This window comes from Anas platyrhynchos, chromosome 15, assembly GCF_047663525.1.
Source record: "Anas platyrhynchos isolate ZD024472 breed Pekin duck chromosome 15, IASCAAS_PekinDuck_T2T, whole genome shotgun sequence".
Classification (NCBI taxonomy): Eukaryota; Metazoa; Chordata; class Aves; order Anseriformes; family Anatidae; genus Anas; species Anas platyrhynchos.
In genome coordinates, this window is record NC_092601.1 from 5,775,001 (window position 1) to 6,017,185 (window position 242,185).

Genomic DNA, 242,185 nt, shown 5'->3' on the forward strand with positions numbered 1-242,185 from the left:
GTCATTTTTTTCTGCATCTACATTTATTTTAGTTTATGAGAGGGAGGGAGGGGGGAAATTTGGGACATGGGAATGGGGTTTAGCTAAAATATTAATTAATGAAGCAAAAAGGGGCCCCACTGCACCAACTATCATGTATCAGCTGTCTTAAATTATTCACTGTTTGTTCAAAGCCAAAGGTTATGTTCTTATTAGGGGTGCTTCTCTTGACACTTGTACATAAAATCAGATTAAGAGCTGTCCAAAGGCACCCTTTTAAAGCATTCCACAGGCAGTATTCAGCTATTTAACCATAACTAGTTATTTAGGCAAAAATTGCTAGTTAGATCATTAACAAGCATTCTTTTTATATTTCTTCCAGTAAAATAAATTATTGATATCATTGCTGACTTTTATATTATGGGAGGGAAAAAAAAAAAAAAAAAAAAAAAAGAAGAAAAAAAAATAATAAAAAAGTGATAAAAGCACTGTTTCTATTTTTTTCTTTTTTTTCCAAAAAAAAAAAAGAAAGTAATAAAAACTTAAATTCTTTGTACCAGTTAAAAAAATGTATAAAATTTACATCTGTGCAGTGGAGTTGTTAAGTTCTAGAAATACACAGCCTATGATGCTTTAGATTTAGCCTAGTAGACCAACTGTTAGAGACAGACGTATCATTTTTATGGAATTATATGATAATCATATTCAGATTTATATAAGCATTTTACAAGTATTGCAATCATTGAGTAGAGATAATCATGGTATTTTCATCAGCTTGGTACTTTTTGAAACATGACTGTGTCGTGTAAGCAATCTGCAATTTTTCAAGGCATGACAACTTGCCCCTATTTAATTTTCAAACCAAGGCCATTTTGCTAAATATTGGGCCCAAGACAACTTTTCAACTGGGACAAAAGAGGGACCTTCTTCTGACTGTGCACTGAACAGAGAAGGCTGCTTGTCTGGGTCTCTGGCACGTGCAGCTGAGCAAATGCCAGGGTGGCAGTTTCAAGCATAGTTGAAAAATTGCAGTTTGTCTGTGCATATGTTTGGACTCTTTCCATGTTGTCCTGTTTACAAGTTAACCTAAGTTGGGGTGTTTGTCACGGGTCTTCTTGTTTTTGTATTTAAATAAATAAAGCAGAAAACTGTCTTGCAACAGTTTTGCTGCAGATAGTTATATCCTCATGTGTAATGTGCATGCCTACCGGCAAGCACTTTAGTAAATTATCAACTCACCGCTGTGAACCTGCCAACTTGCTATAACAACTCTGCTTTTAAAAAAAGTGTTTGTGATCAGGCTTTCTCTTTGTCATCGTATGTGCATGCAATATGATCAGTTGAACAATAACCATCAATAAAGTTTCACAAGATTTGAAAACAAAGTTTCTGTAGCATTTATATCTAAGAATGAAAAAATAAATTATCTTTAAAATTAAAACAGAGAGAAAGAGACTATATTAATAAATGAAAAATGGGGTAGTAACATATATTTATACTACTGAGGGATTGAACTGAAATTTATTAAGAGTTCAATCCCCACATTTCTTATCTAAGATATTTGAGACAAACCTCCAATTAAAAAAAAAAAAAAGAAAAAAAAAGTATATTTAATTTAAACAGCAAGATAAAGCACCTTTAAAATGTTTACGAGGTGTTAGGTTTCCAATTCAAGTGTTGATGATGCATTGTTTCTGGAATTGCACACACAAAATGTCTAATGTGGAGAATAACAGAAATTATTTGCAATTTTAATTTTCATGAAATGGCTTTACAACTCCCACTCTTCACATGATTGTATGGCATTTTAGACTATTAAAATAATCCTGAAAGTTTGAGGGTGCAGCCCATATTAGCAACTATTTTGTTTATAAAGGTCCTACAGTACTCCTAGTAGTCATTTGAAAATGTATGTCTAAAATAGTTATGTTAGAAAAACATTTGAAATTTTTTTTACAATATATAATGGGAATGTTTTCACTTATATAAATAACTACTGAAAATATGACTTATGAAAAAAAGATATTACTACCATATGTGGAATATAGTGACTTCTAAACAGATAAAAAAGAATACAGAAACCTACAAACCCAGAAAATGTGTATATCTGTCTTAGAAATTAGTGTTTATATCACAGCCGTGATTTGTGAATAAAAAAAAAATAATAATAATAATAAAAAAAAATGGTTTGTAATATCAAAATAAAAGCTTAGTCTGAAAAGGTAAAAATATGTTGGTGTTCAAAGTCATTTTGCTTTTCCCTTTTACTGTTTTGATTGAAGAGCTACCCGCAGTGGCACCATCGATACTGTTCACAGTGTACTTGTAACCAGATGCACTATTGACAAGGTTCACAGCCTTTTTTTACTGCCTGAAAGTGTTGGTGGGAGCTTGGCAGAGCAAGCAGAGGAGCCCGATGAGGTTTGTGCATGCCCTGTGTGCCTGGCCTCCTGCTCAGGGACCAACAGCTGGGCACGGCCAGACTGGGGCAGGGAGCAAAAGCGGCTGAGAGTGCCTGGGTGCACACACAGCTATATGGGTATGTATGTGGGTGTGTGTGTGTTGGGGCTGGGGGGCAATAACCTTATCAGCTGGCTTGAGCTCTGCTGCTGCTTCTTTTCAGTCAGAGACAGAGTGATGCAATTCAGCACAGGGACTGGGTTGCATGTTTGCTCCCCAAAAAGGGAAATTTTATCCAGTATTAATTTTTTTTTTTTTTTTTTTTTCAGGCAACAGTGCATGATATGTGAAGAAGGATTGTTTTTTTGTTGTTTGCTTGTAGGGAAATAAAAGTGTCTTATAAACTGACTTCATTTAAACAGGCCATTTCATCTAAGAGGATCATAAAAATACCACTGACCTGCATCTGACCTCTAAGATGAAACGTGGCTGTAGCTGCTCAGGCAAGTGCTGATCAGGGAGCACCAACACTAGGGAGGGCTGGTGACTGGTAAGTGTGTGATTGCTGCTCTTCCCAGGGCTCTGCACCACTTCTCTCTGGTGATGGATGGTAGCTAGCCTTCTCATTAGCTGTCTTTTTCATAGCTTCTATTTCTGTTCACTTCTGTGAATAGGAGAGGAAGGAAGGGTAATTCTGCTGATCTTAAACTGACAGTGGTATTTCTGCAGTTCTGGAAGGCTCCTTGTCGCTCCCAGGTTTATAGTTCAAGCCATAGGAATGACAGCTACATACTTGTAGGTCTAGGCGTACCTGTCGGCTCAACCGGTCATGATGAAACTGATGTATTTAATGTGCCATTAATCATGTCACATGCATGCCAATAGAAGTGTATCTCTTCTACTTGGGTTCCTGTTGCATTATAAATAAACAGGGGTAGAGAAGACATAAAGATAAGGCATTAAATATTGAATGCTTTGCAATTTACTAGCAAGTTCTTCTCTGGAAAGTGTTTTGATTCTTCTGGGAAAGTAAAGAAACCCTGCTGTGTGCCAGGTGGGGAGATGCTATCTTCTGCTTACTTTATAGCTTTATACGAAGTACGAGCACTATATGTTTGAGTATACTCTCCTACACACCATACACAAATGCTATATTGACACACCATACACAAATGCTATATTGACAGTGTTTCCTTTGGTGGTTGGACAAAATGACAAAGGCAGTAATACTGAGTAAGATTTGTACTGAAGAAGGGTGAGAAGCATGTGGATAGATAAGCATCAGTGGGACACACATACAAAGAGTACCTGAAACACCATAGAATGCATGTGATTGGATTCATCTACCTGTTGTCCAGTATCATTATTCATGATTTGATGCATAATTTTTCCTTTCTTGACCAAAGAGCCAACATGTGGTAAACTAATAAAAAATTATATTTATTGAGCAGCTGGCTAAAGGATAAGCAAAGCATCATGTATAACCAAAACAAAAACAATAAAAAAAAAAAAAAAAGGAAAAGGAAAATGCAGTCAATGCTTTAGGATATTTTTCTCAATTAGTTAAAATTCTAACACAACTTTTGCTGTAGCAGATCATACAGCAAAAATCAAATTTAATATTTTAGGAAACCTCAGAATCACCCCTCTCTACCATGTCCTGCACTACTCTGTCCTTGATTGTCTTTAAGTGCATGCACATTGTTTATTAGCTTTATATTTGTCTTTGATTTGTGAACTAAAATAGAGTTTTCTTTAACTCTTTGGAAATATTATTTGTCTACAGTTTGAACTGCTGTTGTGTTATGTTACGGTTTCTTACCTCAAATGATTTGTTGCCACTTTGGCATGTTCCTATTTCCACATTTTTATTTATTTATTTACAGTTTTACAGTACAGATGCAAGAGGAATAAAAGGCTGTGAAAAGCATTTATTCAAGCAGAACTGAAGTAGCATTTTGATAGGCAGAAAGGCGTGAGAAAAAAAAAATAAATTTCAGTTTGAAGTTTGAAGGCAAGATTTGAATGGGAGGTGAAATCAGAAAGAAGACAATGATTTAGGGATGTCTTTGAAGAATTTATGAAAGTGTCACAGAATCACAGAATTGTCTAGATTGGAAGAGACATCCAAGATCATCTAGTCCAACCTCTGACCTAACATTAACAAGCCCTCCACTAAACCACTAAAACATATCTAAGCTCTACATCTAAATGTTTTTTAAAAACCTCCAGGGATCACAGAATCACAGAATATCTAGGTTGGAAGAGATCTCAAGATCATTGAGTGCAACCTCTGACGTAACGCTAACAGTCCCCACTAAACCATATCCCTAAGCTCTACATCTAAACGTCTTTTAAAGACTTCCAGGGATGGTGACTCCACCACTTCCCTGGGCAGCCTGTTCCAATGTCTAACAACCCTCTCAGTAAAGAAGTTCTTCCTAACATCCAACCTAAAACTCCCCTGGCACAACTGTAGCCCATTCCCCCTCGTCCTGTCACCAGGCACATGGGAGAACAGGCCAACCCCCACCTTGCTACAGCCTCCTTTGAGGTAGCCTGTAGAGAGCAATAAGGTCACCCCTGAGCCTCCTCTTCTCCAGGCTGAACAAGCCCAGCTCCCTCAGCCGCTCCTCGTAGGACTTGTTCTCCAGGCCCCTCACCAGCTTCATCGGCCTTCTCTGGACTCGCTCAAGCACCTCGATGTCCTTCTTGTAGCGAGGGGCCCAAAACTGAACACAGTACTCGAGGTGCGGCCTCACCAGAGCCCAGTACAGGGGGACAATCACTTCCCTAGCCCTGCTGGCCACACTGTTTCTTATGCAAGCAAGGATGCTGTTGGTCTTCTTGGCCACCTGAGCACACTGCAGGCTCATATTCAGCCGACTATCAACCATCACTCCCAGGTCCTTCTCTGTCTGGCAGCTTTCCAACCACTCATCTCCCAGCCTGTAGCTCTGCTTGGGGTTATTGCACCCCAGGTGCAGGACCCGGCACTTGGCCTTGTTGAACTTCATGCAGTTGGCCTCAGCCCATCGGTGCAGCCTATCCAGATCCTCCTGCAGAGCCTTCCTACCCTCGAGCAGATCGACACACGCACTCAACCACTTCCCTGGGCAGCCCATTCCAATGCCTAACAACCCTTTCAGTAAAGAAGTTCTTCCTAATGTTCAACCTAAACGTCCCCTGATGTAACTTTAACCCATTCCCCCTCATCCTGTCACCAGGCACGTGGGAGAACAGACCAACCCCCACCTTGCTACAGCCTCCTTTAAGGTACCTGTAGAGAGCAATAAGGTCGCCCCTGAGCCTCCTCTTCTCCAGGCTGAACAAGCCCAGCTCCCTCAGCCTCCCTGTCATCAAAACCAGTCTTGTTACCAGTATTATAAAAGCTTATTGCAACTCTTCAGTTGTTGTTAAAGGCCATAAGCTTAATCTCTCACTATAACATGAGTTTTAGCCTGAGTCTTTCCAGACTGGAATTTGAGTTCTTACAATATCTAAATCTATTCATACAGCAGTGGAGTTGTTTGGGTTTGGTATGAAGGGGAATTTGTTTTTAATGATTCTCCAGCATTAACCTAGTGCTCTGCATACCAAGAATTGTCTTGTAGCACTTCATAAAAAGCACAAGGAACAGACTAGGATCAGGAAAAGCCTAGGTAGTATTTGTTGGTTTATCATTAGCTTGAAATCAAGCCTGTTCTCTTAATGAGTGAGACTAAGTTTAACATGGTGAAGAAAAATGCTAAAACTCCTGCTGGATCCAAGAGCTCTTATATTTATATTTGGAAACGCAAGTTTTTAGTTTCATGCTGGTTTGTCTTTAAGCATGTGGGTATGTTGCCTATATCCACACAAAGGATGTCAGTGTAATTGAAGCAGTGATGTGATTATCTGAACAATTCACCACTAGCTTTAGTTGTCTAGGATATAACACCCGTTATACAACAACAGTACTGTTGTTACAGTGAACAGCAATCAAAAGTGGGTTACCCATTTTCAAAGAGAAGATGTTTCACTATTCCAGGCAACATTCAGGGCCAGGAGCTCCTCTTCAGCTGTTGTTTCTCTCTCAGTAGTAGATATTGTCAAGCTTTTCGAATTCCTGCTTTATGTCCTATCAGGTTACTCAAGGTTAGTGATCTCATCTTACGTGGTTTGCAGTATTAAAAAAGAGAGTTTGGGTGGAAAGGGAGGTGAAGCTGTGTTTAAAGCACTCACAAATATATGTGGGAGGCGGTTCTAAACTCTTGTCTTGGCTCATCTTAATACAGTAATTTGAAATTTTTTATTTTTTTAATTTTTTTTTCTATATGTAGCTGCCATATGCATATTGGATAAAGTTGTTCTCAGCTCTGTTGAAGATCTTCCATTTCACATAAAGAGCTAGTCACTGAGAAACACTTTTTCAGTAATCTGTTGGTCTGGGCTCTGCCCTGGATTCCATTCCCCTTCCACATCAGAGTGAAAACATGCTTATACGACCCCATTGCTTTCTTAAGAGGGGTCATATGACAAGAAAGTATTCTTTCTGTTTCACATGAGACAGGTTGACTTGTGGTAGGGTTCTGATTCCAAAAGAGATTTAGAGCTGAAAACCTGAGCTCAAACTGATCTCACTGTATGTATGGTACTGTAGAACACTCCAGTCTGCTTCTCAGGACTGCTTATGGATTGGTTTAGTTTGCTCTCTGCTAGCTTTGATTTGCCCATGTATTGCACTGAGAACCTGCATGCCTAACCAATTTAATGATTCCATTGTTTAGTGAAAGACTTGCGAGTCAGGAATTCAATAAATTGGAAAACTGTTAAATAAAACATAAGTGAATGCAAAAATAATCATTTAGTGGACATTATGAAAAGACACTAAACCAAACAGTTCAGACCAAGGGATGATGTATAACATCTAAACAAATATGACAACTAATTAAGGATGAGATTCCACATTCAGGATGACAGGCATTATAAAAATGAACAGCTAGGTTATGTTTGGGAAAAAAAAACTGCGCTTTGCAAATGTCAGGCAGACAGCTCAGTAAGCAAAAAAGCTCAGTTATCCAATTAAAGTAAATGTGCGGTGTTCTCAGTATAAAGAGCTAAAGCATCCTTATGCTGAGGAGTTAAGATCCTGAAATGTAAGTGGAGCAAAAAGTGCTCTCTATAAAGCTCGGTGTAATCTATCAAGATTAACATTTTGCATGCTGGCAAAGTCATATAGTAAAGTGTTTCATTTTTTGAAATTAGAAACATTAGACTAAGATCAGTACCAATTTAAACCCCAGGTAATCCCAAATATTAAATTGAATTCATTATTTGCAACCACAATGTGCTAATAAACTTTCCCTGATGGTTTCTATGGGAAATAGATATGTTAGGTCCCCTTCTCTTTCGTAAGATCCTTTCTGATACTTCATGTAAAATGTATTAACAAGTTGCACAACTGTAATTTAGGGAAAAAGTCTTCATCTAACAGTAATTCCTGATTTATTCAGGAGTAATTCCAGTCCTAGGAAAGACTGAGGATATTTTTAAACATTGGCATGTGCATGGATGGTTTGAGAGAGGCTGCAAAGTTTCAAAACCAACAGTGAGAGATGCAGTTTAATCTAATCTGTTGTTGTCACATTCTAACAAAAGGAGATTATTGCATATCAATGAGAAGTCAGTGGTAGAAAGAGATTGCAGTAACACATCAGCATATTGTCTCACAGATTAAAAAGACACATCAAGGATCATTCTCATTAAACCCCATTCCTGTAGTCCAGTATGTGATACTTCACTTTTTCTCAGATCTCATTGCCATTGGTAGATTTCTGCCATAAATCACAATAGAGAAGAGATAGCAGGTACCAAATATTAATATTTGAATCTAAATTTCAGAATTGTCGCTGATACAATATGACTCCCTACTGTAACAGTATGACTCCCTACTGTCACAGTCTTTCTTGCAGCTATCTTTCTCTCACTTATGCTGGTCTCTACTGAGCTCATGCAAGTATACCCAGATCATGGAAGAGTGCTATAGGCCATAAGTAACAAAAACTGATCTGTAGAGCTCCTAATGCACAGAAGGAGAGAAGTATGTGAACACGGGTTCCTCTCTGAACACAGATCTAAGGGATATGATCTGGGCTTCAGTTAATAGTTTGCTTGGCAAACAATCCCTAAGACATATCCACAGATTATTTATTCATTTATGTATTTATTTATTGTAACACTACCATGAACTTACTACTAGTTTATATTAAAATGGACCCTAGTGAAAAATAACAGCTATATGATACATCCATTTTATTTTCCTTTCTTGTGCTAATTAATGGTGTCAACATTGAAATTTATGTAATTCTTTTAGGTCATCTGATCTGACCCAATGTCCTTCCATTGTAGAACTGGTATCTGTATGTGAGATATCCCTATATGAGCGAGACTGTAGATCTTACACATTTTATGTATAGTGCAAAGAGTGCAAAGTACTGTGATCTCTGTAACATGTGCACTGTGAGGCTGTTCCTCACAGTAAAACTCACTGATAGCAAATTTTTCCTAGAATCGAAGCCACTTTTTTTCTTTTTTTTAATCATCCTATTAGTCCAAGAGATCTTAAGCACGTCTCTTTCTCATTTGAGCTGCAATAGCTCTATAAGTGTCCAAAAGTCTTGGCCATTTAGTGACCTTCAATATCACTTTTTATTGTTCTTTTTGGATTTATTCCAACTTTAATATTTAAGTAGACATAATGCAGGAAGTTTCTAGCAATAGGGTATTGAACACGATTTCTTTTGCTTAGCAACATCAGACCCACTTACTCCCTCAGAGTTTCAGGTAGGAGCCTTGGAATACACTGAAGGCTATTGCAGAATTATAGCAAGGCATGGTTAGATTTAACTTACACATGCTTTGTTTGGTTTCATTTTTATCTTCTTTTTCTAATGTCTCACCAGGTCATATTTTTTTGGCATGAATCCACAGTTCAGCTTTCGGTATAATCAATTGACAAAAAAGACAGATGATACTCAAAAGAAATTATTATTTAATGCATAGCTGTAAAGAGCTGTGCTTGTGTTGCAGCAATTCACGTAACAAGGCCATAATAGAGGATCAAATGCAAAATCTTCTGTGTCTCTGTGGGCTCAGTTTTGCATTTGGCTCAGCGTCCCCAGATTCTAAAATCTTATATAAACACACTTTTTTCTTCCACTACCACATGAAATATCATATTGAAGATAATGTTCTGAGTGTGCAGATTTTTACGTTTCGTGTATTTATACTTGCTGTAACTTAAGGCAGTCCCAAGAATTAAGCATAACAGTGATTTTTTGTTTGTTTGCAGTTACTTGAGGAGAGAAACTCAAACCCTTCTGAAGTATACAGCAGTATAGTTCTGAATATTTTTATACTAAAAGTTTTTTACATTAACTGAAAAAATTACCTAGAATCATTACTTGCAACTTCTGTAGAAGATGGTAGTGTAGTAGCTTGCAGCTTCTACTCTCTTTAGTCTGGCTATGGCATGTTAGTTGCTGATCACCACTTTTAAATGAACAAATTTGACATTTTAAAAAAGGCAGCTTTTAGGTAGATCATGTAGAGGAATAGTTGCTTGTTTCTCAGACTAGTAATTTCAATCTGCAGTTTTAGATATTGAGGAAGTGTGAGATCAGAATCAGAAGAGGCAGTAAGAGCAGAGAAAGTTATCTTCTGTTTGCACTCTTGCTATAGGAAAGAAGTCTGCTGTTTGTATCTTCATAACTGGCAGCAGAGCAGATCTTCATTTTAAGCCAAAATTTAAACCTGTCCCTTGGAGTTAAGTCTCCAAAACAAGAACTTCTAAGTTCTAAGATATTCAATTCAAGCCATTTGCAGAAGAATTAACATGCAGCAAAAGACTTTTCTGGGGTTTCCCCCTTCATAAGATGGTTTATAAAGCAGAAAGCAGAAAATTATTACTCGGACAGAGGCTTTAGGCTTTACCAGGGGAATCAGAATGGAATTCAAGTTTGTGAAGCACCTAATTTATATATTAAAAAAAATAATAAATCTGTCGAATGTTCAAATGAGAGGTGAGAATGTCAGCTCTGCAGTCTTTAAGAAAAAATTGAATGGCTGCAATACCCTCACCTATGTGTGACCTTGTCACCTGCAGAATTGCCATGTTTTTTTGTGAAGTAAGCAGTTACACTTGCAACTTTGAATGTTTCTGCCATCCTTGCCTTTTTCTTATAGAACCTCTGTTTCACATCTCCTTGTACACAACTGTTCATGTTCACACAGATGGGCAACAATCCAACTTCATATTTTCTGAAAAAAAAAAAAAGTGATGGCCTGGAGATAACAATATTAAGTCATTCTTAATTTACAAATACAGCTGATAAAATAACTGAGGTTTCATCACAGAGAGATCTGGAGCCCCATTGCTCCACAGTTAGAAAGTAAAGTTATCTCAAGTAAAAAAAGCAAGCAAATGAGGAAAAAATAGTTTTATCTGGGAAGCTGAGAAGCAGCTTTTATTGGCTGAAAGAATATCAAGAGAAATATGCATTTTGCCAAAGCCAGTAAATTCTGCTGTACAGATGAGTTCTTATGGGATGTCTCTGGATTTTGATGGATGCCTTTTTTTCCCCCTTTTTTTTTTTTAATGTCACCTGCCATTAGGCCCTGGTATAGAAATTGTTCACTTAACCCAGCCTTCAGCTGACTTTGTCCTCTAATGGGGAGAGGACGTAATTCGTATACTGAGATTAAGAGGAGGGCATGCATCACCACAAAATGTTGTGCCAGTCATCCTTTCTCAGTCCAGTCTGAAGTCTCTTATCTCTGGAAAATGTGAAGTGGCAACATGAATAGGATAAGCAAAGAAACATGGCCTACTTTTTCTATAATCTTCTTTTATAGCTTTACTCTCAGTGACTTTGACAGGAAGTCAACAGAGAAGTATTTTTGCCCAATGCCAGATTAATCGAAATATGTGTAAATTTGTGCTCTCATTGAGTTGTTCACCTCTGTCTCATTCAGTCAGCCTGCCTCCTGGCACCATTAAGTAGAATTTTACAGCTGTGTGGAGCCTACCATAGGGTTGGAGACAGGAAAATTGTGTGTCATAAATGCAACACCCTGAGAAACAGGTCCCCCATGAAATGAATTATCTTAAGACAACTGGAGATTTGTGGAAGCAGAAATCAGGTATCTTACTGTTACGTAAGGGCAGAAGGAATTAGGTACCGGCATTTACAGCTGCAGCAGAACTAGCCGAGTCAACTGAAATGTTTATCATTGATCTGCCTAAATCCTGAGGGAGCCCTTCAGAACTTTTTCATCACACAGCAAGCTACAGTCAAGACTAGTGGAAATTTGGAAATTCCCCAAGTACTGGTTGCAGTATTTTATTCTGATTTTTCTGGTCTTTTCAGGGTGTTTTGTATATAACTGAAGTCACCTAAACAGGTGCAGTCCAACTTCAGCAGACATGTTTGCCTATGCTTGCCTTGTCTTCTTACAAAAGACGCTTTTAAGATCTGCTTTTGTATACCTTGTGATTTCTGCACTTTTTCCCAAATTTGAAAGTTCTTATTCCCTCCAATTTAATTCCTAAACTAAAATTTCATTTTGTTCATGATTCATGAGTGAATGAGGAGCATGTAATTTTTTCAAATTTAGTTCAAAGAGATATTATGACCTTAACTTGCCAATTACCACATTGTTTTCTAAAAATTGTATTATATGAAGATTAGTTAGAATGGTAGAATATTTACAAATGTTGTTGTCACCTATTTGTGATAACTTAAAAATTCATATAACATTTTCCAGTGCAACATCTGGTGTCTGAGTTAATGAAATCAGATGTCATAAAAAACAAACAAACAACAACAACAACAACAACAAAAACTTGAAAATTTCCAGGCTTCTTTTGTTTCAAGTTACTTCTGTTTATTGTTTTTGGAGAAGCAACCATTGTATATAATAGTGACTATATATTTTAATATAAGACAAAAATTGCCAGTTCTTTTTAGACTTTGTGGTTCCTTAACCTTGTTAGAATCGTAAAGGACACAGCTGTTTATTTTCTTAAATTTAGCTGTTTATTGCTTCTTTTCTCTTCCATGCGCTAATTGCTAAGCCTTACTGTAGCTTTGAATGTCTCCTGCCTGTGTATGAATGTTGTGAAAGGATGGTCAGATACCACCTTTGATATTTTTTTCTCCTAAACTAACTTTCTTTTGTTTTTCCTCTTCAATGGACAAGAAGCTGTACTGCAAAAGCAGATGATATGCTATGCTTTTGGCCAGATAATCTGTGTATTCTGTTACCCAAGAAATCTGGATAACTTTCTTCCTACTCATTGCTAGCATTACATTTAAGATTTAGGAAGGAGAGAGGAGAGAAGGGGGAAGGAAAAAGAGAAAATGTATTGGTAGCTATGTCAGTATGCTGAGGGAACTTAGCAACAAGGCAACAGAAGTCATTGCTGAGTGAGCAGAATGAAGGAATCTTAAATAACTTTAAGGCTGCTGAAAGGAACACTCATATAGTCTATGGTGCTTGTGATCATTCTGCAGAAAACTAGACAGCATTAAAAGAGAAAAGTTTAAATTATTTTTCATGTAAGTACAAGTGTGCAACAATATTAATAGTGTGTTTTAATCAGAGAAGAGACAAGTGTGTAAATTTGATATTTAGTTATATAGTTAGTCATAATTTACAGGGCACTGACTGGAGCAGTTGATCATCTAAGGTGACCTGTTTTCTGTAAATTCAAGAATGGATGTCTAAAAGCAAACATTTATTATGCAAAATTATGGAGGTAAATGTTTTTGACTAGAGAGAAGGAATTCAGGATTCTAGCATGAGCCAAGTAACAAGCTGGTTTTGGTTAGGTTATGTATATTTTTCATGTGTCATAGGCTATCTATACTTTGACATAAGGAGTGATAGAACTAATAATGTGTAGTGTTGTTGTTACAACAAACAAACAAACAAATAAAGGGTTTTGCCATCACTGAAGGTATTTAGGTTTTGGTTGAAAATTCAACCAAAGCAGGAGAATCCACAGCTGTCCTCCTCCATCCTCCCCCAGGCACACAACAGGAAGAAAGCACAAGCTTTTATGGCAAATCGGCTTTGAGAAGCTACAGTAACTATTAGTAACAATGAAGCCTCCCCCAGAATTGCATCAACTGTCCCTGGGGTTAGACTGGCAACCTGTACTAAGAACCGAGCTGAGCTTTCTGTCTGATGGATCATTACTTAAGGAAAACGGCTGTGTATTGGATATTTAACATGATCAAAGAATAACTACATAATGCAAATGCAGCCATCTCAGGATTATTAAGATATCACCATGGGTTGCCTGAAAAAGGAACTCCAAGTTGTCAGTTATGTCTAGTAGCACTGATTAATGATAGTCACTTGAGTAGCAAGGCAATGTGTAGGCACAGGCTGCATACCTGTAGAGGTTTAGCTACATTCTGATAACTGTGCTGTCTACACATAAAGCCACAATGACAATTTGTCTGCTGAATCATGGAAGAGAGCCATAGCAATTCAATGCAGTCTGTCCTGGTAAATTAATATTCCAGTAAATTAATAAATTAATATTAATTAATTTACTAATATTAGTGAATTAATATTTCTATTTCTCTGCAGTCACTGGTGCCAATCTTTCACCAGGTCTTCTGTGGAGTTGGGAGATGAGGGCGACTCAATCTGTACTTCCTAATTTTTGCATACGGAAATTCTCTTTCAGCCTTTAAAGATATATTTGACCTCAAAGTAAACAGAATACAGGCCTTTCTCCAACTAAGTTTCATTCCTCCGTATACAAAGCACAAATTATTATTTATTTATTTATTTTGTGTTTATACTTTCACAAACATTTTGTATAATAATCCATCCTGGATATATTATTTAAGGGTAGTTGAAAACCAAGCTTTTCTAGAATCACAACTGCAAAGTCAAAGCAACTCTCCTGTGAGTTTGTTGATAATGTGGAGAAAAAAACGACAAAGACTTTTGCCAGATGAAACTGGTAGTCTTGGGGAGAGGTTTAGGGGCTTTGCCCTTCAAGCCACTTCTGATTATCTACACATAAATAGAAAAATCACCAGTAGTTTGTACAATGCCCATAGGACACTCCTTCCTTTCATAAAAATTAAAGAAGTCTGACCTAAAAAGTAATAGAAACAATAACAGAAGACTTTTTTTTTTTTTTTTTTTTTTTTTTTTTTTGCTGTTAAGTGTTTGGTACCATGCCCTCATTTACAATTGGCCATCTGTCTGTCAGAAAGCTTAATTTAAAACTGAAAATGCCTCAAGATGGACCTTGCAAAAGTTTGCAAAATTTCCTTATGACGGGCACTTACAAAACCTTCCCCTTATACATTGAGCTACTTGTAGCTAAGATGTATTTAATGGAAATATTACTAAAGTTTAAAAGATTACTACTAAAATTTAGCAGCTGTGATTACACTCTTTTCAGTAGCAATTGCATTCCTACCGCACAGCTTAGAAAAGTTTTCTGATATCTTATTTTATATTTGATCCAGAAGAAGCAGTTTACTTAGACAGTTTACAACTCAGTGGAGGTTCTATTTTATTAATTATTTTTTTCTTTTCTTTTAAAGACTCTTTTTCCAATTCCTAACTTTAAAATAAAGGAGTTTAAGTGAAGATCAAACAGCAAGTAAAGATTTAAGCATAGCAGAATTGAGGGGTAGGAGGGAAGCAAACAGATAGAAGACTTATGCAAACCCCCAAAGATTCTTGGTGTTGTTTGTTTGTTTGTTTTCGGTAATAATGTTGACTAACTACAACAGCTATCTTTCAAGAAAGAGCTGGGGAAAGGAGATGTCTGTGTAGAAAAGCAGCCCACCAACACACTTGTAGAGCCATTCTTTCCAGACAGTGCCTTTGGCCTACGCTGAAAAGCATAATACAAAGCCATTCTATTTCAAACGAAAGTTCATTTGTGCTGTAGAAAGCACAAAGGCAGCTGCATTTCACTTTTTTTAGCCAAGACATGTCGCAAACCTAGTCAGCCTGGTTTTAAGACCTTTGTTATTGGCCCCTGACTGATATATAGCACTGTGACAGGCATAAGTTTTCTCCTTATTCAGCATGAAATTAACTTGGCATGTTCAAAGAAGCAAAGCTATCAAGCTAGGATCATAATCAGTGTTAGCTTCTTCGGGGGAATCTTCACAGCCAAACACTAAAACGTAATCTGTACATACAACTACTCCCAGGAGAACATTGTAGCAATAGTTCCACGCATGCCCGAGAGTAGACATGCTCTGGCTGCCCTTGCAAAGGGGTGAAAAAATAAAAGAATATTCTTCATGCCTTCCCTCTGCCTTTCCACAGTAGCCCTGAAGTTGTCACAATGCAGCCCAAATGCATTGTTTTAAATATGTTTGTAATGAATAAATGTATTCATAGTCATTTGGAGCTGGTATTTTAAATGTTTAAATGCCTTTTGGGAAGTTTTAGCCTGAAACACTGTTGTTAAGACACTGAAATATTAGTAAATCTTACAAACAACGCAAGTTCTAATGTTCCTCGTTTCTGTGGTGCTACATGCTGTGCTAATGACCTGGTAACTGGATTTTCTGCTTTTGAAAGCAGAGCTATGTGCTGTAAAACTTTTATCTAAGTTGAGCTGCCTTTCTCTAATGAATTTTTTATTTGTTTACTTGTTGTTTCACTAGAATTTAAAAGTAGCAATTAAAAACAAAAAAGAGAAAACAAACAAACAAACAAAAAACCTCACCCTGAACAAGGAACTTGCCTTCATTCAAAGTCTAATATAATGATGGAAAATACATCATTGTGTGTCCAGTAAAGTGGAAAAGAAGTCAAGAAAAATGCATAAATATGCTTAGTACTTTACATGACAAGAAATGTATAATTCATGTGATGATGGTATATATGCACATAAGCTACCACAGGCACATTTGCCATGCAGCTGTGCTTGTGCATGCTGCTGCATAAGCATAGTGCACTCTCAGTTTGTCTGAAATTCCTAATGCCTATTGAACACAAGATCAGGCCCAGCTTACTCTCAGCTTCCATTGTGGTTTGTTTAATAAAGCATCAGCTAAATTGAATTGAAATACTGAACAAGATATTGGGCCTATGACCATGCAGGCATAAAACATACTTGTGAGTTAATTTTATACTTAGTCATAGTGCTGTTTAGTGTTTTTGTTGTTGTTGTTTTTGTTGTTTTTTTTTTGTTGTTGTTGGTTTTTTGTTTGTTTTTTGTTTTTTGTTTTTAAAGAAAGAAAATGAAAAAGAAATGAGGAAAAGAAAAATAAATGAGGATAAGAAGGAGGATGCAGGTAATTGCAGTCTGGTCAACCCCACCTCAGTTCCTGGAAGGCTAATGGAATAACTGTGGAAGCTCACCTGAAGTGCTGTGTTCATTTTTTGTTATTTTGTTTTGTTTGTTTGTTTGTTTTTATAAAAACTCCCCAAATAAAGTAAGCAGTACACTGCAATTCTGGTTTTACAACATGTCTCAATGGTTGTAGGGATGTGTGAGAGTGCACTACCTTGGCCTGTTCCAGGTGAGGGAGGCCTAAATGGCACATTCTGCATTTCCACTGTTGATTTGAATCAGACCCTACAGCAAACTGTCCTACCCACCATGAGTTTCTTTCTGTCAGAGAGATGGAAAGAGCCCTTGAAGGAAATGGAGAGAGAACCAAACGGATTGTGCAGATACTGCCTGGAAACATGGGGGCTACTAGGGGACCATGGGGAAGCCAAGGTCTATCCCACACAGCAGCCATCAGCATGGAATGTCCTTCTCCACCTTCATTCAGGATAAAGGCTGTATGACCCTGCAGGACCAAAAGCATGGATAAACTATTTCCTTATGGTTTCTGATGCCAGGGTTGATGCTGTGATCTTTGCTCATTCCTGCAGAGCTTCTGTGTGGAAGTGGAGGCCATAATGGTGTGGGGCCTACTCCTGGAACTATCACCTGCTGGGCCAGGGCTACCCAGAATCTTGCTGCATGTATCCTTGGCCCGAGGCACCCCTGCCTGTTTGTCACAGTGTTTGCTTTACCCTGGCCTTGCCAGGAGGACAGTGGGAATGAAAAGGGCGTGGAGATGCCAACAGCTCCAGTCCAGGAGGGAGAGGAGGAAGAGGAGGAGGAAGCAGCAACACACAGCAAGGTATTGGTGGGCCAAGCATATACCATGCTGTGGAGGTCGTATTTCTAGAATTCTTTTTCTGGGGCCTTTAGACAACTCCAAGGATGACAGTTTTACATGAAATGTTTTCCCATCATATGTTTTTAATGAATGGTCTTATTCAAGGTAGTAAGGGTTTTTGTCCTTTCTTAGTGTTCCATTAATAGGTGTTCTATCAGATGCATGGGGTAGAAAGCCTTCTTACAGCTTTCTTCACCTGTGCCCCAATTCCATTGTTGACAATAAGTCCATGGTGGTACTTTGATGAGATTTTTGGCATCTGTAACCCTTTCTGTTACATTTTCTGTAATATTTGCATGTATAATGCAAGAATGTGTAGTAATTACAGACTATGAACTGGCATCTGCGACCTTTGCAGTGAGTTCAACATGGTACAACATGGCATGGTTCATGAGGTTCAGCATGGCTAAGAGCTGGGTCCTGCACTTTGGCCACAACAACCCCATAACCCCATGCAGATCTACAAGCTTGGGGCACAGAGGCTTGAAAGCTGTGCAGAGGAAAAGGATCTGGGGGTGCTGATTGATGCTCACCTGATGTCAGCAGTGTGCCCAGATGGCCAAGAAGGCCAACAGCATCCTGTCTTGTGTCAGGAATAGTGTAGCCAGTAGGGTCAGGGAGGTGACCATCCCCCTGTACTCTGCTCTGGTGAGGCCGCACCTTGAGTACTGTGTTCTGTTTTGGGCCCCTCAGAACAAGAAGGACATCGAGGCCCTGGAACATGTCCAGAGAAGGGTTATGAAGCTGGTGAAGGTCCTGGAGCACAAGTCCTGTGAGGAGCAGCTGAGGGAACTGGGGGTGTTTAGTCTGGAGAAGAGGAGGCTCAGGGGAGGCCTCATTGCTGTCTACAGGTACCTAAAAGTACCTGGGAGCTGGGGTTCAGCCTTTTCTTGCAGATAACTAATGATAGGACAAGAGGGAATGGCCTCAAGTTGTGCCAGGGGAGGTTTAGGTTGGAAAGTAGGAGACATTTCTTCTTAGAAAGAGCAGTCAGATGTTGGAACAGGTTGCCCGGGGAGGTGGAGGAGTCACCGTCCCTGGGGGGTTTTAAGGAAAGGTTGGAAGTAGTGATTAGGGACTTGGTTTACCTGGTCATATCAGTGCTAGGGGGATGGTTGGACCAGATGATCTTGAAAGTCTTTCCAACCGAAATGATTCTGTAAGTTTGGTAACTAGTCATGCTGTTAGAATATACCTGTCTGATAGCTAGGGAGATAACCTGTTTAGTCATTCTACATATGTGCTGTGGAGAGGTCTCCAGAGCTCAGCACTGCTGAGTGGGGTATCAGTAGGCCCAAACTTTAATCTCTAGTTCAAAGGGTTTAAGTTGCTGAATGTGACACAGCCCACAGGAGCACAGCAAGGAGCCTCAGCTGGATAGGACACACATGACAAATGTCTGCTTGTGTGTGAAGCAAGAAGAGAGAGAGGAGATTATCACTAAAAATTGGGCAACAAGCCCACAGACAAATGCCAGAGCACTCATTCCACAGAAGGGGTGGTGTTTTCTTATCTCCATCCTTTTGGTGCCAGAGGTTTACAGTTCAGCCTCACAATGATGCTACTGGTGTTAGTGGAGAGTGGGAAGCTTCAGTACAAGGACAGAAATGAGCAATGGGAGAAGAGGGTTGGGGACAGGGCAGAAGGTTTGGCAGAGGTGTGAATGGAGGTAACATAGACCAGTACCCTAGCTTTTTCCAGTGTCATTCACTTTGACTTTAAAGTGAAAGGACAGAAAACCTCTCCCCTTCCTCAGTTCCAAAATTTCAAAGTAGAGCTCTAAGAGAGAATAGTGTGTTTTGAGAGCTGCAGGTTTTTATTATGCTAAAATCATAACATCTAAAATCCAATTCAGTCCTTGTTATAATAAGCGTAATGAAGAATTTATTGATATTTCCACTAAAATTAGTTAGGAGGCAAACTTTAAAAAATGTCACGAATAATTAACTAGGAATATTTCTCAGAAGAGACTGGTTATATTAAAAGGCACTGAAATTACTAATGTTAATCAACTATATTGTATTAAAAAAATTGTATGGATTAATTAAATACTTTAAATATGAAGAAATAAATAAAAAAGGGGGGTATAGGGGAATCACAGGCTTGAAACTTTGTCTTCTGTCATGTTGCTTTCCCTGCACTTTCTAAGTACCTAATTTAGTAAGAATTCAGATTAAACAATTCTTTTTGGTCAGCCTAAGCCATTTTTAATATTCAAACTTGTAAGTAAAAAAGTTGCTGGGTATTTTTCATTCACTTGCCTTGAATGCAGATGCTGGCCTCTTCCTCCCACTCCAAGCTGCACCTAGTCAGTAAGGGCCAAAGGAAATCTGCTAAAAAGAGCTTGTAATATTTTTCTGGGATTCTTTGACTACTCATGCCTATAGTACCTTGTATTCTTATGTGCTCTCCTGCCTGAACAAATCTGGTGTTGTTTAGCCATTAACTTCAGATTAGAAGTGCATTCAGCCCAATACACCTGAAATTATTATTTGCTGATGAGGGCAATTTAACTTCTACACTACTGAGCCCCCCCCCCCCCCCCCCCCCTTTTTTTTCATAATTATATACTACAAATTTTGCAGGCTACAGTTTCTCTTTTTTTCTTGTGGAAGCAAATGGAGAAGTTCCTCTCTTGTCTGGGCTGAGGCAGTGTTTTGTGATGTTAGAAAGCAAGGTCCCCCAGGGCTCCCCCAGGGCTCAGTACTGGGGCCAGTCCTCTTTAATATCTTTATTGATGATCTGGATGAGGGCATCAAGTGTACCCTCAGTAAGTTTGCAGATGACACCAAGTTAGGTGCGCGTGTTGATCTGCTCGAGGATAGGAAGGCTCTGTAGGAATATCTGGATAAGCTGGACCGATGGGCTGAGGCCAACTGCATGAAGTTCAACAAAGCCAAGTGCCGGGTCCTCCACCTCGGGCACAACAACCCCAAGCAGAGCTACAGACTGGGAGATGAGTGGTTGGAAAGCTGCCAGACGGAGAAGGACCTGGGAGTGATGGTTGATAGTCAGCTGAATATGAGCCTGCAGTGTGCTCAGGTGGCCAAGAAGGCCAAGAGCATCCTGGCTTGTATAAGAAGCAGTGTGGCCAGCAGGGCTAGGGAAGTGATTGTCCCCCTGTACTTGGCTCTGGTGAGGCCGCACCTCGAGTACTGTGTTCAGTTTTGGGCCCCTCGCTACAAGAAGGACATCGAGGTGCTTGAGCGGGTCCAGAGAAGGGCGACGAAGCTGTTGAGGGGCCTGGAGAACAAGTTCTACGAGGAGCGGCTGAGGGAGCTGGGCTTGTTCAGCCTGGAGAGAAGGAGGCTCAGGGGCGACCTTATTGCTCTCTACAGATACCTTAAAGGAGGCTGTAGCGAGGTGGGGGTTGGTCTGTTCTCCCATGTGCCTGGTGACAGGACGAGGGGGAATGGGCTTAAGTTGCGCCAGGGGAGGTTTAGGTTAGATGTTAGGAAGAACTTCTTTACTGAGAGGGCTGTTAGACACTGGAACAGGCTGCCCAGGGAAGTGGTGGAGTCACCATCCCTGGAAGTCTTTAAAAGGCATTTAGATGTAGAGCTTAGGGATATGGTTTAGTGGAGGACTTGTTAGTGTTAGGTCAGAGGTTGGACTCGATGATCTTGAGGTGTCTTCCAACCTAGAAATTCTGTAATTCTGTAATTCTGTAATTATTCTGTTGATGGTAAAGCAGCGGACTTAGGTCTGTGGTATCCTCCTCAGCATAGTCATCAACTCCAGTACATATTCCTCTTCTATACCACCTTATCTCATTGGTGCATACATTTATAAAATCTTATTCAATCCTAACTCTTGTTAAAAAAAAAAAATTAAAAAAAAAATAAAAAAAAAAGCGAGTGTTCTGTTAGCACAGGAAAAGCAAGCTTTTATTTGCCTCCTGGAATATTGCTACATTTCTCCTACCACACTCTTGCCATATCCATTTGCACCAGGAAAACTACAAAAATATAAAAAATATCAGGGGTGCTCCATCTGTCTACTCCACTTACACCATAAAGAAGGAACTGTAAGAGTGATCAGCAAAGTTGTCTTCTACCTACCTCTAAGACAAAATGTAAAAATCTCTTTTCTTATAGAAAATGAGATTAACAAATGAAGAAAATTTAAACTAGTCTTCCCATCCTGCAATGGCATAAATCATGTCCCAGCTTCCTAAAATACAGTGAAGTCTTGCTAACAGAAATTGTAATTTGGCTTTTGTGAAGGGGCCACATGCATGTTGCTTTCAAGACCCCGTGTTAGTATTGTAAAACAAATTTGCTCTAGAGATCCTCTGGTTCAATAATTACTATTGAAGAGGCGGTCAGAAGTAGACTGTTTCATTGTTTTAAACTAAATACTCAATCTTGAAAGCTGGAAGACACAGATTTTATTATTATTATTAATTTTATTTATAATAATAATAATAATAATAATAATAATATTAATAATAATAATAATAATAATAATAATAATAATAAATTAATAAAATTAATATTATTATTATTAATAATAACAACAACAACAACAACAAAAATCTCATGGTTTTTCTATCTCAGTGATAGGTATTGTCATAAAGTCTTGTTCTGCCATCTTTTTTTTTCAATTGTGTGGTGTTTTAAATGATGCTGGGTAATACAGAAAGCTATGTGTTAGAAACAAGTCACCTGCTGATTTCCAACAGGTGCTTTATAGGAAAGAATATTCCTTGAAATTCAAAATCTCTTCAGACAAGTCTCTAGTATTCAAGGAGTTGTTCTATATATGAGGTTTGTTATAGTACATCCCACATAATATGGGTGCTTTTTAGTTATGTGATGGAAATACTAACACATATTTATGTAAAATGCAAATGCACTTAAACCTTAACCTAAAATGTTTGTAGTGACAGCCTATCAGTCAGACAGAATGAACTGCCCTCATTTATTTATTTATTTATTTTTATTTTTTTATTTTATGGAGGCAGTAAATCAGAGAATTCCTTCACCTGTCAAGTTCAGATCAAAGAATTCACTGCAAATAATTGATTGAAACATATGGACACTCTTATACTGGAATTAGGCTTATACTACATGCAAAAGTTAACCTCTGCAACTATTTAAAAATACAAAATAGACATTTTTCAAGAAGACTTCTATTTTTTACTTTTTTCATGGTGTTTGTTTTGACTTTTTCTTCTGAAAGGTGTGGTCATTTTGCTATCACCCAGGTAGTAAGCTAAAAACCTGGAAACACGTACACCTGTGTTTCAAGTCTTAGGCATTTTTCAGCCTATGTCTCCAAACACAGCTAAGCTGTTTGTGATGAACTGGGCATTAACAAGAAGCTTTACTGGTGCAGTGGTGTTTCTGCTCCCTTCAACAGTGCTGCTGACTGCAAAGTCATTTTTCAGACATGAGGAAGCTGAAAGTCAGACCACATTTTTCATGAGGGGGAAGGGGTACGTTTGGTGGGGAGAGGGGAGGAGGGTAGTTTTTTGGCTGTGTTGGGATTTGTGTCTCAAGACAAAGGGCACAGGTGTGTTACCCAATGCAAACAAACACATGGCTCTCCTACTTTAACTGCTTTTCTTGTATAGGCAGATGAAAAATATCTTACTGTGACTGGGTGGAGTCATTCCTGAATACAAAAGCTGAACTGGATATGTGATGCTGCCCAAACCCACTGCTAAGGCATTATTTCCACACACTTTCAGCCTCACCCTGTTGGGGAGGGAGAGTGAGAGTGCTACTGGGTTGGCATCTGGCACACAGCTAAAGCTGACCCACCACAAAGGGAGCACCGCAGTGGCTGTGTGGGAGTGCTTTGAGAAGAGTGGGTGTCATGAAAGAGTACAGCATATGTGTTTGAAGAAAGTGGAAAAAAGGCTGTGAGACAGGAAGAAGGAAGTCAAGGGACTGTTGAACATTAATATAGGCAAGAGAAAGACAAGATGCTTGGCTGAGGAAGATACAATAATTGAATGTTGTTGTACTTTAAGGACTCTAATAGTAATGGCATGAAAGGCATTTATATATTAATAGATAAATGCAAACATTGTATATGAATTTCCAAGACAACTTGGAAAAAAGGTGCATGAGGCTACTAATACAATTTTTGTGCTAAAAAATAGGTGGTCTGTTTACACGTTGTTAATAGACAATAAAGGATAATGCTGCAGTGTAGCCATGAAAAGCAGAGGTGAGAAGCAAAGGGCACAAAACAAACTTTTACCCAGGATTTAAGTTGGACTTAAGGGATGCGTGAAAGCTGTTCTTTGTGCATCTTCATTGCGTAGAGTGCCTCGTCATGAGCCCTTATCAAAAGATCTCTGTTTGGTCAAATTCTGTAACAGGTATTGTTGTTCATTCAGGTCACTTCCTAGCAATACACCAGAGCTACCATGACAGCCAGTCAATGTAGCACTTATTTTCTCTTTTGCAATACGTGTCTTATTAAAATAGTGCTATCCCCAAGTAGTTTTAATGAGTTAATAACTTGTACTCTGCCTATTTGTGATGCAGACTCATTAAGCAGATGTGAACAAGTATCATTGCAAAAAGAAGTCCTCTGGCTGTGGGGACTGTCAGTTGGAAGATACATCGCTTCTATGGTACTTGATTAGAAATATAAGTTGATAGTTTGGCACAAGTACTCACATAAACTGTAGTACAAATACTTAATTGGCTGGTTTTGCTAGGAGGTGCCAATTAAGCAGACTTGACTAAAGTTGTTTAAGAGGGTAGCAAGTGCAAAACCAAAAAGCTGTGAACTCAGAAGGAGAAGTGGGCATTACAGAAGATGAGCTGAGTCCCTGCGTTCAGGAAAAAAAAAAAAAATGCTTCCAAATTTGTAACCAGCAACAGAAGTACAAGCTTGCAATGAAAACATCCCTAAAGCGGTTACTGATGTCACTTATAAGAGAAAGGGAATATGCAGGTGCAGACACACACACATGCCCTGATGGATGAAAAGGTTTGTGAATTCCTTCTAAACTGCCTATCTGGTGGCTCTGTTTGTATTTGAGTGGCTTTTAATCTCTCTTATAATTCAGTTGTAATTGTTGGGGTTTTTCCTGTAACGTTGATGCATATTACATGATATCGAGTCAAAAATTTTAATGAAATTAATGTTAACTGCAGAAATAGAAGAAATATTATAATAAAGAAGCCATTTCCTCTAGAAACATTTGACTACAGGATGAATGATCTGGCCCAAAATGTGCTCCAGGAACTCTCATAATGTCCCTCACTGGTGCTCGCTAATCCAAGCCTCTCTCTCTTGCTGGAAGATGATCACTGTTTAGAGGCAACAGTCACAGGAAATGTTGTTGAGAAATTGTACAACTGCACAAATACTTATTTTCATTGTAAACCATCACAGTATAAGTGATCATCATATTCAGACAGAATTATGGGCATATGAAAATAGGCCCGCAGATAGATACTGTGCTTTAAGGAACAGTCTAGGATCATCAGGTTTTAGGTCTTCAGAGTTCTTCATACTTTGTTCAGTAATAAAAACAGTAGGTAGTCTCTGAGTTGCCATGATTTTTAACTGGCTGAAGTGATGCAAACAGCTGGTACCTGTGTGGGTTTAGTTTTCATTTGTTTCTTTTTTCATAGCCCTTATAATGAACAAAAGTTGGATATAATATGTACCTCCCAGCTCCTGCTTTCTGTCCTGTCAGACAGTAGAGAAAGGCTTTTGAATATCATTGTTGTGCATACTTTGAGAAAAAAAAATGCTGTGTAGTATTAAAAAATGTTTTGCATCCCTTAATTAGGGAGAAAAGATGAAGTATGAGATCATACCTTAATAAACAAAAAATAATATATATATGCATATATATAGAAGAAATCTTAGCTTGTAGACTTAACAGAAAACATGAACCATCTGTGAATGTTACTTGTAGATCATTTGCTTCATTGGCAAATGTTAAACTGTGTTGTAATGATCCAGTGAAATAATGGAAATGGGTTTTAACATTAAAATCAAAGTGCAATTAGAACGTTGTTTGGCAGACTAATCTAGTAAGAACAAGATACCCAGCTTTCTGATTTATTGGTCACATGTTGTTTTCTTAGAACTACAGAAACTGGGGTACAGTTTTATATTTATGTATTTTTAAATTATCTATACAATTATGAAAAGACAGTGCAAACATATCTAGGTATTTATTTTGTAAGACTGTTTTTTACATTTTCAACCATTTTATTTAATCCTGCAGAAGTTGAAGCTTGAACAATTTCAGGAGGTAAAGTCAGCTGTACCTTCATGTTTTACCTTTATGTATGTTCTTGTGTGGAAGGTGTAGCGTGTTAGTTTTTGATTATTATTCAACCATGATTAAAAATGGTTAATCATAAGTGTGGCCCAGGGTGTTTGCAAGTAAGCCCCATATTGCAGTAGATATAATTAAACAAAACCCACTTCAGACCATCTTTAGAATACAAAAGGTCAAAAAAAGATTTAGTCTTGAAATCCCTAAAAATATATTTTTATATGTAAAATAGAGGTACAGAGTTATGACCACAATTTATTTGCCAAAAGTGTGCTACAAATGGTCTCTGTTTTGCTGTCTTTTATGGAGCAATGAGAAATTATGATAGGTAAGGGCTGACCATTGATGCACGTACTCCTTGTGCTCTTATTTATGTACAGGTTGCTCACAGTAAGAATATATTTACTGTCTTGTGCATCTGAACACTAGGAACTTAGCTCTTAAAATGAAATACCAAGTAGCTGAGAATACTGCATGGTTGTCTTAGATGTAATAGCTTTTTAGAGCAAAGACTGTCTTTTTCATTTGGTTTATACAATTGGGTCCTATTCGTGACTAGGTTCCCAGATGCTACCATAATGCAAATAATTACTATTTTTAAAAAAACACACTGTGAGCTCCAGTCTAGCTTCAGGAGTAAATATTTAAATACCTTTAATATTGAACATTTGCTGAATGCCTTGGTATTCCTGTTATAATTTAGTTTATTTGTAGAATAATGTTTCAGGAAAAAAGATTATGTGACTCTGATTGGGGGAGTTTGAGTCTTCAGCATTTTTCTGGATAAGGTAAACAAGAAGTGGAGCAGATGATTTCAGCTTTAAAATGAAATTACTTAATCATGTTCCCTCTGAGACCAGAGGTGTATTTCCAAACAGCATTAAAATGAATTATTTCTCAGGGTGTTGCTGCTCTGTGGAAGAAATATGTTTGTTTGTTTGTTTGTTTCTCTCTCTATTTGAGCTGGACAGTATCTGGCATTGAAGATTACTGAAGATACTATAGAAAAACTCCTGTACTTCTTAGCTATACAGATGGGGCAGGCATGAAGTATATGCCCATAGCACACAAGGAAAATGCTAAGAACTAGACAGTTCAAAAGTCAGATGATTCCTGATGAGGAAACAACAGCAGCAGTCAGGGTGCTCCAGCTGCACAGCACAAGTGGGGCCTCCAGCTCTTGTTTTACCTTACCGAGCAAAGCTGGGCAAAAATATTTAAGTTGTTGTAAATGCTTTAAAAACAACATACCTTGAGCTCAAAAAGCATCTTTGATTTACTTCTGCGTGTTCCTTGCATCCTGCATGTAGTGAAATTCAGTCTAGTTTGGTGTGAAGCAGCTCTCATCTCACAGTAGTTCTGGCTATGTTAGGGCTGTCACCAGCACATAGTTCTCTGTTGCTGAATAATTCACAAACAGATAGAAGCTGGAGATTGGGTGGCTGTGATGGCAGCCCTAAAAAGATTTTTTTTATTTTCCATATAATGTAAATGTGTCTTATTACTTTATTTGAATAAGAAAATCGGATTAATTTAGCCATTTATTCTTATACCACTGTTGAGTTTGCCTCCCTGTGACATGCTGGTGACCAGCATGCCATACTAGATTTGTTGGTCTTGTATGTTACATAATGTACTTTAAGTGTACCAAGGAAATTATAATCTTTGCACTAACTAGCTTTCAAGTTTTCTCAGTTGCCAGAAATGCTGCTTTATGTCTGCGTTTTTGTTAACCATAATACCTTTGACAGCAGTGTTTTGGGCAGAGAAGACGTGTTGTAAGGATTAAATGTTTTTGCCTAGACTTTCAGCTACAATCTGTGAGCAAGTATAAAAGTTCATCTTTCACCTGCCCCCAGTATCCACTGTAGTTCTTGTGTGTATTTGGCTCTGGCAATAATGGTTCTACTTAAAAACTCTTAAGTTCTTAAACATCTCCACAGATGCCTTTTGGGAACATGTTTTACAAGAGATAAACCAGGTAGTGGTGATGAGGCAGAGGATTGAAAGCATATAATATGTTCAGGATCTGAAGGGAACTAGATGGTACCTGAAGGCCAGGAGTAAACTAGGAGCTCAAGTTTCAGCATAAAACTAAAGCTGGAGGCTATTGTTCCAGTGCTAGGTTTTAATCCTTGACTAACTCCTGATTCTGGGCAGGACACCAGTTTGCCTGGTGTCTTGGATGAGTTCTCTGACCTGAGCATGTTCTGGCTTTGGATGACACTCTGTGCATCTAACAATGTAGCTGTGCTGACAAAGAGTTCTGCAGGAGACCTACCTCTCTAGTTTAGAATTGGGGCCTCTGACAAACTAAAATGAGGAGAGACTAGGGAAAAAGGCTTGTTTTACATATTCTGGGCCATTTCACTGAATGAATCTGCTGTAGGGTTTAATATGCAGGAGCTGGCAGTCTGTTTTTCTTGCGACCACTAAATATGGATCAAACAAAATATTTCTCTAAAGACACAGCTAAAAAAATCTCAGTGAGCATCATGCAAATGAATCTGCCTTCTCAATTCAATTTCCCTGCAAACACCAATGCAGTGTAGGTCTCTGTAATGTGATAAATCAGCTGAAGCAGCAGGAAAAATAAATAACAACTTTTTATCTATTTAATTATTTTGAGCACTTCTAAAGGTTAATTGATGATATGATTTCAAGCTGATAAACACAATAGTAGCATTTAGATGTTTTTCTAAGTCATCTGTGCCACTGTGTAGTGTGTGCCACAAGGACTCTAAGTATGAATATAGAAAATGATCATTCCCCTTCTTCCTACTACTAATAAAAATAAAAATAAAAATAAAAATAAATAAATAAATAAAAAGAGACCTGCTCCATTCAGTCCAAAGTATCTCCCAACCTCTGCAATGTCCCACATCAGATGACACCAAACTGAGGGAAGTGTCAATCTGCCGGAGGGTAGGAAGGCCCTGCAAGGGGACCTGGACAGGATGGGTCAATGGGCAGAGACTAATGGGATGAGATTCAACATGGCTAAGTCCTGCACTTTGGCCACAACAACCTGATGCAGATATATAGGCTTGGGGGAGGTAGGCTTGAAAGCTGTGCAGATGAAAAGGATCTGGGGGTGCTGATTGATGCTCACCTGATGTCAGCAGTGTGCCCAGATGGCCAAGAAGGCCAACAGCATCCTGTCTTGTGTCAGGAATAGTGTAGCCAGTAGGGTCAGGGAGGTGACCATCCCCCTGTACTCTGCTCTGGTGAGGCCGCACCTTGAGTACTGTGTTCTGTTTTGGGCCCCTCAGAACAAGAAGGACATCGAGGCCCTGGAACATGTCCAGAGAAGGGTTATGAAGCTGGTGAAGGTCCTGGAGCACAAGTCCTGTGAGGAGCAGCTGAGGGAACTGGGGGTGTTTAGTCTGGAGAAGAGGAGGCTCAGGGGAGGCCTCATTGCTGTCTACAGGTACCTAAAAGTACCTGGGAGCTGGGGTTCAGCCTTTTCTTGCAGATAACTAATGATAGGACAAGAGGGAATGGCCTCAAGTTGTGCCGGGGGAGGTTTAGGCTGGAAAGTAGGAGACATTTCTTCTTAGAAAGAGCAGTCAGATGTTGGAACAGGTTGCCCGGGGAGGTGGAGGAGTCACCGTCCCTGGGGGGTTTTAAGGAAAGGTTGGGTGTTTTGCTTATGGACGTGGTTTAGTGAGTGACATTGGTAGTAGGGTCATGGTTGGACCAGATGATCTTGGAATTTTCTTCCAACCTTAATTGTGATCATTTCAAGTCTCTTCAGGGACATAGTACATGGATACATGTACGTGCTAATCCACAAAGTAGATGGAGCAGGAAGATGACCTCTGAGCTGTGAATCCCCACAGATGGGAAACAAACAAAAAAAGAATGGACTAGGGCAACTTTGCAATATGAAGCTGGCATATAGTGATGATAAACAGTCACCACTGGCACAACACTGTTGTTCAGCTTTCAGCAGAGTTAGTCTTGCTGCTACCACTGGGAAAACTAATAACACAACAAATGAAACTATTGTTCAGTTTCATTAAAAAGAAATCTGATAAGATGGGGAAAATTGAATTAGCCAATCTCAGTAGGGTTACTGCTTGTTGGAGCAAAAGCAATATCAGCTCTAATAGAATATGTCCCAAATAGTTTTGGCTGGTCCAAGCAGCCATGGAGTTTGAATTTTGTGTGCAGCTGCTGGCACAGCCATGCAGCACGCTAATGTTAGCATTAGTGGGTCAGCACTCTCTATCTCCAGCAGCAGCTCCATAGCCAGTGCTGGCAGGGATACTTGCTAGATCAACGTGATGAATAGGTTTCTCTTGGCAAGGCAACACAGGGCTTCCTTCCAGTGAGGCTCACATGCCACTACTGAGCGTCTGTCAGGTAAAGGGTCCCCTGAGATCTTGCACTTTGAATCCCGTACTCTAACCAACGTTGTAGTTAGTTTGCCAATGATCGTCACTATTATGCCCATTTCTTTTAAAATATATAGAGTCATAAAGCTGAAAAAGACTTTCATGTCCAGGCTTCTTGATGGTATAGGCCAGTGTTGGTTTTATTTTGAATATTTGGGTCTCATGCCTAAGTCTATGCATTTATTATGCATTTTCTGTGGTGGTCCTAACTTGACTTTGAAAGGTTTAAACACTTATATCTCTTAATGGTAACTCAGAATTATAACACCGAAACTAATCAATATTTACTTATTTTATTGTGGAAAACTAAGTAGTTATGACCTACAGTTAATATGGTAGCTATGTTAATGGCACCTGGCAGGATTCCTGAGCTGCCTATGATACAGCCCAATTGTCTATTCTGTAATTTGTCATTGCAAGATGTCTGTAAGCACAAACACCAGAATGGGATACCATGTTCTGTGTTCTTATAACAAGATACACGGGACTGCAGAAATTTCATTTGTACCTTCAGTTAATGTGTGAGTATATCTGTCTAAACTGTATGGTATGGAGCAAAATTCCATTTGCTAGAATATATAAAGTCAGTGATTGGTAACAAAAGCTGGGGTGAAAAGGGACAAAATGTAGCGCTTTTTTTTTTTTTTTTTGCTTTTTTTTTTTTTGTGTAGTTCAGTAGGACTCTGCAATGCTAGATTACAAAAAGGCAATAATCACCTGTGGAAAACTGTTCATGTGAAGAAATGTGAAAAGTGCAGGTATGATAGGAGCTTCTAGGCTTTGAAATAGTATTGGATAGGATCTAGGGGTGAGGTAGGAGAAACCTAGTTGTAATCAAATGATAGTATACTTCAAAAAGGCTCAAAAATGTGTCTGTGTGTATATATATATATATAATATAAACACCTACATATGATGTTTGGCAACAAAAAGGGTATTTAAGGAGGTTAATCTGAATTAAGAGTTGCAGGGGATTACCTACCTAGCATTAAACCTCTTTGAAGTCTCATAATTGGAATATCCTTAATTCAGTTTACATTCCTTATTTATTGTATAAAATAAGGTTATTTAATTCTGAATTAAAGACTTACCAATGATTATTTTTACACCATATTCTACTAGAAGTAATTTTCCAGTGCTTTGTTGTTGTTGCTGTTTTTTAATTGCAGGCATTTAGCTAGCTTCTACTAATCAAAACAGTGTTGCTACAGAGAGGACTTTTTTCCTAAGCATGGCTGCCTGGGGACTTTAAAGCACTGCAGTAACCATTTTGTAATGTTATATAACTTGTTGCATCTTCTAAAATATCTCTTATTTTGTATTGTTCTTGTAAAAGTGATGCATTCTAACATTCAGGTTTAAATAATATGTTATCAGATATGTTAAAAGCCTACTGTCCCTAGACTATCAGATTGAATTACTTCATTTTCAGTATGTGAGGAAATGAAACATTCTGTAATAGAAATGTAAATCTCCTGCCTTGGAATGAAATGACCTTGCATGGTACAAGATTTACATTTAAGCCAATGGGCACTAAAACTGCTATATGCAATCTTGTATTTTCAACTAGCTGTAACTCCATTTTGTAAAATCAAAATGGAAATTGTATTCTGAACGCTTTTATTTTAGTGGCTTTAAATATAGTCATATAGATAAAACTGTTAGATGACAATGACAGAAAAAGAGAAGATCTGAAGAATAATGTTTCAGAATGAGGACATGTGGCATTTGTCACGGGGAAAAGGTTCTTGAGCCACTGTTAGGATGTTCTTGAAATGTGAAACAGTACCAGAGATGGGTGGAAGTTTGATGTGAGTCTGAAAACCTGAATTAGAAAAGAGCTGGAAACAGGTTCCAAGAGGGCTGCCCTCAATGTCATCTTCAGAGCTCCCAGCAGCTGTAGGAGTCTTCCATAGCATCATGCATGCAGACTGCAAAATAAAAAATGTCTTACTCTAAAACAGACTTTGGCAATGTCGTTAGCAGTTCTTTCATATGCTAAAGGAGAGACTGAGTCCATTTTAAATGTTTTCTGAGTTGTTCATTTGGACTGGTAGGAATGACATATAAATGTTATTTGAAACTTGATAGCTACCTACCATCGTCTTACTGATGATGATGACAAAAAGCCTCAGAATATTTTCAATAATTTACATTAATTTTATTTATATTTTCACAGGAAAATGTCATATAGACTTAACTCATGTACTCTGCTAGGTGTCTGTTTGAAATACAAAGAAAATTCAATAAAATACTGCTATATCAAAGCAAAACACTGCATGGTTTTGCTAGTGGAGAAATAAAACCTAGTTTCTCTTGGGACTTTGTCCTACAATCCATGTCGCAGCTGCTGTGCCCTGACAGCTCCCCTTGTTCTCCCTCCATCTTATCACCTGTCTGTCTGTCTCCCATGTTTGGCTGGGAGAGATGCAGAGCGTGTGGGTGCCTGGGTTTTGATGCGCTGACCTTGTGGTTGTATTTCAAGGCAGGGCTTCAATCACTATTATTGTTTTCAGAGTGGAGAAGGAGAAAGGATAACAGGGAATAGGACATTAATTTGGGTCTTTCTTCTCTGCTAGCCATGAACGTTGCTGAAATGACACATAGTAAGAAGAGAAATGAGTGTAAAAACATGTCCCAGAAAATCTCTAAGCAATCTCATTAGTTATGAGTTTTCATTACTGTGTCTTTATGACTACTGAAATCCAACCTAGATGATTCTGTGAAATGATGATGAAGTGTTCTTCCAAATAACTTCTAAGAGTTATTGTAAGCATTTTGGAATATTAAGATCATTTTTTTAATCAAACATATTCTTATTCCATAACAACAAATTAGCTTCTCAATAGTTCCATGGAACTACAATATACAGTATTTTTCTATTATTCTTCAATAAAAAGATAAACGTAAGGATGAAATTTAATGTGGATCCAATAAAACTCTTAACACACTTTAGGGTCTACTGCCTGAATGTCTATGTCTGTATTACTGCAGAATTTACTTCTCTAATTAAAATAATGCTGTAGTTCCAGTATTTAAAGAGATACATAACATGAGTGGCCCAGTACTAGGGATGAGTGAAGGATGTGTGACTATCCAATATTAAATATTAACCAAGAAAGAGTGAAACCTATCTATAAGGGGAAAAGGGGAGAAAAATGATATTAAAAAGTGGTCTTGGTTCAAAGGTAAAACATAAGTCATTTGAAAGTGATCGCTGCAGTTGGGGGTTCTATTTTAAAGCACTGTTCAGAAAACCATTTCTTAGGCCCATATAAGGTGAAAACTAAAGCAAATAAGATGGTGATTTTTATGTAAGCTTTTGTGAATATCACAATGTTTTTTCACACACTTATGATATTGAAATGTTTTAACCGAAACAATGTAATCTTTGTAGGTATTCTTTTCTCTTTAAAAAATAAATAAATATTTTTTAAGACTGCTTTATTAATTATCTGGGCCTATGGTGTCTTTGGGGAATACTCCCTAAAGTTAGTCAGAATCCTTTTCTTTAACTTTGAATTGAGGTGGATTTTTCAGAAGCAAGAGTGAGTTATTGTTAATATGTTAGGACGCTTAAGATAAATTTTGTTCCAGCTGGGAGCTGGACAGTTTTTCTACTGTATTTGTTGCATCCTTTTTTTTCTACAACCAGTTTTCTTTTTCAGTTATATGACCTTAGAAGCTTTTAGAAATAATGACCACATTCACATCAAATTGTGAATTCAAAGGTTGATGGAAACTGCTCTCTCAGCTTACTTCTGGATTCAGGAAAACCCAACTGCTGTTAGATAATGCTTTGTACACTGCAATATGTATCATCTTTCTGATGGGGAACAAACAATAGTTCCCAACAGTGCATGACTGCTAAAACATTACTGAGCTAGCAAAATTCATACTCTGATATCCTGGACTCGACTTCGGCATTTTCATTTGTTGAAACCTGTAGCTCTGGTAATCATTTAAACTCCTGCATGATTCATGCTGCAGCTGTATGATTGCTTTGGATTTCTTGTCTAAAACAATACATTTTTAAGAAACTGAAAAACTTTCCTATGGTTGGAAGTTACTAAAACAAAAATGTGTATTTGAGCTTACTTTATCGGTCTAGTGTTTCGTTAATTGTGTTCTATACCTGTACAAGTTACCAATAAGAGAATAATGACTCCTGACACTTTTTTTTTTTTTGGCTGGGAAGGATAACCCCATTAGCCAAAACTTAAGCTGGGTTTGAGCAGAACCCATTTTCCTCAAAAGAGAATGATGTTCTTTCTACTGTGATGCTTTTGTGAACGTCTCTGGCCAGGTGTTGTGCTTTCTGTCCCAGAGGCAGCAGTCCACTTAGAAGGCATTTTGGGACTGTATGTGCTTGGCCGGTAACTTGGTTACCAGGTTGCCTTCTGTAGCCTCCCCCAGCTCCTTGTTCCAAGCAGAAAAATAAGCATGGAATTCCCTGTCTCCAGCTGCAACTGCAAGACCTGCTATTTCTGCTTGGATCCTGTGGAGGCTCCAGCAAAAGGAAGCATTTGACAAGCTTTTCCTTAAGCTGCAGGTGACTGGCAACTTAAAAGAAGCTTGCTTTTAAACTCAGAGGTATGTAAACATAGATGTAAGAATTGGCTTATAGAGTAAAGGTTAAGTCATAGAGTCCTACCCAGACAATTACTTATATTTAAAATTAAAAAAAAAAATAAAAAAAAAAAATTAGAAAGTTCCCAACCAGCTTCCTTTCCTGGTGTGGTGGTTTCACCGTACTGGGCAACTAAACCCCACAACCGCTCTCTCACTCCCCCTCCTTTAGATGAGGAGGGGGAGAAGTAAAGCAAAGAACAACTCACGGGTTGAGATAAGGATAGTTTAATTAAAGGGAAATAATTATAATAATTAAATAAAGACTACCATGAACTAACAATTTAACTAAGGGGAAATAAAAAGGGAAAGGGGAAAGGGAGGGGAAAAAAGGAAAATAAAAAGAAGGGAGGAAAACAAACAAACAAAATAAATGAAGGCTATATGGAAGTGCAGAGGAAAGAAATTACTCTCTACTTCCCACAAATGAGCGATGATTGACCACGTCCTTGAAGCAAGGCCTCAACGCACGCAGCCGGTGTTCGAGAGGAGGACCGACGTCTTCCAAACGAGAGCCCACCCCTCCCCTCTTCTTCCTGTTTCCACCTTTTATTGCTGAGTGTGACATCACATGGTATGGAATATCCCTTTGGTTGGTTTAGGTCAGCTGCCCTAGTGATGTTTCTCTCCTCACCTTTTGCCCACCCCCTAAGAGGGTTAGAGAAAGGCCTAATACTGTGCCACTGCTGCTCAGCAGCAGAAACAACACTGGTGTGATAACACTGCTGTTCCAGCTACAACTGCAGAGTACGGCACTGTATGGGCTGCTGCTGGGAAAGTTAACATTCCAGCCAGACCCAATACAACCTCCACCCCTTATTCCATAACATTTGTGTCACACTCAGATCCCCATACTTTAGCATACAAGCATCCTCATCATTATTCCTTGTCTTTTAACAGGACAAGGATTTAATAGGACAAGATTGATAGGCAGGTGTATCTTCTCATTCCATAGGTCTTTCTTGGAAAACGTTCATAAGAACTGTTGATGATTAGGTCTTCATCTGCCAAAGTGGCCACTCAAGGCAGGTGGAGTTGGATGTCTGGACGCGAGCACCAGCTTAGCTCAAGTCCTTGTTGCACTGCCCGGCTCCTTGCAACGTTGACCTGTCGTTGATCCTACAGCATCTTCCTACAACATATAACTTAGATTACAGATTAGTTTTCTCTCAGTGTCAAATCTCCTTGAGGCACACACTTGATATCCCCATTCCTTTGCATGACCCACCAGGTATACCCTGGTCCTTGGGCGAAGACAATCCCACGAGTGGGTTTGCCTTTTCCCGAGGCAGGAGCAACCCACACTGCCTTCCCCATCCACCTTCCTACATGCACTACGGGAACTTTAGCTCCTTTCACAGTGTGTAGGGGTTTTGTTTCGGCAGGACCAGCACGGCTGTCAGACCCCCTATTGTTAACTAGCCAAGTGGCTTCTGGTAGATTTGTGTCCCATTGTTTCCATGTCCCAGCACCTAATGCTCGTAACATAGTCTTTAACAGTCCATTGTACCTCTCAACCTTCCCAGAGGCTTGTGGGTGATAAGGGATGTGGTATACCCACTCAATACCATGCCTCTTTGCCCAGGAGGTAATAAGATTGTTTCGAAAATGACTCCCATTGTCAGACTCAATTCTCTCTGGTGTACCATGACGCCACAATACTTGTCTTTCCAGGCCCAAGATAGTATTTCGGGCCGTGGCATGGTTTACAGGGTATGTTTCCAACCACCCAGTAGTTGCTTCTACCATGGTGAGTATGTACCGTTTGCCTTGGCGGGTTTTTGGAAGTGGTCCAATATAGTCAATTTGCCAGGCCTCACTATATTGAAACCCTAGCCATCTCCCCCTGTTCCAGGGAGATTTTACCTTCATGGCTTTCTTGATTGCAGCACAGGTCTCACACTCATGGGTAACTTGTGTGATGGCTTCAATGGTCAAGTCCACCCCTCGATCACGAGCCCATCTGTAAGTGGCATCCCTCCCCAGATGTCCTGATGTTTCATGGGCCCATCGAGCTACAAACAGCTCACCCTTACGTTCCCAGTCTAGGTCCACCTGAGCCACTTCAATTTTCGAAGCTCGATCCACTTCTTCGTTGTTCCAATGTTCTACAGTAGCGCGACTCTTGGGCATGTGGGCATCTACATGACGTACTTTAACATCCAGGTTTCCTACCCGGGCAGCAATATCTTGCCACAGGGTAGCAGCCCAGATAGGTTTACCTCTGCGCTGCCAGTTGTTCTCTTTCCATTGCTGCAGCCACCCCCACAGAGCATTTGCCACCATCCATGAGTCAGTATAAAGATACAATACTGGCCAATTTTCTCTTTCGGCGATATCTAGGGCTAGTTGTATGGCTTTTACTTCTGCATACTGACTCGACTCACCTTCCCCTTCCATGGCCTCCACAACTCGTCGTATGGGATTCCACACAGCAGCTTTCCATTTCCGATGACTCCCTATCACACGGCAGGATCCGTCAGTAAACAACGCATACCGCTTTCTGTCCTCTGGCAACTCATTGTATGGTGGTGCCTCTTCAGCACGGGTTACCTCTTCTGTTGGTACTCCGAAATCTCTACCTTCCGGCCAGTCCATAATCTCTTCCAGGATTCCTGGGCGATTGGGTTTTCCCATTCGAGCCCGCTGTGTAATTAGCGCTATCCACTTACTCCATGTAGCATCAGTTGCATGGTGTGTAGTGGGAATTTTCTCTTTGAACATCCAATGTAACACAGGTAACCGCGGTGCCAAGAGGAGCTGTGCCTCTGTACCCACAACTTCTGAAGCAGCTCGAACACCCTCATATGCTGTGAGTATTTCTTTTTCAGTTGGGGTGTAATTGGCTTCTGATCCTCGATAGCCCCGACTCCAGAAGCCCAGAGGTCGGCCTCGAGTTTCTTCTGGGGTTTTCTGCCAAAGGCTCCAGGTGAGGCCATGCTCCCCAGCTGCAGTGTACAGTATATTTTGCACAGCTGGTCCAGTACGGACAGGCCCAAGGGCTACTGCACGAGCTATTTCTTGTTTGATTTGTTCAAATGCCTGTTGTTGCTCAGGGCCCCACTCGAAATAGTTTCTCTTTCGAGTCACTCGATATAGAGGATTCACAAGCTGACTATAGCCTGGCACATGCATTCTCCAGAATCCCACGAGGCCTAGGAAAGCTTGCGTTTCTTTTTTGCTAGTTGGCGGAGACATTGCTGTTATTTTATTGATCACATCCATTGGAATATGGCGACGTCCATCCTGCCATTTTACCCCCAAGAACTGGATTTCCTGTGCAGGCCCCTTGACCTTGCTCTGTTTAATGGCAAAACCAGCTTTCAGGAGAATTTGGATTATTTTCTTCCCTTTCTCGAAAACTTCTTCTGCTGTGTTGCCCCACACGAGGATGTCGTCAATGTACTGAAGGTGCTCAGGGGCTCCCCCTTGCTCCAGTGCAGACTGGATCAGTCCATGGCAAATGGTAGGGCTGTGTTTCCACCCCTGAGGCAGCCGATTCCAGGTGTATTGGATGCCCCTCCAAGTGAAAGCAAACTGCGGCCTGCATGCTGCTGCCAAAGGGATGGAGAAAAATGCATTAGCAATATCAATTGTGGCATACCACTTGGCTGCCTTTGACTCTAGTTCGTACTGAAGTTCCAGCATGTCCGGCACTGCAGCACTCAGTGGTGGCGTGACTTCATTCAGGCCGCGGTAGTCCACTGTTAGCCTCCACTCGCCATTAGACTTTCGTACTGGCCATATAGGACTATTAAAGGGTGAGCGAGTCTTGCTGATTACTCCCTGACTCTCCAGTCGGTGAATCAACTCATGGATGGGAATCAGGGAGTCTCGGTTGGTGCGATATTGCCGTCGGTGCACCGTTGTAGTAGCAATTGGTACCTGTTGTTCTTCAACCTTCAGCAATCCTACAACAGAAGGGTCTTCTGAAAGGCCAGGCAAGGTAGACAGCTGCCTAATCTTTTCTGTGCTCAAAGCAGCTATGCCAAAAGCCCACCGGTATCCTTTTGGATCCTTGAAGTACCCTCTCTTGAGATAGTCTATGCCAAGGATACATGGAGCCTCTGGGCCAGTCACAATGGGATGCTTTTGCCACTCATTCCCAGTTAGACTCACTTCAGCTTCCAGTACAGATAGTTGTTGGGATCCCCCTGTCACTCCGGAGATACAGGTGAGTTCTGTCCCTTGGTAGCCTGATGGCATTATGGTACATTGTGCGCCAGTGTCCACTAAAGCTTTGTATTCTTGTGGTTCTGATGTTCCAGGCCATCGGATCCACACAGTCCAATAAATCCGGTTATCCCTCTCCTCTACCTGGCCAGAGGCAGGGCCCCTCTAGTCCTGGCTGGAGCGTCTGCCACTTAATTCTTGCAAATGAGAGGTAGAGGTCTCTTCATCAGGGTCAAGAATAACATCAGCTCTTCTACTGCCTCTGGGGTACTGCCCCATGGAAACTGGAGCAGCATTTCTCTTAGGAACCCCTCTTCTTGCTGCTGTATTTCCTTTCAGTTCACGTACCCGAGCAGCTAGGGTTGAAGTAGGTACACCATCCCATTTCCTCATATCTTCCCCATGGTCACGCAGAAAAAACCACAAGGTGCCACGTGGTGTACGTCTTGGGTACTCTCTCTCTTGAGCGCGCGAATGCTGATTCTTAGTGGCTGAAGTATCACTCTGTCTAAATGAGGGGGAATATGCTCGTTCCACTCGTTCCACGAGCTTGTCAAGTCCTTTAGACAGTTTCTCCACAGCTGAGACACTGGACTGTAGCGGAGCAGAGAGATTGTCTTCATATTTTTGAAGCTGGCAGGACATATCATACAATGTTGGTCCCCTCCCCTCATCCCAGTTAATTGATGCCAGGGTACTGGCATGTGCTGGTGGTGCACTCCGCACAAATCTACGCCACATGGATGTTGTGCACTGGACTTCATCGGGGTCTTGAGGTGTCTGGGCATTGTCCAAATCACTATAAATCATCTCCCGCACAGCTAATTCCCGCAGATGCTGGAGACCTTTATCTATAGTGGTCCACTTGCCTATTTGATATACAATATCTTCCTTATGGGGATATCTTTCTCTCACAGCCACCAGGAGTCGTCTCCAGAGGCTGAGGGCCTGTGCTCCTCTCCCGATTACTTTGTCGATTACCCTTTCTCTAGAGAGGGATCCCAGCTGCTTGGCTTCACTGCCTTCTAATTGTAGGCTATTGGCCCCAGCATCCCAGCATCGAAGCAGCCAAGTGAGGATGTGTTCACCTGGGCGTCGACCATAATCCTTTCGTATTTCTCGCATCTCACTCAGGGATAAGGATCGAGTGATTTCTGATTCCTTTATGATTTCTGTCTCGTCTTCCTGCTGTTTTTGTGATGGCCCTGCTTTAGAGGTGCTTGCCATTTCCCCTTCTTCCTCCTCCTTAGGAGAGCCTTCTTCCCTTACTAAACGAGCTGACCTCCGTTTCCATTTTTTTGACTTGACTATGGGGGCGACTGATACCATAGTTGGTTGGTCTTTTGGGTCAGCCACATCGTGTGTTACTTGGTCATCAGATTCAGAGACTTCCTCCCTCTCTTCAAGTTGCTGGATGATGTTAAACAGTGTTTGATAGGAATAAGCCAGGACCCAGCACAATGCTGCAAGCTGTCGTTCTCCGGCATTATCAGGGTCAGGACATACAACTCTCAAACATTCTACTAATTTTTTAGGATTTAGCACTTGCTCAGGGGTGAAGTTCAAAACTATTGGAGGAGACACTCGTGACAGGTATCTGCTAACATCATCCCACATACCTAGCCACTCACCACAAGACTGTTTCGGGACAGATTCCCAAGTAAGTTTTCTAAACAATCGACTAATCTTAGAGAGAAAATGAAACTGGTTGTTCAGAATTAGAAATAGCAATACATGGGTTACAGATGGATCTTCAAAATACTCCCAAACGGTTGTAATTAGCCCACTATGAAAGGAGGGAAAGGTACCATTCTTAATATTATTAATAAACTGGTGTCCAGATGAGAAAAGGAAGGCAGTGTAGTTCTGAATATTCTCTGAAAGATAGTTTCCATGGGACCCAAATGATAACAGTGCAGAGCCTGAATTCCAGATTAAAACCAAGGTCAGTGCTTGGCAGCACAGCGAATTAAAAAAAGTGAACACAGATTGTAGCACTTTGTCGGATCGGATATATAGGAGAAAGGAGAATATGACACGGATTGCATGACATAGGAACAAAGCTATTATTATTAACAGGGCAATGTACATGGTTACTAGCAAGCAAGCGTGTTAGTTATATGCGTTTAATCAATTCTATTGTTATCTCAACCCTTCGAGCCCCACGTTGGGCGCCAAAAAGGACTGTGGTGGTTTCACCGTACTGGGCAACTAAACCCCACAACCGCTCTCTCACTCCCCCTCCTTTAGATGAGGAGGGGGAGAAGTAAAGCAAAGAACAACTCACGGGTTGAGATAAGGATAGTTTAATTAAAGGGAAATAATTATAATAATTAAATAAAGACTACCATGAACTAACAATTTAACTAAGGGGAAATAAAAAGGGAAAGGGGAAAGGGAGGGGAAAAAAGGAAAATAAAAAGAAGGGAGGAAAACAAACAAACAAAATAAATGAAGGCTATATGGAAGTGCAGAGGAAAGAAATTACTCTCTACTTCCCACAAATGAGCGATGATTGACCACGTCCTTGAAGCAAGGCCTCAACGCACGCAGCCGGTGTTCGAGAGGAGGACCGACGTCTTCCAAACGAGAGCCCACCCCTCCCCTCTTCTTCCTGTTTCCACCTTTTATTGCTGAGTGTGACATCACATGGTATGGAATATCCCTTTGGTTGGTTTAGGTCAGCTGCCCTAGTGATGTTTCTCTCCTCACCTTTTGCCCACCCCCTAAGAGGGTTAGAGAAAGGCCTAATACTGTGCCACTGCTGCTCAGCAGCAGAAACAACACTGGTGTGATAACACTGCTGTTCCAGCTACAACTGCAGAGTACGGCACTGTATGGGCTGCTGCTGGGAAAGTTAACATTCCAGCCAGACCCAATACACCTGGTTAGGGAAGGACTTCTGTCCTGAACTCTTCAGTTCAGGCATGAGCTGACAAGTGTTCCTTCCTCTTGTTATGTGGGCAAGTATATTAAAGGAATTAGTGGCCTTTGGCCTTACTGTTTGTGAGAGTGGTTCTCCCTTTAAATTTTTTTTCTTTTTCTTTTTTTTTTTTTTTCTGAGAGATGTGTATGCTTCTTGACTATTGGGATCTATCCATGTGTTTCTCAAATTAATGGTTCTGGTAAGAATTCTTCATGGACTTTCACTATTTCAGTGACACATGCCTCCTCATATTTAACTTTGTATTTCTCATCAATTTTGAAATTTTGAGCAATTAGCGCATTTAGAGCAGTTGCCTTCTGTAAAGTGAAACTAATAACTAGATCTAATTCTTGGCCCATAAGTCTTCTTCCAGTCATCATCACAGGTAGAAGGTAAGGCCTGGACTGGGACTGATCTTCATTTTAGTCAAATGGGACCACCAAGTATGTCCAAATAACATTATTTCAGTGGTATGGAGAAAGCTAATATTTACTTATTTTAAATCCAAAAAGATTACTTCTGTAAAACATTCAATACAGTTTCCCATAGGATTCACATGACACCAGGCCTGCTGGCACCAGATGCGATGCACCTCTCTCGGGGGGGGGGGAGGGGGAAGGATTTTTGCCCAGGAGGTAGTGGGACTTATAGATAGGGCTTTAAACTAGAGTCAAAGGGGGAAAGGGATAAAACCAGGCCTGTCAATGATAAGATACCAGCTGCCGGTGATGGTGTGCCAGAATGAGGACAGTGTGCTAGTCAAGTCCCTTGGTCTGCTCCATGAGGTGCTGTGTACAATGAGGCTCATCTGAAGTGCTTCTACACAGACACGCAGTATGAGCAATAAAATGGATGAAATAGAAGTCTTGGCCCAGTCCCAGAGCTACAATATCATCGGCATAAGCGAAACCTGGTGGCATTATTCCTGTGACTGGTGTGTTGTAGTAGATGGTTACAGGCTCCTCAGGAGGGACAGGCCGGGCCGGTGGGGTGGGGGGTGGTGCTGTATGTGAAGGAGGTGCTGGACTGTGTGGAACTTGCAGTTGGCAATGGCAAAGTTGAGAGCCTCTGGGTAAGGCTTAAGAGACGAAGAAACAAGGGGGATGTCGTGATGGCAGTCTATTACACAGCATCCAGCCACGATGATGACACCGATGTATTATTATTTGAGGAACTAAGAAATGCCTCAAGATCAACTGCCCTTGTCCTCATGGGGGATTTCAATTTGCCAGATGTTAACTGGGATTACCACATGGCTGACACAAAAAGCACCTCAGTGATAACTTCTTGGTGCATTCTTCACAGAGAGGGTGGTCATGCACTGAAACAGGCTCCCCAGTGATGTAGTTACGGCACCAAGCCTGTCAGAGTTTAAGAAGCATTTGGACTGTGCTCTTAGCCATATGGTCTGAATTTTTGGGAAGTCCTGTGTGGTGCCAGGAACTGGACTCAATAATCCTTGTGGGTCCCTTCCAACTCGGGATATTCTATGATTATTATAATCCCAAGTAAAGCATAATGATGATAAATAGAGAATAGAAACGTAGCTCAATTTGCTTGTCCTTGATAATATAGCTTAAAAGAAAATAAACATGCAAAGTGTATCAGCTCCTATTGAATAAACTACTAAGGCCCAAACATATGGTCTGCATCTGCAGTGATAAAATGGCAGCACTCTTGGTTGCCTTACCACTTGTGATTTGTCTGTAGTGATGACAAACTTTTTTTTAGCTGAGTGCACTGCTTATGGTGCAGGTTCCTGTCAGTGTGAATTTGATTCATTTTACCTTATTGCACCAAAGATTAAATCATGTCATTTCTATCTGTGGCTACATAAGGTTGATTTGTGGTATATGTCTAACTGGTGAATACATAACATAAGATTGATTGTGATAGCATTTCTGAGAGTGTAATGATAACTTCTTATGGCTTTCAGCTCTATCATTGTGGTGGTGTCATGCTGTTCTGAAATGAAAGGCAGTTTTAGAACTCATGTTATACATGTCATACTATCTTGCAGGAAAAGAAGGTGGGGAGAATAGCAATAATCAAAAGAACAGCGGGAGGGGGGGAGGGAGCAGGGAGAGATCACTTTTATTCATTGTATTTTTCTGTTACATAAAAACTGTCAAAGTATGCAGATGTTTCACAACACCCTATAGAAAATAACATTCAAGCTAGTACAGTGAATGGATCTCTATAATAGCTGAAAATGAGTGAACTGAAATCTTTGAGTGTTACTATAACATTAAATATAAGTATCTGAGTTTTGAAAGGTCAATTTTCATGTTGAGGTTGATGAGAGTGAAGTGTATTGGATTGCTTCTGACTATCTTAACAGAACCACTGTGTATCTTTTTAAAAGCAGTTAGTGATTTGGGTGCCCATTTAAAGGCATCAGAACTAATAGGATTCTTTAAAACCTATTAGCTATATGGCCTGTGTTTTTCATTTTGACAAAATAGACCACTGATACTCTGAAAGCTGCTGAGAAATACATGGAAAGGGGAAGCCTTCATCAGTCAGCATTCAGAATCTAAGCAGATAAAAGAAAAGCAGAATAGATGAAGTGAAAATTTAAAGATACAACAGAAATTCAGGAGCAGGTCAGAGAATGTCTCTCCTGATTCACCTTCAGCAACAATGAAATACCTGGCACCTTGACTTCTCCTTGGCTACATTTGTTTATTTATTTAATATATATTTCTTCTGAATAATCTGACCAAAACAGATAAGAAGTGCTACGTCAAATGAGGAATTTGCTTGTGGTCTGAGTCATGGAAAAAATTAGAGTGCTCACTCCTGAGGAAGTGAGCAGTGTAGTTTGATACCATTCACCTCTGAACTCAACAGAATAAAAAGATGTATGCTTTATATCAGAAGAAATCCCCAAAGCTTCTCTCTCCTCCTAGAACTGATCAGTCACAGAAAGGTCCATAAAGTAGACATCTCTATTTGCTTTTATGATAATAAGTTGAGGAGTATCACATGCAGCAAAAATAAATAAATAAATAAATAAATAAAAATCAAGGACCAGTTTTGCAAACAACTATGGGATCTTTCATGCATCTTTGGTTTTATGTGTAGCGTTTGCATGCTTGCATTTCCTACAGTTCCCTTCACTGGAATGCTATAATTGCTCCCTTGAGGGCTAGTATTTGTAGCTCTCTCCAGAATCACTTCAGTTGCTTTCTTCTAATTACTGAGACTCCTAGAAGCAGGAGGCGTTGCGGGTAAAACCTCTGAACTTCAGCTGAAGAGCTTGTCTGCTTCAAACTGAGCACCACTATATAACAAATCTGATTCGTTGTTGTTTTTTGTTTTGTTTGTTTGTTTTATTTTGGTTTGTTGTAAGATAGATAGGAGGGAATTTATGGTATAACTTTCCCTTAGTAAATGCAACACTTTTTTATCCTATTTTTTACTGTGAAAGTTGCTAGGAAATTGAGGTCAGAGTACTGAAGACACAGTTCAGAAGTTTTGAACCCTTACATACCTGCTTTACTGAAGAAGAATAATGAAACTGAATAGCCACAACTGCTGAAATAGTTTCACTCTATTGAATTGCATCAGCTTTAGACAACTAGATTTGAACTGTGACACGTGAAACAGAATGTTGTAAATAGTACAGCTCTGTGCACAGCACAGTCCCTTTCTTCGTCGTGTCTTCCCATGTAAATCCTTCTGGCTTAGAATTCAACACAAGCTTATCTCTCACTAATAATAAGGAATTTTAATAATTTTGAAATATCTGGACTTCTGAACTTCAACTCTAAGCTATTTATCTGACACATCTTTTTTTTTTTTGAATTTCTATTATGTCCATATAATGTAAGCTATCCAGTTCTATTCAGTTCACATAGCAGTTTGTTTCCACTTATTAAAAAAATAAATAAATAAATAAAAATAAAATTTTTAATTTAATTTTAATGCTTTTAGTAGGTATAGAGAGAACTAGTTCAAGTAAAATAAGATTTGATTCAAGTGTGAGTAGTGTTTATGGGATAGCGTGGTTGTTATTTTTTATTCTCACATTGCTCTGTAATTCCTAATTTTGGACAGAACAGATGGACTGAAATTCTCTCTTTTCTTGGAGAAGGGACACATTCACAGGGACAGATTCACTGGTATAATTGAGGTGGGGAACTGGCCTGTTGCCTTTCAGACTTAACTGTATTCTGGAAATAGTACAAGAAAGTCAGCTCTTACATGACTTCTTGGCCAATGGAAGAAGCAACATCCTATTTAAAAAAAAAAAAAAAAAAAAAAAAAAAAAAGCTATAAGAATGAAGTTTTTAATAAAAAGGAAACCATAAAGATATGTTGATTATTGTTAAGTAGATAAAGGAGGAGTTCCCTTTGAGGTGGCTTGGAAATACTGTGGGTAGTTAGGGTCTGGCGGCCGGAAGATGTCGCGCTGTATGGAAAGGTGGAGCCCCTCCCTTGATGGACAGTAGCATGTGGTCTGTGATGTAGGCAAGCGGAAGTAACGCTATGGGCCTCGGCTATATAACCCCATGTGACTCGACAATAAATGCCATTTGCCATCCACCACATTGGTGTCTGTGAGCCGATGGACCGAGCGGCCTGGGGTTGGTCGCCCTGCCGTTCCTGAACCAGGTCGCCACTGCCCCCTGAAGGCAACAAAATACAATGCTGTCAACACATCTATGTCTCAGACCAGATGGAAATGATGAAGAAGGCCTGGGTTTGTCTGACCTCTAGCTATATGAGTCAAGGGCTGTCCTTGCTGCACCTGTGCAATAAAGCAAATCCCAGTTTCAACAAGCAAATTCACTACTGTTTACAGGGACAGACAGATTTAATTGTCCAAGTGAAGTAATAACTGTACTATTTATGCTCAGCTCTGCTTAAATATGAAGCAAAACAAAATCCTTTCATGAAGACGAACAGAATCCTGCTAGCTAAATTATGGAGTTGATAATCTGGGGAGAAGTTTCAGTATAGCACAAGTTAGGAGTGCAGAATATAAGTAAACCTAAAAATGTTTTTACTAACCTATTTTTTTTTTTTTTTTTTTACCGAAGATACCCAGTTTCCCCAGTTTTCTGTGAGAGTCTTCTTTGTGACAACAGGCTTAAGTTTAGGTGTTTGGCTTTTCTACTGCACTTTTCATGTTCAAGCATATAGAAGTGAGATCTGCTGGGGGGCTTCTAGACAATCCAATGAACTCTGCCCTGGGCTGAAAATAGTGATTGAGAAAGAACTCTGAGAAAGTATTAGACATGTTGCCACTGCTCCTGTTCTTGCCCAGCTGTCTGCTTGAAGCCACTGCTGGGGATGGCAGACTGATTGATCTCCTAGAGCCCCTGTCTGAACTCATTTGACTGTTCTTTGCTCATGTGGCACATAATACTGTACAGAGGTGAAGGAGACCTGCAACCCTGAAAGGCTGACTTCTTCCAACTACTGGATCTAAATTCTAGCAAGTATCCATTTATGGCAAAGAATAGAATGATAATAATTATTGTATATTGACTCTATAGGAAGAAAATTATTAAATAATCCTTTTCCTAAACAGCTGACTTGGCAAGTGCAGGGAAAAAAGACCACAGTTTTCCTTTAAAAACTTGTTTTCAATCAAGTAAGCTAAATTTTTGCAAGATCAATATGAGAAGAGCAAAATATATTTGGTTACCTCAAGAACTGTCAATCTCTGATTTTCCTAAACCAACATAAATAACATCTGGGGCAGCAAATATACATACGTCTGTTTTTTATTTTTATTTTTTAAACATTTTTCCTGGGCTGAAACTTAGTTTGAAATTGAAATAATAAGAGGAGCTAAAATTCTGCAAAAGCACCACTTCAATTTGCAGTATAAAACCAACCAAAGCTGCCAACTGTAATGAAGTTTACCAGCATACAGAAAGCAGAGAGCATGTGTTGCATAATGCAAAGCACAGTGAAACTTGCTTGTAAATCACACAACCTTTTAAAATTCAAGTCCTTATCTCTGGCAAAGCAGTGTGCTTCTGAAGTATTACTTGTATGCCTGAAACTACTGTACCTAAAAAAAATATTCTTGCGTATATCACTCTCTACAGATACCTTAAAGGAGGCTGTAGAGAGGTGGGGGTTGGCCTGTTCTCCCACGTGCCTGGTGACAGGACGAGGGGGAATGGGCTTAAGTTGCGCCAGGGGAGTTTTAGGTTAGATGTTAGGAAGAACTTCTTTACTGAAAGGGTTGTGAGGCACTGGAACAGGCTGCCCAGGGAAGCGGTGGAGTCACCATCCCTGGAGGTCTTCAAAAGACGTTTAGATGTAGAGCTTAGGGATATGGTTTAGTGGGGACTGTTAGTGTTAGGTCAGAGGTTGGACTCGATGATCTTGAGGTCTCTTCCAACCTAGAAATTCTGTGATTCTGTGATTCTGTGATTCTGTATTTGCAGAAGAAATTGTGACAAAGGTCAACCAGACAAATTGTCTAAGAACAACTTGTGTTGTAGATCTGGAGTGGATGTTGCTGCCTATTTTGTACCTTACTTGTGTCCCATCTAAGCAAACTCAAGAATTCTAAAATTTACAAGTTCTTTAAATATCTGAAGTCATGACTAAATCTCAGGTTAATTTATCAGAGGTCACTACCTGCTCACATGCTTTACAGGTGGTTATACTTAGTAAATCCTCAGAGCAGGAACAACAAGAATACATCCTACATTCTGTATCCTGTGCTCTGAAAGTGCCTTTAAAATGTGCCCTTGTTGCCTACCTAGCAATTGTCACCAGCAGTCTCTGGAGATCTGAGCTATTAGCTACCAGTGAATGAGTATATGTGCTGTGGCCTTTAACCTCATCTTTGGATTCTCATTTCTGATGTTTCTTTCAATAACTTTGATAGTTTCACTTTTTTTTTTTTTTAACTGCCACTGAGATTATTTTATTTTATTTTATTTTATTTTATTTTATTTTATTTTATTTTATTTTATTTTATTTTATTTTATTTTATTTTATTTTATTTTATTTTATTTTATTTTATTTTATTTTGTTTTATTTTTTAAGCCGTATCTCCTTTTTTATACTGTATGCCCGGGATAGAAATGCTTATCTCTTCTTTCATATCTTAGAATCATAGAATCATAGAATATCCCGAGCTGGAAGGGACCCATATTTTCATTGAGTCCAACTCCTGGCACCACACAGGTCTACCCAAAAATTCAGACCATGTGACTAAGTGCACAGTCCAAATACTTCTTAAACTCCAACAGGCTTGGTGCAGTGACTACTTCCCTGGGGAGCCTGTTCCAGTGTGCAACCACCCGCTCGGTGAAGAACCTCTTCCTGATGTCTAGGCTAAACCTTCCCTGCCTCAGCTTAACACCATTCCCGCAGGTCCTATCACTGGTGATTAAGGGGAAGAGGTTGGCGCCTGCCCTCCTACTCCCCCTCATGAAGAAGCTGTAGGCTGCAATGAGGTCTCCCCTCAGCCTCCTATTCTCCACACTGAACAGCCCCAGTGCCCTCAGCCGCTCCTCGTATGTCTTCCCTCTAGGCTTCTCTATTATCTTATTTACAATTTGTTGGCCCTGATAATTCCTTTCATTCTGATAAACATTGCTTTGGAGAAATCCATTTTAAAACCTAGCAGCAACTCCTGCTATTTTTGTCTGTAGCCGTTCCAAAGACATACCAGTTGCCAACTCATCTTGAATGCTGCAACCGTGATCAGCATCTCCAGGTAATGGCTTCTGACACAGTCTTATACAAATTGTTGCTGAAAACTCAAGATCTGGCTCTTCTTTTTAGGCAAACAAAGGAAAATGTTGGGGGAGAGAAAAGATGAATGCATTTACTTCCTCACCCATGGAAGAAGGACTGTGAAAAGGGATGAGGAGATGTCAGCATGGGATCCTGAACTTAGTGTGGATAAGCAAAGGCATATTCTCCAAAAGAGCTGTCACCTTAAGTTGCAATGATATGCTATGGCGGCTGTCACCTCCCCCATCACATGGGTATACTTTGAAGCAAACAGAGTAGAACTTCCCAGGCACAGTAGCTTGGATAATGGCAAGGAAGAAAACAAAAAAAAAAAAAAAAAAAAAAACAAACAAAAAGGCTTGCTTGTCAACATTAAGAGAATAAATAAATAAAAAAAAAAATAATGACACCTTTCCCATCTGCTGTGCCAGTAACTTGAAAACTGTTCCAGTGGCTTTAAACTTTTTTTTTTTTTTTTTTTTTTTTTTTTGTCGGGCTTTTGAGAGTGAAAAGTTTTCAGCTATGTCCTTTAAAGTCCAACTTTTGTAGATGGAGATGTAGTCACTTTTTCTACCTTTCTTCTAGAAGGCAGGGGGAGTACGTGCAGACTTTAGTTTGTAGCCACAGCACATTTTATCAAAGCTTTCTGAGGGTGATTGTGTGCCACTATAACACCTCTAGAAACCTTGGGAGTGTATGTGTCACTGTCATGGTTTCAGCTAGGATAGGGTTAATTTTCCTCCTAGTAGCTATGTTTTGGATTTAGGATGAGAGTAATGTTGATAACAGACTGATGTTTTAATTGTTGCATGACAGTGCTTACACTAATCTTTTAGTCCCTATCTTTTAGGGGAAAGGATCCTGGGTCAGGAGCTGGCAGGGCTCATTGAGAGGGCTTTAAACTAGGTAAGAAGGAGGATGGGGCTGAAGCAAGGATTGTTGGGGCTGTGCCAGGGGGAGCAATGGCAAGGCCGGAGGATAAGGTAATGGCCCAGCTGAAGTGCATCTACACCAATGCACGCAGCATGGGTAACAAACAGGAGGAGCTGGAAGCCATCGTGCAACAGGCAGGCTACGACTTGGTTGCCATCACGGAAACGTGGTGGGACCAGTCTCATGACTGGAGTGCTGCGATGCCTGGCTATAGGCTCTTCAGAAGGGACAGGCAGCATGGAAGGGGTGGCGGTGTGGCTCTCTATATTAGAGAGTCTTTCCATGTTGTAGAACTCGAGGCTGGGAATGACAAGGTCGAGTCCCTTTGGGTTAGGATCGGCAGGGACAACAAGGCTAGTGTCCTGGTCGGGGTCTGCTATAGACCGCCGAACCAGGATGAGGAGATGGATGAGGAGTTCTACAGGCAGCTGACAGAAGTTGAGAAATCTTCAGTGCTTGTACTCGTGGGGGACTTCAACTTCCCTGATATATCCTGGAAGCACAACACAGCCCAGAGAAAGCCATCTAGGAGGTTTCTGGAGAGCGCAGAAGATAGCTTCCTGACGCAGCTGGTTAGTGAACCTACCAGGGGAGGTGCCCCGCTAGACCTTCTCTTCACAAACAGAGAAGGACTGGTGGAGGATGTGATTGTCAGGAGCTGTCTTGGGCAGAGTGACCACAAAATGGTGGAGTTCACTATTTTTGGCGAGGCCAGGAAGGGGACCAGTAAAACCGCTGTATTGGACTTTCGGAGGGCTGACTTTGGGCTGCTCAGGACACTAGTTGGTGGAGTTCCTTGGGAGGCGGTTCTGAAGGGCAGAGGGGTCCAGGAAGGCTGGGCACTCTTCAAGAGGGAAATCTTAATGGCGCAGGAGCGGTCTGTTCCCACGTGCCCAAAGACGAGCCAGCGGGGAAGAAGACCAGCCTGGCTGAACAGAGAACTGTGGCTTGAGCTTAGGAGAAAAAAGAGGGTTTATAATCTTTGGAAAAGTGGGCAGGCCACTAGGCAGGACTATAAGGATGTAGCGAGGCTGTGCAGGGACAAAATTAGGAAGGCCAAAGCTCATCTGGAGCTCAATCTGGCTACTGCTGTTAAAGATAACAAAAAACGATTTTATAAATACATCAACACAAAAAGGAGGACTAAGGAGAATCTCCATCCTTTACTGGATGCGGGGGGAAACTTAGTTACAAGAGATGAGGAAAAGGCGGAGGTGCTCAATGCCTTCTTTGCCTCAGTCTTTAGCGGCAATACCGGTTGCTCTCTGGATACCCAGTACCCTGAGCTGGTGGAAGGGGATGGGGAGCAGAATGTGGCCCTCACCATCCACGAAGAACTGGTTGGTGACCTGCTACGGCACTTGGATGTGCACAAATCGATGGGGCCAGATGGGATCCACCCAAGGGTACTGAGAGAACTGGCGGAGGAGCTGGCCAAGCCCCTATCCATCATTTATCAGCAGTCCTGGCTACTGGGGGAGGTCCCAGTTGACTGGCGGCTAGCAAACGTGACGCCCATCTACAAGAAGGGCCGGAGGGCAGACCTGGGAAACTACAGGCCTGTCAGTTTGACCTCAGTGCCAGGGAAACTCATGGAGCAGATCCTCTTGAGAATCATCATGCGGCACTTGCAGGGCAAGCAGGCGATCAGGCCCAGTCAGCATGGGTTTATGGAAGGCAGATCCTGCTTGACGAACCTGATCTCCTTCTATGACAAAGTGACGCGCTGGGTGGATGAGGGAAAGGCTGTGGATGTGGTCTACCTTGACTTCAGCAAGGCTTTTGACACCGTCTCCCACAGCATTCTCCACAAGAAACTGGCTGCCCTTGGCTTGGACTGGCGCACGCTTCGTTGGGTTAGAAACTGGCTGGATAGCCGGGCCCAAAGAGTTGTGGTAAATGGAGTCAAGTCCAGTTGGAGGCCAGTCACTAGTGGCGTCCCCCAGGGCTCGGTGCTGCGGCTGGTCCTCTTTAATATCTTTATTGATGATCTGGATGAGGGCATTGAGTGCACCCTCAGTAAGTTTGCAGATGACACCAAGCTATGCGCATGTGTCGATCTGCTCAAGGGTAGGAAAGCTCTGCAGGAGGATCTGGATAGGCTGCACCGATGGGCTGAGGCCAACTGCATGAAGTTCAACAAGGCCAAGTGCCGGGTCCTGCACCTGGGGCGCAATAACCCCAAGCAGAGCTACAGGCTGGGAGATGAGTGGTTGGAGAGCTGCCAGGCAGAGAAGGACCTGGGAGTGATGGTGGACAGTCAGCTGAATATGAGCCAGCAGTGTGCTCAGGTGGCCAAGAAGGCCAACAGCATCCTGGCTTGTATCAGAAACAGTGTGACCAGCAGGGCTAGGGAGGTGATTGTCCCCCTGTACTCGGCTCTGGTGAGGTCGCACCTCGAGTACTGTGTTCAGTTTTGGGCCCCTCGCTACAAGAAGGACATCGAGGTGCTTGAGCGGGTCCAGAGAAGGGCGACGAAGCTGTTGAGGGGCCTGGAGAACAAGTCCTATGAGGAGCGGCTGAAGGAGCTGGGCTTGTTCAGCCTGGAGAAGAGGAGGCTCAGGGGTGACCTTATTGCTCTCTACAGATACCTTAAAGAAGGCTGTAGTGAGGTGGGGGTTGGTCTGTTCTCCCACGTGCCTGGTGACAGGACAAGGGGGAATGGGCTTAAGTTGCGCCAGGGGAGTTTTAGGTTAGATGTTAGGAAGAACTTCTTTACTGAAAGGGTTGTTAGGCACTGGAACGGGCTGCCCACGGAAGTGGTGGAGTCACCATCCCTGGAAGTCTTTAAAAGGCATTTAGATGTAGAGCTTAGGGATATGGTTTAGTGGGGACTGTTAGCGTTAGGTCAGAGGTTGGACTCGATGATCTTGAGGTCTCTTCCAACCTAGAAATTCTGTGATTCTGTGATTCTGTAATCCAAGGACTTTCCAGCTTCTCACACTGTCCTGCCAGCGGGCAGGCTGGGGGTGCAGCAGGAGCTGCAAGGTGACAGACCCATGACAGCTGACCCAAAGTGGCCAAAGGGGTATTCCATCCCATCTGGGGTCATGCTAAACAATACAGAGGGGCGGCTGGCTGGGTTTGGGGGGCCGGCTGCTCGGGGATAGGCTGGGCATCGGTCTGCGGGTGGTGAGCAATTGCATTGTGCATCACTTGTTTTGTACACATTATTAGTAGTACTATGATAATAATTACTATTATTATCCTTTCTTTTCTGTCCTAATAAACTATCTCTATCTCAACCCACAGGCTTCATTTTCCAGATTCTCTCCCCCATCCCAGAGAGGGAGGGACTGGGTGAGTGAACGGCTGTGTGGTGCTTAGCTGCTGGGTGGGTTAAACTGCAACAGTCACCCTGGTGAGAAGGTACAATTGGTGAATGTACACAGCATAGAGGCCACCTTCCATAGGTACTGTAGGTGACGTGGTGCCTCTGAAGTCATATTCTATCTTCCTCCTCTCTTTTCATATGACAAAGTTTTGCTGCAAGCAACTTACAGCTTGTAGTTCAAGGTACATTGCCAGTGTACAGCAATGACTGTCACAAGGAGGTACTTCAGCTTCTTCTTGTCTAGCATTATTTCAGGCATACTTTCTGATCAAATAAAGCTATGGTGAATAATGATGAGTAATGATGGCGACTATCTTGCCTCATATGAGCAAGACGACCTCTTCCTTCGAATGTGGCTGGAAGAAAACCTCTTTAAAAAGAGAATAAAGAGAGGCCGAGGACACTTGGTTTGTCTAATCTGGAGGAAAGGAGGCTGAGAGGAAACCTCATGGCTCTTCACGACTTCCTGAGTTGGGGTTTGAAGGGTTTGAATTAGCTATGAATACTACCTATGAATAGCTTCAATGTCTCTTTATTAATTTTTGCAGAATGTCTTTCAAAGGTGGATTCTGCAGCTGGTACAATAGCATTTGTGTAAAAGTATAATAGTAATAATGAAAGTTTCTATTTTACCAGCCACCTCTAAATACAGAAAATTAGGATTTATTCTAAAAATTCCTGTAAATCTAATTTCTAAAAATATGTTGACACATGTTAACAGATATAGCGCAGGTATGTCATAAATGTAGCTGAATTTTAAATACCCTTTTGTTTTTATTCCTGCAGTCATCCCAAAGTTCCTCCCCAAACAAACAAACAAGCAAACAAACAAACAAAAAATACAACAAACATCTAGAGGTCAAACTAACTGAAATGGTGATACAATAATCAGTTGGCTTGGCATATAAATGTTTTGTTTGCTGAAGTAATGGTTTGAAGTTGTAAAATAAGAGATCATTTTGAAAACTTTTGCTGGAATAGTAAAATAAACCCATGGAGAAAAGTGTGTGGATTTCTTTGATCCATGACAGTTCTGTGTTTTATATTATAATTAAATTTTCATAGAATCATAGAATCATAGAATATCCTGAGTTGGAAGGGACCCTTAAGGATCATCAAGTCCAACTCTTGACACCGCACAGGTCTACCCAAAAGTTCAGACCATGTGACTAAGTGCACAGTCCAATCTCTTCTTAAATTCAGACAGGCTCGGTGCAGTGACCACTTCCCTGGGGAGCCTGTTCCAGTGTGCAACCACCCTCTCTGTGAAGAACCCCCTCCTGATGTCAAGCCTAAATTTCCCCTGCCTCAACTTAACCCCGTTCCCGCGGGTCCTGTCGCTGGTGTTAATGGAGAAAAGGTCTCCTGCCTCTCGACACCCCCTTACGAGGAAGTTGTAGACTGCAATGAGGTCTCCCCTCAGGCTCCTCTTCTCCAGGCTGAACAGGCCCAGTGCCCTCAGCCGTTCCTCGTACGTCTTCCTCTCCAGGCCTTTCACCATCTTTGTAGCCCTCCTCTGGACACTCTCCAACAGTTTCATGTCCTTTTTATACTGTGGTGCCCAGAACTGCACACAGTACTCGAGGTGAGGCCGCACCAGCGCAGAGTAGAGCGGGACAATCACCTCCCTTGACCTACTAGCGATGCCGTGCTTGATGTACCCCAGGACACGGTTGGCCCTCCTGGCTGCCAGGGCACACTGCTGGCTCATATTCAACTTGCTGTCTACCACGACCCCCAGATCCCTCTCTTCTAGGCTGCTCTCCAGCGTCTCATTGCCCAGTCTGTACGTGCAGCCAGGGTTTCCCCATCCCAGGTGCAGGACCCGGCACTTGCTCTTATTGAACTTCATGCGGTTGGTGATCGCCCAGCTCTCCAACCTATCCAGATCCCTCTGCAAGGCCTTTCCACCCTCATTCAAGTCCACAACTCCTCCAAGTTTGGTGTCATCAGCAAACTTGCTCAAAATACCTTCTATTCCTACATCCAGATCGTTTATAAAAATATTGAAAAGTACCGGCCCCAAAATGGAGCCTTGAGGGACCCCACTGGTGACCGCCCGCCAGCCTGACGCAGCCCCATTTACCATAACCCTTTGGGCCCTGCCCGTTAGCCAATTGCTCACCCATCGTATGATGTTTTTATTTAGCTGTATGGTGGACATTTTGTCCAGTAGGATCCTATGGGAAACCGTGTCAAAAGCCTTGCTGAAGTCCAAAAAAATCACATCAGCTGGTTTCCCTTGGTCCACCATACGGGTGATCTTCTCATAAAAGGAAATCAGGTTAGTTAGGCAGGACCTACCCTTCACAAACCCATGCTGGCTGGGACCAATGACTGCTTTGTCCCCCAGGTGCGCCTCAATAAGTTCGAGAACCATCTTCTCCATGATTTTACCAGGCACTGATGTGAGACTGACAGGCCTGTAATTGCTAGGGTCTTCTTTCTGACCCTTCTTGAAAATTGGCACAACATTTGCCAGCTTCCAGTCTACCGGGACCTCTCCAGATTCCCAGGATCGTTGAAAAATAATTGAGAGAGGTTCCGCGATGATGTCCGCCAGCTCTTTCAGCACCCGGGGATGAATCCCATCCGGACCCATGGACTTGTAGGGATCCAGGTGGAGTAGCAAATCCCGCACACGTTCAGGGGCAGTTGGGAGTTTGTCATCCCCACCGTCCTGGTCCTCCAGCTCAGGGCACCCTGGGTCCCGAAGCCCATCATCGGCATTGAAGACAGATGCAAAGAAGGCGTTAAGCGTCTCTGCTTTGCCTATGTCATTGATTTCTTTGATCCATGACAGTTCTGTGTTTTATATTACAATTAAATTTTACAGTTAACCTGGAAAATTCTCTCTCTATACATATAGAAAAACTGAGATTAAGACCATCTAAAATAGTTAACTGAGGAGGGTGAAGTTTACACCACAGGACATGGCATTCATTGGTACTAGAGTCTGGGTAAATAGAAAGCTGGATTGGAAACAGCAGCACTTTAGGTTTTATACAATGCAATGCCAGGTGCAGCTTGATTTCATAAAACAATAACCTCTGGCTGATGGAGTGTAATATGGCACATCTTCAAGAATAAATGAGACAAAATATTCCAATTACAGACTAATCTCACTTCTTTCTATCCTGAGCCAAGTATTTGCCTCAATTGTTCAGCAACAAATTACCCCAGAAGCAGAGAACTACCACAGAGGATAACAAAGCGGTGTCTGCTCAGAGAGATTAAATGTTGATCGGATTCTCATAGTGAGAGTACTTGAAGGAAGAAAAAAAAAAAAAAAACTAATTCACAGCAGATGAGACACTGATGTCTTGTTCTTTGTCTTCAGAGGAGCCTTCTGTACTGTGTTCACCAGGATTTTTTTGGAAGCTGCTTTTTGAAGATTTGTGTGTGCCTTCTGCACAACACATGGTGCAACAGAAAAAAAATCAAACCTACAAGAACAGTTTTATGAGGGGTGGGAAATTTTAGAAGTGTTGAGCAGTGACAATTAATGCATGTGTTCAGCACCTCCGAAAGATTTAATTAATGATTTGGCATTAACTCTTTAATGTATGCATGTAATAAGAATTTATTCCTTTTTCTCTTCTTTTGGATTGTTTTTTTTAAGGTTGAGGTTGATTTTCCCCTGTGTGCTGCAGAGGTGAATTTATGAAGAGGCAAAACAGAGCTGTGAAGAGACAACACATGGAGATAATAGTTTCAACCACACTGCAAATATCAATGTTTTATTGTGTTGAAGAAGTTTTAGTCAATGATATTAACATACATACTGTAGTTGGACTTATTACTTTGAATTGCCCTCACCACCCTTCCACACCCCTGCTATAAATGTTTTAATGTAGTTACTCTAATGATAGTCTTTCTCTGTTTTGGGCAGAGCTGTGTGTCTCTTGCAGCCACCTCTAGCATCCTTTACAATGGGGTTTGGATGGATATGCCACCCTTTATTTTCTTACAGCTGATTTGTTGAATGATGTGAACCCACACAGACCCATTACGGAGTATGAAATGCTTTACAAAGTATTGACAGCAGTGATCAATGGGTTTTTAAATATTTTCTACAACTTAAAAATGTGTCATTACCATGTTGGGAAAGGTCACTTGATGTGATACATAATTTTCAGACTATAAAGATCAGATATCCTTTTAAATTAAGAAAACAGCTATTGGCATATCTATGTGAAGATGGCAAAACAAATACAGCCAGAATTTTCTGTGAGGGGTTACCAGCCATTATTTAGAGAAATGCAGGGTTTAACCTAGGTCGATATCTTAGTATAACACTTCACCTGTGTCTTCTCTATTATTAAACGCTCAAATCTAGGTTAACCATGCTGCTTAGTGAGCACAAGCTGCTAGAGTTCATGACATCAGCTATTTCCTTTCCCTTTCAGAAATATTCTCTTGAGGTAGAATAAGCAGTATTTAAAACAAAACCCAACAACCTTACATGACCCTGAGTTATTCCTGGGACAGTGTTAACAGTGATTGCTGAATCACTGTCTAATGATGTCTGCTGATGATTCTGTGTTTGCCTGTTCCTCAGTTTAAAAATGCAGGTTCTGTTGACCTTGTTTTGATTGTATTGGGCAGCATGAACTACATCCCTTCTGGGTAACAGTCACTAAAAGGCTGAGGTAGCTAGAAAGCCACAGCAACTTTATGGAACAAAGATTATGAAAAATACTTGAAGTGATTTTAAGAGTATAAAGAAAAAAATTAAGAGTTATGGGACTTTGATGAAAAATGGCAATTCACTGTGTTTAGTTGCTAAATAACATGAACATAACAAGCCAGAGAGTTTAATGAGGGTAACTTCTGTTTGATAAGAGAAAGTTGCTGGGTTTCAGCTGCTCAGATCATGGATAACTCTTGTGGGTAGAGAGGAGAAAGCACAAAAAAGGATTGAAATACAAAGGTGCTGACTAAAATCAGAACTTCTGGAGAACCATCATAACTAAAATTTGGTAAAGTGTTTGATGTCCTCAGAAGGATAGTGCAGGTGAATGAGTTGCCTTCAGCTGGAAAAATTGATGAAAATACTTAATTGCTTCACAACAGCTAACTAAAGAGTGACTTTGCTGTTATTTTCCCATGTATTGTGAATAATTGAGTGCAATCATGTTGCCATTTTGGCTCCAGAAGAGATATGCTGCAATGTGTAGTAGGTCCATTTCCTCATATGCAGATTATCTGTAATACTATAAACTAGATTATCAAAGTGTTTGCCAGTGCTGTGGATTCTCAAAATGCCCATCTATCCTTCAGACATCTGCAGTCAGCCTACTGCCATAGACTGGGCTAGCCAATGCTGTTTGGCAAATAGGAAGGGGTGTCATTATAGATGTGTTGATTTAACATACCTGCTCAGAGAAATGGATGGCTGTTCTTTTGGCTAGTGAGATGTTAAGGGTAATATTTCAACAGGTTGTGATATGAGTTTGGAATTACAGCATGGTAATTTCTGGTTTGGGTGTTTTTTGTTGTTGTTCTCCCCCCTCCCCTCCCCTCCCCTCCCCTACACTTTTTCTTTTTTTATTTTTTCCTGCAGCAATTGAAAGTGAAATTGAGTGTTTTTGTAAGTTTACTTCCAAAACTCCATGTACTTCTTTTACAAACTATTTCAACAATCCACATTCATGTGAATAAATATATTTTATATTAACAATTAATAAAAAGCTTCTGCTTGCTTTCTCCTTTAATTTAAATAAAAACTTTTTTTTTTTTTTGGAAAAAAACAAAACAAAACAACAACAAAACACTTTTTTTTTTATGTTTTCTGACAGGAAATTATTTCAAATGAGAACTTTACCCCAGTGTCCCAGTGTACATGTGCTTCTTTGCAGAGCACTAATAGTTGGTAGTTCTAATTGGGAAGGTCTTATTATAGGTTCAAGTATGCCTTTATATTGTATTGGAAAACAGTTCTGAATCCTGCAATACTGTTAAGAAGTGGCCATGTCTGTATATGGGCAGATCCAACATTCAGGAATGTGGTTATTATATTATTCTGTGTCAATGTGAAGCACTCTTACCTCATGGTCTTCTCTGTACCTCAACTGCATTCATATAATGGAAATTTAGCACAGTTCTTCAAGTCTTTGGCAAGGTGCCACAAATCTGAAAGCCAGGCTCTAAACCCAAGTGACTGCCCTGATCAGAGAACTGGAAGTACTCTGTGATGCTGCTCTTTTTCTTAATGGTAAGGCTTCAAAACCCATTTCTCCAGCCTGCTGCAATACCACAGGAAAATGGAACAGATCAGACATGCAAGTTATTACTTCTGCACCCTAATGGACTACACAGATTTTATGTAGAATGCATTTATTTATTTATTTACTTTTTTAAGACATATATTTCCTCATTCATAAAGGTGTATTAATACAAAAGAGGTATGTTGAATTCAAGTACTTTGAATGTGGCCGTCCTCAAATACCTATGTGAGGGCTTAAAATTGCATTGCTCATATATTTATGGAAAACAAACAAACAAACAACAAGAACAACAAGAACAACAACAAAAAACACACCTTTCTGCCAATGCCCTGAAATGGGTTCCAGGTCTTCAGGGTATGCTACATAACGTGGCCCTGAAAAGATGTCCTAGTTTCCAAGATGAAGAAGACAATGAATTGCAGAATTAGATGCTGAGGAAATAATGAAGGAGACATAAGAACTAATTGCAGAGAGCAGTGTCACAAAAGTATTTCTGAACTTGCACACTAAGGCAATAGAAGTGGTGCCAAGCTAATTTGCACATGCACATTAAATGTATTAACTGTATTCTTTCTTTATGTAACATATCTAAATAATTAACGTGCTCTTTATGTAGCTAAAAGGACATAATGTCATAAGCAAAGATCAAAAGGTAAGAAAATGTTTAGGTAAAAGGTTTTCTTCCTGTTTAGCTGCAGAGACAACAACCCAGGTATTGCGCCATAGTTGTTTGGGCCAAATTTTAGTGAGGCATACATTCGAAAAGTCCTAATGAAATTCACTGCTTTATTCTCATCATTAGTTTTGGGACAAACTGTGTATTAGGTATATTACATTTGTTTAACCCACCATGTACAGCAGAAATTTTCCTTTCAAAGACAGAAATCAAATGTGTGTTCTGATGTTTCTGAATGTTTAAAAATCTGTCTTTTGTAATGAATCAGGAGAGGAGATCAATTCTGCCTAGATTACATCTAAAAATGAGTGAGGTAGCCTCACTGCAGCAGACAGGCTTAATTGAGATGCAGGTGTGTGCAATCACATTGTTCAGGCAATTGAGTGCAGTCAATAAGTTACCAGGTTTCATCTCTCTGTAGGCTATTATAAACAAAATGTGCAGCATCCACAGTAAGTTTGTGGGTTTTGTTTGTTTGTTTGTTTGCTTGTTTTTTAAACTTTTTTTTGGTGTGTGTGTGTGTTTACATATATTTATGTAGTGATTTAGAAATGTTGGAAAACGTTATGAGATGTTTGGGTTCTGTCCTTAAGTCCTGGCTTCCTGTGCTAGAAACTAAAGGGTTGGAGGTAGTAAACCTACCTGTATCTCTAGTGGCCAAGCAGAGGCACTGCACAGCTCATATGCAAGGTGCCCTTCTGATGACTAGCAAAGTGTAACTGTTGGAAAGATAATGCGATTTCTTAATACTTGCTGCAATTAAGAATAATTTGGATAACTAATCAAAAGCTAAGTTTTTTCATTAGTTGCCTTAAAAGTGAAACAATGTGCTTAAGGCATTTTCCAGTTGCAGAACCCTCTTCTCTTTGCAGCTATGCAATGTGATGTTTCAAAGTGCTTTTCTCCCTTCAGTGCCAAATGCATCTTAATTTTATTTGGCACACAGTAAATATTTATTTTGTTCTCCTAGAGATAAAGGATTTACATGCAAGGTTTTTGAGTTGCTTTGAAACAATATTTGTCTTGGTAATTGGATGCATTTATCCTGTATTGTTGCTGCTTTTCCTTTTAAATGGGTTGCTGTTGTTCTTCAGTGGGCTTTGTCCTTTAAAGACATGATTACAGAAACTAGATTTTTAGTCTAAAATGCACTATATTTATGTATGTGTAACCTGAGCTGCACAGAAGATACAAAATCATTTTATCTGCTCCATTAAGTTCTTGCCAAAATGGGGTGCGTGTTGGGGGTTATTTGTTCCTTTTTTTTAAAGCTATTTCAACACCTGGTATTTATTTAGGAAACCATCAAGGACCCATGTTGCTCTCAAATTGCTCTTCTTCTCAAATCACATTTCTGTTCCTCTTTGGATGAATGTGACAGACTGCTTTAAATGCCTTGAAAGCTTTATTTCTTGCTAGGTAGAATCACATGTTGACATCTCTCAGGGAGTCCCATATGCCAAGGAACTTGATCCAGTCCTGAATGTCTACCAGTTATGTGATAAGTCTGAAACAACCTTTTTCAAACTTTGGGTTTTTTTGCTAGTCACTTTGCTATTTTTAATAGTTATCTTAATTTGAAGTTATCTTAAATTTTAAGAGCTATCTTAGAGAAAAATGAAGTCTAGGAGTACAGATTATTATGTATTCCTTTCAGGTAATAAATAAATAATGCCATTCAGGCTGCACTGCCAGCAGATGTTCATTGTTCTACCATTATGGTTCTGGAGATACTGTTAGTTCTGAAGGAGTTTTGTGGTATTCCAGTTACTGGAGAACAAAGGAAAAGACAAGGAAGACTGTTGCAGGTTTAAATTCCCAGAATGTAACTTCAAATACTTAAGTTTTGCATGTTAGGGAGAGACGTGTGAAAGGGGAGTTAAAATTCTCAAAAGAATCACAGAACTGTAGGGGTTGGAAGGGACCTCAAAAGACCATTGGGTCTAACCCCCCTGCCAAAGCAGGTTCCTCAGAGCAGGCTGCCCAGGTAGGTGTCCAGATGGGCCTTGAATATCTCCAGAGAAGGAGACTCCACAACCTCCCTAGGCAGCCTGTTCCAATGCTCCATCACCCTCACTGTAAAGTTCTTTCACATGTCAGTGCGGAACTTCCTGTGCTCTAACTTGCAGCCATTGCCTCTTGTCCTATCCCCACAAACCACTGAGAAGAGGTTGGCTACATCCTTCTGTCCCCCACCCCTCAGATATTTATATACACTGAGGAGATCCCCTCTCAGTCTTCTCTTCTCCAGGCTGAACAGACCCAGGTCTCTCAGCCTTTCTTCATAGGGAAGATGCTCCAGGCCCCGTATCATCTTTGTGGCCCTCTGCTGGACTCTTTCCAGGAGATCCTTGTCTTTCTTGTACCGGGGAACCCAGAACTGGACACAGTACTCCAGGTGAGGCCTGACCAGGGCAGAGTAGAGGGGGAAACCCTTTTTACTATCCTTTATCTCTTTTTGCAAGCCTTATCTCTAGGTGGGCTTTAGCCTTCCTCATCGCGTCCCTGTAGGCCCTGACAACACATCCTATACTCCTCCCAAGAGGACAGGCCCTTTTTCCACATTTCATAGACCATCCTCTTCCTTTTGATCTTATTGATGAGCTCCTTGCTCGTCCATGTGGGTTTCCTGCCCCCCTACGCTACACTATACTATTCATAGTGTAGCTTTCGTAAAACGTATGGGCTTCAACCTCAATTGTCATTCTAGAAGACAAATTCTAGTCATTAATAAGCAGGATGTCTCTCTATTGTGGCAAAGTTAATTTGTTTAGATCCTCCCTGACGAGCTGAAGATTGTTGTTGACTTACTTTTCTTCAGTGTCAGTATACTGATTGAAATATTGTAATTTGTATTTTCCATTAACAAAGGAGGAAAGGGGCTGACTGATATGATGAACAGGATTCTAGGCATTAGATTCTGTTTTATGAAGATGTTATGTTAATTGGAAAGGGAACTTGGTAGGCTCTGAGTCAAACTCTTCTCTGAAAAAGGTAATGAACAATTATTGCACTGATTTAGTAGAGAACAGACATTTAATTTCTTACTCCACAGGTCAAAGTTCTAGTTCTTTCTTTTATTTCACTGGATTTCAAAAACGGAAAATGAGTAGGTTATTTTCTCTCTTAGTATGAAACGTTCTTAATTCTGGTTGACTTGTTTTCTAGGTTGTGAAACAGTGGCATAACCACATGTGATATATACTCTGCGTGTGTGTCTATGTATGCGCAAAAACACTTGCAGAGTTATTATGAAATATTTTGTCAGCTGATCTCAGTCTGTAGTTGTATGCTTAAAATAAAAGGATAACAAATACTTTAAGGCATTCTAATGTACCCTTATATATACCACATCAAAGAGTGATGGTTGCAAATGGAATTATGCAGCGATATAACAAATGTTTTTTGGTTTCTACCCTCCAGCTGTTATCAAATAAGGAGAAAGTAGGAAAAACATTCTCTCATGCATACATTTTTTTCTCCTTATTCTTTTTCTATGGTTGCTGTTTCACTTATTTCTAATGCATTTTTTTCTTAAGCAAAGGATGAAAAATGTGTATACATTCTTGTATGATGGAATTCAGCATTCTCTTATGTTAGTGTTTTCTGCAGTTGTACATTGGGGAAGTAAACTAGATCTACGAGGTGACTCTTGTTTTGACAACATTTAAACTTATCCATGTGTTTAATGTTGAACTCTTTGTTGTGATATCTGAGGGAAGTATTAAAAATGTAAATTCCAATGACCAAATTTATGCTGTCTGAACTCTCTCTGGGAATCTTCTACATTTGGTACATTATTAGCTTTATCTTTAGTGTTACTGCAGAAGTTAGATGCATTAATTTTGGGTAGAAAAACACACAATATTTTTTTCTTCATTTATTATTTTTGCAGTCATGTTTCCTTACTTCCACAAATAGATGTCATGTTCTGGAGAGGTCTTCCAACTGGGTATCAAGGAATGAAGGTTTCCTGTCAGCAGGTTCTGTGTTAGACTTTAGGTCTGTGCTCCACCAGTACCCGAGAACTATTTGTAACTGAAGGAAAAAGACTGTAGTTGCCTACTCCTTTGGTGTTGAACTGGATTTCACATCATACTGATGTCAGCCTCAGGAAAATCCTAAAGCAGGTCACTGTCATCCAGAGAAGATGAGCTTACATCTCTGCCATGGCAGTTGCGGTTCAGGCTGGAGCCACAGAAGCAAAGCACTGTTTGATGTTTGCATTGTTTTGTTTGCTGCCTTTGAATGGAGAGTCTTATTTCCTAGGCTGTCAATTCAAACATTTTACGGCAATACTAAATTTTAAATGAAAGTCTCCTTTCAGCTATGTGTGGCAAAAATGCACAGCTGTACAGCTGGTGTTACTACTAACCCATCTGCAGCGTGTGCTGCAGACCAGTTGTTCGTTTAGAGGGAAACATGAAGAGTAGCCTTTAAGAGTTCATAGCTTGGCATCTGGGGAAGGAAGGAGGAGGAAACCTCCTTGCTGCCTTTTCTGAACTGTTTGTTAGTGAAGGTTGTGAGCAGTCTTAAGTGAACCTCTCTTCTTGAGGGGTGAGGAGAGAAGGAAGGGCTGGTATCTCAAGTGCTGAAAGAAAACTTCAGTTTTTGTTGAATGTTTTAAGTTTCACTATTACCTTCCATTTTTCTGCCTTTTTAAGTGAAGAAGGTACAAGATTTGAATACCTGTTCCCTTCCAGTGCTTCTGATTTATCAGTTGCTGTACCAAAGCATGAAAATTCCTGTAACAATGTTACCATTTTGCTAATGGTTCATGCCCTAGTGGATACCCTCCATTGCCCTAAAATATGCAATCATTTAATTGTCATTGCAATCCTATTATATTGCCATTATAGAATGTCTGGTGGGGAAAGCTATGAACATGTTATTAGTGCTGAAAGGGACAATTTACTGAATCCCACTAAATGCCATCACTTCTCAAAAATGAATCAAAATTACTTTATTATGCATGTCTTACTTGAATATTCTGCTCAGATAATGATTGGGTGTCATTGCTCATTTTCTGAGTTGAGGTTCTTTGCACAAATTTTAGTTTATTGCAGCAGCAAGAACGTTCAAAACATCTTGACAGGGCTGCTTCTTGCATCCCCCTTTTGTCATGTTGTCCTACCTCCACCTTCCCTTCCCCCACCCCCACCTTTTTTTTTTAATTTTTTTTTCTTTTTTTAAGCTGTTGAACTGAAATTGTGAGTTTGGGTTTATGGGTTTTGAGACCTGTTGCTTTAAGTGCCCTGAGCTGCTTGTTTTCTTGATCATCATTTCTATACGAGTGAATCCTGTCTCAGCTTCCTCCTGGCCCTCGCTGTAACCTGTTTCCTTTATTTCCTGTTAGCTGTTTTGCAAGCTCTTCAGAGTATTGAATACGTCTCAGTATCTGAAATAACATTTTACTATGCTCTGTATAACCTCACTTGAGGTCTCCAATTACTACCAAAGTACAAATAATTAACCTGCCATTTGTGACTCCTGTGCTCAATGAGGGCTGGCTGCATCTGAAGCATGTGCAGGAGAATGTGCTTATCAAGTGAGCTTAAAATTATAGACTATTCCTAGAGATGGTTTTGGGGATCACTGGAGTTGAATTTCTTATTGATTCTAGAAATTGTATTTCCCTCCGTGGATAGCAAGTTGCAAGTAAGACTGAATGAATTATTCCCTCATCTTTGAAATTACCATGCAAAGAGCTATGAGAAATCCAAAAGAAAATGTGGAACACTATGGGGAGCAACACTGCCCTTTCCAATGTGTTATAAATGTATCTTGAAGTCCTTTTGTATCTTTATAGTTCCATGTCTTTGTAAGTGCATGTAAGGCAAATGAAAGGTTACTTATGCAAACTGTGCTTAATAATTTGAGCTTGAGGGGCATTAAAATCTTATGGTGTAATAATTGAGAAAGGTACTAGGATTAAGAATGTGGATATATGTTTATGTAGCAATGTGGTGGTTTTACCATGCTGGGCAGCTAAACCCCACAACCGCCCTCTCACTCCCCCTCTTTTAGATGAGGAGGGGGAGAAGTAAAGCAAAGAACAACTCACGGGTTGAGATAAGGATAATTTAATTAAAGGGAAATAATAATAATAATTAAATAAAGATTATTATGAACTAAACAATTTAACTAAGGGGAAATAAAAAGGGAAAGGGGAAAAAGGGAGAGGGAAAGGGAAAAATAAAAAGAAGGGAGGAAAACAAACAAATAAAATAAATGAAGGCTATGTGGAAGTGCAGAGGAAAGAATTTACTCTCTACTTCCCACAAATGAGCAATGCTTGACCACGTCCTTGAAGCAGGGCCTCAACACACATAGCTGGTGTTCGGGAGGAGGACCGACGTTTTCCCAACGAGAGCCCACCCCTCCCCTCTTCTTCCTGTTTCCACCTTTTATTACTGAGTGTGACATCACATGGTATGGAATATCCCTTTGGTTGGTTTAGGTCAGCTGCCCTACTGATGTTTCTCTTCTCACTTTTTGCCCACCCCCTAGGAGGGTTAGAGAAAGGCCCAATGCTGTGCCATTGCTGCTCAGCAGTAGACACAACACTGGTGTGATAACACTGCTGTTCCAGCTACAAGTACAGAGTACGGCACTGTATGGGCTGCTGCCGGGAAAGTTAACATTCCAGCCAGACCCAGTACAAGCAAATGAGTCTCAAAGCAAAGCAAGAATAGTCTGTTGTGTATTATTGCTCTTTTTAAGGCATGTGGTGTGTTTATCTACTTCATAGGGATTCTGCAAATACTTTTTTTTTTTTAAAAAAAAAAAAAAGAAAACTATTTTTGTTCATGGTAATTTTGCATTTGTAGTTGTGGGCCAGCTGACACAACACAAATAGAATTGTTGCTATACAGCTTACTTAGGAAAAGGGGTTGTGAAAAGCAGTTTTGAATTGGCTTGTGGCAATTCTCTTGTACATAAACTCATTTTAACTGCATAAAAACTACTATATTGCACCTAGAAACTGCAGTGAATGTGCATTTAGATGTTATGAATAACTGCAGTTAAGTAGAAATGAAACTGAAATAAATCTGAATTTTATTTGCACTTTCTGTTCATTTTAATGCCACTCAAGCTGCTGCTATTTTTTATTTTTTTTATTTTTTTGTCAGAGTAGAATAGCTGTTAAAAGTGTGTATGTATTTATCTGTGAAATGCTGAAGTACTGTTTGACTACATGTAACATACTTTATATCTGCAGATGATACACAGTGAAATCTTGACTGCTGGACATTATTTTAAAGCTGTTTGCTCCTGTCATAGAGATGCAGTATGACTAATATAAGCTATGGCATAGGAACCTGAATAACCACTTTGAAATTTAAGATTTCTGTGAATGGTAAGTGATGCTTTTGCCTTGGCAATCAAGATGCTGTTAAAAGTTAATGGTGATAGGGATAAGGATAGGGCTTTCATTACAGATACTAACTCATTCCTTATACTGTGCTTCCAGCATGCCAAAATGCTTAGCCTCATGCTGCGGCAATAAATGGTCCTACCAGTGAAATCCTGTGAATGACCATATTCCCTCTGGTCTGCATCAATATCTGAACTGGAGGACCTGAAGTGACTGTGGGTAAAAGTTTCAGAAGCACTTGAGATTTAGACAGCTTTTATCATTTCTGAATGTGATTCACTTGCTTAGAAATCTCAGTCCACAGAAACTTAATATGTTTTGTCTGCCAAGTCAGTCAACAGCTTCTGAAAATTTTACCACCAAAATTGCATGTTACTGAAGGATTTCTTGATTTATCCAGCTAATAGCTTTTATTTTTTCACTGCTGTTCTTGTTTTGTGTTGCCAACTCATTCATACCTAAACTCTTTGAACCATTTCACTTCTGTCAACTCTCAACTTTTGTCATGTACCAGCATGTAGAATTATCATCAAAGTATAATAGAAAATCTTTAAGAAGGAGCATCAATCTGTAAACTGCCTGCCTGGCTTCTGCTATCAACTAATGAATAACCTCTCTGTCCTGAAGAGAGCAATGTGTTGGAAAAAGGTCCAAATGCTGAACACACACACACACACAAAAAAAATCAGCAAAACATGCTGTGCAGCTGACCAGTTCAATTGATTGCTGGTAAAAGCCAGTTGGTTAATACGAACCGAAGAAGAACAATGCAGTCCAGGCTATTCCTCCCTTGTACAACACTGGTCATGATGACTGTGCCTCACTAATCCCCATATGTTGCCTGGATTAGTCTGCAGAGGCTGCACACTAGTCTCCCAGGTTGAAGGGGATCAGCCCAGGTGTTATGCCAACTTGTGCAAAAATGGACTCTGCTTTCATAAAAACAGGCTTTAAAAATAAAATAAAATCAGGAATTTTTAAAAATAAAATTGCTGAATGGCATGGAAGGACACAATGTTGCAGCCATGAAATAGATTTTGTCTTGCTGGCTTGACTTGAGGGGTCAGAGCGCAATTCCCAAAGGCAAGGCACCAGACCTATCCACCAGTAGTCTACACACCAGTTCCTGGGCACTGCTTCTTTGAGATCTAGAGCATCTGGGCACTTAGCCTGGAATCTAAGAAATCCTGGGAGCCCTGCAAGGAACTTGAGGGTGTCTGTTGCCAGGTGAGTCTAAAAAGATAAGTAAGGGTAGCTGTAGCAGCTTTTAAACACCTGTCATCTGTCCTTGATCAAAGGGTGCCCGCAGCCTTCATCCTGGCTGCTTACCCTGATGAGGGATAGTCAAGCACCACTGGTAGCCATTGCTCAGAGCGGCTGGGCATCAGTCTACTTGTGGATCTTATTGAAAAAAAGTATTATTGAATAATTCCTTCATATTATTCCCCCCACCCCTCCCTTCTTTCATTTATTAAATTCTTTATCTTAACTGGTGAGTTGTTTTCCTGCTTTTGCTCTTCCTATTCTCTCCCTTTCCCCACTGGTGGAGGGGTAATCAAGTACCTGTGTGGTGCTGAGATGCTGCCCAGTGTCAACCCAACAAGCTCCCCGATACAAGAAAAAAAAGAATTTACAGTAGCAAGTCCAGTGCAAGGATACCAAGATGGCTAAGAGACAGGCCAGTCTTTCATATGAAGAGAGGCTGAGAGAACTGGAACTGTTTAGCCTGGGGAAGGCTCAGGTGGATCTCATCAATATATATAAATACCTTGGGGGAAGGGAATCAAGATGAGAGACCCTGGTTCTTTTCAGTGGTGCCAGTGACAGAAGAAAGGCTGTAGACGCAAACTGGCACATGGGTGATTCTGTCCTGAACAGCAGGAAATACCTCCTCCTAGTGAGGTTGACTGAGCACTGGCACAGGATGCCCACAGAGGTATGAACATAATGTGTCCTAATTAATGAGCATAATGTACACTGGTGGTTGTTAACACCTGTTTGTATTGGAGCTGTAGACAGTAAAACAGGAAGACCATCTTTTCTAATTTAATAGGATCACAATTTTTTGTTTCATTTTTCTGATTGAAATCACATCTTAACTGGAGTTGTGCATGGTGAGCAGAAATCCATTCATCCTGAATTGAAGATTTAACATTATTAATAAGGCTTTTGTGCTCAGTATGTCAACTAAAGCTTTAGATTGCAAAACAAGTTTAACATCAGTAAACATTTTATGAATTCACTCTTTTAACACCTGACACTCTTAAGAGGTAAATGCATTAACATTACTTTTGCTTTATAAATAAGCTTGAAACATATAAATAAGCCTGTTCTTACCTTAATGTGAATGCTTTCAATAAAGAGAAATTGCTGTAGCTTTCAGAGCAATAATCCATTTCCTCTGTGGATAAACTGAGGCTGAAGGCAAAGTAGTTTGTCTCTATCTAATATTGTAACGACATTACCTTCTGCCTTATAAAACTGTGAACCTTCCTGTTAGACCACAAGCAATGCTGAGAGTGTTGTTGTTTTTTTTTCCTGCAGTTTTTTGTTTCTTTTTCATATTCCTCTCCTTTTAGTTATTATCTTATAAAATAATTATTTTTTTTTTCCTCACCTTTAGCACGAAGCTTCTTCTTCTTACTAAAAGATGATGTTGGAGTTTTATTGTATAAAATCTAGATGTGCTTACTTTGGCAAAATTCTCCATCATCTCATTGCTCTTTAAGAACCATTAAGAGAACTTGTCTTGTTCAATATTGTCTGCTCAAGCGGTTTCATGTAGGCTTGACAACAAGAACATGTTGCTGGGGAGTTAAGTACAGCTGGTTTTGGAACCCACCCATCTCTTGAGACAAGTAGAGGCGTGAGAGAAAGGTGACATTTAATTTCTTAAAGAAAAAGATAAGAGAAACATTCCCATAAAGGACATCAACCAATAGGAAGGGGGTGGGGAGAACCAAACCCCCCAGCGTATGGCTTCATTTGATTGTCATGTTCTGTGGATCAAGTTCATGTTTTCCTCTGTCAATAAGGGTGAAGAGACTGATAATGATGTTTTCCCACTCTCCATCCCGTTTTCCTCTTTCCTATGTGAATTCTAAGATTTATTTTTATACTGGAAAAGCTGCAGTTTAGTGGTGCAGCAGGTTAGCTTTTATAGTTTTAAAATTTAGGGGAGAGTGATATCCTTTCCATACAACTTCCAGAGTGCTTTCTAAAACCTTTATTGCTGTAATCTTTCAAATTCAGTAAGAATCCTTGACCTTTGCCTGCTCCATTATTTTAGAGATGTTGCATCGTTTTGATTCCCTTGTACTACTGCACCATCACAGCAAAATATCTTTCCTTACGGAAATGGTATAGCTACATGAGATAAACAAGTCTACCATCTTTTCAGTGTATAGCTACATGAGATAAACAAGTCTACCATCTTTCCAGTTGCCACAGTAAATGCTATTGAGGAAGACGGGAAATAAGACTGTACTCATACAGTAGAAGTAATTACTACTGCATTGCAGAACAGGCATAGTTTGAATGGATAGAAGAAACTTGGAATAAAAATTAAATATATTCCTAATATATAGAGATTACCTATAAAAAAAAAAAAACTGCTTAGCCTATGTGGGTGGGGGGGGGAAGGGGTCAGAAGCATTTATTTTAAAATGTAGAAATGGAACTTCTCTGATGCTTCATATTTTAGAGTTTCCACTCTTCTCAATTTGGAGTACCAATTAAGAATCCAGAAACTCTTGGTTTGACTGGCATAAAAAATGAATTTTATGTCAGATGTTGTCCCCCCAAAATATTTAAGCATCTTTTGGTAGATATACCTCTTTACATACTGTTTACTTTAAAACATAATTTATTTAATCAAAAAGAAAACTGGGACCAAATCAGCCTGTGGTCATTAGTCATACCAGGTTTTATACATATTGCTACTTGGTTGGGTTTTATTAGTTATTTTGTGAGTTGGTGAGGTTTTGTGTGCAAGTCTTTTCACATCTAAATACAACTACTTAGTATTTGCAGTGAATCAGATTTTGCGGTATCTTAAAAATGTTCAAGAACTGACCTATTTTTCTTTATGCTGTATTATCAAAGTAATCTTTTTTTCTAACATTTTGAGGTCTGATAAAAACATGACTGTTGTGATTCATACAGGAAAATTTGGCAGAGTCTCCCTATTGGCTTGAACTGGAAGATAATATATCAAATTTGTCTGTCCCAATGAATAAGTTGTTATCTGAAAGATAACATAGTACATAACGTGTTAGTGGATGAGACTTAGATAAGGTATTGGTATTCTAAATGTGCATGCAAGGCATGATTTACTGTTTAAGCTGTTTCTTCACATTTAATTTGCCTTTTTATTTTCATTTTAGTTATGTGTTTTGTGGTTAATCATTTCTGTAATGTTTTAACACAAAAGCTTACATGATGCCAGAAAATATTTTCCATCTGACTCGATTTTTTTTGTGTGTGTGTGTGTGTTTTTTTTTTTCCTCTTTATAGCACAAAATGTTTCCATTCATTATATCTTGTCTTTCTTTGAATTCAACTGCTATTTGGGAAGATTTTAGAGCATTCCAATAAGCCTTCAAACTTTGCATTATCTGGATTTCTGTGTGCTTTAGATAGGTGTTTAGGCTGACTTGGGAGATTTGCCTCCTTTCTTTCTTGTCCTGAACTCTGCTTCAGACGTATCTGAAGCTTATATCCTGTGAAATCAGGCCAAAATGCAGTCAGTGGGGCCCAGTGTTTCTCAACCAATTTTAAAAGTATAATTTGCCTAACTGACTATTAGGTTTGTTGTCTTCATATTAATACTCGTTCTTTTTGACCTGTAACAAGTCAAGGTGTAGTTAATATAGAAACTTATTCCAAAGGAGAAATCATAAATGCTCATATTCTCTATTCATTAAAAGAGATGACATTAAATAATTTTAAGGAATAATTTCAGTGTTTAAGCTTTAAGCATTATTATTGTTAAACTCTTGGTCTTTTGGGCTAAACAGAATTAAGAGGTTTAGGTATAATTTTGCAGGGTGAGGGAGGGAAGGAGGGAGAGATCTAGAAACCTCTCTGGCTTTCTGATGGCTTGTAAGTTTGCAGAAGCCAATATAAGTCTTCCTGTTAAGGCAGCTTCTGGGTTGGTGCTAAGGTAAAGGAAGAGGAACAAGCTATGCTGATTCTCCCACCCCCTCAACATGCTTTTGTGTGATATCCTCTAAAATGGCTTGCGGCCATTTACATGCTGATCTTACAGAATGAAAAATTTCAGGGGAAAAAAAAAAAGATGGAGGGGATGGAGCAAGAAATAAGAACAGAAACCATTTGGTTGTGTAGTTAGCTGAAGTATTAGATATAAAACTTTGAGATATTAATAGCCTTCAAAAAACAAAAGTTTAAAGTTAAGAGGAAGGGACTAGAAGCATCTGTACATGTAATGCAGCAGTTCTGCAGCTGTTGAAATTGTTCTGAATATACTTGATTAAATTTTTGGTTAGTCTTCATTGCAGACACCTACTGTAATGCTCCTTATTCTTTCCTGATGTACTATCAATAAAAAGGGAAGGGAGCCTCTGAGCATTGCTGTAGTGCGCATCTTTGTATACTTTTTCAGTTCCTGATGAAAAGACAAGTTTTAACAGATGTAGTGTGAATGAGAAGCTGAGCTGTTTCCTCAAAGCACAGTCTCTGTTTAATGGCATTTTCACTACAGAACTGTTATTGAAATTTGTGTGGGTGATGTCAGTTTGATGGGCTCAGCACTTTTAGGGGACATTGACAGAAACTAAATTGGAAAAATGCAACAAATGTTAGGTTTTAGCAGAGTATCGACTTAATATAGATTGAACAGAGGAGAAAAATATTGTGTGGTGTGCAACTTGAACTTCACATTGTCTCATTAAAGACTCTGCAATGGATAACACTGTCTGTTTTGCCCTCAGCTGTAGACCTAGTAGATCATTCATGTAAGGAGTAATAATATACCACTCCGTGGCCCTTTGTTAGAATTGCCACAAGGTATTTTGAAAATCTGTTTTCATTACTTACAAAAATCTACACTCCATTTATTTCTGTATAACTGTTTTTGTTGTTGTTGTTTGCTCCTTCCCCACTTTCTTATCCCTGGCCCCACATTTCTTCCTTACTCGTTTGTTTAACCAAAATTTATTTCTTATATACTGCAGTCAATCATATGTCCCTTGAAAACCTGAAGTCCCCAAACCTCTGTATGTATTTAGATGTATTTGCCAATTTTCCCCTCTTAATGGTGTACCTAAGAAAAATGTGTCAGAAGTATTAGTTTATACCAATGGGAATTTTTTTCCTGCTGTTTAGATTAAATTGATTAATTGAATAATTGAAAATTTGGTCAATCAACTTAAATTTTCATAAGAAAAAGCAATTAGCCTCTCAATATAAGCACAGTATTAACTTTAGCTTTTTAATCTGTATGTGGTTTTAAGTTATTAACTGTGAGGATCCATATTAAAAATATATATGCTCTGGATTCAGTGAACATTCTCTTTATGCTTCTGTCACCGGTGTGAATCCAATTTAATCTGATAGTAGCCAAAACTCTTATTAACCAACCAAGAACAGCTGTTGGTTTGCCAGATTGGGGTGTGGCCCATTAAAATGGCCACAATGTCTTACCAGGAACACAAATCCCTGTTACTGGTGGTAGACCTAGCTGTAAAACACTATTCTGTCAGGAAATTATGGTATCCTAATGATGATTTCCAGGAGATTAAGGTGCTTGTACTGATGACCATTTTGGAGGTTGCATCTATCAACCCCTTTCACACAGATGCATGTGGTTATGTTGTTGTTTGCTCCACATACCCTATAGCTTCCTTTCTGTCTGCTGTTAGACTGGGGGAAAGCAGGAACTGCCATCTTCTCTGGAGAACCAGAGGTGAGTTTACATCTTTCTTCAATATGCAATAGAAAAGAGGTCTTTTTACGGTTTTGAGTCATTTTCTGCAACATCAGGTAAGTTTTGCTATAATACATGACTCTATCACAGTATGTTTCTTTATGTTCATAATCATGTTTTGGATGTATGTGCAATTTCAGTGAGCTCCTCCTGACTTCCACCACAGCAATGTGTACCCCTTTTACTGCTTCTCAAGTTATAATCATCCAGTATAAGGCTGGCTTCCTACTTTACCTTACTACAGCAATTTAATTTACCTTATTTATGAGTCAGTATCCTGGGAACTGAAATTTGTTCCTTCTGGAACAGTGACTGAAATGTGGTTGTTATCAGGATGCAGTCATTTTTCTCAGGTAGGTCTCTGGGCATGCAAATATACTACCTATAGTTACTAATACACTAACTACAGTTCAGTCAGGAAGCACAGGCGTGCTCTTAGGCTCATATAAGACTTGTACTGCACAGCCATATTTAAATCAAATGCAGATCAATCAAAATGTTTTGTTTTAGCTTATTAAATCTTGCTTCAGTCTCTTGAGAGCTGTTGGTATGGAAGTAGTAGTTCTTTGCTGATCTCACAACTCAAGTACAATGCATGGCTTTACATATCACACACTGTTTTGCAACATCTAAAATATTTTGTGTTGGTAAGGTTACAATGCAGGAAAGTTTTCTTAAGTTTTGCTTAAGTGAGAACTTCCAGGACATGACCAATGTTTCTGGACAGTAATAATCCACAGTGTACATCACATTGACTAACACATTGAAACTAGTGGAAAGTCTGAAATGTCAACTGTGAAAACAGTAATTGTCACGTGTTTGTGGACCACATGCCCACAGAGACCGTAGTTGTGACTATAATATAGATTTTTAGCGTGTTGCTTTTTCTTTAAAAAAAAAAAAAAATAATAAAATACAAAATTCATTGTTTGCATTTAGCTTGTGATAAAAGCTTTTTTTTTTTTTTTTTAATCACCAAATGAATTTATGCACTAGCCTCTGGGTTTTGCACACTCTGGGAAAAGCTGTTTACTTTCAAAAAAAGTGTAGGTTTGACCTTTTATGACCAAAATATAATATGAATATTACATCTCCCAAAATCTCAAGTGAAGAGTTCCTCCAGTTTGCATTCTTTTCATGACTGCAGCACAAGGCTGGATGTGATTTTTCTGTCTTGAAACAAACATAGTAATAAGTCTATTTGGTCTGCCAAGGAAAGATGCAAAATCCAGACAGTTCTTTGTACTGTCAAATGAAATGAGGCTATTTTGAATAGTGCTTAGGATATACAGCATATGGCATACTGCTGATTTCTGCTTTTGAAGGATCATATTGGATTCACGTATCTGATGATATAATTCCAAATACATCCCACAAAATACTGAAATCGCAACTTGGCATGTTGTTTAAAGAGTTTCAGAACCATAAAAAGTTATTGTTTTTCTTGGTTCTGTTCCAGCACTTCCCCTCTTTTATTAAAGTTAATCTCTTAGCTTTTGACTAATTGCAGTTGTTTCTAAGGATAACAAAATTATAAATTAGGCAGATTGTTTCCTCCCTTTTACTAATCCAAGTACTTTGTGAGGTCATTCTACGTTTTGCTTTTCATCCCCTTGCAAAACACATTGACTATGGTTTCAGTCTTCTGACATTAGCCTTCAATCTAAAACCCTATCAATAACAGCAATATTCATAACCTGCTGGCACAAGTCCCTGAATTTTGGGGAAATAGCTAGTTTGTTACTTTCTATAGCGTAAGCTTTATTGTCAGTACTGAAGCCTCTGATTCCCAATCACATTGTCATTTGAGGGGTTCAAGAGAGCATCATTGCCTTGGTGCTTCATGTCTGGTGCACATAAATCATATGTGGTTCATATGATCTAATTGTTAATCTTTCAGTACACATATGAAGCCAGTGCTCGTGGATTTGGGCAGTAAAGATGGGTCATTGCTGTCTTATGTCTTCCGTATCTTGATGCCTTATTAAGATTCAGACTTTTCTAGACTTGGCAAGGCAAACAAAAATGACAGGTTCATTCTCTGTTTCGTAATTTTCAAGATAATTTCACGTTGATCAAGCTGTCTTTTGGGGGATGTGAACATGATTTAAGATGTTCAAAGCTCTGCTATGAAGCATGGTTTAATGATTACTTCAGATTCTGCTGTATCCTTTCTTCCCACCTGTACCCATGGAGTTCCGTATCTCCCTTGTGGTGGCATCACGAATCATCCAGTGTCTTTGTTCGGCAGTCTGGTATACCTAGGAACAAATTGCTTCATAGGATTCATTTCCAGAAGGGTTGAGGAGTTGAGGTGAATGCATGCTTGTCTTTAATCTCAAAAAACAAAGCAAAAACAATAAATAAAAAAGTATTAGCTCAGCTGTTGTGTATATTTTGTTGTTAGAGAGGCAGTGGGCACCAGCTTAATAAACACAGTTAGGCACTTGGTTTGATCCAAGTCCTGTAGCTCTGAAATATATTTCACTGCTGTCTTAAATCACCCAGTATGTTCAAACCTCGGCTTGAATAATGCACTTACAGAACAGATTAATCGCTTCATTTAGGTGGCCTTTATTTCTCTGTGTGCTATTTTGGGACACCAGGTATTACACATGTGAACATTCCACCTGTGTTTTGATGTTATTGATTACAAAATGTTTTTTTTTTTTTACTGTTAGCTCTGTGATCCAATATATATTGTGAATCTGACCATCTCTTTGTTTTCTTACACAAATTTAATATTGCATCTACAGTATTTTCCTGCAGTCTAATTTTCCAGTAACTCTTGTTTTTTATAGGCTAAAAAATACCTCAGGGAAAGAGTTTGATTGGCATTTTTTTTTATAAAGGACTATTTTCGTCTTACAGTTTCTTCTTTTTTTTTGTGGTTGCTTTTTCAAAATGAATAGCAAACCTACTGTATCTGAGAGTTGATATACCTATTTTTCCTCTTTTTTTTTTTCTGCTATTTCCTTCGGAATTTCCTGGTGATACATATGTTGCATATGAAGATGATGCCCTTTTCATATTTCATTTTATTCCTTTCTTCCCGAAAGCTTTATGTTCCTGAAATTTTAATGTAAAAACATTTTTTGTTGTTGTTTTAAATGTCTTATTATCAGATGATCCATAATTCTGTTTTATTCAATCATTAAATTATAAGGTGCCACTTTTTTGATTTGTCACTTCCTCACTGATCCACAATTGTATGACCTAAAAGCAAACTTCAATTTAACGTCCTCTAAAAATATTATTTCCTGGGTTCTGTTGCTATAGCTTCTGTTTGACATGAACTGCTGTTGTTATTCATTTCTTGTATTTCAAAGTAATTGCAGTAGCAGAACCCATTTTGGCCATACACTGTCTGGAGGATGCACAATGCAGCTAGAGCAGTTACCAAGTGTGCAAATATAGGACAAATTCCGACTTGCAGGTACATGAGGATTGATTTTTGACTGGATACTTAGAGGGGAAATAAATGACACTTTTGTAACCCTATTGCTATCTTTTTGGCTAATATTAAGTTTACTAAATCTTTTGGGATTTGGGCAGGTTAAAGACATTCAAAGGGAAAATAGAAATTTTTACCCAATAGCAGACATTTCTAAAGCAGGTTCTCAAAAATATATACATTATTAATGATTTTTGCAAGAAGCTTTCTTGAAAACAGTAACAAGCAATGAGAATATCAAACTTCAAAACATCATGCTGAAATTTTCTGGGGAAAGCTATGAGATTGCAATGGGATATGTGAATTTAGACAACTGATACTGCAACATAAGCCTCTGTAACTTCAGCTGGCTCACTTGAATGATCTAATTCAGGCTAACCTGGCAATGAATATGAGGCAATCTGAGCTGTTAATTTGTCTTGGCACTTCAGCCCATGGGAAGATTAAGGTGAGATAGAGATGGCATCCCAAGTTAAAACACCGGTTGTGCTGTTCTTGATGCTATTTTAACTTAGGCTGATTGACATAGTTTTAGGGAAATACTTGTTTTTTTTTTCTTGGTAGAGAGATTTTGTAGGGTAGTCTCCAAACACTGTCAGCTACTTCTAAACTATTGCAAAAATATTTTATAAATAGTTTAAATGAGTGAAATATATAGAAATGAATTTGAACTGAGTAAAATTCAATGAAAGAGGCAATATTACTGACAACTTTATCTCTGTTAAAGATGAGGGTTAGTGACAAGGCAGACTGACTGTAATGCATCGTTTTCAAATAATCTGTACATCTTTAATCTGTGTCTTTTTTTTTTTTTTTTTTTGAAACTATACAGCTATTGTCTCAAAATAGTTAAGAAAGAAACCAAAGGCTGTTTAGTGGTGAAAACCATGACAACTAATAATGCAGGCAGACTGTAAAGGCAAGGTGTACTGGGTCTGGCTGGGATGGAGTTGACTTTCCCAGCAGCAGCCCGTACAGTGCTGTGCTCTGCACTTATACCAGTGCTGCTCTAGGTTCCACACCCATGTTGTGTCTGCTGCTGAGCAATGCTGGCACTGCATAAGGACTCCCTCCAAGCCCCCAGAGCCAGCAGGCTGGGGATGGGCAGGAGATGGGGAGGGCACATCACCAGGGCAGCTGACCTAGACCAACCAAAGGGATGTTCCATGTCATGTGGGGTCACACTCAGCAATAAAAAGTGGAATATATAAAAATTATAAATAAAAATAGAAGAAGAGGGGAGGGGTGGGCTCTCATTTTGAAAAAATCTGTCCTCCCAAACAATGGCTGTGGATGTTGAGGCCCTGCTTCAAGGACATTGTCAGGCATCACTCATTTGTGGGAAGTAGACAGTAACTTCTTTCCTCTGCACTTCCATGTGGCCTTTGCATGATTTTTGTTGTTTCTGTTTTCCTTTTCCCCTTTTCCCTTGAGTTAAATTACTTAATATTTTTCCCTTTATAATTGTTTCCTTTAAATTATCCTAATTTCAACCCTTGAATTGTTTCTGTTCTTTTCTTTTATTCACCCCCACCCCCTTCTGAGGAGGAGGAGTGAGAGAGTGGTTGTGGTGGAATTCAGCTGCCTAGCAAGGTAAAACCGCCACATGAGGTCGTTTCAAAAAGTGATGTCTTTGCATTTATGATGGAGATTGATTATGAAGTCCTTTGTGCATACCTCCTAGAAATTTGAAAATAATAGATAAAAATAGTAGTTCTCTATGACAGTATATTTTGATGATCTTTCTGTATTTAGTGACATTTAGGCAGTGCAAAAAATATTAGAAGGCTTCCTGTTTCTACTGAAACAGGAATGTTTGCAGAATTGTTTAATGAAACTTCTCACATTTATAGTCACAGATACCTGAAAACTTTTTCTTTCTGATTTTTGTTATTGATGACTCTTCTTAGTTTTGCTGTTATCTACAGCATCATACATGTGACCCCCTGAAAGTCAAGATTCCTCATTTACTGCCAGTTAAAAAAAAAAATATCACAGACTCATCTAGGGTTGGAAGAGACCTTCAAGATCATCGAGTCCAACCTCTGACCTAACACTAACAAGTCCTCCACTAAACCGTATCTCTAAGTTCAACATCTAAACGTCTTTTAAAGGCTTCCAGGGATGGTGACTCCACCACTTCCCTGGGCAGCCCATTCCAATGCCTAACAACCCTCTCAGTAAAGAAGTTCTTCCTAATATCCAACCTAAAACTCCCCTGGTGCAACTTAAGCACATTCCCCCTCGTCCTGTCGCCAGGCACATGGGAGAACAGGCCAACCTCCACCTTGCTACAGCCTCCTTTGAGGTACCTGTAGAGAGCAATAAGGTCGCCCCTGAGCCTCCTTTTCTCCAGGCTGAACAAACCCAGCTCCCTCAGCTACTCCTTGTAAGGATTGTTCTCCAGACCCCTCACCAGCTTGGTGCCACACAGTACTTGAGGTGCGGCCTCACCAGAGCCCAGTACAAGGGGACGATCACTTCCCTAGACCTGCCGGCCACACTGCTTCTTATACAAGCCAGGATGGTGTTGGCCTTCTTGGCCACCTGGGCACACTGCAGGCTCATATTCAGCTGACTATCCACCAATATTCCCAGGTCCTTCTCTGTCTGGCAGCTTTCCAACCACTCATCTCCCAGCCTGTAGCTCTGCTTCGGGTTGTTGTGCCCCAGGTGCAGGACCCGGCACTTGGCCTTGTTGAACTTCATACAGTTGGCCTCAACCCATCAGTCCAGCTTATCCAGATATTCCTACAGAGCCTTCCTACTGTCGAGCAGATCGACACACACACCTAACTTGGTGTCATCTGCAAACTTACTGAGGGTACACTCGATGCCCTCATCCAATCATCAATAAAGGTATTAAAGAGTAGTGGCCCCAGTACTGATCCCTGGGAATGCCACTAGTGTCCAGCCTCCAACTGGATTTAACTCCATTCACCACGACTCTTTGGGATGGATATATATATATATATTATCTATATGCATATATATAATATATGATTAATACATTCATTACATTAATACATTATGTCTGTATTATATAATTTAGAACATCTACATCTATATACTTGTAAAGAATTATCACCTCAATTTAGCAAGCTAAGCGAAATGTGTATAAACAGTATTTGTACTGAAAATATTGGCCTAAATTATTTTTTTCTTAGAGTTCAGATAGTTTTATTACAATACTGTTTCCTCATAGCAGCTGTGAAGAACTTAGTGTGTAATATTTATTTATTTATTTAAAGGGTTGTTACCTGTGTCATTGTTATAGTATGCATACTGCTTGTAGATAGCAAGAGAATTATAGCTGTTAAAAAGCTAGATATGAGACAAACAAACAAACAAAAATGGCCCAATACCATCCAAACAAAAATAACCCACAAGAGGAGATACAGATCATGTCTATCATCTTTCTAGTACTGTCAAGGTGTTGAGAAATTTCTACTAAGAGAAAACACCTCCACAATTTATGTCAGTCTACAACATGAATCAAGCTATGCTGAAATATTTAGAAAGTAATTATATTTAGATTTCTGTTTCCTACTTAGCCTTTTCTATTCTTATTTTGAAATTAGGAAGTTACTATATATGGTTCTAACATCTCTAAGTGTTTTTCTGTAAGCCTAAAAATTTCTGTTGTACAATTTAAGATTTTTTTGGAAACACCGAGTCTCATCTATATGTAAATCTATTCAATTCCAGTTATCTGATGAAACAATCTAACTTTGACACTTGATAGTGTATTGGATTGTAAATTAATGAAGAATTTACTCTTTATCTGCCCAATAATAACGTTAGGAAAAATGATGTAACAGGAGGGTCTAGTTGAGAGAACTGGTTTATATTGTGACATTAGAGCATAGAAATGGTGGTAGAGTATGAAGTAACTCAGGTGTTGATGGCTTTTACTAAATAAACTTAGGTTTTCTGTGAACTCTGCATACAGTCAGCCTTATTGTTTGACAGAACTTTAAACATACAACTGTGGCATGATGACATTCAGCTCAGATGGGACTGTGTAAAAAATATTGACTCTACTTTTACTAATGCTGTACTGAAATGTACTTTGCATGAGAACTGTTTGAAATTAGTTCAGTTTGCTCCCCTACTGTAACATATGACATTTTTCTAATTAGGGCAATGTTTAATTTACTGTCTCATGGCTTTTTGAATAAATATAAATTGTCATACTAAAGTGACAGGTGTAAAACCCTGGGTAGCTGTGTTAGAGAGGTTAATTTGCTCTTAATCAAATCAGTTCTGCTTCACTTTCTCATGGGGAGTGAGAGATAATAGGCCTGTTTAACTGGAGATTAGGCAGCTTTTTCCCTGGAATTCCCAAAGGGTTCACCTGAGACTTATTGTGTCATATCCTCTATAAAGATATTTGAATACATCAACATTTAAAGATACACTGCATCTACTCGCAAGGGTATTGCATCACTTGCTTTTGGCAGCTAGTACTAGAATATGCTAGAGGAATGCGATCTTGTGGAGAAACATGACATACCACCCAAGCAGGGACCCATCCCTGCCCAGTGAGAGAACATGCTCAGGTTCTGAAAAGTAAGAGGAACAAGTGTTGTTTTTTTTTTAATTATTATTATTATTTATTTATTATTATTAAGCTGTGAAGGGGAGAAAGGTCATCACCCTATTGTTATATTTTGCAGTGAGGAAGATGTTCATATGCACTGTTCTGAGAGTTGATAAAAGAAGTAAGAAAAATAAACGAATGAGCCTGCCAATTTGTGGGAAGCGCAATGTAGGGATTCATCAAGGGAATGTGTAAGCATAAATAAGAAGTTTGGTTTGTAGGATCAATGGATTGAGGTTTTGTGCCAGAAGGCCTATTGCTGCAATGCGTGGAAGAATTTGATGAGAAGGGGAAATCCCTGTTGAGACAATATGAGCAGCCTGCCATGAGGGGTGCATAAGGAGAGAGTTGTATAATGTGAAAACTGCTGAACTAATTCAGGGAGAGAATAGAAATTTTTTGCACTAAGAGTAATCTAGTGTGCGGAGGAATGTCCGAGGCTACAAATGAGAGTGATGGCAGTTCAATTTGCCCATTACATCTGGAATAAGAGTTTGGCATGGAATTTGGGGTCAAATTGTCATCTTATTTTCGTGACCTTCAATGTAAATAATTATTTATAAATAACAAGTGATATAAAGTGGTGTTTGGACTGAAGTTGTGACACTCTTTATATTTCTTGTTTGTAAAGAGTTCCATCTCATCTTTTGCTAGCAGCATGGAAAATGAAATAACCATGCCTGTATGGGAATACATAAGTGTAGAAGCCAGAATTATGAACTCCGAAAAGTTCTTGTGCCTGGTATGGCTGAGGCGAGGTAGCTACTGGTTGGTCATTTACAGCACAAAGGGATGTAATGTGAGCAAAGGTCTTTGCCTGTCTTTGTTCTGCTTCAACATCAGAACAAAAACCTCTAAATAGCACTGATTTCACTGGGATGTAAAGGTAAATGTGTACCAGATTTGGTCTTCAAATTGCTACTCTGGGAGAGAAATGTATACCTTGACTGAATCTGTATATCATGGAAAAAGCAGGAAGAGGTGATAAACTGCATGCAGAATACTCAGTAAATTCCTCCCTAATCAATTCTACATGAAGAAAACCCATCTTCTCTTTAATAATTTAGGATATAGAAAATTATTATTACTTTTTAAGTTCTTGGCTATTGGTGAATGCTACAGTAAATAAAGTATTGTTATTATTTGTGTGTGTCTTTTATTCCTGGGCTATAACATCCACAAGCAGACTCCCACCTGTGACTTTTCTATTTATTTGAATGAGTTTTGTGTAAGCCAAATACTCAGAGAAATTTACCTTTTTATTTTTTACATATCCTATAATGTATGTAAAGCAAGTGAATCCTGTGACATGTTTAGAGTACTATATTCTGGATATGCTGGGCAAAATAAGAAGGATAGATACTATCGCTCTTCTGTTATTTATGGACTATAAAGTCTTTACAGTGGCATTGACAAAGAGTTTATAGTCAGTACACAAGCTGGTTATACCACAAATTGTAATGTTATATGATAAACTGGAAGTTTATAGCAGTAGTAGATATCAAAGAAAAAAAAAATGAATTTTGTTCTGAAATAATCCATCATGGGATGGAGTTGCTACATGTTTAAATATTCAACCATTTTTGTCTTCATTTATTTTGAAGTTACTGATAATTCATGTGCTACAGAAAAAGGATTTATAGGTTTATTTAGAGACTGCTGTGGGGGGAGATAGGAATAGGCCCTTTAAAGTCAAGAACAACACATTCTAGTATGGTAGCTGAGAAACACTGATGCAATTAAATTGATTCAAGTCTTTGGTTTCCAGCTCTAGAGATGGCAAACAGAGCTGTTGCTAAATATTTGGTCTGTTGCTACAGGGCTCCCAACAATGCAATAAAATAGTTGGATTACTTTTTCTAGGAATGTAAATGGAAGCTACTTACAGAAAAAATGTCTTAAACATAATTGCTTTGAGTTTACATAAAAACTAACAGCAGTAGAATGTCAACAAATGTTAATTCCCCTTCCTTTAGAAATCTCACTCCTTCCTTTAGTTAATGATTCTGTAAACAAAAATATTGAGTGTTTACTTACAACACTTTTAATTTCATCTTAATATTGCTCTTTGCATTTTTTCACCAATGTATGAAACTACTACGTATTAAATTGTAATTCTTTATTTGAATTCATATTTTCTTGTGGTTCTTTTCTCCCTTCAAAGCATTTCTGGTGTATAAGTACATTAGAGATTGAATGACACTACAAACTTATATTAATTTACAGGTAAAATTAATGTATTTTAAAAGCCTTTGGAACTGATTTGAAATACAAAGTATAACATAGGAGTTGTCAAGCTTTGAAAACTGTTCTGCTGTTTTAATTTGTGATAAGTTCAAGATGTAAAGGGTTTTTGGAGGCTTATGATTTGATAAAAGATATATAAAAGCTTGTTTTTACTCTGAGTATCTTCAAATTGTTATTGGTGATGTAGCTGTAATGTGTTGGTAAGATTTAGAAAAAAAAAAAAAAATTAAAAGGAGGTCTCTCAAGTTAGGCAGTATGGGGATTCTGTACAGGTGGATCAGATAAAAGCATGCAATCCAAACAGACAAAACAGCATGACCAGGGGAAGGGAAGAGAGCAAATGGTTAGCCTGGTGTTACGGAGTACCCTAGAAGCAGGGCTTGTTAAGGCCCTTGATGGCCTTAATGACTTTCTGCTTTGAGCCAGAGAAAGGGAACCAGCAGTGCTGGCCCCTGCTCTTCTCCTTTTGTGAAGGCTGTCCACCATGCACCAGGCTTCAGTGCTTCCACAACAGCCTCTGATCCTCTGCAGTCAATGTCTGGTTGTTTTAATGGTGCCCAGCACTGATTTCGGTTCAAAATGGTTAAGGCAATTAGAAGTGGCTGTCTACCCTTACCAAAGTTTCCACTGTGCTCTCTCTCTCATTTACTACAAATGAGCAAGTCCTTAAGTCCTTTCTTTTTTTATTTTTTTCTTTTTCCTCTCCACCTTGAGCTTTGTCTGAAGGCCCACGTTCCTATTTGTAGCTGGCATATATTCTTCAGAGATGACAGCGTATATGTTATGAAGGGAGAGAGGCTTTAAAACCTCTTCAACAGTCAGCAGAATGGCATGAGAAATTATGTTAGGGGAGAAAAATATGAGCAATATTTTGATCTCTCCCTGTAGCCAGGGGCTCAGGGTCTGAGTGTATGTGCAGCACGTATTTGGCTTGTTTCCAAGCCCCACTCCAGTGCAACTAGATAATGAATATGTATGACAGGGGAAATAGGGATGTGGAGATTTTTGTTGTTTCATTTTTGCAAAAGAAATATTTTTGTTTCTGGAAAAAAAAAAAAAAAGAATGTAACTGCTTTCCCTTGAAATATGTATCTTGCAGTGTGTACGTTGTTAAAGTACAGTGCTAAGCATGAAAAGAAGCATCTCCCCGAGCCATTTTCCCCTTATTTCTTGAGTTCTTTTTCATGCAATATAACAGTTTTGAACTGTACCATGTAACAGTCAAGTGACCTTGTTTGTTTTAGTTATTCCAGAGGAATTACTTGAAGAAACTTTAAATAAATAAATAAATGATGGCAATTTGTGATTAGATTCTCCACCTTCTGTAACTTTTGACACCCCTGCTAAGGGAGTGAAAATTAGGGATTGGTAGCATTTCCCCAGTTGCAATCGTGTAAACAAATGCATATTATAAGACTTTTGACATCTCTGTCACTAATGTTTTGAATATGAAATAGTTCCTCAGGAATTTCAAATAGAGTTTTATGGGTGCTTTTGCCACTGTTCCATCCCATAAACCCTAATAAAGTTGACATTAGAGTGTACAAGATAGGTTTTTCAAGATGGGCATGTATTTTAGTCTTTATGGTCGCCACTGCAAATCAGCACTGAATATTCACACAGGGACAAATTCATCATTTAGCCAGAATACTTGTAGTGAATTATAGACAATTGTGTGTGTGTTGTGGGGGGATAATGATGGGAGAACAGCTCTGTTGCAGCACTGCCCTGCTCTGCCTCTACCTTCCTTAGGGCCGGAACAGCTCTAATGAACCCTAATTGTCCTCAGCAGCCTCAGGAAATGGAACAAGTGACAGTAGCTTTTGTTTGTGCCTGGTCAGTAAAGTGACTGAATGGTCAAATTACTGTTGTGTTACTATATGAGGTCATTGCTGATTCCTGTGAAGTACTTGTAAGTAGTTCCTATCTCATAAACTCTACAAGTCATAGATCTACACATTTCTAAAGATTTACGGGCTATTCAAGTTCTATTTAATCATGAATCTAAAACATTTTAATATGAAACAATTACTTGGGTGGTAATGGTAATTGTTCCTTTTTAAATTCCTGAGTGCATTTTTGTGTGAACCATGCTAATACTAAAGTCTCAGTATTTACACTCAATAACTAAAAATGTGTTTTTTGGTTCCTGGGATAAACACTAACTTGTCAATGAATCTGTGCTGTGAAACTTCAGTTTGAATTCTGTGGCTTTGAGCTCTCCCTTGTTGGTGGAAGAAGCTTATGTACATTAGTGCAAGGCACAATATTGTTATTGTAGGTCTTTTTTTGTGGGGGGGGCTTTTTTTTTAAAAAAAAAAAAAAAAAAAAGATGCCTAGCTTGTGTCTCTTGTGCAGCCTTGGTCGTCTTTCTGCTCTCAAGGCAGAGTTCATGCAAGGTGGTATGAGATGTTTCTGGATGCCTGTGTAGAGTAGGCTATCTTTTGAGCCTAAAGATAATGAAGGATATTGTTATTTTGGCTGTGGAAAACTGCAGTTATTATGTAAAATAACCAAAATCTTTGACACCTTCCCAGTGTATGCTTGCTGTGCAATGCTTTGGTGTCTGGTAGTTTGTTCAAGAAATCACACCCATATTTTCTAGAAAGTTAGACGTATCTTTGAGTCTGAACTATTAAAATCTAGCCGATGTCCTGTTGTAGTCAGAATGTTTTTCCTAATAAGTGCACAGTTATATTTATATATATATATATAATATTTATGGTACTGTAAACCTGTACTAAATTTCAATTGAGGTGGAGAGAATTTTTTTCATTCTCATCATATATTTGAAGCTTGTCTACACTACTGCATCTGTAGAAAAAAGATTGACAGTCTGCTTGTTCAAGCCTTGAGAGCACATGTGATTCACTGCTCCAGGGTGCATCATCTCCCAGTATGTTGCAGTGATGTCTTTCAGTTCTGCGTAGCATGATGGAAGAACCACTGTGGCTGCACAGAGGCACAAAGGGGACTGCTGAGATGTTCTCTGCAGGGGGCCTGCAGGACCACTTCTTTACATTAAGTGTACAAAGCTGGTTTTAAGACATTTATTTGAACACTTTCTCTTTGAAAGGTTTTTATTTTTTTTTTCTTCCCTTTTTCTGTGTAAACTGTCCTTCCTTCCTGAGATTTTAAATGATAGAGCCATGAAACAACCCAATGATTTGTTCGAAAATTGAAGGAATGCTTCTTTTTCAAAACTGCACTATACACGGAGAAATTTATTTTTAGGGACGAAATTTGTTTGACGAACCAGATTTCTCAACACACGGTTCCTAGACTCTGTATGAGTAAATAAATGATTCACATACATGAATCAGTCTTGCTCATAGTATGGCTAAAGTGGTTATGGATGCAGGTGGTTTCTGAACTTCTTACTATGTCGTGTGGTATTAAAGAGACCTAGCCGCATCCTGGCTTGTATGAGAAACAGTGTGACCAGCAGGGCTAGGGAGGTGATCGTCCCCCTGTACTCGGCTCTGGTGAGGCCGCACCTCGAGTACTGTGTTCAGTTTTGGGCCCCTCGCTACAAGAAGGACATCGAGGTGCTTGAGCGGGTCCAGAGAAGGGCGACGAAGCTGTTGAGGGGCCTGGAGAACAAGTCCTATGAGGAGCGGCTGAAGGAGCTGGACTTGTTCAGCCTGGAGAAAAGGAGGCTCAGGGGTGACCTTATCGCTCTTTACAGATACCTTAAAGGAGGCTGTAGCGAGGTGGGGGTTGGCCTGTTCTCCCATGTGCCTGGTGACAGAACGAGGGGGAATGGGCTTAAGTTGTGCCAGGGGAGTTTTAGGTTGGATGTTAGGAAGAATTTCTTTACTGAAAGGGTTGTTAGACACTGGAACAGGCTGCCCAGGGAGGTGGTGGAGTCACCATCCCTGGAAGTCTTCAAAAGATGTTTAGATGTAGAGCTTAGGGATATGGTTTAGTGGGGACTGTTAGCGTTAGGTCAGAGGTTGGACTCAATGATCTTGAGGTCTCTTCCAACCTAGAAATTCTGTGAATCCTCAAGAATGAATGGCAGCATAGGGTGGAGTTCAGCATCACTTCAGAGTAGCAGGGAAGGAAATTTCATACTCCACAGAGGCTGAGTGGTCTGTGGTCAGTTCATTGACTCATGTTAAATTCTGTACAGTTCTTTCTTATGTAGCTCATGCTGTTAATTTGGCATCTTGGTTTTGTGGTATATTCCTTAATGTCATGAATTATTCCTCTAAAAAAAAAAAAAAATGGACTAAATCTCTTAAAAAAATAAATAAATAAATACTTGTAGTCCAGATGTGTGAGGGTTGGCCTACTGTAGTGATCACAAAATCACAGAAAGGCTGAGGTTGGAAGGAGGTCATCTTGTCCAACCCACCCCCTCCCCCTGCTCAACATGGCCTCATAGAATAGGTGTCCCAGGACACATAGATTGCTTTTGAGTATCTCCAGAGGGAGATTCCACAGCTTCTCTAGGTTCAACCACAAGTTCCAGTAGTCAGTCATCCATACAGTAAAAAAGCATTTCCTGATGTTCAAATGGATCATCCTGTGTTTCAGCTTTTGCTCGTTGCCACTTGTCATGTCACTGGGCACCACCTAAAGGAGCCTGTCTACATCATCTTTGCACCCTTCCCTCAGGTACTTATATACATGATCTAGAATTATCAACAGTGACCTTGCAATGATGTTGGCCAACTCCCTCAGTACTTGTGGGTGCATTCTGTCAGGGTCCCTGTACATGTATGTATGTCATGTTTGCTTAAGTATTCCCTAACCTGATCCTCTTCCACAAGGCGTATCTCTTTCTTGCTCCAAACAGGACTCACCCTGTGAGTCCTATTTGATATTTGACCTACAACTATCTTTTTAACATGTTCAATAAGAAATATTTGAAAGCATGAGATTTGAGATGTGTGCTGCTTACATTATCATTATAAAGATATATTGGCTTGCTTAAAGAAATTTTCATAATAATGCTGTAGTTTTCAGCTGACAGAACATAAGTGCCTAGTGTTAGTACTTATGATATCTGATTTCTATGTAACCCTATTTCACATTAAGGGGTGTAGCTGATTAACTGTTATGGGCATGGTCAGATTCAGGGTACTGAACTATCACAATCACAGAATTCACCAATAATGCATTAACTGTTAGGGATCTGGTTGGATTTAGAACACCAAACTATCATGGTCATGGATTCACCAATAACATATAACCACCCTTTCTCTAGTCACGTTTAATGAGAGCTATCATGACCAGGAACAATGCAATCAAGTGTGATTTATTACAGCAACAGGTACACAGGTTCTTTGGATTGCCAGTGATGGTGACTGTCTGCAAAAGCAAGCTAGCATACATGAAATAAACAGGTGTTACAGGTGCGCAGCCTAGAAATTAACACATTAAAAGGATCGAACTCTAGAAAGATTTATCAAATCTCACCCAAAGGCATCCCAATGGGGGGGAAAGAGAGGTTCAGCCCGCTGACTGGTCCTAGGAGTCAGGAGGTCCTAAGGATGTTGTATTCCCTTGGGATGGTATCTCCTTTGAAGGTGGTATTTTCCCTAACATCCCCTCTCTCTGTCTTCTAGGTGGAGCTTGAGTGGCTCTAGTCAAGCATATCTTAGCTATGATTGGTGAAAAGTTCTCCCATCTCCGTTTAAAGTAATAGGCTCCGAGAAATACAGAGCGCATGCTCAGTGAGGGGTGGTTGCACCTTGGAGGTGGGTAGCTTTTGGGATGGAGGTGTGTTTTGGTATTATAATGAGCAAAAAGTACACTAGGGTACAACATTTGTCAGAACATGACAGGTCCTTGGCTCAGGGTAGCAAAAAGTGCAGCTTATCAGTCTTGGTGTGCACAAGAACAATCAAGTCCCCACCTGGTACAGAGCCAAGCCATGGTGTCTCCACTCCACTCTATGCACTGTTCTGTTCCTTAGAGCTAGCACACCAGCTTCCCCCAACACTATAGCATCTAAGGTTGGGAAACCTAGGGAACTCTCAGGTAATGCAGCTACCCCCTACCCTGAAAGCCTCTTCAATATTGTACATTTTCTTTAAAATGTGAATGTTTTATTTTCCTAGTTACTTCAGGCAATTACACTATACCCTAACAAACAATCCTATAATCTTCACGTTTTAAGATTTTTAAAAACTTAGAGAAAAATGTTCCTCATCATCTAAGCTATCTTGCTGTCTGAGGCAGAACGTAGATTTTGATTCTATCCATATTTTAATCATTAGTAGAGGAGGCATGTTCCAAGTCCCTCTTAAGTTAATAACTTAACACCTGTTTGGCCTCAAACATTGATGAAGGCATGCTTGTTCCTGTGAAGCAAGAGGTAGTTAATCACAAGGAAGGTAACAACCAGTGTCCTGTTTGACCCTTGAATAAGGGTTGGAGCAGTGTTGAGGTCTATGTGATACCATGTTTGACACTGACTGTCCCACAGCTGAAGGTGAGCATGTGGCTAGCCAAGGATAGGGTTCCCCCGCTATATCACAACTCACTTTTAGCCTATTCCCTGGGAGGTGTAGGAGTGAAGGCTTGTAGAATTGTTACCATTTATCTGCCTGTTTGTCTTTCACTCTTAGTCTTTTAACCCTGTCAAAAATATCTTCTTTCAGGAGTTTGAGCTAGACCCCTCTCAGTTATTTACCAAAGGTCTTGGGAGCCTGAGCAAGTCCCTGCTGACTGGAAGCTAGGCAGTGTTATGCTTATCTATAAAAAGGGCATGAGAGAATACCAGGAAACTGCAGACCTGTTACTTTAACCTCAGTGCCTAGAAAAGTTATGGAGGTATACTGTGAGACATTTAAAGGCAGTTAGGAGCATAGCAATTATCAGGTGTAGTCTACATAGCTTCATGCAAGGGAAGTCCTGTCTTAATTATTTGATCTTCTTCTATGATAAGGTCACCCAGTTGGTAGATGAAGGGAAGGTGGTGGACATGATCTTTCTGGATTTTTGTAAAGGCTTTGATACCATCCATCACAGCATCTTTCTGGACAAATTGTCCAACTGTGAGATAAACAGGTTCATGCTACACTGGGCGATGAACTGTCTCAATGGTAGAGCTCAAAGAGTTGTAGTGAATGGGGCTGCATCTGGCTGGCAGCCAGTCATAAGTGGTCTGCAGGGCTCGCTTCTAGGGCCTGGTCCATTCAACATTTTTATCAATAATCTGGATGCAGGAGTTGAATGTATCCTTAGTAAGTTTGATGATGATGATACTAATCTGGAAGGTTCTGTTAACTCTCCAGAGGGATGAGAGGCCTTGCAGAAGAATCTAGGTAGACTGGAGCAGTGGGCAGTTATGAATGGCATGAAATTCAATGAAGGTTGCCTTCTGTTCCCAGGACAGGGTACTACTAGACAGAGGTACAGATTAGGAGACGAGTGATTAGAGAGTAGCTCAGCAGTAAGGGACCTGGATGCTTGGCAGCAGCCTCAACATGGGGCAGCAGTGTGAGCTGGCAGCCAAGAGGGTAAACCATGTTTTGGGAGGCATTAAACACAGCATAACCAGACAGTCAAAAGAGGTGACTCACTCACTATAGCACTGATGCAACCTAATGTGAAATATCATGTACAGTCCCCAGCTCCACAAGATAAAATGGATGTTAAGATACTTGTGTAAGGAATGTTCCAGCAATTCATGTCAATAGAGGGTTTGAAGGGTAAAAGTCTCTGATATCTTGAGTCTCTGATATCAGGGGATAAGAGAACAAAGGGGTTTCAGAATAACTGACTATTGCATGGGACACTGCGCAAGTCTCTGATATCCAGCCAAGATGGACAAAGGACAAGGACAAAGCCTGGGAGGAAGGCTACAAGCCTTCAGCATGAGCAGCCCCCAGAGGGACCACTGGAGACTGATACGCATGCGCCAGTGGGAGGGTTCGGATTCCAGGAACTAATTATAATAACTCTGCCTTTTCTAGAAGTAGTGATGAATATGTATTAGCCTAGGAGCATAAAAAACAGCCGCCTGATGTAAAGTGTGTGCGTGTTGGAGGAGCCCAGACTCCCTGTGCACCCAGCACTGTTTACTTGCCTTTTATTAACCCCATAAATAAACCTTATAAAGCTAAATTGATTCAGAATTTATAACACTTGGAAGCCTCCAGAGGAGGGCAACAAAGTTAGAATAAAAGCTGGAGGGCATGTCCTACAAGGAGAGGTTGAGGACACTTGGTTTGTCTAGTCTGGAGAAAAGGAGGCTGAGGTGGCCTCATGGCCACAGCTCCCTGAGGAGGGCACACACAGAAGGAAGTGCTGGTCTCTGCTCCCTGGGAACCAGTGATGGAACACAGGCGAACAATACAGAACTGTACCTGGGGAGGGTCAGACTGGGCATCTGGAAAAATTTCTTTACCATGGTGGTGGTCTGACACTGGAACAGGCTTCCTAGGGAGGTGGTTGATGCTCCAAGTTCGTCAGTGCTCAAGAGACATTTGTATAATGCCCTTAATAATATGCTTTTATTCTGCTTAACCCTGAAGGGCTCAGGCAGTTCGGCTTGATGATCTTTGTAGGTTCTTTCCAATTGAACTTTTCTATTGTTTCAAAGACAAATGCAGTCCTGTAATTTGGTGATAAGCATCTAGTAGAGGAGACTGAGGAAAATTAGTCCTGGGTGTTACCAGTTAATTTACATGTGAGAGAATTGCTAGAAATGGATAAATAGCAGAATGATGTTCAATCAAAAGGGACAACGAGCTTGCAACACATGTAGCTTTTTTGTCTCAATAACTTCAATACTTCAGTGTATGTATTAGAAATCTAGACCATAACCTTTGCAATTTGTGGTTTTGGTCTCATACAATCGATATTTATTTTTTTTTTAACGCTTTGGGATTTTGCAGTCTGTCCTCACCACTTAGCTGTAGTAAGCTTTGCATTGTTTGGATATTCTCCAGCCATCTCTCTTTCTACCTTTTCCATCAGTTAAGAAAATGATAACATCATTTTATATTACTGCTTTGCGTTAGGCTTTACAGCCTATGTGAATGAAGAACTTGCTATGTGAAAGCTAAAATAAAGGAAAAGAGAAAAAAAAACTTCTGCAATAACTAAGCAAGTTTAGCTAATTATCTACTTTGTGGTATTCACTACTCAGTATGTCTGCATATTTTTTTTGTAGCCCAGGTCACCCAGAGATTAAAGTAAAGCTTACACATAAATAGATAATATTTCCCCTGTTCTGTTGTGCAACTCCCAGCAAGTCAGAGGAATACGTATGTGCATATTTTATAATACCACTGAGCCCATATTTTTCATTCTTTTTAAGTCTCAGTAGGTTTATGTGGCTGTGACTGTTGGGCCTTTGATCAGCCTCGCTGTTTGAAATCTCAGAGTGGCTAATAGCTTCCTGTTAGTGAGGGGGAGGAGATGAGCACTGAAGCTTACAATCACAGTCAGTCACTTGGTGCACTCCTGAACCGAAGTGTTTTTTGGTGATTTTTAAAGCAGAAGTTTGAATTCAGAGTTTGAATTTTACAGTAGTGAAATCTCAGCACAGAAATGACAAAATTTCTTAATGAATTAACAGTTAATGAAAGGAACTGGAAAAGTGAACAGAACATAAATGTGCATAGCTGTTCAACTCCACTGGAAAGTATTCTGCACAGACATGTTGATCTGTGTAAGGAAGGTCTGTATTTATCTTTATTTGGAATCGGGTGCTATTGAAGAATAGGTGAACTTCCTGTAACTCTCCCTCCCTAGTCTGCACTCAGCCTTAAAAAAAAGAATAAGTATTGTCCTCAATGCTGTTCTGCACCGTGCCATAACTGAGAGGTACAAATATGAATGCTGGAAAGGAGAAATCCAGGTAATGGTTTTAAATATCTTGAGATAACTAGGATGAAAAGTCAAGTATGAATGTAGACTTCTGGATGCACCAGCACTGTTTTATACATGCTGCTGGTTTTGAGAGCTGGTGTTGGTCTTTTTCTGGTAGAAAACAAACAAACGAACCAAAATATATAGTGGGTGGCCTGTAAATCAACAAAGAGAAGTCAAAAGTGTAACAAAAGGGAAATAGCCCACAACTAAATGTTTGTTTCACATAAAAACACAGCAATAGAAAGATTTAGTGATATACCGTGGGACTTACAGAAATGAATTTAATGCATAACTTGTGTCCTGGTATTAGAAGCCCAGTTAATAAAGGTGTAAAGAGAGTTACTGAAGTAGAAGAACTGATTCACATAATTGAAATGTTAGAAATCAATAGTTATTACTTATTTAGGAGGGATCAAGTAGGCATAGAGGTAAATAACTCCTGCAAAAATTGTCTTGTTAAGTAAGAGATACTGAAACAAAATGGTCTTGAATGGTTATAGATAAACTTCTAATCAAATGAAGTAGTAGTGGTATTTTGTTTAATAGCCACTGGATTCCAGAAGAGAACTGGATAATCAATTTCCTACACTTTCTTTGATATTTAAGGTGAAAAAGATACAGCTAGATGGGAGAACTTCAGTTTGAGAGAGAAATGCTGGAGGCTAAATGCTGTAGGGAGTAAACCATGGGAATTTTAAAATACCACACACCCCAACCATAAAACTATTTTATTTTGTACAGTGAAAACTTGTATTAATTTTCCTAATTAAGGACTGTGAAACTTGCTATAGAACTAAACGTTACCAATCTTATAGCGTTACAGTGTAATTCTGAGGTATATTTGATGCAAACAGTCATGTCTTTTCATAAGACTAAATGACAGTTATGAATTAAGAAAAAAAAGCTTGGACCATGCTCTCAGGATGTGTACATATTGTTCAACAGTGACATTACAAATTGTTGTGGATCTGTGCAGTATGACTATGATGGGATGTGAAATGAGTTGTTGCAGTCCAGCATGTAAATGCATTAGAGAGGAATCCAAAGTAGGTGTAGACGTGCCATGTTATGTTTGATCGATATGATTCAGAAATACCTCCTTTCATTTAACTTTCCTGTTTGAGGATGGTTTGGTTGGGTTGGGGTGTTGTTTTGTTTTGTTTTTTAAACAAAATTCAAGGAAACACTGAAAAATATGCCAGATGTTGCTAAATCTTGTATCTATGTCTACTCTGCATCTGAATTTAAACTATCCTTCACAAGTTGAAGGTATGAAGTTCTCTGGCAGGCCTAGCTAGCTTTCCTGGGCAAACATGAGTTTCCAGCTTTTCAAGAAGGATGCTGAGTCAAAGAGGAAAAAGGTGATTACTTTTTGCTATTCTAAGAAGGCTTTTGTTGTGTTTCCTCCAGGGTCTGTACCACAAAAAGCTTTTTCCTCTTGGCCTGAAGCTGATTTTCCATTAAAACATTTTATTATTATGAAATCTTAAACAAAAGCCAATAGGGTCTTCAATATCAGTGAAACAGTTTTGCCAAAGAGCTTCTTGGAGAAACTTCTATTTTAAGACCACAAATTGATGGTAAAGATACAGGCAAACAGAAAATAGATGGAAGATCTTCAGAAGACAGTGTTCAAGAAATCCACGATTCTCATTATCTCCCCTCAGCAGTATACCCAATCCATGACTGTCAGATGAATTGGATCTTGCATTAAAAAAAGACATTATCTACCATAGGGAAAAAATGTTCAGAAGGCATAAAGGAGTACTCTGAGAAAAAGAGCATCATTTAAGGAATGAGTAGCTGCTGACTCAACAGAAAAAAAAAGAAATCTGCAGAGGCAGCTAATTTACATATAGTGATACTTAGCATTTGTATACACTGCCATGCATCTACAGAGAGTTCTGCAAACATCTAATCATGTATCACTTACACAAACAGATTAGTTCTGTTAGCTACTTTGTACTCTTCCATTCCCAAAAAATATAATCCGATCTGTAGTCTCAATTTAACTTGCTCATCTTTCATTGCAGTTGTCTGTCAGGACCAAAAAAGGGAAGCAAAAGCCCTAGCATTTTCCAAGTTGCTTTGGAGAGTACAGTATCCAACTCCTACTGAATAGCAGGGGTAATTTAATATAAAACTGCCTTTGAAAGTCACTACTTTTAAATTCATTTTAAATCTTACCTACTAGAGATGGGAACAGAAATTACTATGTTTCTTACATGTAAAACGTTTATTTGCCACTAAGAGACAAATTGTGATATTTACAAATGTCTCACAAAATGTGTGGCAGGGAGTAGGGAGTGAAGGATACAGACAGGAGACACCGAAACCCTTGGTCTCGATTTATGCTTGTATTGCTTTGTAAGTATAATGCTTGGCTTTTCAGCCCTCTTTCTTCACGATCCTATTTTCTGGATGAAATAAGTAGAACCAGTTCTTTCTAGTCTTTTTCATGACATTTAATATAACCTCAGACAAATGAGGCTGGAAAGGTGTAAAATAAGAACAATGTACGTCTACTTTTCTGTAATTAACTCGAAGTTCCTGTCAAACCACTAGAAACAAAATAAATCCCTTTCAATGCAATCTCCTCCAGACTTTTCCAAGACATGTTCCTTAAAAGTTCTTTTTATAGTTCCTTCATCTTGCTCTGCTCAAATATAAATAAATAATTCTTTTCAACAATAAGTGATTGTCAACACTACTGAGAAATCAGAATCCCTGGCCCTAGAGAGAAATGGAAAGAATGTAGGGCTACCACGGTTACCTGGGGGCCCAGCAAAGCATAGGAGGAGTGACTGAGAGAGCTGCATTTGTTGGGAGACACAGGATCTCTACCTCTGGAAATATTAAAAACTCTAGCACTTTCTTCCAATCTACATTATTGTTTAATTCTATAATGGGTTATGAGGCAGAAATATATTCAGCCAATGCAGCTGTTTCAAAGAAATATTTGTTTGTATCTTCAACCAACTACACATTTTTGCACTTATAACCTATTCAAGTCCAAAACATAAATTCTTTAGTTGCTTTAGTCCCTAATTACTTTTAAAAGCTTTGACTTTATCTGGAGAGGTCCCGGTAGACTGGAAGCTGGCAAATGTTGTGCCGATTTTCAAGAAGGGTCAGAAAGAAGACCCTAGCAATTACAGGCCTGTCAGTCTCACGTCAGTGCCTGGTAAAATCATGGAGAAGATGGTTCTCGAACTTATTGAGGCGCACCTGGGGGACAAAGCAGTCATTGGTCCCAGCCAGCATGGGTTTGTGAAGGGTAGGTCCTGCCTAACTAACCTGATTTCCTTTTATGAGAAGATCACCCGTATGGTGGACCAAGGGAAACCAGCTGATGTGATTTTTTTGGACTTCAGCAAGGCTTTTGACACGGTTTCCCATAGGATCCTACTGGACAAAATGTCCACCATACAGCTAAATAAAAACATCATACGATGGGTGAGCAATTGGCTAACGGGCAGGGCCCAAAGGGTTATGGTGAATGGGGCTGCGTCAGGCTGGCGGGCGGTCACCAGTGGGGTCCCTCAAGGCTCCATTTTAGGGCCGGTACTTTTCAATATTTTTATAAACGATCTGGATGTAGGAATAGAAGGTATTTTGAGCAAGTTTGCTGATGACACCAAACTTGGAGGAGTTGTGGACTCTGTTGAGGGTGGAAAGGCCTTGCAGAGGGATCTGGATAGGTTGGAGAGCTGGGCCATCACCAACCGCATGAAGTTCAATAAGAGCAAGTGCCGGGTCCTGCACCTGGGATGGGGAAACCCTGGCTATACGTACAGACTGGGCGATGAGACGCTGGAGAGCGGCCTAGAAGAGAGGGATCTGGGGGTCGTGGTAGACAGCAAGTTGAATATGAGCCAGCAGTGTGCCCTGGCAGCCAGGAGGGCCAACCGTGTCCTGGGGTGCATCAAGCACGGCATCGCTAGTAGGTCAAGGGAGGTGATTGTCCTGCTCTACTCTGCGCTGGTGCGGCCTCACCTCGAGTACTGTGTGCAGTTCTGGGCACCACAGTATAAAAAGGACATGAAACTGTTGGAGAGTGTCCAGAGGAGGGCTACGAAGATGGTGAAAGGCCTGGAGGGGAAGACGTATGAGGAACGGCTGAGGTCACTGGGCCTGTTCAGCCTGGAGAAGAGGGGGCTGAGGGGAGACCTCATCGCAGTCTACAACTTCCTCGTAAGGGGGTGTCGAGAGGCAGGAGACCTTTTCTCCATAAACACCAGCGACAGGACCCGCGGGAACGGGGTTAAGCTGAGGCAGGGGAAATTTAGGCTTGACATCAGGAGGGGGTTCTTCACAGAGAGGGTGGTTGCACACTGGAACAGGCTCCCCAGGGAAGTGGTCACTGCACCGAGCCTGACTGAATTTAAGAAGAGATTGGACTGTGCGCTTAGTCACATGGTCTGAACTTTTGGGTAGGCCTGTGCGGTGTCAAGAGTTGGACTTGATGATCCTTAAGGGTCCCTTCCAACTCAGGATATTCTATGATTCTATGATTCTATCTTTCAGAACGATACATTCAGTTGGGAAATAGGGTTTAGGGTTTAAGTTACCTAGAGATAGGAATGGTGAAACAAACAAAATTAATGATTGGCATTTATTATTATTATGAATAATTTGCTATTATTATTAATTTACAAGTCAGTGACTACCTTATATGAGGATAAAATACAAGAAAAGCTGAGCAATTATTCTTTGCAGTGTGTATAATACTATATATATTGTATAGTATTGTATATTATATATTGACATATTGTATGTTGATAAAATCTTTGATTCTTGTTTCTTCATTTCTGTAAACCTCAAAACACCATTAGGGTGGACAAACTACTATGATGTTATGGCCTCAGTCACTTCTCAGTAAGCCCTGCCCTTTGAGCTTGAGGATGTACTTCTTGAGCAGCCCTGATGAATGGTGCATTTGACTAAGCCTCAGAATTTCTGGGTTGGATTTCTGCCTAAGCCATGATTTTTGTACTTTCTTTTTATTACAACATAAAGATTTAAAAAAAAAAAATCATGAATTTCTGAAAATGAAGCCTTCAAAACAAATTAATAGCATATAAGACTATGTATGTGTATATATATGTGTACATGTTTGTGTATAAATATATGAAGTCCATAGTATGGAACACTAAAAGTAAAAGGGTTACAACAATGGAGAAGGCTATCAGCAGTAGGGTGCATAACGTTTTGCAATAGATATCAAAAATGTGTCTTGACTGTATTCCATTTACTTCTTCGTGGCCAGACGTTGGTAATAGACTATTTTAATACTTTTTCAAAAGCTGCCTAGGAAACCTAGCTACTAAACCATAAAGGGAAAATGTAAGTCCCTAGAAGGCTTCCTTTCTTTTCTTTTATAAATATGTAGGGGGAAAGGCAAGATAAAAAATACAGCTTCAAAGATAGATGTAAAATAATTTTCCTTTATCTATTGTCTTGCCTACTGCAATGCGCTAAAGCACTTTTCGGAATGTTATGGAATTTAATGTTAAACAAAAGCAACAAGAAACAAAAAATCTGTTCTAATTTCCTGCTAATTACTTGCTCAGAACCAATCAAGATGCTAGTCTAGGGAATTGAAGACAGCACACAGATTCACGTTTAACTTTTTGCTTTTACATACAAAATTTGGTTACTTTGCTCCCAGAGGGGGAAAAAAATGTTGAATTTGGTTATAAATGTAGATAGTTGATTATTTCTTGAAATATTATTTTAATGATCTCATGGCAAGTTAATCTTGAGATGCTCTTTTCAGCACTACTGTCTGAGGAAAGATTCTTCCCAAGTTTCGGGGAGGTTCTTCTAAAGCTGCTGAAAAACAACAAAAAAATAAATAAAATAACATTGTTTTAACTGGCAATTCAACTCAGTGTTCTCACCTCTGTTTTCAAATAATATAACTATTATTAAATACATTTCTAGAGAACAGCAAAAGAAACAGAAACTAATTTCTTTTGCATGTGAGCTTTAGTAGTCTTGCACACATCGCTAACACTCTCACCATATTTTTTTCCTCATGTAAATGAAAGGAAAGCAGAGGCTCAAGGTTTTCAAAGTGTTACCTGTACCCATAGGAAAAGTACAATACATATTTGGATTATTGCATTTCTTTGTTATTGTATTTCTTTATGCTGGGTCTCAAGTGTTATCTACCACACTTAGGAAAGTATGTGATTTGTTTTCAGAGGAAACTGTACTCCTAAATTCCCTTGAAAAATCTCTCTTACTGAATCTGTTATGGCCCTAATTTTTTTTACAGAGATAACAAACAGCATGGATCCTTTATTTCTTTGTATGCTTAACAAAAAGGGTTTGATTAATTCTAAACTACAGATATGGAAAAAATCAGTTAAAATGAATTTGTAAGTGGGGAGAATTTTGCTTGTTATTTACTTATTTCCATGCAGTGCTATTAAAGTCAACAGCAAGTAAGAATAGAACAGGTTTTTATTTAGGTATCAGTCTGGAATATACAATGGTCTTGTGTTTTTCGCCTGAGGTATTTATTTCTGAGTTTGTTACCTGTTTTTTTTTCTTTCTTTTTTTTTTTGTTGTTGTTTGTTTATTTATTTTTCATGTGGGAATATCTCTATAAAACACTGATAAAAACATTTCTGAAGTTATTAGAAACTAAGAAGTGGGGTGGAAAGCAATGCCTACATAAAGCTTACATTTTTGTGTAAATATTTGTGAAATGGTGTGTTAATGACTTTGGGGACGTTTTGATGTTTGTACTTTTTGTATTGCTTATCTGTGTATTGTCTATTACATATGATATTGAACTTAGTTAAATATTTTAAATCATCCTGTTCTAGTTCATGTGGTTTTTTTTTGTTTTTTTTTTTTTTTTTTTTTTCTTCACAAAAAACTTATTTTTCATGCTTACCACATCTTTGGATGTGGTTATTTACCTCACTCAGTGGTGAGTTCTGCTTACTGACATAATAACTGGAACATCTATAGAAAAGAGGCTTTCAAATGGCAGCACAGAAATTCTCCTTGTGAACATAAACATATTTGCATAAGCATGAGAGAGATTTCTGAATGCCTAGAAGGCAAAGCCTTGTTGTGCAGGCTCATCATTTGGACACAAACTTTATTTTTCTGCAGCATTATCTAGTTTTGTTCCACCACTGTAAACCCATATTTTCCTTGTTTTCCTTGTCCTGAGTGAGAACTATAAATGTCACAATATGCTGAGTTAATGAGGGAGCACCAGCCTGGGCTCTCTGCATGTCTTTGCTTTGTGGTTTCAAATCACAAAATCAAACCCTTAAATTTATCTGAACATAGCCTCTTTTTTGCCTGTGTGGTTTAATGTGGCTTAATTAACGAATGTCTGAAAGTGAGGATTCAAGTACCCATGTAGATTAAATGAGCCAATTTGGGATCCTGTAGGAGCTGAGTCCCTCTGAAAATACGTTACATCTTCTCTTCCACAAAGGAATACAGAAAACACTTAGAAGGCATGAAAGGAAAACAAAACAGATAAGGAGAGGAAACTCAGCTTTTTCTTCATTAGTGTTTTCAATATGTTCTCTGACAAGAGAACATTTTGATCTCATCCTCTGAACACTTTGTCCTGGTATCCCCAAAAACAAGACCACATGGCCAAGAGCACAGAGGCCACAGTGGTCCTTATTTTTATTAACAAATTTTATTCAGAGTCGTGGAAGATGCTGCTGTAGTGGCCTTAGTTTTTCTCTTCGTCAGCAGCGGTGATCACAGGTGTCAGCCACAACAGCTGGTGCCCACTGAATGAAAGCAAATATACATGCTATCATCCTGCGAGTATGATTTTGGCATTACTGGTGTGTAGTCAGTTCCAGCGTGACCTGAGAGCGCTGGAACCATCTGGTTCAGGCTCTGTGCAGCTCTGGGTGGACAGGGCCGAGGGGCAGGTGGCCCCGCTGTGGTAAGGCAGCACAGGCCTGGCCCAGGCAAACCCCAGCCCCACAAAGGTCCACATGAGCACTGGTGAGAGGCTCGGGCTGCTGCCAGCTGTCCTGTCCCCCCTTCTATCCTGTCTCTGCTGTGTCCTGTTGTTGCCTGGGGATCCAGCAGGGCCAGAGGTGTGAACAACACAGCACAGAGCACAGGCAGAGGCTAGTGATGCTTGTGCTAATGATTTGAAGAGTGTTAACTAATTAGATACAAGCTTCATTAATGTCTAATATTAGGTACCACGGACTGCTATGCTTTAAAACCTTTGTGGGCAGACAATAACTTTTTCATTTCTCATGTCTGAATGGCATTCCCTTTTTGCCCACACAAAGGTTTTGAGTGTGACAGTGTGTTAAACCGGGCTGATCATTTAATTTTGCACACACCACCACAGCAGAGCTGCTGCTGCTGCCTCAACGGCCCCACGTTACTTGCAGATGTTATTAGATGCTGATCAGTGTTTATCACTGAAAGTTTCCAGTTATTTTCTAATATTCACTGATTTTGATATGGTTGAATATTCATCAGAACTGCAAAGCAATGTTCTAAGCTAGGAATCTAACTTTTCAGTAAATGAAGACACTGTAGAGTAAAATCTAGAAAAGCTCTAGAGATCTGCCTGTAAGTCAAAGCAAGTATGTTATATTTGATTTCCACAGGGACATACTACATGAACATGAAGGAGAAAGAATGATGTACTTGTTAACACTTACCATAAAGGTTTAGAATACCACTAGGTTTAGAATATTTAAATCTTTAGAATTAAAATACACAAAAGCTTTTTCAGAATTTTTTGTCTGAGATAATTCTAGTGTCGAAATAAACAGTGTTAAGTGTGTTCAGTGCACTAAACAGTAACAAGTTATTCAAAGTGCATCCTTTCTGTGAAAGGGCATTTATAAAAATGCATCAGCTCATCACACTTTGTGTAGATTCTTAGACAATTCATGGTGAAGACTTCTGGAAACGGGAATTAGATTTTTAAGTAATTGCTAACATAAACATTACAGAAATGCTGAGGTCCAGGTTTTAGAAGTTAGCCAGGCTTCTAAATCTATCAGATACTCTTGATAGTGCTGCCATTTATTATCTCTCTGCAGCATTTCAGTGTTTAACTGCACATTTTGAGATATTTTGGGCCTGATTAAAAAATAATAGTATCTGAGCAGTTGGGATAGCCACAGAATTCAGTCAAACTGATTCAAGTTGAATTGTGATCAGACTCAAGATTCAGTGATAAGTTTGACAAGTTATATTTTAATATATAAATAATGACTAGAATATATTTTTTGTGATTATTAAGGGTTTGTTGTCTGAGTGCTGGTCATCTTGATTCATTAGAAATGAACCATGCAAATTCAATGACTTGCACAGAAGGCTGATGGAGAACAGATGGGTAAAAGGGGGTTCAGCACCAATTCCTCTGAGAATGTCTGGACTACCAGGCTGCTTGTTTTTGATGTTAGGTGGCACAAGATAGTGTTGGTCTGTTGTTGTTCCATGTCTCAGATCCTGAATTTATTTCACTTGAGTTGACAGAGAGATTGATGGCTTGTTTCTCAAATGCAGTTGCTGACATTGGGATATAAATGGTTTACATTAGAGCTGGTTAGGAGCTTTTTTTGATTAGACAATTTAACTATCAGGAATCGGCTATTGCAAAAGTGAATTTCTGGTCATGTGAGGAAGAAGCCTGGATTGTTAGCTGTTAGTCCCCTGGCTGGGGGCTCCTCTTCAAATGGGGAGAGGCTCCTGGACCTGGCCTGGCTCCTGGCCTGGCCTAGGTTTGAATGTTTAGATGGGCTGCTCATTATTCCATGGCTCATATGAAACCTTTCTCTTCCCTTATTAAAAGTTCTGCTTTCTTCCTGATGAGAAGTAGGAAAGCATTTAACATTTTAGAAATATTTATGATATAAGATGCTGTTTTGTGCTCAGTTCCACTTACAGCTACAGGACAATAAAATGTTTTCACAGAGAAGAACTGGTATCCTATAAGTATTATTAGAAAAATATTTCTCCAAACCTTTAATACAAATACTCAGCATACTTGGACATTTATTGTGAATGTTGCTGCATGCAGCTGTTTTTATGAAGCTATTTGGATGCTCCTGAATACCAAGCACAAAAGAAAGGATCCTCATTTTGTTAGTTTCAACTTATGAAAATGACTTTATACTTATTATTTATAACTTTGATGTAGAGCCATGGTTTTGTCTTGATTGTTATGCCCTATTGGAGTAAAAATAGCATTATATACAGTTATATTAAAGCAACAACAGAGGAAAAAAAATCCCTTGTTTTTTGTAGGTAGCTATTGCAGTCTCTGTTTTACTGGGTTGGCTTACAACAAAAAAATGTTCATTCTTTATGTGTGTGAACAGCCAACTGTAGCAGCACCAATGTCTGTAACTGGATTTCATTATGGAAATTCAGCTAGAAAGGGCCACAGGCACAAAAATCCATTAAAATGTTTCTATTGCTTTATATATTCTTCTGTGATAAAAATAGCCCTATATTTGAATTTAAGAAGCTTTAGCCTAAAGGGTAGCAGATGGATATTAAGGAGATTATAATAAAGAAGGGTATTATCAAAAAAAAATAAAAAGGGGGCGAGGGAAGCAGATGGGGGAGTACCATTCTTTCATATTTACGGAAAACATTTGTAAGAGCAAAAGGTATTCCAAAAAATCTGATCTCTTAGATAATCAATAATAACTTGTTGATTCTTTCTGTTACTACACAAAGGCCTGATATATAAATGGGCTTGTTCTGTAAAAAAATTGATACAACCAGAAGCTAAAAGTAATTTGGTAGGTCTAGGACTCACATTGTTGTCACTGTAAGAATGTAAAATGTGATGAGTAGCTGCTGTCTGAACGTATTTTGAAATAAACAGCAAATGCTCTTTGGCTTATTTAGAGTTTCAAAAAGCAGTCTTCACAAGTTTTTGAGAATGTGCAGCCATTGCCAATTCTAGACCATTTCCCCTGCTTATAAGGATATTTTATATCTGTTTTTTTTTTTGTTGTTGTTTGTTTGTTTGTTTGTTCTGTCTTTGCAAATTTGCCCTGACGCATCTAAAGGCTTTCTCAATCTTCTTGTAAAATTCTGGTTCCCTAGGATTGCAGGCAGACTTTTCCAGCAGCCAGATCAGAGTTTTTGTTTAAAACACAAAAATAAGTTCTTACTGCACAGATTGTTTGCATTGAATAGCTTAATATGTGTCTTATAAGTTTGGTACAAATCAGGCTGATGTATGCTTACACGAGGGTGTGTGTTGTTGGGTGAAGCATACAGCAGACCTGTTACACATCTGGCATTCCCCAGAGTTGGTGGATTGAACCATGTTGGTGCACAGGGGCAGGGCTGCAACCAAAGCTGCACAGACACATTGAATAGTAAAAAAAATACTTCATTGCTTTTCAGAGCTGGAAAACCATTCTGTGATTTGGCATGCCATGTCATGCATCCCCCAGACTCTGGGAAAGGGTGATTCTCACCTTTCAAGAAGTCATCACATCCAGTGGAGGTCTGTGATGAAGGACAGAGCAGCTGACAGGAGGAAACAAATAGCACACATGGCTCATCTGAAACTCTCTGGTATGCTGGCTGTTGGTTGCCCATTTAAGTTTGATGGGATTAGCTGACTTCAGTTGGCTTGACATCTGTTTGAGTAAGGTTAGACATTTCCTTCACTTTAGTATCATACCTATCTGGTCTGAATAAGATTTCAAAGATTCCATTCTCCTTCTTATACTTACCATTACTTGGTTTAATATTGTGAACTGAGTTAATATTGTGAATTTTGAATAAGGAGGGATTTGATAGTTGTTGTTTGTGAGTGAGCCATGAGAATTTTACAGTGCAAAATAAAGGAAGAAAGGGATGGAAGAGAAAAGGAGGAAGAAAAAATAAAACAAATAATTGCACTAAAAAAGAAGGGTTAAACAAAGAGATGACTGCTGCAATGCCTAAATGTTTTTGGCATCCCTTTAATGTGAAACCTTTTCATCTAGGTTATACCTTCAGAAGTCAGATCTCACTAGACTCCCTTTGAGTTTTGTGCTTCCATTTCTGTCCTAATTACTTTTACTTTTCTCAGAGTGAGATTGTTCTTCTGTTTTAGCAGAGGGAGAGTTTTTTAAATGCAATTGTGTGTGTGTGTGCATGCGTGTGTGTGTATCTAGAGAGGGAGTCAGATTCAAGTCTTTTGTTCTTGGCACTAACCATATGCTACTGTTTAATATTTAATCAGCCCCACCTCATCAGAAACACTGCTGGCCTCATTAGATAATTAATGGCTGCCTGAGTCTCATTTGCTTCAGTTGATACATCTGCAGCCAGTAATTAGAGCAGGAGTTTATTAGTTGCACTGGCTTAGTTTATTTGTGAAACAATCTCTCCTTTGATTGAAGCTGCTGGGATTGGCATATGTGGACAGCCTGCCTCCCTGTTCAGTAGGGCTCTTTTGTTTACATTTTTGCTACAGTTTTGCAACACTGCACATCCTGGCAGTCCTAGGAACAGTTGGTGGTGAAGATTTGCCTTTTATAATTTAGAAGATAATTGGGTAATTCAATGCAGTAATGCTACTGCAAAGCAATTCTGTAACTTTAGGAAAGGGGGAGGAGAAAAATCTGGTAGTCAATTTGTTCATTTATAGTTTTGTTTCTTTGCATGTGGGTTTTTTGTTTAAATTTTCAAACATCTTAATAAAAATCCTGTGGATTTGTGAAGGATATATGTGGAACCTGCAAAGCACAGTGCATCAGCCAAGCTTTGAATTTGCAATTTTTATCTTGATATATTAGCTAAAATCAAGCCAGTATTCTCAAATGTTGGTGACTGATCACATGCCAGTAACCTGTCCTCCTTAATGAATTCCAGTGTTAAGCCTCTCTCCTTAGTCTGTCTCCTCATTTGCAAACATATAAAATGTACTGTGATATTTTCTTCTGGCCCTGTGAATTTATGACACGTGTCTCACTGAATAGTCTAAAGGAAAACCTTTATGCAATTGACTATATTAAAATAATGAGATGAATTGCTCCTGCCTCTGAGAAAATGCAGAGCCTCATATGGTCAGAATTCAGTCTCTGAAAGATCGTTTACTGTCTTTGTACATCCTCAGGTATGACAGCAATCCTGATTAAGTGGGTTTGTTTTTTCTGAGAAGGGAAGTCTCATGTCTGTTTCTCCACCTCTTATATACAGATTTCTATACTGATGCTTACCAGCCTCAGTGTTACCTTCAATGAGGATTCACCAAATATCTCTGGTTAGGTCTTGTTCCAAGATTAGCCTGTCAGATCTAACCATCCTTACCTGTGTGCAAGCATTCCTGTAATTAAACTTTATTCTGTTATAGTACCTCTGTCTCTACCAGCACGTGTGCTCCTGAAAGCATATTCTATAGTTACTGTGCTCTGGGATTCTGTTTCTTCTTGCTTGGTTGTCCATCAAATAGGTGGGGAAAGGCAGGGCATTCAGTGTGCCTGTGATCTTTGCCTTCAGCCTTGCTGTAAAAGAGTCAGGTTCTAGCCAAAATATAAGCTAGGCCTTATTTTAACTTGTGTCCAAGCTAGGTAAATTATGCCAGGTTGATAGCAGCCTCAGCCTCTGGAGTGTTGGGTTAAAAGTCATCCTGGGCAGATTATTCAGTTAAAGACAAACTATCTTTTGTTAAAGACTTGGGGTTGCTAACTCCTCACTCTTGTTCTTTTCAAACAGTAATGAAGTGCTACTGCAATATCCTCAATTGTCTTTCTTGTGCAGCCTTCTTTCCACTATTCCGTATCTGTTGTGGTTTGTTTGTTTGTTTGTTTTGTTTTTTGTTTTTTTTTTTGGTCTTTCTTCCCCTATTTTGTGAGCCACATTTTGTAGTGAGACTACCTACCTCTCTCTCATGGCCAATTTTTTCCTCATGTTTATGGAGATTTAACCCTGGAGACAAGCTAGAATTCATGCAAACCATACCTTTGAAGAAATGTCACTAAGCAATCTGGTTACACAATTGAACAGCAAGTGATAGTTTTAGTACAGCTCCAAGCAGTGGCTTCCTTATCAGCCTTCAAAACATTAAAACAAATAAATAAATAAATTCTCCTGATGGATAATCCTTTATCATGTCTCTGTAGCTCCACTTAGCCTGCACTGGAAGATTCAGTGTGTTTTGACAGTTCTGACGTGACAAAAAAGCTTGTGCTATGTTTGTAATTGATTGTACCCATAAATGACTCACGGACTCTATTTTGTTTTTGTTGTTCAGTGTGTCACTTGAGCTTTTAGTTTGTGTTTTCTGGTTCTATTTCTCCACAGTGAGAAGGGCTTTGCAGACACAAGTTTAGATTTTCATTCATAAGGTATTGTTGGGCTGCCTCTGGAAGTGAGAGGAAGGAGAGACAGCCGTCAGCATTTTCTGAGCAGAGCATGAGTCTAATGATTGTTGCCTGTGCTCCATGGGGTATGAACAGCCTGCATGGATGTTGCTACCTGGAAATCTGGATCACACTGGTTGGTTAACAACCTCTCTTTTCTTCAGACTTCCCCGTAATTGTTTCTGGCCAGTGATGATGTACTGAGCCCTAGTAATTGTTAATATTTGCTTTACCCTGCTACTGGTACATGGTTGTCTGCCAAAGCATATTTTGGTTAAATTTCTAACTGGTAATATAAGATCTGTTTACAGAACTTATTTTAGTATTTAGCTAGACTTGTCAGTGTCTATAAGTTCTGTCTGCACTGCTTCATGCATTCTATATATTTGAATGGATCATATATTTGCTAAAAATTCTAAAAGCCAACTCTTATGTGAACTTTCCTAGTGTCATGAATGATATTTTAAATGCCAGGTTTTTGAAGCCTAATTGTTTTATTGTGTTACATTCCCAGACCTCCTATGGACTTAGAGCATTTGGGTATTTAACATCCTAAGTTGCCTTTGTAACCCTGGTTCTAATTTTAGAGTCTTAAACACTAAGCTTTGTTGATAGTTTGTGTGCATGATTACTCTTATTCATTTACACATCTCCCATAATTGTGTACATAATCAGTTACACTGCAACATTTTCACCTTTGCATGGTAGAGTGGTGAAGTCAAAGCCAAGGACATATGCCAGCCAATTCCTCAAAGAGCGACTTTTTTTTTTTTTTTTTTCCACTACCTGCCATTTTGTTCGGCGATTTACCCTTGTACACTATCTTTTTCAGATCTGGAATTTTTACTTGCCCATTTTATAAAACCCTAACAACAGAATGTACAAGGCTAGAAAACTATTCTTAACATTTCATTAGGAAATGAAAATTTTCCAGACTACTGAAGTCTGTTAGAAACATTGTTTAAAGTAATACATAGATGAAGCATATTCCCACAAGCTGAAATTTAAGAAAAATGTAGCTGACATATAACAGTGAGAGAGACTAGAACGTGCGTTACTTCGATTACAAAATGATGAAAGGTTACAATAAATAACCTTTTTTTGCTTTTTTTTTTTTTCTTTTTCCCTTAAAGCACTACACTCTCACTGTAGTCTAGTTTATATATTCAGAGTCTATCTCCTTTCAGTAATCTCAGGCTCACCATTCTCTCCAAGGAACGCAATTATGTTAGTTCCAAATAAGGGCTCTTTGATCTCTTTTTATTCCTCCTTTGTTTCTGTACAATGAAAGTGAGAAGAACTCAATTAAAGTGACTTAGTCTAGTCTCTTGACAGAAGTTGTTACAAGTGAAGGGTTTGATTCTCTCCTCAGTTAAAGCAGTGTTTTGCCAGTGTAACTACATTGACACTATCAGAGCTGCATTGATGGAAAACTGGTATAATGGAAGAAAGGATCAATCCTCAAGTTTCTTCAGATAGGCCGTTTGAATGAACTACCACTTTCTTGTTCTTAGCTGAATTGAAAGCAATTTAATTGGCTTTCGAGGTAGGCTGTTCAGTGAAAGTATCCCAAACTGAAGGCAACCAACATAAACAAGATATATTTGTGAGAAAGTTTTTGTTGGCATTAATGTATTTTTAATATTATAACAGTAAATTTTAAAAGTAATGTGCCTGTGTTTGTCACTGCTGCCAGACTCTTAAAGCAGAAGTGTTATTCTTTTATTTTTTCCACAGTAAACTAATGTCTTTTTTATCAAGCACCAAGGTTAACAGCTGCTTTTTTTTTTTTTTTTTTTTGAGCAAAGGCGTGGTTTTCAGTTGGTAATGCTAGTAATGCTCTCACTCAGCTTTTATTTTCAATCCAGATAATGTTCACCATTCGGAATATATGTATACTATGTGTTAAGTCAGTCTGTCTCTGTAAAATCCAGAGATTGTACTTGTTGTCGTCTGCTGTGGGACTGTGAACACCTGGTAACTACTCCAAAATAAAATAATTCTGTTGATAAAAATGAAAATTGGAGACTTTACTGCATGTGTTGCTCTCTAGAAAGTAAGATCAGGACACAAGGCCATCATTAGAAATTTAGAATGTTCCAGTGAAAATTAAATGCATAGGTTATTTACCCTTTGTGAAATACAATAATGGGCCATTAATGCTTTATATAACTGCTGATTTTCACATAACTTTTGGCTTTCACCTTTTCAAATGCTAATTTGGATATTTGTCAGAATATGGGTTATTGGGCTATATATTTGCATTTATATAGGTAACTTTGAAGGACTGAGAATTAACCTGACTGGTGAACTTATTTTTTTCCAACTTATTTTTGTTTGGGTTTGAGTTTTTTAGGGGCCTCCCTCCCCACCCCCCTTTCTATGTTAATGTGGTTTTATTTTTTTCTAAATTTCTTTGGAAACCTTTATTTGTACATGCATAGAAAGGGAAACCTAATTATGCAGTACTATCATATTTAAAAGAACTCTGTTAATATTGTAACAGGCATCAAATACTTCTTTAGTCATTTGATTTTGAGCTATCTTTTTCTGATTATAAATTGAAGAGTTTGTGTCAGTCATTGGAGTCATCCCGTGCTCAGTTGCCTACAGAGGGGTGCACCAATTTTATGCATCCTGCAATGCTGTTGTGAAGTTTGTGGTCGTTGTTTTCCAGTTTATTTAAAGTTTCTTGTCAGGCTTTATCTGGGATACCGTTTGCTTTGGCTTTCTTTCTCTTCCCATCTCTAAGGATGTACTTATTCCCAGTGTGCAAACTGTTCAAAGCTGCTTTTTGCTGTTAGCCCTCAGAGGTACAAGAAATATTCACATAATTAGGTTAGATAATGTCTCCCAAGAGATTTCTCCTTTCAGGCTTCCCACTTCTCTCACCTGGATCTACTTCCCACACCTGGGTTCCCTCTTCCTTGCCAAACTTTAGCTAACTGGTAAATCTCATTATAAGAGTGTCTTGTCAAGAGTAAGGATAAATTTAATGATACACAATATTGTAGCAGTGGTGGACATTGCTATCAGAAGCTCTAAAAACTTTCTATTTTATTTTTTCTGAAATCATTCTTCCATTCTCATGCTTCTAAGCAGCAAAAATAAAGACAAGGTGCTTGCTACCCAGAAGATCAAAATTACATGTAAGCAACAGATGAAGAAAAATAAAGATCATAAGTATGGGAGGCATTTTACTTTCTTCCCTAGCCTCATAGTCAATTTGGACTTGTCTAGAATGCATCTAATTATCTCTGGGATGTGTGATCAATTCTGGGTTAAGCAAATTTTCTCCTTGGATTCAGAGGCAATTAAGTTCTTAGAGAATGCTTTAGACATTTTTTTCATTTTATTTTTTGTTACCATATGCAATTTTTAATATCAAATAAGTCTGATAGTCTGAAACATCATGGTGAGAGACATTATTTAGATGATACAACAGGGAGATGGAAAAATCTGAGGCTCTCCAAAAGATATTTCACAGCAATGATCTGCAGCTGGATCTGGCTGCTCTGTCATGCTGTACCTCGTAGGCTCAGAAAAAATATCGAAAGAAAACCTAGTATGCAAAAGTTCATGGAAAAAAATCATATATATGCATATAGGAAACTTTGACTGCCACATAACAAGATTTTTAATACTTGGCATAATGGAAACAGATCAGTCAATGCTATTTACCCTGTCTGTAATTGAAGAACAATAGGCCAGTGATTGAAATTAAAGGGCAGGAAATTTTACAAGGAAAAGAAATTCAAGGAGTATTGCTGTCTTATATGGCTTGTGACATTCATGATCCAGGATATCAGATATTAAAACACAGCTGTGACTGAAAATAAGGGTGCAGATAGCAGAGCTATTTGGGAACTTTTTGAATAAATATTAATTTTACAATGTGTTCAGTCACTGTATGAGTGTTGGGTGGAGGGGAACTTTCCTGTCATCTGGCCAGTGCTCTTGATGGATTCACCTGTCCAAGCTTCTGCATCCTTGACTCTAGGGCCAGATCACAAGTCCCACCTTCTGAAAAAGCTCTTGGGAGCTAGATTTCCATTGTCTTGGCTAAGAATTTGAAACCCCAGCTTGGGCTGTGTTCTGCCTGCTCAGAACTCTGAGCTATTCAAAATGTTCCATTTGTATTTCTCACAACTGAACATATCCATCTGTTGGATGATATTCCATGTAATCCTTTTGGGGAAAAAAAAATCTATTGCAAATATTTTTCCACTGGGTGACAATCTTAATTGTGAGTCTTCTAGGTGACTTGCTTATTGAGCTTTGACTGTTTAATTCATTAGTAAAATCCAGGAGGAGAGAATGATATTTCAGAATCTTTCATTTTAGGGAGGGCAGGAAAGTTACTTGCTTGTAAAGATCTGAATCTGATCATCTGTAAGACTGGAATGAAACATTAAGTCATTTTGTCTAGCAGATGCACTGTGCTATGCTTTCTAATTCTGATCCACTGATTTAAATGGAGAATACCATCCTAGAAAAGATGATGAGGAAAAAGATGAGTTATTACAAAATTCTACATATGTTCTGCTGTGTGCTAACAAGATTGGGTTGAGGGGAAGCCAAGGCTACCTTTTATACCCATCTAATTTTGCTTCTGTCCATTCACCCGAGCAAGGTGTGTATTTGCTCTGTCCTTTCTTTTTACCTGCTATGTAAACAACATAAATGCTGCTACAGGAGTAGTACAAATCCTTTTAGTATTGTGCAGCCCCTTGCATATGTTTGGGCCCTACAATAATACGCTAGTTTCATCTCCACACTCTCCCCTCCCCCCCCCCCCCCCCCAAGCCCTTTGGCTTTACTAAGCTCTCAAGAGGAGCTTTATACTGTGCTCAATGTGAAGGGGAATTGTGGGGGGGAGGAGTATTTAAATTCTGAGACAGCTCTAACTCAGTTTGCTTTCTGTAGAAAGTGTGCCATCCACACTTACAGAGGAGATAATTCTCTTTTCAGTATTAATTAAATGTTTTATCCTTATTTATATTATTTTAATCCAATTGTTCCAGAGTACTCTGAAAAGTAATCAGGTATGACAATGTTAGCATTAATTAACTTTTCGTATGCTGCCAGCAGCTTCCCAATGATGTATTGATTATGATACTGATCTTATCTGTTAGGCTTTTCTAGGCAAAAGTCCTCTAGAAAGAAGAAAAGACATTATGATATGAATGTGTAAGGACAGTAGGTGTCCTTCCTGCTGTTTTATGAATGTGTCTGAAGGATTTCCTTTGTGAGAAAGAACAGAAACTTGACCTAACCCTTATCTGTATTATACCACAAAAATCTATCTTCAAATGACATCAAACTCTTGTCTTAAAACCACAAAGCAAAGAAGTATAGAGTCTGAAAAGTCATGTTACTGATTGCACTGAAGTTGCATCATTCATGTGATTTTTGAAAGTTTCTTGTTAAGTGAAAACAGGCAAGACCATAGGCTGTGGATTGTCATATTTCAAGTTTCCAGTTGTCAGCTACTCACATATCTACATTAATGAGATAAATACTGAGGTCTTTGTTTTATGAATCTGGAAATTTTGAAATGTTTTTTTCCAATTGCAGTAGTCTGAGAGGCAAAAGGATATTCACACTTTACCACTTTCTACTTTTACTGCTCAAAGGTTTTATTATTTTTTTTTCTTGCCACAAACAAAAGAAAAAAATATGCTAAGAAAGAATGGAAGAAATTAAAAAACAAACCACAAAGAAATCTAACAAATACCTCACCATGGTAAGTGCTTGTGAAGCCTTTAGAATAGAAAGGAAAAAACAATATCCCACATGTGATGATGGAAGAAACTAGGTACCCTGTTTCAAAAATAAATAAATAAATAAATAAATCTTAAGAACCAGTAGTGATTAGATTTGCCAAAAATAATACATAGGCTGGCATTCCTTTCACAGTGCTCAGACTTGCTCTCCAACATTCACCAGTTCTGTTTCACGCAAGCTTTCTGAAAATCCATATACCATATAGCTACTAATGGTTTTTCATGTAGCCATCAATCAAATTAATGTACTGGGCTTATATGTATTTTCAAAAAAGAAAAATACCAAACAAAACAAAAATACCAACCCTACCATCCACTCCATCTCTAGATAAAAATTGAAACACATCATTCTCGCTATATGATTATGCCAACTGATGGAATTAATTACACTCATGCAAATAATACTTCTCAGTAAATATCCAAATTTGACACTATCACTACTAAAAACTGGAGGGCACAATGAAAATAAGCCTTACTTTTTAAGGTTTTTATTTTTTTAACATGTTAGTTTATAAGAACAGCAATTATAGCCTAGAGCATAAGTTCCTGGCCTAGCTATTTTGATTTTAGAAACTGACTTCCTTGAAACAGCTGTATAATATTTGAATTCTTAGTGAGATGTTATACACATAACTTTTGATTGAACTTCATTGTGATAAGTTAATCAAAGAAAAAAACGTTCTTTTTGACCCATTTCTTAAACTTCATTAATAAATCAAGTGTTTCTGTTTTTAACTGCAAAAAAACTCTGGTGTGAGGTCAGTAAGGAGGGAATTTGACAGTTTTTTGTAGATTTTTTTTTTGTTGTTGTTTTGGTGGGGGCATATTTTAAAGACTAAACAGAGTTTTACTTTAACAATTAGTCAAGGGCAAGTGATAAACTGGCCAAATATAAAAGAATATTTCTGTCTTAATTTATATATTAAAAAAAAAAAAAAAAGTTTTCTGTATGATTTCTTGGACCCTAAATTTCTTTGAAGACCTCTTGGCAGCCATTACACCAGAGGTTGTTATTTCAATGTTTCAGTCATTCAAAACTCAGAATGCTGTAGGGTAATTCAACATATTGGTGACCTTGGCACTAATGTTAACAGGGTGAGCAAAAGGAGGAGAGATGAGTATGCAGTACAGAAATGAATTAGATTTGAGTCAGGTTTTTACTATCTTATTTGAGCTGTTCTGTTTTGTGATATCAGCTTAGACCACCTGCATTTAGTTAGAATGAGCTACATAAAACAAACAAAAAATCTTGATGGCAAAATATGTTGTAAATCCTTTTACAAAATTAGTATAAGCTAAATGTACTTTAGCTCTAAAATAACCCTTTCTTTTAAAATGCCCCTTCCTCTAATTTTCTTAAGTGTAAGAAAATGAGCTTACTTTTTGCTCAAACATATGGTACTTTATCAAACTTGTATATAAATTACTTGATTCTTCATACTGCTGATATTCTTCCAATTGTTTTAATAGACCATTAAAATGGTAATACTGTGGTAAACCATTAAATGCTTAGCCATTTAGCCCAGCAGTATTCCTTGTTTAATAGTTTTACTCATTTAACACTTACGATTTGTAACAGAGTAAATCTAATTTTAAAGTAGGTTGAGGAAGTTAAACCACTTCTTGGGAATAAATCTACACTCCCTTACCTGGAGGGCAATACTAATTGCTATCCAGGCTCAGAACAGGTTCAAATGAAGTCAAGCTCCAAGGATTACTAATGAGTGAGGCTTACATTGTATGAGCTAAAAGTCTTTGAATGCTATTTTTTACTTGAGAAACTGGCTGAACAAAAGTCTAAGAAAATCCATGCAGTCAGTACGCTGCTGGTGCTTTTAAGCATTAGTAATTATCAGCCTTCCTCCTTGGGATGTTAATGATAGCGGTTTGACCTTACCCCAGCATTCCTATCTAAATGTGTAACTTAGCCATCAGTTTGCTTTAAATCATGTGTTAAATCTGTCTAAGTGCCATTTCATATGGATATTAAAAAAACATCATGGTCTACTTGGCTGCTTTTGTCAGCTGAATCTTGTGCAATTTTGTGAATAAATCAATGGATTAAACTGACCTTTTCTAAATTTTATTTTGTAAGTTTTGCATTGTCTTAAGAGGGGGTCACCTCTGCATTTCAGTGCAGTGCTATTCCCAGGTTATTATTCTTATACTTATTACTATTGTTTTATTTTTGATTTATCTAGTCATATCAGTGGCAAGGCAGGGAGCTGCTTTATATGGAAATCTTCATCCTTTCCATTGGTTTTCCACTTTTTTATATAAACTTTGAGTTATTTCTGTTCTGAGGTGGTTTGGTGTTTTTTTTCCTACACCTTCACTTTAGGTCTGATTGTTCTTCTGCTGTAAAGGAATGGAAGACTCAAAACTGCAGCTTGCTAACTTTTAAAACATTTAGACCTTTTCAAAATAAAATGTCCAAGTGTTTGCAATGAGTAGCTAGAAAAATATTAACAATGAATAAATTTTAATGTAAAACATTTTGCTGGCCATAAGAAAATAGGAGAAGAAAAGATTAGGTGTCTGTTCCTCATTTAAATCCTGTTCAAGCCCAGAAGGTTTAATAGGTGCCCCAGAGAGTGCAATTCGAACTTACATGGTGCAAACACCTTCATCTGCCTTTCTGCAGTGTCTGAATTTTGCCCCCAGTGGCCAACCTCAGTAAAACCTAGCTATTTTCTTTGAATAATGAAGCTGCGGAAAATCCAGCAAGTACATGGAAATCAGGACTAGGAACAGGCCCTAGAGGATTTTTAACCTAAATAGAAGAGGCTGTATCTTAAGCTATGAAAGCTGTTACTGTTTCACTATTCTTTCGTTTTGCCTCTGGGATACTCCTGAAATGTGTGCATCTTCTGTTTTATGAGAGGTACTTGGCTTCCTCAGATGTAGAGAGAAACAGGAGGAGGTGGACGATGGCATGGCCTCCAGCACTTTGTTTATGAGAACATCCTTCTAGCAATTTTATGTCTGCATGAGGTAGAATTGTTTCCAGTCTGCCCTTGAGCTGTGGATCAAGCATTTTACTTCCTCTTACTCTTTTCTCCTTTAAAACTTTATATTCCTTTTCCACAGTCTTAAGACAGATTAGATTTTTGTCATTTGTAGCAGTGTTTGAAGTATTTTCAGCTCTTTCTTTTTTCTAGCCATGTTTCACAGTTGATCAAGATAGTTTTGTGCATTTCTCTCTCTGCAAAATAGCTAACCTGACACCAGGCCTAGCATGCTCTCTCTTTTTCATAATACTTGTAGGACAGTGATATGGCACAATCATTGCCTCAAACTCCTTTTATTATAGCTTAGCTGAGTGAAAGAGGGCTGATGTTATCCAGAATCATGTTCTTGGGCTACATACCAGGAGGTTTGTGTACAGAAGGCCTGGAGAACTGAGCCATTCACTAATTCCCTCCTGGCAGAAAAAGTCATATTTACCCGCTTGTTCTCTAGTCCTTCTGCTACTAATAATTGAAGATTCCTCAGGTGACCTAAAAACCAACAACATCTGCCTGTCTGTCTCTCTCTCTCTCTCTCTGTCTGCTGTCAACAACCTGGCTAGCGATCATGGCACTGGTATCATTTGGTCTTGAGAGACTGTGCAAGGCACCTTGGACTCAGAAGCCTAGCCTGAGGGTGGTCCTCTCCAGGACAGCAGCACTTCTTGCGTGCAGAGCTCCATGTTTCTGCATTGATGTACAAGTACCACAAAGAAGTGTTGTAATGGCCATTGGAAATAAAATATTTGCCTTTGGAATGCTCACAGATTCATTTGTGAATAAAAATGATCATGTTTTTGTCTTAGAAAACTCTTGCCTGCTATACCTGGTTTCCTAAGAGTGGGGATTATCTGACACATTAACTCAATCCTCTGAGTAACTACGGGTGTTGCTCTGCTGTGTGTGTTGAGTGGTCAGTTGATGCAGGGTTTAATTCATATAATAAGGGCAAGAATATTTACTCAAGTAACAGTGTGTCATCTCCTGGCAATGCTAATTATTTAAAGGTGATGAATAAATAGAATGCTGCTCTGTTTATCACTTTGCTCATTTACAGAAATAAATTTCCTTATCCATTGAACATCGAGAAACATATGTGCAATTTAGTAGCTGTAAGTTGTGTTATTAGCTCTTATTCCTCCACAACAATTTGCCAAAATAATTGCCTCACCCACAATGACCTTGTTATGTGATGATTCTGAGTAAGATGTGCAATAATTTATTTACTGTAGCTTTCATGTTTAAATTAACATAAATTATCTAAAAACAAACAAACAAAAAAAATGGACTCCTACATTCAGTAGTAACTTAGAAATTGTTTATTATTTTTACTTTCTTAATATTTTAGTTTTTCTTTTTTTCTTTTTGAAGATAACTAATGATCGATTAGGAGGTAAATGGCAGCTTTCACGAAGTGACTCTTCAGCATGCAGTTTTCTTCTATAAGAATTGCTTTTAAACACCAGTGTCAGTGAAATTTATAATGAAGAATACTCTAGAGTTTGTTTTTATAAAGCCTATCTGAAAATCTGTGCAGATAAGCATATATATGCAACGGTACATGCCAGCCTTTGTTTCCTTTTCACCAGTTACTGTATTGATCTACAAGAGTACCTTTCTTTCTATCCGTCTGTCTTCAGTGAGAGACTATAACCAACTTTTTTTTTTTTTTTTTTTTGGGGGGGGGGGATGGGCGGGAGGTGGAGAGAGGGAAACAAGTGCATTGTGTATCAATTGGATCACTCTTTTTACTGAGATTTAGGAGGCCTAGTTTCCCTCCAGAATGCTGACTTTCAAAAGTACTTAATGTTTAATCAATGAGGTAAAATATTTTAGACTTCTCAGGTCAGATTCCCTGGTCCCTTGACACTGTGCTTATCATCTTTAGTTACAGTGGTATTAACACTAATTTTAAATTGTAGTTTACAAATCTCAGTTTGGTAATCACAGATTTCATATCCAGATTCCTTTAGAAACTCCAGGTGTATACCAGATGTTTCTATTCATTCTATCAATCTATCTAAAAGATTTTTATTTTTCATTAATAAGTCATTTTGAGGCAGTATCTTCTATTTACCTTATAGAGAGAATCTCTTCAAACTGGACAAGTCTGGATGTGAACAGGGATGTGTAGGATTCATTTGTATTTCCTTCCTTGACTTCATACTTATCCATTAGCTTTGCATGCTCTCATAGGTATATTTGATAATTTTCATTTTTATGTCTCTAGCAAGTTACTTCTTGAAATATTTGTGGGTTTGTTTTCCTGATTGTTCTTTTATATTAATCTTAACAGATTTTGTTTATTTTTTTTTTCTGTTTTCTCAGATACATGCAACTTCTGCTTTTTGAAGGATGTCCTTTTATGTCTAATAGCCTCTCTTACTCTGCTGTTTGAGCACACTAACTTTTTTTGGAAGCCCATTTAAAATCATTTTTGACAGGTAATATAGTTGTGCTCTGAGCTTTTACTGTGGTGTTGTTAAAGAATCTCTATGCTAGTCTATATGTAAAAAGAAAGCTTTAAAATATACAAATATTTTTAAAAATAGCTGATTCTTTTTAATTTATTTGTAAATAGCTTCTTCATTTTTACACCATTTTTCTATTTCAACTTAAGCAAGCTAACATTTCTAGTTAAAGCTCTCATGGGTTTCTTTTTGGGCTTCTCTTCAGCTTTCTTCACCTTTCTTACAAGGAATTTTCTACAGAACAATACCTATTTCAGAGCATTTCTTGTATATGTTCATCTTAAATCTTGAGCCAATTCAGGAATTGTTTCCTCTAGTGAGTTTTATCATTAGCTCCTCCTAAAAGCAACGTTGTTTTTTTTTTTTTTTTTGCATCACTTAACGTTCTCTACCAAGCATGATATATAGCTAAATTATATTATATTCAGGCTTAAATAAAATATTTCATTATTACTGTGTTTTGTGTAGTCACATCTCTTCAGACTCGCTGGCGTTGCCATAACCTGTTAGCATATTTTAGGTATATTTTAGATTTCTATTTTAGTATTTCTTGCTCATTTCTCCAAGCCTTTGAAGAAATATAGAAGGCATTTTCCTAATGCTTGCAGAAATAATCAGATACTAACCCTTAGGACATTCTTTCTGAAGCTTGAAGGGTAGGTTTCATGAGAAAACATGCCTCTGGTTCTTTCATTCCATTCTTTCATTCCATGTTTTTCCTTCCCCTGCCACCTTGAATGGCGATATCTGTTAAGTAAATTGAGTAAGTTGCATTTGTATTTTGTTGTAGTGGTACCTTTTTATACCATGTTATATCAGTTATACAGTTGCTGGTTTATTCTGTATGCCAGTGCCACCTTTTAGATCATTCTGTGATTCTGTAACAAATCATGAACCAACAGTTCTCTTTTTCCCCATGAAACAAGATCAGTATTGATTTTTGGGACTGTTTCTCAAGGTGGAATACCATACAGTCTTCATGCATAATTATAATAAATTACAGGAATATTATTTTGAGCCCTTCAATTTTCTTTTCTTCATTCTAGATATTTCCTATCCTTACTCTTAATCAGTCAGTCCCTCCCTCATGGATTTTCATGCCATACCAAGCTCTTGTAATCTGTGGTGATTTCTTCTGTCAGCTTTCTTTTACTTTCTAGACTACTTTAAATATCTTGTTTCCCCAGTAATTGTTTGTTTTCTCTCCTTAATCTGTTGAGTCATTTTCTCATCCCTACCAGGAGTTCACTCTTCATTTTTGATCCTTATGTTTGACTCAAAAAAAAAAAAAAAAAAAAAAAAAAAATCTTCCTAACTGCACTTGTTCTTGCTGAATTTCTCCTCAATTTCAGCTTTATATAGCAATTACTCTAACTCAAATACACTATGGACTCTATCACCTATTGTGTACATGACTCTTGACTAATTTGAGTTAATTGCAAGTTAATTACTATTTAACAGATTTGATTTTCATCATTATTTGCTGAGCTACGTTTTAAATTATGCTGCCTTTATGAAGAAATATTTTACTACAATTACTTACTACAATATATGCCTTGTTCAAACTACTTGGCACTATTGGATCTGGCCAGAACATCTTTCCTTATGTCATTACTTTTGTTTATTTGAAAACATATCTGTAGAATGTAAAAATGAATAAATAAATTAAAAAAATATATATTTTATTTAAATTTGTTTTCCCTACTATGCCTCCTAACAAAACAAAACAAAAAGCATCATAAATCTGAGTTCTAACACACTATTTTGTAGCTTCTTTGTGATCCAAATCTCAAAGTCCTTTTTCAGGCTTCTCTCATGCTATTTTACCTTTAACTAACCATTCTAAATTACTGGGAGCATATCAGACTTTCAGTAGCAGGATTTGGCCCTGAATGGTCACCTGCTCTTATACTGCGGGGTGCTTTTAATAAGGTGGGCAGCTGAGTTCCACCACAGCCGCCCTCTCACTCCCCCCTCTCAAAGAGGAAGGGGGAGAAAATATGACACAAAGAGCTTGAGGTCTGAGATCAGAATGATTGAATTAAAGGGAAATGGGGGGGGGGGGGGGGGGAAGGGAAGATTATTCTCTACTTCCCATACTTGCCATGAATGAGTGATGTTCATCCATGTCCTCGGAAGCTGGGCCTCAAAATGGATAATGGTTATTTGGGAGGACAGCGCCCTCCCCCATGAGAGCCCCCCTTTTTATTGCTGAATGTGACATCATGTGGTATGGAATATCCCTTTGGTTGGTTTAGGTCAGCTGCCCTGGCGATGTCCCCTCCCCATCACTTGCCCACCCCCAGCCTGCTGGCTCTGGGGGGCTTGGAGGGAGTCCTGATGCGGTGCCAGCATTGCTCAGCAGAAGAGACACAATGCGGGTGTGATACCAGTGCTGCTCTAGGTAAAAGTGCAGAGCACAGCACTGTACGGGCTTCTGGAGAAGAAGTTAACTCCATCCCAGATAGACCCAGCACATACTGTCATCAGAAAAAAAGTCCTGAAATGTTGTAATCTCAAGTTTAAAATTACTATATGATTTCCTGGAATGATTTCATGTAGTTACTGTCTTACATCTGGTAGTTGCTGAGAGCTATGGTCCCATGCAAATATGGTTTACACAGTGTTATTTTGTGTAATGTAAGAAGGTTACACTGCTGTAAGGTTCCTTGGTGTGGTATAATTGCCTGAAGTAACTAGGAAACTAAAACTAACATTGCACGTTTTTTAAGGAAAAGGTACAGCATTGAAGAGGTAGGGCTTTCAGGGTAGGGCATAACTGCATTACCTGAGCGTTCCCTAGGCTCCCAACCTTAGATGCTATCGCGCTGGGGAAACTTGGTGTGCTAGCCCTAAGGAACAGTATGGAGCGTACGGTGGAGTGGAGACACCACGGCTAGGCTCTGTAACCAGGTGGGGACTTGATTGTTCTTGTGCACACTAAGACCGATAAGCTGCACTTTTTGCCACCCTGAGCCAAGGACCTGTCATGTTCTGACAAATGCTGTACCCTAGTGTACTTTTTGCTCATTATAATATCATTATAATACCAAAACACACCTCCATCCCAAAAGCTACCCACCTCCAAGGTGCAACCACCCCTCAACTGAGCATGCGCTCTGAATTTCTCGGAGCCTATTACTTTAAACGGAGATGGAGAACTTTTCACCAATCATAGCTAAGATATGCTTGACTAGAACCACTCAAGCTCCACCTAAAAGATAGAAAATAATATAAATTGGCCTAAGAGAGAGGGGATGTCAGGAAAGATACCACCATCAGGGGAGATACCATTCCGAGGAAATACAATATCCTTAGGACCTGGGCTGAGCCTCTCTTCCCCCCACATTGGGATGCCTTTAGGTGAGATCTGAATACTTGCTTATAAATCTCTCTAGAGTCTTTGATCTTTTTAACGTGTTAATTTCTAGGCTGTGCACCTGTAACACCTGTGTATTTCATGCGTGCTAGCTTGCCTTTGCAGACAGTCACTATCACCGGCAATCCAAAAGAACCTGATTATCTGTTGCTGTAATAAACCATACTTGATTGCATTGTGATAGCTCTCATTAAATGCAACTAGGGTAAGGGTGGTTATCTGTGATTGTTCAGTGTTCTGAATCCAACCAGACCCCCAGACGGTTAATACGTTGTTGGTGAATGTCTGACTGGTTCAGTACCCTGAATCCAACCAGGCCCGTAACGGTTAATCAGCTACACCCTTTAACGCGACACTTGGCAACTTCTAATAAACCAGAAATAATAAAGCAATATCCAAAGATTATATTTTTAGCAGTTGTTGCACAGGATTTTTAGTAGGACTTCTATTGAAGGCAACAGCATGTGGTCAAGGTGGTGTGCAGCTGCTTAGAAGTATACGTGTGAGATGAATTATTGAAACTGTCATTACAGATTAGCAGGACTTTTTTCTGAATGGTATGTGTGAACATCAGGTATTATTTCAATATTGATAGGTAATCTGTATGAAATACTTGTGATAAAAGCATAGACAGGGAGGAGGGGTAAAGTCATAAATCTGTATTATAAAATACTCCAATGTCAAAAAAAAGTTTTTGTGCGTGTGTGTTTGTTTCTAGAAGCTAAACAAGCCTATTAACCCAGCCTACTTTCTGGTTTTCATTTAACTTGGGTAGGTGCTGTAATGTTAACTATTCAACTGGATTTATTTTTTTTTTGTTGGAATTGCAATATTTTTGTTATGTTTATGACCCTGGAAACGCAAAGAAGTTAAGTTACTCTTTTTTTTTTTTTTTTTTTTTTTTTTTTTTTTTTTTTTTCCTATTAATTTCTGGAAAGAGGAGAAATTCAAATACCTTGCATCTTCACCACCACCACACCCTACCTCTTGTTGTATGAGATTTTTTTTTTACTTTTTTTTTTTTTTAATTTTATTAGTGGGCTTACCCATTTTGCTTTTAACACATGTTAATATGCTCTCATTTAGCAAGTCACATCTGCAGCTTATAAGCAGTCCTGAATTTTGTTATGCTTTTAATTACAAGATTTATTTTATTATGTGATTTTTAATTTTGGTCTGAAGAAGAACTCATATATTTGTGTTTTTGATAGAACACAGATTTTGAAGACATTTGCTTTTTCACTAAGCCCTGTCCTGCTCTACTTAAAGCCTGAATGAAAACTAGATATTCAAAATTTCTTAATCGTGGCGTGATCTGTTACTGAAAGTAAAAATATGTAATTTTGGAAAAAAAAAAAAATCAAATTCGCCTGAGGTGATGTGTAATTTTTACTTCCTTTTTTTTATTTTTTATTTTTTTTATTGTCACTTATCTCCTGAAAAAGAGAAAGCATATGCTGTGATCTCTAATTGTAGACTTGATCCCCGAGTAAGAGAGGTAAATGTTTGTGGTAAAAGTCTTAATTAAGACCAACTGTTCTGTATGAAATACTGTCATAAATAATAATAAATGGCACCAAGTTTCTGTGGTTGCAAGAGGAATAAAAAATGGCTAGTGAATCTCTCCTCCATAACTGTGTCTTATAAGGAACAGCAGGTCCTCATTACTGTCCACAGTAGCTGAAAACTGATTTATCTTGTCGTGGTCAGAACGCTGCCAAAGCTTATTGTCTTTGTGGATTTATTTATTTATTTATTTTTGAAAGGCTAAAATAAATATTTTCCTCATTCTCAAAATGATTTTATTGGAGCTCCCTGAAGTTGATTATGTTACTTTCAGTCCATTAGATTGCTAATGGACTTTCTGGACACAGAGTCTGTGAGCTATAAGAATTGCAGATGCATGCAATTCAAACAAAGCTCCTGAACTGACATGTAATCATCTGATTAAGAAGTAGGAAATCAGATTGTGATTTCTTTCAAAGAGGATTTGCCTTGTTATTCCTGCTTTAGTAGTAAATGCATAAGTGCCTATTCTCTATGTGGAGCATATGAGAGGTTCTCTAGTGCTTGTATGTATGTTATCACATCCCTCAGTTTCTCCATTTTGCTGCATGCTGTTTCCCTCTGGAATGATCTTCAGTTCATCTGGGCTGCAGGAAGAAAGCAGAGGAAAAACAGGAGAAGAGTATTTGGCTTGAAAGCAAAGCCTGAATCAAGGTCTAAAGAGGGTAATCACTTCAGGAAGATTATCTTGGTAAGGGGAATAGACACTAGTTATTGAATGTTTGCTTCAAGGAAGTCTAAACGAACAGAGAAACTAGTTTGGAGGAGACTGGTTTTAATGCGTCTTGCAGACTAGCATAGGAGCTCACAGGGATTCCCAGTTATTGATGCTCTTATGATATCTTCCTCTTCATCTTCCCATTCCCAATGGCCCAGCCACTTTGGAGTAGCCTATTCTGTCACTTTCTTCCTCCCCAGTCTGAGTAAAAGTTCTTCTGTGTTCTAAATGACCTGACTTTCTCATCTGTTGTTTCATCTTGGTTACAGGGGCAACTTGCACTGCTACAGTCTGTTTCCCTGATCTAGCCTTGGGGCCCGCCACAGGGCCCATCAGAGGGCCTGGAGTGGCCGCAGGGCTGCAAGAGCTGCAAGAGACAACTTGAAGCTAAACAGTTGGGCCTATACTTGTTGGCATAAGGGGACTCCATGCTGACATGACAGGTCTGTGTGGAAAAGGCAATTCTGTACAACTTAGCTACAGATAGTTACTACATGTTGCTTAAAGACCAGGTCCGGACAAACCTAGTTAGAGTTAAAAAATTAGAAGTAACACCTTTAAAGGTCAAAATTTCGTAAATCTTAAAAGTTGTAAATATCCTGGTTCTTGGAGTTTGAATTTCAGGAACCTTACAGGAAACAACTTTGAGTCCTGTAGTCCCATTTTCCTGCAGGTAAATTGAATTAGATGAGGGAAGAAATACATGAGAAACTGCTGTTTGGACTAATTGAGGGCTACAAAATGGTGAAGGGACTAGATGGAAAGACATATGAGGAGAGACTGAAGCCACTTAGCCTGTTCAGCCTGGAAAAGAGGAGGCTGAGGGGAGACCTCATTGCGGCCTACAGCTTCCTCACAAGGGGGAGTGGAAGGGAAGGTGCCGATCTATTCTGCTTAGTCATTAGTGATAGGACCCATGGGAATGGTGTCGAGCTGAAGCAGGGGAGGTTTAAGCTAGACATCTGGAAGAGGCTCTTCACCGAGAGGGTGGTCACACACTGGAACAGGCTCCCCAAGGAAGTAGTTACTGCACCAAGCCTGTTGGAGTTTAAGAAGCGTTTGGACTGTGCGCTTAGTCACATGGTCTGAATTTTTGGGTAGACCCGTGTGGCACCAGGAGTTGGACTCGATGATCCTTATGTGTCCCTTCAAACTCGGGATATTCTATGATGCTAATTAGAAATGTTTCTGGATATGCTGAGTTAAGTGAGCAATCCACTAAAGCTATGCAATGCCACAGCTGTCCAGCTAACAGAAAGCTGAATGAGAATGGAAGTGAGACTAACCCCTGTTTTTGGAAGAGAAGGGAAATTTCATGACTGATGGAGTCTCCTTAGTGCAATTCCTTCCCTGAAAGGGGTTTTTACCAGTCTATGGTTCAAAAAGACTGCTTCTCTGTAGTGAATCACTGAAGCAGCTTGACAGTAAAGGGGGAATGAAGATCTGATTCTGTGCTGGTTTGCCGTAAGATTTGAGTTTAGTCTTATCTATGAACAAAACCAAACTGTGGCTGTGCCATATGCTAAAATGGACACAGACTTGGGAGTGGGAATGATAATTATTTTATTTTTTATTTTTTAATTGACTTTCAGGGGGAGCAAAGAGCTTTTTGTGAAGATACCTCCATCTTTCTCCTGCCTCATTATCTCAATTTACGCAGAAGGAAAACTTAATAGAGATACTGCTTAGGATACAAGCAACTGCAGGATTTCAAGGAACCTGTTTAAATGAGCACAGGCAATACACACATCTGTACGCTTTTCTTCTGGGGTCAGTGTTCTGATCCAACTCTTGTGGCTGTACCTGATTATGTAAGTAAGGTAGTTAATATAATAAGCGTATCTTGCAAATGTTTCCTTTTAAGGTCCAAATCCGTATTGTCCTACAAGGACAGGCTGAGGACACTTGGTTTGTCTAGTATGGAGAAAAGGAGTCTGAGAGGCAGCCTCATGGCTCCACAATTCAATTCCCTGAGGAAGAGAAGTGCAGAGGGAGATGCTGGTCTCTTCTCCCTGGGAATCAGTGATGGAATGCAGGGCAGGTCTGTGCCTGGGGAGGGTCAGAATGGGTATCAGGAAAAATTTCTTTGCTGTGATGATGGTCAGACACTTCCTAGGGAGGCAGTTGATGCCCCACACCTGTCAGTGCTCAAGAGGCATCTGGATAATGCCCTCGGTAATATTATTTAACTCTTGGTTAGGCCTAAAGTGGTCAGGCACTTGGACTTGATCTTTGTAGCTCCCTTCCAACAGAACTATTCCATTCTGTTGGGCTTACAGCTTATGTTGTTTGAGAAACCCATACAAAATGCACTACCAAGATTGAAACATAGTCTAGATTCTTTTGCATTGCTGTTGTTAGAGCAGGTTAATATAAGCATATATTTATACACTGTTTTTCTACCTAAAACTTCAGCTTTGTCACCATATTATTAAAACATAAGAGGTTTTTATTTCAGCTTTATCATGTAGTCATTCAGTGTTCACTTCCTACTGATATACAGATTTCATTAATGAACAATGTTTGATATGGATAAAACATCTTTAATGAGAGTATTAACCTATTTTACAAATTGAAGTAAAAGGTTTCTCTTTAAGACAAATTGAAATGATCGCCAGGTTTAGGAGGTTTTCCTGTCTTGATGATATTAAGGCCTATCTGCTAAAATGTCAGAAACTTCATACAGACACCCATTTTTTTTCCAGTTAACAGGCAAAATGATGTATGTTCCGATTTTCAAAAATGGTAGCAGTCAGTAGAGTATTTGGGGTATTATATTTTATCCTGAGAGAAAGGCAGAATCTGGGAAACATATGAGAACTAATCTTTTTCATGAACAGGTGGGACAGTGCAAAAGGAAGAAGCTGTTTTTTCTCGCTGCAGCATATTTTTCTGTGGGTGGTTGGGGTCTGGCAGACGGAAGATGTCACGCTGTGCGGAAGGGTGGAGCCCCTCCCTTGATGGGCAGTAGCTCATGATCTGTGATGTAGGCAAGCGGAAGTGAACGGCAGCCGGAGCAGCGGGACCAGCCCGGCGGGGAGGACGCTCCCGGACCAACAAGGAAGATGGAAATCCTTGTGAAGGTCGTATCAAAATTACGGAAGCTATGGGGTGGGTTAGCTGAGGAAGCCAGGGGCGCTGGTGGGGAACCAGGGTCTGAGGAAATCTGGGAGAGACCACCGCCATCTGTGCCCCAACACGGCGCCGAACTAGAAGATGAAGGGTGGGGCGAAGACGCCTCTGGCGGGAATGGGGAAGAAGTGCTGTATTTAACTAACACGTGCAAATGGGAGGAGAAGAATGAGAAAGAGAATGGCTGTGGGGGCGACCAGGGAGGAGGTAGAAGCACGAGAGAGGGGCAGAGAGCTGATTGGAACATCCATCCAAAAAAATGCTCTTGTGGGGCAAACACCTCGCCGAGAAGGCGACAGGGCGAGCCACGAGGGAGAGAACGGCCCGCCCGCAGGGGTGGTGGGTGGGGCCAGAACTCGACGGGAGGGTACCGGAACTCAGAGGTGACGAGTCAGTCGAGCTCCGACTCCAGATCAGATACCAGTTCAAATTTGGAGGAGGAGGAGGAAATGGGGACAGATGGAGTCAGAAGCAAAAATATCCCTACCCGAAATAAAGCTACACCACGAGGGGGAGAAATTCCTCTCACGGATTGGAGGAAAATTAAGATTGCGTGTGCCGACTGGGCTCCATTGGCCACGCTAGCATTCCCGGTCCGGGTGACGGATGGGGGACAGAGGGTCTACTCACCAATAAACCCTAAGGATGTACAAGCGATTGTTAAAGCCATTGCGGATAAAGGGCTTAATTCTGCAATGGTCTCCACCCTCATAGATGGTGTTTTTGGGGGAGACAACATGCTCCCGTTTGATATAAAACAAACTTGTAGACTGATCTTTGACGGGGCAGGGATGATCGTTTTTAAGCAAGAATGGGAGGACAACTGTACAAGACAACTGGCCCAAGTAACTGGGGCGGATCACCCACTATATGGCTCTAGCCTGCAGCAGCTAATGGGTACGGACCCAACAATGATCACCCCCCAGGTGCAAGCCCAGGGCCTGTGGGCCCATGAAGTTATGGCAACTACTCGTGCGGCCAGAGAAGCTCCAAACAGCCAACGCCCCGACTTCCAGTGGAAGCTGCCTCAAGGAATGATCAACTCGCCTACTATCTGCCAGATCACGGTGGATCGGGCGCTGGTGCCAGTTCGGCGCAGTGACCTGACCGCGACTATCATCCAATACATGGACGATATCCTGATCGCTGCACCGTCAGGAAGTAAAGTGGACCAGCTAGTGTCAACAGTCTCAGAAACTCTCAAAAGAAACGAGTTTGGAATCGCGAGCATAAAAATTCTTGAGCGCTAGAAGAAGGCCTGTCAGTTATAGTTAGAAACAAGCTGGAAGAATGGGAACAAGGGTGGAAATTAGTTCTGACAGGGCGAGGGTATGCTGCAGTCAAAAAAGATGGCAGGGTCAAATGGTGTCCGCTTAAGTCCACCAAACCGGACCTTCAGAACAAAACTAATGAAAACTGAGTTTCTGTTCACAGGAACGAATCATCGGACACCCCCGTAATCCGTATAACCCGGTGACAAGAGAAGCCAATAAGTCGGCAAGCGTCCTGTCTAAGCCTGAGAGTTCCACACTGGCAGAATCCAGACACCAGCGAAGCGGCCTCCGTGGGTGGGGGGCTGTGATGCCTTTGTGTGATCTTATCTTTGGACCTTGTATACTAAATAAGCTTGTGCCATTTGTTAAAAGTCAGTTAGAGAAAGTTAACATTATGTTGGTAGAACACCAACAACTACTTTAAGAGTGTATTTACTCAGGGTTATCCCTAGTTATCCCAAGTTATACCCCATTATTACCGGTTACCTCCTAGTTTTCGCCTGGTTATTGTGCCTTATGCTTTTTATTTAAGTTACGATGTCTCAGAATTATTTTTTAGATTGTTGTATTTTAGCTAATTTGGTTGTGCATAGGATGGGGGGAAATGTGGGTTGTTGGGGTCTGGCGGCCAGAAGATGTCGCGCTGTGCAGAAGGGTGGAGCCCCTCCCTTGATGGGCAGTAGCGTGTGGTCTGTGATGTAGGCAAGCGGAAGTGATGTTGTGCGCCTAGCCTATATAACCCCATGTGACTCGACAATAAATGCCATTTGCCATCCACCACATTGGTGTCTGTGAGCCGATGGACCGAGCGGCCTGGGGTTGGTTGCCGTGCCGTTCCTGAACCAGGTCGCCACTGCCCCCTGAAGGCAACATTTTTCTTGAATAAAAGTGCTTGTTTTCTATCCTGATGTTTTATTTTGGTGTTTGGGGAAGCGGAGGAGGGAACAGTTTTTCTAAATGTATTTTTATTCTGATGAGAATTCTTTGAGAGTGGTATTCAGTACAGGAATTTTTATGCAATATACTAAAAGTTAATAAGGTTCTACCTTCATCTGTTCATATCTAATGGTATCTTGATTTCTTAAAAGCATCTCAGCTGAAAATTGAAACTCTCTTTATTTTTGGGGGGGATGTGTGACAAGAGAATTACCTGATAGTAACTCAAACTTTCTGTGATTCCTATTGGCTATATTAATAGAGGCTTTAATATGATTATCTTAATCTTTTGGAAAATTCCTGTAAGCATGAAGTATTCAGATGAACTGAAATTCAGAAGAGCTTTTTGTAATTCTGTTACTGAATTTTTCGAAGTACTGGACTCCTATTGCTTAGCATTTCTACTTCAAACAAATGTACAAGTCTTGGTTCTTCAGAACTATCACTTCAGTGGAACATCTACTAGTTTTTAGTATTCATGTCCAAGACGTACAAATTTGACTAGAGGTTTTACCATCTCTTAAATCCAAATTTTCACAACGAGACTACCTAAACTTTTCTGAAGCTTATCTTTTGCTGAAGTTAGGTGCCCCAAAATAGTAATGTTTAAGATCCATTTTCCGATAACAGATTTTGTGAACTTCCATGCTAAAGCTATTGCACAAACCTTCCTAGTTTCATGGGCATCACATTTTACAGTCTGTGTTTCTCAAAGTATTGAAAATCTTAGTTTTCATAGCAGTTCTATTATGTTTATGGCACCATTTACATGTAGATGTTTTAGAGTGATTTTGCTTCATTTTCTTTTCAAAAATTTGCATCTAGATCTTTGAAAAATTATTTCAGTCATGGGCAACATGTTAGGTGTTTAGGTTTTAAGTTCTAGGAGCTGGAGGAGCTACTCAAGATGACCAGTGATTCTGCTATGGTTATCAGTAACTTACAAAGTGTATATAGACACAGTCGTGCTTATTTCACTTATACAAACAACTGAGAAGTGTCAATTTTATTAAAAAAGAAAAAAAAAAAAAAAAAAACACAGCCTGGAAAATCCTGCCCTTTTGAATGCCACTTAGGTTTTCCAAATATCAATGGAGTAAGGATTTTATATTTTTATGAAATATTCCAATTACTGTTGAAGATCAAGTTGAATGGACGGTTTTCATGTGAAGACTCATAGGGACTGTCATAAAATAGTGACTGTAGTTTGAATGTTTGTAGCAAAGGTTTCCAGAAGTTGGAGACTTCCTTTCATAAGGTACCACAGAGAGCTTGAATGGTAAAGTCTCCTTTCCAGTACTGCACAGCTTTGAGCATTGGCTTAATTTCTCTGTAATGTGGTACTTCATTACATTTTTTGGAGTTTTCAAGTGTAACTGGTGACAGTTTAGAGGAAAAAAAGTTATCTTAATCACCTAAAATCAGACGGTCCATATGGCTTGCAGTGTCAACTATAAAAAAAAAAAAAATAAATAAAAACGTAGCATACATAAATAAATGTAATGCATAAAGTAAATGAAAAATCAACAATCAGTTGCTCTCTCAAATCCTCTGTTATAATAATGTTTTAAATACCTCAGAAAAATAAATTGGTTCTTTATCTTGAAGAGTCAAGATTTTTATCTTGACTCTGAGCTTTTCTTCCATTAAAACACTTGTATTAACAAATTATTTAATATATTTATTAAAATGATAGTACATTCCACACATTGTTATAATAAAAGATATGTTGGCTGGACTGTTCTTGTACAGCATCCAATAAGCTTTTTTGCATTTCTGCATTGGTGGTATATGCAATTTACAGTAATGGATGTCATAACCCTCCGCTGAAGCTTTGGAAAGACTTGGCCATTAATCACAACGTTTTTTCGATTGCAGTCCCTAGTAAATGTGTTTTCTTCATTTATTAAGAAACTGTTATGTTATCATTTAGTAGCGCAAGAGAAAGGGGAAAAAAAACCCTTTTAATGAGACTTTGTACACTCTTTTTTTTTTTTTTTTAATAACAATGGATTGTGTCATGCTAAATTTAAAGCATAAGGTATGCAAGTTCCTTAGCAAGTCATTTTTTAGTTGGCTTATATATTCCAGTTGAACTGCTTTTGATTATAAGCATTTGTTCTGATCCTGGTTTTAAAACACAGCAGAAACAACAAAAAATACATACTTTACATATATACTTTTATATGTACTTTTTCCTACTTAGAAAAGCCAAAACTTTTTTCTTCATGTAATTGCCCTTGCAGATCTCATCAGTGATGGTTCACATGCTGTGTTCCATTGATCAGAGTTTGCAAAGCTTGCTTTCTGATGAGTAAGAGGTTCTCTAGCCATCATCTCAAAGCTAGCCTTGTTTCCTGGTTTGCTGTAACTCTTGTTTTATTGCTTTATCTTCTTTACTGATGCTTAGCTCACCAGTTTAGGTTTTTGTACTGCCACATAGCACAGTAGGACATAGGTATAGAACTTGTTGCACAGCAGAAACAATATTGTTTGATATTTTTAAACCTCAGTCTAAAACTGCAGAGCTGAAATTATAAATCACAAAGTATGTTCATATCAGTGCTAAAAAAGTTCCTTCGCTCCTTATTTAGTCTTAAACTTGAAGAATTTGGTGCTCTGTGAAAATCATTAACTGCTAAGGCAAGTCAAAGGTATTTGTCATTTTACCTATTGTCCCCCCACTCCCCCCCCAAAAAAGAAAAAAAAAAAATCATGTAGCAAGAAATAGGAAAAATTATGCTTAGTCTCACATAATTGCCTTTTTTTTTTTTTTTTTTTTTTTTTAATATACGTTTGTTCTGAAAATAATGGGGAAAAAGATGCTAATAATGGCTAGTTTTTTAAGGGGTAGTTTTTTATCGTGAGTGCAGGTTTTCCTTGCCTTGTGATATAAAGGTAGCCATGGTAACTAAACACTTTAATCACTCCTTTACGGTGCATTTCTTAAGTAATGAGTAGGTAGAACCTTCATTTCATTGTTGACCTAGTTAATTCTGTTTTTTTTGTTGTTGTTGTTTGTTTTTTACTAACATTAGATAACTGGGCTTATTTTAAAGTGATTAATTAAAACAAAAACACTATATTTGTGAAGGAGATCAAAATTTTGCATTTGAAACTGTTGCTGGATCTGGATGAATGAATGACAGAGAATTTCTGTTCTTACAAAATCCCCATCTTTCATGGACAAAAAGGAAATCCCATGACTCTAAGGAAGTACTCATATTTAATTATAAGTCAGCTGCAGTTCTGCAGGCACTGGCCCATCAATATATTAAAAGAACACTTGAGATAGTGGCAACTGCTGTACCTCTGCACCAAGAAATGGTAGACTTTGATCTCCGTGCCAAATGTTGAACCCTTTCCCTAATTTGTGAAACATTTTGGATTTCTATATTTATAGAATCATAGAATCAAAAAATATCCTGAGTTGGAAGGGACCCATAAGGATCATAGAGTCCCAGCTCCTGGCAGTGCACAGGTCTACCCAAAAGTTCAGACCATGTCACTAAGTGCACAGTCCAAATGCTTCTTAAACTCCAACAGGCTTGGTGCAGTGACTACTTCCCTGGGGAGCCTGGTTCTTCGGTGAAGAACCTCTTCCTGATGTCTAGCCTAAACCTCCCCTGCCTCAGCTCGACACCATTCCCATGGGTCCTATTACTGGTGATTAAGGGGAAGAGATTGACGCCTGCCCCTCCACTCCCCCTTGTGAGGAAGTTGTAGGCTGAGATGAGCTTCCCCCCACCCCCCTTTTATGTAGGAAACAAGTATGCATCCATAGCTGCAGTGTTGGTAGGGGGATAGTCAAAGTTCTGTTGTAAGAGAAGCTTGTCAGGACTGGAAATTAATATTTTTCCTTTTGGGTTTTGGATGTTTGAATGGTCCAAATGACTAAAGAGTGAAAAGAGGGTTGATAACAGGCTTTCTTATTAATTTGTATTTTGCTATTATACTTTCCATATGTGCTACTTGCCAGGTGATATCATTTAAATATGCATTAGAATACTACTATTGAAATTCACAACTATGAATATTTCACACAATCTGTGGTCCTCTAATCACCTAAGTCAACCTTTCAGCAAACTTTTTGCCCAGAGGTATGTCCCATGTGCTCCACACTCTGTATCATAGAATACCCCGAGTTGAAAGGAACCCATAAGGATCATCAAGTTCAACTTCTGTAACTGCATTGCACCAGCATCATTGCTTTCCTTTTAAAGAACATGATTATTTTTAGACTAAGGTTTAATTTGCACACCTTCTTTTTCTATGGTAGTCTTAATTTGAAATCCAAGAGCTACCGTTTTCAACAGCTAGGTAACAATTTTGAGTTCTGCTCATCTTTGTGAACACTGAAGTTTACACATACTCAACTGACTGACAGAAGAGAATGAAGCAGTTTCTTTGTGTCAGATTGAGTATTACATGTTTTCAGGACAGTTGTAAATCTCTTGTAATAAATATCCTCGAGACTGTCAGGAACCTTCTTAAGTAGGAATTCTTCACCCTTGTGTTTTGAATTCCAGAAGAATTAATAAAATGACATTAGCATGGTAGGCTTTTACTTATGAAACAGTTGTAAAAGCAGTTATTTCACAGCCACTATTGAGACTTGACATTCTCAAAAAATTTTAAACTCTGACTCATATCAATTGACTGAGAAAAAAAAAAATCATATTGCTAGTTTTATGGATGGAGCTTACTATATATGAGTTGCTTACTGACTAGCTAACTGAAGGTTTTTCTTTGTGGCCAATTTGTGCTTAGTTCATCTTTGACTGGTGTTGGTAGATATAGCTTGCCATATCTACAATACAGGTGGAATTACCAATTCACCTTCATGGGTGTTGCCAGCCATCTCTGCTGCAGACTGTGCTTAAGCAAGGAAAAGTGGGAATAAAGCATTGTGCCACTTCCTTCTTACACAGTGCTTTCTACTGCAGCTTTGAAGGAAGGTGTAGGAGGTAGAGGGAGGGTTAAGAGAATTTTATGAATTTTTATTCAAAGACTTCCGGTGGTTAATAATTTTGGCAGGGGGGTGCAGTGGCCTGTTGCAACTAGTACATACTTCACTAGAACATGTCCAGGGTTAAGCTAGGCTTTCATATTTTGTTTTCAATATTTTGTGATTTTGTATTTTGAAATAGTTTTCCTGCACAGCATCCTATCTTCCTATATTTGTGCTTTGAAATAGTTACTCAGTCATTCCCTAATTCATACAAGGGAAGTGGAACACAGATGTTGTTTCAATGTAAGCATTTTGGAAACTGGGAAAGATCACTCTGCTGGCACTAAATGCATGGAGTTAGGGGAGCAAAATGCTGGGTGAGTATTTGAGTGTGAAGAATTGGGGGAAGAAAAGGCTTTGTGCACCTGGTATGTCTCTTTTAGAAACCAGAAGATATGCCTGGTCTCAAATGTGGGATGTCTGCATTTGTAGAGGTTTTCTGTACGTTAATTGTCAGGGAGAAGCACAGTGCACTTTCTGCAATTGCAGTTGTGCAAGGAAACATGAATTTAAGTTGAAGATCAAACGCAATTAGCATTGGTCTTTGATTTTCTCAAATTAGAAAAATATATATGGTCCAAGCATTCTATAAAGATTATGGAAAAAAAATGATCAGAAATTATTATGAGTACTGCGTTGAGGGTCAGGCACCATGCTTTCTAAACTCACATAGCAGCTGATCAATCTGACTGTGCTTTTTGCAGGCTGGGATGTAGCCAAATTAGACAGTCAGTTTCTCAGTCTCGGTATGTAAATATAGGAGGATTGTGTCCCTAAGTGTCTGCCCCTTTGACTAGAGGGAAAACAACTAAGAGGGGTTAATAAGAGTGAATTCCCTAGGCCACAGTCCACTAGAAAGGGAAAAAAATATACATATATATATTTTTGAGTGGAGGGGGGCACTCATTACACTTAATGAAGTGGAGAAAAATCTGAGAGTCAAAGGCCTCTAATTAAGTTTTCACATGGTACAAGTTTTGCTTGTCTGACAGATCACTTTGGCAGTGATGCAAAGCAGCTCTGATATATTTAGAGCAGTTTGTATTCAATATATGAACTATTACCCACATCTCTAGGCAGAGTTCACACATTGAAATGAAAATTCACCTGCACTTCTGCAAGGTGAAGGGGTTAATCCCCAAATGGCTGCAAACTGTATGTGTGTGTGAGAACTTTGGATTGCAGAGCAAAGTGGTAAATGCTGAATGTGCAGAATGGCTTAATTTCCTGTGTGCAAGTCTGAGCAAGGTTATTAAGAAGCCCTTTCAAGTTGAAGATTTTCCCCAGGGGAACTCCAGAAACACAGCAGCCTTAAAAAGAGGGGTGGAGAAGAGGAGGAATAAAAAGGGACCAAAATGTGAAGAGGCTGACTGTGTGCTGCATAGAAGATGGAGGCGATATTTTGTATAAACCTGAGGTGAGGCAAGGTAGCAGCAGCATGAAAAGGAGGAGGGACTGGGCTTTCATCAGTGCTTGCTCTTGCTCCTGATATCTCACTCAGATGTGTTGCAGGTGTAGAGAGCATGCTGATACCTGAGAGAATAAAACCTGTGAGTGTTGAGTGAGTGTTGAATCAACAACTATAACTGAGAAAAAGAATAAAAAGAAAAGAAAAGAAAGGAAGAAAAATTTGATTTTTTTTTCTTAGTAGTCAGATTTGGTAAATCTTTATATGTGAATTTTTAGTTTGCTGATGCTGCTGCATCTTTGGAAACATCAGTCTGAGTGGAATCCACTAGCTGCTATCCAGGCACAAAGCACCCAGTGCCTGTCTAGGCAACTAAAGGCATATTTTGTCTGGAGGGAGAGGGGCATTTCTGGGTAAAGGAGCAGACAAAGTCAAAGAAATGTGAGCTATAATTCGGGATAGTTATGTCCCTTAAAGGGATAAACTTTGAGAGGCTTTCTAGAATTCTTCCAAAGCATTGATCAAATTAATTAGAGAAACCTGAATGGCATGCAGAAATTGAGGAGAAAGCAGCATATAGGTTATGTTTACTTTTTGAGCTATCTGAAGTGAAGCAAATGGGTTCAGGAATGCTTTGCAGAGTTGAACATCAGCTTTTTAGTAATTTTGTGTCCATAAATAAATTCCAGAGAGTCAAAAATATAGAACAAATGGAATAATTTCTGGTTTTAGAGACAAATACTCATACAGTGACTTTTTTGAAGAGGTAACAGAAACAGTCTGCTCCTGAGCAAGTGCTACCAGAAGGAAGTACAAACCTCCTCAGATTTTTAAAGGCTGTGGCCATGTGATTCAGAGCATGGTTTGGGTTTGAGTACCCCTCAGGACTGGGTATAATCACTGTAGCTCAGACTACCTTCAATCTCAACCTCCCTGATAAGTTCCTCTGTATTGGGAGGGAACAGATCCAGATATACCTCTTCTCTGGTTGCGCCCTCTGACCCCCATACTTTGGAAGTTGTTCTCAATGCACTCCAGTAATTTCCTGGACTGCTTGCAGTTCAGTTTGCTGTGCCACTTTTCCAGCAGATGTCAGTTTGGTTGAAGTCACCTAGCAGGATCATGGCCTGTGAGCATGATCATTCCTGGAGTTGAAGGAAAACAAACAAACAAAAACCCTCTTCGTGTCTGTCCCTGATTGGGTGACCTGTAGTACGCACTATCAAGAAATTGCCTCTGTTTGCTTGTTCTCTAATATTCACCCATAAACTCTCAAACCTGATATGGGTCTGGCATGCTGAAACCTGAACATAGCTGTTAAAACATGCAAAGAAGATTGCCAGAAGCTATGTTACTTCTTCTACAGCATTCATCTCTTTCGGATTATGCTCTGTGTACATATGCATGTGCTTTCCCCTCTTACACTGTGTATGTAGAGCTATGAAACTGGGAAAGAAGACCAGAAATTACTTTGCTGCTTAGAACTCTGAGATGATTAAATATCTTTCTGAATGTGTTTTCACTCATGACTGGGGAAAATGGCATAATGTGAAACTGAAAAATAAAATTGTACTAGTATCTTCCTCTGCTCTACTTTCCACAGAGAATAGATTGCCCTTGTGTGCTGGCCATCCCTGTGCCCAAGTGCAGCAATCACTCTGTGATTTGTCCCGTGTTTAGCTCTGGCAAGTCCCTCTCTTATTCCAGCATTTGGTGTATTGTCTCTATATGCACTAAAAAGGCAAGTATAAATAAAACAATGGTGAATTCATGCAAAAGCTGGAAAGATTGTGAAACACAGTTTAAAGCTATTTCCATCCTTGATGTGCTCTCCTAATGCAGATGGTGTGCATGTACCAACAACTGCTAAGATGCAAGCAAGAATGATTCTTCTGGTTTTGTATCAAGACCTAAGCATTAGCACACTCAAATCCCTCTGACATTTTTCACTAATGTGTGATGTTTTCCTGCTGTAGCAGGATGCTGCTGGAGGAAAGCTGTAGTATGAAGAATAGTTTAATCCAACTGCATTATGTCAGCATTATGTTTTAGCCAACCTAGTTCCTTGACTAAATTAATTATATTTATGAAGAACACTGTGTAGTGTCACAGGCAACAGGATGTTCTAGAGACGGAATTGAAAATAGAGATTAAAATAGTTATAGCTACAGCATTATCTCAGAAAATGACCCAATATAGGTAAATACCTGAGAAGGCAAAGAATAGTAAAATAACTATAAAGGAATATACATGTATAATGCACCCTGAGAGTTTCAGGTTCTACAAGTAAATGATTCTATTTGGACAGGTCAGGATCATGTTAGGTAAGACTTCCTTGCATTCTAGACATGGAAAGCTTCAGGACACACACTTTTTTTTTTTTTTTTTTTTTTTTTTGGAAACGTTTTTCAAAAGGTATCATATCCTACTTTTTTTGTTTGTTTTCCACTTCTTATTTGTTTTCATGTAAAGAGTACAGGGCAAAAGGTATCATAAAATAAAATCCCTTTTAAAGTGGCCTAATGACTATCAACAGAAAAAGTCCTGTTAAGCAGCTCAAACCAACTGTTTATCAACACTGCACAAGTCTGCATAACACATTTTTTTGGAAAGTTGCTAGATGGGGGAAAAAAATGGACTCTTGGAAGAAAATATATTTATACAAATGCCCTGGGAAAAACCTGTGGAATTTGGTTGTAGGTTTGTTTGCTTAGAATAGGTCTACTTTTAAAGTGTTTTATGAAAAAATGAAAATATAGAGGAGAGAAACTGACAATATCACACTGCCTTTATGCATAGCAGAATTAGATAATTGTGTTAAGCAGAGTTTCTGCTGATTCCATATTTTAATGCTGACAGTGGAAGTTGACGTATTTAGTATAAAACCTTTTTCTTGATCACCTGTATGCATTATGAATCATATTGTAGGTGTCTGATGTACTTTGACATGTTTTACTCAGCTTAGGTTTTATATATGTGAATTTTTTTATTTCACCATCAGTATTCAGAATAAATTTATTTTTATTTAAACCTTCTATTTGTTGAATTCCTTAACCTCTTTAATTAGACTGATGGTCTAGAGTAGAGTTTTTCAGATTTCAGATTATACTTAAGCTAACATTTTAAAAAAACACACAATAGCTTTTGTAACTCATTTTTCAGTTACATACAAAAAAAAAATATATATATATATAATGCATATATATATTATGTGTATATAAATATACATAAAAATACAAATAAATACATATTTAATTAACGGTGTTGTGTACCTACTCTGAGTACAGCCCATATAACCATGAGAAATTGTTCATTCCTCTATTCAAAACTTGTGCCTCATATTTCTGCACATCAAGGAAAGAGTTTTCTGACATCTAGCAAGAGTCTGATGAAGGAAAACTTGCTCATCAAAGCATTATAACAGCATAGGGGAGTAGAAATTGCTTATGTTGGTAGTTGAAAATACAGAATTCTTCTGCGCGAAGGGCAAGTTCTGTCATAGTGGTCTGCTCCACTGCATGTTGCCATACCTCAAGACAGACATGGAAAGCTATACTGAAAAATTTCCAATAGTTGCAAAAGCAGTCTTAATGGCAGAGATACATATAAACAGGAAATGTGGTAACATAAGTAGTTACCTGCCATGAGTGACCTTGAGCTTAATAAAGGGTTGTCTGTATTGATTTTCTTACAGCATGTTTTTGATCAAAAAAGCAAGAAGAGCCAAATCCTCCTTATTGTTCTTGAACGCTGCAAGTCTCCTTACGTGTATAAAGCGACCAGGAGGTGACTCTATAAAAAGAATATTTAGCTGGGTTTTTAGATCATCTGCCAGATTCTAATCTTTGTAGGCATAGAAACAATTTTTTTTTCTTTGACAGCCATGCATCTGAAATTAGAGTTTAACTCCTACAGTTGTCAAAATAGATTTTCTGTGGTGTCAGAGCTTTTTCTAGCATCAAAAGAATATTCAGTTTAAGTTTCATCCCTGTCTTACGAAGACGTAGGTTAGATTTTTATATAGGCTTATTTCTCATCTTCAGCTGGAAGTCTAGGTGCAGCTTTGTATGCCCCCAATCATTATAATTTCTTCTAAAGGGAAACAGTTTAAAAACAGTTAGTTTAGATGATGTATACCATTGGATATTATGCCTATATACTTACCCAGCTTGTAATTTGTTTGTCAATCAATAGCTAGTACTATAGGCATATTTTTACCAAATTTCAACCTAAGGACCACCAAGATAGTTGAAATTTCCTGGGCTAATGAAGAGCAAAGATTGTTATAAAAAGAGGACACCCTACTAAGCCATGAGGAGTTTCTAGAATTGGTCCAGTGAGTTTATAATGTGTAAGGAAGGCTTTAAACCTTCTTTGGTAGTTTTTGAGTGAATCTGTCTTTTTTTTTTTTTTTTTTTTAACTTCCCTTTTCCCAATTTTCTAACTAAATATAATTTTTAAATGAAGCTGATAAAAATTATTTTAATCAGCACAGCTAAGGTGATGCTAAATACTTAGCATAGGTTTTATCCCATGAAAAGAAAAAGCTGCAGTATCAAAAATTGTCATTTAGGACTGTAGTATGAGTATGATTTGTTTGGTATCTAGATAGATGATATAGAGAGGAAAGGTCATATAGAGATATTAAAAGAAATAAGCTTTCTTTCTGAAATTCAACTTTCTGACAACAATAGGCTTCTTAAAATATGAACATGGAAACTACTACAAACAGTATACAACTGTGAGCATGAAAATTGTTTAGAAAAAGTAACTAAAGGGATAGAGTATGTAGGAAGACCATACCTTTAATGCCCTTAACTGACCACTAGAAAATTATCTTTCCATTTGTTTAAAATTTTCTAGACAGCTAATCTTTCCTGGTATGAAAGCTGGAGGCTTAGGATTTCCTAAATCCTTCACTGTAGGTAATGACACTTCTGCATCAAATTAAACTCGCCTCTCATAGTAGGAGTCTGTCCATATGAGATCCTTCTCTACTAAATGAGGTTTCTGCATTGGAGGAAGAAGAGCGAGTAGAAATCTTAGTCACCTTGTCTATCGTCCTGCTTCAAGGCAGGATCAACTGTACTTTTTCAACTTTGACAGATGAATACATAACTGTTCTTAAAGATCTCCAGTTATGAAATCTTTTCAGCTTTCTCAGGGAAATCTATCCTGAGCTTAAGCATTCTTACAATTAAAAAGATTTTCCTAATATCTAACTTAAATCTTCTTAGTTGTGATTTATGCTCGTTATTTCTTATGGTATCATAAATAAAAACAGTGAACTGATTCTTTCCTTCCTTTTTGTATATGAAGACTGTTATAAAATCTCCATTCAGTCTGCTTTTTTTCTTCTGTTTAAGCTTTTCTTGTAGACCAATTTAAGACCTTTGATCTTTCTTATATTTTGTCTTTTTTTTATTTCTTTCTTTTTCAAGTTTTTCATTTTTTTCTTGAACAGCCGTGACCAAAATATATGCAATATTTCAGAAGATATCTAGATGAATTATTATTTCTAGAACATAGCAGAATATTCTTTTGTATGCCTTCCAGTATGTTGCTTCCTTTATTTGTGAGTACATGACATTTACTGACTCATAAACAACTTATGATCAACTATAACCTTCTGATCAAGTCTTTAGGGTTTTTTTGTTAGCTGACTATTCACTACTCTTTGTGTCTCTAAATTTCTTTGTTCCTTTTGAACTGCATTCAGTTTTCCATATTGCTTCTCCAATTAGTTATAGTTTTCTGGGAAAGTTTTGGTGGAATATGTTTTGTTCCAACTATTTTTGGATTCATGTACAACTCTCTGCACTCCTGTATCTTTTTAAAAGAAAGTGTATACTCTCTATTATCACGTTACTGAAAACAGAACGGTATTGGAAGGACTCTGAATTGATGTCCCTTCTCTGATCGTGAATGCCTAACAACTGTGGCAAAATTTTACTTTCAGTTCTGCATCAACATTAGATTAATCTAGTTCACGTTTTTGTTTGTTTTAAGCTTGCCTGTAAGACTGTGTCAACAAACACATACGTCAAACATATTTCTCCTTTCTGTTTTTTGTTTGTTTGTTTGTTTGTTTGTTTGTTTTTCTTTTTCTAGGTTTGTTGCATTGCCATAGAAATTCAATGTATTTCTTGTGACTACTACTTGCTAAATCTGTGTGGACTGTTTCTTATCCTTTAGAAGCTTACAGCTAGTTTGATTACTTGTCCCTGTATTTTTCCTGGAAATTAAACTGCTTCCTCTATAACTGTCTGACCCTTCTTCCCCACCCCTTTTAAAAACAAACAAGCAAACAACAACAAAAAAACACAGGCACAACATTTGTTCTTTTTTGTTTGTCCAATACTTTACCATTCTCATGAGTTAGAAATGATTATTCATTTTGACATTGCTTTTGTCAGTCTCTAAAAACCTGAACCCCAGCTGTTTTGAAAAATATTTATCTAAATATTCCTAAATTGTAATTTCTATATTTTGGAGATATTTTTTTTCCCTGAGTCATTGGTGTTACTTGTACTGGCTACCTGTTTGCAGTTGATCTAACTAGTGCAGGTGGAAGCAAAAATGAGATTAATCTTTTGGCCTTCAACATTTTACTCTTTCTAGTTTTTCTTCACCATACAGTAGCAGACCAGTAACTTTTATTTTTACTTTTTTTTTCTTACCTTTTTTTTTTTTTCTTTTAGATCTCCCTCATTGCTTATATACTTTCAGAATGCTTTCAGCTAACTACCTGAAATCCTTTGCTAGCTGTTGCTGTGTGCTCTTGGCTCTTCAACTTGGTATGTGAGCCTACGTACTCATTGTAATTGTCCTTGGTATTTAAAAACATTTTCTAATTTCCGGCCTTTCGGAGTTGTTTTTTTTTTGTTTTTTTTTTTTTTTTTTAAGTGATTTGGGGAAATAACTTCTTGACTGTTGTACACTTCCTGCCCACACAGATCTGTGTTTGTGGGTTTACCATTCTCTCCAGTAAAGCAACTCTTCATTCTCTTTTATCTTTGTATTAAAGGAATTCCTCTTTCTCCTTTCTCTTTACATTTTTCTCTCATTAACTATAAACTGCTTGCTGGTCTATTGGAGATCTGGCAATTCTTTAGGTTTATTCAAAGCAGATTAAATCTTGCTTTTGTGAGGTCTTTAGTTTTATTTAGTCATATTCCTTCTTTCCATATGACTGTCAACTCTTATCTCATGGTGTAACTTATAGGTAAACAACAGAACGGTTTCTATCACTGTGGTATCACACTGTGGTTACTACCACTGATACTGAGGAAGAGATTTCCTCTATCACAGGAAGCAGAAGGCCAATCTGGATTTCAGAGAAATATATAAGCTAAGTGTCTCTAGGAGAAATGTGAAAGGGTTTGAGAGAGAGATGAATCTTGCAGGTGAATTTGCACAACATATGTGATGTGACAGAGGTGAAACACTGTGATCTGTTTATATCATAAATCTACAAATATATAGAAGTTTTATATTGTGATTCTTTTAGGAGAGTCTTTTTTCATTCTTAGTAGCTTTTAGTGTTTTATCTTGGCCTGGTTTTCCTCTTGGGCTGTGGAACATGACTCTGCTCAAGTGTTGGATTTATATTAGAAAGGAAACTTTGAAAAGTAGAATGATGGGAAAATACTGAAATAATATACTGGTCTATGAGGAAAAAAATAGTGTGTGAGTGTGCCCAAGAATTATATTACTAATTTTCACAGGCAGTGTGTTGTTTTTTGTTTTTTGTTTTTTGTTTTTTTTTTTTTTTAAGGTATTTTTGTATTGATTACTGGTACTTATGATCAAACATCAGATTATCTACTAGAAAATAATATCATATGTTACAGAGAAACTTTTCTGAAAAGTCTGGATGCAAAATGCAGGACTGATATTCTCGTTTTAACTTCATGAAGCCTTTCACTTCAGGACCTGTTAGCAAGGTTATACAAATGGATTTTCCATTTACACTTGTGTATAATTTAAGTTTTCTTGCTTCAACCTTTCTATTCCCTTTCACATTGAAGTTTTTCTAAGACAATGTTGAATTAGATGGGTAAATGAGTTGGGAAATCAATACTGAAAGGCTACTGAGAACATTCCAATTTTGACCATTACTTAAAGTTTTTCAGTTTTAGAGAACACTGTAGATGCTGTCCATATGATCTCAAGATTTATGTCACAGGACTGTTTTGTTTTTTTTTTTTCTTCTCCAGTGCTTTTTGTGTATTACTCATTAAATGTATTTATCTCATGAAATGCAAACCCAAAAGGTATCTGCTGGAGATTGTCTATTTGTTCCTTCTTTTTTTCTTACCTGCATCTACACATAAGTGTGTCATTATTTCACTGCATGGAGAATTCCAGAAAGGACCAAGTCATACATTATTTTCTGAATCATTTCCATATGGTAAATACAATAAGCAGACTTGGTGAGTTTGCAAGATATGGCAAGTACTGCATAGATTTTATTGCTTTACATAGGGATGAGGGAAATGACATACAAATTTTTTCTCCTTATCTTCTCTGCATTGAAAAATTGAAAGAAATATTTTAATTCCACAGTGTTATCTAGCATGTAACGTTCTTCTGTGCACAATATATTGTATAATCTTAAGATCGATGAATTTTCTGTTCTGCACTAAAATGTTGTATGCCACAAAAATGGATTTTATGCATATTTTAGATGCCTGCTATACCTTTCATAGCGAAACGAGATTGTCAGCATCTGAAAATGATTGCTGAGCACAACTGGGAAGATCAGATCTAATGGAAATGTATCATCTAGAGTAGCTTTATAGGCATAAAACATTAAGAAACCGTCTGTGTCAAATAATAACACCTTTTGGTAAATGTTCAGATGTTTTTTGTCTGCTGATGCAATATCACTTGTGCTTTATATAATGTAGTTTCAGTACAGATTTTAGTGCTTTGAACCTTGCATACAATATTCACAGTAAGAACTTTATACTTGTTTGTGGCAAGGTTAGGTTCATCCAAAGGGAAGCTGATATGCATTAAGATAAACTTGCAGTGTACTCACCACATTATACTGAATCCTTCTATCAATAGTACCTTTTCCTGTTTTTGAAGAATAAGCAACTTTACACATACTGCATACTAAAAAAAAATTAGTGCCAAAAGTACTTGGGAGCTTAGAAACTCCCAATAATGTGATGGAATTGTCCCCAGCTAATCATATTAAAAGTAATCTAGATATAAAGTAACCATAATCAAAAATCATTACTTAAAAAGGAACAGAAACTAACTTGTAACATTTAAGGATACCGAAGTCACGCGTATTGATTGTTCTTAAGAAGCAACATAAACTGCACCTCTAAAGCCTTAGAAATTGTTAACCAATATGATAGTTCTGGCATGTTATTCTAGCGAGGCATGGCAAAGAAAGGAGTTCAGGTAGTGAGCAGAGCAAATCTCCAGGACAGAGGAATTGGTATTGAGGACCTAAAATTTAATCTCTATTTCTTTCTGGGATTTTATTTCAGACTAGTTATACTCTGGTATCATGGACTTCATGCCCGTGAGCCAATGACCTACACTGAGTGCTGTCATAGAGCATGTCTGGTTGGAACCTAGTCCCTGAAGTCCAAAACTGCTCTAATGTGTGAGTAGAGGATGTACAGGCAATTGGAACACTTGCTTTAAAAATGAACTCCTGATGCAAGCTGCATGTGGTAAGGAGTCTGACCAACTATTACTTTGCTAGAATGGTTATATTTTACTTAACTTAGAAATTTAATTCAATTAGATTGTTATAATGATTTCCAGTTGGACTATCCTTTGTTAGGTATCTGCTTTTCTGAAAGAGCTCTTTCATCTCTCTTCTCTCTAAGGATAAGCTTGCTCTCAGAGAATTTGAGGAGAGTCTTCCTGTTTTATGATGGTAAATTATAAAGAGGCAGCATATTAAAAAGTAAGAATTTACCTATCTTGATATACTTAAAAAAAATGAAAGCACAATATACTTTTATAAGAATTTGTGGTTTCATACAGGGAAACTTATAAAGAAAGTAGAATGGAAAATATGGTTTGATTCTCTTTGGGAAAAATAGAGGCCGAGTTACATATGTGGAACATAGTCTCAGCAAAACCTTCCTTTAAATTCTGAAAAAAATCCTACAATTTAGTGTTCAGTTTTGCTAGTGATTCATCTGAGTCAGTCATGAATTTGAAAAAACTTAAACTTGATATAAACCTACCTGAGGTTCAAACTTAGAAATCTGCAGGCACTTTGAGTAGTACTGGTGCTCTGCTAAAAGAAAGATACTGACAAATTAGTGAGTTCAGTGGAGGGCTGCCAAAGTGGCTGCAGCACATGACATATGAGGGGAGGATGAGGACCACTGTGTTTGTTGAGCCTGGAGAAGAGGGGTCAGGGAGGATCTTATTGTTTACAGCTGCACAGCTGGGCAAGGAGGCCTGCAGAGTCATGATTGAGCTGGACTCATCTCAAAGGTGTATGGCAATAGGTCAAGAAGTCAGTAGGTTGGAACATGGGAAATTCCAACTTGATGTAAGAGAACTTTTTCACTGTAGGAGTGGTAAATTGTTGGAATGAGGCCAAGAGAAGATCTCCATTTTTGGAGATTTCAAGACTCGACTGGGCATAGCCCCTGGCAACCTGCTTTAACTGAACTTGCTTTGCCTCAAGATTTGGACTAGAGACCCCTGGAGATCCTTTCTAACTTTCTGTGACTCTGGAAATCATGATCCAAATAGAGTTCACTCAGCTTTGTCACAGCTTTGCCTCCACAAATTAAAATGGAATTGAAAGGACTGTCTCAAAAGACTGATGAAACGTTCAGGAAGGTTTCTCAGTCAAAAAGCTGGAGAATTTCAGGTTGATATGCAGACTTTTAGGTATTTCTAAAACTGTGATAAACATCAACGCCTAGACTTCTACAGTCTGTCCATGTGATTCTGAATTTATCTTTTAAATTTGTGAGCAATGTATTCAATAAATTTTGAAGGGAATAACTGAATTCTAAGCCAAGAAATACAAAATGAGCTAGACTGTTCTCATAATTGTATTAGTAAATGTATATTTGACATGCTGATGAGTCCCAGGAGGAGTTTTATATTGAAAACTGGATTTTCGAATCTTTGTCATCCGTTTATGTTTGATTAATATCTGCACAGCCACTCTCTATATAGATGTATTTTTATTTTATTTTATTTATTTATTTATTGTAAAATGCTAAGTGTGTCAGTAATAATATAATTTCTACAAGGTTATATAACTTTCTATATATTTTTTCTATTCCATCATATACACGAAATATTTATTTTTTCTTCCCAAATTAAATAAACATTTAATTAAATAAAGATTCTCTCTTCAAAATGGAGTCTACAAATACCTAATCCCAAAGCTACAATTTTTCAATCTTCCTCCTCTTCTGTGAGATGTTGCTATGGTTATTACCCTGCTGGGTAGTGAAATGCAGTAATTTGTTTAGCAATTCCTTTCTTCCCCTATACTGTACACATATATTGGAGGCTTGCATTTGCTAAGTGCATCAGTGTGACAAGTACGCCGTTTTTCACAAATCCTCCTAATCTGAATCATGGTTTATAAAGCACAGATTTTGGGTTAGTAACTGAATTTGTTATCTAGTAAAATAAATGTCTCTTGTAGCAAAAGTAAGTTTAAAGAAAGCTGTTCCAAGTACTTCCTCTCTCTCCAGAAAGTTTAATGACCCATTTATTTGAAAGACGGAGCAGCAGATATTATGTATGGTACCTTTTGTATTTTTAGGACATTATTAGTCAGATGGCAAAATAATCAGAAGCTTGAAAGATGGTTCTTCATGGGTCATAATAGACGCTTGATTAGGAGCAAGAGAATGGAACTTAGATCTGTTTAAGAAAAATGGTGAAGATGATATTTCTGTGGCATCTGTCACGCTTCAGTATGATCTGACTTGCTTCAAATCTTAAAGCATGACTGCAATATAAATAGTAGGCAATAATAAGATTCATAAGGGTTTCTTTGAATACGTCTTGCATCTTCAAAATTGGACAATATTCATTAGCCAGTTAGTTTATAGGCTTACAATTCTTGAAACAACTGGGCTGCATTGAACATAAGAAAACAGTTGACAATTTAGAAGAAGGTCTTGTCATGTCAAATGGGATAAAAAGTTTGAATTTTACTTTATAGATTGCGGTGTTTTATGGAATAAAACTGCAGAAGACCTGAATATGATCATTGTATTAAGTAAAGATGGGGCTGCATTGCAGAGGTAGATTTCCAGGTTTAAAAGGGCAAAGAGAAATGAATGCAAAATGATGCAAAGAAATAGGCTGTGGATTAAAAAACAGTGGATTTTATTTAGGTGAAAAACCCAACAGATCAGTATTTGGGAAGTATAACAGAAAAAAATGGTTGTTACTCTTTTTGCTTTATTCAGAAATTCAGGGAAAAAAGTCAAGCTCAATACCATTTCATCAGCACCATGTATACAAGCATATGTACATGTATAAATTTTGCAACCATTTTTAATACAGGGAACATATTTGCACCTGAAAAAAAGACATATAAGGTAATTAGGCTTTTACTGGAGGGAAGTGGGAGAAGATTCCTGCCTCTGCCTGGTAGCAAGTTGGAAGGTGTTAAGAGCTTTTTTTTTTTCTTTCTTTTTTTTTTTTTCTTCAATGCATTTGGAGATTTAGCAAGATACCATGCTCTTGTGCAGTGATGCATCTTCTTCTCCATCATCTTGTTACTGCCACCATTCCTTTTTGTATTACAGAAGTCATGTATTCTCTTGCCCAACCTACAGCTGTAGGAACTGGCAGCCCTTTTCTTTAAATATGAAAATTTCATTTTTTGACAACTTTAATTTGGAAGATATCTACTAAATGTCTCCTATACCACTTTACCAAGTCACAAGCTGGTTATTCTTCTGCTGTGGGTTGTCCTTAGTTTATTTGTCATGTTATAACATTATAATGATTCAAGTGATAGAAATTCCTCCTCTTCTTTTGGGAAGGTATTTGTTCTGTGGCCTAATTAATCCCACAATCAGGTTGGTTGTTCATATTATTCAAACCAAATGTTCTTAATTAAATCACAATCCTTCTTGCATTGCATGCTCAGCAAAGCATATTAGAATTGATGGTCTATGGTCATTCTTACTGCTTTTTGTATATTATAGCAACTATCTCCTCGAATGATGCCAAGTGATGCACTAAAATAGATGTCTGAAAATTAACAACATTTCTAGGCTTAATGTAGACATGATTAGGCTTAATGTAGACTCAGTCTACACTGAGTTTCTGACAGCCTATGGGCCAAGTCAAACAGGAAATTATCCATCATATAGCTGAATGTAGAGCCTTAGTTAAACTAGTTAAACTAGTTCCATACGCTCCATGAATAAACCCAGGAATAAGCAAATCTGAATGAGGCAATGCCCATGTCAGCCCATGCTCCCCTCACCATGGAGTGTATAGTAGTAACAATAGAGAATCACTCCACAGTGAATGAAGTTTTTCAACGATCCTGGGAATCTGGAGAGGTCCCGGTAGACTGGAAGCTGGCAAATGTTGTGCCGATTTTCAAGAAGGGTCAGAAAGAAGACCCTAGCAATTACAGGCCTGTCAGTCTCACGTCAGTGCCTGGTAAAATCATGGAGAAGATGGTTCTCGAACTTATTGAGGCGCACCTGGGGGACAAAGCAGTCATTGGTCCCAGCCAGCATGGGTTTGTGAAGGGTAGGTCCTGCCTAACTAACCTGATTTCCTTTTATGAGAAGATCACCTGTATGGTGGACCAAGGGAAACCAGCTGATGTGATTTTTTTGGACTTCAGCAAGGCTTTTGACACGGTTTCCCATAGGATCCTACTGGACAAAATGTCCACCATACAGCTAAATAAAAACATCATACGATGGGTGAGCAATTGGCTAACGGGTAGGGCCCAAAGGGTTATGGTAAATGGGGCTGCGTCAGGCTGGCGGGCGGTCACTAGTGGGGTCCCTCAAGGCTCCATTTTAGGGCCGGTACTTTTCAATATTTTTATAAACGATCTGGATGTAGGAATAGAAGGTATTTTGAGCAAGTTTGCTGATGACACCAAATTTGGAGGAGTTGTGGACTCTGTTGAGGGTGGAAAGGCCTTGCAGAGGGATCTGGATAGGTTGGAGAGCTGAGCGATCGCCAACCGCATGAAGTTCAATAAGAGCAAGTGCCGGGTCCTGCACCTGGGACGGGGAAACCCCGGCTGCACGTACAGACTGGGCGATGAGACGCTGGAGAGCAGCCTAGAAGAGAGGGATCTGGGGGTCGTGGTAGACAGCAAGTTGAATATGAGCCGGCAGTGTGCCCTGGCAGCCAGGAGGGACAACCGTGTCCTGGGGTGCATCAAGCACGGCATCAGTAGTAGGTCAAGGGAGGTGATTGTCCTGCTCTACTCTGCGCTGGTGCGGCCTCACCTCGAGTACTGTGTGCAGTTCTGGGCACCACAGTATAAAAAGGACATGAAACTGTTGGAGAGTGTCCAGAGGAGGGCTACGAAGATGGTGAAAGGCCTGGAGGGGAAGACGTACGAGGAACGGCTGAGGTCACTGGGCCTGTTCAGCCTGGAGAAGAGGAGGCTGAGGGGAGACCTCATCGCAGTCTACAACTTCCTCGTAAGGGGGTGTCGAGAGGCAGGAGACCTTTTCTCCATTAACACCAGCGACAGGACCCGCGGGAATGGGGTTAAGCTGAGGCAGGGGAAATTTAGGCTTGACATCAGGAGGGGGTTCTTCACAGAGAGGGTGGTTGCACACTGGAACAGGCTCCCCAGGGAAGTGGTCACTGCACCGAGCCTGACTGAATTTAAGAAGAGATTGGACTGTGCGCTTAGTCACATGGTCTGAACTTTTGGGTAGACCTGTGCGGTGTCAAGAGTTGGACTTGATGATCCTTAAGGGTCCCTTCCAACTCAGGATATTCTATGATTCTATGATTCTATAAGTAAAGGGACAAGAAATATAGATTGATCTTATCTTACTTCAGTGGAATGTCAGATAAAAATCACAAATACTTTTTCATCCTTTTCCCCCTTTCAGATGTTTTCATGTTTTAGTGCAATCTTTCAGATATCTGTGTTGCTAAGGTTTCAATGAACTTGTCAGTTCATTTTCATAGGATGAAATACATTTTTTATTGCAATTGTCTGGAATTTTCTTCATTCAGTCTTGCAGAAAATGTGCATCTGTCAAATGCACCTGTCTTTCTGTACTGAATTGTCAAAAATGGATGCATTGCTCCCAAAAGTATAGAGATACATTGTTCTCAGCACCTTACTTTTCCTTTCTAAACTGACTAAGATTCTCCTAACCTTTTATTAACCTCACAATCATGTAGTAAATTCACAGTAGACTAACTTCTCACTTCTCACTCAGCCTTCCAGACTGTTTCCTCTATGAAGGTGTTTCTGTATTTCCACTTCATTTGCACTGGCTTAAACCTGCAAGATTGTTCCACGGGTCTGAGGAAACTTGGTCTAATGTGCAGTATATTGCAGAACATGAAGTTTTGTGGAAGTCTGGCTTTCATTAATTTATATTATTTGAGTTTTCTTTAAGTTCTTTCATTGACATATTCCCTGCCTTCCCAGTCTCCTCCCTCATATTTCTGTAACCAGATAGCTCTATTGTTAGGGCTCATTGTAGCTCTAACATGGAAATGGATATTTTCAGAAAGATCTTGTGAAAGAATATGTGTCCTTAAGGTTAAGGTGTTCAGGGAATAAGCTTAAGTGGATGGCAGAATTAGAATATAAAACTTTCAAATTTTATGCGAAGTAGGAAGATGTTTTCCTCCAAAATATGAGTAGCAATATTCATACTGCAGAAAAACTTGACTGCAGTCAACAAATTATAATTATGTTGATATTATATATGTTGATGTTGAGATTACAATCATGTTGATGAAAAAATCAACAAATTATAATTGTTGTTTATAAGTTGCATCAGGTTACTCATGTCCTTGCATACTTGAGTTGAAATACCTCTAAGGGTGGAGATTCTGCAAATTCTCTGGGACTCACTTTCAGTGTTTGAATACCTCCTCAATGTGGGGGAAAAAACCTCATACCATCTGAATTGCTATAACACATGTCCCTTGACTATTGTCCTTTCAATGCTCAGTTCAGTTTGGCTGTGTCTTCTCTACATCCCTTGGTAGGCAGTTCTAGAAGGCAGTAATACCTTTTTCTGCTTCCTTCCCCTCATCTTTGTCTTCTCCAGGCCAAAAAGAAAAAGACACACAAGGAGAGGCTGAGATCTATTGTGTGCTGACCACCTTGGTAAATCCCTATTGGAGTCACTACAGTTTGTCAATGTCTTTCTGGTACTCAGGGCCCACAGAAAACCACACAATGCTTTAGATGCCCCAAACAGAGGGGAAAGATTGTTTCTCTGGGCTTGTTGGCTACACTCCTACTAATAGAGCCTAGGAAGCTTTTGGTTTTCTCTGATGCAAGGGCACCCTGCTGCCTCTTGTTCAATCTAAGCTATGCAAGGACTTTGAAAAGCTGCTTTCTAGCTTGTCAACCACCACCTCCCCAGTTGCGCTGGGTTAATCCAACCCATGGCAAGGGCTCGGTATTTGCCTTAGATCTCTATGAATTTCCTGTCTGCCCATTTCTCCAACCAGGCAAGGTCTCTTTGAATGTGTTTCTCTCCAGGGCATCACACTGCCAAACACGGTTCTGTATGCTCTGCATGGGCTGAGTGGATATGGCCTCAGAATAATGGAACTGGGAATAATAGCAAAATATGATTTGCTTTCTGTGTGTAGGTAGACAAGCTTCCTAGAGACTGCGTCAGTCAACAAAGCCATGAGCGGTTCCTGCACCTACTAGTGCAGAGTAACTAGTGTATGCATTGATGAATGAGATCATGTCGTATAATACAGGAATGTAAGACTCGTGAACAAAATACAGAAAGATCTCTATTATTTTCTCTAAAATGAATTTCATTTTAGCAGACTGAAAAAAAATAATAAATAATGAGATACAATACAGGTATACAGCTGTAAACCCTGGATACTGAGGTAGAATAACTCCTCTTATTCAGCAATAAAACAGTAAAAGCTTGTTTCATCTGTTCTTTTGACAACTGTATCTTAATGACCTGGAAAAGAGGTATCCAAGCAAAATATAGTAGGGCTTTAAAACCCTGAGGGAATACAGACACTAAATTGTCTACAATTACTTGACACCCACACATGCTGGCTTAATGTATTACACTGAGCATGTTGACGAGTTCACTGGCAGTTTCACATTAAAATCATTGAGCAAAGCATTGAGATTTTTTTCTTCACTCTTTTAAGTGGGGAAGCAAATTGAATAAATACTTTGTGAATATATTTTTTTGTGTTAACTATATTTACATTGTTGTATCATTTTAAAAGAAACTATTAAACTCAGCAGTAAGAAATGATAATGTGTATATAGTTATGCTACTTAAGTAGGGCTGTGAACTGACTTCTTCATCAAAGAGATACATAAATGGAGAGGAGATTCCAGTGCAATGTTTTACTTTTCCAGTATTCTAATTTTTCTTAAGAAGCACATCTGATTTAATTTTTCTTTTTTCTCAGTGAAAAATAATGGTAAATTTATTTTTCCTGTTTGGAGTTAAGGGTTAGATAGTTTAGCTTTAATTAAAATAATAATAGCTAATGGAAGAATGGTATTTTGTAAATTTGTAAGTTACAGCAGATTTTAAACTGAGTTCCTTTTCCCTAAATAAAATCATTAAAAATAAAATAAAATAAAATAAGCTTAAAGATTAAGCAACCTTTAGTTTATGAAAAGTTATGTCCTTATTATATTCTTATAAATAAGAAAAGCATTTAGACCAGAATAGAGGTAAAAGTTGGAGAGAGGCTCCACATAGTATTCCATATATACTTCTCAGCATTTCTAAAAATAAATAAAGGAAACCTCTTTTAGGTTTTCACAGATTTTCAGCACAGTAGTTCAGGAAACTCAAGTAAAAATGGGTAGGCCTTAAAAAACACAAACATTATCAACACTGTGAAGAAATATCAATTGCTTCAGGGGAAATCTTACTGAATATCACAAAGCATACTAATATTGATTTAAATTTGTTACTTTTTTTTTTTTTTTTTTTAACTTCGACTACCTTTATATATTAGAGGAATAGAATTCCAGTGGTTTGCAAAAAGTCTAAGATGTATTGTATTTCTGCTGGTTGATGTTGGGCGATTTAATATTATGCCTCAGTTTCCTTGTCTATAAATGGAGATAATGATACTTACCTCTTGTAAATTGCTTCAGGAACTTTTGATTATAAAAGTTGAATATGATTATTCATTATGTTTGCTTCCTATGAATATTCTAGTGAATGTGTTTCACAAGGGAATGATTAATTTTCAACAAATATTGGAGACTTGAGAAAATGAGTTTATATACTCATAAATATTCTGTTTCAGCAATTGAGGAAATGTGACGTTTATATTCCATACAACTGTAGACAGTATTCTCAGATGATGAACACTGAGCTCACACGTGTTAATCACATGTTCTTCCATGCTGAGAGCTATCAAGGTTCCCTCTTTCCAAGATGGAATATTCTGTGTCATATTTAGATGAAAGTGAGGAAGAGATTCAGATACATAACTTGTTATGGTTATTTCCACATGCTAAGGAGATAAAATACACTGGATGCTTATTCTGATGAGGTTTAAGTATACAAAGATCTATTGTATACATCAGTTTGTGTCATGACTATCCTGTGGATGTTACAAATGACATTCTAATATAACTGTACAGAGAATATAATTTAAAAAGTATAATTATTTAATATTTTGTATTTAAGTATTTATACTTTGTATAGTATTTCTATTTATATTTTTTATTATTTTAAAAGCATTTAATATTTTGGAAAGGCCTTGAGTGTCAAGAAATAAGGAATTGGTGAATCTATACATTTTCAGTGGCTAGCCACTCTCACTGTGAAAAACATTTGTCTCACAGTTGCCTTGCTTTTATTTCTGTTTCATCTCCTTGAAACAGTTTAGATGGTACAAACACATAACAGTAGACACTTCTTTTAGATAGGTTAAAGATATTAAATCTTTTCCCACCAATATGTTTTATAATTTGAATTCATATTTGTGATATACATGCAATCTTTATCTAATTTCTCAGCTTTCTGAGATATACTCATATGGACTATAGCAACATCTTGTTCCCACTCTTTATTCCTTTTTTATTTGTCAGATAGTGAATTGGGGTTTATTTTTGTTTATTTTAACTGGCATAATGATAGAATATATGAATTACATTTTCCACAACATTTTCTACTTCCTTGTCAGAACTGCAGCTTTTTTGTTTGTTTGTTTGTTTCTATCTGTCATTTGCGAGGTAGGACCTGTACTTCGTGCTCCTAAATCTATAATTCTGCTTTATATTTGTTTCAATGCAACTTTCTCAAGAAGTAAAGTTATTCTATATGGCTTTCGTTAAGACATCATCTGCAGATTTTATTAGGAGTATTTGTATTAGCCTCCAACTTTGTGATGAAAGTGATTGTCGTTTTGGTGATTCTTTTCATGTTTCTCCCCCTTTCCCCACAACTACACTGTGATCTACCATAAAGAGTAATTTATGTGCATGGGGAGATCTTCCACCTTTAAAAAAGCATCTTGATGTAGGAGTGTTCTTAATAATAAGAAAAGGCAGAAAAACAGTTCCTATTTGAAATATTCAGTGAATAAAACCAGAAACCAAAGCATATGAGAACAGATATCAAAACTGTTACCTTCATCTTGCTATTGAAAAGCAATGTGTAGGCAATATCTATTTAATTGCTTGAGAAAACATACTGATGTATGTTTAACACTATTGTATTTCACTTTGAGCATGAGTTAAGAAGCAAGTTAGAGCAAGAGGGGCTCATCTCTGTGCATCATTAAAGTTTTTATTACAACTTAATTTCTATGTTGGAGAGGAGCAGGAATGAAATAGCAGGGCCAGCCAGAAGTAAGTTGCATTGGCAGAGACATTTTTGTGGTAACCATGAATTTAGTTGCTGATATTAGTAAATAGCTCTTTTCATCAGCAATGAAAATTCAACCCTCCCTAGAAAAACAAATGTAAAGCAGCGTGTAACCTATGTAAGGATCAATCTCAATTTCTGGTGATGAAATGCCAGAGGCAGCACTGATGTATGAGGAACAGGAGCCAAGATAGATTTCTCTAGTGTGTGTGTGTGTGTGTATATATATATATATATATATATATATTTATTTATTTATTTATTTTTAACTTAATGAATATTTATTGCCCTGCAGGCAAGCTACAGGTCAGCAAACATTTGCTCCAACACTATCAAGCTGAAGATTAATTGTAGGTATTTAAAAACAAAACAACAACAACAAACAGCAAGAGCAAGCAAACAGGCCAACAAGCTTTATAATTTTGTCAAATTTTATTTTATTTTTTTCAGAGTTATGAACAGATACTGAATTGTGCCTGAAATATGTCATTCTTTTGTCATTCCTTCTGCACCAAGGGTTTTTTTGTTTGGTTGTGTGGTGTGGTTTTTTTTTTCAGTTATCATTAAATAAAAACTGTCAGTGAAGAGTTGAGCTAGAGGAACATATTTGAAAGATTCCTGCACCAGTCAAACTTACTTAGCCCCTTAATCTCTTACATTGGCAGTTGAATCTAAGAGACTTGTAGTAGTGCACAGAGGAGCTATAAACAAACAAAGCTTGAAGCTCTTGGCACCTTGAAAAAAATTGCTTGTTTCTTGTAAATACATTGCAATAAAACAATAACTATTGAACATTAGCGGAGAAAGAAATAAGCCATGAGAAATTTGAACCAGGTGGCCTTCCAACTACTGGGAAAAACCACCAGGAAAGAAGTTGATACAAATCCTGAAAACACCATATTAGGTATTTGAGTGCCTATTAATAAAACACACTGGTAGAACACATGCAGAAAAATAAACCATTTGATCATTTGAACAATAAGCTATGCGTTTTATACACACAATCACCTCTTATTTAAATTGTTTTCTTTGATTATGCATTATTCAGCGCTTGTACTCGTGGGGGACTTCAACTTCCCTGACATATCCTGGAAGCACAACACAGCCCAGAGAAAGCAGTCTAGGAGGTTTCTGGAGAAAGTGGAAGATAGCTTCCTGACGCAGCTGATTAGTGAACCTACCAGGGGTGGTGCCCTGCTAGACCTTCTCTTCACAAACAGAGAAGGACTGGTGGAGGATGTGATTGTCGGGAGCTGTCTTGGGCAGAGTGACCACGAAATGGTGGAGTTCACTATTCTTGGCAAGGCCAGGAAGGGAACCAGTAAAACCACTGTATTGGACTTTCGGAGAGCTGACTTTGGGCTGCTCAGGACACTAGTTGGTGGAATCGCTTGGGAGGCGGTTCTGAAGGGCAGAGGGGTCCAGGAAGGCTGGGCGCTCTTCAAGAGGCAAATCCTAATGGCGCAGGAGCGGTCTGTTCCCATGTGCCCAAAGATGAGCCAGCGGGGAAGAAGACCAGCCTGGCTCAACAGAGAACTGTGGCTTGAGCTTAGGAGAAAAAAGAGGGTTTATAATCTTTGGAAAAGTGGGCAGGCCACTAGGGAGGACTATAAGGATGTAGCGAGGCTGTGCAGGGACAAGATTAGGAAGGCCAAAGCTCATCTGGAGCTCAATCTGGCTACTGCCGTTAAAGATAACAAAAAACGCTTTTATAAATACATCAACACAACAAGGAGGACTAAGGAGAATCTCCATCCTTTACTGGATGCGGGGGGAAACTTAGTTACAAGAGATGAGGAAAAGGCGGAGGTGCTCAATGCCTTCTTTGCCTCAGTCTTTAGCGGCAATACCGGTTGTTCTCTGGATACCCAGTACCCTGAGCTGGTGGAAGGGGATGGGGAGCAGGATGTGGCCCTCACCATTCACGAAGAACTGGTTGGTGACCTGCTACGGCACTTGGATGTGCACAAGTCGATGGGGCCGGATGGGATCCACCCAAGGGTACTGAGAGAACTGGCAGAGGAGCTGGCCAAGCCCCTATCCATCATTTATCAGCAGTCCTGGCTATCGGAGGAGGTCCCAGCTGACTGGCGGCTAGCAAATGTGACGCCCATCTACAAGAAGGGCCGGAGGGCTGACCCGGGGAACTACAGGCCTGTCAGTTTGACCTCAGTACCAGGGAAGCTCATGGAGCAGATCCTCTTGGGAGTCATCATGCGGCACTTGAAGGGCAAGCAGGCGATCAGGCCCAGTCAGCATGGGTTTATGGAAGGCAGGTCCTGCTTGACGAACCTGATCTCCTTCTATGACAAAGTGACGCGCTGGGTGGACGAGGGAAAGGCTGTGGATGTGGTCTACCTTGACTTCAGCAAGGCTTTTGACACCGTCTCCCACAGCATTCTCCTCAAGAAACTGGCTGCTCTGGGCTTGGACTGGCGCACGCTTCGTTGGGTTAGAAACTGGCTGGATAGCCGGGCCCAAAGAGTTGTGGTAAATGGAGTCAAGTGCAGTTGGAGGCCAGTCACTAGTGGCGTCCCCCAGGGCTCGGTGCTGGGGCCGGTCCTCTTTAACATCTTCATCAATGATCTGGACGAGGGCATCGAGTGCACCCTCAGTAAGCTCGCAGATGACACCAAGCTAGGTGCGTGTGTCGATCTGCTCGAGGGTAGGAAGGCTCTGGATAGGCTGCACCGATGGGCTGAGGTCAACTGCATGAAGTTTAACAAGGCCAAGTGCCGGGTCCTGCACCTGGGGCGCAATAACCCCAAGCAGAGCTACAGGCTGGGAGATGAGTGGTTGGAGAGCTGCCAGGCAGAGAAGGACCTGGGAGTGATGGTGGACAGTCGGCTGAATATGAGCCATCAGTGTGCTCAGGTGGCCAAGAAGGCCAACGGCATCCTGGCTTGTATCAGAAACAGTGTGACCAGCAGGGCTAGGGAGGTGATCGTCCCCCTGTACTCGGCTCTGGTGAGGCCGCACCTCGAGTACTGTGTTCAGTTTTGGGCCCCTCGCTACAAGAAGGACATCGAGGTGCTTGAGCGGGTCCAAAGAAGGGCGACGAAGCTGTTGAGGGGCCTGGAGAACAAGTCCTATGAGGAGCGGCTGAAGGAGCTGGGCTTGTTCAGCCTGGAGAAGAGGAGGCTCAGGGGCGACCTTATCGCTCTCTACAGATACCTTAAAGGAGGCTGTAGCAAGGTGGGGGTTGGCTTGTTCTCCCACGTGGGTGGTGACAGGATGAGAGGGAATGGGCTAAAGTTGCGCCAGGGGAGTTTTAGGTTAGATGTTAGGAAGAACTTCTTTACTGAAAGGGTTGTGAGGCATTGGAACAGGCTGCCCAGGGAGGTGGTGGAGTCACCATCCCTGGAGGTCGTTAAAAGACATTTAGATGTAGAGCTTAGGGATATGGTTTAGTGGGGACTGTTAGTGTTAGGTCAGAGGTTGGACTCGATGATCTTGAGGTCTCTTCCAACCTTGAAATTCTGTGTGATTCTGTGATTATACCACCACTGTCTTACCACCCTTTGGTAGCCCATAATTGCTCATATTCTGCTACCTTTTCCCAGAATATGGGAAATAATTAAACAAAATTAGATATCATATCTTTAAAGTGCAGTGATGACAGCAAGAATTCATTCTCATAATTAAGAATGTTTCACTGCGAATAGTTCGAGTATCCTGTTAAAAATGCAATGTGAAGAATTTTTGTGCTGACATAATGATGCATATGCCTTAAGCTGGAAAAGCAGCATTTGAAATTAAGTTTTAGTGGATTGAATCTCTGCTACATTAAAAATGTTACACTCCTGTAAAATGAAGCCTGAAATAAAAATACCATTTAAAATGGATGGCAAACAGACAAATGATAGTTCTTCAGTTGGTCCTTTGTATATGTGAAAGGCGTTTGCTGGTGGAAACAAGTATATCTTTCTATAAGCTTTTTTTTTTTTTTTTAAGAAGGTGGGTAGACAGGTGAGGAATTAGAAGAAGGTTGTAGAACTAGATTAAAATAAGCTCTTAACAATGAATTATCTTGCTATAGTTTGTACTATAATTTGCCTTGGTTTTGATTTAGTATCCCATACATTTCTCTTTCTGCCATATATGATTAAGGTCTAACCTCACAATGCTTTGAAATAATTTACTAAATCTTACATTGTTAAAGTACTTAATACCAATTGATAAATGCATTGGAAAAGGAGTTTTTGAATCCGATCTGGCTGTGAAATCTAATTATGGATGCCTAAAATTGCCTCTCTGTCAGCCTAAAGCCTTCTTTATAATGGGAACACTGGTTTGCCTTCTCTTTGCTCCCACTTTAAGACTGGCATGAGTATGTTACATGAGTATGTAACAAAGAGGGTAACATAGATGAAGAGCTGTGGTTTATCTTTGCCTCTTTAGAGGGGAGGAACTTGCCTGAAGATGTAGACCAGACGTCATGTCAGAGAGGACTCTTTCTCATCTTTTTAAGAAGCAGTGGAAGGAAAGTCTCTCAAGGATAAGGTGGATATACCAAGACAGGACTGTCTTGAACCTCATTTTAGTTTCCTGTGCTTAGTAAACACTGTGAGGGGAAAAAAAGGAAGAAAAAACAAAACAAACAAACAAATAAAAAGTCATTTGTTCATTTGTATAAAGCTACTTCTCAGAGTTGTTTATGTAACTTATGCTCATATGACTGGGAGGAGTGCATTCTAAAATCATATCCTGTGCAAATGTGTACTGCAAACAATCTTGTTAGTGATGGAATTAATTTAGCGCCAAACCTCCAAGTTGCACAGGTGACCTTGCATCCCAAGTAGGACCATTTCCAGAGCCTACTTCTTCCTCCAGCACAGGCTCTGCAGGACAGGGAACAGGCTTCCTTGGTGCCTTCATTCCTCCTCCTCCCTGCCTCTGGAGTACTGAGAGGATGGTAGGGTGAGAACAAGGCAACTGCTGGACATTTGTCTCTGTTTACAAAGTGGCTCTGCTGAAGGAGGAATAAGAATGTGGCATGCCTGAAGGTTTTGCTGATTTACTTAGGCCTGGTAAGAGTATAGCTGGCAGCATTATTGCTGAAGCTGTGTAACTCCAAACTATGTGAACATGGCAGTGAGGTCTCTAACAGTCTTTGATCCTTTGCACCATGAAGTGTCCTGAAGGTGCCCAGTACCTGATAATGTCGTTTGATGTCACCTCTCATATGATACAGGATTTAATTTTGTTGGTTTTGTTCTGAGAACGATCCCCGTGGAAGTCAGTACTGCAGGAGAGGTGTTAAGTAGCTACCACAAGAAACTGAAATCTTCTCCAGCAGTTCATGTGCAACACCGCCAACAGAATACAGATACAGCATAATGTGTGATTAATACACCATAATGTATTAATCATGTGCCTCACTGCAATCATCTCTGGAGAGCAGAGAAATTATGATTTGTTGTCTAAGTGTGAACTAAATAGATATTCCCTATTTATTTTGCAATACTCAGAAAGCCCTCAAGTTGAAATGATAATTTAATTGTATGTTTTCCATCTACATCCCAAGTTTTTTCTCACTGTTTCACATTCACTACGTCATAATTTTGTCCTAGAATTCATACGGGACTTATTTTCACTTACATGAAGATCTCTTCATGCTGTTCTGTCAATGAAAAGGAGACTTGAAGTGGGAGTAAATTATACTAATATCCAGTGCTGTTATATTGTCAGAAAGATGTAAAGCAGTATTATTATAGCTGAATATTATGTCCATATGCTCACTTTGGTTCTCAACAAAGAGGAATTATCTCCTCAGCTAAAAAGGATACAGCAAGAAGTGATGAGCAAACTAACTTAGATTAATGGAAGTGATGGTAGCCTTTTCGTTACATGACTGATTAAAACCAGTAGAAAAGAACTGCGTAAGCTGTGTACTACTACCAGTTTTCTAAGCAGACATGTTCCCTGGGATGGTTGTATTACTACCTCTATTTAGGTAAAGTCTTAATGGGTATAGGGTGTAGATGCTCTCCTCTGGAGTATTTTAGAAGAGTGAATGTGTGTGTGTGAGTGCATCCATGTGCTGCTCCTGGCACTATGACAAGAAATGATTTAGTACTGGTGAGCAATGATGGTTTCCTAAAAAGAAGTGCTTATTCTATTACAAAGGTTATATCACAGTGGATTTCTGGTGGGTTTTCTTTAAAATGGGAGGGATTTGTAATGTCTTTAGAAAAAAATGTAGTTTGGTATTCAATCACTGTATGATAAGAGGAGAGCCTTTGAAATCCATTTTGGATCTTCCTACCTGCTGAGTTTCATTTCAGAATTTGGTGCCATCAATAAAGGACAAGGACACTATTCTTTCAGTCTTTCTGCTGTATTATTCTATGTTATGTTATGTATGGATACTATGTTATCCTTCGTGAAGGATTACTCTCTAAGGCTCTCTTAAAATTTCCAAAATTGATTTGGGGTAGTGCTGACTGATAACCAATATTTATTTTATGAATAATATCTTTTAGTATGAATATTTGAATGAAATTTAATATGACTTATTGTGGGTAATACATTTTTAGTATCAAAAACAATCACCAATGCCGTAATGTTTGTTTTTCTTTACCATATTTAAGCCTTCTCTCTGCTTGTAGATTAACATTATGTGTTTAAAAATGCAATTGTGTTCATTATAGTTCCAATATATATCCATATAGTTCCAATATGTATCCATTTATAGTTCCTTTTGTGTCCTTTGTCCTACATTTAATTTCACAGGTTTATTGCAAAGAGACCATGTTATGGTTTTGAAAACTTCAAATAAAAGTCTTAGAGAAAGTGTGAGACTTAGTTGCCTTAGTGTTAAAAGTTTCAAAAGGTAAGTTCACCAATGAGTTTTACAAAAATTGTGTGAACACAGAAATCAGTGGTTTATGGTGACCAAGCCCTGGCACAGGTTGTCCACTGAGGCTGTGGAGTCTCCTCCTCAAAGAATATCCAAAGCCACTTGGACATGGGCCTGGGCTCCCTGCTTTGGATGCCCCTGGTGGGGCAGGAGGGTCAATGACCTTCACAGGTCTAGCCCCAACCATTTTGTGATTCTGTAAAGTTATGGTTGTTTAATGTGGAGTCCTAAATACTATCATAATATTGATAGTATACAGTCACTTAGTTTGAACACATATGCAACCTTTCTTAATAAATTAATTTTGTACAAAACATGGGCCCCAAACATAAATACAGGTCTATACCATTCTGTTTCTCTTCTGCGTCTAACAGGAGATTAAACAACAACAAAACATTATCTTTGACTCAAGAGAAAAATGTAACAGTTTTGAGGGGAGGCTCATTACTGCAATCCAAACAGTCTGTCTCTTTAAAGTGTAGCCTTAAATGCATCTAGGGCAGATGCTGTAGAAAAGATTCTTCTAGTACAAAGGAAGTGACAATTTGGGGGACGGAAGTGACTATAACAGTTTCTTCAATACAACTGTTACTTGAGCCTGAAACACAAAGTGAGAATATATTGGTGACAGTTACCTTTGGATCAAGCATAGTTTTTGGAGACAGTTAATCTTATTTCAGAAAGAACAGTCATTGAATTCATGTACACAGACAAAGGCATTAGTATGAATCTATAGACTTTCATGGAATTTCATTTTCAGAGTCAGATTGTCTACAGTTGTAAACCAGTTGGGAAGGTTAAAATATGGAGAGGCTTTCTTTCAAGTTGATAGTTAAGCAGACATCTGGTTAGAAGATGGAACTGCTCTGGTAATTTTGGTGCATGTGAAAAAGTATTAATGCCAATTACATGCCACTGTAACTTTACAGAATCAATAGAAACAGAAAACGTTAGCAATGAAAATGTTTCAGATTGTAGTGCTTTCCTGTAATCCAGTAGCGATCATTAATGGATTTAAACCTGGCAAATATAGACAAAGTTAGCTTAATATGTCACCTGTATCTGCTTTTTTTGGCTGGAAGACTCACAAAAGCTGAAGATTCAACACTGGACAGCAAAGTCAGGCTGCAGATGAGTGGCAAAACCAAAACAGTGCAAAAGAAAGAAGTAAGGTGAAGGGGGATAGGAGTGAGTAGGCTGGCCACATGAGCTCAGCTGGGTGTACTGTTTAGTGCATGTGCTGAAGCATGTACTGTCTATATCATTAAAGTCTTTGGTCTTCAGCTTTTTGTAACTGTGGCCAAATAGTAATAATTGTGAATTCATGGGTCCTACATGTGCAGCACAGCAGCTGTGACACTGCACTTTCTCCTTTCAGTCCACGTTTTCTGTTAGTGTCAGTGTGAAATTAAGATCTCTGAACCAGCATACTGAAAAAATAAAGTGAGAGGGAGATAGCAATTCTTTTTATTATTGTATTCACTAATTGGGCTTAATTTCTAGCACTGCTGTTTTGGTTCATTAATTTCTGGCTTCATGCTCCCCTTGTTTACCAGAAATTATCTCAACACAGCTGTTTGGTTTTATGAGTAGGCATTTTTGTTTTGGACTAATTCAGTGTTTCTGTCTTCAGCTTTTGTTGACTTCAGTAAAATAGTTTTATGTATCATCCTGAACTTTTGTTCCCTTGGATAACCAAAGTAGATTTCTCAGTGGAATAGAATCTATAGAAAAGGGTACCAGTGCTGTCTTTATTTCTCCATCATATACTTATTGTTTTAATTAGTTCTTTTTGCCTCTCATTTCTTAATAAGCTCTAGGAAATATAAAAAGTCAGTTCAAGAACTTACAAACCTTATTTTTTATTCGAACACAAATTTTAGCACTCTGCCTTAGCTTAAGAGAAAATGTGAGGAAAGATTAAACTTACAGTGTATACTTAAACACACTACCCTTTTAAACTGAAGCATTTGTGCTGAGAGCTTGGTTGTTTGCTAAGCAAGCATTTATACTCCTATGAAGTGTGTGTGTGTGGGGGGGGGGAAACACCTAACATCTTAATCTGATATGCAGAAATGAAGACGTGTAGTGAGAAGAGTGATAACTTTGTGCAGTTTAAAAGTAGAGAGGAGCTTAAACTCTAAATCAATACATATCTCTTCTTGTATAGAGATTTAGATTGTTTTTAATAGAAAGGATTGTGATATATTTCCATGAGTATCCATGCCATTACAACATAAAATTCAGTGGTCATTAAATTATGACATAACATTCAATGGTGTTATGAAACAGCATAATACCATTGTCCACAGATTCCAGATTTGAAGTTGTATGGAAAATACAGATCTCTACAAATCTGTGTTTTATCTTGTATAATGTTCACTAAAGCTTATAGCAGGCTTAATCAGTTGAACATGAATTAATGATGGTTATCAAACAAAAAATAATGAATTCCAAATAAATACTTACTCCATAATTGAAGTTGCAAAAATATTCTATGAATAAAATATATTTATATTTACATTACATAAATTCAGTAGTGACAGTGTTGGCCATAAACAGCTTTCTGATGGAAGCATTGATGATCTGTATTAAATTAGTAATAGCTTGAATACATTTCTTAATTATGTTACCAGTCTCATGCACAGGAATATTGTTTAAAAGAAATTGGGGACCATTTGTTTTGTCTACAATAGAAGAAGAAAATGTTGTTTAGTTTATATTTTTAAATACAAAATTTAAATTAAAGAGCCTCAGTTAATGACAGAATGATTTGGATTAGTTGTGTGTATATGGAGGGGATATTAGGTAGTTTACTTCTGCTTTGCTGAAGACAATTCAGATAATTTTTTCATCAATGCAATAATTAGCGTAGATTTACATGTGTTGCCAAAACCATAAATATGCTACTCTGGATATTCTTGAGGAGCAAGACTGATTATACAAGAGTTGTATGCATGTTGTAGTTTTCACAACAAATGTCTTTATGTTAAAAACAAATTAAAAAAATAAAAAAAGCTAAAAGTATATTTGGGGGATGCTCACGGATCTTTCTGGAGTCAACAGAGCCAGCTTATGCAACTGAGACTGTCAGTTCTCCAGAAATTCTCAGCAGTAAGAGCAGGGGAGTCTGGGCACTGGCAGCTTTGCTACGTACAGGTTTCTGTGAAGTTGTGCTATGACACTTAGCGAGCACAGAGAGAAATTATTTCCAGACCTAGCTGTGCTTTGTGACTGACTTAGCATGTGATCTTTTTACATGTAAACCCCATCTTTTTGTAAATCAATTTCTTACTTACAAAATGGGAAAAATGCTTACCTACACAGCTGGGGCAGTGTGAAGTTCATATAATGCTTTTATTTTGAGCAGTCCTCAGTCACTGTAGTGTAGTTTTTGAAAAACAATTTGAATGCTTCCAGTTGAAGCAGCATCACACATTTCAATAAAGAACATGGGCAGGAAACAAGCTTTGTAATGTATGATGAGCATAACCCACATTCTGCTTTGAAAACAGTGTTATTGCTACTACTGACCTAATCTGAGAGTCCTTGTAATGGACCTTGATTAAAGCTGTGCTACAAAGAATCTGGAAAAGAAACAGTAGATGCATGCAAGAAAGGAATGAAGTGCAAAAGAATGATGAGCAGAAGCCTTAACACATCAGCAGTCTTATTTTATTCATATTTTCCCCTCAGCAAATGGGAACTTAAAGGCAGTAATTGTAGAAGAACAAATGATGAGCTTTGTTAGAAGGAGCTACACCCAAGTGTGGAGTACAAAATGGTAAGCAAAGATGGATGTTTGAAAATTTTACTGTGGAAGATAAGAGAAGGCTGGAGGAGTAAGACAAAATGGGGGATGGGAAATAGGCTGGGATCACTTGAGCAAGTGGCAGAGTTAGAGGAGAACTGCAAAGAAACAGTTGTATTTGAGACTGAAGAAAGTAGTGGGGTAACCAGTCTGAAGAATACAATTTAGATCTTAAGCTAAACTTCAACGGTATCAATTTGTGTGACAGTAGAGATATGCTTATGACTGTGTAAGCCCTGTGGAACTGGTTGTGTCCTGTCCATTCTAGCATAAGCAGATAAATAAGGCAAAACTTGATATAAGGATTCATTTTCCTTATTGCTCTCTTTGCACTCAGAAAGAACTTGTGAAGTATGAAAACAAGTTAGAAAAATATTTGGATGAATGAGTGAGGGGCAGAACGTAAAGAAGTGATCCTTGTACATAATCACTGTTTTCTAATCAATGGTACGCTCACTTGTCGACTCGTATCTGATGCTCCATTGGGCTGCATGCTCCTCTGAACAAGCTCAAGTCAATTCACTGCACTTGCTCTAAAATCCATTAGCTGCAAGCAGAAATGGGCTTGCACTGGAAGAAGTACTTGTGATTTCTGAGAATTGTGACCATCCCTGCTGAAAACTTTTAAGCAGTAGAACACCCTCTGGAGAAGTGTTGAAATGCTTCAAGGCACAGTTCTGACTTTGGATTATTAAGAAATTTCTAGATATGGAATAAATCCTCTTGAGAAGTAACAAAAATCTTCATCTTACAGCTTTGAAGTTTACTAGGAAAAGATGTCTGAAACCTGCAATGAAAGGGTATTGTGCAATCATAGCTGGTATCTCTACAGTTTTCCTGCCTTTTTTGGGCAGAATGTTTTTCAAAGGCACAAATATAAATAATACACTTTACCTGTTTCATCATTGCTTTATGTTCCTATAGCTAAGAGTTCACAAAAGATAAAATTGAGAGTCATTTTGGATTTTTGTTTGTTTGTTTTCCTGCTTGGAATAATGACAAACCAGAGCAAGGTTTCCAGTGCTGCTTAAACTTATGATCTATCCAGTGTTGGATTCTGTTTCTGACAGAGTCCAGCACTAGATGCTTGAGAGGAAGAGCAGAGACCTTCCCACTCAGCAGTTCTAGTAAAATACGATTTCCAAATAAAAACTTGCAACAATTCTTATTGCCACTCTAGAGCCAACTAGCATTCAGAAACAGCTTCATTTTCATCATATGAATTGCAACATTTAGGTCATATTTAGACAGAGCACCATGAAACAGTAAGATTTTTTACTTTATTGGCCCCTTTTCACCAATAGCAGGAATAAGTGAGAACAATCACAGGATGTCTCATAAAATCATCTGCTTTCTTACCCTGAAATTTGATTACTCCATATAACTTTCTAACTGAAACTGTAAAATCTACATTATTTATACTAAGACACAAAGCTACACGAACCTCTCCATTCACTTATGCTATGTATGTCCACAAAAGAATTGATCTTTTGAGTTGTTACAGTCTTTAAGAAAATGATAACACAGACTTTTCAAAATGTATTTTAATGTAGAATGTTATTTTAAAGTTACATAACATTTTGGTTTAATAGTCATATAAAAGAAACATTAAAATGAATCCCAGATACTTCTGTTGGTTAGATTTTAAGGAGAAAAACGACATCACACAAATTATTCCTTTGAAGAACTTAGCGAGAACACCACTATTTTAGGATTTGGAAAGAGCAAACTTTTACATCCTTGTGGCAGTGCCAGTTGTGTTCTGTTTTTCAAATGTTGTCAAAAATTATGAAGCATAAAAGCTTTCCAGCACTGAAGATTAATCCTCCCTCCCAGAAAGATATAGATTGTAGTCAAATTCTATAAACCTCATTTTGCTTCTAGCTACATATTTTTAAGTATAATTCTGAAGCAATATCAAAGCAGATGGTGCAACAGCAGTATTGAGAAAGCATTTGGTGTATTGTAAGTGTCAGGTTAGAATTCGCAACCTGATGAATTGCCTACAAGTTCAGTGCTAAAAAGATGCCATTTCTGTTTTAAAATAACTAAGTTAGGAGCTATTTTCAGAAGAAGAATTAAAGTTAAAATAAATAAATAAATAACCCATGTGTCCATTTTTGTTTTTAAGTATTTTAAGTGTCAACAGGAATTGTAAAAGCAGTGGTTATGCTTTTTGTATTGCCATAAAGTTTTCCATTTGTTCAGAATTTTCATGCTTTGTGAACAGTGTTTCCAAAGACCTTTAGAGCTGGTATTGTCAGCATATACAATAGATTTGATTTTTACATAATTCTTCAGGAGCAAACTCACTTGGCTTTGTTTTTTAAATCTTTGTTTTAAAAGTAGCAAATTCTCAACAACATCACTGGATGGAATTGGAGAAGTCTTCATCAAGGGATGGATAAAAATTAGCCTTTCTAATGATGAGTGCTGAATCCACTGAAGTTCTTTTTCCTCTCAACTGTAAGGTTAGGTAATGCTATTTTAAATTTATGTTGTGGTATAGGTGTTAAAGAAAAACAAACAAAGACTAGGATTTTTTTCATACTACAGATAAGAGGTGTCAGCTCTTGTTTAACTGGCAATTCCCACAAAGACATTTGAGGTTTTCTACCTATACTTCAGTACAGGGAAGACTATGAGAAACTCTGCAATATGAGATATTCAGAGAAAAAGAAACTGCTTATTCCAAAGTTTCTCTGCTCTCCTTGTTATATGAGAATCCCTCCAGGCACATCCATGGCAGGACACCTGTGCAAATTTGCCATCTAACAGCATTGGTTGCCCTGTCAATGATAATGCAACTAGGAAGAGTCTTTGGGAAGAGAGACAAACATTGCTTTGTTTCTGGAGCTATGTTGCTTCCTTGGTGGCTATGTGGGCTTTGGGACACTTGGAAATGCAAAGCATATCTTGCTTCTAAATGTGTTGCCATACTGGAAAAGATGTTTTTTTTTAATGTTGGCTGCTATGTTGTGACACTTATGTGTTCAACAGTAGTGTCTCCATGGGGTGGTGGTAAAGAAAGCACATTGATCCTTAGGCTAGTTTTACTGAAGTACCTTGGTACTTCAGTTGTGCCTTTGTTTCTTCCCTGTATTAATATCTTTTGGGGGCTTAGCTGTAAGTTTTACCTTTGACTATTCAAGTTCTGACTTGCAGGTACACTTTTAGAAAGGAATGTATCTATCTCTGTTCCTTTGGATCCAGGCTCAGGCTGTGACATTGCTTACACAAAGTCACTAGTTTTATTCACTAGTTTTATTAAAACTTCCAAATCAATACTGTGAGTTTGGCGTACACCTTCAGTGTAAAGTGGGTGGCATTGCATGTCATCAGGCATATCACAGAAACAGGTGATGAGACTAGTTCATTCTGCTGAGAATATGAGAATCTGTAAGGTTTTCTGTGATTTTTAAATGCTGACCCATGGAAAAGTCAGCTGCTTCTCAAGAGACTTTAAAAATGAAATGCCTATCCAAAAGAGTTCCACCAAATGACAGGTTTATGGCTATAAACATAATACATGGTGCATGTGGCTTGTGGCTTGAAAGAGATCTGAAACTGCTCTGAAAAAAATATCAAGGTCTGAAGCAAGGAAAAGGCAAAGATGGGAGCCTTTGTACATGAGTGAGTTTGTTTCATCTACTGTGAAGCACAGCTTCATAGTTTTAATCAAAACTTCGGTGAATTTAATATACACTGTAGCTATTTTAGTACCTATAACCTTATTTCTTGCATGGTGTCTTGAAGGGAAAATAACCTCTTCTAGGATTTGCTTTTAATGAAATGTAGGTAATGTGTTTTCTGAGCTTATGAGTGCAATGCTGTGAGGCTGCTCTGGGAGGAAGAGTGGTGAGTTCTTTCACATCCATCCTATAAGGGCGCTGGCCCTGGGTATTCATTCTGCTATTATCTGTGCTAAGCTAGTCAGCCCTGACCACTCTGCTGTGCTCCAAGGAAGGAGAGAGAGAGATGCTTTTGTGTTGGGACAGTGGTATGCAGTAGTCTGTGTGTTGCCCTGCTTTTTGTTCTCCTCCCTCTGGGATAAGACAGCTTTATTAATTAACAACTATAGCATTCATAGGAAACTTGAAAACTATCTGTCTCTTTATTTACCTTCCTCAAAGCTTTGTATTTAAATTGCAATTAGTGCTAAATAGTTAATGAATCACGTTTGTAGATGTTATACATATTTGCACCTAAAACACGGTAGATTTCTCAAATTCAAACTGGCGCATCGATGTAGAGGGTCTGACTCATTTTAGCTCTAAATGGATTGAGCAAGATACACAGAACCCGTACCATAGGATTTGCAATCCAAATCCTTTGTTTGGTTTGGCTTCAGTACTTAAAGTACAATTGTGTATTGCTAACTAATGTGCAACTGTGAGCTGATGAGAGATTCACATAGAATTGCTAAGGTTGGAAAAAAACTCCAAGATCATCTGGTCCAACCATCCCTCTAGCACTGATATCACCCACTAAACCATGTCCCTAAGCACCATGTCCAACCTTTCCTTAAACACTCCACCACCTCCCTGGGCAACCAGTCCCGATGCCTGACTGCTCTTTCTAAGAAGAAATGTCTCCTCATTTCCTACCTAAATCTTCCCAGGCTTAACTTGAGACCATTCCCTCTAGTCCTGTGAGAAGAGGCTGACCCCCAGCTTCCCACAGCTTCATTTCAGGTACCTGTAGAGAGCAATGAGGTCTCCCCTGAGCCTCCTCCAGACCAAACACCCCCAGTTCCCTCAGTCGCTCCTCACAGAACTTGGGTTTCAGGCTCTTCACCAGATTCCAAGCCCTTCTCTGGACATGTTCCAGTGCCTCGATGTCCTTCTTGTTCTGAGGGGCCCAGAACTGAACACAGTACTTGAGATGCAGCCTTACCAGAGCAGAGTACAAGGGGATGGTCACCTCCCTGACCCTACTGGCTACACTATTCCTGATACAAGACAGGATGCTGTTGGCCTTCTTGGCCACCTGGGCACACTGCTGGCTCACATTCAGGCAAGCATCAATCAGCACCTCCAGATCCTTTTCCTCTGCACAGCTTTCCCAAATACTACAAACTCTGCCTCAAGTTCGTAATATTGCATGGGAAATGCAATTCCCTCATGCATGGGAACCTCTGTGTTGAACCTCATCCCATTGGCCTCTGCCCATCAATCCATCCTGTCCAAGACCCTCTGTAGGACCTTCCTACCCTCATTTTTTTTATTTTTATTTTTTTTCCAGTAAGACTAGAACTGGGACAACCAAAGAAGGTTATTCTTCAGGTTAGTCCTAGGGACCTTTCTGAGACCGTTTAAGGATGGATGATCAAATAGTATGTAGGATATGTTTACTTTTAGCTTATATAGCAGTGACTTTTATAGAATTCTCTTGTTCTAACCTTTCCTGGCCTTCTGAGATTAATGTTGAAAAAAAATCAACACTTACAAAAAGCATTAAAATTTCAAATTGGATGAAGTGATTCTTCAAGTGATGTGGAAAGAAGTAATGGTTTAAGGTATTTGGGGTCTACAGCTATTTTTCCCCCATACCTTCAGGTATGTTTTTGGTGATGGAAAAGTTGTTGGCTGATGCAGAACAAATGAGCAGAACTGACAGCACATTCTAGAAAATGTGGCTGGTGTTAAATTGTCAGCAGCAGTGTGACCAGAATCAAACTGGAAAAGGAACAAACCAATTATCTTTGATACTACTCTGCTACATTATAGTCCTCAAATGGGATACAGCTGCTGGTTTTTCTGATTCATGTCTTGCAGCTGCCTTCTGATGAAAGAGGTGACTTTTTTTCAGTTGTTAAAAAAAATAAATTAAGATTGTACCCTACTATTCTCATTTGTGACACGCCATATTATTTCTTTTGATGACTTTTACGTAATAGGGGTTATCTAAATACAGGTTAATACAGTGGTCCAAAATCAAGGAAAGACAGTGTTTCCTAATATGCAAGACCTAGCACAGAATGAAAATAATTGAGAAGGCTTCATTTAACTTCTATACAGCAGCTGTTTCATACTGCTCATGTACTCCGTTAGTTGCCTTGGAAACAAGTGGCTGTGCATATGCTGCACAAAAAGGGTCCACAGTTTATGGACTCAGCCCTTGGGGGCCCCATTACAGAATTTCTTATGTTTAGAAATACTTTGTAACAAGGCCCCTGGTGTCATTTATTAGCGGTAAAGTGTACAGCAGCCTTCATCAGCATCAACTACCAATTTGTTTTTTATGGAAATGAATACATGTTGATGGTGCATACGTTTTTTTTGGAGATTTTATCAACAGAATTCTCACTTGCTCTTTTTATGTTGCCACTTGACACACGCTTCTCCAATTTGTGTGTTTCTCTACTCATGATATTGATTTCAGCCTTCTCAGTGAAATGAAGTAACATGTGAGGGGGAGGTGGACAGAGACTGAAGAAATAAACTTGTACAGAAGCATTTTGTCTGGTCTATGATCTGCCTTAAATTCCAGCATGGGAGTGAAGGAATTTTAACCTTCACTCTCTGTCTATTCTGCTTTCTTTCTTGGAAAAGTTTTGTGCCTTCATCATTTCTAAGATATTGTTTTAGTTTCCTTTTGTTGTTTAACTGTAATAGGCAGTTAAGCACCACCAGGCTGCTTGTTCTTTTCCTGCAAATGGAATGGGGAAGAAAATCATAAGGGTAAAAGTGAGAAAAAGTTGTGGATTGAGATAAAGACAGTTTACTAAGTAAAGCAAAAGCTGCACACACAAGCAAAAAAATAAAAAATAATAAAATAAAAAATAAAAAAAAAGAAGGAGATCATTCATTACTTCCCATTAGCAGGCATGTATTCAGCCATTTCCAGGACAGCAGGGATTCATTGCATGTAACAGTTGCTGGGGAAGGCAAATGTCTTAGCACTGAATGTTCCCCCCTCCTTCTTTTTACTCAGACAATTCTTGCTGAGCATGACACCATATGGTACGAGATATCAAAGGAATAAGTTGGGGTCAGCTGTCCTGGTCTTGTTCCCTTCAAAATTCTTGCACACCCCCAGCCTACTCACTGGTGAGGCGGTGGGAAACAGAAAAATCCTTGACTCTATGTAAGCACTGCTTAGCAGCAGCTAAACATCAATGTGTTTTTAACACTTTTTTTCATCACAAATCCAATACAGCACCATATAAGGTACTATGAAGAGAATTAACTCTGTCAGCTAAAACTAGGAGACCTTTCAAATGTAAGCTAAATTGATACATTTTTAAGAGAATGCCTTAGAAATAAATGTATGCCTATGACTGCTTTTTTTTTTTTTTTTTTTTCTATTATCACCTAAGTATTACAGATATGAGTAAGATATTTAAAAGGATATAAGTTAGCTAAATACCCAGGTTCAGTTGCAAGCAAGTTCTGGGCAAAAAGCTGGTTTAAGGGTAGGGGCAAACCTTCGTTTTGGTTTGTGGAGTTTTGTCTGAAGGTGGTAATTGGCTTATTCTGCTTTAATTATTGCTTCATTATTCTGCAAATTTGTGATGATACTTTTAAGCTGTGCTGAAAAACTTGCTGAGACTAAATTGACAAATAAAAGGAAATAAATGAAAGGGAAATAAACACAAGTACTAGGATCATTCTCACTCGTATAGGAAAAGAAAAAGCAGCAATTGAGAACCACTTCTTGGAATAACTTGAAATCGGTGAAGAGAATGATCTCTGTAGACAAGGGGATATCAGGTAAATCTTCTCTGATAGACAGTAGGCCTGTCAGGATCTGGAGTGTGTTGTGAACTGGAGATTCAGACTCATTGCAGTTCACTTGTCAGGCTCCAGACAGAAGCACAGGAACTATCATTATTCAGGAATGTTTATGTCTTCCCAGAACCCAAACTGAGAGAACAGGAGCACCGTTGGTGAAGGCAGTCCTCTCCCCATGGCTACCACAGTAGTACCTTCCACTGTGGCTGTATCTCTCTAAGGAGAGGGGAACATCTCAAGCAGCAGAATGGTACCAATGTGCCAGCTAAAACCTCTTTGTTGTGTCATAAACTGAAGACCACAATGAACAAAGACTGTGGGTTCTCCATGGTATTTCAGTCCCAATCCCTCCCATTTTAGAAATGCAAGAATTCCTCTCCAGTTTTGACATCTTGGAATGCCTGAGGAAGAAAGAGAATAGAGAGAAGGGCATTTGACTATTTATATTGAGCTGGGTGGTTTCTTTTGCTGGCAGTTTTGAGATATTTGAAAGGAACGGCTAACGACTACTGGAAACACCAGAACAAATATGATAATTTAATTTTAAACCCAAAGATCTTTTGCTATTATCTTTTAATTAAAAATCATAGAGAATACAAGCCTGAAAAACTGAAAGAAACGAGAAGCATATGAAAAGTAGATGGCCTTTTCAAGCAATCACTGTTCTGGGGTCTTTAAGGGTCTCTTTGCTTCAGGGTTGAATTCCTATAATCTAAGCTGTGCATACACTGCTATATTCAAAGATCTGTATCTTTTGAGTAAACTGCTTTCTTGTCATTAAGACTTGACATTTCTGTTCATTGTGGCTGCCTCACTGCAATAAACTTTCCCTGGAGGATATACAAACTCCATTTTCAGACATGAATATCATGAAGGGGCTGCATAGGAAATAGGAGAAGAAATTGTTCTTGTTCTCAGAAGATGACTGGAGAGGAATACCAGTTACTTACAGATGCTACACATTGTCAGACAAGAGGGGATATAGAAATCAGAGACAAGATGAACTTTTAGGTCTTCAGTCTAGTATAATCCTTCACTGATGAAGGATCATTTTCCTGTAGAAAATTCATAGGTTTTGTACAGTTAAGTTTTAAATGTCTCAAGTAATAGGACATTTGACACTTTGTTGTGAAATTGTACTATAGCCACTACATTTCACCAGTAGGTATTCTCCTAATACTCTGTAAAAAATAAATAAATAAATAAATAAATACACCTTTCCCTATAGAGAAATACTAATGAAATACTGTCACTGCAGAAACTCTGTCTATAAAGAACGTGCAAGAGAAAAGAATGGCAAAACTCTAGAGACAGAAGAAAGATTAAATTCAAAATGGCAAACAATGGTAGAAGAGAGTCCTGCAATGAGAACAAATCTAAATTGTCTGGATTGTGTAACCATTTATGAAACCTGTTTTTCTTCCACAATCTCTTAATTATAGTCAAAACATCACTTGAATACTCGACATCGTTTCTTACAATTTCATCTATTGTTTCTCAGGTTACCCTCACCATTAAAATTTCCATTAAACATATGTGTTGCTTATATTTTAAAAACCTATGAACTAAGAGCTTTAAGTTGTAAATTAATTCCTTTTTACTTTCTTTTGAATGAGAATATGTGTAATTATCCCTCAAACTCCCACCTCTCTTCCCCTCCAAAGAAAGAAAAATCTACCAACAAGAGCAGTAGTCACCAGCAACAAAAATCCTTTTAACTGACTTTCTGGAAATGAAGAGTTAGGTGGGTTATCAGTGTGATTTCACACTGCCCTCTAACCTTTCCACATTTATTTTAATTCTCTCTAAGTTGTAGTTACGCTTTTATCTATACCCTATGGTTGTCAGGGTTGTTGAAGATATCTTTGCTTTCCCATGGCCATATCCTTTATCCTCGCTACTGGGCACAGAAAATGCTTATTTGCTTCTCTGCCCAACAGAGATTACTTTCTCATGAGAAGAGGTAATATAATCAACTTTCATCCTTTTTAAGTTTTGATGTTCCACATGGTATCTTAGGACATTCTCTTTACAAGTTATTTAGAAAGAAGCAAGCTGTTGATAGTTCAGGAAAAACACTATAAACATTTTCCTTCTTATTTTTTTAAAAAACTCTCGAAAGATCAGATCTCTGATTATTTGTCTTCATATCATAGTTTCAAAACAATAATAATTTCATTTAAGTTTGTGTGGATGTTTGATAAACTAAGGAATAGCTGGAGAGATCAATCTCCAAATTATTCAAAATACCTTCTCAGCAACTCTTCATTACCTCCAAGTAACTCTTTGCAAAGGCAAAGTAGAGAAAAAGGCTTTGAAGAAGGCAAAGCTCAGAACTGGTAATAACTGCTCATGCTGTGGGTAATGTTCTTTCGATTAACAATTCTTCTTCAAAGTTTTCATCTAATATAACATGTCATATTAATTGGGAGGACTGTCTCCTGAACCACTTAGATATAGTAAAACTTAGATATTCTTCTGCATTAAATGTTTCTCTTGGTATTGTCTGAAACAGGTTTGTTTAAAAATGTCAAAAAGAAAAAAAAAAATAAGGAAAAAGCACTGTGGACTTATGTCAAAGTGGAAATCCTGAAATTTACCATTGACTGCTGTCTGTCCAAATGTTTGTTTTTGTACACACACAAAGGCCTTCACAGGGCTGAGCATCTTAGAGACTAAGCAGCCTGATCTGAGTGGAGCAGATATTTCTCCAGTCCTCCCAAAGGACTCCTCTTGGGTGGTATCATCAGCGTCCCCACCCTCTATCACCCACTTCTTAAAAAAAAAAAAAAAAAAAAAAAAAAAAAAAAGTGCTATTTTCTTTAAAAAATTAATAGGAAACGTGTTCTATAGCTCCTTTTTATGTGACAGCGTTAGAACAAACTTGCCCTAACTGGAGGATCTGAAAATTTGCATTTATGAAAACTCAGGCTTTTATAATAAGCATATTCTTCCAACCTAAAGCTGTCATTGGGCATCGAGAATCAAAGTGTATGTCATGTCCTTATCAAGTGGATGATGGTGTCTAGCAAAATTAGAGCAATCATTCATCTCACTGCCAAACCTCTCTGGCTTCTAAAAGTGCAGTGAGATGAAAAGGACTTCGATGCATTTGATAACAAACTCTTCCTGCAAATATATTTATATTAGTAGAGATGAAAAAAAAAGCAAACAGCAGCAACAATAAAAGCTTGAACATATTTCTACATACTTTAGACACCTGTGATGGAATGCAGAACTCTCAGAATGGATGCCTGAAACCAGGCAACTTGTGTGGTACAACGTAGTGTGGCCTACCAGCTGGTAACTGAAGACTGTTCCATTTGTCCTGGTTTCAGCTGGGATAGTCTGTTTTCATCCTAGTAGCTGGTATGGTGCTGGGTTTTGGACGTAGGTTGGAAATAATGTTGATAACACACCAATGTTTTAGTTGTTGCTGAGCAATGCTTTCACTAAGTCAAGGACTTTCCAACTCCTGACGCTGCCTGGCCAGTGAGGAGGCTAGGGGTGCCCAAGAAGCAGGGGGGACACAGCCAGGCCAGCTGAGCTCTGCTGGTCCCAGGGACATGCCAGACCTTGGGGTGCCATGCTCAGCCATGGCACTGGGGCAGCTGACGAGGGGCTGCTGCTGCTTGAGGACTGGCTGGGCATCATCATCAGTTGGTGAACAGTGAGCAATTTCACTGTGCATCACCTGTTTTTTTCTCTTCCATTTCCCCACCCTTTTCTTATTAAACTGTAATTTCAACCCACATCAGTTCTCACACTTTTTTTTTTTTCTTTCTTTTTTTTTTTTTCAGTTCTCTCATCCCACTGGGAGCTGGTTAATGAAGGGCTGTGTGGTGCCAAGCTGCCTGCCAGGTTAAACCACAATGACTAAACCATTCTGTGATTCTCATTCTCCCTCTCCTTCCATTCAGATTCTGCTCTGAGCCTGGCATGCCTGTTGCTTGTACTGAGGTGCAGTGATCTCTTTCTGCTGTAAATAATTCCTTCTTCCTTTCAAAGATGATAAGTTAACAAGCCAGCACTCAGGCATATGAAGGAGTCCAGTTATAAAAGCAGGGACAGATGCTTCAGCTGTAATACATCTGCTTGGTTAACAGCCTCCTTGGACGAGCAGGCTGTCATTCAAAATAAGCACAACCATCATTGCAGTTCTTCTAGACAATCTGTTGTCACCAGAGTCTTGACCCAGGTTTGTTACCTGGTGGGGGACAACGTGCTCTCAACACTGACTTTGGTTATCTGATGCTTCTGCTCATTGTCTCCTGAGGAGTCTCACCTGTCTCTGCAAAAAAAAAAAAAAGTTGTGCAGCATTTCTAGTGCCATTAAATTTGGAGATCTTTGCATAAATGATTCACTAGCTTCATTCCATGTAGCTCAAAATAGGTCTAAATCAAAGAGATGTTTGAATTGCCAGTGAGAGCCTGACTTTGCCCTGCTTTCAATGCTTCTAACATCAGTGAAGCTGAATCAGCATTGACAGTGGTGGGAAATGATGAAAAAAGTTCCCTGGTGACTTAAGTCTCTTGGGATAGCTCTTGCCCCAGGCAGAGCAGCTGCGTGTGCAGTGTGCTCCCCTCCTGCACCTTGTTCCCTCCTGATTGTTAATGGCTAGAAGAATCAGGGCCAGACCTTTTGCAAGTGCTACATGTGGGGGCTGATTCTTTCAGGGAGCTTCTTTCAGGGAGAGACTATTAACTTCTTTCTGTCCCTTAAATTTGTGCTTTCTGATGCTGTACAGCCTAGTTTGTTGCATTAGGGAAAATACTTTTCAATTGGCAAAGTGACATGTTTGGGTGATAACTGTCAGCTCAAATCAGGTACCATTCTTTTAATTATGAATACTAAAAAAAAAAATAAATTTAAAAAATCATTAAATAACTTGTTTTTCTTGTATATATTAGAACACAAAATAAGTAGTGATAGGTGCTGGTTAAACAAGACTTTACTAAAGGTGAAGACTGGTGAAAAAGAACAAATCATGGTTACAAAATAAATATGGTAATATATATTTCTAAAACAGAAAGAACAGATCATAAAAGATTACTGTGGTAATGTTATTTATCTGGATTCTTTGACCTTTGAAAGTGGTGCCGTGAAATGCCCTAAGGTAGCTTTTTTTTTTTTTTTTTTCTTTTTCCTTTTTAAATAGTTACTTTTCAGAGCCTTACAAAAATAGCAGTCTCCTCTTCAGAAAGGATTTGGTACAGTCACAGGGTGTTTGCAGTTACGATTAAGGCACATGTTGTACTTGCTGCCAATTAGTTTGATTTGAAAGTCTGAGTATGTCTTAAGCAGACAGGATTTACCTTAGTGAATTGAGTGTACTTTAAAGACCAGCAGGGACAGTGTGTGTGTGGGGTGTAAGAGGGCAGCTGAGTTTGACAGAAACTCTTGATCACTAATGGCACCTGAACCAGGACAGAAACAGCTCAGAGCTGGGTCTTGGCAAAAAGCTGACAACAAACAGCTTCATCTTCTTGAACTCCTTGTGCACTTTTTATTTTATTAATCTAATCTGTTAATTTACCTCCTTTGTACCCCTATTGGAAACAAGCTTTGCATCAGAATTCTGGGTCAAATGTTTAAACTTGGAGTGATTTCAACTGAATGCAATCTGGGCTCTGATTCAGGGACTCTGTTTATTTTATGTCACTGTGATGTTATAGAAAGGAGAGCAAAGTGACAGTTCTAGCCTGTTATGCAAGAGCTGCTGTTGTTGTGATTGTACAATTGCACAACTTTTTTTTTTTTTTTTTTTTTTTTTTTACAATTATAAAGTAGCTGTGATATTCAATCCTATATGGTTGTTAACACAGCTTGCTTGGCTTCTAGATAGTTGAAGCTGCCAGTTTTGCTTTTCTTGATATAAAGGAAGGGGTTGATGTGGGGGAAAAAAAAAATAAATAAATATATATATATATATATATATATATATATATATATATATGTATATATATATTTTTGTATATATATAGAGAGAGTATATATATAGTATATATATATACATATAGTGTATATATATATATATGTACATATATATACATATATATATATTATGTATATATTTTTGTATATATATAGTATGTATATAGTATGTATATATACATATAGTGTATATATATGTATGTATATATATATATATATATACATATATATATATATATATTTTTTTTTTTTCCCTCTCCAGCTTTTCTCAATAGTAAGCTGCGTTCAGAGCTGCATGTACACACAGCTACCTTAGGCCCTGCTGTGTCAGGCCCTCAAGTACTTGTCCAAGCTGAGGAGAGGACTCATGCTGCCAAGACTGACAGGCTGCAGCAAGGTGCCAGCTCCACAGCTTGTACCCTCTCTGAGCAGGGCTCTATGGAGCTGCTCTGGCAGCAGTGCTGAAAAGAACCTCTTAGCTTAAACTTTTGGCTAGGGCAAAGAATTTTTGCAGCAGCTGCCAAGCAAAGCAGAGCAAGACGAGAAGTTAGAAAATCATGATCAACAGATTGGGGAGGAGAATGGGGAATTTCATGCTGTGATGGCTCATTTGGCTCTCTTCATTTTGGGCTACTCTTTTGCACAGTGCTTGTATTTTCCTGCTGCTGGCTTGAAGTGAAAATGCCATGTGAAATGCTTGCAATGCACTCCCCTTAAAAAAAATAATAATTAAAAAAAAAAAAAATAGGGGGAGAGAAAAGCAGACAAAATTAATTTCTTTTAAGATATTCAAAGATTTGAAATTGTGAAAAGCTGAACAGAGACTGAATGTTGACCCTTTGCATTATCAGATGATTTCTTTACACAGTGACACTTCAGATTCCCTGTTTTTATTTTTATTTGGTTCACCTCCACTTAAAACTGTAACCCTTTAGGAATTCTGTCTAGGAAACTCCCATTCAAACCACTGGGGATTGCAACAATCTGCCAGCACAGTCTTTTACTGTGTTTCCGTGTTATTTATAGATTAGATCTTGCATCACTGAAATATTTCTGCCATATTGTTCAAGATAAAGCCAGTAAATTCAATATGCCATTGTGTTGCTCCTGACTTGCCTCCAAGGCCTTGTTTTTCACAGAGTGAAAAAATACTTTATAGAAGAGTGGGAGCTGTCTGACTGTGAAATGGGCTTGAATAATAACACCAGGATCTCAGCTGAAATTTTATATTCTAGATGAATCATCAAGTACTCATTAAACATCTATGTACTGTAAGAATAGATAACAAATCTTCCCCTAGATCTTACCCTTAGGATCTGGACAAAAATAATCTCATACTGGAATGTGAAAATAGCAAACGTGACCAAATCATCAACAGTGCTTTGGTTTCCACCTGATTCTAACCTTAGAAACACTTCCTTCTTGATGTTATAATAACACTAAGATAAGAGTACTCAACATCCTTGGAAGACCTGGTAGTGAAACAGGCCACATCCCAGCCTCCTTGGGCAAACTGTATTCTGGTGTAGATATCAAATGATCATCTCTTCACATCAAAAATGTAAAGGTTATTAGGGCACATCATGAAACCAAAAAAAAATCTCATCGTGTTTCAATCACAATTTATTTTAATGCAAGTTTTACTTGTTGTCTGAAGGCTGTATGCTGATTAATATAATGGCAACACCTTGATTAATTCCAGCATGGGCATGAGTTTTGATACACATGAGCAAATGAACAGTAGTTTTGCATATATTAATACATGTTAAACAGAGTAAATTTCAAGCCATACATAACATTCGTAAACTGTGAATTTTGTTTGCACAAATATTTGTTATTTAATGTTTTCATAGCCTAGTTTAACTGCAGCCTCAGGAAAAAAAAAAAAAAAAAAAGAAAAAGAAAGAAAGAAAAAAAAAAAAAAATCAGATCTACAAAATCATGTACCATAACCTCCTGTGTAGTTCCCAAATAATTTGTTTCTCACTACCTATTTAAACAAGAAGCCACCAGGAGCAGTTTTCAGCCTTCTCATTATGTAATCTTAATTGCAATATCTATGAACTTGGATGATGTTAGTGCTTTAGTGATACGAGAGTCTGTAAATGGCTATTGTTCGTTAGCGATAAAAAAAGCTGCGTGATTGGCTTTATATTTATTTTTTTTACTTAATGTCAGTTTCACTAGATGTAGAATAATGTAAGAATGAATGGGGTAGAGATATTTTCATTCAGAACAAACTAAATATATACAAAATTATCTTAGTAGAATAATTTATTATTAGAGTTGCTCTGATAAATGTGCCTCAATTAAATCTGCTTTTACATTTCTTCAGCATGCTGTGATTAATAATTGGAAAGATGATCTTAGTGTAAGTTTCTTCGGAATTTAATGTTTTGTTTATTGGACAAAACCTCATGCAAAGACTGTGTTTGTGTTCCTAAGGCTTACTTTTTGGAGAAAAAGTCAGATGCTGGATGGAAGAGGTGACCAGATGACATGTTAAGAAGTGACCCACCCCATGTTGTGTATGACACTTTGCAGTGCAGCATCTTTTCTGTGAAGGTGAAGTTCAGCTGGAGCAAAACAGGTATTAAAAGAATACGACTAGCAGAGGTGAAGAGAGGCAGGAGATATTGGGGGGGGAGTATTTCTTACATTTCTTACATTAATTTGGGAGAGATGTGTTTTACACAGGACACATTCAGGGGAGAAGGGTCAATGAAGGAATGGTTGGTATTACAAGGCTGCAAATACAAGTGTGTGACAAAACCCTTAACTTATCACCAGTTTGTAGGCTTCTCCATCAAAGTCTATTTGAGTCTGATCCCCAGCTAACATGACGTTACTTTCACCCTGAAAAAAAAATTAATACATGAAATCAGTAAGTATCGGTAATCCTGAAACTTAACATTGTAAAATATTTAAGACATGTGAGATCAAAATTGGGCGATAGACAAATTTTGTTTAACTGTGTGGATTTCAAATACTTGATGAAAAGTTGTGCAACTTTGGATAGTGGATTGTATTGGATTACTCCCTGTATTTTATGAAAAAATACATTGCATAAAATTAATTCATCTATACAAGTGGCAAGGAAAATTTACCTGAGTTTTGGTAGTTTAACTGTCAAATTTGAATGTGTTCATTTGTCCAAAAATGTATTTGAGGCCTCTGCAATAAAGGCCAGTGGTAATGCCTAGTCTAAGTGGACTGATAAATATGACAAGGCACAAGAAATTCTTCAACAAATCTTAAAATGATTCTTTATACAAATTGGTGGCAATTCTACAGGATGCTCGTTGAATAGCTTTCAAAAGATTTGTCAAGAAAATTTGTGCAAATCATTAGGTTTTGTTCATGAGGAAGGTTATACAAAGTGAGCCTGACATTTCACATTGTCCTTTATTTGGGCTGTCCCTGAAAAACTGAGTACTTTTATATTCAGGCCTAGCTTCTTAATTGATGCAACTTTTCTAATGCCTTTAATATATAATAGACGGTAGGAAAGGAAACCCTATCAGTGTAGAGCTCTTAATCGCATGCATATATTATACTCTGCAGGATTTTTCCAGCTCATTTAATAGATTCCTGATGCCCTAGTAATTCTCTTTCAAATAGTGCTTATTTTAATCAGCTCGTAAGTAAAACTCCAAGCATTTCTCAATCATTTCATATAAAATGTAAGTAAAGAAGTTAGAAAAACATGTGATTGGCAGCTGGTTAAAATATGAATGTTTTAAAACAACAAATTACCATGTTAATACGTAAAAGAGACAATAAATAATTCCATCGCCTTGCTACTGAAATAGTTTACAACAAATGCATAGTACAGTTTTATGTCACAAATGAACCTGCTGTAATTAAACTTCTCTGAAAGAGGATTAATAGTTTTCTTACTATTATATATATATATATATATATATACATGTATAATGTACAGGGGGTAAGATTTGTTACTGGTTCAATTAAATAAAAATAAATATTTTTCTCTACTATATATCTTAGATACGTGTTTCGATCTCTTGAGTAAGAAGGACTATCAAGTCTTTGGCAGCATGGATTTTTCATGGTCAACATTTGTTTTTAAAATATTTTGAAACGTGGTTTTCCAGTTGCAGAAATATTGTTCAATTGTGCATCTTTATTCAAAGTCCACAGAGCCAGGAATACACTGGTGCTACCATCCAGGGATCTCTTCAGTTTGGTGATGGCATTTCAAGAGGTATGAAATGCTGTATCTCTCCACAGGGAGAGAGATTAAACAAGTTAAATCCAAACTCTGTGATAGTGTGCAAAGAAACAAACATGTAACAGTCGCTGGGTGACAATGTAATTGCAACCACATCTATTAGCTGCTTCTTTTTGCTTTCAGCAGGAGAGAGGGTAATGTGAACTTTACTTTCATCCACCAGTGGGGCAAAAAAAAAAACACCCTATATTGTTGCTAAGACAAGTGATGTTAAGTGTTAGGGAATATTTTCATTTGTACTGTTGCCTTTCCCATGATTCCTTAAACAGTTATGAAAAAATAAAATAAAAAAAAAAAAAGGTTCTGAGTTCTCATTTTAGTAAACTGGAATATCCAGCATAGCAATGACTGTACACAAAACAGAACTGTTTGAATTTTTAAATCTGATTTCTTGTGCTGATGAGAACTGTTAGAGTGGTGCTCTGCAGAATATCTGACTGTATGTAAATAGGTAGTAGTACAGGTGCCCAAGAGGTTGAAGTATCATCATCAGGTACTTTGGGCTAATTAAGTTGTCATGGAGTTGTTAAGGTCTCCCCATTTGTATCTGTTTATAATTGCTTTTATGTAAAACTTGTCTTTAACTTCTGCCAGCTTAATTTTACACTAACGCTGTTGTGCTCCTTCACCCCCCTCATCAAGCCTTAGATCGTGAGGGATTCATCATTCCCTGATGTTCTCCTTAGGCAGTCAGAGAAACTGACTTTTTGCACGGATCTTTAAAGTCCTGGTGGGACTTCTAGCACATGTTTGTGTCAGTTGGCAATGAGAGTTCCTCCTTTCCCTCACTTTCAGAGTTCTTGTTCTGGAGACTTGCTTTGCTCACAGCTCTTTCCTTTCCTATTAAATTACATATAGAGAAACAGAGACAATGAAACAGACTTGTGAATACAAATAATGGACCACCCATGCAGGCTGACAGCTGTCTTGTAAGGACAGCACAACTTCAGAAAAACAATTGAGTAAATTACATGGATAGCAAAAACAAAGCAGTTAATCACCTTCAGTGTGCCCTTCACTGCTGGAAGAAAGCTACCCTAATGTGGTTTAACATGCAAACCAACAAAACAAAAATCTAATTGTCTGAACTGAGTATTTCCAGTGCTACAGTCACAGGAATGTTCTGTTGAAGCAGTCTTTCCCCTGTCAGGTTCATTTGTCAAAACCACAATGTGTTGGAAAAGATCTTGATAAACTTCTGGTAAAACACGAATAGGTCTCTCAAACATACATTCACCAGGTAACTGCTAAGATGTTCTGGAGACATTGTACGTTAATATTGCTGGGCTATATAAGCCCAGGAAGTCAGAGGTGAGCATCTGGGAGTTCTCATTCCCAGGTCACAGTGGGCTGGGGAGGAGTTAAAGCACAAGTTGCAGATTGCCTGCAAGAGCAGATAAGATGCCTGGAAATAAATAGCTGAAAGCTTTTGGTTGACTTTGTTCCAAGCATTGTGATAATTTTTAAGAAGTGTCAAACACATTTCACAGGAAATTCTAAAATGTAATTCTTTGTCTTACAAAGCTGTGTTAAACAAAGAAATAAATAAATAAATAATCAGCTTCTGAGAGTTGGAAAATATGCTTTCATGAACAGAGTTTTTTGTTGCAATATGTTGCTGAATTTGAGATGTATGAAATTATGTATTTTGGAGGTAATTCCATGATCCAAAACACCTGTTTGTACCAGAATGTTTTGGTTTTCTTTTTCTGAACCATTCTGGCTTTTCAAAGATGAAAAGAGTGTCTGTGTGTATAATGCTTTGATTTATCAGAGGTAAGCCATGTTGTTAGCAGAGATAAAGGTATTTGTTTACAAGGTATCTATATCATTAGAAAAAATGGAGTTTCCAGTAATTGAGTAAGATGTCCTGAATGTATAGATTAAACTAGAAGGCCAACAGCAAACATGATGAACTTCAAAAGAACAGCTTCTCGTCTCTCGGGGGACCTTCATTAATGAGTCACCAGATAAGCAATTACCTTACAGTTCTTGTAATGACCAGGATCAGATACAAGCAATCAGCACAGTAGGCAACAAGAAAGCAAGCAGGAGGAAAAAAAAAAAAAAAAAACAACAACAAAAAAAAAGCCATTAAATCTTAATTATTCTTCAAAAGAAAACAAGCACAACTAGGGGGCAAATAACTGTAAGGAATATACAGAACTGAATCAAAACCTGCTGTCTCAGGGCAATGATACTTAGCTATTAGAAGCATCGACGTTTATTTAAAGTTAAGCACTATGTTCACAGACCCTTCAGAGGAGTATTTTCCACCTGTTAAAAGCCTAAGTAAGAGCTAGTCTTTGCTTCCACAGGATTGTTCCTCAAATTAAGAGCTCAATATTATTATTGTCTCTATTATAAGAGCCTCTAGAAGCCACACCATAGACTGGGACCCTAACTGCATGCATAGACAATGAAAGACAGCTTTTCCCAGAATTACTTAAATTGGAAAAGCAGGCAAGGTCATTATGGGAAGATAAGAGAGGTCATCAGGACTGTTTGGTGATGTCCCAGTTCAGTGTCCTTGCCACTTAAACATCCTACCAGTATTTGTATCCAGCATATTTAGTATCATAGGTACGTAGGGTTTATATACCAGTGAAGGCTTCCCAAAGCCTGAATCACAGAGGCATTTTTTTTTTTTTTTTTTTTTTTGCAGCTAAGCAATTCTGTTGATCTCAGTGGAATTCCCTGAGAAAATTCTTTGGTGATTATAGGAATATAAACTTTTTTGGTTAGGCTCAACCTTCTTTATAATTACGAACATATAAGTAAGGTAGTGCCCATACACATATTGTCATTGGGGGAGTAGGATTGTTCAGAAAAAGTTAGTGTACAGTACCTCCTGAACTGGAAAGTTTAATGTCTTCCATCTGCACTGAACTGCCTTTTACAAAGAAGTCTTGTGCAGTGGGCAACAAAGATCGCTCTTCTATCTGCCTTGCAGCAAGCAATTTCTTTTCTTTTCACTGTCTTCCAAATCGTCCTCATACAAGTAAACTCACTTTGGTCTGTCTTAAAAGGCATGAATGATCCAATATCACATGAATTTATTACGTAATTATCTTTACACAATATGTGAGCCGTATGTGGTTTTTGTTGGTGGTTGTGTTGGTTTATTTTGTTTGTTTGTTTTGTAAGTTATTTCCATCTTACAAAAACCTAAAGCTGTTCAGGATCAAGAGGACAAAGAAGCAATACTAAATTTTTTCCCACAGTTAGCTTATATTTCACCGTTTTGAAGTCCAGTGTTCTCTGGGTTTTGAAAGGTTGAGTTTTGGGAAACTGTTTTGAACTTACTTCTACTACCTATAAAGCAAATAAACAAGACTGCTGTCAGAGGCAAAAAAAAAAAAATAACAAATGAATAACAGCATTTCCAATGCCTCTACAAAGTTAATCTGTTTATGTGGTAAGTGCTTGCAAATTCTATGAAATGTACTCTCTGCCTCCACAACCAAGGAAATTTGACTTTAAAATTGATAGCTCACTTAGGATAACCTTCCTCCACAGAAGTATGCTGAGGAAGTCGCTTATTTGCACAGTATTGTGGATTTGGCTCCAGAGTATTGTATGAGTAATTGTGTAATGACTTTCTCCTGAGTATGTTTTTCATAGTGCACTGTATTTCTCCTGCAGAAAGAATAATTATGTAAAGAACTATAATCAGTATATATTGTGCAGCTAAAAAGTGCAAGATAAATTGTACAAACATATATTTGTATAACAGGTCTGGCTCTGTAAAAGATAAAATTGAATATTGAAATTATGATATTTTATATCTATTTCTGTTAATGTATAACTTAAGGTATTTTAACAACTTAAAGATTTGTTATATCTGATACAGGCTATTTAAAGTGGGAAATCGCCAAATGAAATACTTGTGTTTAGCATTCAAAGCTCCAAAATATGAGGGCTGAAATTGGTGGTTCTTTTGATTTCAGTGTTGGCTCTCATCATGACACTCCCTTAGAAAGTATTTCTTCAGTTCTCTTGGGAAATCAAACAAGCTAACAAAAATAATTAATCTGTTGTTCTTAGCATTACTGATCTCTAAAACACTTAAAAAAATATATCCTAATCTTTCATTTTTTTGTATTCCAAATTGTTCTTTCACTTGGGACTTGTCAGCCTGGAGAAAAGGAGGCTCAGGGGTGACCTTATTGCTCTCTACAGATACCTTAAAGGAGGCTGTAGCGAGGTGGGGGTTGGTCTGTTCTCCCACGTGCCTGGTGACAGGATGAGGGGGAATGGGCTAAAGTTGCTCCAGGGGAGTTTTAGGTTGGATGTTAGGAAGTCTGTTGGATGTCTTTACCGAAAGGGTTGTTAGACATTGGAACGGGCTGCCCACGGAAGTGGTGGAGTCACCATCCCTGGAAGTCTTTAAAAGACGTTTAGATGTAGAGCTTAGGGATGTGGTTTAGTGGAGGACTGTTAGTGTTAGGTCAGACTGTTAGTGTTAAGTCAGAAGTTGGACTCGATGATCTTGAGGTCTCTTCCAACCTAGAAATTCTGTGATTCTGTGATTCTGTGACTTTAAAACAATATTGTTAAAGAGTATGTGGTATGTCATAATGTTGGTTTGGAGGAAGAAAGATGCATTTGCCAACATGCTGCTTTCAGCACCAACTAATAACAATAACAAGAGATAATTTAGATAGTGTGATATTAGACCAATTCACAAAACTGAAGTTTGTCCTAATATAACATAATTCAAAATACTTTATTAGACATAAATCAAAGCTGTTCCTAAATCACTTAGATCAGCATGCTCTGTTGGAGGAGGTTTAGGATTTCTGGGTTCATTTTCAGTAAAACTAGATTGCAAAATAAGGAATTCAGATTAATAACAATTCTTGTTACTTTTATCAGTTATTTTTAGCAATATTATTGAGCCAAGGATATATTGCGGAGTACATTTCGACTCTCAAAAGTAAATTTTCTAAATAGGAACTCATAGTAGTTTCCTGGATCAAGAACTTTTATGATTTGACAGTATAATTATGTAGTATGCACAGATTTTCTTCTACTCTTTTTTTTTTTCCCCCAGCATGTCTTTAAAATATCTCTCGCTATTCCTGTTTTCTCTACAGCAGCCAAAAGTAGCAGCTGAAACTTACCTGCATAATTCCCTGCTGATTGAAAATGAACCAGGTGATTGCGGTGTCCTATAAGCTACTTAATGAGCAGTCTGTCATGCAGCCACGCCATGATCATGAGTCAGACTCTTGTGAGTTCTCATCTGTTTTTGGCATGGATTGCCGATTCTTCTTGAATCATTCTATCCATCTGAAAATAATAAAATACTTGATTGTTGTGTAATGCCTTTGAAATGGTTTGTAAACTGCACTTCTACTGTAGTGGAAATAGGATAAATTACATGCAACTTTTGAACGTCATTCAGAGTAAGCCTTATCAATTGTAAGCCTGAAACGCAACTTCCCTACAAAATTCTTCTCTACTAAACAAAACTTAACAGATTTTCATTATATTCTTCCCTTCCTTTGGCACATGCAATATTTTAATGAGTTATCCATTAATCTAACCTGAATTCATCAATATGAATAAACAGGTATTCATAGGACTGTAATACTGCTGATGGTAAAAAATAGAGCAAACTCGGTCAGTGCTCTGCTGTGACTACCAACCCTGCCACTTCACATAGCTCTTCATGTTACTCTGTTTGGCTGTAGGAAAGATCCGAATCATGAAATACCTGAGCCTATTTACCAAAATTATACCTGGAAAGCACAATGGGTATTTTTTATTTATTTATTTATTTTTGCATCAGTGTGCTCTATTTCAACAGTTAATATTGACTATCCTTACTACGTTCATTTCTCTATGGGGTTAAAAGATATTTACTAACAACTATCATGAGAATGTGACATGAGCTCATGACCATAGAGGTTCTTTATGGCAAGACATTTTCTTTCCAGGTCTTCCCTTTTGTTACTTTATATTTTTCCTTTGCTTTCCTGTTCACCCTTTCTTATTTTTCTTGACAACTTTGATGTCAATTGGGCTGACAGGTCAAAGTGAGCAATAGCATTTCCTTGTGTTCAGATGAAGCAAGTTACACATGTAATATTCTTAGATGGTGGTGTGACCTGGAGCAAATCTCAGTTCATTCCCAAATGCAGATCAATGGAATGGCTTTATTTATTTCATTGTTAAAATCTTTCATTCTTAAGGCATTGTGTTTTTTTTTCCACACATTTTTGTGTCAAACTCCCTTTTGAAGTTTTGCTCTCTGCTTATCCATCAGTCCCCAAGTTCTGACAAGTTTCATATCATGGTATAGGGCTGGTTTTGTTGTTGTTGTTGAGTGAGGTTTTTTGACTGAACATTTTGTCCTGGGCACTATTCATGATAAGGATATATTTTGCTGCAGCTGTCTGGCCATGCATGTATACTTATCAAAGCAATTGATCTATCATTTCAAAATGTAAGCAAAATCTAATGGGGGGAAAGGATGAAATATGCCATGTAACTGCATAACAGTGCTGTTTTGTTTATGAAATTAATGCAAATATAAAATTGCTTTACGTCTTCAAACAGTTCTTCTCCAGATTGGTACCTTCTAGAAGCCCAGAGCCTCTAAAAATAGCTAGAAAGTTTTTAATTATTCAACTTGAGATGTAGGCGTTTGATTTCCACTGGGATATATTCTCAGCAATTCAAACCCTGAAAGACTTCTGACAACAAGGTTTGTAAGATTGAAAGTGCTGTTTAAAACAGGATAAACCCATTTGATTCTTACAGAGACTAGTGCCTCTTGCGATAGCAATTCCCTATTAGGTGCCTCCTTCACTTCTTTTTAAACTTACTGGAAAGAAGCTCTTTACATGAGAGAGTTGAATATGTGTGCATTATATAACAATAAAACATGCTATTTTCAATAAACTTATTGTATTATACATGTGAACTATTATTAAATTATAAATTATAAATTATACCTTTGCAGACTGGAAATGATACCAATTCTATTCTAAAATGAAAAATTCTGTCAAGATACAAAGGATTTTGTGTATAATTCCCTTTAGTATTAACGGCAGTTAATGTATGTGAATGGACACAGGGAAATATTTTGCTTTATTTTTCTTGTGGTACTCTATTCAGATACAAAAGAACAGTACAATGTAATTTTTAAAATTTAGTTTTTCAACATAATTATTCTATTTCACTTATTTCTTATTGTCATACTGAAGTTTCATGACTCTTTCAATGACTTCCTCAGTTTTGTGCTCAGGCTTCCTAAGCTGAACAGCTGTCTTGCCCCTGAACAGCATCTTGGTCTCATTACCTGGGTTTGCCAAGTTTACATGGTAGTGTATGAGTGTGCTGGATGTCTCCAAGTCTCTCTCTGGGAGCTGTCACCAGACAACTCTCCTAATAGAAGGAACAGCAAAAATAAGAAATGCAAATAGAATGAAGAATAAGCTGCATGTTATAATGATATCATGTTTGCCTTTCTCTTCCTCTTCTCTTCTCTTCTCTTCTCTTCTCTTCTCTTCTCTTCTCTTCTCTTCTCTTCTCTTCTCTTCTCTTCTCTTCTCTTCTCTTCTCTTCTCTTCTCTTCTCTTCTCTTCTCTTCTCTTCTCTTCTCTTCTCTTCTCTTCCCTTCCCTTCCCTTCCCTTCCCTTCCCTTCCCTTCCCTTCCCTTCCCTTCCCTTCCCTTCCCTTCCCTTCCCTTCCCTTCCCTTCCCTTCCCTTCCCTTCCCTTCCCTTCCCTTCCCTTCCCTTCCCTTCCCTTCCCTTCCCTTCCCTTCCCTTCCCTTCCCTTCCCTTCCCTTCCCTTCCCTTCCCTTCCCTTCCCTTCCCTTCCCTTCCCTTCCCTTCCCTTCCCTTCCCTTCCCTTCCCTTCCCTTCCCTTCCCTTCCCTTCCCTTCCCTTCCCTTCCCTTCCCTTCCCTTCCCTTCCCTTCCCTTCCCTTCCCTTCCCCCTAGAAGTTCAAAAAGACTTAATGGCTGTCTATTTCATCTTGTGCATGTGTGATTTCTTTTAGACTGAAGTCTGGGTTGGCTAACTCCTCAAAAGATTTTATAGATTATTTCCATCCACTGGACAGGAAGAGGGTTTTTACCTGTTTCTATTCTGCTCATTATCATCCTCACAAAATACCACAACTTTACCATAACTAATGGTGTAGATATTTTTAGCAACTTGTTTACCAAGAGCTGTTTCATTTAGATTCGTAAATTTGGCCTTTGCCCAAACAAACCTGTAAAGCAAATGAAGTTTTTTTATTGTAAATATTCCCATGACCTGCTCTAGTCAGAAAGTATTATTGGATTAATGAGGGTCACTGCCATGTCCTTCATTTCTGTTTACATATTAGAAGTACTTAAGTAGCAGATGATAAAGAAAAAAAAATAGATTCTGTCTTAAAATATTTAAATTGAATTTAGAAGATTACCTGTTGTAACATACCTGTTTCAATAGCAGAAAGCATTTTTTAGTTCCTGATCGTTAGCAAAAACTAAACAAAGACCAAAGGAAACATTTTCACTTGATTCACCATGAATAATTTTGCCTTACTGCTAGTTTTCATCTTGAAATGTAAGCCAGATATATTTCATCATTAACCTTTTGAACAAGGCCAAGTATAATTGGCAATTCTCCTGAAAAATCCATTTGTCTGTATTATGCCATTCCTTTTATAGAAGAAATAATTGTCATTTTTTTGTGTACTTTTTTTTTTTCAGCCAACCTTTGTAAAAGATCAGAAATATTATAAAGCCCCTAAATGATATCCTATTTCAGCTAGGTTTGCCAAGCAACAATTTTTGATTTCATTTAGAAGTATTTCAATATGATCAATGTCAAAGAGGAGTACAATTTAGAAATTTTGTAAAAACAATGAGTTTTAGTACATTGAATTCACACCCTTGTCTCTATTTAAGCCTGACAACAGGTGCTCAAGCTATCTCTTAACATACCATAACACACAACTGAGACTTGGAAGTTGTGCCATGGCATACACCTATCTTGTCTGAAATCACCTACTGTCAGTAATAATGCCCTTTGTTTACTGAAGAGCTAATCAAAAATTTGGCCAGCTGTAACTGGAATTGCCTTTTAATATCTTAGCTGTCAACCTGCAAGTATGTCTTTTTGACAGTATATTTGCAGGAATATATATGACATAGTAACAGATAACAGAACAGCCTTAACATCTGGAGAAGAGACTAACTTCAATCAAAATGAAGGATGATATGTTTCAGTACTTTCATGACAAGTGGGAGAAGATTTCAGAGAAGGGCTGCATTAAGATTGTTAATGGTCCTTACTTACTGAATCACCATCTTTTGCATCTCCCCACCCCATTCCCCCATTGGTTGCTTGCTGATTGCTGAATATTTGCCCTTTTCCTCTTATCATTATTTAATACATTAAAAAAAAAATCACCATCAGGGACATAATTTTTATTTCACCTATTAGTTATTCTTCTGCTGAGTACACTGTTCACTAGTGGGTACTAGCATGCTGTTTTACAGTAGAAATGACACAAAAGGGGCACACATTTTCATTATAAATGCAATTATCAAGTCAGTGGTTGATGGTTTACTGCTCCTTTGGCCCCCCAAATAATATATTAGACAGAAGCTGCAGTAATATGTTTTGATACTTCTGTCTTATTCCGGCAAACCTTTAAAGTCCATGGGAGTTTTACCCTCGACCTCCTCTTGAGCTGAATATAGAGAACTTAGTTGGTGGAATATCGCTAGCACTTAGAGATCTACAGATAAAAGCCACAAGAGTGGAATTAGATATTATCACTTTTGGCATTGCTTTCAGTTCACCTTAAAATACTCTTTTGGTACTGTATTTGCCCATTTTTGGCTTCTTACATTTCTGAATGAAATCCAGGCTGAAGTGTAAGTCATGGAAAGCAGTTGCTATAAAGGTGCTGTGTCAGTGGCCTCTGAATTTTACCACTTTTTCTTAAAAACCTAGAATGAAGTGACTTAGTGGTCCATCAGTCTATCAGTTTGGGAACCCTAAATCTCTTTTAAGATTTCAGTTTATTTCCCCCAAAGAGTATACATGCACACAAAAGATAAATTGATGTATCATCATAGCTGACCTGAATATCTTAATTGATTGCATCAACAGGCAGGGATTTAATTGGATGGATCTGACACCTACTAGTTCTGGCTTTTACCTATTAGAAGGTAAATTGAGGAGAAGTAAATCTCTGAAGTGCTGCTTCTGTCTCCTGGAGAAGAGGGAAGGTAGGGTTAAAAGGAAACTTTGTTTTCCTCAATTTTCATATGTCATTTGCTTAATGTGGAAAGAAAGTGTTCACAGATTGAATTAGCTCATCATTTATAATACATATGTTTAATCCAAAAGTATAGTTGGATGGTGGTATAACAATGAAGTAAGTTTGCTATTTAGTTATTTTGTTATATGGAAAAGAGAGAGTTTTCTGAAGAAGCTATTAACTATCTGAACAAATCCAGACTTGATGGGTGCATCCAGGTTGTTGGCTTTAGTATGTATCTGTCTTAAAAGGCTCATGGGATGAGAAAACAAATACTTTTATATCAATCCAATTATGCTTTTTTTTTTCCTTTCTTTCTTTCTTTCTTTAAAGCTGTACCTAGAAGCCATTAGGTATTAATTTCTGACACTAATAAGAATACGCTTGTAACATTTTTACTACCCCCTTTTTGGAGGGTTTTCTGTCTTAGAAATAAATAAATAAACACTACTGTCTAGTGTTATTAGGGAAAACAGAACATTAAGATTTCATATAATTTTATAACCAATTAGATTAAGCATTTTAGATTCTTAACTTTCAATGTAAGAATTACATGAATCTTTTTGATTGCAGGATACATCTGTTCTTCTGCCACAGAGAATTCCCTTTAAAGGGTCTGAAATTAATCCTCTAGAGACTAATGCATTGGTGTGTCCAATATTGCAATAGTAGGTCAATGGCAAAATTGAGAAGAAAAATTATCATCTCACTTGTCTTCTTCAGACATCTTCATCATTGTTTGAATGTATTTAGTGCTGCAAAAATATATTGTCAAACTTCTAATATAGGGAAAATGAGAAAACAAGGCATTAACTTAATGCCCACAAGTAAGGATAGGAACACAGTCTATATTTTGCTGAAATATGCCATTTTTATTATTTTTGAGTTTAGTTGTATTTGTACGAAAATGTTACGGATACATTAAGAACACTAATCCAATGTACATCATACTGTACTACATCTTCAATCAATTCAAGTTTTATGCATGTGAGAGTATGCAAGCACAAGAAGCAGAGATACACTCAGCTCAGTACTTAAGATAGCACTACATTCTTCATCTGATACCTACTACCTAAAACGATATAACTTATGCTTGTGTTATTTCTTAAAGGCAGAATTCCTTTATAAAAGGCTGTAGAAAGCCATTTCCAATATGCTTGGTTCTAAGACAGCATTAACTTCACTGAACAGTGAAAGTAAGAGGAATCACTCATCTTGCCTTAAGGTCATGATAAAACTATAATCTGTTTATTGATAATTTTGCAGCCTTGTAAAGTGTTCTTTTGTGCCATAAATTTTACTGAGGTGTGTCTGGTGTGTATATATATTTATATATAGTATGTTAATTTCTCTGCTGTTTAAGCAGGATATAAGAAGATAAAATAGCCTAAATAGAATAGCTTCTTACAGTATTGTACACCAGTTAAAGTCAACTGGAACCCAACAGATCAATAGTTAAATACCATTAAAAACTATTTTGAGAAAAAAAAAATATCATAATTGACTTTACCATATGTTTCATTCTCTTACTACACTATCTTCAGAGTGAAACACAATCACTGTTCATAGGGAGTCTAATTGACTGTCAGTTAAGGCCTCAGTAATTGATTTCTTGACAGCTGGTAATATGTCCATTGCCGACTGCATTAAAATATATGCTTATCCACTGGAGAAAGATGGGAAGCAGAGCTCACATGTTCACCAAACAGTACAAGTAGCAACAACTGCCTTCAAGATAGCTTTCTTGCACATGTTGCTTCATTTTCAAATCTTCCTCTTTGCCTACTTAATTCTTGAACATTTCAAAGCTCAAACAGTGAAAAGAGAGCTTTGGTTTTTGCATTCTCTTTTTATTCTGTAGCTTTGGCTTTTGTGCTCTCTCTGCAATTAATATCTGAAACTATGTTCAGACAATCTTGTGATTTTTGCCTGAAAGTTTGTTGCAAACTTTGTGTGTAGCTCTGCTGAGAAATCATGTATGTATTGACTAAATTTTGAGTTTGTTAAAGTAAGGACCAAGGAGTATATGGAGTGAGAGAAGATCTGACTTGAAAGCCCAACACTGCACTGGTAACAGTTCTTCCAGATTATAAAACTGGTCTAATTTTTAAGGTTTAGACCAAAAAGAAGCAATCAGTTTCCCAGATGAGCTCTATTTCACCTCCTCAATTTGTTTCTCTCATGCTTTGGTTTTCTGTGAGAGCCAGCATGTGCTGTTTTTAAACGTTAATGCCTTTTGCAATGTAACTGCTGTAAGAACTACTTTGTATATGAAGATTAGAAAGTCAAAACTCATTTAGCTAGTGAGTGACAGAGGGAGAACAGAAATATAATGAAAGAAGTTTTGTGGGTGCTCTTGAATATTAAATAAATATACAGCAAGAATGCTTGATTTCAGAGAACAGGAAGGACAAAAACATCTTGCTTTAATTTTAACAAATAATTTTATATAATTAAAGAAATTAAACTTCATTGAGACAGAGAACAGATAAAGGATGTTGATTCTGTAGGTCTTAGCTAACACAATTGTATGTTAACGACCCCAGAAATAAGGGAGTAGAAGTCTGTATGCATAGATAATGGAACCAGCAAGAACTGGCTTGACTATTGAAGTCTGTCAAAGAAGGGAAAGGTCATAAGTTTAGCAGTGAGGAAGACTTCTGGTCTTCATCAAAAGATGACCGGAGTAGGCCAGACAACCACCCAAGGACTCCAGTACGCATGCAAATATGGGATGGAACCTATGTTAATGATTCTTCAGAGACCTGATGAATATGCAAGAGATTTATGGGAAATTAAATGAATATGTATATATCCCATTAATATAAGTACACTTCCAGAACCATTGGTGTGTGTGTTAGGTGGAGCAATCCCCCACACACCCAGTTCTGTAATAAAGAATAACTGCTCAATGAGTTTAGTTATTGAGTTTTCACTGAATCACCATGAAGGGTTCTAAATGGTTCTAATGGACAATACCAGTCTTGAGCTACTTTCTGGTGACTGGTTGTGTTGATTCCCACAGTAATTAATTTTATCAATAAATACACGCTGCTGAAAGGTTTCTTAATTGTAACCATTTCAATCTTGCTTCCAACAGTTCATCACTGTGTGAGCTGAAGACCAATCTACTGCCCAGTTCTGCAAAAGCTTAGTAGAAAATTTACCATCCTACTTCAAGCTCTGAAGAGTGTGAATTTCTTTAAGCTCTAATTTGTCTCTTTATAAAATTTGTTCTAATTTTATAAACTGTATATGTTCTAATTTGTTCACAGACATAATGTGAATTGAATTACTTAAAAGGTCGAAAGTGTGTTTGTTTTTCTGCATTAAAAGAACATATCTGTCTGTCTATCTTGTTCTCCATCACAGAAGTATTTATGGCCTTTGGCATTATTATACACAAAGGAGGAAATTAAAATGTTTCTAGTGATTGTTCATTCTTGTTAGGCAACTACAACAACATTTTTCAGTACTTCTTGGTCAGTAATAAAGACTGCTGCATAGCTGTGAATCAATAGATGATTGGTGTAGCCTTTTCTTTTAATTGTCACCATCTCTACTACAGATAGATCAAATCTTTTTTCTTTGGCTCTTAAGAAAGAAATCGCCACAATAATAGAGCAGTCTTTAGTTCTTTTTTTTTTTTTTTTTCCTCATCACACCAGCATGTGCATCCATCTATCACTATTGTAATGTGCTTTTGAGGTGTGAAAAGCTATTTGGTACACGTTCTCAGTAACTACCTCTGCATAATAGGAACACCAGAATTGAGAGTACTTTTCATTCACTGAACAACTGGAATACTTAGTAGATGAATAAATGAGCTTTTTAAGCAAGAACATCAGAGAAGAGACATATAAGATATTAAGAACCATAAAAATAATTTTCTAAATAATCTCTTCATGTTTATTTAATTAAACTATATGTTTTGATGACTCTAAATATTCAATATATTGTTAGATACTTACTTTCATTTTTTTTCCACATTCAGAAAACTTACATGCTTTACTTCTCTTTGTACCAACTGCAGTGCTGAATACAGCAGATTGTGACAGTAGCTATGTAACACCAACCATCTTAAAAGGTAATAGCAAAAAGAAATCTGTCAGTTAAGTACTGTCTTAGCAATTTTGTCCTTAAGGCCCAAAGAGTTTCTAATTTCTTTGGAACAGCATATACTTCTGTGTAAAATCAAATGGGTTATCTAATCTTCTCCTTGCCTTGTCTGATCCAAGACAAATTTTGCATTGTATCTAGATATTTTTGTGGAGTTCTCTGTGTGTTCAAAGAACCGATCTGTGATCTTTCTGTAAAAATTACAACCTATGAAATCAAATGTATCTGGTAAAGATTTTAATCTTGTGCTCTGGGACAGAAGTAACATCTGTCACTCTGTCAGAATAAATGCCTACATCTTAATGATTGTGCTGACCCGTTACATAGATATTTCTATACCCTGAATGGCAGGCAGCTGTGCTCTTTGAATATAGTGCCAGAAGCAGTAGGAAAGGGAAAGATGGGGCAGAAGATATCCCTTCTATCACACTGTGTACAGGATCAGAATATTTAGTATGTAATGTTTTGCTAAGTGAGCTGTTCCACCCTCTTCTTCCCTTAGGATCAATTTAAGATGAATACTGTGTCTAGAAGGAAACACCTTTTATTCCAGAGAAAAGAAATGCGGCCTTACAGTAATATGTATTTTTCATTTTGCAAGTAAGTGCTATTTTTCAATATTTGGGATATTAGCAGAGAGAAGTGCTGGGCAAAGAAAGCCAATATTCTTTAAAGTATACATTGCTGTGATCCCATTCTTTCATGACTGCACGTTTTCCCTTTCTAGCCAAATTAATGTATTTTAATGTTTTGTGTAATTCTATGATTCTACTGCTGTTTTATCAAAGCAACAATCACTTTCTGAGAGATGATACTTGCTCAGCTAAGAGGAGAGTCTGTGTGCATGTCTGTATGCCCTACCCAGCTGGGTGGCTATGAGTTGCACTCTCATGTGCAAAAGAAGAAGAAAGAAGACCTACTTTACAGAAACTGGAGTTATCCAGATACATTGAAGACTTTAGTGCAGGATGAAATGACTGCTGCCTCTAAATCTAGTCATCTTGAAGTTCATTGGATCCTGCCACTTTACAGCTCTCAGTCCAGTAATGGCACCTGGGTTTGTTTGTCTAGTCATAAAGGAAGTCTACTCTGCTTTGTTGTTTTACCCTTGCTAGTTCCTACACACATAAGTGTACAGATGTTGAACCCATTTCAGTGAAAAACATACTGAGCTCAAACTACACACTTGTGACTAGTGTTTCAGTTGTAATATCTTACATTTTATAAAAATTCTTTCATCTGGGAGGCTTTGAAAGCTGCTTACATCATGAAGGCTGCAAATTATTTCTAAACAAGGTCTTACTACTTGCAAACTTAGATGTTATTTTGTAAAGTAAGATAGATTGAATTATTACAGTCAAATCTTTAATGTTACTCTTGTTTACAGCACACTTCCCTTAACAATAAATCTCCAAGCCCGTGGGCACTTTCAATTACTGCATCTTCCTTGCTTAGCAAAGGAACTCATAAACTTCTCTTTCTGTCAGACCATCTTGAAAGATCTTTGTATGTAATGCAGACTGTGTTTCTGATGATGTTTATATAAAGAAAGACTTATTAAATGGATATCTTGTGGGGTTCACCCCTCCTTGTCTGTGACAACAGTAAAAAAGTGTTAGACAAGCTCTGGCGACAGTGCTGAGTTTTCTTTGGTAGTCTTAATTAATAGGTACTAAAAAAAAAAAAAGTGTAAAAAATGTGTAAAAGGGGCAGGAAATGCAATGGAACTCTTTAAAAATGGATCCTTAATGTTTAAGACTTTCATGATGTATAAAAATGGCAATTATCCCCAATATAAAGACTTTCAAATGTACAGCAACAAACTTCTCAGTATTTCAAGTTTTATGAATTTTAGAGAAACCCAAAGATGCAGCTGTAAAGGCATAGATATCTCTCCTGCAGCGGAACTTATGACATTATTTGAAAAGGTGTCATGTTTATGTAAATAGTTTCTTGACCTACACAGATGGCAGAGAAAGATTCATGCTCATTTAACAGATGTAAAAACAAGGTATGCACAGGAAATGAAATTCAAATTTCACAAGTGTCTTTCTTTTCTATAACATTAAAAAAAAAAAAAAAAAGAAAAAAAAAGAAAACATGGAAGAGGTAGAAATAACAGCTCACAACTCCTAATAGTTTGTCCTTCTAAACCCTGAATATTTTCACAGAATAACAGTTGGCTGAGGTTGGAAGGGCCATTTGAAGATCATCTAGTCCAGCCCCCCTGCCGAGCAGGATCACCTAGAGCACGTTGCGCAGGATCACATCCAGGAGGATTTTGAATATCTCCAGAGAAGGAGACTGCACACCCTCTTTGGGCAACCTGTCCCAGTGACAACCCTCTCAGTAAAGAAGTGCCCCCTCATATTGAGCCAGAACCTCCTGTGCTTCAGTTTGTACCTGTTGCCGCTCCTTCAATTGCTGGGCACAACTGAAAATAGACCATCCTCTCGATACCCCTCAGATATTTATACACATTGATGAGGTTTCCCCTCAGTCTTCTCTTTTCCAGGCTATCCAGGCCTAGTTCTTTCAGCCTGTCCTGGTATGACAGGTGCTCCAGTCTTCTGATCATCTTCATAGCCCTCCTCAGAACTTGCTCCAGTAGTTCTATGTCCGTTTGGTACTGGGAAGCCCAGAATTGGACACAATACTCCAGGTGTGGCCTTACCAGGACTGAGCAGAGGGAAAAGATCACGTCCCCTGACCAGCAGGCAACACTCTTCTGAATGCACCTCAGGATACCATTGGCCTTCTTGGCCACAAGGGCATGTTGCTGACTCATGCTTGGCCTGCTGTCCACCAGGACTCCCAGGTTCCTCTCTGCACAGCTGCACTCCAGCAGGTCAGCCCCCAGTCTGTACTGCTGCTTGGGGTTATTCCTCCCTGGGTGCAGGACCCTGTACTTGCCCTTACTGAACTTCATGAGGTTCCTCTCAGCCCAGCCTTCCATCTTGTTGAGGTCCCTCTGACTGGTAGCACAGCCCTCTGGGGCATCATCCATGCCTCTCAGCTTTGTTTTGCTAGCAAAATTAATTGTAAGATTGCAAGAAGCATGGTGTGTTTTGAATAGAAACCATTACCAACTCACACCCAGTGAGTCAACAGAAAAAAGAAAACAAAGCCCATAAAATGAGAAATGCCATGACTCATGTTTTCTGTTAGTTTCATAGCTAACTTCAGAAATCTGAGCTTAGAAGCAACCATTGATACAGTAAGTAGAGTGACAAAGGAAACTGGAGACATTCATCATTTCTTAAAATCAGTCCAACATTACTTACTTAAACGTCTCTTAGAAAACTATTTGTAGGAATGCTCATTGGAAATGTTGATGAATATTGCCAGTGTCATGCTTAGCTGTTAAAGTAATAGCATATAATCTTTTATGCCTCTGTTTAAAAATATTCCTTAAAATAAATAACAATTGAAATATATGAAGCATACAACTCTATCACAAAACAACTCCAATCCCATTTTGTAACAGTAATGGGTAGATTGCAGCAGGCTTCACAGATTAAAAACATTTTTTTCTGAATTGGTTTCCTATTTGTCAAACAGGATACAAAGTACAGGCTACCTTTCCATATGTGGTATATTAAGGTATAAACTCTACTTCTGGTAAGCAGTCCACATCCCTTTGTCATTTTGAGTGTCAAGTTTAACTGTCTCCATATACATTTGATATACTGACCCCTATAAATCTGCAGGTATTTAGTATCATAATGTGATATTTGACACCTAAATTTCAAATGTAGAAAGAAATTATATGTTAGAATAAAAAATTATATCACTCTGCCATCCCTGCGAAAGGTATACTAGCATCCATGAGAAAAGAATATTCTTGATTTGATAAAGTTTAAATACAGATAAGTTCATATTAAAAATAAAAATATGGAATCTATGAAAATGATAATGGTTACATCAAGAGTAATACATATGTGCTTCTGACATGTGGAAATATTAGACCTTTTTGTGCACAAGTAATGTCTATAGTTTGCTTTTAAAGATTTGATTTGATAAGAGTGCTTCCTTTTTCAGTTCTTTTTTACATTCTTAGCAATTAAATTATATGGGCAGGCAAGCCTGTCCTACAATATATAGATTTGATACCTCAGGCCTGGCAATCTGAGTCAGATACTGCAAATAAACTCTTGAAATTGAAAAACTGCCATTGGTTCATATCCTCAGACCTATTTATGAAGTGTTGTGAGGATGTGGAGGGGACAATTCAACAAGAACTGTGACTCTAAGGGCAGAGAATTTAAAAAAAGAAAAGGATGGGTCCTGCAATTAATTGTGTTTGAAAGTGTTAATGCTGGAAACAAAAGCTTTCGTAAATATGAGAACTAAAGGAAGGTGAAGGCCTGAAAAGAGCTTTGCACTGTTTTTTGTATAATTGGGTTGACTTTGGTTAGTTCATCACAGGTGCTGTGGTGTATATGGCCAATTAATATTATTTCCCTACCTTGCTCTGCTCTTCTGCTGCACTCTTCAGGCTTCCTAACAATGATAACCTAACACCAAGATGACCTCTGAAAGTATTGAGCCCCAGTCCTTTTGTCAGTTTTTTTTTATACTAAAGTTCCAATGATTTGAACTTAGGAAAATTGACCTTCTAAGCCTATATGAATGAAACGTCTTAGGCATTTGGTGAGCTCCTAGTTATGGCACTAACTGGATCCTGATAGAACTTAACATGCCAGAGCTCCTCTTCCTGCTTGAAGACCTTTCATTCCAAGTGACTGAATGGGTCACAAAAGTCCCAGCCACAGTGGTCAATATAATTTATCCAGTGCTTTAAAATCAGCATTTTGACTGTAGGCAAGGGAAATTTGAGCACTGTTCCTTGTGATAAGAAAAGGAAAGAACAAAACTGGTAAAAACAGTTTATTTCTATTAAATTTCAATGTCTTTAATTTCCATTAAGTTTCAATGAAGTAGCATATTTTGGCAAAAGTTAATGTTGCTGAAATTTAACCAATTTATGCAGATTGACAGTTCCAGTTACTAAAAGGGGACCACAAGTGAGAGTAAGGGGTACAAGGTTTGAATAATGAGTCCTTGCAATGAACATTCCTTCTCTGCAGAGACATTGCTTGGAAGGATGTCTGACCTCTAAAATACATTAATCGTCTGCCTCTGATGTAAATCCATTTCAGAGGGAAAACGTTCACACGTTCACTGTTGCCTTTCATGCAATACATACAGAAGGGCAATGATAAATTTTGTTCTTTTCTGCTTATTTAAGACGAAAATTAATTTTGTATGTAAGTAAAGGTGTTTTATAGAATTATTCTTTGTCAACAGAATGTATGGTATATCACTTGAGGTACATATATCTGTGTTTTGAGGGTGACACCTGCTAAAAATGACCTCCATCTAAAAAATTAGATTTTGGATACAAAACTAATATTTTCTAAAGCCAGATGTTTGAGTGACAATACAAAATTAATCTTAACAAGCAGATCACTTCATAACTGTTGAGAGCATTTGGCAACATTTTAAACTGAGTGTTAGAAGAATTAAAATTCCTTTGGCATAATTTTGATAATATGGATTAGCAGTCTGATCTATCACCCATTCTAGGAAAAACTACAGCACTTTCCAAATAAATTAAATAAGGGGGGGTGTCACTCAGTACTACAAAAATAACATTGTATTGCACTTGATTTAAGATAAATCTTAAATTCATAAACTGGAAAATAGAAAGAAAAAAAAGCTGAATGTGCTTTAATCGGATAAATTAATATGCTGATAATCTTGACAAAAAGCATGATCCAGATATCCTTCAAGTTTAATGTTCGTATTTAATGACAGCTAGCAGCTACAACAACTGAGTGACTGTAGTGGGTTTACGTGGCAAAGTTTTGGTAGCAGGGGGCCATAGAGGTGGTTTCTGTGAGAAGGATCTAGAAGCTGCCTTATGTTTGGTAAGGGCCCCACTGTTTACCAGAGCTGAGCCAATAAGCGATGTTGTTTTGCACCTCTGTGACACCATATTTAAGACAGGGAAAATAAATGCTACACCACACAGCAGCTGGGAGAGTGAGAGGAGTGAGGAACAGCCTTGCAGGCGCCAAGGTCAGTGCAGAAGGAGGGGGAGAGGTGCTCCAGGCGCCGGAATAGAAGTCCCCTGTGGCCTGTGGTGAGGACCATGGTGAAGCAGGATGTCCCCCTGCAGCCCGTGGAGGAGACCACGGTGGAGCAGGTGGCCCTGCACCAACGGAGGCTGCCGCCTGTGGAAGACCCCTGCTGGAGCAGATTCCGGGCCGGACCTGTAGCCCGTGGAGAGGAGACCATGCAGGAGCAGGTGACCTGGCAGGAGCTGCTGCCCATGGGGGAGCCAGGTTGGAGCAGTTTGCTCCTGAGGGATGGACCCCATGGTAAGGACCCATATCTGGAGCAGTTCTGGAAGAGCTGCTATCTGTGGGAAGCCCACGCCGGATCAGTTCATCAAGGACTGCATCCCGTGGGTGGGACCCCACAGCACAGGGGACGAGAGTGACCGAGAAGGAGCGGCAGAGAAGAAGTACTGTAGGCTGACCATAACCCCCATTCCCCCGTTCCCCTGCGCCGCTTGGGGGGAGGAGGTGGAAGAGGGTGGATGGGAGGGGGGGAAGGTGCTTTTGGTTTCTTTCCTTTGTTTCTCACTTCTCTAGCTTGTTAGTAATAAGCAATAAATCTTACTATCTCCTTATGCTGAGTCTGTTTTGCCCATTACAATAATTACTGAGTGATCTTCTCGTCCTTATCTCAACCTTTGAGCCCTTTTCATCATATTTTCTCCCCATTCCTCTTTGAGGAGGTGGAGTGAGAGAGCGGCTGTGGTGGAGCTCGGCTGCCCACTTGAGCGGAACCACAACAGTGACATAGGATGACACTTCCAGCTGTAAAAAGACAAAGTTAGCCCATCATGAAATCGAATCTTAGCAGTTTCTTCTTCTTCATATCCTTGTAAGGAACAGCAAGATACTTGCCTTTTTAAATAACTCTCAGATCCAATTATTTAATATTTATTATTTAATATTTAGAATTATTTAATAGTAAGAGATGACAAATGACATTAAACAATTATAGTAACTGCCAAAATAATGCAATTTCCTACTTTTATTTTTGGTAGCTCAAGACAAGCTAAACAGTTAAATAGCTGCATAACCTAAGGAGAATGAAAAACAGTATACAAAAACACCCTGTAGAGAAAATGTCTCCTACCAATATCAGATGTAAAATTAGGAATCAAAAATGAGGGAATGAATTTAAAATACAGTCCAATTAATTCATGTTAGGAAGTTAAATGTTCTTGGATTTCAGGGCTTAAGAATACCTGATTGTATGACTGGTCAAAAGCAATTTGCTATTGACATTACAGGATAAAGGCAATTTTGAGGTCACATTGCATTTTTTTTTCCTTTCTGTTTTAGATATTCCTCTAATGATCAACTATAAAGAACACTGGAATTATTTCAATTTCTGATTAGGCATAAAAAAGTCAACCTCTGATACACTGTGTTGAACCTGGAAGGCTTAAATAGCCATAATTTGATTTAAGCAGCGAAATGTGCAAGCCTGTCATGGTAAAAGAAAGAAACTAAAGAAATTATGCACTAGTCTGACAGCTTTTTTTTTTTTTTTTCCTCTTTTTTTTTTTTTCTTCTAGAGAAGCTTTGCAAAATAATATCATAGTTTGGTCACTTTGAGATTCACTCTCTTATTGACCACCTTCCTCAATCTCTGTAGCTGTAGGTTGCAATTTTTTTCCAATTTTTTTCCCCACATAATCTGTTATTCTCTGAAAATGTAATAGCTTGATATAATTTCTGAAATGAAAACAAAATCTTTCTAATTTCTTAGAGTCAGTATCATATTTGTCATGACTCATCAGCAATTGCTGAGTAAAAGAGGTAGCTACATAGAACTTAATCATTATTGCAGTGTTACAGATAATGTTTTCCTTGATTCCCTGAAGTTTATTGGTGTTTAAAATATGTTACAAAATGCAGGATATGGGGTGTTTTGTTCTAAATTTCTAATAAGCTGCGGAAAAAAAAATAATAAAACAACATTAAATACCTGCTTCTGTCTCCAAATAATGGATGCAGCATGGACAAATCAGCAAAATCTGAAATACAACCTCTCTTTCTGTAGAACATTCTAAGTTATGTTATAACCTGTAAAACATGAGTAGTACACAAAAATACCATTTACAGTACATGCAACGAATAGAGTAAAATCAGTTTTGTTTTGTTTTCCTGAGCTGGGCTAACTCTGTTATACAGAAGATTTTTTTGTTGTTTTTTTGTTTGTTTGTTTGTTTGCTTTGGTATGAATTCAGTCCATTTGTTTTCTTGTGATAGTGTACAAATACAAAAGGATATTAATATTATTATGCCAGGTAAAAGTTTCATTGGATTAAGTGTATTTTGAGACTTATCAGTAAACAGTGCAGTAAATATAATAATAATCGTAAAGCATTCCACAGACTCACAAGCATATAATGAACTTAATTAGCATTAAATCAAAGCTAAAGCTCACCAGACTACTCATCCAGCAAAAAAACCATTTCCATGGGCAGTAAAATACAGATGATTAACTTTTTGATATTCATTAGATAAAGGATCTGTTTTCATTCTGGACCTTAAGCATCCAGTTAGCTTTCTCACAGAGGCATACCTGAGGTAGTAAGGGTTTTCTGGGCTAACAGACTTGTCCTACATAATCTCCATGGCAGGATGTTATCTCAAATAGTTCTTGGTAGTGTAGAATCTGCATGTAGTATTTTGCTGCTCCTAGTATCATGTTCCAAAAAATATACCATCTCCCAGTGTCAGCAATGCCTTAGGATGCCTTATCTGAAGACCTGAGTACTAGAGCAAGTTCCAAGTACAAAAGGCTTTTGAATGTAAGCACACAAGCTGCTGTCTAGGGATATGTCACGTACTCTCTTAAAATCTCTTCCTAAGATCAGCCCTGTGCTGGACAGACGAAATACTGCTTACAATAGATGTTCCACTTGTTCAAGTTGCATGAGTGTTTCTGAGAAGTTTGGCCTTAGAATTCTAGTTTCCAAGGTGTTTAAGTTTCTTGACATTGTGTCTCTATATAGAGATATTTATCACCATGTTCAGGACTGCAGTATGCATGAACAAGAGTTCAGGACTGCAGTATGCTATGCTGGCATGGGTGCAAAGGCAGGTATCAATATGGCGATCCCAAGGGGCTCAGGGTTACCAGGTTGCCTAAGGAAGTAGGAATTAGTCCAGGCTGGAATCGAATCAAACGAAGACAAAAGCTAAAACCCTTTTCCCTTCTCCCAGTTTTCCCATGCTCAATTTAATTTCCAGCTCTTCCATGTCCCCTCAACCCTGAGCAACAGAGATCAGATGGGGAATGGGGTCTTTAGTCAGTCCATAACAGAACCTCTGTGTTGCATCTTCCCCTCATGCTTTTCCCTGCTCCAGCATGGGTCTTTTCTGCACCTGGAGCATCAGCATCCTTGGCTGTTCACTGGGCTGTTCTCACCCTTTCCCCTCCCTGCCAGGCCCCGCTCTGCCTGGGCTGAAATCTGTGTCCCCACAGTGGCACCAGCAGTACTGAGGGTCTTAGGTGTGCCTGGCTGTGTCCTGCACAGGCCAGCCATGGCCTCTCCTCACACAGGCCCTGCAGCCCTGCTGCCACCAAATCCTCATGCCTACACCCAATAAAAAAGATAATCTCCATCTGTGTACTAAAAGCAAGAAACTAAATTAGGTACTATTTATCCCTTACTCTTTCTCTCTGCTGTTAACTATAAAAGCAAGACAAGGGAAACTGGGCAGCAGAACTAGGCACATTGAGTACCTCTAATTTATAAATTCACATTGAGCCCAAACTTGGCTAATAACAAATAGATTGGTGTTCTCCTCTTGGTTGTCAATTTGCATATTCAAATAAAAAAAATGAGGCTACTCATAGAAAGGAAACAGAAAATCAAATAATTTATAGACTGACTCAGTGGGTTGCACTAAATGGGTTGCCTATCACCTGTTTTTAACCAAATAAGAAAAGCTGTAAGACCATTTGACGTCTGGGTTCCTTTGGGTACACCTGAACTCCCATTGGGAGCCTTTATGCAACTCCACAAATAACAGGACTCTGCGCCTTCTCTCTTTACAAACAACTCTAAACGTAACACTAACAGTGACACTAAGCCTAACCCTAATTAGGACCCCAAAAAACACGTACAGTACCAGTTTCTCCCATCAAAAAGTGCTCCCAATGGAAGCCTTTGGGTACACCTGAACTGCCTTTGGGAGCCTTTATGCAACCCCACACACAACAGGACTCTGCACCTTCTCTCTTTGCAAACAACCCCAAATGTAACCCTAAATCTAACCCTAATTGGGACCCTAAAAAACACTTATGGCTACAGTTTCTCCCATCAAAGTTGTGTGTTATCTCTAGGCAAAGTATCACGCGTACATTCAATTAGCTTTTGCAGCACACTAATTTGAGTTTATGAAGCATATTGTCCCCACACCAAAAAAAAAAAAAAGTGCTCTAGGGCTGTTGTGAGTAGCATGCAACTCAGCCTTACGTGATTAACGAGATTTTATTATTACTGCTAGCCTATACAAGCAGATTTACAAGTTATCCCAATTCAAGTTCTTGGTGGCAAGTTCCTTCGGTGCTTTATGTCAACACTTGAACTTTTCTTTATCTGAAATGTAAAGTTTTTTTCAATAGAAACATTTAGCATTTTGGGACAAAGACATAAAAGAGCATGTTGTAAAATTTGGGAATGGATGATATGTTTTGAAGAAAGGCATTATAAAAAGTGTAACTTTTGAATTAGGAGGGAAAAAGTAATATCTGTATGATCATATGATGATAAATATAATAAGATTCTGTATGATCACATTAATCATGGGGAGAAAACTGAAGGTTTCCTATGTTTATTTTAAAGTTAAGAATCTTACTGTTAAATCAGTGATGGATTTCATACTCACTAAAGCTGTATTAGCAAACTTTTTTTGCTAGAAAAAGCAAGAAATGCTCCTTGCTTACACACGAGTGACACAAAATTTAGATTTTGCTCTGGGCCATATTATGCAACTTTCCATAAAAGATAATATTAAGTAATAAAGTATAATTAAAATAGAAGTGTTAGTTAACTTTGACAATTAAAGAAATATGCAAAGTATTTTAAGAAAATTTATTTTTCTGCAGATAGCCAAGTGTGGCAGAAACCGAAAAATTAACTCCAGAAGGAGGCTATCAAACTGTGCAGTCACATTGTCATTACTCAAAATCTAGCCTTGGTTTTTGTTTTTCTCTCATTGCCTTCTCTTAAATATTGTTGCTAAACTGAATAAAGACAGGGAGTGGAGTTAAATATTGTTAAATATGTAAATAAAGATTATAAGTAATTAAAGTATAATATATAACTGTTATGCTAAATATAGTTAACATGTGAGGAAGGTCGAGGTGTACAAGGGGATAAAGCCCTATATTGTTCCAAGCAAATCACTAACAAAGTGGTTTTGGTCCCTACCCAGGCTGGGCCAATAGGAGGCGCCTGCCTGGGAATATAACTATATCCCCCACCCCACCACCACCAGGTGTTAGTAAATCACTCAAAAAATAATTTAGAGCATTTCAGAGATTTGTTTCCTTCAATTAAAACTTCTAAAACACATAAAAGCCTGATCATTTGTCTTCTAAAATTTTGTCATTGATTTCAGACAGAGCAGTATAAGGTCTTCAGCAGACATTTAACTGACATAACTGCTCTCTCTTTTATTTCTTCTGGCTACACTTTAAAGCTAAGTAAAAGCCATTCTTAAACACAAAAGGAAAAGCAGGAAGGGAATGATAAAGTCTCTGTGATTCAGAGAAGATGTGCTTCTGCCTTTGACGCTGAGCCACTTTGACAAGAGAATAAAAGCAAAGGACTTGCTCATGTTTACAGGACATGTATCCCAGAATGCACTTTGAATCCTGGCTACACAAAGAAAACAGCTCATCAGCAAAAAGCTTTCTAATAAATCTATAAAGACCTCTCAGCCCCTTCCATTTTGTTTCAGTGATTTTTTCAAGCCATAGGAATTGTCTTAAACCTTTACACCCTCCACACCTCCCTTGTAAAGCAATGGTCAACGTGTAGCATGGGAGAATGAAGTTTGTTTTGCAGTGTATTCACTGATTAGCCTATAAAGAATTCCTTCTTTATTTGTCCCAAATGAACATCAGTTGCTAGTAGAGTCTGCTAATTCACACTTTGAATTAGGTAATTTAGTTTCAGAACTTTTTGTCTTCTTTTACAGCCTTATTCTTCCTCGTTTGGAGACTACTGTCCCCTCCTCTTTCCCCCATTCCTCAAATCTTTCACATTTAACTGGTTACACAGCTAGGAATATAACACTTCAAAGATATAAATAATAATGAGCTCCTTTAATAAAATCAGGCATAAGTTATGCAGCAGATGTCAATTATAATGGATTTTAAAGGTTTTGATCTAGAACCTGGGTGGCATTACATTTACACTAATAACTGTAACTATGATTTATGTGTTTGCAACTGAAATGGTTTCACTGCTTCGATATACATCCAAAGTAAAATTTATAGTCTGCTACAGAATGTATAAATAATGAACAGCCATATGTCATATTGCATTTAAAAATTTGACTTCTTCCACCGCCAGCATAAGGTAAAATGAATTAAAATTTTAAGTTCATTGGGGATCAAGTTACATTTTAATACCTTAAAGGAGCTCCACAAATACAAAATTGATTTAATTACTTTTTCCCCAGTAAAAGATGTTTTTAAGTTTGCAGTTGTATTTAAATTAAACCACAGCAAAAAGCAAAGCATATGCTGATATATATATATTTAATTTTCTCTTAAAAATAATTGTCAAGTTTTCCACAAATAGCAAAACTAAAGTAACTATTGACAAAGAAATGGTGAGAAAAAAAAAAAAAATGGAAAGAAGAACACACAGTATATTTTTCAAATGACCTCAAGTGCCCACTTAATCTTGGAAAAAAAATGTAATCTATATGTGGTATCATGACCTGCCTGTGACTACATGAATACACACAGCAATATTCCAGTTGGTCATCTGAAAATTAAAAATGCACCAGACTGATGTTTGTGGTCCATTTGCAGTACAAGCACTGTTAGCGTAGACATTGTTCTTCCGAAACCTTTTCTAAATCTTGGTTTATGCTTTTTAAATCTCATAGACCAAATTATTCCTGTTTTATTCTCTTTCAGTTATTTTTAAATTTTATTGCTATTCTGTTCAGAGATGTGGATGCATTCTAAGAGGTTGATGCGTTTTGTATAAACAAAATAGTAAAACGGAAATGCTATAAACTAACATCAGAGTAGGTTATGTTTACAGTGTGTGTATAAGACCTAAAAAGTTGCTATCACTTTAGTAATGGTGAGCAGTTAAAGATAAGGGCAGACCACAGACATTTAAAGCAAGCAGAAGGTTCAGAACCTCCAGGTGCCCGTTGTTACGAGAGGCCTATGCAGTGACTGCAGCATCAGGACTGATGGTGTGGCCAGCACTAGTAAGTGATGGTGGGGTCTCCTCCGAGACAGGTGTGCTGGGCCATTTGAGGGGTAAGGCACCGTTTGGCTGATATAAAATGAATCTCGCAGCTTACATTAGATTAATTAATATAGCAGTCCTTTATTTTAAAAGGAGATTTTCAGTCAGTAAAGAGCAGACAGTGAATTCAGAGTGTGGAGTGAACACTGTTGCAGATGATCACAGAATCTCAGAATCACAGAATTTCTAGGTTGGAAGAGACCTCAAGATCATCGAGTCCAACCTCTGACCTAACGCTAACAGTCCCCACTAAACCATATCCCTAAGCTCTACAATGATATAGAGATGGACTTGAGCTCATTCCAATCTGTGAAAGCTGGTGGTGGGTGTACTTCTTTTTAGTAAGAGTCTGTTGGTGTGAGTATTCCTGAAAGCTCTGACACATTGTTCTTAGCACGACTGGCTAGTAAATGCTATTATGCCACTGTCAGTGAATGACCTCTGTCAGAGCAACCCAGGACCCCCCTGGGCCAGCAGTGGCTGGTTTTAACACATACAGGGTGAGGCCTGCTCCCCTGAGCTGTCTGAAGCTCTGGGAGGGCCCTGAGAGGAACAGGATTGGCAGGATGCAGCAGGAACTGGGCAGCACCAGAAATAAGCACTTGGCCAGTGCCTGGGCCGGTGCCCGCCTCTGTGCAGCTGCAGGCGGGCAGGGCTGAGGGCAGGTGGCCCTGCTGTGGTAAAGCCGAACAGGCCTGGCCTAGGCAGGTCCCAGCCCCTAAAAGGGCCATGTGAGCACCCCAATCCTTCTGGTGCGGGACTGGGGCTGCTGGCAGCCGTCCTGTCCCCCGTCTGTCCCATCCCTCCATCCTGTTGGGGAGCCAGCAGGGCCAGAGGTGTGAGGAGCACAGAGCATGGGCAGAGTCTAGTTATGTTTGTGCATAATGATTTGAAGAGTGTTATTATCAGTGATTCTCCTCTGTAGTAATTTGGACAGTACACATCAAGAGAGTTATAATTTGATTAATGACAACTGCTTTATTATTAGCAGCTTATAAGGTGTTTTCCATTTTACCCATAACAACAGATGAGGCATAACAAGATTTTGATCCTATGGGAAACAGGTTGTGCTAACATTTGATTCTGGAAGCCCATTCTTCTTTCTTCTTCAAATCAATTTTTCACCAGCAAATGTTTCTCAAAAAAATTAGGTAGCACTTCTGGTATTTACTGAAAGCAAAGCACTGAGTATTCAGCATTGCTCATGGCTTGAAGCTTCCCATTTCCTTTTATATTGGAATTTTATTTCCTTGAGCATGTTGTCAGGGCCAAGCTTAGTGAGCTGCTCGAGAAACAGAAATAAATAAATGAAATATTTGTAGTGAAACCATCTGCAGAGATAACATATATTCCTCAGCAGACCCTTCTTTTGTATTATTGGGAAGTTACCTAACTTCTCATAGAAAATGCTATTGATTTTTAGCTTGTTTTGTCAACTAGTCAATAGCCACACACAGAGACTACTTGTGATACCTTTTTTTTTTTTTTTTTTTTTCTTCCTGTTAGAATAAGTGCAACTGTATGTTGTGCCTCTAACATGGCAAGCTTGGTGTTTTTTTCTCTTGAACTTTAGGTATTAATACATATCCTTGGTTTATACATTTTGAAATCTATTTTATCATCTGTCTAAAAAGGTGTCTTAGCTAGGATAGATGCTTTTGCTAAGAAATGGTACTAGTATCTTAGAGCTAACATGCCTTTGAGTTTTGACAGATATTTGGCAGCAGATTGAAACTGGGTGCCTGAAATTGTTACTGCTCTCACCTTGTCTATCACAGATTTAGTTTGTCTTGCTACACTCGGCTGAAAACTGTAGCAGTCAAGGAGTTGGTTTATGAGTACCTCAGACACCCCTCTTTCTCGGTAATGGCAACATCTGTCAAAGAAGAAGAGCACAAAAGTAGGATGGGAAATGAGGAATGACAGTGGTTTGAACATTCTAGATGAATTTTTAATATATTTTTGAATAATGCAGTTGGGCAAGCTAAAACGTTAACAGAAAGACAAGTGGTTCAAATTAGCATAATTTATTTTTATTTTTTTCATAGGATTTAAGTTTTGTCATTTTTATTTTTTGAAAAGGGGGGAAGAAAAGAGAAATATTTTATGTCCATCCAACATGTTTTACCTGAAATAATGAATTTTAGAGAACCAAGGTGCTTTGAGCTGAAACAAAATAATGTGCATCCTCCTTTACAGCCTAGGTGTCTTTTTTATTTTTGTATTTTTAAAGCTCGATGTCTAGGCAAAAACATCCATTATAAAAAAGGATGTTTGATTACTTTTTTCAATTATTTTCACCTTTTAATGGCCAAATTATTTTTTGCATTTGCAAGTAGGTACTTCAAACTGCATTTTTGGTACACATTGTATTTTAAACAAATATTTCCCCCAGATCTAATTTTAATTTATTTCCTGACTGAGGCAATTTCCATTTGGTGAATCATTTTGTTGTGTATAGATGTAGATGCAGCTAGTCCTTGGGAGAGAGGCCTATAGAAGATAGGCCCAAAGCACAGTTCCACCAGAGCAGCTAACAGGGGTGGCCAACCAATGCAGTAGTTTGCACAGAAGGGCATAAAGGGTTCAGCCTAAACCATCTCATGCATGGTCAGTGCAAATTATGAGGTGTGGAGTCTGGTGGCTGACACCAAGATGATGGCTCCCACCACACCCCAAGGTTTGCAACTACAGAATAAATTCACTGACCTTAAAGGTGAGGGCACACCAAAAGTGTTTTCAAGTGAAACACCTGGGCAACTGGTCCCTAATCACACAAGACCACCAGGAGAAAGCAATAGCTGATGTCTATGGGTAACTCCCCACTGCAAGGTGCACAGGCACCCACCTGCCAGCCTGATCTGTTGTCTCGAGAAATTTGCTGTTTGCTGGTGTCCTGAATCTGGGATGTTGTGGAGAGACTGCCAAAGCTTGGCTGATCCTCTGATTATTGTCCGTTGTCTGTTCTTGCCTGTGGACACCAGTGATACTACCAGGGGCAACCTGAAGAGGCTACAGAAGTGGCTACAGAGCTCTGGAGGTGATGGTCAGGGATATGGGGATCCAGATGGCATTCACCTCAATCCTGCTAGTGAGAAGGGGTGTAAGGTGAAGGACTCTGATAGAAGAATTTGTTGCAGGTGTGGTGTTGGTGACAGAATTTTTATTTCTCTGATCATGGGATCCTATCTGAGGAGCAACAGTCTGCTTGGGAGGGATGGGATCCACTTCTTTCAGCAGAGCAAGGGTATTTTTGTCAGTGGAATGGCTGAACAGGTAAGGAGGGCTTTAAAACAGGAATGACTGGGGGAGGCAAGAGTTTTCAGCACCCCTGCAAGGCACAGATGGACAGGGCTGACAAGTAAAGGACCTGCAGTGATGTGAATCTTCAAACTGCTAGCTCCTCCATGATTTGGTAGTACTTTTCCTCTCCCCTCCTTACATAACTGCAGCAGGTGGGAAGCTGATTTTGCTGGTGAATACTAGCACTGTAACTTCCAGTTAGAGCCCTCTAAATTTTGGCTTTCAATGTTGTCTCAGACCATCTGTCTTTGATTTAAACTGAATAAATAAAGGTCCATGAAGCTACTCTTCAGAAAGTCTCTTCTTTACCCTTACCTCCCCCCCCCCCCCTTTTTTTTTTAAATTTAACATGAGCTTGAGTTTTTCTAAATGGCAGTAGATTCATTCATGAAATTTTTAGTATTTTTAATTTTTCATTAACCTACTACTCTGTTTTTTCTTGATACTTTTGATATTTTCTCAGCTTTAGAATTCTGGACTTATGGTACTTTTGTCTGAATCGCAGCCATCACTTCATGGCTCACAAAAAGGACTTTCATCTTTTCTCTGTTTGTGTTTTTAAAAAAAAAAAAAAAAAAAAAAAAAAAAAAACAAACAAAAAAACACTTCTTATTACAAATGGCATCAAATCTTTTTCTGAGATAATTTCAAATAAATCCACAACTCTGAATAAACAGCTCTTTTTGAACATCAAAGCATCAGTTCACCTCCAGTTATCATAGGAGTTTAGTCTTGGGCATCATAATACATCATTTAGTGATCAGCTTGCTTATTGCTATTGAATACCAGGTAAAAAGATGGGTTTGTGGTTTTTAATTTGAGCAGTTTGATTCAGTCTCTAAGAGCTTTAAGAGATCAGTGTTCCGATACTGGATGAAGTTCTGGGATGTGATCATACTCCTCTCAATGAAAAAGTAAATTAAATGATGATGAGTTAAATTTGAAAATACGTTTCCAAAATTGGCAAAATTGAGATGCAAATTTATAAAAAATATGGAATTCTTACATTGCTTTGAAAGGCTGAGGTCTCCATATATCCACTTTCTTTCCTGAGTTTTACAGTCCAATTCTTTCCTGCCCTATTTGTTCAAGAATATTCTGTTGTATTTTTCTTGGTCTTTGGCAAAGTGCTGGTGTAAAAGTTAACCCAAGTATCAAAACTTAGTGGTAACTTGTAGATCTCTGTGTGGGCACCTGTTACTGGTGACATCCCATAATCCAATGTTGCCAGTTTTCTGTCTACAGGATCAAAGGTTTCAGAAGAGATTATAGTCACAGACAGAGAAGTATGCATTCCTGTGTACCTTATCAAGAGACGCTGCTGCCATTTTCTCATGTTACTCAAGAGTATGCTGTCTCAATAGGAACTTACTTCTCTCCAGATCATTTTAAACCATTTCTAAAGCTTTTCAGAGAAATGGTCGCTTTTAACTTTTTAGTTTGTGTGTGTTTTTTAGCACTTTTTTTTTTCTTGGGGGGGGGGGGGGGGGAGAGGGTGGGAATTGTTACTGGAAATTAATTTTAACAGAAGAGTATTTATGAAGTTAAGAAAAGGTCAGGAGACCTTCAGAGCACTGAAGACTTGGGGAAATTCAGTACCAGATGGATCTGCTCTCACAATTTTATCAGCTTAATAAATAACTGGAATAATCACCTTTAATGCAGACACTTAATATCCTAAAAGTAAATTGGCATGTATTTTTTGAAAAGGTATAGCTCTTGCTTCCGTTATATGGTATCATGCCCACAAATAAATATGGCACTCATGTAAAGAAAACCATCAATAAATAGTACTTACAGTATTAGAAACGATCCATACAATACTTTTTGTTGCAGATTTACATACAATTTCCAACCTATTTAGGTTTATTTTTGTTCAGTAGCTTCACCTCGAAAAAACAGCGGTCATTACTGAATTGAACTTATACATTCTACAGGTCTATAGCTTCAATCATGTCATTCTACAGTTGCACAGTACTTCTTTTGGTGCTTAGGAAGGAAATAGAAAACTTGTATCTGCAACTATTCATGTCATTGATGGATAAAACATTACTCTCTTTTCACCTTTTGTCACTATTCCAAATGTGCAGCAATTTTTAAAGTTGATCTATTTCACAAGATACATCCTTACAAGTTCATATATTGATTTGTGACTCATGATCAGGTAAAATACTTCTTTTTGTTGTTGTTAAAACTGTGATGATAAGAAAATTATTCATTTAACACTACAATTGCCACCCCTGCCAAATTACCATTTTTGAATTTTTTCTTTTGTTTTGTTTTTTCCTTCCTGTTAGCAAGTCTGTAAATACTCACTTAGGTAAGGGTCTTCAGCCCATACATATCTTTGAAGTTGCTTTTCAGATTTTTGACTGGACTCAGGAGGCAGCTTCTGATTCTGGATTGGAGTTGCTGGTTTGTATCATGACCTTGTGAGGCTCATACTGAAAGCAGCAAGATGAACATCAAATTATTTTTCTCAGATCAATGAATATTTGAATAGACCCGTGATTTTTATATTTTAAAAAGAATCTTTCTATATTACCAGATACTTAAAGAAAGTAAGAAAACAATACTTAATAGAAGTCAGTTTTTAAAATGGCCACAACTATTTTGACTATTGTCATCAGTTGTTACTATTATATTACCTAAAGTGCAGGAGTCAAAATTAAGGAAAAAATCAGTTTTCTTGTTGACATATTTCTAACTAAAGGGGAATAAAGAGGGAGAATAAGGTTTCAAGAGTCTTACTGTTGTATAGTAGGGGGAGAAAATGAGCCTGCAAAGTAGATGCAGAAGTGATAAAAAAGATCACACATTCTGGTTATAGTTCAAGGCCTCAGTTAAAGTTGCTTGTGAGAATGTTATTTACATGACAAACTTATGCCACATTCAAACAAAGGTAGAGAAGCAAACTGACATAAATATTGGTTTATTTATTTTGATTTGTTTTTTCATAATTTCCCCTCTTGATCAATGTTGCTTACAGTTATTTTCTTTGGGGCAATTATCATCATCTTATTTTTTTCTTAAAGTTTATTTTATCCTTTCTGTATTGCTTTGGGGAACCAAGCAAACAGTATCTCTCTCTTATTCTTACATTCCCATAAGTCTTCTTTTCATAATATACTATAGCCACTTCCAAAGGATTTGTGATCTCCTGTGATCTGATACTTCTGTTGTTCAATACATGTGAAGACAAAAAGATTCTGGGGGTGTGGAGCTTAAGCTGCTTAGAATTCAGCTAATTATATGCAGTGTTTCCAAGAGCCTGATGATTTCACAAATGTGTGAATCCAAATCAAAGCTCCAACTAAGTTGCAGATTTTAAGAACAGTAATTTTTATTCAGGATTATTGCTGTTCCTGAGATCTGCGTTTGCAAGACAGGGGAGAAGGGGAACTGTTGACTTCTTTTGTTCCTTTGTAATATTGTAGATACAAGGACTATCTGGAAGGTTTTTCTTTTTTTCTGTGTTTTGTTTATGAACTGTATTTATCCTTGAAATAAAACAATCTTGTAATAGTGAGAAAGATACTGTCCATTGAGATTAGGAAAAAAAAAATCTTTCTTGATTTTTATTTTTTCTTAATTGATCTTTTTAAAATGAGATGCTACAGGGTTACTTTGGAGAATGTAGGCTACTCTATGCTATCTTAAAATTTGATAAAGCATCATTTCAATCTCCACAGTGTCCTCAGAAAAAACGTGAAAAATTACATATTGCACTTGGCGTTTCTGAAGGTATGGACATGTGCCTACATACTATGCTAGAAAGTCTCTGTAGGCCTTATTCGAAGTCCAAAGAAAAGATGACTGAAAATTTCATTCATCCTCTCAAGTCAATTTAAATTAACTTTTGGTAAGTCTGAATAAGAGATTCAAAATAAAGTGTATTTAGTGCCCCAACTTCCCCACATACATGCCTCAATGAGACAAAGGGTAAAAATTCACCCACGGAGACAGTTTTCCAAAGGAATAGAAGCAATTTAGGTCAAATTCAAGTAAAATATTATCATTCTGGCTGTAACAGTCCTGCCTCTCTAGGAGCCAACTTGGCATTAGCCACACAGGAAAAAAAAAAAAAAGTTTAATCAGCATTTTCAGTTCCTATGTTGGAGGGCTAACAACATCCCAGTGGTGTAATTGCCTCAGATTAGCCTGACATGCCATGTGGGAGGCCTCACCAATATTTCCAGGCCTTAGTGCCACAGGTTTTAATGTGTCTGTTTTACGGTCTGTAACTTTATATTTTATACTTGGGCCACATCCCTACACAGTGATTCACAGGTCTTGATAGGGTGAACCATTGACTTCAGTAAGATTATTAGCAATAATGAAAATATACCAGGAACCACAGCATCTTTGCTAATAGATTTTTTTGCTGTAGAATTATTATGAATTAATTTTACTAAATTGAAATAAATATCTTAATGAAATTCTGAGTAGTTTTCAAGTGTAGTTCATTAAGTTAATTTGCTTTAAAATTAAATGGTATTAAAATGTTATTAATCTAGTATTAGTGGAATATATGAAACTGGATTTTGCCAAAATGAATAGAAAATAAGTGCTTTTAAAAGTATTCATATTATAAAAAATATGACAGCATGAAGTATTTTGTATTTACCAATAATTGTTCTGGATGCAGTCATGAACTCATCTACAAAGTAAACAGGAGTAACATGTTTGACTTTATATAGAATTGTTTATTGGTGCAGGTCATGACAGTGAATGAAAGTCATATAGCGACTGAGTATACCCAAGTGTATAACCCTGTAGAATTGTCAAGTGCACTCTCATCGAACACAAAATTTTCATCAGTTTAATTTCACTCTGATTTGTAGTAGGATCATCATGAGAAACTCATGAATTGAGAGATGACATTGCATTGTGGCTGAACATCTATTTTACCACTGCACATTTGTTCATTGAGCAGTACCACCTTACAGGCTTGGTGCAGTACTGAAAAACTGAGAGTTTCTTGGTCATGCTATGTGTGGCTTGAACTGGGAGATCCTTCCAGCACAGTGCTAAAATATTGTATGTTTGTATTTAATAAGCAAGAGACTTCAAGGCACAGATTCATTTTACCACCTGGGATTTTTACTTCCACAGCCTCCTTTAAACTCGGAAGTTATCCCCACATTTGATGTGAACCACAGAATACAGCAAATTATATGCTACTGCTATCTCATCTTTCAGCAGTGTGACTTGAACTCTCTACTAGTATACACGATTTGTGAGTGTGTCCTGGTTTCGGCTAGGATAGAATAGATTTTCCTTCTAGTAGCTGGCAGGGTGCTGTGTTTGGGATTTAGGATGAGAATAATGTTGATACCATGCTGATATTTTAGTTTTTGCAGAGCAGTGCTTACACTAAGCCAAGGACTTCTCAGCTTCTCACTCTGTCCTACCAGTGGGCAGGCTAGGGGTGCAGCAGGAGCTGGGAGGGGACAGACTCAGGACAGCTGACCCAAACTGGCTAAAGGACCCGAACTATTCCATCCTATCTGGTGTCATGCTGAATGATTAATTGACCTGGCTGGGGTGGGGGAACTGGCTGCTTGGGGATAGGCTGGGCATTGGTCAGTGGGTGGTGAGCATTGTGCATCACTTGTTTTGTACACACTATTAGTAGTAGTACTATTATCATTATTATCATCATCCTTTTTTTTTTTTTTTTTCCTGTTCTGCTGGCCGCATCAAACCACAACAGAGTGTTATAAACTTGGTCTGTCTGAAGGATATAGGCAGGCAATATAGTACTTCTTCCAAATGAAAACTGCTTCAAATGTAACTGTGGGTTATTGTTTTCTCTCTTCAAAAGTTCTTCTTAAAAGACATTAGAATTATATGCTGATGGTAGATAATCAAGAAAATCCACAGTTTAGGGAAAACATGCCATATGTCTTCTAATTCCAGGACACAATAGGGTATCTCCTTAATGACTTCCTCAGTGCCCCCAATTGTATCTCGGTGTTAGAAGACATATGGAGTTTTTTCCCCTTAACTGTGAATTTCCTTCCTGACACAGTTTTTTCTTACAACCTTAATCTGCTTTTAATGTACTGCAGTTGTCTTTTCCTGTCAATAATCCTTTATCCCTTGTTAGGCAACTTCATTACAAATGACAGAACTACAACTTTTACATTTGGAGTAAGATGAATGCTTAAAATCAACTAAATTTTTCAGTAATTGAGCAACAGGAGAGTTTTGAATTAAATTTGGTATTTTATGTTAGACTTCACATTGTAAAACCTGTGCATATGGGGCTGCTGATGGCATAAATGTTTGCTGGTATTCGCTGTTCTGTAGTCTATGTGTGCATGTGTGTATAAAAGTTTCTAATGTGGTGACAGTTTTTGGTTTGGAACATTTTATGAGATGCTGGATATCGAAATAGACTTGTTTTGAAAGCTAAGAAGTTTTGATTATTTAACTATCACAGGGTGCAGTTTGGATATGGTTATATAAGGAATAGCATTAAGAACTGTAGTCACAGTTTACAGGCTGTGTCTTTTCTTTTAATTTTTTTATATTTTAAATTAGTGATGTACAGATTTCTTGCTGAATATGGCCATGACATACTACTGTGCAGAAGTTACAGAAAGATCAGAAAAGAATTTCCACACTTTTTTTCAAATTAAGAACAAGATTCAAATTCTACTATAATAAATTTATGAACAGCTAGTCTTACTGAGTTATGCTTTTATTTCAAAGATTTTAGACAGAAATAATTATAATTGGAAATGACCTTACTTGATTCAAACCATGAAGAAATCAGCAACACTTTTTATAAGGGGGTGAAGATGAATTTAAAATGCCATGCATGAAAGATGATATGAAGATGATTTACATTGTGATACTGAGATTTTTTTGTGATACAACAGGGCCAGAGTGGCAGTGCAGCTGTTTGCTATCCAGGACTCCTGCATTTAGGCAAAAACTAGCGTCCTTCCTACCAGATGGGAGAGGCTTGACCCTGAATTTCACTCAAAGCAGATGCTTTATTAAATGAGGGTGATCTGAAAAGCAGCATGTATCAAAAGCAGAGCTGGCTTAGTTTGCTCGTCTCCTACCTAGAACAAAGCTGGAAATAAAATTCGGACAGTGATTCACTGTCCATATGATAGTCTACTCCTAGGGCAAAGCAGAGCCTCATGTTTCTCAACGGTGATGCCAGACCAGCACTTTAGCTCTTAAAATTCATAGAAATATTTTTGATTAAAGAGGAGAATATTGTAGGAGTATATTATAGTTCAAGGTTTTTACTGCTTAGAAGGAAGTGTCTTGCAAGAAAATGTGCAGTAAGATTTTTAACCTAAATTTGAAGATTTCAGTTGCAGTCAGAATTTATTATACTAACTCTGTTAACAGAGTTAGTAGGAAAAAAAAAAATGATCACCTAATTTTTATAATTTATCTATAATGGATGGATTGTGAGCCTTTAATGGTAGACTACACTGAGGAACACTTCACTTGGAGTAATGGACTGTCTGTAACCGTAGGACTGATCTGGGGCTTGAAAGCTAACTTTTTAGTCAGTGAAATTCTTGCCAAAGAGAATACGTCCTTTGCGTTTTGCATAGGGTTGTCTGATTTCTAGCCACACCACAGAAATTCTCAGTCTCCTGAGCTGTGTGATAGTGGTTATTACCCAACTGTGGAGTTTGGAAAGCTTCCTAGTGGTCCACCGATTGAAACGGTTTTAGATTAAAGTTGGGGAGGGTTTGGCAGGGATGATGGTCCATGAAAGTGGCAAGCAGGACTGTCTCATAGCCTTCCCTCCTGTTGCCAGTAGACTATTTGGATGAAAACAAAGAACTGAACAAATTCTACAGATGCTTGAGAAAACCTTCCTAAAAATGTATCATTTATGAAAGCTCATAAATAGGAGCTTGGGTTTATCACATCCTTAGTGCAGGAAAATATTTCTTTTGTGTACATGTGTTAAGAAAGACTCTGTAGGTTGTTTCTTTCTCTCTATCTCTCTTTTTTTTTTTTTTTTTTTTTTTCTTCAGAATGGGGGGAATCAGTTGCTTATTGTTCACTGGAGTACCATTTAGTGAAGAAAACACATTTCCCTCCCCTCCCCTCATGGTTACTGGCTGGTCATCACAATTACCAGATGCCAAGCTGTAGAACACAGTTTTCCAGAAAGTGGCATCTGGCTTCTTGGCAGAGTCAACAGCCACTTGTGTTGATGGTTTTGGAGCTGCAGCTGGGCCTGGGTGGCTGCTGAGGGAGTATATGGGCCACCCTGTCATTCTAGATGCTATTTACCTTTGGCTCACCTTTGATTCAGAATCATTTAAGCATTTGTGCCTTTTTATAATGCTGTCAAACATCAGTCTTTCAAATGGCTTTATGTGGATCCATTTGCCATCAGGAAGAAGAAAGACATTTCACATGCACTTATGTTCTCCGTGTGTGTATGAACTAGAAAGCTTCTCGTACACTAGCAGGTGGTTTATTTATCCACCAGGATGCAAAGTACAAGCATGCATATTAAGCCATTAATTTAAAAAGGGAAAAAGAAGAGAGGTAATCTGCTAATCTTTCGGTGAATGCAAACATGTAATCATACTTGATTATGTTCCACAGTTAAAAGAGGCAGAAGGCTGGACTGCTGCGTTAATGTTATGCAGCACAGAGGCACAGTTTTCCTCAGCACCTGCACTGCACCAGGGCAGGATGAGGGCTGTGCCCAGGATTTCCCTTGGATGCTCAGTTCCCTCCAGAATGCTCCAAAACACCCTGATCCAGTTACCAATCTCTTGTGACTTCTTGAGGGGAGGAAAAATCATGTTATCTCACAGTGTTTTACTTCCCTGTTTGTCCACTTCTTACCATGCTTCTTGGGTGTACCTGAAAGTGATAGTGGTCGGCACCGCAGGGAGTGTTGGCAGTATTTGTACTCAGCAGACTCAGCTTCTGCAGGCTGTCCCTGTTTACAGAGGAATCTCTTTCGGTGCTGAAATAGTAGCAGTGTATCTCTGCTGTGATGGTGTTAGGGAAAAACTGAGTACAATTAACGGCACTTTGCCCTTCTTTTCTTTTTTCAGACTTTAGACTACCCATTTTCTGACCCCAAAGCATTTTATCCACAGTATGGTTGCCAAGATGGCAACCCCATGGTGATGTTACTGTATGAAAATATGCAAACGGTCCTTGTTTTGATTTTAGCAATAGTATCTCAGATGCAGAATTATTGCTATTATATCTAACTGCTACCACGCAGTGGTATTTAAAATAGAGTGGTGGCAAGGATTCAATGTACATATATTTATTTATAACTGAGTGACCTTCTGTTCACTAATATTATGGATTCTAGCTAGGCATAGGGATTCAGTTTCTCCGTGAATGTCCGGCTCAGTAATGTCTACAATATGGGTTTTGTTCTCCTGCAAGTAGTGATGAAGCCTTTGACAGCATCCTGTGGAAGATAGAGCATACCTGAATTCAATTTGCTTGATATTCTTTGAGCAAGCTGCAATTCACTGACTTGGTATAATTTTTGATAAGCAAAGGCTAGGGATAAAATCCCATATGGCCTTTTATATCATTCTACTTGGTACCTGGGAATGCAGAAGACTCTATCAGTAAAAGAATCTACAATGTTCTGAAGAGCATGAAAAACACTAGAAATGCTGCACAGTGAGAAACCTTGCAGTGAATTTAATATTGCGTTCAATTTTATTTTTCTTTGATTTTCATACACACATGACCTTATTAAGTTTCTAAACATAAACATATTCTTTTTAAAATATATCTTCAAAGTATACTTGAATTCTAGCCCTATAGGGACTTGACATATCAAAAGAAATTTGCTGACATAAACTGGTATGTAGAGCTTGATCTATTCTAATATATGATTTTAATGTTTCTCATTTTCTTGCCTTGCCAAGTCACATCTATCACACACTGTCACATTTAAGTTTCCTAAATTACTGCTTTTAACTTTTTGTCACTTATTCAGCATAGAGATATATTCTAAAGCTCTTTTTTTTTCTCTCTTTTTTTTTTTTTTCCTTGTGATTGTATCTTAATATTAATAGTTTGAGGGGGAAATGGAAGTTTCTGCTCAGTTAAGGAGACAGCACTTTTTGATAGATTTGGGATTCAATATTGTCCTGGTTTCAAATTCAAGACCTGATTTAATTTCCAAGCAAAGCATAGAATTCAGCGAAGCAAATGGAATAATGGCGTGTGCAAATGGGGAGGATGTTCTGAGCATTGTAATTATGAGCAAGACAAAATGTATCTGCTCTGCATCTGTTTACCAATGATGGATAGATAGATTCATTTCCTATTGTTTGTACTACATGTATTGATGACAAAGTGCTCTGATAAATTATATTATTTTGAGGATAAGAGGAAATAATAATTGCACTCTTTAATCAAGCTGCTTTGACCTCAAGCTGACAATTCCAAAGTTGCTTCTTTCTATGTTTCAGGCTGATCCTAAGCACCTCAACATTTTAACCATTAAGTGTATTTTAACAGCTATGCACCTTTGAGGATTAGGGAAATATGAAAGTATTTCCAGACATGCCAAATTTTGTGTTGCATTATGTCTTTAAACCCAGTTCCACTTTTAATATTGCTCTTAATTTCAAGCTTGCTTCTCATTTAAATAATGTTATCTTCTGTTTTCTTATGATACCAGAGACTTTAGCATCACTTCTACGAGCTGACTTTCTTCTGATAATCATTGCCCAGACCTTATCATACTGTAAACATGAAGCTGACATTCAGCATTACAAAATGTACAAAATAGTTTTACAAGAAAATAAAATTATTTTTTCTTTTGTAGGGTCTTGGAAGCTCTCAGAGGCTGCTAAATTAAACTTCCATATGTTCATGTGAACTTTCATAATAATGAATTAATTGAATTTAGTTGGAGCTCTGGCACAGCTTGGTCAAAGAGACCAACCCAATCACTGCTAAGGCAAGCTTTTAGTTTTGCTTGAAGCGTTGGCATATTTTATAGAAAGATGCCCAGATTTTTTTTTATTTTTTATTTTTTTAAATCAAAAGGATAAAGAAACTATCCCTAATAGCCTGTGCCAGTTATTGGTTATTTGGTAGGTAGAAAATGCATGACATCTTGCTCCTCTGAATTACTCATATTTAACATGTGAGCAATGAAAATCATTGTGCCTCTCTGCACCAGATTAAGAAGTGGTGTTATAAATAGCTTCCACAGTCAATTGCAAGCCATGATCAGCTCAACCCTTAACTTCCTCTTAGCTATGCTGAGAGAATTTGGTTTTTAATCCTCTGACCATCATGTATTGTTTCCAGACCTGATGATTGCATTCTAATTTCAGCCTTCAGTTCAGCACCAATTTAAGCAGAGACAGCCCAATAAATGCTTATTTTCAATTTGAGTAGAAGCTTAGTATTGCCTAGGCTCTTTTTTTAGATGGTGGGAAGGTGATGAATTCATAGAACCATTGAATGTCTGAAGTTTCACAGGACCTCTGGAAATCATCTGGTCCAACCCCCCTGCTCAAGAAGTCCTTCCCAGGGGCATATCTAGATGGCTTTTGGAGATCTCCAAGAAGAAGACTCCACAACCTCTGTGGGCAACCTGTGTTAGGGCTCCAACAACCACAGAGCACAGAAGTGCCTCCTGGTGCTCAGAGGGAGCCTCCTGTGCTCCAGTTTGTGCCCACTGCCTCTGTGCCTGGCCCTGGGCACTGCTGAGCAGAGCCTGTCTCCATCTTCTTTGCACCCTCCCTTACAAAGTAATGCAGGTTTGCTGTGTGTCTAAGTGGTGGAAGGACAAACTGGTTTGTAGACTCTGTGGCTAGAATATTTAAAGGAATATTTGCAAAGAGGAGAAAGAGGCATTTTTATGAATTTTTTTTGTGAGAAGATTTTTGGTGTTCTTGGAGTAACACGCGATTTGTCAGGAATGCTCAATAGACCTATCAGGATTATATTTCTTGTGTTAAATTTGCTTGCATCCCTGTCTGTATTAATGCACAAGAATTATAATAGCATTATTAGCAATGCATGTACAAGAGTTTGCCTGTTTTTCTTGGTAGCATATATACAGATGTCAGAGGCCCATTGTTCGTAACCAATTTTACACTGTCAAAATGGAAAATGTATGTGTGATGGACAGGAAATATATTAGTGAAACTAACACCTGAGCTTCTGAAAAATTCTTTGTCATAAAAGGTGAGAAAATACCATGTTAAAATTGTGGCAGATGATAGCTTGGTTTCCTTTTTCAAGTGAAGTTTTTTGCTGCCAAGCGACTGTTCTTTTACGTGTATTTAGATGGAACAACACTTAACATTCAGTATACTTAGTTATGTTCGATATCCTCTGCTGCAGTTTTCTTTTTCAAGGGTATCATTCTGTCACCCAGAATGTGAAGTGTTTGTACTTCTGTTCTTTAAGCAGAGCAGCACATTTATATTACATGGAAGTTGCACTTCAGTGATTTATTTTCCTCTGCAGAAGTGTGTATGCAGCACCAGATTAGTTTGCAATAGGATAGTCTCATCTTCCTCTGGTCACATAGGGCAAATGCATATGCATTTGCTAGAAGAGGAATAAAAATTGTAATATAACTAATCTGCATTTAATCAAACTGTCCATCTGGGTAGCAGAGCTGGTGAGGGGTCTGAGCTGCGATACGGAGCTACTATCAGTGAGGACCTGTGAAAGTGGGGCTGGAGGATGCAAAAATGATTAGACGACTGGAATATTTCTTCTACTAAGAAAGCCCGAGCAAGTTGGGGTTGTTCAGCCTAGAGAAGAGAAGGCTCTGGGTAGATCTTATTGCAGCTTTTCAATATATAAAGGGGCTTATAAGAAAGATTGAGAGAGACTTTTATCAGGCCCTGTTGAGATGGGACAAGAGGAAATGGTTTTTGCTAAAAGAAGGTAGATTTAGATTAGATATTAGGAAGAAGTGTTTCACTCAGAGGGCAGTGAAGCCCTGGCCAAGGCTGCCCAGAGGAGCTGTGGGTGCCCCAGGCAGGGCCCAAGGCCAGGCTGGGTGGGATTTGGGCAGCCTGGTCTGGGTGAGGTGTCCCTGCCCATGGCAGGTCTTGGAACTAGATGATCATTAAGGGTCCTTCCAACCTGAACCATTCTATCATTCCATGATAAACAATTCTATGAATTGGCGATCGGCTCCAGGGCAGACGCATTCTGCAGCGGAGCCGGGGATCGGGCCAGGCAGGGCTAATTTTTCCAGCATTGAGCCTACTTGAGGGAGCTGCCAGGACCAGCAGCCCTTGTGAGGGAGGCTGACGAGGTGTAGGCGGAGCCAGCAGCGCCCCCTCCCCGGCTGTTGAAAAGCTGCCCCTAGGGAGCGTGAGCGACCAGGAGGTGACCAGGGTGGGCAAACAGGGTGTGGTGCATCAGAAGGGAGTGGCGCAGCAGTTTGAGCAGTCAGGGTAAGCAGGAAGGGTAGAGCGCTCTCCCCGGCCCATACAAACACCACCTTAACGACAGTCGTTAGCTAGGCTGCAGTGGTCTCCACCAGGCACAGTGCGCTCTCCAGAAAGACAGTACACACCCAGACTGACTGTCTGTTCAAAAATGCAGCAGTTCAGGTCACTGGGTGCAGGGAGTGTCTGAGCCTGTTGCTGCCATCAGTGGGAAGCAAAGAAACTACGTGCATGAGATGTGAGCAGGTGGATGACCTGGTCCGCATGGTGGTGGAGCTCAAGGAGGAGGTGGAGGGGTTGAGGGATATCAGGGAGTGTGAGCAGGAGATAGACTGGTGGAGCGACTCCCTGCAGGGCCTCAAGGAGGGGTACCAGGGTGAGACACCCCAAATGGGGGTAGACCCCCTGCCCTGTCGCTGTTGGGCAGAGGGAGGGGACCTGGGAGTTGAGGAGGAATGGAGACAGGTCCCTGCTCGACATTGCAGGAGATGCCCTCCCCCACCGGCCCCACCTTCCCAGGTGCCCTTACGAAACAGGTTTGAGGCCCTGGAGATTGAGAGACCGGTAGCTGAGGAAAAGGTAGAAAGTGTACCTAGGAGGATGCCTAGGGCGTGGAAGTCAACTCCATGCCTCAGGATTGCCTCCAGCAAGAAAGAATGAAGGGTTATTGTTGTGGGAGACTCTCTTCTCAGGGAAACAGAGGGACCTATTTGTCGGCCTGACCCTACCCGTAGGGAAGTCTGCTGCCTCCCTGGGTCCAGGGTCAGGGACGTTGCCAGGAAGCTTCCCAACCTGGTTCGCCCCTCCAACTATTATCCTCTTTTGATAGTCCATGCGGGCAGTGATGACATTGAAGAGAGAAGCCTCAAGGCTGTCAAACGGGACTTTAGAGGGCTGGGGCGATTAGTGGAGGGAGCGGGAGTACAAGTGGTGTTTTTGTCTATCCCTATGATGGCAAGGAGAGGTACTGACAGGACACGAAAAGCCCACCTGATAAACACATGGCTCAGGGGCTGGTGCCAGCACAGAAATCTTGTTTTTTTTGACCGTGGGGCGCTTTACTCGGCACCCAGCCTGATGGCTGCAGACGGGTCCCTATCTCCAAGGGGAAAAAGGATCCTGAGCCAGGAGCTGGCGGGGCTCATTGAGAGGGCTTTAAACTAGGTAAGATGGGGGATGGGGCTGAAACAAGGCTTGTTGGAGCTGTGCCAGGGGGAATAATGGCAAGGCCCGAGGATAAGGCAGTGGCCCAGCTGAAGTGCATCTACACTAATGCACACAGCATGGGTAACAAAAAGGAGGAGCTGGAAGCCATCATGCAGCAGTCAGGCTATGACTTGGTTGCCATCGTGGAAACGTGGTGGGACCACTCTCATGACTGGAGTGCTGCAATGTCTGGCTATAGGCTCTTCAGAAGGAACAGGCAGCATGGAAAGGGTGGTCGTGTGGCTCTCTATATCAGAGAGAGTTTTGATGTCGTGGAACTTGAGGCTGGGAATAAGGTTGACTCCTTATGGGTTAGGATCAGCAGAAAAGGCCAACAAGGGAAGGATCCTGGTGGGGGTCTATTACAGACCGCTGAACCAGGATGAGGAGACTGATGAGGAGTTCTACAGGCAGCTGACAAAAGTTGTGAAATCGTCAGCGCTTGTTCTCGTGGGGGACTTCAACTTCCCAGATATATCCTGGAAGCACAACACAGCCCAGAGAAAGCAGTCCAGGAGGTTTCTGGAGAGCATGGAAGATAGCTTCCTGACGTAGCTGGTTAGTGAACCTACCAGGGGTGTTGCCCCGCTAGACCTTCTTTTCACAAACAGAGAAGGACTGGTGGGAGATGTGGTGGTCGGAAGCTGTCTTGGGCAGAGTGACCATGAAACGGTAGAGTTCTCTATTCTTGGCAAGGCCAGGAAGGGGACCAGCAAAACCGCTCTATTGGACTTCCGGAGGGCTGACTTTGAGCGGCTCAGGACACTGGTTGGCAGAGTCCCTTGGGAGACGGTTCTGAAGGGCAGAAGAGTCCAGGAAGGCTGGGCGCTCTTCAAGAAGAAAATCTTAATGGCGCAGGAGCGGTCTGTCCCCACATGCCCAAAGCCGAGCTGACGTGGAAGAAGACCGGCCTGGCTCAACAGAGAGTTGCAGCTTGAGTTTAGGAGAAAAAAGAGGGTTTATAATCTTTGGGAAAAAGGGCGGGCCACTGAAGAGGACTACAAGGATGTTACGAGACTGTGCAGGGACAAAATTAGAAAGGCCAAAGCTCATCTGGAGCTCAATCTGGCTACTGCCGTTAAAGATAACAAAAAATCTTTCTACAAATACATCAACGCAAAATGGAGGACTAAGGAGAAGCTCCATCCTTTACTGGATGTGAGGGGAAACCTTGTTACAAAAGATGAGGAAAAGGCGGAGGTGCTTAATGCCTTCTTTGCCTAAGTCTATAGCAGCAATACCGGTTGTTCTCTGAATACCCAGTACCCTGAGCTGGCGGAAGGGGATGAGGAGCAGAATGTGGCCCTCACTATCCACGAAGAAATGGTTGGTGACCTGCTATGGCACTTGGATGTGCGCAAGTCGATGGGGCCGGATGGGATCCACCCAAGGGTACTGAGAGAACTGGCGGAGGAGCTGGCCAAGCCACTTTCCATTATTTATCAGCAGTCCTGGCTATTGGGTGAGGTCCCAGTTGACTGGCAGCTAGCAAACCTGATGCACATCTACAAGAAGGGCCGGAGGGCAGACCTGGGGAACTACAGGACTGTCAGTTTGACCTCAGTGCCAGGGAAGCTCATGGAGCAGATGATCTTGAGAGTCATCACGCGGCACTTGCAGGGCAAGCAGGTGATCAGGCCCAGTCAGCATGGGTTTATGGAAGGCAGGTCCTGCTTGACGAACCTGATCTCCTTCTATGACAAAGTGATGCGCTGGGTGGATGAGGGAAAGGCTGTGGATGTGGTCTGCCTTGACTTCAGCAAGGCTTTTGACACCGTCTCCCACAGCATTCTCCTCAAGAAACTGGCTGCTCTTGGCTTGGACTGGCGTATGCTTCATTGGGTTAGAAACTGGCTGGATAGCCGGGCCCAAAGAGTCGTGGTAAATGGAGTCAAGTCCAGTTGGAGGCCAGTCACTAGTGGCGTTCCCCAGGGCTCGGTGCTGGGGCCGGTCCTCTTTAATATCTTCATCGATGATCTGAATGAGGGCATCGAGTGCACCCTCAGTAAGTTTGCAGATGACACCAAGTTAGGTGCGTGTGTCGATCTGCTCGAGGGTAGGAAGGCTCTGCAGGAGGATCTGGATAGGCTGCACCGATGGGCTGAGGCCAACTGCATGAAGTTCAACAAGGCCAAGTGCCGGGTCCTGCACCTGGGGCGCAATAACCCCAAGCAGAGCTACAGGCTGGGAGAGGAATGGTTGGAGAGCTGCCAGGCAGAGAAGGACCTGGGAGTATTAATGGATAGTCAGCTGAATATGAGCCAGCAGTGTGCTCAGGTGGCCAAGAAGGCCAACGGCATCCTGGCTTGTATAAGAAGCGGTGTGGCCAGCAGGGCTAGGGAAGTGATCGTCCCCTTGTACTCAGCTCTGGTGAGGCCGCACCTGGAGTACTGTGTTCAGTTTTGGGCCCCTCGCTACAAGAAGGACATCAAGGTGCTTGAGCGAGTCCAGAGAAGGGCGACCAAGCTGGTGAGGGGTCTGGAGAACAAGTCCTACGAGGAATGGCTGAGGGAGCTGGGCTTGTTCAGCCTGGAGAAAAGGAGGCTCAGGGGTGACCTTATTGCTCTCTACAGGTACCTTAAAGAAGGCTGTAGTGAGGTGGGGGTTGGTCTGTTCTCCCATGTGCCTGGTGACAGGATGAGGGGGAATGGGCTAAAGTTGCTCCAGGGGATTTTTAGGTTGGATGTTAGGAAGTCTGTTGGATGTCTTTACCGAAAGGGTTGTTAGACATTGGAACAGGCTGCCCAGGGAAGTGGTGGAGTCACCATCCCTGGAGGTCTTTAAAAGATGTTTAGATGTAGAGCTTAGGGATATGGTTTAGTGGAGGACTGTTAGTGTTAGGTCAGACTGTTAATGTTAGGTCAGAGGTTGGACTCGATGATCTTGAGGTCTCTTCCAACCTAGAAATTCTGTGATTCTGTGATTCTGTACCTGGTCCTTAAGTGCACAGTGCTGGGAGGGTCAGCTCTTTTTATACGATGCCATTAACCAAAGAAAATCAAGCTGTCAAGACTTGAAGGTGATGCTGTTTTTTGGCCACCATTATAGTAAGGTATAGATGAAAAATATGTAAGATGTTTGCTGGGTTCTGTGCTCCTGTCACATGATTCATTAAACATTGATTTAATTATAGTGTTGGCCTATGTGTAATCCATGATGGCTATTTCTTAGCTTTGTGAAAATGCAAAAACTTGAAGAGCACTATCAACAGGGACAACTGAGAATTCCAGTATATTTGTTTTATACTAACAGGTAGAAAAAGACTAGACCTACTGTATTAACTGCCTCGTAGAAATGCAGTGAGACTTTGGATTTAATACCCTAAACCCTTTCTCTACGCCTATTTAATCTAGTAAATTTTGTACTGCTATTTTAATTATCAGATAACCACAATTGCATCAACCATGAATTAAATTCTAAATATTCCTGTCACAAACTTTATTATGCCTTCTGTGGTTAAAAACCTCTACTTCTTATTAGACTTCTCTTTGCCTTCACTACAATGTGACATAATATGGGTAAAGTTTATTCATTCAGTCCAGAGTTCCTTGAAGTATTTTATGAAACATGCCATGAAGTAATTCATTTTTAACTTTTCTTTCAACAGCTAATTTAATTTTGACTTAATTAATATGATGCATTTAATTAATATAAAATTGTAATGGAAAAGTGCAAATTAATAACTAATCCATCACTTGAAAGTTTGTCTTAATTACTAATGCATTTACGGACAGTTTCAAGGAGATTGAATGATGGTGGACTTCTTAGTAGGAAACCTCTTTGAAAGAAGGATTTGAGAAAAATTTTCTGCAAAACCAGGATGTTGAAAAAACACTTACACCAATAAGCACAGAAAGCTATTTTCATTATTCTGTGTTAAAGTAGAGCTTTATTTTTTTGTGAACACAGAGCTATACGAAACGAAGACTTCAAATTTAATGTTGGTTATCTGGTAATGCAGCAAACAAAACACTTTCTTTTCAGTTAAGTGCAGTGCTCTTTGTTGCCTAGTAGTAACAGTTGCCCCAGTGGCTAGCATACTTTATAAAGGCCTGAGTGTTTTTGCAATGCAATTGTTTTTCCTGGATTTGGGGACAAAGGGAGGGGGGAATAAAACGGTATGTGGCAGCACCCCTACATTCCAAGTTGGAACATTTTCTATTTTCTAATTCGTAGAGATTTATGTAGGAAAATGTCAGCTGACACTTGACAAAGGAGTGATTCCCGATTGTTGCCATTGGAGGCTTTTTTTGTTTCTTTGTTTGTTTTTAACCCTAAGAAGAGAACACTTTTTCTCTAATAATGAAATCTGATCTTCCATCAGCTTAAAAAATATATATTTCCTGGCTAAAATTTTGCAGTATTAGTCCTCAAATGTTGAAGGTTGTGGAGAGCAAAATCCATAAAGCTAGCCTGAGGTAGTTACCCAAGTCTTAGATGAGTTTTCTAAGATGCTTTCATCAATGTTCCTTCCCTTTATTAATTTCACTACATCTTTTGAAGATGAAGGTCTTTTCTTAACGTACCTGTTAATGAAATAATAAAATCATTGTGAACATTTTCTTGTGCAACAGACTAAATGCTATGACCCTCTTTTGCATTCAGTTTTATGAACCAATTCTCTGACCAGTTATACAGTCAAACATACTTATGCAGTGGTCCAAGTAATGGTTTCAGTGAATACTCCTTCAAACCATGATTTGAACTTCCCATAATTATTTAAAATGCATACAGCTCTGTCAAAATTTCTCACAATTTCTTTTCCTTCCATATTTTTTCAGCTATAGTCATACCTTTATTTACCTAAAGCTACTGCCTTTGAAAAATAGACCTGACATCTTTGTAGATTTGAGAACAACAGTAATTAAGGTGATGTGTGTTCCCTGCTGATTTGCTTCTGCAAAGAGATGCATAAGAAAACAGAGGTAAACTCTGAGACATCAATTGAGCAGATTCCTTTGAATTTATTTTGTTTAGGATATCTTTGTGGTTTTACATGCTGGACTTTAAAAGACCTTGGGTACTTTGACTGAGATGTGTGTAACAGCAGTGTGGCAACATTGTTCATGTGGTATCTGAGCAAATGAGGTTAATTGATTTTTTCTTTCTTAATTTGTATTTTTTTTCCAGGGTTTGTAGCCTGTTTTAAATAGTTGGCTTGAAAGATAAGGTAGGCAATATGTTTTGATACACAGAGTGATACTTCCATTTTTTATTTAAACGAATCTAAGTTGTGATTGAGTTGTGAAAATATTCTTCAGATGGGGATTCAACAGATGAAGTAAAATAAAACTGAAGTACTGTGCAAGATGAGATACAGCAGCATGTTTTTCCTCTCTCCACGTGGAATCTTAGATGACCCCTTTGTCTATAAATGTATGTATGGATTTGGGGATACTAGAAAGAAAGATGATGTGGTAGTACTGCCTCACTGATAACAGATTTAGACTCAAGCTGGTTTTGCTGCCTGGGGAATGTCAGCAGAAGGGAAAAGACACACATTCCCCTTAAGCATCCTGTCCTTCTAAGCCAATGTTTGAATGCTTTCTTCTTCTCTTATCAGTAGAGTTGCAGTCCAGAAACTGAGTGTAATTTTTCTTTAGTTAATGATATTTCCCCAATATCAGCATTGCTTGAGGCTAAATGATTCATTTTAGTAATGTCAGTAACTACTTGAGATTAAATTATGTGGCTAATTTTTCAGAACTTTGCTCTTAAAAAAAAAAAAAATATATATCTTTTCACTTGCACAGTAGAAAGGGATGTTTCACTTACCAGTTTTCACTTGTGAAGTGTTTTGTAACTGTAAGCAGCTCCTCTCAACGTCAGTTTAATAAAGCAGATAACATGAAAATATTTTCAAGTTTGTGATCATCTCCATGCAAATGGAAGTGATATTGTACTTGGGTGTTTTGAAAACAAAAGCCATTAAAGGTTCATTGCACCTCTACTGCATAGTTCATCACTGAGTAAAAGGGTAGCAGTATGAGTGTGCTTTTAGTATAGACATAGCATAGACAAATACTGTAGATTTAGATCCTCAGTGTTCAAAGATCTGGACTATTTCTGTACCTCATTCATGCAAAAAAGATAACTTTGAGACTCGAGTAGTTCGGGCACTATTGACTTAACTGTCAACAGAGCAGCCAGAAAAAGAAAAAAAAAAAAAGTATACTAGATGAACACATTTCAGACTGTAATAGTAGATACTCAAAATTATGTTGTCATATAATTTGACATAATGTAAGAAGTAAAAATGTGAAGAGTAAAAAAGTGGTATCTTCAAATGTAATGTAGATTGAAAAAAAAAAAAAAGTATTTTAGACTGTTCTAGAAAACATAGACAGAGAATGGCTGCATATCATTGTCTAATGATAAAGATTCAGGTAAAAGACTGGAAAAAATACATGGCTTTCTGTCGTTTATCAGACCTGGCCTGAGGGCAGTTCAGGCTGTGCTGGTAAGTACTTCTCTAAATGATGCTTAGCTGCCTGGCTTGTAAAGGATCTCTGCAGTCTGGAGATGTCGGTGGTGCTGCAGCTGCCTTAGATCTAACCTTTCCAGGTGCATCACAAGCATTCCTATTGTGAATCAAATCAGCTTTCAGAACTTTTTACTAGATAATGAATGGATTTATTTGTATCACCTCAAGATAACCACCTGCTATGATTTTATTTTTAAGGAAGAGGTAAAGATAGAACAGACAGTGAAACAAAGAGCATTCATAAAAAATATAAAGTTCTGTAAGAAAATAAAACCGTTACTTTGGAATAGCTGCCTTCTACTCCTTAAAAGAGGACTGAAGCCACTCTAGGAAGATACCTTAGATTCCTGTTGGAAAGCACCCACCTATGAGATGCACAGTGAAGTTTTATAGCTTTTTCTTTATAGATTCTATTTCTACTTCTATTAACTGGACAGTTAAAAACTGTTTAGCAGTTTCAACTTAATCAAGAATTATGTATTTTTTGCCCTTTTGAGATGGCTTATAGTTTAACAGAAAGTAAAACTGCCATCTCAGCACCTGTGTTAGATAATTCTGTCATAAGAATCAGAAATCTACATCTCTGAATTGCAGTGTGGTGTATATATATAGCTGAAATGTTCTCTTGAACAGCATCACTTTTTAGATATGGACTTTAAAAAATACTTTTTGTTACATGAGCAAATCTAATAAGATATAAAGGCCACTGTAGAAATATTACTGGGAGCTCTGATATTCCCACATTTCATATGAATACAAAACATTTGTTATCAGTGGAGCTTTCTCTCTGTATCTGCAGCACTTAATGGCAAAACTAATTGGACAGGATAAGGCCAAGTTTCCTCCTATCTCCAGCTGTTCTGCTATCTAATACAATACAAAGTGGAAAAAAGGATTCTCCCAATTTCTAGGTGTGTTATGGAGACAGTGGCTTAAAATTACAATTTCTGTATTGCTGGAAACTCTACTATTAGCATGAATAATAACACTATGACATCATTAATTTTCACTTTCAAAACTTTATGAAAGTTATCAGAATATTGAAGACAGGAATCTCAGGTACTTATAGGAATTAGAGAACTCCAGATACATTGATGCAAAAGACTTTCTTTTCTCTGGCCACCTATACATGCCAAGAGACAAGAATATCTCATTCCTTTTAGGCTTAGATGTTTGAAAATTGGCTGACAAGTGAGGGGACCACAATTAAGAAAGTCATTGTTTACATTTTGTTCTAAGTCAGAAACCCAATCCTTACAAATAGCAAATTGATAATTCTGATCTGATTCCAGACTGCTTGCCAAATATTTCCATGATTTATTTACTATGCTACAAACATAATGTTTCTTGTACTACCTTGCAACACAAATTGAGTTTCAAAGCAGTCCTTGCCACTGGGAATGCCTGCTTGTAAGTGAGGTCAATGTCTTTCCTCATTGACAGTGGCTATACTAACTCCTGGGCTAATTCAAAATTTTTGCAAGGGAAGAATGGCAATTCTGTCTTACAATCAGCAGGTAAAATTTGTAGTAGCTCCAGCCACAGGTACGAGGTAAAGTGGAATTCTCAGGGAACAAATATTTCATCCCAGGATGAGATTTATAACAGACTGCAGATAAATAGGTCTTTCTGGGTGTGACCCTTGCAGTTTGGTTTCTCTAAGCTGGCAGCTCTTACCTTGGCTATTGCACTAGGGTATGGCACATTACAAAATCAGGAAAGGGCAGCTAATAAAAGATTTGTGGCAAGATTGCTGAAAGGTAGTTTTCTCTACTCTGGATGATAAAAGATTACTCAGAAGGGAAAAAGAGGTATCCCTCTCCTGTGATTTTGTCTGGAAATAGAAAGACTTTCCCATGGGGGAAAAAAAAGTTTCATCTTCTGTTTATCAACAGAACCATGTCAATAGGCTGATATGGCCCATGTTCTACCAGAAAACCAAGACACCATCCTGACCATTGAGGAAAATTGCAGCAATAGGTCTTGTTGCTATGCTGTGTAGATCCCCTTGTGGGTTCCTTCCAGCTTAGGGTATTCTACAATTCTATGATCCCCATGTCCTACCTCTTGTTGACTTATATTCTGCCCTGTGCAATTTCCTAGTTACTTCTGTGGGATAATTAAATCACAAGAAAATGATACCATGGTGTCTTTAGAAAATGCTCTTCAGGTTTTTCTATAGGCTTCTGGAAGCAATGCAGTATAAGACAGACTACCTGTAGCTACCTAAAGTATTGTAGTGATTTTAAGTCCTGTTTTATGTTTACCAAATTGCAGTGTCAACTGTGGACAGTTTAAAATGTTTCCCACTGATTGGGTGGTGTTACTACCTTCTGAAAAACATGAAGGCAGAGACATGATCTTGCATAAATTAACCATGAACTAAATATGGTAGAGCAGAGAATTTACAAAACCTCAACACGAAAAGGAGCCCCTTTTTCTTATTAGCCACTACGATGCCGTAGGTAACCATTTTGTTTGAGTAATAGATGAGATTATTATAAGATTATGCAGTCACTCAGTTTTAATCAGCTGAGTGGGAAATCTCTGTGCTTTCTTATCAAAGGGCAGTAGATGAAAAGCGACATCTCCACAGATCATTATGAAAGTAGCCTTGTATGAAGGGACTACTCATCTCCTCTCTTCCTAACTAGAACTGCTACTGAGGGATTTATGTACTGGGTGAAAATGCCTTGATTAAAACAGACTGAAATCTAAACACAATTAGACTGAGCAGATTCAGAAATGTC

General features: G+C 38.6%; 1 protein-coding gene and 1 long non-coding RNA gene across 44 annotated transcripts in view; both read left to right on the forward strand.

Moving 5' to 3' along the window:
* The window catches only part of RBFOX1 (RNA binding fox-1 homolog 1), an 895,957-nt gene extending 893,368 nt beyond the window's left edge, over window positions 1-2,589 (forward strand). For 14 of the 40 annotated variants that reach the window (XM_038186803.2, XM_038186807.2, XM_038186813.2 and 11 more), the window contains one exon: window positions 1-2,581. This exon is cut by the window's left edge and continues 493 nt beyond it. The gene's annotated coding sequence lies outside the window, so the exon portion shown is untranslated. The other 26 variants (XM_038186799.2, XM_072023682.1, XM_038186801.2 and 23 more) reach the window with 7 other exon arrangements.
* Window positions 2,590-74,938: 72,349 nt separating this feature from the next.
* Window positions 74,939-203,277, forward strand: LOC106014765 (uncharacterized). 4 transcript variants are annotated; one of them, XR_011803529.1, is made up of 5 exons: window positions 74,939-75,023; window positions 75,121-75,186; window positions 185,220-185,364; window positions 200,403-201,389; window positions 201,924-203,277. It is a non-coding gene; the product is annotated as an uncharacterized lncRNA (long non-coding RNA). The 4 variants fall into 4 exon arrangements; XR_005269600.2 differs by having other exon boundaries at window positions 200,403-203,277; XR_011803528.1 differs by lacking the exons at window positions 200,403-201,389; window positions 201,924-203,277 and adding an exon at window positions 192,126-192,541.
* Window positions 203,278-242,185: the final 38,908 nt, after the last annotated feature.